General features: G+C 35.8%; 1 protein-coding gene and 1 long non-coding RNA gene across 9 annotated transcripts; one reads left to right on the forward strand and one right to left on the reverse strand.

The window, feature by feature from the left end:
• The first annotated feature begins 1,179 nt into the window (after positions 1 to 1,179).
• WIPF1 (WAS/WASL interacting protein family member 1) lies at positions 1,180 to 174,457 on the forward strand. 8 transcript variants are annotated; one of them, XM_051986176.1, is made up of 11 exons: positions 1,180 to 1,326; positions 65,329 to 65,429; positions 99,431 to 99,603; positions 138,624 to 138,744; positions 149,048 to 149,133; positions 151,839 to 151,968; positions 156,745 to 156,924; positions 160,250 to 161,026; positions 164,881 to 165,093; positions 166,626 to 166,739; positions 171,173 to 174,457. In XM_051986176.1, the coding sequence occupies exons 5-11, from the start codon at positions 149,083 to 149,085 to the stop codon at positions 171,226 to 171,228; spliced, it is 1,521 nt and encodes a 506-aa protein (XP_051842136.1). In that variant the 5' UTR covers positions 1,180 to 1,326; positions 65,329 to 65,429; positions 99,431 to 99,603; positions 138,624 to 138,744; positions 149,048 to 149,082; the 3' UTR covers positions 171,229 to 174,457. The 8 variants fall into 8 exon arrangements, with proteins under 8 accessions (XP_051842136.1, XP_051842135.1, XP_051842137.1 ...); XM_051986175.1 differs by lacking the exon at positions 138,624 to 138,744; XM_051986177.1 differs by lacking the exons at positions 65,329 to 65,429; positions 138,624 to 138,744 and adding an exon at positions 66,626 to 66,726.
• LOC127554555 (uncharacterized) lies at positions 35,404 to 75,451 on the reverse strand. Its single transcript, XR_007952009.1, has 2 exons — positions 75,356 to 75,451; positions 35,404 to 35,494 (listed from the first exon to the last, which is right to left on the reverse strand). It is a non-coding gene; the product is annotated as an uncharacterized LOC127554555 (long non-coding RNA).
• Positions 174,458 to 272,319: the final 97,862 nt, after the last annotated feature.

Here is a 272,319-nt window from a genome sequence, read left to right on the forward strand (position 1 = left end):
AAACCACCATTTAGTTTTTCAAATGAAAATTTTGGGATAACTATGACCAAGATTCAGTAGGCAAAGTCTTCACTTAGACATAGAGGCATGTGGAACTTTTGCATTCCTGTCTCCTCACCCCAATCCATACCCAAATTGAGATGAGGCTGGAAAAAAGTCCCCAGTGGAATATTAATATAACAAGATAAAGTTGAAGTTCCTTATTCCTACATTCAAAGCTGGCTTCAACCCATCTTTCCAGATTTACTCCATCATATTTCCTTTCATATATATCCATATTCTAGCTAAAATGAACTAACATCTATTTCAGATCTCTTCCTGGAATCTCCCACCTTTCCACATTTGCTTTCAGGGATAGCAGAAAACTTAAAGACCATATAGTCTATTCCCTTCACTTTAAAAATAAGGAAACTGAGACAATCTCTCCCCACTCCTCATTATTAAATGGCTTGCCCTAGGGTGATACAAATAGAAAATGATGGAACACAAATTCAAACCCAGATTTCCTGTTTCTGAATCTTGTGATATTTCAAATCATGCCACTTTTTTTCTGAAAAATCCTTCTCCTCCTTTATCTGCCATTCTTCCAGAAACCTTTCCTTGATCCCTACTCTATTCATCCGACTAAAAGATTCCTAGAGGCTCTTCACACCCTTCTGTTTATCTTCTCTCTGTTAATTCCTCCATCATATTTTAACATGAAATCATAGACTCAGAATTGGAAGGAACTTTGGAAATCATTTCGTCCTTTTATTCCCCTCATTTTATTAATGAGAAAACGGAGGCAAAATTTAAATGACTTGTCCAGGATCATACACTTAGTTTCTGAGATGAAATTTGAACCAGGTCTTCCAGACCCCAGTGGGGATTCTCCTACTGGACTATACGTTTCTTGAGGAGACGTCTTTTTCACTATTTTTTTCACCTTTCTAAACTCAGTGTCTCGCACAGGATAGGCAGTCAAAAGTTTGTTGAATTAAAATAGGAGAGAAGCCATCTCTACCGTTCAGAGTTGCAGCAACAGCAGCAGCAGCAAAGTAGCAGCGGCCTGTTAAGTCCACATGTGGCAGGGCCGGTAGAGGGGCGGGGGGCAGGGGGGGATGTTTGGAGTGGGAGGGTTTACATCACAGCGAAGTTCCCGGATGGTCGTAGCCTCCGAGCTCAGAGAGCTTTTCCTGCCCGCCTGGGAGAAGTTTCCCAGAGAAAAATGCCCCGTGCGCTGCAGCTGCTGGGGAACAAGCGGGAGCCGCCGCCTGCAGCTGCGACCGCCGCCCTCAATCCGAAAGGGAACCGACGGGGAGGGTTCTAGGAGCGGAGCACACCGGGGTAAGAGCGCGTTTTTCTTCCTTGCCCTGGCTTATCTTCTCTTTCCCCCCACCCCCCACTTTCAGAACCGGACTCCAGCTTAGGAGGTTGGGCGAGATGGGGGGCTGGGGTGGGGGACTGGATGAATATTTGTGTGCGCCTGTCAACCAGTGAGGTTTTGGGAGACTCGCTGAGCTCTTGCAGCCTGGAGGTTACTTGAGTGCAACATCTGGCTAGGAGACCCTCTCTCGGGTCTGCAAGACACATCTGCAGAAGTGAATGCCCGGTTCCTTCCCTCGGGCTGGGAGGGGGGATTTGGAAACGTTACTTTGGGGATCTGTGTGAGTGGGGGAGAAGGAGATGGTGACGTGGGAGGTAAGGAGAAAAGAAGAAGAAAAAAGATGTCGAAATATCCCTTATTTGCTTCAAGAGTGGGTTCCGTTGTATAACATCAGTCCCTCCCAGGCCCTACTCTCCCAGATGTGTTCGAAGCAATTTCATCCAGCTTTCACAAAGTGGCTAACTTTTTCCTTTGGCTCTCGACAAGGCGCTTTCTCCAGTGCCTCGCCTTCTTGGTTCCTCCCCTCTTGCCGGAATGGGGCGATCCGGAGCTCGAAGGACAAGAGGTGTTTAGAGATCTTAGGGGAAAGGTGACTGTGATGTTCCCCTTGCACCCTGGGACAAAGCGAGCTGACAGTCCCTCCGAGGCTCCGCCTGACTTTCAGGGACAATCTGGCGAGATTGCAAAAATCCAGTACTCAGCTGCTCTAGGCAGAGGCATAACAAGTCCTGAACTAATTTGCACACTACCTGCACCAAAACAAGGGGAAAAGCTAAAAGAGACTTGTAGAGCATCCCATCACCGATTTTATTTTTAAGTAATAAAACAACTATTTTCTATTGTGTAATCCACTAACATTTCACCTTTCTCATTGTCTTCCTTAAATTGGACTCCTGCCTCCAAACATTCCCTCTTTGCTTTTGCTGGTATCCGCGTTTGCATGTGTGTGTGAATATGGTCATTGACCTTAGAATCACTGCCAATTCTACCCAGCACTTTTCAAAAATGTAGAATGTACTTTTCCTAGACTTCTCTGCAAAAATTTGTTTCTCCAGGTTCTTACTCTTTCGTTTGCCCTTTTCTATTTTATCTTAAAAAAAAAAAAAGATGAAGACTATGAAGATTTAAAGAAAGTTGTCTGAGCTCTCACCAGAAAAGGAAACAAGCTGACCCCGTCAGGAATTCTGCCAGGTGGTCCAAATGCAGAACTGGCACTAGATTTGGAAAGTTCTTAGTTTAACAAAGGGTGGGTCTGTTTGAAGGCAAGCCCTGGACAACTGGTATTGGTCAGAGCCAGACTAGATCTGGGCACCCCTCTTGTTTCATTTTTGTCTCTCTTAGTCTTACCAGAAAGAGAAAGAGGGAAATAGTGGATAACTATAGGAGTTAACAGCAAGAAGACCTGTGTTCAAATCCTGCTTCTGGGATTTATTAGCTCAGATTATTTGATTATGGGCAGATCTCTTTATCTTCCTGAGTGTCAGTCTTCTTATTTACAAAATGGAGATAATAGTCTCAGTTATTATGAAATTTAATATCTGAATTTCATAATGTATGTAAAGATGTAATGTGGCTGAAATAGCATCCAATAAGATGTTAAAAGTGTGAAGGATGTTACTATGGAAGTTCTAAAATGACATTCCCAGGCTAGTATTGAATCTGTTTCAATTGAAAATCATTTTTAAAGACTTTAAAGTCACTTATCATTTTGTGGTAATTGCCCCTTATAGTTCACATTCTAGCCATTGAGTTTCATGGTTCCAGAATCCTTCTGGATTCTACATAACCCCCCTCCAGTTGTTGACACTGTCAATCTGATTTGAACTTCATTTCTGAATAGTATTAATATGAGTGCTGAACAAGCTAGTCATTCCTGAGACACCAAAGCCATCTAATCACTTGCTATAGAATATTTTAAGAGAGTATGGACAGTTTTCCTGTGTCAGTTACTTTTTCTTTGCCAGTTTCCCATTCCAACTACAATTTCAGTACAACAGAATAACTTCATTTTAAATTGTTGGCATCCTTGTCTACAAAATATCTGTTTCAAACATCAGTAAATTGAGCCCAAAAAAGTTTTTACTGAAATTTATTTGCAAATGGCTTTGTAAGGTTTGTTCCTCCTGGATGTTATAGTGGAGAGACTTGCATAGTTCAATGACACTATGAGCCGTGCTGTTCAGGATTTCCCAGGTGGTCATAGTGGAGAGTTCTGACCCAAAACAGATAAGTCATAGTGGAGAGCTCTGATAAAAAGTGAACCACTAGAGATGGAGATGACAAACATTTCAGTATCTTTGCCCAAAAAACTCCTATGGACCATATTAAAATGCTAAAAAATATGACAGAAGATAAGCCCCTTGAGTTAGAAAGGCCTGGCTTGCTAGCAGCTCAGGCTCATGAAAGAGTTGGACATGAATGAACAACAAATGTGGTTTTAGAAGTGAAAGGAGCATAAGATCTAATATTAAGAATAGATGTTCTATTAAAATATAATGAGATAGATTTTTTCCTGAGGCTAAAGTCCTTTCCTGCTAGTAAGGTAGGTTGTTAGGCAAGTCCATAAGCTCTTTTGGATAAGCCCATTAGGATATCATTTAATACATCGTACTTAAACTTAAGAACAAGAAAGAAATAATAGCCAGTAGAAGAAAATAAGAGAAACTGGTTTGTCCTTAGCATTTTTCATTTAAAATCATCAGCTCATAGTGCTCTAGACACAGATACGATTACTATTCAATAGTAAGTATGTCCATGTCACTTGCTGCTTGTCATATTCCAGGATGATATTGCTGACCAAGATTTAGTGTGTGGCTGGGGAGAAAAATAAACCTAACAGCCTCTGTGCTGATTCTTCTACATTCCACACAGGTAAAATGTCTTCTGAGTTATGGGAGCTGCAAATGCTGCTTGCCCATTCAGCTGAATCTGTCCTGTCCAAGATTCTGCCCACTTGGAATTTTGATTTGTTTGAAGCTTTTCCTTCAGTTAACTTTAATTCAGCAAACATTCATTTAGCAGATGATAGATATCAAATCCAGTATTGGGGCTGGAGGTTCTAAGACAAAAATAAATACTTTTTGTCCTCAAGAAGCTTACGTTCCACTAGAATAATATGTTTATATCAATAAATTCACACAATATACTTTGAGGAAAGAAAACAGACTAACAAATGAGATAATAATAGAGCCAGAGTTTGAAGGGTCTTTAGTAAACATCTGTTATAATGAACTGCTTTGCTTTACTTTACAGAAGAGAAAAGAAAGGCCTGAGAAATTAAATGATTTGCCCAAAGTCATTTTTGTAAAATTATTTTTCAGTCATTTTTGACTCCTTGTGACCCCATTTGGGGTTTTCTTGGCAGAGATACTGGAGTGGTTTTCCATTTTCTTCTACAACTCATTTTACAGTTTAGAAAACTGAGCCAAATAGGGTTAAATGACTTGCCCAGAATCACACAATTCGTATATCTGAGATAAGATTTGAACTCAAAAAAATGAGTCTCTCTGACTATAGGCCCAGAGTAGGGGCCTATCCTGTCCACTCTGTCCACAGTACCACCTAGATTCTTTCCCAATATCCAGGATAACAGGACAGAAATTTGAGCTCATGTGTCATGATAAGTACATCACTTTTTCTACTGTAGAGTTTCCCATTGGAACTGGCATCTGAACCTTGGAGAAAGGTAAAGATTCTAAGTGGCAACAGTGAAGAGGAAATGTGTTCCAGGTATAGGGTTCAGCCATATGGGAGATGGGGAGACAAATTTTGAGAACCACAAGTAGACCAATATTGCTAGAATGAAAGTGTGTGAAAGGGAGTAATGGGAAACAAGTCTAGAAAAGTAAATTTGAGCTAACTCATGAAGGATTGTAAATGCTAGGGTGGAGTCTATATTTTATCCTAGAAGCAACAGGCTGCTGTTAAAAATTCCTATATGGGAGACAGGTGGTACAGTGCACAGAGCATCAACCCTGGGATACATAAGGACCTGAATTCAAATCTGATTTCAGTCACTTGACTCTTAGTACCTGTACCACCCTGGGCAAATCACTTAATCCTAATTGTTTTACCGGAAAAAAAAATTCTAAATGGAGATATGGTGCTTTAGTAAGATTATTTTGGCAGTAGTTTGGAAGATGTGATTTCAGATGGAAGCCGGGAGACCAATGAGGAGGCTATTGCAAATATTTCTTCCAGGTAAGAGATAATAAGGACCTGACTTTTGTGAGGGAAGATATTGGAGGTGATGTGAGAAATGCTATGGAAGTAAAACTGACAAGACTTGGGAAATGATTGCATTGCATAGGGATTGGGGGAAGAGGTGAATGAGAGGGAAGAGATGACCCCAAGATCAGGAACCAGGCTGACAGGAATGATGGTAATACCCATAACAGCAACAGGAAATTGGAGGAGGGACAGGTTTAGAGGGAAAGATAATGAATTTTGTTTTGGATATGTTGATTCTGAGATGCCTATGTGATAACAGGTGGAAATCATTAGAAACTAAACTGTTAATGAGAATTGGAAAGGATCTTAGAAGTCTTTTATTTTATAGATAAGAAAATGGTCAAGAAAGTCAGTGTCCAACAGACATTGTTGGTGTTGCAGCCCAGGATCTCAGGAGAGAAATAAGAGTTGGCTCTATAAATTTGGAAGTTAATGTAGTTCACCTAATTCCTAATTGCTGTGCAACTGGACAATCTCTCTGCTACTAATTCCCCAAAATGTACAATTTTGCTACCCTTGCTTATCTTGGCATGGCGATCAACCTGAGTTCTCAAAGGCTAACCCAGTAGAATATAAGCACTAACTAACTGGTCCTACTAAGCTTAAAAGACTTTGAATTCTAGCCATATAGATTGCATCTCTGTCTTCTGAAAGGTATCTGAATTAAATTTAGAGAAGATTATCACCAAGGTGGTGACAAAGGGAACTTTTCAGTCACAAGCAAATCTTAAAGCATTCTATTGAGTTATAGAGGAGTTGAAATCTGTTTCTATGAATAAGAATAGTTCATTGATTATTGGGGTATTTCAGCAAAATATATATAGCTATATATTCAGGTATAGCTATATACCTTGTTTATATCCTTGTGAGCCATTCTAACCTAAACCTGTGTATATGAATCAGGTTAAAGTAGGATCAAAAGCTGACATGATATTGCTTATTTATTCATTCATTGGTTCATTTATTACAGATATACTACATGTAAGTCACATAAAAATATATAGGGGAAAAAGGATGTAGGAAAGGGAAGTGATGAGTGAAAGGGAAGAGTCAAGGATGACTCCTTGGTTATGACTTGGTAATGGCCTTAACAGAAATATTAAAGTTGATGCCCAAAGGTCTATAAAACTGTGCATGCCCTTTAATCCAGCAGTGTCATTAATGGGTATATATCCCAAAGAGATCATAAAAGAGAGAATAAGACCCTCTTGTGCAAAAATTTTTGCAGGATCTCTTTGGAGGTGGCAAAGAAGTAGAAAATGAGTAGCTCATCAATTGAAGAAAAGTTATGGTATATAAATGTAATAGATTATTGTTCTATAAGAAATGAAGACCAAGCTGATTTTAGAAAAGCCTGGAAAGACTTAAATTAATTGGATCAGCTAAATGGTGCAGTGAATAGAGAATCGATCTTGGAATCAGAAAGACCTGAGTTCAAATCCAGCCTTAGTCACTAAATCCATGACTCTACGGCAAGTCACTTGACCCTAATAGTATGGCCAAAACAAAAACAAAAAACAAGACTTACATGAATTGATACTGAGAAAAGTGAGCAGAACAAGGTAATAGCAAAATTGTGTGATGATCAAATATTATGGATTTAGCTCTTCTCAGCAATTCAATAATCCTAAGCAATTCCAATAAATTTTGCATGAAAAATACCATCCATATTTGGAGAGAGATCTATGGAGCTTGAATGCAGATCATTTTGTTTTCACCTTTTTTCCCTTCTGTTTTTTTTCTTTTTCTTTTTCTCATGATTTTCCCCCAATATGAATGATATGGAAATATGTAAAAAAAAAAAAAAAGAATGTAAATATACAACCTAAAAAATAAAATTTAAAATGAAAAAAGAAATGTTAAAGTTGGAGGAGAGATAATTGAGGGAGGTAAAGATGTGGGTGGGAGTGGGAGAGGATATATGCCCTCAAGAAACTTGCAGGCTAGTAGGGAAGATAAGACATGTCAAGAGTTCATGGAGACACACTAATATAGTGAAATGAGTGTTGGAATTGAAGACAGACCTAACTTCAAATCCTGACTTCATTCTGAATATGCATGGCATTGGACAAAGTATTGATTTTTTCTCTTGACTTCATTCTCTTCATCTATAAAATGAGGAGGTTGAATTAAAATATATCTGACATCCTTTTCTGCTTTAAATACTATGATGTTAGAATAACTGAATTTACTACAAGGTAGAATGTTATAATTGCCAGAAAGGAGGGAGGGAGGGGGAGAGAGAGAGAGAAAGAAGAGAGAGAGAGAGAGAGAGAGAGAGAGAGAGAGAGAGAGAGAGAGAGAGAGAGAGAGAGAATCCTATAGGTTCCTGTGTCACTTCTATAGTTTTATAAATAGGTTTAAAACAAAACAAAGAAGTTGTTCCAAAAGTCTTAGAACAGTAAAAAACTGCATTAAAATGTGCTATTTTCTTTTGTTTAATTCACAATTACCAATGTCTCCTTTAATTAAATTTAATCATCAATCAATCAACTTCTAATAGCTAGTATTAGATAGTCCTTTAAGGTTTATACAGCACTTTACATACATTCTTTTTTTTTAACTTTCACAGCAATTTGTGAGGTAGATGTTATAATTATCCCAATTTTATTGTTGAGGAAACTGACAGATGCTAAGTGACTAACAACTACCAAATATCTGAGGCTGAATTCAAACTCTGACCACCTTGATTCCAAATAAAATACTTTATTCACTATGCTAATATGTATTCAGCACTTATTCTATACACAAAACTTTGCATCTCCTCATTCTTCCATATCAGTGGAACAAACCAAACCTTCTCCCCCCAAAAAACAAAAAAAACTAACATGTTGATTTCATAGCAGCTATTTGATGCTATGGATAAATTGATGGATTTCGAATTAGGAGATCCTGAATTCAAATGTACTTGAGGCACCATAGGCATAAGCAGCAAGAGAGTACTTAGAACACTAACTTTTCTGATAATTTTATATGTTTGTAGAAACGATAAAAATGGAAATGTTGTGGCTTGTCTGTGAGGATAAATGACAGGTAGATGCAGCAATTGGGAAACTGGGAGCCAACCTCTAGCATAGCCAATGGTATCCTGTAAGATCTATATGGCAGATTTGTGACAAACATCTCATCCTAATAGCTTGGTGAAGTGAAGGAAAGCATAATGAGAAGAAAGAAAGAAATGAAGGCAGAGAATATCCACTTACCTGGAATCTAGGCAACTGGAAGCTTTAATGTTCTCCCATTAGCATATGGTGATATCAGCCAATTGCTATTTATGATATATAGATGCAATGGCTCAGAATTTCCTGCTTCTTCTAGAGCAGCAGTTAACCACATGTTGGCAATCAGTTCATCAAATGTGAATGGCAGCCAGTGGACTAGATAATGTTAAAGTAGACGTGGGTACTTTTATCATAGGTGCTGGTATTAAGGTACTGTTATATAAATGTGTTATAAAAGGTGCTGTATAAATTTATTTCCTTTCATTCTCTATTTTCTTTCCCATGTAAGTTGAAGCCAAAAAAGGCAATTGATGTTTCTATCTTCTTGTAAGATGATGTATCAAATGAGATAATGAAGGAGACATTTTCTATATAAATGTTAGTAATTATTGTGATATGCATTTTGTATATAAATATTAACAGTCTTCATCATTATCATTGATATACATAGAGACTGAACAAACCAGAAGCATGATATGGCCAGATATATTTTCACTCTGTCATCTCAAAACTGAGGATTAAGGGATTTTGATAAGTTTTCATGGAGCCATACTGGTACTTTGGAATGTGCAGCTGGGTTTCAAATAGGCCCTTTTGGAGAGTCATTGAAGTCAAATGTAATAGACTAATGTTCGTCACTTTAAAAAGAAATGTGGCTAAAACAATGAAAAAATATAAAAATTTAAAAATAATTATATTCTATAGAGATATACTAGTAAGGGCAAGTTGCTATGAGGTTATGCAAATAAGACATTTTAATAAAATGTTGAATAAAGATCACTACTAATTTCTTTTTTACTTTTTTGATAATTATCTTTTGGACATACATCAATTTCTTTTACTGATTAATTTTCTTCTATGTTCAATTGTACTTGTCACATTTAATTAAATTATTCAAGGTTTTCCCCTTGCTCACTAGTCCAATCTTATTTTTCACTATTTTAAATGTCCTATGTTCCACACAAACTGGCTATTCATCCATCACTGAATACCCCTCACAGAATCCTTCTCTTCCTCCCAAAAGTAGTTTAAGTACCACCTTCTACATAAACCCTTTTCTGGACCCTTTAACTACTGACTATCTCAGACTATCTTTTTATTTAATTAGTTCCTACTTTGTATTTATCTCTTTTATTTTTGTTCTGCACGTGCACGCGCGTGTGTGTGTGTGTGTGTATGCATATGTATAAGTGTCTATGCATATATATAAATATGTAATACAGATGTTTTTATATATACATGTATATGTATGTACACACACAGATACATACACATATACTTGTTTTCCCTGTCTAATTATAAATTTCTGATGAGTAGGGTTTTTTCATTCATTCATTTAGTTACTTAATTTTGTTTGTTCATTGTGTTTCCAATTCCTGTTCTGGCACTAGGTGCCTCTTTAGCACATACTTATTGATTAATTAGGAATAGTGTTTGATCTTAAATCTATGTCTTTACATTCTTTTCAAAAAGGCTGTGGCAAGGTTGAATTGGCATAAAACCCAGAATCGGACCCTTAATAGCTTTGGGATTATAGCAAATTCTCTTGACCTCTCTGAACTTTAGTTGAGGCCATCTGTAAAATGAGAATGCTGTTTGCATTATACAACTGGAAGAATTTTGAGGAAAATGCTTTGTGAAGTATGAACAATATAGAAATGAGAGTTGTCGTTGACTTTTCAGAATAGCAGCTCTTTCTTTGTTTTTTTTGTGTACTAGACATTATTTTTTGATGGAAGGGAATCATAGGTTTGTCTGTGAGAGAGAATGGTGGCTAGATCATAGGGAAATGAAAAATGAAGACTCTACACGTACTTCACCAGTGATGCCCTTTAGGATTTATGCTACTAAGTCTCTGGCAATGGGTTCACCTTCTTAGCTATGTCTGATAATGCCAAAATAACCAGTCAGTTCAGTGAGTTCACCACTCAAACAGTTGGTGCCAGACAAGGCACAAAAGAAACCCAGTCAGTTGTTTGGCACATCCCATAAGTCAAACAACCAGCTGGTTGAAGATTTCACTTTTCAAGCAGTTGCTAAAGTGTTTGTCCTCCTAGTCCTAATTCTGTGATTTGCCAAACAATTTTTGCTTGAGTCTCAGAAGCTGATAGTTCTTAGACAGTTAGGCTCAATAGAAGGGAAAGAGAAATGTAGCAATGTCCTGAGATGATGCTCTCCTAAAAATGTTTCATCTGTCATGAAAAAGGAGGAGGGGAAGGAAACATTCTCCAGGGGTTGGATCCTTTGGTCCTGAAAACCCAGGAGAAGGAACAGATAAATGTGGGGGAAGTGATGACAAAAGAGAAGCTGAGCACCAACAGCATTTAAAAACCAACCAAAAACCGAAGAGAAGGAGAAGGATAGAAGGAGAAGAAGGAGGAGGAGGAGAAAGAGGAAAAGAGGAGAAGAAGAAGAGATAGTGGAGAAGGAGGAGGACACCTTGACAAAAACAGGAGCCTTGACTATTTATTTTCCAAGATTATAAACAATTACCATGTTTTGTATTGGTCTATCTGCCATCTAGGAGAGGGGGTGGGAGAAAGGAGGGGAAAAGTTGGAACAGAAGGTTTTGCAAGGGTCAATGCTGAAAAATCATCCATGCACATATCTTGTAAATAAAAAGCTTTAATAAAAAATTTTTTAAAGTCTACATAAATAATGAATCTGCTGCTTTGGTCATCTTTGGTCTAAGAGAGATGGACAAATAACCATCTCTTTATTAATAACTTGCTGATCTTATTAATAAAATGATTAAATTACCCAGAAAAAAATAATTACCGTGTTTAACCACAGTAGTCTAGGATTAGAGGATGGTTGTTTAAACAATGGAGATACAGTCTCTCTGCAGTAAGTTATAACAAGCATTCATTTGTTCAGCTGATAAGGTCATTAATAAACACATCCTTGGAAGTGGGGTAAACAGGATCAGTCAGCCATCCAACTTACTAAGCAGGTGTATTGAGTGATTTACAGAGTCCTTGATCCAGGTTTGTAGGGAAAGAAAAAAAGAGGACTGGAGCCCTTAGCACTTATCAAGCTGGAAAACTGATATGGACAGACTGCACTCAAAGTAATACATAGCATATAATATATACTTAATAACTTTATTGATTGACTCACTGACTGTAAGACAGGAAGGCTGAGCTCATTTCTAGAAAGCACTAAAATTCATTAGCAGTGATTCTTTGGGTCCAAGAGAATTTGAGTTAGTTGGCTTTTAAGACAATGGTCCTTAGAAAATTCCACCAAAGTGCTCATCATGGCATGGACACAACTTGTATTCTTGAAAGTTACAAACACATAGCGGAGCATCCAGCTCCCAAGCTGGAAACATTTCAAATCTTGCTCTGCTACTTGCTGGCTTTATGCCTATCATCTGATAACAATCATTCAGTCAGTAAACATTTATGAAGCACCTACTATATGCTAGACACTGTACGAGGTACCAGGGATGCAAAGAGGCAAGAGTCCTGCTATCAAGGAGCTTACAATCTAATACAGCCTGACAATCATCCCAGTTAGCTGCATGTGAAGGAGATATCAAGAGAGGATGAGTCACCAGGCACTGAGTTTTTTGACTATTGATAGCATCTAACAAATACTTTTGCTGAGGTGTGTAGGGGTTGCTGTCTACATTGAATGGATTAGTAGATACTAAGTGAAATGAATACTAAGGTAATTGATTTTACCCTTTGTAATTTTTGAAAACATCTCTAAAGCATTTTTTAAAAGTAATATAGTAACAAAGCATTGGGAAGAAAAGAAAAAGTATTAGCTTTAGAGTCAGGGGACAAAAATTCAAACCTGCCTCTGATACGCACTACTAGAGAAGTCATGTAACTTCTTAGGCTTGCATTTTCCTCATCTGTAAAATGGCGGAGGGGAGGGAGAAAAGTAGACCAGGGGTCCTTTTCCAGTTCTAGACCTTCCAGACCTATATTCCTATGTATGCTATGAATTTCAAATGTTGTGACCAATGCCATTCATTGTATCCTAGTTCTGCTGTTTATTACCTATATAATTTTGGGAAAATTTAAATTCACTTTTTAGAAAGCAATAAAATTCATCAGCAGCAATTAAGGGAAAATTTCCTCATCTGTAAAATGAGAGGATTGAACACACATGTGACTCTTAATACTTATATTACTTACTTGTAATATTTAAAATTTGAGCAATTGAGGCTCCCTGAGCCTCAGTTTCCTAATCTGTAAAATGAGAGATTTTTACAGATCTTTTGATGAAACATAAGAGCCAATCATAGAGTATCGGAGCTAGAGAAGACGTTGAAGGTCATTTAATCCAAAAAAGTTTTTTTTATAGAGAAGGAAACTTAGGCACAAATAGATAAAGTTACTTGACCAAGATCATGCATGCAGTTGGTACAGAGCCTGAAAAACAACTTGGGTCTCCTGATTCCCAATCTAATACTCTTTCCAGAGAACCATGTTTCCATTTGGCCTTTTACCTATAAAAGGTCAGTGAGAGAATGATAATTTTAAAAAGTTAAAACTAAGTCAGCCAATCAATAAGACTTACAATGCACTTATTAGCAGGTCCTATGCTAGTCACACACTTTCTTTCTATAGGAATTCTTCTATTTACCAACTATGCAGTACTGAATTAATGATATATAATGAATCAGCAGGGTTTAAAAAAATATGTATATATGTGTGTGTGCCTATAGCAGTTAAGAGGTCTATGTAAAGCAAATATGAGCCTATGCTTTCATAGATATTCATTTTATAAAGACTTGGATGCAAATTTACCCTATCAATTCATTTAAAATGTGCATACTATGATAATTATTTTCTATTTTGTTTTAAACGATTTATTCTATCGTGCACTAAGCACTATGTATTTTCTCTTGTTTCTCTTTCATTATAACTAATCATTTCCTGTCTTCTTTTTTCATTTTTCAAAGTACAGTCTATAGACATGGATATTTTGTCTTTCAGAACAGAAAAACTCAGAAAGAAAACCTGTACTTAAAGTTCATGGAGTTTCAGTTTCATTTTAATATGTAAAAATGAAACAAAAGCCATGATTTATGTTTCATAGAAAAGAAAAAATTAGAACTTTCTGATCTAATTTCTTTATTGTAAAAAAATTATAAAATGTATCTCAGGAAATGTTAATTACCCATTAGGGAAAATACTTCATTAAGAACCAAAAATCTTGCTTAATATGAAGCATTCAGAGGAAAAATTAAGTTCCCAATTTGGGGAGATTTGGAAGGAATTAAGTCTGCATAACTGAGTTCCCCTCTGGAATTCCCAATTCTACAAACAAGGCTCCTTTCAGAACTTTAGTCTTAAATTATTCTGAATTACAAGAAGAGCAGAAAGTGATGCATAGATGCTAGGAATTTAACTCTAAAGTCTTGTTGATGGCTATTGCCTTTATTCCCCTTGCTGATTTTGGAAAGAGGTAAGACCAGCTGCCATCCCTCTTCCCCTTTTAGTTTAGTGGGGTCCTTGCCAAAATGCATTATTTGTATATGTGTAAGGCAAGCAATACATTTTCTAATCAAAAGCAGCTGTAACACCAGATTGGCTTATATGAGCATAAAATAGCAGAATTATTCAGCCAAACTTCTTTTCTCTGAGTAGATCCGTCCATCATTCTCCAGATTGGGAAGAACAACTCAGCTTTGTAGTTCATTTGACACAGATGACAAAAAAGATTTTGTTCAGGGAGCGGAAGTCAGAATGAGAAAATCCTGTAAGCCCTTGATAGGTGACATAATAACGTATTACGCTATTGTTAATGTGAATATTTGAAAGATTAAGAATCATATGAGGGAGACATTCTGATTTAGAAAGAACTGTGTCAGGATAATATTCCCTAACAGCTGGGCCTGTTGAATGAATCTAAATTGTCTGGATAAAAGTCCCTTGGAAGATAAGTTTGGACATTATGCCAAACTGCCAGGGTAATAATAAGCTAAGGGACTCATGCTGTGAAATATGTCATGGATTAAACACGCTAACTGACATGTCGGATGAGAGGAAGCTGACTAAACCTCAGCAAAGATACAAGTTCCCAAATGAGACTGCTGCTCTTCTAGTCCTGACATATTTTGTAACCAAAGTAGTACTTTAGAGTGATATGTCCTTGAGAGAAACACCTAAGGTTCACCAATACTAAATGATGTCATGTATTCCATCTCTGTTCACACTCTTACCGTTTTCTTCTTAATGAAGATTTTATAGCAATCATAGGAAATTGTGTTGGAAGAGATCTTGGGGATCAGGGTATCCCTGGGTCATCAGCTCTAGAGCTATGAGAGATTCCAGAGGCTATATGGTCCAACTCTCTCGTTTTACAGATTAGGAAATTGAGGCTCAGGGAGCCTCAATTGCTCAAATTTTAAATATTACAAGTAAGTAATATAAGTATTAATACTCACATGTGTGTTCAATCCTCTCATTTTACAGATGAGGAAATTTTCCCTTAATTGTTGCTGATGAATTTTATTGCTTTCTAAAAAGTGAATTTAAATTTTCCCAAAATTATATAGATAATAAACAGCAGAGCCAGGATACAAACTAGGGCTTTCTTGTTTCAAATGCATTATTTTTTCCATTAGCTTCATTGATAAGGTCTGGAGAAATCCCTGGAGAATCTTCACTTCTAAAATCTGGTTTAGGCCTGAGATCCCCAAACCCTAAATAGGCAACAAAATATATCTTATTTATGAGAATGGCTTAATACTAGATCTCTGACTGGATTTTAGTCTAAAACTGGACCCCCCCCAACACACACACACACACACACACACACACACACACGACCATCATCTCAGTCTAGCATCATCATTTCAATGCTGTTTGGTGAAATGTCCAAGTGCCCCAGCCTCCCTCAGAGGTATTATAGATTCTTAAAAAGGTTGGACCACAAAGGTTCAGTAGTTGTGTTGCTGGCTGTGCAATACCAAGTAATGGGTCTAATCCCCATGGCAGAGTTTCCATTATTTAAATATAAGCATCAGTGTAGTAAAGTAAGCGGCGAGACATTGAATTAGAAGCCATAAAATTGGGGATCTAGTCTTCCAGTTACTAGAGATATGATCTTGGGTAGTAATATTTAATTTTTCTGTGCCTCAGTTTCCTCATACCCATGACATAGAATCATGTACAGGTCTACCATCTTCTCAAGGTGGTTATGAGGATCAAGTAAGATAATTTACATGAAAGAGATTTTAAAATGAAAACATTACTAACAAAAGAAAAAAAAGATTCTACCTCATAGTAACAAAACTTCTTTGGTTTTGAGTGTTCTCGTATATACAGTATGGGAATTATGTCAAATGTTTTCCAGGCCACTCCTAATTATACGAATCTATAATCTGTAAGAGGGCAGCTCTTATAGGGTGAGTAATAGTGTACAGAGGGCCACCCAAGTGTGTATGTGATGAGATAGAAAAACTCGTCTTTGTGACTTCAAAGCTGACCTGAGACACACTAAATATTTGTGGGCAAGCCACTTAACCCTGTTTTCCTCAGTTTCCTTAAGTGTAAAATTAACTGGAGAAGAAAATGACAAACCATTCCAGAATCTGCCAAGAAAACCCAAATGGAGTCGCAAAGAGTCAGACATGACTGAAAAGATGGAATAACAAAATGATATATAAGAATTAAAGGAGGATAAAAACAGGATGTATATGGCATTCTGCTGGCTTAAAGGCACAGTCTAAATCCAGGTCATTTCTTCATCATCTTAATTATTAACATTCTAGTTTATCAGTTACCAATGTTAAAAGTCTTTTGTGATTTTTTTCCCCTTGAAGCGACCTAGTTCAAGAGTATTTAAAAATAGTTCCCTGTTAGTTTTAGTTAGCTTGAGAATAACTAAGAGTAATTGAAGCTCAAAAAGCCTGTCCTCAACACTTGCTTTTACTGTTTAACTGGGTAAGTCATAATGTCTCTGAGCTTCAGTTCTTTATCATAGTAGAATGGGAGTCTTAGAATATTCAAGGGTAGGAGGTAGATTTTTATCTACCATCTTTCTATCTGTCTATTTATCTATCCTCTCCAACAAACACATTACTCTATCCCTCCTCCCCTCTCTTTCTCTTTTTCTTTCCCCTGTACATACATATACACACTTACACACACACACACACACACTCACAAATATACATCCCTGAAACTTTTCCTCTCCCAAAATACACCCTTCTTCTAGCCCTGCAAATGTAGCAAATAATTGCCAATGTTGAATTTTGCTGAAACAGATCTGTCTGTCTGTATGTTAGGGAGGCAACAGGCAGCCAGGGGTTTACAGTCAGAAGAACTAGAGCTCTAAACTTTTATTTGTATGTGAATTAATTTCTCTGAGAATCTTCTTTCAAAGCCTCCTAAGTAGGTTGCTCTTCCTGGTTGAGATCCTGAAACAGCTTTCTCCCATCTTCTTCTGGGGGGATTTGGAGGCCACGAAACCACTAGTCCTTCAGCCCTGAGTATGTGTCGTTAGGTGCAGCGAGAATGTCAGTTCAGAAAACCATAGGTTATGTTCTTTTCTTTTTCTTTTTTTTTACAAGACATATGCATCGGTAATTTTTCAGCATTGACCTTTGCAAAACCTTCTGTTCCAATTTTTCCCCTCCTTCCTCCCACCCCCTGCCCTAAGTCCAATATATGTTAAATATGTTAAAGTATATGTTAAATACAATATATGAATGCATATTTATACAGTTATCTATTCTATACTCATATCAATGGAAGTGACCAAGGCCCAGGCCAATCCCTATGAATGCTCCATGAAATGGTCATTATATACAATGTTTGTTCTTTAACTTTTTTTTTTCTTTTTGGAGTAGACTTATGAGTTTACCAGTAAGGAACCCCACCTCTATCAAGTCAGATCTGTGGTTGTCCTGCAAACTACAGCCTTACAGAGATGCTTGGGGCGGTCAGAAATCAAGTGACTTGCCTCAGAGTGACATGAGGAATTTTTAAATTCAAGCCTTCCTAACTCCCAGGTTTTCTCTCTATCAAGTATGACATGCTTTAACTTGCTACCATCCTTCACCTTTATTTGACCACCTAAAATATAGGTCTTTACTCTTGGATTAACTAGATATGAGTCTTATTAAAGAAAAACTAGTCCTGCCTTTTGGTGCCAGATATTTTAATAGCTGCTTTAATTTAAAACTCCCCCAATCTATCAGTAATGGGTCTTAAAGTCTTATGGCTACATATGGTAGTAGATTGAATAGCTGGGCTGAAAACTTGGTTAAATATTGTCTTCTACAAGTTAATTGGCAAATTGATTGTTTAAGACTGGGAACATATGTAGAGACACAGTATTATAAAGAAGAATAATCAGGCTCACACTTAGGATTATAGAATTTAGAATTGGAAGAGATGCTCTTGTCCAGCAGCTCTCAAAAATTTTAGTGTCAGGACCCCATTACATCCTTCAAAATTATTGAGGATCTTTTAAAGAGTTTTTGTTTATGTGGGTTGTGTCTATTGATATTCATCATATTAGAAAATTTTTAAAAACTTGGTATTATTATGAAAATAGTTTTGCTCTTATGGATCTCCTGTAAGGATCTGAGAGACCCCTAGGGATTCCCAGATCAAGACTGAAAATCATTACTCTAATCTAGTTATTTTATCTCTGAGTACTCCAGAAATATTAGTAAGAAGCTATCAGTTCTACTCTAAAACATGCTTCTACTCTTAGGCTATCAATATAAAACAATGCTCTTATTAGCATTATTAATACATTGTAACCAATAACATTTCAACATTCTGCTGTAATATCATTTGACCTCTCACCTATTTATAATGATGTTCTTGTAGAATGAATCCCTTTAAATAATGCTGATTGGTTTCATATCCTGTTTTGGAAGGTACAATGCACAATGGAGAATGCCTGTAGTACTAATCCCATTATGGAACCTAACCATCATTATAACATTGTTTCTATAGGAACACTCATTCTTTGTCTCAATTTGGATGTCACGAATACATTGTTCCCTATTCCCCCATCCTGCATAGTCCTTCATCCTCAGGACAGTGAGGAGGAAGGGAAAGGTGGAGAGGAACTGGGAAAAGGGCTCTTGGCAACTTCAGTGGCGAGAAGAGGTGACCTAGGATGGATTATCTAGCAAGAATGTATGACAATCTTTAGCACCAACAGGAAATGTGAAGGGATGGGGCACCATAGTGAGAGTCTGGGAGGGTCCCAGAACCTGCAGGAAGGTGCTAAAATGGGGGTGGAATTGAGGTCAATAGCTACAAATGCTAGAATCTGCATAAACATTGGTGAAAGGAATAAAGTTGTACATCAGGAACTATCTTTATTCCACTTTTCATTTCTGAGTATATGATCATTATTTACATTGCAAAAGATTCCTTTAAGTGTTCTAATCCCTTGGTACAATTCAGGCTTGTTTTTATATATTACTAACTATTTGACTGAGAAGCTTCAAAAGATAGTGGAAGAAATTATTTTAATCTGAGGTACAGAAGATTTCATCTGCTAAATGGCTAGAACACCAGGCCTGGAAACAGGAAGACCTGAATTCAAAATAGGCCTAAGACACTTATCAGCTAATGCTGAGCAAGTCACTTAAATCTGTTTGCCTCTTTCCTCATCTATAAAAATGTCCAAGTTTGTTGTGAAGATCAAATAAAAGGACAGTTGAGTTCTTAGCCCTGTGCCTGACCATCGTAAGAGCTATGTAAATGTTAACCATTATAATTATTATTAATTATCTATCATTTGTTGTTGTTCAGTCATTTCAGTTGTACCTAACTCTTCATGATCCCATTTGAGACTTTCTGGGAAATAGTACTGAAATCATTTGCTGCTTCCCTCTCCAGTTCAATTTATAGATGAGGAAATGAGGCAAAAAAATGGAATTTTGGCTGAGACATGAAGAAAATCAGAGAAGCAGGAAAGTGAAAATGAGGTCACTGCTAATTGTGTTATCCCCATTTTGTGGGTGAAGATATTAAGCTTCAGAGAGATTTTAAAAATCACACAATTAATTAAGTTTCAGAGGGAAGATTTAAACTTGGTCTCTCTTGACTTCAGACCTGATAAGTATTCTACTATACCTACTGTAAATATGAGATTCCACTGAGTAAAATTATACTGTCTCCATCTTGACATATTCAAACAAACTGTCAATGCTGAATGTTGGGAAATAGAAACAGGTGATGATATTGATCTTGACTAGCACCATTCTTCTGAAATATTAAACTGATACAAACCCATCACTACAATGAAGAATACAAAAGAAGCCCAGGAACTGACTTAGCCAGGAAAAAAAAAAAACTACCTAATCTCCTTGCTAAAGGGAAAGATATTGCAAGCAAAGAAAACATTTATTTAGAATATACAAACTTATTTATGAAGCATTGCAAAAGAAAAAGGCAGCAGTTGCTTAATAAAACAGCAAAACATAGTCGGGGTGAAAATAAGGAAATAAGAAGTTTGGTATGAAGCCCAAATAAGCCATATGATTCTTAGAAACATTCTTAACTGAAAATTATAGGAAAATAACAAGTAAACAGAAAATATTACTAATTTATCAGTATTTCTGAACTACCAATTTTCATCATCACTGACAGATAGAATTATCTATGGTTGAATCCCAACTTCTCAATCCAAAATGTTCTAGATAGGAAGTGTTCATGACATTTAAGAAAATGAAATTGAAAATGGTGGTTAGAGTATAAGTACTCATTACAGAAATAAAAAATTAGCAGGAGATAATACAATCTTGAAAGCATTGGGTATTTGGATAATTTGTAGATCATTTGGATAATTTATCCAAAAGAATGGAGGGGAGGGCAGGGATCATGAATTATATTACTAACTCAAAAGGCAACTCCTGATCCATATTTCTGTTTTTTCACCCTGTACTTTTCTACAGTAGACCACATCTTTACAATTACACAATTAATTGAAAAGTACAGAAAATAAAAGATTCTATAGTGTTTATTATTGATGGAACATAAAAAGTATCAAGCCTAAATCTTCCACTTTGTAACTATCACTTATTGTTGCTAGTTTTTCCCTCTATGGCTAAACTCAAGTTTGGTCCAGCCAAGCTACTTTCATCTTGTATTCATGAAGTTCCTAAATTTTGCCCAAGTTTAATATTTTACATCTATAGGGGGTTAAGCCCAACACTTTATCTTCTACAGATATTTAAAATCCTGAATTTTTCATACATTGTGTTGATAATCCTTCCTAACTTTGTTATCTGCAAATTGGATAAAGACAAAATTATACTTTAACTATATCATTAATAAAATTGTTTATCCAGAATTGAACATTAAATGCCTACTAAAATGCTAAGCATAAAGGCATTCAAAAGAAGGAATAAGAAGTAAAAGGGGGAAAGGAGGGGAAGGCAGACAGATAGAAAAAAAGGAAGGAAGGAAGGGAAGGAGAGAGGGAGGGAGAGAGTGAGAAAGAAAAAGAAAGAAAGAAAGAAAAGAGAGAGAAAAAGAAAAAGAAAGAGAGAGAGAAAGGGAGAGAGAGAGAAAGAAAGAAAGAAAGAAAGAAAGAAAGAAAGAAAGAAAGAAAGAAAGAAAGAAAGAAAGAAAGAGAAAAAGAGAAAAAGAGAGAAAGAGAAGGAAGGAAGGAAGGAAGGTATCTTATCTTAATGAGTTTGGAATCCAATGGAGGAGACAACATACATATAGCTATGTATAAACAAGATATATAAATATAGAAGATAAATTGGAGATAATCAACAGAAGGAAGTATTAATATTAAGACAAGTTGGGAAAAGCTTCTTATAGGAAGTGGGATGTAGGTCACTAAATAGAGTCACTTACAGATTGAACTCTAGGATATTCAGCTAGAAGTATTTTTCCAAATTGACATTAGACCATTAATAACTATTCTTTGGGTCCCATCAGTTCCAACTCTATCTTTTCTGTTAACTAGCTGGAATATCACCATTTTTTTTTGTCAAATGCTTTGCTTAAAATTTATGTAAATGACAAAGTATGCTCCTGATCCTGTGTAATCACAGTGACAAAAAAGGAAATCTGGCATAATTTGTTCTAAATGAAGCCATTCTGGCTCTTTGTCATCATCACTTTCTTTTCTGGACATTCACTAGCTTTCCCCTATTAATACATTTTATAATCTTGCCAAGAATCAAAGTCAGGCTCTCTGGCCTATATTTGCAAATTCCAAATCTTCTCTTCCTTTAAAAATTGGAATAATGTTTGACCTAGTCCTTTATTACTTTTCTTATTCTCCATGGGCTTTCAAAGATCACCAACATATCTCAGCAAACATATTTGCTAGTAATTTCAGTTCCCTGGGATGTACTTAACATTAGTCTGGTAAATTGAATGCATCAAGGACAGCTGGTTGTTTACTTATTATCCTTTTCCTTATCTTGGATATGAATTCCCTGTTGGCCATTTTTATTCTGTCATTTCTAATCCAGAGATCTTCCTTGTTGGCAGAGGAAATGAAAGCAAAAAAACAAACAAGTTGAACAGCTATACTTTCTCTCCATCATTCATTATCATTGTTCTATATACACAAACAGTAGTCCTAGCTGTTTCTTGTTTCTCTTCTTGCTTACGATATAGATTTTTAAAATCCTTTTTTGGTTCTTCTCCAACCCCTGCTCATTCTTAACTTTATTGCTTCTGACAGTATTCTTATTTTATCATGCCAATCTTTTGTAATCATCATCTATTATCTTTCCTTGATTTCATCTTCTATATAAATTTTTATAAATATTAAGTTGATCTGTGAATTCTCTGTACATCCACATTTCTCTCTTTAGATAGCTGTACCTATTTGTCCTTATGAGATTCTTTTTCTTGATAATGTTATTCTTGAAAGCTTCTCATCCCTTGTGGGCTGGATTTTTCTGAAGAATTTTGGTTCAAAAGTTCTCCTACTTGTCTTTTCTCTTAACCTTTTGAAATCTTCTCTCCCAATTATACCATACATCATTCTATTCCTGTCACTAATTTATAAGATAGAATGGTCACTTAACCCCAAAATTCCTTTCATTTCTATTCCTTCAATCAATTTCTCTTTACTGACAATCAAATCCAAAATGGAAGTTTTCTTTGTTGGATTCTTTACACTTGAAAGATAAAATTATCATTATGTAAAAATCTTTTAAAAATGAGATGTTTTGCTTTTGGCAGAACTCCAGCAAATATCTTGATAATTTAAATTTTCTCAGAAGTACTATATTAACCTTCTGTGCTAAATTTATAATTCCTGAACTTTTTATCTTTTTCCTCTCTCAGGGTGACTTGTATATTCCAATGATAATATTGTTTCTCTTTAATCATTTATCTTTGCCCAAATACTCTTCCCATGTTTTCCCCTTTTGATTCTAGGATTTCCTCACATGACCATATCTTTTAAATATCTAGTACTGTTATTCTCACAATCATTCTCCTTTTGCTTTTTAACATAGAATATACCCTTCCAGGTACAAATTCCAAGTGTTTATATTCTCCTGTAAATTCCCAGTTAAATTTATGCTGTCAAATTGTCCTCCTTCCTTCAGAATTTCTAGTTCATCTTTCTTGTTATCAAAATTTTTGCATTCAGTTATGCACATTTTCGACCATGGGCTTTATTGTTGACTTCCTCCCTGCTTTTGCCTTCTATGAAGTTCTAATCATTTATATTGCTAGAAAACTAGGTAGTGCAGTGGTTAGATCACTGACCCTGGAGTCAGGAAGACATGTCTTAAACAGTCTTAAATACTAACTAGTTCCATGACCTTGGAAGAGACACTTAATCTCTGTCTACCTCAGTTTTCTCAATTCTAAAATGGAAATAATGATATCATCCACCTTCTAAGGAACAAATGAAATAATATTTGTAAATCATTTAACACAGTGCTTGGCACACAGTAAGTGATTAACAAATACTCATTTCCTTCCAGTTTTTTCTATAATGTAGCTACTCTCTGTGCAGTCTAATTTGGTGTACACACAGAGTCTTCTTCCTCTCCATTTTTGATATAAATTTCCTTTTATTAACTTTGTAAAACTCCAAGAAAATACACTCTTGCCAAGCTTGCTAAAATACATTCCATCTCTTGCCAAAAATCTGTTATTCCTATGTATATTTGAGCTATGCTTCAGAAATCCAAATCACCTCTCAGAATTCATCTCCTTAACCAGTTTTTGACTTCCCACATCTGCCTTTTTGTTTCAAAGTGTCTTCAGTTGGTCTCAGTAATAATAGTAATAATTATGATGATGATGATGATGATAACCTGTTCTCCTAAGATATTCAGGTCTCACTAGAGGCTTTTTAATCTTGAAGTCACTCAGTGTCTGAAATTTGGGGAATTGCACAATGTTTTTAATGATCCCAATCTACTTTCCAAAACAAAAACCGTTCTTTTAACCTACATTTTCCCATGATCCCATTTTTCCATTTCCCATAAGCACATGATGCTATATGATTATGAGTCTTGTAACACTACAGTCTCCAAAGAATCATAGTTTCAGGGAAAAATAGGTCAAGCAGAATATACACTTCCTGCACACTGTGCTAGATATCAGAAATACAAAGAAAGGAAATATCCCTTGCCTTTGAATGGCTTAAGTTCTGGAGGAGGAGACATTATGTCACTTAGCCCCCTAGGTTGAGTTTCCCATCTGTAAAATTAGTGGCTGGATTAGAAATCCCTTTTTGCTTTCAATTAATGCTATGACTTTATTGATACATATACAAATATAGATGTAGCTCTAATAGAATCTGTCTAGGTCCATGTTCTAACTCATGCTCACGTACAAGATTGGTCCTCAGAAGGTAACTACTTTTCTCCTAATATCAATGTCCAGAAACAGTTATTAAGGACTTAGTTAACAACAAGATTATGTGATGATCAATTCTGACAGACCTGGCTCTTTTCAACAACTAGGTGATTCAGGCCAATTCCAATGGTCTTGTGATGGAAAGAGCCATCTGCATCCAGAAGAAGAACTGTGGGGCCTTAATGTGGATCACCATATAGTATTTTGACCATTTTTATCATTGTTTCCTTGCTTTTTGTTTTCTTTTTCATTTTTTTACTTTTTGATCTGATTTTTCTTGTATGGTATGATAATTGTAGAAATAAGTATAAGAGAATTGTACATGTTTAACATATATTGGATTACTTGCTATCTGGAGGACAGAGTCGGGGGAAGGAAGGGAGAAAAAAATAGGACAAGTTTTTGCAAGTGAGAATGTTGAAAACTGTGCATATATTTTGAAAATAAAAAATTTTTAAAATAGCGGTTTAGTAATATTTATACCATTCATTAGTATCCTACTGTGAGCTTAATCAGTGGATTTCTCCTCAATATGGTTAACCAGTAGCATCAATTAGTTCTTACAAAGAGATACTTACAAAGGGATTTAGGAAGGATAAAAATATAAACATTCCCCCTGAATCAGGGAATACTGTCCCTTTTTTATACTCTATAGTAGCTCCCAAAGTCTCCCCCTTTTCTCAGCACAAATTCTAGATGCTTTGCTTCACTTCCCAGATTTCTCCCCATCTTTCTACATCAAAAACTATAATCAAATTAATTCTATTATTGCTTATATAATGAATAAATTAATCTGCTCCATTATGGTTCTACTTGATGTCCCTATAATGTTCCCAATCAAATTATTCTCTTTAGCCATCTGTCTCCTATATGTTACATGTTCTTTATTAGAAAATAAGATCCTTAAGCACAGGGACTTTGTTCTTTGTGTTTGTTTCCCAGACTTAGTACATATAAGGGTCTTAATAAATGCATTTTTATTAAATTCATTCTGATTTTTCGGGATGCCATAGCCTTATCCTAAATAGACTTGGGAGTAGAGAAAGTAGTCAAAAATAAATAACTCCAACAGGCAGCTAGATTGGGTATCTATATGGGGCAATGGGCAAAGTGCTGGGACTGGAGTTCAAATCTAGTTTCAAATGCTTCCTAACCGTGACCCTGAGCAAGTCATTTAACTCTGTGTGCCTCAGTTTCCTCATCTATAAAATAAGCTAGAGAAGGAAATGGCAAACTATTCCAGTATCTCTTCCAAAAAATCCTCAATTGGTGTCACAAAATGTTGAACACAATTGAAAATGATTGAACAAAACTAGAGTGTTTTGCAGGACAGTCTGCAAGTATCCAGTGTGCCACTGACCCCATGTTTACTGGGACTTTCCAGGTATGCAATAATGATCAAGCTGAGGAAACTGACCAAGCATAACCCTCCTCTCCACTCCTGAATTAAATGTGACAAAAGAATTAGCATTGGAATCAGAATTCAGAAGTTTCTGGATCCCAAAGGTCACTGTTGTCCTGCCCAGTTTAGAAATCTGGTTTGGAACTTCAGTTTTGATACTCTCTGAGTGGGATTGTGAATACTCTGAAGTCTGTTTGGTTTTTAAGCCCATAGTTGACCAGCCTCCTCTCACATCCGGATCACTGAGTCAGAGTTAATAGAGGTGGGGGCTAGTGTTGCTCCTCCTTCCCTTTCCTTTTCTTCCTGTCCTGCTTTTTCACTGCAGGAGAAGAGTCCATGGACTATTTTCATTACCTTCTATCTTTTAGGCATCCACTCCTAGGATTCCATGGATTTAAGTTTTTCTTTCTGAAATGAAAGAAATCAAGTATGTTTTAAGGCACTGGGCGAAGATCTTTACAGCTATTTTCTCAATTGAGCCTCACAATTCTGGGATGTAAGTGCTGTTATTATACCCCTTTTACAGTGGAAATCACTGAGTCAGACACAGGTTAAATGATTTGCCTTGAATCACACAAATAAAAGTATCTGGGGGGGAAAAAAAGATTTAAATTCAGATCTCCCTGACACCAAGTCTTGCACTCTATTTACTATATCACCTAACTGCCAAGTTATGGAATTTGGTCCATAACTGTTTCTCCTTGGAAGTAGGATTCAATTGTTCTTTTTTTTCCTGAATCATGTTTCAGTAGCTGCTTGGCAAGGTACCAAGAATTTGGATTTACAATCCTAAGATCCTAAGAGATGTTTGCAAAATTGTCTTATTTTTCTCTGATTGCCTTGAGTAGAGACCAATGTACAAATTATTTTGTAGGACTTCCCTTGTGGATAAGCTCCAACTTAACCATGTTTAGCTTTTTTATACATAGTTGCTTGCATTTTCTCTCCCCTATTAGACTGGCAGCTCCTTGAGGGCAGGAACTTTTACTTGTCTTTATATCTTCAACATACTGCTTGGCACATAGTAAATTTTTAATAAGTGTTAGTTGTATGGTCGATATTGCCCTCCAAATGCAGATTATTCCCCTCAGACATGTGAAGGGATGCTTGGTTACCATCTGGGGCAATTTGAACTCTCTCCCCAAATTAAAATTAATAATTTCTTTCTTTTCACCAAATTATATAAGATGATCCTCCCCTTCCTTACTACATAATCCTCTTCCACATGTTAAATTGAAAGATTATAGAGAAAGGAAAACTGCAAGTATAGTCCAAAGTTTTAAACAGTATATAGAAGTATATTGCATTAGATAGTCTAGGTGATGAGAACTCATCATACTAATTCACTATGTCCTAAAGCAGTGATTTGGAGCCAATGTTTGCATATCATATACTGCTCTGCCAAACCAAAGCCAGATTTTGGAATTAAATCAAAGAGAAGGAGTGATGGAATGAGGGAAAGTTTGTAAAAGAAAATCATTTGCTCTGAAGAGAAGTTAAGACACCTATGATTTAGTGCATTTGTTCCCTATATAACTTTGAAAAACTGTGCATCCCTCTTAAAATAACAGTTGACTGGTTTGTTTGAATTCAAATAGAAAAAAAATGATAAATTTTAGTTAAAAGTTGGTGAAAATAAAGATTTTTTTTTTATTCAGGTTCATGGACTTTCTGAAATCTAACCATGGAGCCCTTGGAAATTTGTGGACCTGAAGTTCAAAACCCCAGTCTTAGAGAAAAGAGAGAATCTGAATGAAAATGGAGGGAAAGGCAGGAAGGTTCAAATGACCATAAATGAAATGGAATAATACCCAAGCTGAAACCAAGCTAGCTGGAACTAGTTCATAAAACTGATTGTTAAAATTTCGGTATGAGTATTTATACCTTAGAAATAGGCAAATGCTACAAATCAGGGTTTGATTTATTGTTCTCTTGATTGTCTAGCTTATGAAAGCAATAGAGAAAAATCTTCAGATTAGGCTTTAAAATGCATCCTGCATATTTTGTTTTTCAGAGATCAGGTTGTTAAACATTTACCAGCACATCCCTGAGAGCACTCCAGTGTCATACTCAGGGAGAAGCAGGTGGTAAATAGGATAGGACATTGGATTTTGGAATTAGAGAGACTTGTATTAAAGGCCAAATTCATATTTGCTGGCTTTGTTACACTGTAAGAGTCCCTTAATCTGTCTCTGCCTCAATTTCCTTATTTGTAAAATGAGAGAGTTGCATTCAATAGTTTCTGAGGTTTCTACTAGTTCCAGATTCTATGATCCTTATATAGTAAGTCATTCCTAACCCCCAAAGAACAAATATTGAGTTTGGGTAAATATTGAATTAGTATAGTACTTATATGGTCACAGGCATTTACAAGGAAAACAGACTCTAGTGGAGAGATAGGCAACTCATGTGACTTTTAAATTGATTTATCTTTTGAATCTGGAAATGTGTAAATCTTTTCTCTGCTTTATATTCTCCTGGAATATTTCTGAAAAAAGTAGATTTAAAGAATAAAAGCCCCATAGTACTATGAAGAAATTTATGTTGGTTCTCTCAAAGATGATGTAGATTGCTTTGAGTTTCTGTAACTGAAAAGTTTATGAAAAAGTGAGGGAGGCAGAGGGAGAACTGAAGGAGGAGAGGAGAAAAGATTGTGGGATGATAAAGATTGTGTAGAGAAGATAAAGGTTTTTGTTTCTTCTAGAATTTTTAAGCACATACTACAGCAAAGAATTCCATTTTTCACATTCTCCAGGTTAAAAAAAAAAAAGAAAGAAACTCAAAATATATTTCCTTATTATTTGTAAGACATGGAAAATTCTTTCTTTACTGGGGCAATTATTCCAGCAAAGGACTGACTTTGTGTCACACTGAGAAGTATGTAATCAGTGCTTAATCAATACTTTTTTTATTGATTGATTCAAATACTTTCCTCTGAGCGAACGCTGCCATCTTGGTCAAACTGTATATAGTATTTACATTAAGACTGAAGAAGTCTCACAAAATTCATGCTTTCTTGTTCCCTGACCTGGAAAGTAAGCCACACCTTATAACCCTCATCCCTTCTTCAATCCAAGTTTAAAAAAGAAAGTCAATTTTCATTTTCTAGCCAAGGCAATTGGTCTGGGTATGTGATATGTAAGACCCAATGTAGTAACAGCTGAGGTCAGAGTATCCCCTGGGTATAGCTATCAGATATTCCCAACTCGCCAAGATTGTTGACAATTGGAGTTCCTAATCTAGTCTAGAAAGAAAAAAACAAAAAAACAATAAAACTTCAAGATATAATGAAGAATTCTCTTCCTATATTCTCTGACCTAAGAGTGAGGGCACCTCCTACCCTATACCTGGATCTTTATCATCTCACATTGGAATTATATATTCCAAAGAAAAATCAAATTAAACTGAAAGCAGGATTAATTCTTGTATTTTCCCACCAAGAAAAGGTGTGATCCTTTTCTGAATACAGGCTATAACTTCTCAAGGTCTCTTCCAGCCCAAGGCTTCCCTTCCCATGCCATGTCTTATTTCTAATATTTTTCTTTTTCCATTCACCTTTTTTTAACATGTCAAATATGAGATCAGAGCCCAGAGCCCAAGTAGACTTTATGGTTATACTTTTAGCAACTTAGTTTTACTGGATTTTGTTCTCTTGTTCCTATTTGAAAAGTTAACTCATTTGTTAGCCCCCAAACTAATCCAACCTTTGAGATCCAGGAAAGGATATGTATCCACTGCTGATTGGTTTGGAGCAAATAATTGAACCTGGAAGCTTAAAGAAGGTGTTGTTCAGTTATTTTAGCTGTAGCTGACTCTTTGTAATCTCATTTGGGATTTTCTGGTCAGTTATCCTGAAGTGTTTTGCCAATTCCTTCTCCAGCTCATTTTACAGATGAAAAAATTGAGGCAAATAGGGTTAAATGACTTGCCCAGAGTTTCACAGCTGGTAAGTGTCTGAAATCACATTTGAACACAGGTCTTCATGACTCCTGACCTAGCACTCTATCCATTGTGCCAGCTAGCTGCCCTTTAAAGAAAGTAAGATAGTGAACTGACTCATGTACTTGTACTTCCACTATTCCTAATGACAAATTGAATTCTTTCAGTGTGGGCAATTTGGGAAATAATGAAGCTTCCATCTAGTTTACTAGTTTATATCCAGTTCAAAAATCAGGATGATTCAGTGTTAATCACTCCAGATTTTCTGTGTGGTATCTATCTGTAAAAGAAGTGGGTGTTCGCAGCCCACTTTCAAATTGGATCCTAAATGGTATCATTGTTCAAAATCCCAAACAGAACCAGGCCTAAAGAGACCATGGAAGCTGTGAAGGGGTCTAGTGGCCTGCAGGCTAGGCTGCAGGCACAGAAAATGAAATGAGCCCCCAGTACCACTCAGAGGCCAAATTCACCCCCTGAAGGCCAAATTCAAATAGTTAAGCTCTGTTAAAAACTATTTAGGGGCAACTAAGTGGCATCATATATAGAATCCCAAGCTTGGATCCCCCCCTTTTTAAAGTTCAAATTTAACTTCAGATTCTTACTAGCTATGTGATACTGGGCAAGCTACTTGACTCTGTTTGCCTTAGTTTCCTCATATGTAAAATGAACTAGAGAAGGAAATGGCAAACCATACCAATATCTCTGCACAGAAAACCCCAAATGAGATCACAAAGAGTTGAGCAACAACAATGGGACTATTGAATTTTTTAAGTGTTTGCCTTCAATGTCTCTTCGTGCCTGTGTGTCTCTGTCCATTTGCCCAAACTGGATTCAGTTCATCAGGATTCCTGAAGTTCACTTTTGTATAATCGAAAATGGAGATTCAGGTTGCTTTTCTAGATTTGAGGAGATTGGTTTGAGAAAAGTACTATAAAGCAAGATATTTTTCCCAAAGTGGGCTTTTTGGACACTTGAAGCACCTTGTGAGATAACGGCAAATATATATTTATTTGACAAACTTAAATCTCCTATATTGAGGCACACTGGAGATACTCTCCCAGCTTGAACTAACCTAAAAGTGATTAGGTGAAATACCTACTTGGAACATGATCTGCTGTCCTCAAAAGGCTCCTTCTTACACTAAAACCAAAAGAACAGTATTGTTCTTTTGTTTTGTTTTGCTTTGTTTTTAAAGGACATCTGATTAGTCTAGCCTTTGGCCCCAGGGGGAGGAAGTACAGTGTCTGGAGAATGTGAGAGAAGTCCAGTCTTTACTTGGGTTGTATATTGTTTAGTAAACCAACAGAGAAACTGAACACCCAGGCCTAGCAAGCAAACTCTTTTTGGGGCATTCTTTATTTTAAGAATTTGCATTCAGCTCAGACTTGATTAGATAAAAACTGCCTTGAATAATACCAAAGATTTGGGTAGGAGCAGTGGAGAAGGAGGGGAAATGGGGGGAAGCATTTGTGTCCTCGCCCTTGGGTTGGAGACTTTGGCTCAGCATTGAGTAGCAGGTCTTTACTACTGAGTGCATTCTGAGCAAGCAGTACTGTAGGGAGAAGCTGAGTATCTGGTGAAATGGGGAGAATGGTCTTCCAATCACCATGGCTAGGAGTCCGATCCAAAACTGTTTCTAGATTTCCAGAAGAAGGCTCATGATAAGGAAGTACAGAACTGGAAGAGAGGCAAGAGACAGTCCAAGGGGCAGTCCAAAGAAGCATGTAATGAGAATCAAGAAAAAAGACTAAGAGCTCTTGTCCCATTTAGTGTCCAAGTGACATTTTTCCTTCCATTCATTTCACCTTAAATTTATTCTTGAATTTCCTGGGTAATTACTAAGTGGGAAGAAGAAATAGTTTTGTTTCAATCAATACTTACACTAATCCTGGGTCCTACCTTTAGAGATATATTTGTGAGGACTTTTCTATGAATACAATATTTTGAATGAACCTACTGTTCTCCAAGAAAAATGACCCATCTTTTTTTTTTTCTGGATACACAGAGGAAGGCCTAAACAATCTCAATCACTTGGCCCCATTAACTGCCCCCAAGAGTCACTAAGAGACTCTGCATCCCGTCAATTCCTGGAAATGGATTTTTTTTTTTTTTTGCTTGATATACATCCCAGCTGTTGTACAGATGTGCAATACTGACATCCTTTCTGTCCCATGGTATGGCTGTTGTGGTTTATTATGTTGTATTTGTTATGTGGTGTTAAGTTTTTAAAGGGCCATTGGCTAGGTTAGTGAGGGATGTTTTGGATCATCTGGTAACCTACTCATGTGCCCTGGGTTCTTTCCTCTTTGAGAAAATGGCAGTATAATCCTTTCCCAGATTGGGAATTAGGGCTCAACAGAGAATAGGTTTTTATTCCACCACAATTGTTGACCGATCTTCCAGTTTAGAGATAGGATAAAGGGATGGTATAGATGATGATGCATAGGGCAGCTTCCTTAAAAGTACTAAACAAATCTCCAGAAAATCCAGCCATTGGGTAGTTTTCAGGTACTCAGCATTTTTCTTTTTTTTTTTTTTGTCCACAAACTATTTATCCTATTGATCTTGGGAGACTACCAATCTAGACTGGGTAAAATGCCGACTTGTTATTGAAAGAGGCACAAAATACCACTTCCTTCCAAAACTAGTCTCTGTCTCAGATGTTTCTAAGATTTCTACCAAGAATAGATTCTGTATCAAAAAGATCACCTTGAGTCTTTTGATTCAAAAACAAAAAAGAAAGAAAGAAAAAGGAAGGAGGGAGGAAGGGAAGGAAAGAGAGAAAAAAGAAAGAAAAAAGGAAGATAGAAAGAAAGAAAAAAGAAGGAAAGAAAGAAAGAAAAAGAGAAGGAAGGAAGGAAAAAAGAAAGGAAAAAAGAAAAAAGAAAAGAAGAAAGGAAGAGGAAAAGAAAGAGAAAGAAAAAGAAAGACAAAAGGAAGGAAAGAAAAAGGAAGAAAAAAAGAAAGAAAGAGAAAGAAGGAAGAAAGAAATAATGAAAAATTCTTTTCCTGCTTCTGTTTTAATTGTTACAATGTGAAATTGATATAAACTGAGATCTTTTGGGAGGAAAATGATGTAAATTGTGTTCACTTTAATCTTTGGAGGAGCTGGACTGTGTCCCCTTTGGGGAGACTCTCAAACCCTGGAAAAAGCACACCTTTTCCAGACAAGCCCTTCCCAAGTATGTGGTCTCATTCAATTGGAGATCTTGGCCTGAGGCACAGTCAATAGTTCTCTATTGAGTGGCTCAACCTGCTCCCCAACCCCCAGGCCAAGATTTACCTGATATAATCAAGGGTCTGTTAACCTACCTTTGCCAAATTCCTAATCAGGAGTTTTGCCAGCTAAGAAAGCTTCCTTCTTAGTGAAAAATAAAAATTCCCTTTCTGCTACATAGACTTGGGTTGCGAATTCTTTCACAAAAGGACCAGAGGGGATCTCTCACCCCCTGATTCTTGCACCTCATCAGAATCAGCCAAATGAAACTTTCTTTTGGGAAGAGAAAGGACCAATGAGGTTGAGACCAGGAGAGATCAGGGGGAAATTCTTCATCCAAGTTACTTCCTTTAAATAGCCCCTAGTGGCCTTTATCCAGGAACGGTTGGACTGGGTGCTTAACAAAGACAGTGATTTACCTGGAGAAGCATGATCCTCATCTTGAATAGTTCATCTGAGTATCATATGCAATGTATGTACTTTGGACTACTGGAATGGGTTAAAGAGAATGCTCCAGTGTGTCAGAGGAGGGGAGGAATGGATCTGGGTGAATAGTAAAGCTCACCTCAAATTAGTTCTCAGGACCAGGCCTCCTAGCAATTCTCCATCCCCACCACACCTCCCAAACAAGCCTCCAAATACCCAGCATGTGATAGGATTCTGCAGATGTCCCTGCTTCCTCCTGAGTTACTCTTAGCGAGCAAAGGGCTGGTAACAGAGTCCTCAATCCCCTTTCCTCCTCCCACCCTACCCCAGATATATTGAAGCTTCCAAGTTTCTCAGTCTGTTCACCAAGCATTTTCCTGCCTTTCAGGCTAAGTAAAGCAGAGGCCCTAGGCTGACAATAGGGGTTTTAATTAGGATCACTAGTTGAATGAGGCCTGCAGTTATTAGAAGCAAATGTGTTTGTCACTGGGTGTCTTGTCTGATTTGAAAAGGCTCTCATACACAACATTAAGTCTCTTTCCAAACCATGATTTTGTGCCTTTCTGTTAACTAGTTATTTCAAGGCCACAATTGAATCAGGAAACACTCTATTACTAATTAGTTCTGCCTTTTTTTCCCCTTTTGCTTAAAATTTCAACTTTACATGTTTTTATTTTACTCCTAATATCTCATATATGAAAGAAATGTTTGTTCAAACATTTGAAAAAGACACTTTTCTAAAGAACTGTGTTGAACAGATGTTCAGAGCTGGCATCATTTGTTTACCAGTAAATAAAACTAGTATTTAAAAGACTTTTAAATCTCCCCTCAAAATTTGCTGCTATATTTTGTATATGCACATGTACATAACTAGCTGTCAATTAAACATCTGATTTAAGATTTGTTGCTACTTTTTATTTCTAAAGGTCTCCCAAGCAAATTAAATGACAGTATTTGCATATTGAATGGATATTTTTGTCCTGTTTTTGCCCCCTTTTTATTTTGTATTAGACAGAAAGAAGTAGGCAATTTTGTCATCTTTCTTAGAGATTTTGTGTGTGTGTGTGTGTGTGTGTGTAAGTGTGTTTGTATATATGTATGTATGTGTCTGTAGGTGTGTATATATGTATATACAATTTACATACACACACACATATATATCTTTTTTAAAAGTGTTACTTTTTTAATCACACTCAGATTGTGATAGATATGAAAGACTGTGACTTGAAACTTTTGTTAAAAAAAATTTTGCTTGTAAAACGGGGTAGGGGAGAATGAAAGAAAGAAGTGTTCTTGTTACTGTGTCAGTGATTGAATAGACTTGTGCATGTTAATTTTATTTTTTTTAAAGTCAAATCATTCATATATGTCACTTCTATTTGTGTTAAATTACAGCTGTTTGCATTTAGAAAACAGAGAGAACAAAAGTAGATGTGTTATTACAATGGAAAAGCTTAAGATTTTTGTTGAAACAGGACAGTAGCCCAGCCCAAGTAATAAATCAAAATCAACTAGTGGGGGAAATGTGCTTTCCCTTTCCCCCTGCTCCATACCTGTAAGGAAGTCCATAATGCTTTGAGGGGATTTAGGGAGAAAGTTGTATTCTGATGCCTAAATCATTTTCTTTTTTGCATCTCATCAGTATGTGTGTTTTCTGATGTTTGTGGAAAACTAATACTATAGCATAGATGAGAAATGTTTTTCAAACAGCTCTCAACTTACTTTACAGAAAAAGAAATGTTATTTGGTTTTGTACAATTTTTTTATTATGAGTTAATATATAATTAAAAAGAAAAGAAACTCACATGCTCTTTATAGGAATCAAAGCACCTTTAGTTTAATTCATTTGTTCTGGATGATCTTGGGCAAGTATTTCTTCTCTTCAGAACTTAGTTGCCTTATCTGTAAAGTGAGAAAGTTGGAATATAAAAGCATAAATTTAGAACTAAAATGAACCTCAGAGGTCATTTTATCCCCCTCTTTTGACAAGTGAGAAACTTGAGACCCTGATAAGAAAAATGGTAAATGACTTATATGAGGTAACAGCAACTAGCATAATTTTATTTTGAACTCCAGACTGTTGACTACTAAATCTGTCATTCTGTCATACTAGGGCTATAGTGGGACTGCTAGGTGGCACCATGGTGCATAAAATGCTGAGTCTGAACTCAGGAAGACTTGTTTCTTCCTAAATTCAAATCCAGTCTCAGAAATCACCCTGGTCAAGTCACTTAATCCTGTTTCCTCACTTTCCTCATCTGCAAAATGAGCTGGAGAATAAATAGAGACATCACATTGCTTGGGTCAGAGATTGTTAAATTTTCCATGTCAACTTTTATATCGAAGAAATTAATGATTGCTTAGAATTATGGTTTGGTTTGTTGTTTTGTCTAGACTTAAGAAAATTTTTATGATGCAAATTAAACTTAAAAGTGTATTATAACCATGACAACAAGATTATATGATGATCAATTTTGACTGACGTAGCTCTTTTTAATAGCAAAGTGATTTAGGGCAGTTCTAATGATCTTGTGATGAAGAGAGCCATCTGGATCCAGAAGAAAGACTGTGGAGATTGAGTGTGGATCACAATATAGTATTTTTGCCTTTTTTTATTGTTGTTTGCTTGTCTTTTGTTTTCTTTCTCATTTTTTTCCTTTTTGATCTGATTTTTTTGTGTGTAGCATGATAATTGTAGAAATATGCATAGAAGAATTGCACTTTTTAACATATATTGGATTACTTGCTGCTTGGGGGAAGGGATCAGGGGAAGAGAAGGAAAAAATTTGGAACACAGGGTTTTGCAGGAGTGATTGTTATCTATGCATATATTTTGAAAATAAAAAGCTTCAATCAACAATAACAAAAAAGTGTGCGTATAAACAACTTGTGTCCCATTTATCTCCCCAGCCTGATTTTTAAGCATTCATAGCCATGTCCCCTTATATTACTTTATGAACACTGCTTGAGCTCAGTAAGAATACAGTAGAAAGCTCAGAGAATAAAGTCATAACTTAGATAGGAGGCTTGGGACCTGTAATGAAAATAACAATAACAATAATAATAGCTGGCAAGCCTCACAATACCCCCTGCCTACTAATGGGATAGAGCATAGGGTTAGAAGTCCAAAGTTCTAACCCTAACATTCTCAGATTCTTTCAAGAACAGATAAATTTGTTCTTCCCCCAAATAGAGTCAGCACAGCATTTCATTATCAGTCACTGAGTACGTGTTTTCCTGTCATGCATATGGAAGCAATTTTTTATTGTCCAAGACACAGAAACACAGGCATTCAGGGATAGTAAATTGAAAAGAAAAATAATTGTGTGTGTCTCCCTAATATAGCTACTTCAATATGGACATCCATGTAGAGTTTTTTCATATGTTATTTGGTATTGGTTTAATTTGATTATTGTTTCCTCATTACCTACATTCCTTTAATCTCTTTCTCAATTCTTATTGCTGAGGCTAGCGTTTCTAATACAATATTGAATAATAACGGTGATAATGGGCAATCTTATTTCACTCCTGATCTTACTGGGAAAGGTTCCAGTTTTTCCCCATTACATATGATGCTTACTGATGGTTTTAAATATATGCTCCTGACTATTTTAAGGAAAAGTCCATTTATTCCTATACTCTCAAGTGTTTTTATTAGGAATGGATATTGGATTTTATCAAATGCTTTTTCTGCACTTTGATTATTATTATTTTAGTTGTTCACTCACTTGAGTCATATCTGACTCTTTGTGACCCCATTTGAGGTTTTTTGGGCAGAGATATTGAAATAGTTTGCCATTTCCTTCTCTAGCTCATTTTATACATGAGGAACTGAGGCAAATAAGGTCAAGTGACTTGACCAGAATCACACAACTAGTAAGTGTGTGAGGCCAAATTTGAATTCAGGAAGATGAATCTTCCTAAGTCCAAGAAGCTAGTGCAACACCTTGGTTAAACAGAAGTAGAAAGAAAAAGGAGGAGGAAGAAGAGAGGAGGAGGAGGAATAAGAACAGGAGGAGAAGGAAGTGAAGGAGGAAGAGCAGGAGAAGGGGGAGGAGGAAGAGGAGAATGAGGAAGAGAAAGAGAAGGAAGAGGAGGAGGAGAAAGAGGAGGAGGAAGAGAGTTTTCAAGCCTCTGTACCAAACTTGAAGTCAACTCATATTTTGGTTACTTCTTCCTTATTTCCCATCTAGTTACGCAACTTGGGACATCTCTGACTTCTACACTAACCTATTATTAGGAAAACCTCATTATCTTTGAGGTCCATTTTCCTTGGTGCCCCACCTCATTACTACTCTTACCCCCTTTGAATGAAGAGTGGAACCCTGAACTCCAAAACCTCCAGCTCAGACATCTCATTTCTCACCAGGCTGTACTACTCTGATATACATCTCTGAGTTCATCATACCTCCCCTACTTCTCAGCTTCCTTTTTTTCTGTGACGTCTTCTGCTTTTATAGTGTAAAGTCCCTGAAAGTAGGCTGCCTGTCTTTATTTATATGTGTATCCCCAGTACTTTGCCTGGCACCTGGTAGGTGCTTAGTACGTGTTTATTGAGTGATCTTTGCCCAGATTTGGAAGTAACAGATATTAATCTGCTATCCTTATACAGAGAAGCCAATTCTTTACTGCTATTAGGAAGCTAAGGGTCCTGTTTAGAGTGAGGAAATCATGAGTTACTGGATGTGGTTTTTCTTAAACTTGACCATGATCTTTCTCTGTGGCTGCTAAAGATAAGTAGCATACTATTACATAGAGAATGCTGTTTTAGTCTCATTTTTGCCTTTTACTATCTGTCAGGAAGGCAAGTCTGAATTCAAATCCCCTGCCTCTGAGGTTAATTGTTAAAGTCATACCCAAGTCATTTCAACTGAATCTGATTCCAAATGGATAGAGTAGTACCCATGATGCCTCCTTCACAGGGCTATCAAGAAGCCCAAATAAAATCTTGTATGCATGTAAAGAGCTTTTCAAATGACACAGGGTTACCCAAATTCTTAGTAGCAATTCTAAGCTTTGAAAGCTGTATAAAAGTCAACTGCAGTTATTTTTTGTTATTCAGTGGGGTCTGATGCTTTGAAACCCAGTTTGGGGTTTTCCTGGTGAAAATGCTGGAGTGGCTTGCCATTTCCTTCTCTAGGGGATTAAGGCAAACAAAGGTTAAATAATTTGCTAAGGGTCATACAGCTTAAGAAGTGAGGCTAGATTTGAACACAGATATTCCTGATCCACTGAGCCAAATGTCTCTCTGTGTGTCTCCCTCTGATTGTCTTTCTGTCTTTCTTTATCTCTCTGTCTGTCTCTGTATGTTGCCCCCCTTTCTGTTTCTGACTTTTTCTGTCTCTATTTCTCTGTCTTCCTCTCTCTCTCTGACTCTGTTTCTCTGTCTCTGTCTCTTTATCTTTTTCTTTCTCTGTGTGTGCCTCACTCTGCCTGATTTTCTGTCTCTGTCAGTCTCCCTCAGTCTCTGTCTTTTTTTTTCTGTGTGTGTGCCTCACTCTCTGTCTCTGTCTGTCTTTCTCTGTCTCACTGTCTTTCTGTCTCTTCCTCCCACCCTCCCTCTCATCTTTTTTCTGCCTTCTTTCCTCCTGCCTCCCCTCCCCTCCCCTTTTGCTCTCATTTTCTGCAAAGACCAGTGAAAAAATAGTTGGATAAATATTTGTAAAATGTTTCACATGTAAGATAGCAACTTCCCTTCTTTTTCTTGTGGATACTTCTGGGTAATTTGGATAGTGGTTAATTTTTTTTTGTTGTTGTTGTGGGGGTTTGGGGGGGAGGGGAGATGGTAAGGAAAGTCTAGACCTGTAATTTAACTGGTGTGGGGAAGGGAGGGTGGGGAACTCCCTATGTGGAAACTCCCACTACAGAGAGTTATAATTTATAGTCTTAAGAGTTGCTTGGGGCTACTAAGAGATTAGAGTACTTAACTTGTGGTGACATTTGAACTCTGGTCTTTATTCTCAGGTCAGGTTTCTATCCACTATGCCTTGCTCCCTCTCTCTAAATTATTAGATAAGCCTTTTAGATTTATTAAGAGTATGCCAGAGGAACAACCATACTCTTAAATTCTAGAGGTGGAGAAAGTTTATTTTGATTTTGATTGTTCAACCAAACTTCTTGTCTGTCTCCAGGTTCATTTTCCTCTATAGTTCTGATTAAGGTTTCTCTCTCTTTGTCTCCATATAGTTCTGAACATCCAAGTCCACTTTACCTGATCTACTGTCCTACTTACACCATTTGCAATCTGGAAAAAGGTCGTTCCTGACAGGGACATGTTGATAGGGAAATAGATTTCCTCCCTCAACTTGGTTCTTTCCCCTCTCATTCCTAATATGCTTCTGCCCAACTAAATGTCTCTTTCCCCTCCCTTGCCTTTTTTTTTTTTTCATTCAGAGTGGTTCATCTTAGAAATGAAACCTGATGGTGATCATACAAAGAAATATTTTCCAAACACATGTAGTATGTTTTTACCTTAATATTCACAGAAGAACAATGGGTAATCCCTCCTAAGTGTTTTCTGGAAAAATGTTCTTTACTCTCTCCAAATAAAAGATCACTGAGGAATAATCCTGAAATAGCCTCTTAACAGAGACAACAGACATGTTTTATTTCTGAGGTCTTAATGCAGAGTCTTTTGAATGGCATCTCTCTTGTTATTTCCGTCAGAAAGAATGTTTGACTTTCTCTGGAAGTTTTTGAAATTGCTGCAATAGGGTAAAGTAGGTAGCACAGTGGATAGAGCACCAGCCGTAGAGTCAGAAGGATCTGAGTTCAAATGTATCATTAACTGTGTGACTCTTAGCCAGTCACTTAACCCCGATGTCTCACTCAAAAAAGAAAGAAAGAAAGAAAGAAAGAAAGAAAGAAAGAAAGAAAGAAAGAAAGAAAGAAAGAAAGAAAGAAGGAAAAAAGGAAGGAAGGAAGGAAGGAAGGAAGGAAGGAAGGAAGGAAGGAAGGAAGGAAGGAAGGAAGGAAGGAAGGAAGGAAGGAAGGAAGGAAGGAAAGAAGAAAGGAAGGAAGGAAGAAGGAAGGAAGGAAGGAAGGAAGAAGGAAGGAAGGAAGGAAGGAAGGAAGAAAGAAAAAAGAAAGAAAGAAAGAAAGAAAGAAAAAAGAAAGAAAGAAAGAAAGAAAGAAAGAAAGAAAGAAAGAAAGAAAGAAATAGCTACAAAGATGGAAAAAACAAAACACCTCCCTCCTTTGTTCTCAGACCTTCCAGGTCTTCCACTACCTAAGGAGCAGAATAACATTACTAAGTGTTTCATTCAAGGCCCTCCTTTCTTTGGACTTTATTATCTTACCCAACTATCCCTCTCACTCTTACCCTTCACATCCTGAATGAGCTGCTTGCTCTGTCTCTAAACTTGCACTATGCTCTCTCATCTCATTGCTTTTGCTTACATGATAACCTCTATCAAAATGTGACTCCTCAACATTGGTTCCTATTGAAATTCTACCCCAAAACTCACATCTAATAGCACTCTTTCATGAAGGCTTCTCTGAACTTCTCAATCAAAAATGATCTTCCTCTTCTGTGTTCTAGAAGCTCTTTTTACCATCTTATAATGCTTTTCACATGAGTCAGACATTACGGGATTTTTTGGTAGATGCCTTATTTCCTCTACTAGAATATGTTTTGTGGGGAACAGGATACATGCCTTACTTAACATTGAATTTCCCATAGCATACAGTAGGAGCTCAATAAAGATTAGCTAAATAGGTAAGCTAACCTTACCTATTCTAGCACCCTCTTTTAAGTATTCAGACTAATTCAATCTTTTTTTTTTTAATTGTTTTGGACACGATTAATAGGGAAATAAATTTTGCGTGATTGCACATGTATAACCCATATTAAATTGCTTATACCCTCTCAAGGAGAGAGAAGGCAGAGAGGAAGGAAAAGAATTTAGAATTCAAGAAAAAAATTTAAATAAATGTTTTCTTACTGAGGCAAAAGAGGTTAAGTGACTTGCCCAGGGTCACACAGCCAAGGAAGTGTTAAGTTCCTGAGGTCAGATTTGAACTCAGGTCTTCCTGACTTGGTACTCTATCCACTGCGCCATCTAGCTGCCCTTAAAAATGAATTTTTAAAATTATTTTAACCTATAATAGTGAAAAAGAAAATATTATTCAAAAAATTTAAAAATTAATTGTTTTTGACATTTTCATCAAAAACTTAGATTTAGCCATGGATGACAAGCTTATGAAATTTACAGACAGGCCTAGGAGAGATAGCTTACTCACTGGGCAATAGCTTCAAGTTATAAAAAGATCCCAATGAGTAGTGACATTGTGCCAAATTTAGTAATGAAACTTGATAGGGATAATTGTAAAGTTGTACACTTGAAATGTAAAACTTCACAAATGACCAAACACAATCACAAAAAAAATCACCAATTCAAGATGGGGAAGCCATGGCTCAATCACGGTTTATCTGAAGAAGATGTGACGGATTTAGTGGACCACAAGGTCACTTTTTGCTAGCAAGGGACTCGAAAGCCTACAAAGTCTGCATCATGTTAGATTGCAGTAAGAAAAGTATAAAACCCAGAATACCAGAATAAGGGCAATAATGCCCCCTCTTACTCTGCTCTTATCAGAACATATCTTGAGTATTATGTTTGCTTTTAATATCACATTTTTTGGAAATGACAACGGAGAGTATTCAGAGGAGGGTACCCAGGACATTGAAGAGTCTAGAGGAAAGGACTAATGAAAATGATTACAAGGGATTGGATACATTTAGCAGCAGCTAGGTGGCGCCATAGTGCATACAGTGCTGGACTTGGAGTCAGGGAGATTCATCTCCTTGAGTTCAAATCTGACCTTAGACGCTTACTGGGTGACTGGCACTTAACCCTGTTTGCCTCAGTTTCCTAATTTGTAAAATGATTTGGTGAAGGTAATGGCAGTCTATTCCAGTATCTTTGCCAAAAACAAACAAACAAACCACCAAGTCGGGTAACAAAAAGTCAGCACAAGTAAAAATGACTGAACTAAAAGAGATCCAGAAGTAGAAAGAACTTCCCTCCAGTAGTTCTGGCTTTCATGAAAAGGAAGGAAGGAATAGCATTTATTAGGTACCTTCTGTGTACAGGCATTGTGCTAAATGCTTTATAAAAATATTTCATTTGAGGTATTATTACTATTCTCTCTCTCTCTCTCTCTCTCTCTTTCTCTCTCTCTCTCTGTCTCTCTGTCTCGGTCTGTCTGTCTGTCTGTCTGTCTCTCTCTCTCATTCTCTTTCTTTTAACAATTAAGTAAATCGAGTTTTAGGGTCATACAGTAGATAATGTCTGGGGTTGAATTTGAACTTGCATCTTTCCTACTCCCAGCTGTCACTGTGCCATCAGCACTTGTTAGATATGTTGTAGAAGGACTTTTTGGGTAGCTTAAACTAGGTGGCTTCTGAAGTTCCTACCATTTGAGTTCTGTTTGTCTGAGGTAGAGAAAGGGGTAGGAATCAGGAAACTTTATTAGATAGAAATTCTTTATTTTCTTTTTGGTTTCAAGGGAATTAACTTTGACCTGAACTTCACAACTTTTGGAAATCACCTTTGAAGGTACTGATTTCAAGTCTTGCTGGGAGTGTTTAACCCTTTTCAAAGCAAAATAATAGACCTGGTCCCGGCCCTTCAGGAGGTGACAATCTCAAATAGACAACTTATACCCAGACAGAATACAAATATAAAAGCTTCTCTGTGCAATTATGCCAACATTAACTAACGTATTTATTTGGGATTTTATTGTCTGCTTCATGACTAAGAAGGCGCTATCTTATTACTTTCCTAAACAAGGTCATCCACTCTCTACCAGTCTCCTCCCTGACTACGATAAATAGCCCCATGGGGCAGGGTAGAGTCATACTGGAATGACAGCCTTACCCTGTGGGAGCTGGAGACAGCCAAGCTCTCACATCACCGAATTGCTACAGAGGTATCATAGAGAAATGGTCTCATTTTCCCCACATATCCATCCATCCCAACAGTTTTGGCTTGAGTTCTTTTTCCAGGGTGTTCAGAACTGTTTCATCCCCGTGCTAGGTATATTGGACTCTCACAACATACCATTTATTAAGATGAGAAAAAGTGAGGGGAAAGGGTTAGCCAGCCTCCACAGAGCAGGCCAGTCTGATTCCCATAATTCCAGACCACTAGGCAGAGATTTCAGGGAACAGTCTACTTCTTCTGCTCCCTCCCTCCTCCTCTTTCTCAACTTATTACTCCGTATGTCACCATACCCTGCTTCCCCACTGAAGAGATGATTGGACTCAAAAGTTAACAGTATTTAAGTGACTCCCCATTTACTCCTATGTGTACATGAATCCTTCAACAGGGTCTAAGTTTTTCACCAATTGTGGGATACAAGATTCAGAGCTAGGAAGGACATCAGAAGTGACCTAATTTGGATCCTTCCTTTTATAAGGCTTGTCTTATTTTTGTCCTTGTATTCCCAACACCTATCATAGTGCCTGACAAAAAGCAGTTGTATAATGAATATTTTTAAGTGAAATCAAGTGAATTAATTAGCCAGAAACATCAAAGATCAGATGGAATCAGAGTTCTAGTGGGAAATGAGGTGACTGAAGTGGATGACATCTAGGGGGCATACTTACACAGAACCTATGATCAACCTTGCCCCATATTTACCCCACCATTATCCCACCAACTCTCTTGCCCAGCCCTGGCTCACCACCACCAGTCCCAACTGAAGGTCCCCTCTCTCTAAATCTATTTTCCACTCTCCACTGAAGTTGGGAGGTCAAGGGATAGGGATTTATTCATTGTGCTGTAGGGTTCAGGCTGCATCTTCTCCAGTGCCATTGCACCCAGTCAAGGAGAACTCTTACTCCAGTCCCTATTCAAATGAATTTGCTCCAGAATTCCTAGTAATGTCTCTGTTCTCTGCGCACAAGCAATGAGCCATTTTTATTCTCATTTTTAAAAATGTAAAAATTTAGCATTCTGTTACTTTCTCTCTCAGTCCCTCTCTTCTAAAAATAGCTAGATGGTACAGTGGATAGAGCCCTGGCATGAGACTCCAAAAAGCCAAACCCTACCTCAAATGTAACCCTAGACAGTGTTTTAGCTTCTATTTGCCTTAGTTTCCACATCTGTAAATGGGGATAAAAATAGCACCTCCCTTTCTGGGTTGTCAGTGAGGTTTAAATGAGTTGATATTTGCAAGTATTTTGTATACCTTACAGTGTTCTATAAATACTAGTTATTCTTACTCAGAATTTTTCAAGTCCCTTGAGGCATATTTTTAAAGCTCTGAATATAGTTATCTTCTTGTTTGCTTTATGGGACTCTGGCAGACCTTCTTCAGTTGAGTAAATATCTTCTTTAAATAATGCATCCCCTTCATAAACACTACTGAACTTCATTGCTACACAAACAGGAAACAGATAACCAAGCCTTAAGTTGAAAGTATGAAGATATAGATAATGTTTGTGTAGGGTTAAACAGATTTGACGTCTCAAAAAATGGATGGCAAGTTGCATTTTCTTTGGTTTTTTCATTTATATTAGGACTAGGATTACACAGATTTCAAGAAAATATGCTTCTTATGCTGTGATACAGTGATGTTCTCCTCAAACCAGACACATTTGATTGGCTCATCTGGATATTAAGTCACATTTTATTACACCTCTTTCTTTGTAATTTTTAGTCAGATAAACATGGTTTTTTCCTTGGTTACCTCCCTACTCTGAAAGGGAGCAATTGGATTTATTTTAATTATTTGTATTTATCTTATTAAATATTTCTAAATGGCATGTACATTTTTTCTTTACTGATCATTGCCTTTTAAACATTTTTCCACTTAATAGTTTTTTTAAATTTTTTCCAGTTATATGTAAAGATGATTTTCAGTATTCACTTTTATAAGATTTTGAATTCCAAATTTTTCCTCCTTCTCTTTCTTCCCTCCTCCCTTAGATGGCAATCTGCCATAGGCTATATATGAACAATCATATTAAACATATTTCCACATAAATCATGTTATAAAAAGAAGAACCAGAACAAAAAGGAAAAACCACAAGAAATAAAAAGTGAAAACAGTATGTTTCAATCTGTGTTCAAGATATGGATAGTATTTTGCATCATGAGTTCTTTCTAATTGTCTTGCATCATCGTATTGTTGGGAAGAGCTAAATCTATCATAGCTGATCATTGCAGAGTGTTGCTGTTAGTGTGTACAATGTTTTCCTGGTTCTGCTCACTTCACTTAATATCAGTTCATGTAAGTCTTTCGTGCCTTTTCTATAATCTCCCTATTACTCATTCCTTATAGTCCAACAATATTCCATTATATTTATAAACCACAACTTGTTCAGCCATTCCTCAATTGATGGACATTGAAAGGGGACAATTATGTTATGACTCATATACTTTTCTTCCTTCCAACACTCTTCAGCATAACTCATGTGTCCCCACCCTATCCCCAATAACCTGTTATGTCACCCTCATGTTACCCTGTACTACCCAGAGGAAGGTCATCTCTGGGAGGAAAGATGATGTAAACAAAGTTTCCTCACTTGCTCAAAAGTTGTGCTTACAGGAACTTGAAAGATATCACAGAACGTGAGTTAAAATCTTCTGCCACCTTAAACAAGTAACATAACTGCTCTGGGACTCAGTGTTCACATCAGTAAAATAAGAAATAGATGTCCTCTAAGTTTTCTTCCAGGTCTAATACAAAAATCCTCTCATCTAATCCAAAGGTGAGCCCAATAAAGTTAAATGACTTGTCTAAACTCAAAGGGGTAGTAAATACAAAGCCAGGATTCAGACCCAGGGCCTTGAAATGGTTGTGAATGCTTAGCCAGAGTGGAACTTGTTTAAAAGAATAGTCTTTATCTCCTGGTCAGCATGCTTGTTTCTGAATAATAATCATTAGCCTTTTCTTATAATTTTTGAAAGAAGTCATGCTAAGTCTCATAGACTAGTGGAACTTTAATTTTGACACTGAAGGGTATCATTTCATTTTAACCTAGTAATCTAGACTTTGTACAACATGAGCTTTTTTCTTATTGTCCGAGAATAAAAACGGCTGTAAATAGCTAAATCTAGTCTAATACCAACACTTGTGCATTAAATCTCTCACATGACTTCATAGGATAAGTTTTAAATGCTCCATTTCAAAAGAGTACTATACAGGATTCACCTACAGGAGAGTGTCTGGAAAACTCCAAAATTTGCTTTTTGAAATTTTTGCTATTAGGAAGATATTCTTGGCCCCTTTGTGACTGAAGGTAAAAATTTTACTGAAGAAATGGTTATCACATAACAATCTACTTCCCTTTTCATAAGAGCAATAGAAGAGTCACTGTCTGTCTTTAAGATTTAGATTTCTCATCTTTAAAATTAGGGAATTGGAGATGACCTCTGAGGTCTGTGCCAGATTTAAATCTATTATGTTTCAATTATAGTTCAGTCATGTCAGTCATGCCTGACTTAGTGACTCCAATTTTGGGATTTTCTTGGCAAAGATTTGGGAGTGGTTTGTCATTTCCTTCTCCAGTTTATTTTACAGATGAGGAGACTAAGGCAAACAGAGTTAGGTGACTTGCCTAAGATAGCATAATTAGTGTCTGACGCCAAATTTGAATTCAAGAAAATGAGTTTTCCTGACTTCTATCCACTGCATCTTGTAGCAAATATGCAGTAAGATTGTAGAAATTGAGGAACCTGTGTGCTTTTCCATTTTACAAATTGTTATGCTAATGTTCACTTCCAATTCTTTTTTGTATCTTTTTCTAAGTTAATAATATCCTAAAATTAACTCAGTGTCATCTGGGTGTAGGCCAAAATGTGTGGATATCAAGGCAGATATAGGGGTTCAAGAGAGAAAGGGAGAGTATCTGGTAAAGTATAATTAAGTATAATGAAGTTTGGTTATTATTTCAAATGATCTAGTTATCAAATTCTTATCTGGAAGTCATTAGAAAGAGTGAGCCTGTGCCAGGAGTTCTTAATCTCAAGCTCCTAGACCTCTAAGAAGCCTATAGCTAGGATAGAGGTCTATAAACCTGAATGGGAAAAACATCCTTATTTCAATATAATTGCTTTCCTTTGTCATCCTATATATTTTATTTTTTTGCATTTAAAAACATTCCGAGAAGTAATATATAGACTTCATCAGACTGATAAAGGGGTTCCACGGCACAAAAAAAGATTAACAGCCCCTGGACAATACTAAAGTCTGCCTTCCATTTCTTATTGAGGCAGAAAAATAGCATTGTGTTCAGGAAGCCAAGATGTTTGTTACTGTTGTTCAGTTGTTTTCAGTTGGGCTCAACTCTTTATTACAGAAGACCCCTATTTGGGGTTTTCTTGGCAAAAATACTGGTGTGGTTCTCTAGTTCATTTTACAGATGAGGAAACTGAGGCAAATGTGGTTGTGACTTGCCCAGAGTATCACAGCTAGTAATAGTATGAGGCCAGATTTGAATTTAAGATGAAAGGAAGTCAGTCTTCCTGACTGAAAGCCCAGCACTCTATCCACTGAGCCATCTAGCTGCCCAAGCTGCCAATATAAGTGGAGTGCAAACTCAGTCATGTTGTACCAGCCTGGAAAGGTTTCAGGTTGAGACCTTCAAGCAGGGAACCTCCCCTCCCCCAGATAAATTCTGAAAAGTTGATCTTCCCTAGACTGACCATCAGATAATGGGGTTTTGTTTTTGTGTCTATGTGTGTGATTGGATTTTTTTTCCCATACGAAGACCTTCCACTAAGTCCTGAAAGACTGGAATTTGGATGAATGGAATATGGACTTAAACTAATGCAATCACAGCTCATTTGAATTATTTAGTAAAAAGAGTGAGCAAACGGCTATGGTATATGTGTAAAGCTTGATTTAACACATACATGACTGAAACAGTCAATCTGGGAAACTAAGTCCAACTGCTAAAGTAGTCTCTCCATCTCATATGCTCCATTTGCTCCAGATAGCAGTCTCTGCTTACTAATCTGCAGCTGCCAAACTACGCTGCACTAAAGAGGAAATGGAAAGAACAGGGTTCCATGGGTGACTTGAGTTTCCATTCATGAGGTGAATGTACTTTGCTTAGAGACTGCCATTCCATTCTTCAGTTGGCCTTCTCTGTGATGAATTAAACAGATGTTAGTGGCGAGATCTGAAACTTTTAAAATAAAAATTCAAATAGAAAGATGCTTTCATTGGCATATGTCTTAGAACCAAAGAAAAGAACAGAGAATCAAAATGATTGGTTAAAAAAAGATGATTAATAGGAGATTGTGTTGTAGGTTCCATAGAATAATACATAGAATGCTGTAGAGTTGGAAATAGAATATAAGCTCTTTGAAGACAGGAACTACATTATTGTTCTCTTTGTATCCTCAGTATCTAGCACAGTGTCTTGAATACATAAAGCACTTAATAAATAATTTAATAGGAAAGACCAGTCTACTTTGGGAATGGACAAGGGTATGAAGGCAAGGGTAGCCTGAAAAAAATTAATAAATATTAGATAATTAAAATCAGGCAAGGAAAATGGGGGGGGGGGAAATGAGGCATAAAATGAGCAAATGATGAATTTGGAGAGTAGGTAATGAAAATTGTAATGTCTTACTCTAAAACATTTACTTCTGCTTTCTGCCCCCCTTTACAATTCACTACCATGATGTCCAGTTCCTTTGGATTGTCTTTATCAATACAAAAATACAATACAATACATGAAAAGGCTTACTTAAAGTCATACAACTTGTTAGCAGCAGAACCAGAAATATGCCCTCCAAATCTTGGCTTCTTGGCTACCCCCTTCACCATCACTTGGTGATTTCTTATAAGTTCCAAATGCTATGGAAAAAAGTAGGATCAGAGTATTTTAAAGAAAGAACAACTTGGATTATAAACTTGAGAGAACAAAATAAGATTTGGGAATGGAGTGGGTAAAAAGGTGGCAGGAAATGAACAGCAGAAAGCTAAAGTCATACAGAGCCAAATGAGCTAACTGAGGCAGAGTGAACAAAAACAGTGAAAGGTAAAGAGGGAGGATAGGTGATGGAAATGGGAAGGTCTGTTCTGTATCATTCTAAAATGTTTACTTATGCATGCCTCCCTTTATGGTCTGCTTCTAAAAATAGAAAATTAAAATTAGCATTCTTTCTGAGTGCCTCAGAGTAGAGAGAAGGGACTCACTAGAAAAAGGAAGGAAATGGACAGTAACCTTGAGTCCATATTTATGTGGAAGAAGGGCAAGAAGGCAGATGAAGAGGAAAACATATAAATAACTCATTACAGTTTTTTAAAATAAGATTTTAAAGTAGAATGCTGTATTTTTCATTCACAAGTGATTCATCTGGCATGGAAATATCTCTGCCTTGAGACTCAAGAGCTGTCTGTATCCATGATCAATTTTTAATCAACATAAATAGTGTCATAAATTATACATGACAAAATAGCATACAGTATTGCACAATGAGGGATAAATAATTTAAATGATTAAAAACTGTTTAGCTGTCATAGTTCTAAAATGTAGAAACTACATTAGAAAATCCTAATTAGAGATTAGAATAGAGTGTGAAAGAAGATGTATCATGATTGACATGGTAAAGAACATTGAATTTGGAATAGAAGGAACCTGGGTTCAAATCTCAATTCTTTCAATTTCTATCTTTGTTATCCCTTATCCTATGAGGGTCTCAGTTCCTTCATCTATTAAATTAAAAGGATTAGGCTTTATTAGACTAAGGCATCTTTTAAATCAAAAACCTAATATACTAAGTGAGGTTTAACACATAAACCTAATTTTTCCCCTAGCCTTGTTCTCTCCCATTTTCTCCAGGGATAGAAATTGCTGCTTACCCAACTGATGAGCCATCCATTCATAATTTTACTTATATAGGCTGGAATCAAATTCTCTTTTTCAGATGTCTACAGAAAATTTGTTGTTTTATGAATAAGAGGGTTCTGTTCTCTCCACAATATAAGTCTTGCACCATGTTATCTCAGGAAAGATAACATAAATGAACTTGCCACTTTCTTAGACTGTCTCAGCTTTGCATTGTCATGATCTCCACCCCAAGTTTCTGTTTATAATTGTCACACAACTAGAAGTACAGCCAGTTAAAAATAAGTCCAGCAAAAATACAGTCACAATCCTACCTCAGATCTCATGAAGTAATAGTCATGAGAATTATATTACACAGGTTGGAATACATCCTAAGGTCATTGATAAAAAGAAAGACCCCAAATATACCAAAACATTTATAAGAGCACTTTTTGTGGTAACAGAAAGAAAAAGTATGAACCTATCAACTGAAGAGTAGATCAACACAATCTTATACATGAATGTAGTGGAATTGTACTGGCTTGTTAGAAAAGACAAAAAAATGATGACAACAGAGTGGAAAAATCTACATGAATTGATGATAAGTGAAGTAAGTAGAATCAGGAAAATAATATACATAATGAGTGCAATAAGGTAAATGAAAAGAACACTTATGAAACAATTGAAAATTAATATTGCAGAACTACAAAGAAAAAGCTCAAAACAAAAACAAAAACTTGAAAAAACATCTCTAACTCCTTTGGATAGGTGGGGTGGGTGGGATTCTACATGTGTGGAAAATTGCATTTGTTATCATATAGTATTTTTATGTACAAGTCAGTTTTGCTCATTTCACTCTTCTGTTTGTTCTTTTTTTAAAAAAAATTCATTACAAGGGGGTGGCTATTTAAAAAGAGAGGGAGTAAAACAGGAAAATTTAGGCAACAAGATGAAGCATTGTAATATACCATGTTCTATTATATCTCTTATTTACTACATATAGATTTTAGAAATTCCAAGAAGCACTCACAGTTGGCCAGTAAATAAATGATAAAGACATTACTTATCCACTCTCCACCATAAAAGCCACCCACTGGTCTAAATAATCAGTTCAATACTCACCATATTTTTCTGGTTGTCTTTGGGCTAATATTAATACCACTTAATTTTTATCTTTTGGCTATACAATACTACACAATACATGATATAGGTTTAAACAGACCTGGCATCATTACCCTATATTTATACATTCACAAAGCACAAGAGAACCAAAGATAATTTCCCCTATACTATCTTCTTTCCTTTTTACTTAACACTTATTCAGCTTTGTAGAATCTTAGGTGGGTGACCTCTCACAATTCATAATAAAAAAATCTTCAATTGGATGACTGCCATTAAAACATGGCAGACCTATTTATATTGTATAAAAAAGTAACTTTTACCAGGTTTATTACCATTCTCCAAACCCCATGTTGTTTTCCAAATAGAGGTATGTAAGAAACTTATGGGCAGCTAGGAGGCACAGTGGATAGAGTACCAGACTTGGCATCAGGAAGGTTCATCTTTCTAAGTTCAAATCTGATCTCAGACATTTACTCAATATGTGGCCCCAGGCAAGTCATTCAACCTATATGCCTCAGTTTCCTCACCTGTAAAACGAGCTAGAGAAGGAAATGGCAAAACACTCCAGTATCTCTGCCAAGAAAACCTTAAATGAGGTTACAGAGTCATACAGGACTGAAAATGACTCAACAAGAACAGGCACCTGGGAGTCCTGAAGACTAATACAATGATATTATCTGAGTATGGGGCATATAACAGTCATTATGCTTTGTGTGAACCTGGGAAACATGTCATAATCATCATTCTGATTGATATTAAGCTCTCAGATTCTAAATCCTCTTTTTTTCTCATCAAGAGATATGTTACTGCCAAGGGGTATGACCAAAATAAGAAACAGAAAATAAATTAAGTCAAAGTGATTAACTGCTTTGAATCTTTTCCTTTATAGTTATGTTTATTTTTCATCCAGGGAGAGCAGCAGGAGAATCAGCACATTTATTGCACTAGGCATTGTACTAAGTGAACACTTCCCATACTTTATAATTTATTTGAATAGAAGTGTTAGAGTTTTTTTAAATGTTATATTGGTGCCTGTTGTTTTTTCATATTGTTATTTCCAGGTCTATTCCTTCTCCCCTAAACCATCTCTTGTAACCAAAAAAAAAAAAAAATAGTTAAGTAAAAATTACCAACAAAGATGTTGACTGTCAATGTATATAATATTTCACTATTCCCTGCCTCTGTACTGGCAGGAGGGAACTGTGTTTCATTATTTGTTCTCTCCAAGACTAAAATTGGTCATCATAAGTAATCTGAGTTTTATTATCATTTTCATTAATATCATTACTTAATCATTGTGCATATTTTTCTCATTTCATCTTTCTTCATGCCATATCAGTTCATTACAATCATCTCATGTTTCTCTGAACTCTTCATATTTATTGTAATTTATGATACAGTGATATTTCATTTTATTCATATATAACAACTTATTCAGCCATTCCCCAGGCATTGGGCATCCATTTTGCTTATAAAAAGTTCCATTATGAATATTTTTATAGTGCAAGACCTTTCTTTCTCTTTTTGACCTTTACAGCCTGTAGGGGAATGATTGAGTCAAAGTTATGAATATTTTGGTGAGTTTTCTTACATTGTCTTCCAAAATAATTGGAGCAATTCATAACTCCTCCAAGAGTGTATTAATGTCTTCCTTCAGATCCTCCTGTAATAACTATTTCCATCTTTGCCACTTTACACGTGTGTGAAGTGACATATCAGAGTAAAGTTCTTTTCATTATTCATCCTCAGTTCTTTTTATTATTGTGTTTTAGAACATTTTTATATGGTTATTGATTGCTTTTGACTGCTTAATTATTGAAGTATGGGTGAGTATAAATATGTGTATATGAGAAAATATATAATATAGGATATATAATAGCATATAATATATATGATATATAATGTTATATATAATACATAATACATTATATTGGCTATATTACTATTGTCATACATTAATATTAATATACTATGTTATATCATATATATGTACATACATATGTATACTACTTGTATACATAATATTCATATAATATTTATATAATATATCAATGTCTTGGACATCAGATAGACATAAACTTTTACAGTAGTTAGCTTTCAATTTTTTCTTTAATTTCTCAGTTTCATCAGAAAGGTGTACTAGTTATTTTCCTTTGCCATTTATTGGAATATTGTGAAGATGAATTAGCGACTTAAAATTCCGAAAAGCATTGTAAACTTTTGAAGGAAAAGACTTACTATAGATAGTGTCAATAATTTGGCTTTAGGCCAAATTCTTGCATTTCTGAAATTTCCAGTCTTTGCAAAGTAATCAGATAATATATGATCCTAAGGCTAGAGCTAAAAGTGACTTTGTTAGTCAACTCTCCACATTTTATACATTTTTACAGATAAAGAAGCTACAGCTCTTGGAGGTTGTGACTAAGATAAAAAATGTTCTTCTCTTCTTTAAAAATGTTTCATTGATGCCCTTTTTTTTCTTTTTAATATTACTATAATTTCCCACGAAGTCTTCCTCAGCCCTCCCATAATAGTATTTTCTTATAATTAGTCAAGGAAAACACATCAACACTTTGACTATGCAAAAATATATGCTTCATTCTAAACCTTTAGTCCTTCATCTCTCAACTGAAAAGTAGGACACATGCTTCTCTCTCAGTCTTTTGAAATCCTAGATAGTCACTGCACTGACCAGAATTCCAAAATCTTTAGTTGTTCTCATTTACATCTTTATGATCATTATATTAATTGTTCTTCTAGTTTTTCTTTTGCTCTGTATCTGTTCATATAAGTCTTCCCAAATTCTTCTGAATTTTTCATTTAATTTCTTAGGGCATAATAATAATCATAGGATCATAGATCTAGATTTGAAAAGGACCTTAGAAATTATAGCTTGTCTGAACTTTCCATTTTACAGATGAGAAAACTGAGACAAATAGCAGTTAAGTGATTTGCCCAGGGTCACTTAATTTGTGTTATATAAGGCAGGTTTAGGAGCTAAATATATCTGATTCTAAATCCAACAGTCTATCCACCATACAACTCAACATTTCCATTCCATTATATTGATACAGTTGATTCAGCCATTCCCCAATTGTTATGCTTTTAATATGCATGTGAATATATGTGACTATCTTTGGATTTTGGGAACCCTGGGCTATACTTCTGGAGTTTTGGTAAGTCACAAGTTCAGAAACGAAGGAGGTTAGTAAAATCATTGAGTGGGTCTAGACTGGGAAACCAGGTAGAAGAACTAGTGATTCTTCTCACCTATTAGGCTACCCATCCCATAAAATAGCATTCCCAGCTTCCCAGCTTTCCAATATGTAAAAAGTTGCTTCAGTAGGCAATGCCTATCAAACAGAACACTTTTGTATGGACTTTCCATAATTCTCAGGCAAAGTGTCTGTCTCTTTCCAGTTGAATGGTGATGGTACCCAGACATTTTGGGCACTTAGCCCAGACATTTCTTAATGTATTGCCTCCTCAGGAGTAATCCTGAGGCATAGATAAGCAGAGATAAGGACGATAGCTCAGCTATGAATGAATATAGGATGCTTTCATTTCTGGAAGGCTTCCCAGTCTGTTTGGGTTCCTGTATTTGTTTTTAGGATGGTGGTATAGTATATATGTTGATAGCCAAATAGAAAACTGAAACCAATAAAGGCAGACTTTATCATTTAGGAGGTTGGCAAACAGAGGTTGGCTTTAGATTTTTGGCAAGGCAAAAGTCCAGACAGCCACCAGATGCACCAGAGGATGTGGCAATGAGCAGAAAGATGTTTCCCTCTCTTCCACACCATCACAAGGCATATATTTAATGGAGACTACTCCTGAAAGAGTGCTAATTTTGAAAAATGAATCTTTGAAAACAGATCTATGCTGTACTATCAGGAAGAGATAAGTGCAGTAGCAAACTGTCTTATTTTGACCCCAAATCAACATTTTCTGTCCCAAAGCAATATCTAATGCTCTGCAGGGCACAATGTTCTATTTATAAACAGTATATTTTTTACTTGCAAGATTTTTTTTTAATCTGGAATCATGGATATCCTAAGGCCTAGTGGGTTTCTTTGCTCCCTTTTTGCCACTACAGTTCATCATGTTGTGATGTCAGCAGGAGAATAACCTCAGAAGTACTCTCTAGACTTACGCTCCTGAGATCAAAGTGGTATTTCTCATTTGTTGATATAAGTGCTGACAAAAGGAAAAGTACAGCCTTTAGCATCTTAGCAAAAGGAGCCCAGTGAGCAATTTAACTTAACAAGGCAATAGAGTTTTTAAGATGTATTGTGAGGGCAGGAATAATCATAATTCCTTCAAGTTACAAATTAATGTAGTCAACTGAAGCATGAGGAAAGGACACAATACAAAGGCATCCATTAAGCCAACCCCAAATGGACCTAAAACAAGGTTTCTTAGTCTTCTTTGTATCATGATATTCTTTGGAAGTTGAGTGAAGTCTATGAGCACAGAATAATGTGTTTAAGTACATAAAGTGCATAGGATTAAAAAAGAAACTTATTATATTGAAATAGTTATCAAAATATTAAGTTTTTAAAATTCACAGCTACTGGTTAAAAACCCCAGACTATGATAACAATTCCCAGGATTATACCTATTTTGGTGCAATGTAATCTATTTAATTATTGATCTCATGGAAGCACAGGTTTAATTTGAATTATAGGTATTCATAGCATCCACATAAAGTTTTGAAAGTGATTTTTAGAGATCATCTAATCTAAACCTCACAATTTACAGATGATCATAGGAGACCCAGGCAGATGCTCAAGATCACGCATATAAGAAATATTAGAAACAGAATTTTAAATCAGTGCTCATTCCACTACACATTGCACAACATTATACTTGCTCATGAATCTGGGTTAAAATGAATTTCATTTGCAAAGTAAAAACTATATACTGCTTCATATTTAGTGATATTTTCACACTTTTTAGTTCACTTTTTAGTTGAAATTTTTTCATCTAAGAAACTCAAAATTGGCAATTCAGTTCAGTCTTATAGCATAAGCAGTAACTTCCTCAAACCCAAGAAAAATAGGTGGCATTCAGGATAGTAATTGTAGTCAACTTGTCTTGGCATTCTTTCTTGTTCAATTGTTTTTCAGTCCTGTCTGACTCTTTGTGACCCATTTGGGAGTTTTATTGGCAAAGATACTGGAGTGATTTGCCATGGTTTGCCTTTTCCTTCTCCAATTCATTTTACAGATGCAACTGAGGCAATTGGAATTAAGTGGCTTTTCACCCAGCTGATAAGTGTCTGAGGCAATATTTGAATTCAGGAACACAAATCTTCCTTACTTTCAGCTCAGCCCTCTATCCAACATATCACATATCTGTTCCAGACATGATCCCTTACAACCTTGCAGATCAGTGGTGTCAAGGTACCAGACTACCACAGATGTTAATACGCAGTTGCATCAGAATAAATAAATGAAAATAATCGCCCTCCCCCTCCCCCCAAAAAAAAACAACCAATGAGTCAGATTTCATCAGATACATTTATAATATTAGGTACATAGATATATAGTTGCCTAGGTCCTCCATGGGTATAAATTAGTCTGTGGTAGTAAATTAGACACTGGGGATCTTGTTAACTCTTTAGAACCATTAGGGTAATATTTAGAGGTGTACAGTAATAATTTAGTTAAATAATACCCTTGTTAGTAAAAGGCTTTAATTCTCTTTCACAAAGCTTCCTATCTTATTTCCAGAGGCAAATTGCATGCAGTGTAGAGTTAGCTGAATGGGTTGAGCAAAAAAGAGCCAAATAACAGACTAGCTGACATAAACTACAACTTGAATTTTCCCTCAATGATTACTTACTCAGTAGTCGAATCTTGAAAGAGAGTCTTGCATAAGTTTGTCTTGCTTCCTAAAAAAAGCATTTGAGTCAGCTATCCTATTTTTCATCATCTGTATATCCAAAGACACAATTCAAGGACAAGTGGGATAACTGGCATGCTTTAGTATTAGTGAGACATACCCCTATTAATGCCTTTTCACTCATTGCCCTCCAATAAATGGGTTGTATCAAAGAAAACTAGCCAACAGAGAAGTAGCATTGTATTTTGAAAAGAAAACTAAACTTAGAGTCAATATAGACCTCGGTCTTCCTCTCCAGGTAATCATGAGCAAGTCATGTCTTTTCTTTGAACCTCACTTCCTCATCTGTAAAATGGGGATAATAATGCCTATAGAGGAAATTTTCTAGGGTTGTTATGAAAAGCAAGTGAGAAAAACCTTAAAGAGTTATATAAGAAGATGGCGGAGAGGAGGCTCACAGCTGCATAAGCTCCACGCTTTCTCTCACTATCCATTTCATTACAAGCCTCTGAATCAATGCTTGACTGAAAAAAACCCACATATAGTTACCAAGAGAAGCCATCCTTGAGATCCGCCAAGAAAGGTCTGTCTTTACTGGAGGGGTGGGGCGGTTTTAGATCGGGCGCAGGCGGCGGGCAGCGGCAGTGAGGGCACAGGAGCAGACTGGAGAGGGGGTGGGGAGTGATCGCAGCCGTCTCTGCGGGGAGAGCTTCGCTACAGGTTTGGAACCTGCAGCAAGTCAGCAGCCCAGCAGAGAAGCTAAAAACACCGGGGATGAAGAATACAACCCCAAACAGCTGGAGTCTCTCGGGACCTGGCCGCTCCCTCCCTTCTCCCCCCCCACCCCCCAGTGACTCAGCACGCTCTGGGCTCAGGCGCACACAGTCCTGCTAGTGCCTCACTGCTGCCCCCTGCAGTCTGGAGAGGAAGCTCGATAACACACCCAGCCCCCCCCCCAAAGAAAGACTCCAGTTTTTTCTGTTTTTCTTTGGTAGTTTATCTCTGATTAATAGACAGAATGAGCAAGAAGCTGAAGAGGACTTTAACCCTTGACAGCTTCTATACAGATAGAGAGCAGACTCTAAATCCTGAGGAGACTAAAAACAGGCAGTCCCCAGGTGATTCCCCAAAGGAGGAGATTGTCTGTTCCTCAGCACAGATGAACCTCATAGAAGTGATTAAAAAGGCTCTCACAAGGGAGCTAGAAGAAAAATGGGGAAAGCAGAGTGAGGCTTGGCAAAAGGAGAGGGAAGCTTGGGAAAAGGAGAGGGAGGCTTGGCAAAAGAGCCTGGAGAAGTCAGTTAAAGAGAGAGTGGATAAAGAAGTAAAATCCTTGAAAAATAGGATTAGTGAACTGGAAACAGAAAACAGCTCTCTAAAAAACAAAATTGGCGAAATGGAAAAAAATTCCACAGAACAAAAGAACTCAATTGGACAATTAGAAAAAGATTTTTAAAAGTGAGTGAAGAGAATACTTCACTGAAAATCAGAATTGAACAAGTGGAATTGAATGACTCGAGGAGACAAGAAGAATCAGTCAAGCAAATCCAAAAAAATCAAACAATGGAGAAAAATGTGAAATACCTTCTGGGGAAGACAACAGACCTGGAAAACAGATCCAGGAGAGACAATCTGAGAATCATTGGACTCCCAGAAAAAAATGATGAAAAAAAGTGCCTGGACACTATTTTCCAGGAAATTATCAAAGAGAACTGCCCAGAAGTCATAGGAACAGAGGAAAAAATAAACATTGAAAGGATTCATCGATCACCCACTGAAAGGGATCCTAAAATCAAAACACCAAGGAATATAGTGGCCAAATGCCAGAACCCTCAGATGAAGGAAAAAATATTGCAAGTGGCTAGAAAAACCCAATTCAAGTATCAAGGAGCCACAATAAGGATCACCCAGGATCTGGCAGCATCCACATTAAAAGATCGAAGGGCCTGGAATATGATATTCCGAAAGGCTAAGGAACTTGGTATGCAACCAAAAATAACTTACCCAGCGAGAATGAGCATCTTTTTCCAGGGAAGAAGATGGACATTCAACGAAGTAAGCGAATTTCATCTATTTCTGATGAAAAAACCAGAACTTAACAAAAAGTTTGATCTACAAATATAGAACTCAAGAGAAATCTAAAAAGGTAAAGATTAATCTTGGGAACTATATTTTGACTATATAGATGTATAAAGAATACATGTATACCTTGTTCTAGAAATTGATGTGGAAAGGACATTGTACCAGAAAAAGGGTAAAGTGGGGGTAGTACATCTCATGAAGAGGCATAGGAAACCTATTATATCTGAGAGAAAGAATGGAGGGGGATGAATATAGTGGGTATCTTACTGCCTTCAGAATTGGCTTTAAGTGAAAAATCTTAAGACATATTCAATCTATGGTGAAACTTCTCCCATCTCATTGAAAAGTGAGAAGGGAAAAGTGAAAAGGGAAGGAATAAGCTAAGCGGAAGGGAATACGGGAACTGGGAGGGAAAGGGGTAAGATAGGGGGAGGAACTCTAAGGCGGGGGGAGGGATACTAAAAAGGGAGGGCTGTGAGAAGCAAGTGGTGCTCACAAGCTTAATACTGGGAAGGGGGGGAAAGGGGAAAGAAGGGAGGAAAGCATAAACCGGGGTTAACAAGATGGCAAGTAATACAGAATTGGTCATTCTAACCATAAACGTGAACGGGGTAAACTCTCCCATAAAGAGGAAGCGGTTAGCAGAATGGATTAAAAGCCAGAATCCTACAATATGTTGTTTACAGGAAACACACCTGAAGCGGGGAGATACATGCAGGTTAAAGGTAAAAGGTTGGAGCAAAATCTACTATGCTTCAGGTGAAGTCAAAAAAGCAGGGGTAGCCATCCTGATCTCAGATCAAGCTAAAGCAAAAATTGATCTAATTAAAAGAGATAAGGAAGGACACTATATCTTGCTAAAGGGTAGCATGGATAATGAAGCACTATCTATATTAAACATATATGCACCAAGTGGGGTAGCATCTAAATTCTTAAAAGAGAAACTAAGAGAGCTGCAAGAAGAAATAGACAGTAAAACTATAATAGTGGGAGATCTTAACCTTGCACTCTCAGAATTAGATAAATCAAACCACAAAATAAATAAGAAAGAAGTCAAAGAGGTAAATAGAATACTAGAAAAGTTAGATATGATAGATCTCTGGAGAAAATGTAATGGAGACAGAAAGGAATACACTTTCTTTTCAGCAGTTCATGGAACCTATACAAAAATTGACCATATATTAGGACATAAAAACCTCAAACTCAAATGTAGTAAGGCAGAAATAGTAAATGCATCCTTTTCAGACCACGATGCAATGAAAATTACATTCAACAAAAAAGCAGGGGGAAGTAGACCAAAAAATAATTGGAAACTAAATAATCTCATACTAAAGAATGATTGGTGAAACAGCAAATCATAGACATAATTAATAACTTCACCCAAGAAAACGATAATAATGAGACATCATACCAAAATGTATGGGATGCAGCCAAAGCGGTAATAAGGGGAAATTTCATATCTCTAGAGGCCTATTTGTATAAAATAGAGAAAGAGAAGGTCAATGAATTGGGTTTGCAATTAAAAATGCTAGAAAAGGAACAAATTAAAAACCCCCAGTCAAACACTAAACTTGAAATTCTAAAAATAAAAGGTGAGATCAATAAAATTGAAAGTAAAAAAAACTATTGAATTGATTAATAAAACTAAGAGTTGGTTCTATGAAAAAACCAACAAAATAGACAAACCCTTAGTAAATCTGATTAAAAAAAGGAAAGAGGAAAATCAAATTGTTAGTCTTAAAAATGAAAAGGGAGAACTCACCACTAACGAAGAGGAAATTAGAGCAATAATTAGGAGTTACTTTGCCCAACTTTATGCCAATAAATTCGACAACTTAAATGAAATAGAAAAATACCTCCAAAAATACAGCTTGCCCAAACTAACAGAGGAAGAAGTAAATATCCTAAACAGTCCCATCTCAGAAAAAGAAATAGAACAAACTATCAATCAACTCCCTAAGAAAAAATCCCCAGGACCAGATGGATTTACATGTGAATTCTACCAAACATTTAAAGAACAATTAACTCCAATGTTATATAAACTATTTGAAAAAATAGGGATTGAAGGAGTCCTACCAAACTCCTTTTATGACACAGACATGGTACTGATACCTAAACCAGGTAGGCTGAAAACAGAGAAAGAAAATTATAGACCAATCTCCCTAATGAATATTGATGCTAAAATCTTAAATATATTAGCAAAAAGATTACAGAAAATTGTCACCAGGATAATACACTATGACCAAGTAGGATTTATACCAGGAATGCAGGGCTGGTTCAATATTAGGAAAACTATTAGCATAATTGACTATATCAATAACCAAACAAACAAAAACCACATGATCATCTCAATAGATGCAGAAAAAGCATTTGATAAAATCCAACATCCATTCCTAATAAAAACACTTGAGAGCATAGGAATAAATGGACTTTTCCTTAAAATAGTCAGGAGCATATATTTAAAACCATCAGTAAGCATCATATGCAATGGGGAAAAACTGGAACCTTTCCCAGTAAGATCTGGAGTGAAGCAAGGTTGCCCACTATCACCATTATTATTTAATATCGTATTAGAAACACTAGCCTCGGCAATAAGAGTCGAGAAAGATATTAAAGGAATTAGAGTAGGCAATGAGGAAACCAAACTATCACTCTTTGCAGATGATATGATGGTATACCTAGAGAACCCCAGAGATTCTACCAAAAAGCTATTGGAAATAATTCATAATTTTAGCAAAGTAGCTGGCTACAAAATAAATCCCCATAAATCCTCAGCATTTTTATACATCACCAACAAAACCCAACAGCAAGAGATACAAAGAGAAATTCCATTCAGAATAACTGTTGATACCATAAAATATTTGGGAATCTATCTACCAAAGGAAAGTCAGGAACTATATGAGCAAAATTATAAAAAAGTCTCCACACAAATAAAGTCAGACTTAAATAATTGGAAAAATATTAAGTGCTCTTGGATCGGCCGAGCGAACATAATAAAGATGACAATACTCCCTAAACTAATCTATTTATTTAGTGCTATACCAATCAGACTTCCAAGAAAATATTTTATTGATCTAGAAAAAATAACAACAAAATTCATATGGAACAATAAAAAGTCGAGAATCTCAAGGGAATTAATGAAAAAAAAATCAAATGAAGGTGGCCTAGCTGTACCTGATCTAAAATTATACTATAAAGCAGCAGTCACCAAAACCATTTGGTATTGGCTAAGAAATAGATTAGTGGATCAGTGGAAAAGGCTAGGCTCACAAGACAGAATAGTCAATTATAGCAATCTAGTGTTTGACAAACCCAAAGCCCCTAACTTCTGGGAAAAGAATTCATTATTTGATAAAAACTGCTGGGATAATTGGAAATTAGTATGGCAGAAATTAGGCATGGACTCACACTTAACACCATATACCAAGATAAGATCAAAATGGGTCTATGACCTAGGCATAAAGAACGAGATTATAAATAAATTAGAGGAACATAGAATAGTTTATCTCTCAGACTTGTGGAGGAGAAAGAAATTTGTGACCAAAGATGAACTAGAGACCATTACTGATCACAGAATAGAAAATTTCGATTACATCAAATTAAAAAGCCTTTGTACAAATAAAACTAATGCAAACAAGATTAGAAGGGAAGCAACAAACTGGGAAAACATTTTCACAGTTAAAGGTCTGATAAAGGCCTCATTTCCAAAATATATAGAGAACTGACTCAAATTTATAAGAAATCAAGCCATTCTCCAATTGATAAATGGTCAAAGGATATGAACAGACAATTTTCAGAGGATGAGATTGAAACTATTACCACTCATATGAAAGAGTGTTCCAAATCATTATTGATCAGAGAAATGCAAATTAAGACAACTCTGAGATACCACTACACACCTGTCAGATTGGCTAAGATGACAGGAAAAAATAATGATGAATGTTGGAGGGGATGCGGGAAAACTGGGACACTAATGCATTGTTGGTGGAGTTGTGAACAAATCCAACCATTCTGGAGAGCAATCTGGAATTATGCCCAAAAAATTATCAAACTGTGCATACTCTTTGATCCAGCAGTGTTTCTATTGGGCTTATATCCCAAAGAAATACTAAAGAAGGGAAAGGGACCTGTATGTGCCAAAATGTTTGTAGCAGCCCTGTTTGTAGTGGCTAGAAACTGGAAAATGAATGGATGCCCATCAATGGAGAATGGCTGGGTAAATTGTGGTATATGAACGTTATGGAATATTATTGTTCTGTAAGAAATGACCAGCAGGATGAATACAGAGAGGACTGGCGAGACTTACATGAACTGATGCTAAGTGAAATGAGCAGAACCAGGAGATCATTATACACTTCGACAACGATGTTGTATGAGGACATATTTTGATGGAAGTGGATTTCTTTGACAAAGAGACCTGAGTTTCAATTGATAAATGATGGACAAAATCAGCTACACTCAAAGAAAGAACACTGGGAAACGAATGTAAACTATCTGCATTTTTGTTTTTCTTCCCGGGTTATTTCTACCTTCTGAATCCAATTCTCCCTAAGCAACAAGAGAACTGTTCGGTTCTGCAAACATATATTGTATCTAGGATATACTGCAACATATCCAACATATAAAGGACTGCTTGCCATCTAGGGGAGGGGGTGGAGGGAAGGAGGGGAAAAAAAAATCGGAACAGAAACGAGTGTCAATATAAAGTAATTATTAAATAAAAAATTTAAAAAAAAAGAGTTATATAAATGTCAGCTATTTTTTTCAGATAAAAAGATGGTTTATATCTGACTGTAATGGTTCCAGTACAACACTATGCCAATTACAACACCACTAATAACAACAATAAACATTTATATAGCACTTATTATGTGCCAGTCATTGGGCTAGGTGCTTTACAAATATTATTTCCTTTGATTCTCACAACCTTGTGAGGTAGGTGCTGTTATTACTCTCATTTTATAGGAACGAAATTAAACAGAGTTAAGTGACTTGCCCAGGGTTACACAGCCAGATTTGAACTGACAGTCTGTCTACTACTCCACTTAGAAGAGAAAGGCAAATTTCATTAATATAATAGGTAAGGGATGAATTATTTATCCCCTTAGTCACTCTTGTATAGGAATGAAATAATTGAAACTATGTATGTATGTATCTATGTATATGATATGAGAGTCAAGTTTCTAAGATTCTTGAGGCACCATAGCCACCACTGCTTACTACTCACATTTCTTCCCCCTGCCCTGTGATGCTACTTTCTTACTGAATTTTTCTTATAATGTTACAGTTTAATCCATACATTTAATCAGGACACCTAAAAGACAAGTAAATGGAAGAAAAGATTTAGCTGGCCACAGGACAGGTTTTCTGCTCATGAGTATTTCCAGAAATTAGCACGTGGGCACTTCTAAAAGCTTAGCATCTGTGCATGGCGAGAGTTTTTGGCCAAACCTTTCCCATTTCTAGATTTTCCTTCCTGTTGAGGGCACTGACATCTACCATATATGTATCTTGTATTTGCCAGTTTGTTTATTTATATGTTATCTTGTCCATTATAATGTAACCTCTCTCACTCTCATTCTCTCCCCACACCCCAGCAGAAACCATGTTTTGCTTTTCTTTATGTCCTCAGTATTTAGTTCAAGTCTGATACACAGCCAATTCCTAATAAAAGCTTGTTGATTAACTCATCTGCTATGTCATGATTGTTATCTAGCCCAAACTACCTAGAGGAGGAAATCCTTCTAAAACATGTCAGATGGATGGTTATTCAACTTTCTTTCTAAAATATTGATGTCTATAAATTCTCATGTACCTTCTGAAACAAATTTCTTTGCAAGCCTCTCATCAATGTTTGTTGAATGTCTAAGTGACACTTTCTTTGTTCTTTCAGGGATTTCAGAACCAAAAGGAGACTTAGAGATCACAGAATCCAGTTTTATTTATAAGAAAACTGGCTTGAAGAGGTACAGTGACCTGTCTAAAGTCAAATAGGTAAATCTATTCAAATACAGATTTTCTGAGTCAAAATCTAAGTTTCATTCTTCTATGACATTCTGTTTCCCTACCATATACAATTAGAATTTACTATCCCACTTTCTGCCATCTTTTTGACTGAAATACATATATGGAAGGAATGTATTAATAATAATAACTAATATTTATATGGTGCTTTAAGATTTATAGAGTATTTTGTGAATATTATTTCCTTTGATTCTCACAACCTTGTGAGGTAGGTGCTGTTATTACTCTCATTTTATAGGAACGAAATTAAACAGAGTTAAGTGACTTGCCCAGGGTTACACAGCCAGATTTGAACTGACAGTCTGTCTACTACTCCACTTAGAAGAGAAAGGCAAATTTCATTAATATAATAGGTAAGGGATGAATTATTTATCCCCTTAGTCACTCTTGTATAGGAATGAAATAATTGAAACTATGTATGTATGTATCTATGTATATGATATGAGAGTCAAGTTTCTAAGATTCTTGAGGCACCATAGCCACCACTGCTTACTACTCACATTTCTTCCCCCTGCCCTGTGATGCTACTTTCTTACTGAATTTTTCTTATAATGTTACAGTTTAATCCATACATTTAATCAGGACACCTAAAAGACAAGTAAATGGAAGAAAAGATTTAGCTGGCCACAGGACAGGTTTTCTGCTCATGAGTATTTCCAGAAATTAGCACGTGGGCACTTCTAAAAGCTTAGCATCTGTGCATGGCGAGAGTTTTTGGCCAAACCTTTCCCATTTCTAGATTTTCCTTCCTGTTGAGGGCACTGACATCTACCATATATGTATCTTGTATTTGCCAGTTTGTTTATTTATATGTTATCTTGTCCATTATAATGTAACCTCTCTCACTCTCATTCTCTCCCCACACCCCAGCAGAAACCATGTTTTGCTTTTCTTTATGTCCTCAGTATTTAGTTCAAGTCTGATACACAGCCAATTCCTAATAAAAGCTTGTTGATTAACTCATCTGCTATGTCATGATTGTTATCTAGCCCAAACTACCTAGAGGAGGAAATCCTTCTAAAACATGTCAGATGGATGGTTATTCAACTTTCTTTCTAAAATATTGATGTCTATAAATTCTCATGTACCTTCTGAAACAAATTTCTTTGCAAGCCTCTCATCAATGTTTGTTGAATGTCTAAGTGACACTTTCTTTGTTCTTTCAGGGATTTCAGAACCAAAAGGAGACTTAGAGATCACAGAATCCAGTTTTATTTATAAGAAAACTGGCTTGAAGAGGTACAGTGACCTGTCTAAAGTCAAATAGGTAAATCTATTCAAATACAGATTTTCTGAGTCAAAATCTAAGTTTCATTCTTCTATGACATTCTGTTTCCCTACCATATACAATTAGAATTTACTATCCCACTTTTCTGCCATCTTTTTGACTGAAATACATATATGGAAGGAATGTATTAATAATAATAACTAATATTTATATGGTGCTTTAAGATTTATAGAGTATTTTGTGAATATTATTTCATTTGATGCTTACAACTCTGGGAAGTTGATTTGAGTCTCACAACTTTGCTATCATTATCCCTATTTTACAAATGAAGAAATAGAGGCAGCCAGAGGTTAAATGACTTGCTTAAGATCATATAACACAAACGTCTGAGGCCAGATTTGATTTCAGATTTTCCTGACTTTGGTTATGAGGGTTTTGTCTATTTTGCCACAAAAGGCCCCTTATTCCCTCATGCCAAGGCCAAGGGGCCTCAGATTTGCAGAATTCCTTGCTGTAGACGTTTTGGTTTTTGTTTTGCTTTTTTAAAGTTACTATTATTATTGTTTGTTCTTTGTTCTTGAAGAGGACCATAACAGCAGGAAGGTAATGTCATGATATGAAAATAAATTGGATTTAAGTGACAAAGGACTGTGCAAAGTCACCTGCCTCACTTTCACCTCCAGAGCCATTTGGGTCCAGTGGCCAGATATAGATCCGGATGACTGAAGATGGCCCTGGATGAAATGGGAGACCTTGCCTTTTTAAACTAAGATCTCTGTTTGACTGAGACCACACCCATTCAGTGATTAAGGCTAGATAGCAACTGAGGCCTTTTTCACCTAGACCAAAAAGGAAAAAAAAAGGAAAAAAAAGGGAGAGACTAAATAAATAAATAAACCAATGAATGAATCTGGAAGGAGAAGATGCTTAGGATTTCTGACCGAAACAGAAATAATTGCTAATTACATTCAAGTTGAATCCATCAGAACCCAATCAACGACAAAATGGGCCTTGGCCTAGTACCTATTGGTGGTCAAATAGAATCAGATCAGTTTTGATTTAAGACCTGGTCCTTAAAAAAGAAATCTAGCCAGTAAACCCTGTTTTTCAGCAATAGGACAAGCTCTTGATCTCATCAACTTCCCTACAGTTTCTCTGAGGCTCAAAAATGTTGTGTGTGGAGTCTGCAGAAATGTAGAAGAGCCTCCAGCATGACATAATGCTCCAAAATTTCCCCCAGGGTAAGTGGAGTAACAATTATTCAGGCTTCCATTTGACCCTCATTTTGGAGTACTGAGAGCCAAGGGTGTGCCTCCCCAGAATTCTTTTGCAAATATCTTGTACATGATATGCATGAGTATTTTAAAAATCATTAATTTCCATTAAGATAATCTTCCCTTTGATTGTGTGTTATAAATTAGGAATCTACATGAAATAAGTTGAGCTGTATCAGTAGGCTTCAAAACCTAAAATCACCAAGCAGGATATTATTGCCTTCTCTGTGTGTCTCTCTCTCTCCTTCTCTGTCTCTGTCTCTCTGTCTTTGTTTCTCTGTCTCTGTCTCTCTTTCTCTCTCACATACACACATACATACACACTTACACATTCTTATGGTTTGTTTGGATTCCAACAAGAAACTCTGAAAAGTTCTTTGGGTTGCTGCTGTCTCTATATGTACATGTGCATACATACACACAAACACACACACATATATATAGGGGTGTGTGTGTATGTGTATATATATATATATATGTATATATATATACACATACACACACACCCCTATATATATGACCCAGCAGTGACCATTCTCTCAAGGACATGAATGCCAAGTGTTTTCCAACTCCAGTAATTTAAAAGTTTTGTGGAAGTGCAAAAAATCTCCTTAGTTTTTCTACTGGGGATTCCTATTTATAATTATACTATGCTACTGTTTTGTTAGGCAGATTGGAATGATTATCATAAGTTCTGCAAAGGTCAGCAACATTGTTTTCAATCCAAATTCTTTATGTAGTACTTTTGGGGGATAGCATGTTCCTATTCTTTGGCTCATCCCATTGAGCAGTTAACTAATTCTATGCTTTTACTCAAGAAATAAAATTCAGTATACAATGGAAAGCTTTCCATCTCTTATACTGCCCTATTCTCTCCTACCACCATGGGGTGAGTGGGCTCCCAGGCTCTCCTCATTTCAATCCATCCTCCACTTAAGCTGCCAAAATAATCTTCCTAAAACCCAAGTCTGACCACATCACCCTCCTAGTCAATCAAATCCAGTGTAGCTCTCTATTACTTCCAGGATTTGGCTTTTAAAGCCCTTTATAGCCTGGTACCTTCTTAATTTTCCAGGACTCTCTGACACCACTCTCCTTAAAATTCTTCACATCTTTTTTTCTGATTTTCCTTGCCTAACTCTCGGCATTTTCACTGGGTGTCCATCTACGCCTAGATCTTTCTTCTTCCACTTTTCTGCCTCCTGGCTTCCATGATTTCTTTCAAGTTCCAGCTAAAATCACCTTTAAGAAGTTTTTCCCTGCCTCTTGTTTAGCTAGCGCCATCCCTCTGAGGTTACTTCCAAGTTTTTCTGTAACAATATTGTTTTGTACATAGTTAGTTACTTACATGTTCTCTCCCTGAATCTGATTGTGAGCTTTTAGACAGCAGAGAGGGGCTTGTTTTTGTTTTTGTTTTTGTTAATTTTATTTCTCACCACCACCATCACCACCCCAGTCTCCATTGCTTAGCACGGTGCCTGACGCACAACAGGAATTTTTAAAATGCTTTGATTAAACTTGCTGCCTCTAGAATTGAAAACCCAGGTTCAAATCTTTATTATATTACTAACTTGTATGAACTTGGATAGTCACTTAATCTGTCTGGGCCTCAGTTCTTTTATCTGTAAAATGAGGGGGTTGAACTAAGTGGCTTCTTAACTTCCATCTAGTTCTAAATCAATGAATCATTGGGATACATAGTGATTCTTAGTGGCCCAGGGGCTTGGAGAAAGATATACTCAAAATGTAAATAGGAAACTATCCTACTATTCCACCCCTTCTACAAAGTGAGCATTACATTCAATCTCCTATACATCTAAATTGCTGGGGTCATGGAACTCTGGGAGTATTCCCTGGGGTTTTCAGAGCTTGCTTTGGTCATGAGACTATGTTTTCCTTTTTGCTTGGTCAACTAAAAATCCACCACAGCCAACTAAAAAAAATCCACTATTACTGTTTCTCTCTTCCTCCCCCTCCTTCACCCCCTACCAATTCCCAAGGGAATAAGTGAATGGAGATGGGCAACATGTCTCTTCCACAAAGTGTCCAACTCTAGTTCTTTCTGAGTCAGGAAGAAAAGAAATTGTTTCATGGCTATTTGTAGGTAGCCATGTTGTATTGATCAAAATAATGAATTGGTCATTCTTGATCACAAGAACTCTGACTTCACCAGTTAGCAAGGTGTCCTCCCCTGTAGCTCCATCGTTCCTTTGCTAAGATAAGTTTATGTATTACACTTTTTTTAAGCAAAAAGAGGCTAGTTCTGATTTCTTCTAAGGACTAATTATATATTGTGCTTCTGCCTGAATGTAAACTATCTTTAACTTTTCCAGTAAGAACTCCACACATACACTGTGTTAGTTAGTCACTTAAGGGGATGCAAGAGAAATATAAAACCTGCCTTCAAATAGCTTATGATCTTTGTGGGGAGCCAGATCATATGTTCCCAGAAACAACAGGGAATCAGAAGAACATAAAACAATAAAACATCTGCATGTCCAGATAATAAGTGTAAGCTTTTTCAAGACATTCCCTCTCCCAAAGAGGTTCTTAGACAGAGAGCTGACAAACTTTAGAGGACATCTTGAGCTAAATGTCCTTATGTTACAGATAAAGAAAACATGATAAATATTGCAGTGGATTTCCCCTGAAGGTGTTAGAGGAATGCATTGTTAACAGCAGCCAAGCTCTGCCTAATGGGTGTCAGTATATATTTGGCCTATGTGTGAAATGTGGGTGCTAGGATGTGATAGATCAGCTCACTGTGATTCTCTAAACAATCTCTATAGATATATGTCATCAAAAATGTGTGAAGGATTGAAGAGATTGATCACAGAGGCCTGGTTGGGCCCATGTTTGCCATGTTCTCCTTTAGTTGATTATTTCTCTTAGACAAGTCTCATGTGATGTTTGTTTCTAATAAATATTCTTACTGACCAGCAAATGACGTTTTACTTCATACCAAGAAGATAAAAACATCAGCTTTGCATCAGGGTTAACCTGAAGTTCCCCATCATATTACTGCAGTCTCCCAGGATCTTGAAGAAAAGAGGCAGTAAGACCTAAAATCATTCAAGTGGTGAATTTAAAATAACTTTGAAAAAAAGCCTTATTTCTTCCTTCAATGATCAGTTTTTAAGATCAGTTGGGAATTGTTAGATTGGAGTAAAATTTGAGCAGGTCTGATTGTAGGGGAAAGTTGTGGTTTCTTAATGTTTAAAGAATGAAATATTTAAACAATGAAATAAGCTTTTTTTCTTCTCATTTTTCCTTCATTACAAGAGACAGTTCTCTGACTAGAGGAAAACATAAGGTGATGTAAAAATAAAAAAATCAATATAATTCATATTAGTGGAGTTTTTAAGGAGCAAAAGATATTTAAAAGTATGACTATTGCCTCTGGTACACATGGGTGAGTTTTGTAGGGAAATAAAAATTTTTTCAAGCCAAAAGTTTTTCTTTTTACTATCTTTTCAAGACCGAATGACTAAATGGACTTTGAGGGAAAATTACAAAGCATTTTCTTAAAGCCTATAAAAATTCCATACATAGCTTAAATGTAATGTTAAGAATGTTAACTTAAATGTTGTAATTGCTTAGTGGAAAAATGTGCTGAGGTAGATTAACCCATAATGTAATTCTTTATTTTAAACATTTTCATGTGGTGTCTTCATTACTTTTTTATACAGAACAAATATTTGTTAAGCACCTTTATGTTTAACACATCTATGTGCTTTTGTACTCTATCCCTGAAGTACACATTCATCTCTTGAAATCTTTGTCTTGATCCATATTCCATCTTCTACAGAAAGACTTTTCCCTTCAGTCTGGATAATTCCTTCTCACTTCAAATTAACAAGTATACACAAACATACATATATATACATACATACACATACACATGTTATATGTTGTGTTCACACGATTAAATGTAATAGGGCAGGACTCTTTTTGTTCTTTCTTTATATATTCAAAACCTATCCTATCTCCCTTGACATATAAATGCTTAATAGATGTTTATTGAAAACTTTGGATAGAAAATGGCATCTATCTTCAGAAAAAAAAAAAAACTATGGAGGCTGAATATTGTATTGAAGTTTGCTATTTTCACCATTTTTTTCTTTTGTTTTTTCTTTCTCATTTTTCCTTTTGTTCTGATTTTTCTTTCCCAATATGACTCATATGGAAATATGTTAAAAATGAACGTATGTATATAACCTATATCAGATTGCTTGCTAGTATATCGAGGGAGGTGGTCAGGGAGGGAAAGAGAAAAAAATTGGAACTCAAAATCTTAATTTTTAAAAAATAGATATTTATTGGATTGGACTGGATTTTATTTCTCATGGTAGGAAATACAAAGGCAAATAAAGCAGAATAAATGCTTCCCTATGAGATTTCATTTTAGTGAAGAGAATAACATTTTACTATGTCTTCATTATTTCAGGAGGTCTGTATTATCATTAATATTGATATTGATATCAATATTCCCTCTGCCAATGAAGACTGAAAATCCTCCACATTAGAAAATGATCTCCAAGGGTTCCTCTGGCCAAAAGAGTTAATCACCTAGTAGTCAACCTTTTTATGGTTACTACTGAATGATAGAAAGAACACTAAATTTGAGATCAGAAAGCCTAAGTTCAAATTAGCCTCTTTCTTCTTATGTGACTTAGAGCAAGCATTTAAACTTTTTCAGCAATTGTTTCCCCATGTGTAAATGAGTGAGTCCAGAGATCCCTTCTCTAAATGTGTGATCTCACAATCCTCTGAGAAAGTAATGGTCCTCAGACAACGAAACATTAGCAGGCTCATATATAATCAAGTCTTTTTTTGGCTTGATGTGGTCCAGTGGAATTGGATTCTCTTGTTATGGACCAAGGCTCACCTCCAGGTCCCAGTAAGGAATAAAAGAAAGGTTTTCATGTAAGCAGGGAAATCTTCTAATGACAGTCATGGCTCACATTCAGATGCTATGCTTATAGAATTTTATAAGGTAAAATTATCGCAGTATTCCCATCATCAGCTGCATTTAGCTAGTGCCATCCCTCTAAGGGTTACTTCCAAGTTTTTCTGTAACAATATTGTTTTGTACATAGTTAGTTACTTACATGTTCTCTCCCTGAATCTGATTGTGAGCTTTTAGACAGCAGAGAGGGGCTTGTTTTTGTTTTTGTTTTTGTTTATTTTATTTCTCACCACCACCACCATCACTACCCCAGTCTCCATAGCTAGCTGATGGACATAACAGAATCCAAAACTCAAGTCTTGTTCCTCAAGTCTAATACTTTTTTCTGAAACACCATACCACAAATATACATATAACTATAAGACAAAATAGAAAGTGATAAGAATAAATAGATATTCTATGTAGAGGTGTAGAGGATGGGGAAACTGTCCTTAAAGTTTTGGGTCAAGTTCTGCCACTGATGAGGACTAAAAATCCTCATCAAAAAATGTGTGACGGGGAGCCTCGGAAACCTCAAATAAAACATCATAGATCTAAAGCAGGGAGGGAGTGTAAAGACCACCTAAAGCAGGGCTTCCTAAACTTTTTTCCCTATGTGACCCTTTTTCACCTGAGAAATTTTACATGACTCTGGGCATATAGGTATGCAAATAAATCATTTATTGATAATAAATCGTAATTTCATGACCCCCACATTCAGTTATGGGACCCTGTATGGACTTATGAGCTAATTCTAGACCAATTGATTCATATTCTTGATTATAAGTTACAGATGAGTTGCTGATCTGTGTCAGTAGGGGGCGTTTTCAAATGTAAAGTACTTTGAAATGTTCCACATCAAATAAAGTCATTAAAAAAAAAAATGTTGCAGACCAAGTCTTACAGAATATTGGAAGAGGGAAAGATCACTTTCTGAAAACTGTTATGTTTTTATATGATTCACATTTTTAGTTTGCCAAGCAAATTCTTTGCTGTTGTTGACCATGGGATGATAGTAATTATCATTAATTTACTTTTAAAGCTAAAAAAAAATGAGGACAAAACTGATTTGATCATATTAACTAAATTGACTAGAACTAATAGCTAAATTAAATCAGAAAATTAACCATCATTTCTCAATTTGATAAAAACCAGTTCTATGTGGGTGTGTCCAAAGCCTGTAATACAATCATTTCACTAGAATTCAAGGGGATTGACACTTAATCCAGTTCTCAGTCTCTCTGGACACATTTCTTAGATCACATTTTCCTATGGAAATATTCATACGGGAACTTTTAGTATTTTCAGGCCTTGGAACAGTTATGCTATGCTTGCCTTTTAGAAAAAAAAAAATACATTGTAGAAACATCTTTTCCTTTTCCATGCTTGAGAGGTGGGTCATTACAGATGTATGTCAGTTGAATTTTGCTTAATTTTTTGTTACTAGGGATGATTCATTGAGGAGGGTACAGGGAAATAATTTTATCATTCTTTTAAAAGATATTAATTTAACTTGAAAAAATACACATATTATGAGGCCCACCATCCCATACCTAAAAGGTTCAATTTTGAACTCCCATAAGAAATCAAAAAAGTTAGAGCAAAGAGTCAGGAGAATGGGCTAGCTTCTTATTCCCAAAATCCCTTCAGCTTTCTGCAGTTCCTATGTAGTTGGAGCTCAGAGTTTTGATGGAGAAACAGTATGGTAGAGGAGTCAGAAGAAATGAGATCAAAATATTCATTCACACTACATATTATATCAAAGCTCTTGAAGTAAATTTCATTGTAATATATTGAGGGCATGCCCACCAACCAATCCTGCTGAACAACTTGGAGAATATTCACTTGGCATGGCCTTTTGTAACAAAATACACAGGTAACTGTAAGTCATCATATTGAAGAGTGCAGTAGCCTGTTGGGTGACCCAAAAGTCTTAGTTTTCTGTTACAAAAAAAGCTTAAAAGGAAACTTGGATTTTGGGAACATATGTGATATATAATTAAATGTTTATTTACTTACATAATATATATGTATGCACACACATATATGCATAAATGTGTGCTTAAGTATATTGTATACACATGTATATGTGTGTAGCACAACCAAGCTAAGGAATCATTCTATTTTAAGGATAAAAAGATAGAAAGAGCACAAGAGACCAACTTGACTACTTATCATCTATGGAACCTTGTCACTTCACTTCTACAATACTTCATCTCTCTAATACTCAGTTTCTTCTTCTGTAAAATAAGAAAGGTTGGGCAAGGCTCTTTAAGGATCAGCGCTAACATCTTTGGATCTCTCTTTCTAGTCCCTTGGATGCTCATCTTACACTTGGTTCAGCATTGCCCCTTCCTCCTTTTTGATGCATGCAGTGCCAATAACAATTCATTTTTACATAACAAATTAGGTTGGCAAAGCACTTTACGTACACTGTCTCATTTACCTTTGTGAGGTGCCGCTTGGAAAGGACACTGGACTCTGAATACCTGGCTTTGAATCCACTCCATCACTCGCTGGCTGTGTGTGAGCATCCGCTGCCTGAGCCTAGACCCTCATTCTGTGCTCTTCTTGATTCTTGCAGAAGGAATAAAATGGTAACAGTCAGAGTTAAGCACGGCTTACAGGATGGAAATGAGCAGTGCAGAGGATAACAAAAGAGAAAACTGCAAAAGAGAAAGATGACATCAGAGAAATGTATTGTCAGAAAAAGCTGATTATGTGGTGAGAACAAGAGATAACCACTAGCCAGCCTGTGTGCCTCAGAGGTATCACACAATGTCAGCACAGTGGCCCCTTCTGGTTAACTTACATCAAGACTGAACAAGACTCAGGCAGGATAACTAGGTAAGGATGAATTGCAATCTGCATAATTGGAAAGAAAAGCTGAATCATCAGAAAGTTCACAGATCCACTTGAATATCTGTAATTTATATCTGTATATTTCCATCCCACCGGACTGTAAAAAAAAGTAACTTTAAGGTGTTATAAAAATACAAGTTACCATTATTTTATTAGTAATATAATTGTCGTTACTAATGTTGCATATACCACCACAAGACAGAAGGACATTGCTTCTCAGGAGGGTCAAAAAGAGAACAGATTGAGGGGACAGTGGTGCTCTTGAGTAGAAGGCTCGTGGCAGAAGTGACTTCCAGAGAACAGCTAAGGGTCTGGGGCCCAGAGAACTCTTCAAATCATGGCCACTGAGATGCCCTCTGCCTACACTGGAGTCGTTGTTGATGTTGATTTATCCTTCATTCTCTAAGAGGACCATGACATGGTGGGGAGGGAGGGAGGAGGTGCCATGACATTTGAGTGAATTGGACTGAAATGAGGCAGGGCTGTGCAAGATCACCTGTCTCACTTCCTCTCCTCCCCAGAGCCATCGGGGTCCAGTGGCCAGAGATAGATCAGGACTCTCTCAGCCATTACTCCCTTAGCAATGCTCAAGCACCAAGCGCACCTTAGGGTCTCTAAGCTTTCCTGAGGTATTTGGGACTGCCTCCAGCATTTGTCAATAGTCCAAACTGTCCTAATCAGGCGGAGCTTTCCTGGGGGCCCTTTGAGGCTTTACCCCCCTCCTTCTTCCTGTCTTCTCTCTTGTTCCCTTCTCCCCTCCTCCCAGGAAAAGGAGTGGCTTGCATGGGTGACACAGCCCGTGTCCCTGGCTCATCTCTGGGACTATATTCCAAGAACACCAGGAAAATTATTACCTGAGGTGATTTGTAGAGAGGGAGAAGCGAGTATAAGTCACTGCTTTAAAGACAACTGGAAAGTCTTGAGTGAAACAAGCAGAGAGATTTTATCACATGCCTCTGGCCAGTTTGAGTAGCAAGCTGAGCAAGGTGCAGTGAGGAAGTGTAGTCACATGTAGCATATACAGGAAACAGACTACAAGAAAGGAGGGGAACCTTAGAACGTGGGGCTAGTCAACGGATTTAAAGAAATACAGGTCAGTGTTTTTCATTAAAAAAAAAAAAAAAAACTCAAACTCTTTTGCTATTTCTATTGCCTAAAATGCCTCTCTTCTTATCCTTCTTTTTATTGCTGCTTAAGTGTGAGGTTTAGTCTGGAGCTGGATGAAGCTGGTAGTCACAAGTTGTTAGAGGAACAAACATGGTTCATTACTATGAAAATGAAATTCTCAGAATCTCTTGCTTCCCTGTTTAGAACTTCTAAGCTCGTTGAGACAGGCATAAAACTTGAAAATGTTAAATAACATTTCAAGGCACCTCTTTTCTGCATATGACAATCTTCCTGCCTTGTATAACCAGCAAAACTTGACAAAGCATCTTCTCTTTTGAGGGGACATTTAGAATTTAGATGATGCTAATGGATGTGGTGAAGGCAATTTCATTCAGTATTAAAAGCTTTTTGCAGGCTAATATTTAATCCTAAAAGTGTTTACCTACCACCACTAGAAGATTCTAAAGTATGCCTTCCTCCTTTCTTTCTCTTTTACAGCTTCTGAATGGGAAAAGAGGAGATAAACGAGGGGGAGATAAAAGAGGGGGAGGGTATAGCACAAAAACAAGATGAGGAAGTACTGACTTAAGTAATGCAGCAAGTTAGTCTAAGAAGAAAACATAATAATGTGCCAACTGAGAGATGATAATAAGCAGAGCATGTCAAAACTATGAGATCAGACTCATAAAAGTACTCTAGTACTTTGGGGAGTCTTGGACTCCACAATTTAAAGAGGGACTTGGAGAGCATTCAGAGGAGAGCCACGGGACTGATTAAGGGAAGGCAAATCCAACTTGAGAAAAGTTGAAAGGACTCGAGAGTATTCAGCCTGGAGAAGTGATGGGTGAGGGGACAATTTAATCATTATCTTTCGGTATACAAAGGTCTTTTACACTGCTGCGTATGGTCCCTTTTGAGAAGAAGCAGGAGGAAACTGGTTTAATTTCCACATGAGGAGGAATCTAGTTTTAGATAGAAGAAATTTCTGACTAACACTATAGCGAGGAAGGGAGGCTGGGTGGCCTTTCAGAAGATTTTTGAAGACAAGAAAGATAACTCACTTAACTGGGGTGCTTTGGAGGTGGCTATGACCAAAGTTGGGGGGAAGGGGAAAAGAACAAGGGTAGTTTCAGTCTAATTCCCTTTTAACTCTGAGTATTCTGTGATTCTTTTGTACAGCTGAGAAGGAAGAATAAAAAGAGAAAAAGAGGTGGGAACAGAAAGAAGAGAGATAGAGAAAGAAAAAGAGAAAGGAAGGAAGAAAGAAAGAAAGAAAGGCAGATGGAAAGAAGGAAAGAAAGAGGGAAAAGGGAAGGAAAGAAGGAAGGAAGGAAGAGAAAGAAAAAAAGAAAGAAAAAGGGAAGAAAGAAAAAAGGAAGAAACACAAACAAAAGAAAAGAATTTGGAGATGGGAGGGAATACTAGAAATGAAACTGGACTCGTGTTATTTTTATTCCAATGATGTAAAATAAGATCATTGTTTCATGTTAACTAATAACAGTTCTTGGGTCGTCATACTTTTTACTATTTTATTTTGCAAGATAATGGAGAAAGCAACCTAAAGGAATAAAGAAGAATTCTTATTAGTAGAAGTATTCAATCCAAGAATTGCTTATGCAGAAATCTTGTGCTAGTTCTGTCAAAAGAACTTCATAGTTTGCTCCATGGGGATGCATTGAACAAACTCTTCATTGGTGGATGGTGCCCTTTATACAGATGGCTAGAGGAGAAACAAGCCAGTGAATTGCAGTGGGACTGTCTCTTGCTGCATGCTAGCTGCACTTTAGCCCCTGGGTGTCTACATGTAGCCTTGGGCTGTGGTTTGACTTCCCTCAAAATAGAATTTTCTTCTTTCTTTCTTTTTTTTTTTTTTTTTTTTTTTTTTTTTTGCAGAGCTTTGTTACTCTGTAACATTTGTGGTCTATTAATTTTAGCAGCCTAGGGCAGGGATGGCCTTTTTTGTCTTACAATATTTTCCAGGTGGGTAACTGAGTAGTTTTTAAAATATATCTTTTTAAATATCATTTCCATTTTCTTTGGCAGCCCTTATCCTTCATGCCTTCCTCCTTTTTCTCCTCTTCCTGTTCCCATTCATTCATTTGTTCAATAGTTATTGTTTGCTATATTCCAGGCAGGTACTGAGGATAGAAGGACCAAAAACTGAAATCTTTGTCATTAAAGCATTAGTATTCTACTAGAGAGGATACAAAATATATTCAAGATAATGCAAAGTAATTAAAGTAATTTCAAAGAAGAAAGGATTGATAATAACTGTGGGAAATCAGGAAAAGGCTGCTTCAGTGGGAGGTGGTACCTGGGCTCTGAAGGAAGCTTTGGATTTTATGGTGTAAAGGTGAAAAGGAAGTATATTCCAATCCAGATATGGGAAATCATTTCTACAAAGAGGTGAAGGCTGATTAAAAAAAAAAAAAAAAGATCTAGAAACTCAATTACCTGATTACAATTTATTCATCCTTTTTTTTCCTCCCCTCTTTCATATCTCTGGACAGAAAGCCCCTTCACTGATTAGTACCTTTTTCAATTGCCCTATTCCTCTCTGAGGATGGGCCACCTAGACTATTAAGATGAAACTGTCAACAGTGTAGTTCTGTTGGGTGGGGTCAGTCTGGGACTGGAACTGTGCTGGTGAGGTTCTGATGAAGGAATGGATGAGCTCTTAGGGCTTTCTGGAAATCCACTCTCTTTTATTGGTCCCCTCTCTATAGCTTTCTGTGTTTGTGCATTAGAAAGTTTAAGAAGTATCTGTTGTCAAGACCTTTTCCAATGGTTGATAGTAACCCAAAAGACCAAGGGCCAGAAAGACTTCTAAAAGAAGAGGAAATGACATAGAATAATGGTCCAAAGTGAAAATAGTAGATCATATGAGGAGGAAGTGAGATGCCCTAGACTAGGAGACACATGGGAACCCTGGAAAAGAGAAAAAGAATAAATTAGAATAAATTAGAAACATAATTTCAGGTAAGATGTTTGCAAAAATCATTTCAGCTGGGAAGACTTGGAGCAGAACTAGAAAAGCAAGACTGGAGTAAAAAGGAGAGAGCACAGGAAGACATGAGTTCAGATTCAAACTCAGACTAGCTGTGGTATCCTGAGTAAATCACTTAACCTGTGTCTGTCTTCAATTCCTCCTCTGTAAAATGGAAATAATAATAGCACTTAGCTCCCAAGAATGACATATGAATCAAGTGTGATAATAGTTCCAAAGTGGTTTCTAACTTTAAACTGCTATATAAATGCATAGTTATTAATGTTGTTATAAAAATAACAATGCATATGTATAAATAATATAGATATAATTATAAAAATAAGGATTTTTTTTTGAAGTTAGTCATTTACGATTTATAAATAGACAATTGTAGAATTTGGGGTGGTGAGGAGAGGAGATAGAGTTGAGTTCTCTTTGTGTTTCTATCATGCCACAGGATCAAAACTTTAGCCTGGAGGTTGGTGAAAATCACTGGAGTAGTTTTTGTGTTGGTTTTTTTTTTCATTCTTTTTCATAAGGGGATTAATGTAAGCAAGGGAACTTAAAAGTGGAATTCTCAGCTTACTGAATTCCTTAAGAAGATCAACAGAGGCTTAACTGAGCTATCCCTAATTCACCTAGACCTACAGGCATATTTAGTTTGCTAGCTCTTCTTTCTCAATTCCTTATTAAAATTAGAGTTAACAACCACTGACATTTTGAGCCATTGTGTATTTTAGGGAAGTAAATGCAAAACATTTCAGGCTAAGGGAGAAAAATTAAAAATATACAGTTCTGGGTGTAGCCTTTATAACGCAATAAAGTTGGTCATCTTTCAGATGAAAGACTGCAAGTCATGAAAGCACTCTTTGAGCAGTTTCAGTGAATAAACTCTTATATATAGAGGTAACTAGGAGATACAGTGGAGATTGATTACTAGGCTTGGGGTGGCAAAGATCTGAGTGCAAATCCATCCTCAGATACTCACTAGCTGTATAAGTCACTTAATTTCTATCTGCCTTGTTTTCCTCATTTGTAAAGTGGGGATAATAATGCTTGCCTTCTCCCCCTCCACAAGGTGGATGTGAGGATAAAATGAGATATTTGTAAAGTACTTAGATAGAGCCTTGAATATAGGAGGCACTTAATAAATGCTTGTTTCCTTCCTTTACAAAAGTCTACTATATTATAACTGTCATTATTATAAATATAGAGGCAGGATATGAATAGAGGCAGGTGAATAAAGAGGTAACCTCGAAGCCAGAAAGACTGTGATTTAAATTCTACTTCTAATATAAATTACCTTATAACCTAGTCACTTAACCACCCAATGTTCTCTCTAAACAATAAGATACAGAGAAGGTGCCAATCTGCAATAATGGAAGGAGCTTTTTCATCTGGGTGTTCCATATTTTAAAAGAAATCATAGAAATATATATAGAAGAATTCCACATGTTTAACATATATTGGATTACTTGTTGTCCAGGGGAGAGGGTGGGAAGAAGGGAAGGAGAAGAATTTGGAACACAGTTTTGCAAGAGTGAATTTTGAAAACTATCTTTGCTTATATTTTGAAAATAAAAAGTTATTTAAAAAAATAAAAGAAACCATAGGTTCAATACCTAGTATCAATATGGATAGACTAATGGGACTTGGAACATGGAACCAGAACCCTGTGTGAATTCTACCATAGATAATCTCTCACTAACCTACTGTGATCATGTACAAGTCAGTTAATTTCTTAGACTATTTTCTCATCTTAAAATGTTTAAGAAATAACAATATTAATGTTATCTCCCTCACAGAATTGATAAAAAGAAAGAACCTTGCAAAACTCCTCTCTGCCCTGAATAGATTTAATTCATATGTGAAATATCCTTCCTTTTCATCTGTGCCTCTTAGAAACAGTAGCTTCCCTCGAAGTCCCTTAGCTATCTGTGTATCCCTGTTATAATCAAGAGCCATAGTCATTGGTTATACTTGAATATAACATGTTATATCCGCACTGTGCAGGGGACAAAGCCTCACACAAAAAAGATATATGTTTAAATGATCTAAGGTGACCCTTAAAACATTTTAGAAATGTGAGTTATCTTTATCCACACTATATCATAAAGAAAGGGAAACATTTTTTTTAATATTGTCTATACTTTTAATGTGCCAGTTACCATCTATGAGCAGGTCACTATTCCTTGCTCTCTAGCCTAGATGAAAGAGTATTCTCAACAAAAGCTAGTTGTAGGACCTTAAAAGACATGTTTTATTTTTTGTTTGTGTTTTTCCTGATACTTTTTTTTAAGTCAGGCATCTGTGTAGATAAATATAGAATTTGGGGTATAAAGAAAGGAAACATAAAGTTGGGTTCTCTTTGTGTTTCTATCATGATGCATCTAGGGTTACATTCTTTGGCACTAGCAAATCTTCAGAAGATCTAATTTATTATATATTCTGTTGACGGAATGCTTGAGAGGAATCTGTACAGCCTTTGACCAATATCTAGTAACTGTCTTCTCATAGCGCTGCTCTACAAAAACACAGAATGATATAGAATTGTATGTTTATCTTATACTTTTTAATTTGCTGACATTTTCCAAACAAAAGCCCTCAGTAAGATACTAGAGGTATAATTCTCCCCATTTAAAGAGAAGGTGAACTCAGACACGCTATGATATAGTTGTTCTTTGTTCTTGAAGAGGACCAGTGGAATCAAGATAGAATATGTCTGACTGTGACTGATCAGACCAAGATGAGTTTAGAAGGCTCCACTACAAGTTGAGTGTAAATAATCCATGAAAATTTTTGTAATGGAGATGTCTCTAAATTTGTACATCTTATGTTTCTTTTGAGCTACTGAAATACTGCTTTGTTCAGTGAATATTGCACCTTCTTTGATGTGGACACACCATGTAGGGTAGTCCTTTCCCAGTATCTCCAAAGTTTCACAACTGATTTCAAAGTTCTTTGGAGAGACCTCGAGTGTGTCCTTGTACTGCTTCTTCTGACTTCCATGAAATAACTCAAAAAGAGTCTACATGAAAGATCAATGGAATTATCCAATGATTGAGAGTAAGTAACAGCAGGTGCTCACCAGAATTCTTCTTTATAGGTTTTCAGACTTGGGCTAGATGCCTACTTATAGGGTAAGTCATTAAAAAAGATTCATTTTCAGGATTAGCTTTGACTCAAGGCTTTGAGGGCCTTCCAACTTCTGATTCTGTGAGTGTCTTACCTGTTCTGCATATACTAGTATTCCTTTTGCTATCTTCTTTTTCAAATGAGATTTCCTCTCTATTTATGCCTATGTCAAGATTTTAATTTTGTACATATATTTTTATATGTTTCAAAGAATATATACATCCTTTTTCAAATTCTCATATTGTCTTGATTTATAAGATGGGGGAGTTTAAAAACAAAGGAACTATACTATAGGAAGAATGGGAGGATCTGGTTTGGTTTCATTTCATTTTAGGGAAAGCTGTTCTGGATTAGTTTTTTTTCCCTTAATTTAGGATACATCTTTGGGCCTGAAATAGTTTTTTAAAGAGAATATTCCTAATGCTAAATTTTCTTAAATATTCCTGCAGAGCTCTCTCTTGATAACTGCAGGATGGAAGACTCCCATAATCTTTTCATTTAAAGGAATCATAAGTGATCTGACATTTTGGGGAAAAAAGGAATCACTAATTTGTTGCCAGGTTGTTATTGTGATCATTTCTTTGTGCTCTGCCAATAATTGTTGCATTTGTTTGTCTTACGTGTTGATGATAAGGAACTGTCATGTGCAGTTCTGTCCCCTCCTGCTTCTCTACTGTGACGAAAGTTGTCAAACAAACAAACAAAAAAAAAAAAAATACCTACTCATCCTGCTGAGCAGAAAGGCTGAAGCAAACAGATTTAGGAGACATGTTGGATTTACTTTTTGTTAAAAGTGGATCAAGTACATAGTGTATTGAGCCTGGAGTCAGAAAGACCTGCATTCAAATTTGACCTCAGATGTAACCTACTTGTGACCATGGTCAAATCATTTAATCTCTGCGTCAACTTCCTTACATGTAAAACTGGCACTCAGAAAAGATACCAGGGTACAAAATCACAAGTGTCTGAACCCAGAACAGTGAACCCCAACCTCATCACTAAGAGACAGGCAAGGGGACAGTTTGAACATACTAGGATGCATGCAACTCTGAAAAACTGTACAACTTATAGAAACCCTATAAACATTAGAATCTAAAATTGTTTTGCCTTTATAAAGGTTTTTTTTTAAATATATCAAAAGGCCTGCTTTAGTGACATGCTAGTCCCACCAGAAAATTTTGCAGAGTTATTCCAAGGAGCAAAGGAGATTATATTTGTAAAATGATTACTATAATATCTGGAACATAGTAGGTGTTTAATAAATACTAGTTTCCTTCCTTCTTTTCTTCTAAAAGTATTTTGCTTTGCCATTATGTTGTGACTTCTTAGAAACATGACAAAGTAGGTAGTCAGGAAGTCCTGGATTTAAATTTTGCCTCAGATATTCATCAGCTGTGGGACACTGATCACTAAACCCCTCTGTGTCTTTTTCATTCATTCAATGTATGTTTATATCTATTTCACAATAATTGTAAGAATTTGATTAATTTTTATCAAATTTGGATTATTAATAAGAAATATCATCATGCTTCATAAGTTTCATTTAATGATAACTTACAAAAACTCCAAGAAGTGTGTATTTTTTTTGAATGAGGTCCATAATTCATGAACTGTCTCCATGAATTCATGAATTAAGTTCATAAAATAACTTAATTTATACTTATTACTTTGCTCTATAAATTTTTTTAAAGTTGGCACATATATGTTTTATATATATATATATATATATATATACATACATATTTGTTCTCATCAATAACAGTATAGCTCTAGGGATAGTAATCATGTCTCCTATAGATTTTTATTTCTTTCATTTATTTATTCATCCCATCTCCTACTCTTTGTGCTCCCTCTTCTTCTGTACCACCCCTCAGGGCTTTAATACCGAGGAGTCAATGCTTCATCTCTGGGACTTATTAAATACTTAATGTACAGAGTACTCATTTAGTATTTAGTATATGCTTCCTTATGTTGTTTTTGTATTTGTCCTGTCTCTCCAACTTGATACTCTCAGTCTTATCCTATAGCAATTACATGGATTGGTGATGGTGACCAACACATGGAACAGTCACCAAACTAAAAAGAAGTTTATGTATATGGGAAATTGTTTGATAAATAAGGTTGTAGAAAAGGAATCTTGATACAGGAATGAAAAATAGCTGACTTGACAAGTTCATTAGGGTCTCATGAAGAAATGGAAATAGGGGGAAAGAGATAAAAAGAGTAGAAAATGCTTTGTTCCAAAAGGCAAAAATATGTTAGTCATGTATTATATAGATACATAGATATTATATAGACACATGTATGTTATATATACAAGGGTATATGTGTTATATATATATATATATATATATATATATATATATATATATATATATATATATAATGTTTTGTGTATGTGTGATGCCAGGAACATATGAGTCTGGAAAAAGTTTAGTATAGAGGATTTCAGATGCTATGGTCATTATACAAATCTTAGAGAGGAAGAAAAACTATAGAATCCTAGAATTTTAGAGCTAAAGAACATAACCCATGTCTGACTCTTCATGACTCCATTTGAAATTCTCTTGGCAAAAATATGAGAGTGGTTTGCCATTTCCTTCTTTACATTTTACAGATGAGGAAACTGAGGCAAACCAGGTCAAGTGGCATGCCAGGATCACACAGCAAGGAAATTTGTGAAGCCAGATTTGAACTCATATCTTCCTGACTCTTAAGTCCATGATGCCATTTAACTAGTTGCCCTGAGGGACATCAGAAATCATTTGATTTTTACCAATAGGGAAACTAAAGGCTAAAGAGAATAGTTAAGTGTCTTTCCCACAATCAGACAGTTAATTATTGGTATAGCCAAGAAGAGACCCAGGAATCAAATATTCAAGTATTTTGATTCCAGTTCATTAAAATAAAAAATAGGATTTCTCAGATTTGTCTCAGAGACAAGGATGAGAAAATATAGAGATATAACTAGGATAGAGTAAGTGGGGCTTTCCCCCAGGTCCCTCAATTTTTAGACCATTTAAGATGACCATTATCCTCGTATTTCTACTAGAAAGAAATGATAAGGGACAAGGAACAGCCCATGTGCATTCTTAATGTGGCATTGCACTGTGCAGGTGATGTCAAGGCTGTGTTATCTGTAGCTTGGTTCCATTTCTAAGATGCATGTCACAAGTCCCTAAAGGCTGAATACACTGGGTATATGTAGAGATAGAAGATGGAATCAGGACCCACTGCCAAAATGGAAGTGTTGGGAACGGGTATTTACAGCATTGCTGCAACCAGAGCCAATTAGGTGTCCTTGCTTCTAGCACCAGTGGTCTCCATACTCACTCACTGTCCCTATGGGAAGCATCACCTTGTGCTTGTTGTTTCACCACCTCTGTGAGTGTGTGAAAGTTCTGGCAGAAGAGAACATGTATCCAAAGCTCTGTTTCGTATGCCCTGGTGGAAAATATTGCTGGTTTTGGCTGTGAAAAAAAAAAAAACAAGAGCCATAACCTTTTAGACAATCTTGATGGGACTTTAGCTTTCTCAGACTATCTAGGAAGGAACTCTTTGTCCAGCCCACATCCTCTGGGTATCGTCAAACTACCTTGTGGGATACTTATTAGCATATCTTTAGGCAGGATTTAGACTTGGTTTGCCTGGTGCAGAAAGACCATCTAATTCTCTGATGTTTCCTCCCTCTAGAGTTTCCACCTTGGCAAATGAGAAACCCCATTTTCTGAGATTATATTTTCCCTATAAAAGATTTGCTTAAAATGAAGATCTTTGTTAAATTCTCTTCCGGATTAAACCTATTATGAGGTGCTCTCTTTCTCTCCCTCATAGTGCCTTCCTTTTATTGGAGTTTTTCTCCTTATTCTAGCTAATTCTGATTAGTCTAACCTTCCAGTCAAGAGCTTTCTCTCACCTCATGTACTTCCTTTTCTCCTGGTTAGTTGTGAGTTCCCCAGGGAAATTTGCCTTTTTTCCCTTGTTAACTATAAACTTTCTCAACTCTTTCATATTTGCCACTCCTGGTGTGTCTATTTTATGTCTTATTTTTGTCAATAAACTCTTCTCCTAAATTCACTGTCCTTTGGGGAAAGAAAGAAAGAAAGAAAGAAAGAAAGAAAGAAAGAAAGAAAGAAAAAGAAAGAAAGAAAGAAAGAAAGAAAAAGAAAGAAAGAAAGAAAGGAAGGAAGGAAGGAAGGAAGGAAGGAAGGAAGGAAGGAAGGAAGGAAGGAAGGAAGGAAGGAGGAAGGAAGGAAGGAAGGAAGGAAGGAAGGAAGGAAGGGAGGAAGGGAGGAAGGAAGGAAGAAAGGGAGGAAGAAAAAGAAAACATAAGTGCCAGACCATAAGAAATCATTAACCTTTCCTTGGTAGCTCTAATAGCAGTAAAGCTGTAGTCTTCCTTACAAAAAATTGACACTCTTTTGAACTTCCTTATTCTGTATCTCTCTGGATTCATCTCTTGTTTTTGTTTGTTTAAAAAAAACACTATTAAAAACAGTTTGAGTACTAGTATTATGGTTCCTTAGAAATCAATTACTTTTACTCCCTCATTTTTACAGGAGAGGACACCCATACAGAGAGGGTAAATAATTTATACAAGTTTATGCTTAAATATATTTCGGCACAAAATGTCCAGATGCAACTGAACAAGATTCAAACCCATATTTTCTGACTCTCCATCTTGTGCTTCTTCCTCTACATCAGGCTCATAACAGTGGAATTGAGTAGAATGTTTTATATGGGCAAGGGCAAAAAAGATTTAAGATATAATTTCTTGGAAAGCAACTGAATTTTGTCCATAATGGTGTCTGGATTCTTTTTCATCTGGTGTCCAAAATAATGTTTTATTGAAAGACTAAACGTAGAAAGAACATTATTTGTAAATATGATCTAATTAATATCTCATTAGAGTTTTGAACTTTCCAACTTTATCTGTGGCATAGGAATAAAATTGAGGTCTTCCTGAACAAACAGCAACTTTTTGGCCCTATGAATTGGTTACAGGAATTTCCCCACCTTTTGGGATTACCCTCCCCTTTCTCTTCACTCAGCTGCTTTCTCATACTCTGCACCTCATGTCTTATCTCCCCTGGGTCTATTTATGGGATAATTAGCTTTAAAGGGAGATTTTTCCAGGGGAGAAAAGAAGGAAGAGAAAGTAAGGAACTTAAATTTCTGGAGAGGGGCTAGTGCCAGAATTGATTCACTACAACTCTTTGAAGGAAGAAGAAAGATATATGTAACTTTTCTGAAGAATTTAACTCCGCTTAAATCTCTGCCTTCTCTGTGGCAATGAAGGGATTAAACTAGCTGATCTGTAAGGTCCTTTCTGGTTCTAACTCCTGTTTGCCCTTTGACAGTTAATCTTTCCTTCCCCTTCCTTCCCTTTTCCTTCTCTCCCCTCTTTCTTCCCCTCCCTTTCTGTCCCCTCTTCCTGACTTTGTGTCCCATAAGACACATGTTCATTATCAATCTCACTCATTAAAGCATTTTACTTTTAGGTTGTGATGAATATATAATATCCATAATGCTGGGAGTCTGGAAATTTGATGTTTTAGGTGTATGTATGTGTAAATATAGGTATGTATGTGTGTATATATACATGTATGTATATGTGTGTATTGAGTGTGTACATGCTTAAATTTTGTCTCATTCAGTGCTATGCTATAGTCTATCTATAGTCTTCAGAAATATCCTTGTCATGTGCTATAATAAGGAATAAGGGTAGGTCTTTCTTCCTATGGGCTCCAGCATGCTGCATTGGGCTTTTGGAGAAGCTACTTACCTCCAATAAGATGCCCTGTGTTGTTATTGCTTTGCCTTAGTTGGGAGAGAACCATAAAGAAGGGAACATGAAAAAGAAAAGGAGTTGAGTATGAAAGGAAAGACAGAGAGAATAAATAAGTGTCAAAGTTGAGATTTGAACCCAAGTCTCCTGATTCCAAATCCAATATCAAAATGTGATAAGGGTATAGAAGAGTATTTTAGGATATTTTGAGGTAAAGAAATATCACTTTCAGGCAGTGACATTAGGCAGTGTTTCACATAGAGACAGTAAGGGAACTTTGTCTTGAAGGAAAAGAAGAATTTGAACAAGTAAATGAGATATGAATCAGATAAATGAATGAAGAAATATCTGGTGTAGGGTTTCCTAGCTTTTGATACTACTGATGGGCTCATGGTCATGTGATAGTTAGGTGAAACCTATGGATGCCTTCTCAGAATAATGTTTTTAAGTGGATACAATTAAGTTTATAAGATTTTAAAAAGTGAGGCAAAAAGAAGTAAAGGACTTAAATTTCAGATGATGGGGATCTAGTCCTGAAAGTGATTCACTACATCCCTTTATAGAAAAAGAAAAGATATGTGTAACTTTCATTAAGAATTTAATTCCTCTTAAATCTTTGCCTTCTCTGTGACAAGGATGGAGTAAGACTGGCTAATCTCATTCTAAATTCTGTTACCTTGTGAGAATTAGTCCTTGGTACCACCTCTACCTCCACAGTCATATTGAAATGTAATTATCCAAATGTTTGAAAAACAAGTTCACATACCCCAGATTAATAACCTCTGATCCACACACATCTAGAAGATAGAGAGAAAGGTAGTGGAGAGTAGAAAATCACTTGGTTATTTCTTAAAGTCATTAATTCTTTTCTAGTGGACATCTATTTAGCTATAAACATTAGCTGAATTTTCTTCACTGCCAAGTGCTGGGCAACATAACACCTGCTAAATTGTCCCTGAAGAGAGAATCTATACACAAGGAAGTCCTTTCCAGAGGAAATACAGAGTTCATTTTTGGTCCTTTACATTCCTGGGTGGAGGGAAGCCTGAATAACCACTTAGCTGGCATGTTTGAGAGAGTAATTTTTGCTTTGGGTGGGATGGATAGATGCTTAATGAATTTTTACTTTAATTGAATGGATAGGAAATTTACATAAAATTTCTTGAATTACTTTTGCCTATATCATGTTATTTGACTAGGGGGCCTTCTGAATCTGAGATTCCAGAAGTTCCTTTTTCTCTTAAAGACCACCTGTCCAGAGGAGGTGAAAGGTTTATTGTAATCTACTCTACACTAATCCTAATGTATTTGTGCCAAACACTTGCATTCTGCAGCTGTGACCACTGTTTCAGAGTTAATTTACTTCTGAGCTGATTCAACAGTGATACTTTCTCTTAACTATGGGATCCTTTCAGAAATACACTTAGCACTCAGTACAATTCCATGGCCTATTTTTGCTCACAAATATGTTAAGATGCTATTGTACCCATCCACAAAATGTTATGCCAGTTTTTAAAAAGCGCCAACTAGGCGGTTTTAGAGGAACAGCCTGTAGTATAATATTTCAAATGTTGATTCACTAATGGAAAAAAGATGAGGCTGTCTATTCCTTAAATGCTGAAATATTCCCCAAAGATTCTCTATTTAGAGGAAAAACCTTATGAAGGCATTCCCTGCAGATTTTTTTAAACAGTTTAACAGTTCTGTCAGTGTTGCAGAATACAACAAAATGCCCAGATCATTGATTGTTTTGGCTGTTTTGCCAACCTACCTTCTCAGCCCCTGTAAGTAGAATTGATCCAAATCAAAACTACAAAGTGAGACACATTTATCTTTGGAAGCTTGTCCATTGTATTTGACCAATGTACTCATTCTTTTAATCTTCTTCCTCACTTCCCCCATCTATGTCCAGATTCTGTTAATGGTCATATAGCTCCTAGTTTCTTTCCCCTCCACTCAAAGATATGTTTTGTTTTGGGGCTTTTTTGGATCTCCCAAAGTGGGCATAATGATATTGACTTAGTACCCACTATATATTGAAGAGATAATAAAAGCAAACCTTACTTTCCTCCCCCTCCTTCAATCTATCCCAAAGAACTCAGTTTTAAATTCTCCTATGTCTAGTAAAAGCTCACCATCCTCCCACTTCCTAATTTTTGATTTTTCCATCTCCCTCATCCTCTGTCCTCTCTTCCTCCATCCCATTGCCAAGCGGTTTTCAATTTTTCTCTACAGCGGTGTTCACTTTCATTCTTGTCTCTTCACTCCCACAGCTACCACCTTCATTCATGCGCTTATCATACCTCTGACCTAGACTACTCTATATTGCCTTGAATCCATCTGCTCCTTATATAGAATCCTTATCATTCTTTAGGATGCATCCTATTTGTCACTTTGTTGTGAAATCTTTCTCTGATTTTTCTAATTATTAGGGGTTTTCTGCCTCAATTTTATTTTTGGGAGAATGCGCTATATCCTTCCCATAGAATATAATCTTCTGAATAGCATGCATTGTTTCATTTCTTTTTCTGTATACCCAGGTCCATAGCAATCCCTTAATAAACAAATGCTCATTGAATCTGGTCTTTAAAAAGTTCTATAGATATTATGTGATTCAATACAATAGACACTAAATGCCTTCTCTGAACAAGTTGCTGTTCTAAATGGCAAAAAAAAAAAAATATTCCTGAAATCAAGAAGCTTATATTCTTTTGTACGGAAACAAGAAAAATGTTCCGATATATACACGGATAAATTTTCAGGGGAAATTTGACAACTTGGGAGGGGACAGAGTAGGCTTTGCCACTTTGGAGGTAGCACCTGAGTTCACCTTGAAGATAAAAGTTCTGAGATGTGAAAGTGAGAAAGTGCATTCTTTCCAGCTGGGGATGCCTCCTCATTCTAACATGTCTCTCACAAAAAACTTCCTGCACCCCTTTACTGAGGAAGTAAAATAGAGACAGAAGAAGCACTTGATGCTGAGTCCAAGCACATATTTCATGGATGTCAAGTGCCTGGGGTTGCTATAAAACTGCCAGTCTTCAGCCATGAGCAAACAGTAGTTCTCTGTGTTAAATGCTCTACTGTGCTCTATTGGAAGAAACGCAAGATTTCTAGAAGTCTATTCCTTCCAAAAGGAGCAGCACTATGGATTGAGTCAAGATGAATAGATTAGTATAAAGAATAAATCAAATTTGAAGAGACAGAGAGACAGAGACAGAGAGGGAGAGATAGAAAAACAGGCAGATAGAGGAGAGGGAGCAGAGACATAGAGAGACAGGGACAGAGAGAGATAGAGAAGAAAGAAAGAAGTAAATTCCAGGCAGTACAAAGGCACAGACAGACACTAGAGATAGAATGCCAAGTTTAAGGAACACAAATTTCTATAATCCTTTTTTTTTTTAGATAAGGAAACTGAGGCTCACAGGGGTTAAATGGCTTGCCTAGAATTCAACATAGACTTGCTCCAGTCTTCAAATCTAATGTTGGTTCTATTATGTCATATCACTTCTGTTTCATCAATTGGAAAAGAAAAAATAGAAGAGAGAGTAGATTTGGGGCTATTTTTTAATGACTCAAGAAATTTAAAATATAAAAAATGTAAAGTGACTGAATATTGAAATTTAATTTTCATGGTCTTTTGCAATCCACAAAAATGATTGTCCATAATTGATAGGAGTAAATATTACCCATATATCATTTTCAGGCTTTTAACCCACAGAATAAGGCTTCTATCCCTTATTGACAGTATTTATGTCAATTATTCCCTTAGCATACAAGGGTATTCTTTCTGGAGGTTTACCTTCAGAGCCCAGAGTTTAAAGTGTAATGGCTCATTTGAAGACACTGAACTTGAAAATGGCTTAAGACTAGCTATTGACAAAAACTATGCCCATATATTCTAGGTCTTGTATTCTATGCCACACTGATCCCATCTCCCTCTCTTTCTAGGAAAGAATCCCAAGAAAATTGATTGTTACTCCCTAGAAATAAACAATGACAAGGTTATTCTGTAAAACACAATCCTGGTAAAGATACAAGGGAAAAATTATTATTGTTTCTTTGCTTTTAGCCTTTCTACTAGTATCTTTTCCTGTTGATGCTATTTTTAAAATGAAATCTTAACTTGGCGTATGTTATTATAAGAAATGTCAGGAAGTCTTCATATTCCAAATGTGATCACGATGTTATAGGTGTCATCAACCTGGTGACCACAGGTCTTTCAAATGTCTCAGTACTAGGAAAAGTTTGAGTGGTTGTGATAAATTCCTATGAAGATTGATAAAATAGTGAATATGGGAGGAAGGATGGAATGGTGATATTCTAGAGAAATATTGATAGAAACACCATATACTACCTGTGTATAGAAGTAAAAATCTGATTAAAATGAAGATCAAAGCTAATCTTGAAAGAGAAAAAGAAGGGTAAGAGAGGGAATAAGAGATCATATGGAGTCAGGAAGATATGAAATTGTGGGTGGAAAAGTTAAGATAGATAAAAGGAGGGGTTAAATATTAAATTTTAATTATTTTAGTTGTAATTCAATTCAACTAATATTTACTAAGAACTAAATTACAAACAGAGCAATGATGGCAGCCCCTGATCTCAAGAAGCTTATACTCTAAAGAAGATAAAGAAATAATGCATATAAAAATAATTATGATATGAGAGGAAAAAATGGTAGATGCAAAGAAAAAATCTACACAGAGTAACATGAGGAAAAAATACCTTGGTCGTGTGACACTGAAAATAGAAATAGGAGGTATTATATATGTTAATTCATTCATTCATTCATTTGGCAAACATTTATTGAATTCCTACAATGACAAGCAAAGTATTATAATGAACTAATTCTTTTTGGGATACTCTGTAGCTAGGGAACATAGAATCTAATGAGCTGAGAGAAGACTAATCAAATTGATACAGGGGAAAAATTGTAGGTATAATAAAGGGTCTAAGCAAAAGTGAGAAAATTGAGACAGGAGAGAGGTCTGTGAAGAAGAGAGTTAGGGTTAATAAAACCTTCATAGACTTCACCAGCATCTAAAGGAAGGAAAGAATAATAAGATTTAGGGACTAAGGGAAGGGGAAGAATCCATTCGGAATATGAAGTGTGATCCAAATAAAAGCATGGAGATTCAACAAGGCAGACCATGCATGAAAAGTAATCTGGCTAAAATTTGAAATATATGAAGGGAAATAATATAAGACTACAAGGTAAAGTAGGAACCTTATCATGGAGAGCCTTGAATGCCAGAATAAGGAATGTATCCTTTATTTGATAATGTAATCCATCTTAATTTTTTTGTGCAATGTGGTTCCTTTAGAAAGTTACTTAGGTAGCGGGATAAAGGATTGGTTAGGAAAGAACCAGTTGGAAGCAGAAAGACTTGTTAGAAGATTAGCTATTTGTCAGTGTGAAAAGGAAAAAAAGTAAGGAAGGGAGAAAAGGATGAAGAATACAAGCTTTTCCACCTAAGAAATTGTGTGCATATTAAATATGCATAAAATAAAAAAAAATATCCAGAGATCAACTTGTCCTCCAATTCTAAACTCCATCAAAAAGGATGAGAACAAGATAACAGTAATAACTATAATACTAAATATAATAATAGCAATAATAATAATGATAATGATAGCCTGACAATATACAAAATACTTCCTTTACACCAGTGTGAGCTTGGTAGTACCCTTATTTTATTAAAAAAAGAAGCTGAAGATTGGAGAAAAGTAATTTTCCCAATTAGCTAGCTAGCAGCTAGCTAGCAGCATAAAACAGATGCTAGTGTTGAGATACTTTACATCAGAAAAACAGAGATGTTTATGATTAAAAATTCGAGAAGCAAAAGAAAATTTCAAAGATCTTAATTCAACCTTCCCCTTCCCTTTCCCCCTCTCCTGTTTAAGACCCTGCCCTTTCCAATAGCTCCCTTTTCAACGTCTCTATTCATGAATCTTTCTGAAATTCTATTTTCTTCATATGATGATATGATTTATAAACTGTACATATGCTGAGGGACCTTCTAATTGTTTCATAGACTTAGATCTGATCATTGAGAAGATCCTAGGAAAGACTAGTAATAATCACAATCCTCTTCCTTCTTCTCTTCCCACCTCCAATTGGGTTATAAATCCCTTGAGCTCAGGATCTGTTTTGTCTTTTTTCTTCTTTCTATCCCAGGCATTAAAAGAGTAACACATATTTTTGGGAGATCAAAACTTATATTTTATTGGCATAAGGATTCCTAGTGAGGAATTTCTTCTATCAATGCAAGTTGACACCTACCCTACAATTTAGCTTTAGAGAGTCACCTAGAACACTGGGAGTTTAATTAAGTGATTTCTAGGGTTACACAGCTAATATGTGTCAGAGGTAAGAATTGAGTCCTCCTAATGATTCCATGACCAGTTTTCTATTTAACATGCATACCATACAGCCTTACACACCTCAAGAATTGAACAAAGACTTATTCAGTTGACTAATCAGAAAATTTCAGCTTCTTTGGATCTGAAAGTGGCTCCATTTCATTCTAAAGTTGGTCATGCTGCTTGCCATCTAGGAGAAGGGGTGGAGGGAGAGAGGGGAAAAATCGGAATAGAAATGAGTGCAAGGGATAATGTTATAAAAAATTATCCTGGCATGGGTTCTGTCAATAAAAAGTTATTACAATAAAAAAAAATTTTTTTAAACAAATTGACAGTATCACAAAAATAAAATAAAATAAAATAAAGTGGTCATGTATCTCTGGAATTTTTAAAGATTCATCTAAATAGTCTGAAGGAACAAAGTCAAGCTAGGTGACAGCTATTTCTTCCATCACTGAATTGTCAGCATTGGCTGGGAGTGAACATAAAACACCTCCTTCCAGCTTTTAAAGCTAAAAGCTCTGTATTTCTAATCAAATCTATCCCAGAAACCAGAGTGCTTACGGAAGGAAGTGACTGATAGGAACACCTCCCTATGCTCACACCTGTCATTTCCATTGTGTCCAGGAAAAAGTCATCAGAGAAGGGGTCACCCTGCATGAGAAACCCTCCCTTCTGCCATTTCTCAAATAATTACTGAAATATTAAGCAATTTCAAAATTCCTCCTTCTAACTATTATTTTGCCTCAGCTCTAAAAAGGCAGTAGTTATCTAGTTGCTAAGGCTGTATAAAACACAAAAAAGAAACCATCAATGGCAGAGCCCAAACAATCTATACCCCATCATCTGGCTTTGCTTCTTTGTACATTAGATTGCTAGACTTTTTCACTGGACCTTAGAGGTCATCAGGTTCAATTCTTTCACTTTTATAGATAAGGTAAATGAGACCCCAGAGAAAATGAAATGATTTGCTTATGGTCACAAAGTTAGTAAGTGGCAGAGCTAGAATTTGGGCCTCTAAGTTACCTGACTGCAGTGAGTTCTCACTGTCACTCTTTGCTGAACCATTGGATTCACTGAGGATTCCAACTTAATAATTCACTGTGGCATTGACAGCTGGATATTAAACAGATTATGGAGAATGGGAAAGGTAACTTCTGTGGACTCAATAATTCCACCCTCAGAGGCTTTATAAAGTTATTACTGCTGCCTCACATATCTCCTTTTCCCAGTTGTCTTATGATTCGTTATTTCTTCTGGCTAAAAAAAAATAACACTGGAAACTTTTAACAGATCATTCTATCCCATATTGCTCAATGTGTTTTTCCAGAGTATCCTGAAAGGAAATTTGGGGTTATATGAACCACAAAGGACTGCTGACTAGGGTACCACCTACCAAGATGGTGGGAAGGCTATAGAATTATATTTCTGTTGTTCTTTAATAAATGTTTGTTCTTCCCCTCATCCCCAAAATCCTTTCTAGCTATAAATTTATCATCCTATAAGTCATTTGGCAAAGCCCATATCTCTATTGACAACTTCAATTTTTATAAATTTCTAGTTATCTAGGCTTGAAAGAATTTTTTTGTTCTTGTTCTAACTTGTTTTTTGTTCTAATTTATTTGTTCTTGTTCTAACTGGGTGCTGAATAAGTGCATTTCCAGAGGAGTAGCCTTCCATTTAAAGATATTTAGTGATAGAGAACTCATTACTTCCTAGGATAATCCAGCTGTTTTAAACTAACAATGTGTCATTGCCCATTTGAATGTCAGTGGCATGAATTTTCATATTGGATCCTAATTACCCTGGTTCCCCACCTCTCAAAAAAGACTATCAGACAATGAGTTTATTCAAATGATCATGATAAAAAGCAGAGGAAGAGAGCAGTTGTGAGCTTTCTTAACCCCATCTTGGTTTGGGAAGGGTTGTTTGGTTTGCTTGAGACCTGTGATTTCATCAGTACAGAGATTCCTCAGAGTGAAAACTCCATCCATAGATGCAAATCAATAATTCTGCTCTTACATATCTAACCTTAGAAGATTCCTGGGGTACTTAAAGATTAAGTAACTTGCCTCAGGTTGGTGATATTCATCAAAGACAGGCTCAAACCCAGTCTACTATCTCCTGTGAAGAGGTAATGTTTATTGGATGAATTTCCATCCAGGCGGATTGCCAAGTTGAACAATCTGTAGGGCAACTATAGGAACAATTATCAGAGACAATCCACCCTGTCTTCTTTGGATTGTAAGATCCTCAAAGACAGGGATGATTTTTGTCTCTTTTTGTATTGCCAGTGCTTAGCACTATTCTTGGCACTTACTAATAATTGTTAACTGACCAAGATAAGAAAAGATTCTTCTACTTAGGAGTGTGCGGATAAATGTTTAACAACCAGCTCTCAGAAAAAAATTGTAATGCCAATACACATAAGCCCAATATACTTTTAACCTTATTAACATATTCTCCATTACTTTTTCAAATCTAAAGAAATCACAAAACAACAAATCAAGGCCTGATTTGCAGTATTTGCCAATTTCTTTTTTAAAAAAAAATTCAATGTATTTACAAAGATTATATCAGAATAGTTCTTATTTGATGTTATTTCCCAAAATTAACTCAATTATGTTAGAACTAGAATATAAAAATATATTAACAAAATCAAAAACTTCAAATAAATACATGTTAAAGTTATTAAAAACAGAAGACTTTAGTGACACTATATAAATTCACACTGAAAGTGAATTATGACTCCTCGCATTAGAAATACTTAGAATAATTAATGCAAATTTAAAGGGAAAAAAAATAAACTTGCAAAACCATTTGAACTCAATTCCAAATTCCCATATTATTGACAAGCATGAAATCTTTAAAATAGCATAACTCGTAGTTTTCATATCTAATTATAGAACTACAATATGAAAATTATTATAACTTTCAACAATTTTAACTCTATCTGGAGTTTGCCAGTTTCTAAGATATAAATGTTCACACTAAAAATTTAAGAGTCTGGTTTGAATTGGTCCAGTATTTCACACCCCTGCTTCTATCCCAGTGGGGGATAGAGAGAGTTTATAGAAATGAATTAATTAGGCATATCATAAGATTTTTTCCCCTCTGAAATTCTATCCTACTAAAGGTAAAGAAATGTGTTGATTATATACTAAGCTACTAAAGAGTTTATGACTGAAAGAGAAACTGGGCAAAGAAGATTTTTTCTTTCCTTGGATCCTATAATGTCTTTCCTCTTATTGTCTAAAAATCTTCATAACCTAATTTAATGAGATATGTATTTATTAGTTCTAACAGAATTTTATGCACTTTTACATAAAACTTCAAAGGAATGCCAAATGTTTTTTTTTTAATTATGAACTGAACAAATAGAATCATTGTCATAAACAAAAAGTACCCCAAAATACAAAACTATAGGCAATTAGGTGGCTCAGTGGATAGAATTGGGCCTAGATTCAGGAAAGCCTGAGTTCAAATCCAATCTCAGACATTTACTAGCTATATGACACTATATGAGTCACTTAACCTATTTGCTTTAATATATTGGAGAAGAAAATGACAAACCACTTCAATATCTTTGCCCAGAAAATCCCATAGTCAATATAGTGCATAGGGTTACAAGAGCTAAACATGACTGAACAATTGAACAACAACATTATGAAGCCCCTGAGCCTTCATTATATATATGGTTAATAGCAAATATTTATAAAACAGCGTTCAGAAATGAACTTTGTCCTGTCATTCCACTTAATTTAGATATAAATATTCTACAAGTCTTAAAATTGGGATATCACAGGGGCAGCAAGCTGGCATAGTGGATAGAGCACTGGCCCTGAAGCCAGGAGTTCAAATCCAGGCCTCAGACATTTAACACTAGCTATGTGATCCTAGGCAAGATACTTAACCCCAATTGCTGAGAGAGAGAGGAGGAAGAGAGGGAGAAAAAGAGAGAGAGACAGAGACAGACAGACAGAGAGAGACAGAGACAGAGACAGACAGACAGAGACACAGAGACAGAGACAGACAGAGAAAGAGACAGAGACAGAGAGACAGGAAGAGACACAGAGAGAGAGAGACAGAGACAGAGAGACAGAGACAGAGACAGACAGACAGAAGTACAGAGAGAGACACAGAGACAGAGAGAGAGAGAGACAGAGATAGAGAGAGAGAGGGAGGGAGAGAGGAAGGAGTGAAAGAGAGGGGGAGGAGGGAGGAAGGAAAAGAAAATGTGAATATCACAATTAGCTATTTTTATTGTAAATTTCCAGTAGTCAATATTTGGAAGAATTATCGATGGTGTAGAGAAAAATTCTCAATGTGAAGTCGGAGGACCTGGATTTGAATCCTGAACTGCCTTCTACTACCTGTGTGACCCTCAGAAAATTCCTTCATTTTTCATGATACCACTTTCTTCATCCATAAAATAAAGAAGTTGGACCAGGTAATTTCTAAGATCTCTTCTACCTATAAAAATCTATAATCCCATAATTTACTTTATTTGTCATAGATTCAGTGGGGAAGAACAAATACATTTCTGGTGGAGCAGAGTCAAGACAAGACTGCCTCTTTTCAATTCTGTTTACTAAGCACCAAATTTTATTATTCACTGGAGACAGCAAGACAAGGGCTTGGTAGTCTAGAAAGTAGAGACAGTCTGGTATAGTGAAAATACAACCAATTATGAATTTCATTCCCTTCTTTGACACTTACTATCTGTGACTTGAGGAATTTGAACTTCCTCAGCCTGTTTCCAATAAGAGGATTGGATTTAATTGCCTCAAAGATCCTTTCCAACTCTAAATCTATGATGCTATGACAGCTTGCCTCAGAGTTAAGAATTAACTCTCTCAATCTCTTCACGTGTAAAATAGGAATAATAATAACACCTACTTCATATGGTTTTTATAAGACTTCAATCAGATAGCATTATGTAACTGCTGGCTACTAATATTATCTTAGGAGCTTATAAAATATATTCTAATACAATCATTAATAGAAAATTTTGATTATAGGATATGATATTCCAGAGGGGTCCAGAGTCCTTGCCAAAAAACAAAAGTAAAGTTGTAAAATGCTTATACCACTATTGATACAGATAATAAACTTCCACCATCACCATCACCACTATCTCATGCTTAAGACAGTTTCATGAGTTACTTTGATTAAAAAAGATATTACTTGCTTACTAACCTTCTCCAAACTGAATTAGGCTAGTCCATGCACTCTAGAAAGAGAATCTCTTTCTGGATCTATAAGCTTGTTAGCACTTGGCCAGGTCTACCCTCCACTTGGATCTCAAGAACCACCTTTCATCTATCTTGAGAGCTTTCAGACTTTGTAGGACTTGCTATGTCTTCTTCAAGTACCCAGGGTCATCCCCCTGTGATGAAAAAGCATCCAAGAAAGACTTCTGTGGAGGGGGTTAATATCCTTTAATGTACCTCTCTATTCATTCCTATACTGTAATCATTTTTCCTATAGCTTGCCCTTATCAGCAAATGACTATGGCACAAATTCTCTTAATAATAGCCACTTCCATACATTCCCTTCAGGCTGTCAAAGAATTAGCCAAAGGGTACTGTGACTCCAGGTTTAATCAACATTAAAACAAGCTCAGCTACATGTCTCCACAAGACTATGTAGAAGAAAAAAATTTTTAACTGTTTTTCTCGTTTGAAGGTTGTTTTCAATGCATCAGCATCCCACTTCCTTCAACTCATTGCTTTAATTTTTTGTGGAAATAGTAATTCCTGCTGGCTACCAGACTAGCCTAGCCAAGTAATCTGATGATTGAGTGATGACTGAGGAAACCAGCTAGTATATTTTCATGTTTGTGCATGACTTCATGGAATAATTTCTCATTTGCTAGTCTTGGCAAGAAACAAGGGTAGATTGCCCTCTGAACATACTCTCTCTCTCTCTCTCTCTCTCTCTCTCTCTCTCTCTCTCCTCTGACTTTCTGTGTCTGTGAACATGTGTCTCTTTCTCTCCCTTCTCCTTTCTTCCCTCCCTCCTCTCTCCCTGTCTCTTTGTCTCTCTGTGTCTCTCTCTAACACACACACATACAACAAACACACACACACACACACACACACATACACATATATATATATATATATATATATATATATATATATATATATATATATATATAGGTATGGCAAATACAAAATAATTTTGAGAGAATAACTTTGAAAACTGGGAGGTATTTAGGAAATCAGGAAAGTCTTACTGTAGGTGCTGACATTTGGATTGTGCTTTGAAGAAAGTTATGTGTTCTATAGGCTGAAATGAAAAGAAGAGCATTTTAGTATAAGGGACTGTTTATACAAAGATTTGGAAGCTGGAAATGGAATATCCAATTTGAGCATTAGAATAGAGAATAGACTACTTTGATTCATGCACTGTCTCCTACTAGAAGCCTTTTCTGATCCCCTTAGTGGTTGGTGTTTTTTCCTCCTTTCTATTATCATGCCTATCTAAATGCTTTATCTCCCTAGTAATTTCTCAGCATGCAGGACTTTTTCATTTTACCATTGTATTCCCAGCACTTAGCACACATAATAAATTCATATTTGACTGAATTGGAATGGAAATGAACTCCAAAGCCTTTCACTAAGATTAAATTTTGAAAAGATTAAGTAAATAATTAAACCAATCAATTGTAATGCAACAATAATGTGTGTCCTAATTATAACTGAGCAATAAATATTATATATAAATATTCTATATGGTATGATAAATATTGTACCATAGAGTAATACATTTTGAGTTGAAAAGGATTTTAGAGGCCCTACCATTTTAAATTTTTTATTTAATTTAATTTATCCCAATAGTATTTTATTTTTCCAAATACATGTAAAATTAGTTTTCAGTATCCATTTTTGTAAAACATGGTACTCTAAATTTTTCTCCCTTTCTTCCCCACTTGCCTCCTCCCCAAGATAGCAAGCAATCTGATATAGGTTAAATATGTACAATCCTTTTTTTTTACCTGAGGCAACTGGGGTTAAGTGGCTTGCTTAGGGTCACACAGCCAGGAAGATTTGAACTTAGGTCCTCCTGACTTCAGGGCTGATGCTCTACCACCTAGCTGCCTTTGTACAATCCTTTTTAACATAGTTCTATATTTGCCATGTAGTCAAGAAAAATGACCAAAAGGGAGAGAAAAACCACAAGAAACAAACAAAGAAACAAAAAGATGAAAATACTATGCTTCAATCCATATTCAGTCTCCATAGTGCTTTCTCTGGATGAAATTGGCATTTTTCCATCCTAAGTCTATTGGAATTTCCTTGTTGAGAAGAGCCAAGTCCTATTACAATTGATCATCATATAATCTTGTTATATTCTCCTGTTTCTGCTCACTTCACTCAGTATCAGTTAATGTAGATCTTTCCAGGCTTAGCTGAAGTCAGGGAGGTCATACCATTTTTAAGGATTTATTTTTCAATTATCTGGTTTTGGCACTGCTTTTAAAAAATCTTGATATATTTATAATCTTTGAAGAATCCACAACATTATACTGGACCAAGTATCTCTTTGATCCTGTATTGTTTTTTCACCTTTCTTACATCCTTCCATTTCCCTGCCTCTCATCCAACATTTTTCAAATGATTTTACTAAACAATCCCAAACAAAGCTTTGGCGAAAGTAACACAGGAGTATACATTTGTATCCTTCATTTCACTATAAGAGATTGAACATCAAGATGAAAAAGACAATGATGATGGGAAATTATTAGAAACAGTAGTTGTGAGTAGATAGGTATCTAGACAAAAAACAATAATAATCATGGCTTTTCATTTTATTGATGAACAATATTGTATATTAAGCTGGAGAAGCAGATGAATAGAAAATTCCTAAAAAAAAAATAGTACTATTAGAACAGTGATATAAACAGTGTATAAGTGTAGTGGCAAATCGTGACTTCAGAAAAGAAATTTTAAAATCATCTACTCCCTTTCCTTAGAGATATGAAAAATTATGGGTACAGAGTGTTGAGTATGTTATCAGACATGAGAGCACTATTAGTTGATTCTACTTAATTTTTTGTATAACAAAGAGAAAAGACTCCGTGGACAAAGATTGGGAGTGTATTGTATATTCAGATATGACTGAGATATAAAAGCAAAAGCATCAATAAAAATGTCAATTTAAAAAAATATTTCTTAATGAAAGACCTTTGTATTTTGGAAAATAAAATGCCCCTTTGGCTCTTCTCATACTGGCTTTCTGAAAAATCTTGGCCAAGAAATGCTTAATACCTAGCATTTTTTTGAGTGGCTTAAGATGCATCTTGACTCTGGGCATTGAGTTGAGATTTTTTTTATGCCTGACTGCCACCATCTTGTAGTGCCAGTATCTAATGTGAGAAGCAGGGCTGTTATTTCACTTTTTCAGAGTCATTAGTCCTTGCTCAGGACTGTTTCCTGCCAGCTTAATATACATTAATAAAAGAAACAGCAGCAACTTTGTGCCACCTTCAAAAACATTCATTTGAGAGACAGCCAGGGCATAGTGGGACAAGTCTTGGCCTTGGAGACAGAAGCTTGAGGTCCTCCCCAGACATTTACTAGATGTCTGCCTCTAGATAAGGTGCTACATTCCGATAAGCCCCAATTTTCTCATCTATGATAGAAGGATAATATTAGCTTCTTACCTACAAGAGACATAATTAGCATAATAATCATTTATGTAGAACATTTCATAATTATACAAATGTGAGTTATTATTATTCTCCAGTAATTATTAATGCAATGGAGCCATGAAAATAAGTATGAGCTTTGGTGCCTCTGGCATGATTGCAGTGGAAAGAATTTTGGATTTAAAATCAAGACTTAGGTTCAAAACCCAACTCTACTATTACTTCCCCTTTGACTTTGTGCAAGTGATTTAACTCCTGTCTACCCATCTATAAAATGAGGGAGAAATGGGTAAGGTCTTTTTTATATATCTATAATCAAAGGGCACTGAGGAAAAGATGCACTTTTTTAGGGAAAGTTTTGAACAAATGATAGTATTCTGTTTCCTGCCATCAAGGAGATTACTTTTGCTTAGAGTAAACATAAATTTGAGGAGCTCAGAGAGGAAACACTATGGGAGTCTGAAGGCTTGTGGGCAATGACACATGAATTGATCCTTGCAGGATACTAGGTATTCCAAAAAGTTAAGATAATCAATCACTTTGTCTGATGGACTTAGGTGATACATCCTGCACACTGATGCAGGAAATACTTCAATGACCTTAAAAAAGAGTTAGCATTCTCAGCACAAAGTAACATTTAGTAAATATTTGTTGAATTCAATTAAATTTTCACTCTCTTCTGTCTTTTCTTTCTGTTCAGTTTCTGTGAGAAATTATATTAATGAAGGAAATATACATGGTTGATGGATATATATCATGCCATTCACTGAGCTTAGCAATATTTGGCATTACAGAAAGGGCTATTATCCTGGGTAAGTGTATAGGGCATAACTCTGATCAAAATCTTCTGCTTAAGAGCTTTGGGCGGCTCCTGTTACCTCTAAGATGAAATACAAATTCTTCAGTCTGGTATTTAATGTCCAATCTTCTGCCTAAATCCCGTCACATAAACCCTATACTGTGTTTAGAATATACTCATTCATTCACTAATTCAATAAACATTTATAAAGCAGCTAATGTGAGCAAGGCACTGTGCCCAATGCTAAGGTTACACAAACAAAACCAAAGCATCTATTGGCTTCAAGGAGTTTCCATTCTGCAAAGGAAAAGCAACATGTTTGCCTAAATAAATCAATACAAATTAGATACAAGGTAAATACAAAATCTCAGCAGGAGAGACACTAACATCTGGAGAGATCATTCAAGGCTTCCTGTGGCTGATTGTACTTGATAAGTGCCTAGAAGAGGCTTGAAGAGAGCTAAAGATATTTCAAGAAATATGAATGAGAAAGGAGTGCATTCCAGGTATAGGAAACAGTTCTATGCAAAGCCATGAAGGTGGGAAAATGGACATTGTCCATGGGACAAGTTGGCCAGTTTGGTTGACTATAAAATGCATAAGGAAGAAAAATATGAAAACAGTCTGGAAAAACTTGGTTGGAGTCGGTTGTTAGAAATGTCAGACAGAACAGGTGTTTTATCCTGCCTAGAGGCAGGCAGAAATATGAATTAGAAGACTATTTCAGTTCTCCAGGTGAGAGATGATGAGAGATTAAATTAGGGTGATAGCCACAGAAGGCTGGGGAGCTAGAATCAACAAGACTCATCAGCTAATTGGAAAAGTAGAGAAGTGTGGAGGGGGAAGTGAGAAAGAGGGAAGAATTGAGGATGACTCCATCTAAGTAACTAGGAGGATAGTGGTGCTTTCACTTCCCTTTCACCTCATCCTTTCAGATTCTTTTATCTTCTAGCTTGGAGCATAGAAAAGTTCAGTACATAATAGGCTCTTAATCAATACTTATTGGTTAGTTAGTTGAAGCCCTTATTTCACATGCTTTCTATCAATCATCCCCAAACTATCCTGAATGTATCTTGTTTGTACGTAGTTGTTTGCAAATTGTCTATCCCATTAGATTGTGAGCTCCTTGAGAGATTGTTATAGCCCTTTTCTTTGAATCTCCTGGACTTTTCACTGTGCCAGGCACATAGTAGGTACACAATAAATGTTTGTTGACTCACTTGCAGATTATCAGTTTATTCCTCCATGTCTCAGATTGTCTTCTTTGATCCTTTGTTAGCGCTCTCTCCTCACTCAAATCACCTTGTATTGATGTATTTATGTACATGTTATATTCCTCCCAATAGAACAGAGATTCCTTAATGGAGTTTTGTTTTTGTTTTTGTTTTTTATTCCAAGAAGCTAGTCCAACATAATAATTACTTAATAAATGTTTGCTGAATTTTAAAAACTGAATTGATGGTATCAATGAATATATTTCCAGACTATCTCATTTCCCACAATCTTAATGGACTTTGAAAACTATTTATAGAACTAGCATAAAATATCTTTCTAAAACATGTATCCACTTTTTCACATCTTTATATTATGGATTAAAAGAATCAAATCAGGCTTTAGGCTTAGGTGGTCCCATGATGTGGTCATATCTAAAGAAAAGAAGATTAATTAAATAAATTTCTCCAGGTCCCTTCCAGGCCTCTGACTTGATGTAAGCCAAAGCCGGTTGACCCACTTGCTGCTTGAAGAGGCTAATTCTACCTCTGGGCCAGAAGGAAGTTATGCTGTGTTTGAAAGCATATAATGTGTGTGTGTGTGTGTGTGTGTGTGTGTGTGTGTGTGTTCATATGCACATGTCTTCTAGGCTAGAGACCATTTTCTTTGCTCTGTAGGTATTTTGCACAGATTCAGAACTCCTTTTTGAGTCTGAGGGAGCTATGCATGCAAAAAAACCCCAAAAACAAAAAAAAACCAAAAAACCAAAGGCAACATTTAGTCCAGCCAGGAAATTAAGAAAACAGAGTGATTAGAGACTAGCATAATTACTCAATGAAGTGCCACGTTACTATTTAGCCTATTACTATAATACTAGTTCTGTCTCCCATTAGATAGGCAGATGTGGGGGATAGAGCTGTAGAGGATACATCTATTAGCAAGGTTCTGACTTTCTCAGAGTCTTGGTTGAAATCAAATTGATTTGAAAAAGAATGACCCTGGCTTTGCAACTTCATCTGCAACTCAGAAGACCTGACCACTGAGCTCTCTGCTGCTGATTGATAGAGAAAACAGGCCGCCTGAAAAACAAAGTTTTTTCCCTTATCCCTTCCAATTTGTCTGTAGTAGGATAGTCTAACAGCCCAAAGGAAATATTGTGGGATATGCTCCCATTTGGAATGTATTGAGGTTGAAATTCCTTCACCTACAAATGGGAAATAAAGATCCAGGCAGTGGGAATATGGCATCCAGTACTCATCCAAAAAGGCACTTTGCCCTTCTCATGAGAGCCATATTTCTTAGTCTACCTATATTGTTACTGGCTGCCTCTTCTTCCCACCACAGTAGTTAAATGACTCATTCTGTAACTCTATAGAATTAATTTAAAGCATTTGCAAATTTTCTATCAGTCTCATTAAGGTACAAGGAGAAGTGGGTAGTCTGTTTAAGGAAATTCCATGACTTCCCTTAAACAGTGACAAGAATGAGAAAAACAAGCCGAAAAGGCTCCGGGGATTCGAAACATGTGGTTTGTGTGTTGCAGAAAGGCCACACAAGAAAGTAAATAGTCTATATTTGAAAAATTACTCCATGGCCCATTTTGCCTCCTATCTCCCCTCTGAATCCCACCCCCCACACCCCACCTTCAAGATGTTAGCTTTCTTTAAAACTTGATGTTGCTCTTTACCCTTTGTGAGAGAAATAAGGAACTACAGTTAAGGGTAGTAATTTGTTATCATAACCTTCTTCCAGGTCAACTACTTCCTGTGGTGTAATCACCACAGCCCTTCCTTCTCTCTCAACTACTTCTGCTACTATGCTTTCCTCCTTCTACCTTAACCCCTTTCCCTCCGTTGTTCAGGTTTGCAAAGCCTGTTACATATGCTATATCATTTCATCCCTAAACAACTTGTATAAGGCAAGTACTCTTATTATCCCCATTTTACAGATGAAAAATTGAGGCTAGAAGAGGTGAAATAACTTGCTCAAGATCACATGGCTGTAAGTATCTGAGCTAGATTCAAACTCAGGTCTGTTCTCACTCCAAGTCTAGAATTCTATGTACTATATCCTCTAGCTGCCCTGATCACTATTTAAAATGTAAGATTGCAATCTATCTTAGGTCCAGCAATAAGCTTTTTCTAACATTTGGTGTTATCTTATAAATAAATACCTGAGGCAGGATTTAGGTTCTGTTCTTTTAGACTATAAACCCAGAACTTTAGGCACTATACTGCCTTGCTAGCAACAAAGAGAAACATATGTATTTTTATACTTGTAAGAGGCTGCATTAAATGACCTCATATGATGACTTCTCATATTTCTTCTCCAGGGCAAAGCTTGCTCATGTTTTGCAATGTTTCTTCTCAATTATTTTTTATTTTCAATTGATTTTTTGTGATTTTTTTTATATTGTGGTAATCATGATGTATATTGTTTTCTTGGCTTTTTTTTTTTTATTCCCTTTGTATCAATACTCATTCTATTATTCCCTAAATATTGGAAATTTTTCTAGCTTGGCTCTCAGAGTTATTGTAACACAATTGAGAACTTTTCATCTAAAATATGTTCTTTAAAACTGAAGAGATATGAAACAAACCTTAGAGATCATTATATTATTTCCAGGTTTAAAATAAACTACATATTATAACAAGGTATTATACTATATGTTATAACAAGGTATATTTGTTTAAAGATTTCAAAGAGGTTGTCTGATACAAACTCTTAGAAATAAGAAAACATATAGGTTTCCATTTATTCTATCCTAGGCAGCATAGAGTCTAAAGTACTGGACCAGGAGTCTGAAAGAGCTAAGTTTGAATTCTGACCAATACACTACTTAAAAGGTGAGAACAAAGTTTAGATAAGACTCATTGCCTGCTCCCAAGTTGCTTAGTGTCTAGTAATGTGGGAGATGGTGGTAAGTTTCCCAGGTTAGTCTACCAAAATCTGTTTATTCATAACAAAATAGTTCTGCTAAGAGTAATAGACTGCAGAATGCTTGGGCACTATGATAAAGAAGAGTCTTCCTTCCCTTATATATACTGTTCCAGACAAAATTTTTAAATGAGTTCAGTTTGTTTTGTGTATTAGCCTATGTATCTAATTTGGCTGGAAGCCAAAAGATATGGATTCTCTTTCTGGAATTACTCTATCAGCTGTGTAATCTTGGACCTCATTTTTTTTTTTCCTCTGGACCTCATTTTCCACAACTGTAAAAATGAAGGAACTGGATCAGATTGCTTCTAAGGTCATTTCTCACTCTAAGATAATATATTTCTGTTTCTTTTTCTGTCTTCCTTTCAGAGACTTAGGACCTACACATTGCCTCTAAGCCAAGCCAGTCACACCTACAAAGTTCTCCAAAATCATACTCTTGCCCATAAGTATCCAACTTCAAAAGCCTTTTGTGCAGATGTTCTCAGTTAGGTGTTAAAAGGAAAGTAAACTGAATTTAATGACTAATGATGTTTAATCCTCCTAGAGGTGTTTTCAATTTTTTTTAAAGTGGCTTGTTAATACCAAAATAATAATAATAATTCTAACTGTTGGGGCTTCAGGCTTTGTGGTAAATAAAAATGAAATAAAAAATATGAGTTTGGGGATAAAGTTTTTTAGGGGACAATAACCATATGTACTGTAATGGCATTCCCCTAGAATTAATTTCCCCAAAATTGCTCCTATTTCCCACAATTTCTTCCCTTTTTTTTCCCCACAACTTTCTCTTTCTCAATTTCTTATCCTCAAGTTCCTTCACAAGACCAGCTAAAGTTCCAACAATGGACATTGGGCCAACCCTTCTTATTGAAGTTGTTTGTACAAGGATGAAGGCAGGAGTACATATACTCCCAATGGTCTGCATACTTCCATGGAATTTTCTTACCCTCCAACTCAGGCAGATGTGAGCTGCTGTGGCCTGTGGGGATCACTGGTGATTCTTGTGACTCTCCACATCCGGCAACTGTTCCAGCCGGTATAGGGAGGGGAGACTTTTCTGGGCACAACTTACTTCCACAAAGGCCACATGTTGGAATGAAGGACTGGCCTTCAAGTTAACTTTATTAGCAGACTTATTTTTACAAACCTATAAATCTACATGGATTTTTTTTTTTAAATCAAAGAAATCTACATTTAAACCTTTTGTCTCAAAATCAAGGGATGTGGCTGAGGAACTCATAGGATTTAGAGATAAAAAAGGACCCTCTAGGATTCTTCTCACCAGAAAGATGTTCCCCCATAGTAAGATGTAAGGCAAGTTGGCCAAACTTCCTTCTACATTCATGGTTGCGACTATCCACATGCTAATAATCAGTGTGACTAAAATCTAAAAGCAACATTAAAAAAAAGTTTTTCTTTATTTGTCAGATAGCTATGATGAAAAGTATGTAATAAAAGTCCTTCCCTGAGCATAGGTCACCTGAAACACTTATAACAAGCTACTTAATAATTAACTAGAAGTGGCAGGTTAAATTAGTATCCTCTTATTCTTTCCTCCTGAGTTAAATAGCAAACAGTGTGGCATAATGAACAGAAACAGAAGTGGAATTAAGAGACTTGGGGTCGAATTATAGGTTGGTCACTGATTCTTTGAGTCACCATGGGGAAATTATTTAACTCTGTTGGCCCTAGTTTCCTTATATGTAAAATGAGTAAAACTAAACAGATGACCTCTAACATCATAAATTGCAAAGTTAGAGGAGACCTCAAAGACCAGGTAAATACCCTTCTAAAAACTCCCTTTATCACATGCCCAATGAATTGGCTTAGATAGTCCTATCAACATTTTGGACAAACTTAATTGTTAGGGAATCTTTTCTGATGTCAAGCCTAAAGCTGCATCTCTGCAGTATTGTTCCTTATTCTGCTCTCGATATACAGGAAAAACAAGAATTACTCTTCCATATAACAGTCTTTCAAAAACTTGAAGATTACTTTCATGTCCCCTTCTTGATTGAAGACACTGACTCTGATGAAGTTTCCTGAATTGTTCTCTAATATTCACATGTTTGATTTAGACACCATCAGTCTTTCTAGTTGGACATCCTGGTCTCTATCAGTGAAATGGATTGGATTTTTTCATAATTATTTGAATAGGAAAAAATGTGGGGGTGGGGGAGAAGAGAACAACAAGGAGAGTAGAAAGAAGGAGGATGAATAGTCCAAAAGAAACCAAAGGGAAGTATCATAATTTTTTGTCTCCTGGCACCTATGGGGTAGAGGAAAAGAATGGCTCTCCTCCCAACCAAAAGACAAGCAATGAAACCAACAAGTAAGAAGAATGTATAATAATAAGTAATAAGCTTAAAGAATTGTCTTTTCCTTCTATGAAAAGCTGATTTTGAGAGAGATAAGAAGGGGGCTTTCCCATTATCTTGGACAACTTAATTTGCTAGAAATTTCTTAGGAAATCCCCTCTGTTCCCAGGAAAAATTGGTGTGTGTGTGTGTGTGTGTGTGTGTGTGTGTGTGTGTGATGTTATTTTTTCATAGATCACAAGATCATAGATATTTGGAGGATCTTAGAGTTCATCTACTCTCATCCCCTCATTTTATAGATGAGAGAGCTAAACCCCAATATGTTCCATGACTTGCACAGTCATATAACTATTATTATATATTATTACTATATAGAGTTAGGATTCTGTGGTTGGTCTTCTTACTCCAGATGCCTTATTCTTTCTATCTATCCATCATACTCTATGAAGCATCTGTTGTGATATATGACAATGCAAGAAAGCAGCATGGGCAAAAGCAGTACTTTTTAAAAGCTTTAAATACTGTTAGATGACTTTCTCCTCCCTGCTCCCCCAGGAAATAAGGCTAATGGGTGGTCAGATTTCAAAGGCCCCTTTGGTTTCAATAAACTTGTAAAATTTTGCATTTTAATCTTACTTGGAAACCTCAAGGGCTCATTTCTTTCCCAAACTGGACTATTTCTCCCCCTATCTCTTCTCTTGATTAATAATTCTATTATTCACCATAATCTTTAAGATTTCCTCCATATCTCTTTTCAACAATGAGGTGATTTAGGCCATTTCCAATAGACTTGTGATGGAGAGAGCCATCTGCATCAAGAAAGAGGAATATGGGGACTGAATGTGGGATCATAACATAGTATTTTCATCTTTTTTGTTGTTTGCTTGCTTGCTTTTTTCCTTTCTCTATTTTTCCCTTTTGATCTGATTTTTCTTTTCTTTTTCCTTTCCCTCTTTCCCTTCTCCCCAGTGTTTTGCTTCTGGTCACAACCTCCCTCAATCTGCCCTCCCCTTTTATAGCCCCTCCCCCTTTCTTATCCCTTTCTTCTTCCACTTCTGTTCTCCCTTCTATTAGCCCCCGCTTTCTTTTTTCTCTTTCCTCCTCCTACTTCCCTATAGGATGAGACGTTTTCTATCAAGTTAAATATGTCTGATATTCTCTTTGATCCAAATGTAACAAGATTAAGATTCACAAAATGCTCATTCCTCTTCCTTCTTTCCCTCAATTGTAATAGCTCTTTTTTTGCTTCTTCATGTAATTTACCCCATTTTACTTTCCCTTTTCTCTTCTTCCAGTATAATTCCTTTTCCACCTCTACTTTAATTTTTCACATCACAATAAGCCAAATTATATCTATACCTTCTAAGTATATGCCTAACAAAGATACAGTTCTCAAGAGTTAAACATATCTTGATCTGATTTTTCTTGTGCAGCATGATAAATGTGGAAATATGTTCAGAAGAATTGTACATGTTTAACCTATATTGAATTACTTGCTGTCTAAAGGAGGAGAGTAAGGGGGAAAGGAGAGAGAAAATTTTGGAACACAAAGGTTTTTACAAGAGTGAGGGTTGAAAATTATCTTTGGGTATATTTTGAAAATAAAAAGCTATTATCAAAATCTTTGAAATAAATAATAAATAAATATTAGCTATCATAGTCAAAAAATAAAAAGAATTTCTACCATATTCCCAAGATTTCCAAATGGCCTTATTTGGAAAAGAGACTGTATTTTAAGTGAGTATTAAGTATGCTTCTATATTGTCTTTTTTTCAAGGCCTCCTAATTCAGTGTATGTCAGAAGGAATAAGATCACTTCTGATTCTGTATGGAACAAACCTAGTGGTTTGCTGTTTTTCCCCAGAGTGTGGATTCTAGAGCCAAGGCCATACCAAGCAAGTGTGTAGCAACGTGGCCACAACCCTGGGATAAATGAAGGCCAGACTGGAACTTGGAGTGAAAATTTATAAAAACATGTCCATATGCTCTCAATTGCTTAGTTGAATGTCATTCAAAATGCACTTCAGTGGAGGATAAAATACTCAGGATAAAGGGACCTTGAAAAGGAGGTGGGTTTTGAATAAGGTATTTATTACTGTTATTCAGTCACTCCAACTTTTCATGACTCCATTTGGGATTTTCTTGGCAAAGATAATGGAATAGTTTGCCATTCCCTCTCCTGCTCCTTGTACAGATGAGAAAACTGAGGTAAAGTTAAGTGATTTGCCCAGGGTCACACAGCTACTAAGTGTATGAAGCTGGATTTGAACTTAGTTATTTCTAATTCCAAGCCTAGCACTCTGTTTATGATATGCTATTATACAAGATATTAGTTTGGAAAAACAGCCCTCCCTAAGGCTCAAGAATACTTTGGTATAGCCCAGCCTAGAGAGATATCTATAGGCATGTAGGGACTGTGAATCTCCTGAGACTACTACAAAATACAAAATACAAAGGAAACCAATTACATTGAAATACAGTTATCAAAAACATACCCACACACACATCTAAGTACATGTATGTGCATATAAATATACACACACATGTATGGGTGTGTGATGACCACATTAGCACCCTGGACACCTTAGAATCAGCCAGAGTCAAGATAAACAAAAGTCCTTGATCTTTATTCTTTGTCTTTAGAGGTAGGATTGAATTGGATGGAAGCAGAATCTCCACAACCTTCCTTCTTTGTCTCCTGCTCAGAATTGACCCTGGCTAGTCTTACTTCACCCCCTAGTCCCTCCTACAATTCTCTGTATACAACAATTATTGAGCCAGCACAGGATAGTGGAAAGGGCCATTTTCCAAGCATATGCTTATAGAGTATTGTCCAATTGGTAGTTAGCCTTAAGTGCTCGGTTGTCCAGCCTCAGTGCATAATGGGTCACATCCATTTGCCAAATTTCATTGGGTCTCAAACCATGAAGGTTCTTCCTTGGAGGCAGTGTAGGAGCATGGAAAGGAATGCAAGCTGCACAGGCTTTTATTATGCTCCTAGCTTCCTCTCTTGTTATTCCAAATTGTAAACGTAAAGCTCGAGCAGCCTGATGATATTTAAAATGAGATTCTTGGGCTTCCTGAAATAAAGGAGTATTGGCCAACAGGGTTAGAAGGCTATCTGCCTTTGAATTACCATCAAAAATACGACCTGGAAGTCTGCTATGAGAGTGGACATGCAAGATATAAATCTTACCTCTATGCTTTCTCACTTGCTCTTGAAGTACCTTAAAGAGCTGATATATATTAGAGGCTTTGCAGAATGGCTAGAACACTTTATAGCTCTACCAACATCAGCGTACTTGTTTTCCCTTTGTCATTTTCCCTTTTTGTTTACTTTGTTGATCTGACAAGTATAAAGTACCTAAGAGTTGTTCCAGTTCCAGTACTCTAACTACTAGTGCTTTGAGAAATTTTTTTTTTAACATAGCTATTGAAATTCAGGTTTCTTCCTCTTAAAAAATGTCCATCTACATCCTTTGACCATTTATCAATTGAAGAATGACTTACAAATTTTATGCCATTTTATATATGTGTGTTTGTGAGAGACTTTTTTCTTCTAATTTTAGTTGCATTGATTTTGATTTATTCAAAAAATATATTATCTTATATAAATAACATTTCCATTTTACTTCCTATCAACTTTTCTGTCTTTTATCTGATCACGAACTCTTCCCCTAACTATAGCTCTGATAAGTAATTTCTTTAATGCTTCTTTAATTTCCTTATAAGCTATGCTTAACTTGGTATACTGTGTGAGATGTTGATCTACATCCAGCTTTTGCCAGACTGTTTTCCAGTTTCCCCAAGAGTTTTTGTCAAATACTGAGTTCTTGCATTTATCAAAAACTATTTTACTGTTATGATTTGCTTTTGTGTATTATATACCTAATTTATTCCACTGATAAACTTTTATATTTCTTATCCAATGCAAAATTATTTAGACAACTACAGCTTTATAGTATTGTTTGAGATCAGACCCTATAATCCCCTCTTATACATCTGGTTTTTTTTTCACTTATTCTTTTAATATTTTTTACCTTTTGTTCCTCCACTTAAATTTTGCTTTTATTTTTATAGCTCTATAAAGTAGTCCTTTGGTAAATGGCGTGGCACTAAGTAAATTAATTTGAGCAGTGTTGTCATTTTTATGATAATGGTTCAGCCCATCCATAAGCAATTGCTATTTTTCCAATCACATCTGCCTTTACTTGGGTAAGAGTGTTTTATAATTATGTTCATAAAGTTTTTGTGTAAGTGAGATGAGTCATGCTAGTTCCAATGGTCTTTGATGGAGAAAGCTATCTGGATCTAGAGAGAGCACTGGTGTTGGACTTTATGTATATTACAACATAGTATTTTCACTTTTTTGTTGTTGTTGTTTGCTTCATTTTGTTTTCTTTCTCATTTTTTCTTTTTGATTTCACTTTTCTTGTGCAGTATGATAATTGTGGAAATATGTATAGAAAAATTGCACATATTTAACATATATTAGATTATTTGCCATCTAGGAGAGGTGGTGGGAGGAAGAGAGGGAGAAAAAAATTTTGGAACACAAAGTTTTGCAAGGGTGAATGTTGAAAACTATCTATACATGCTTTGAAAAAAAAAAGCTTTATAAAAATAAAATTAAAAAAAAAAAAGTTCTTGTGTATGACTTGGCAGGTAGACTCCAAAAGATTTTATATTGATTGTATTTGTTGTAAGTGGAATTTCTCTATCTCTTCCCTCTGGATTTTGTGGATTAATTAACAGAAATATAGGTGATCTGTTTGTGTTTATTTTGTATATTTCAACTTTGCTGACGTAAATTGTTTCAATTTGTTTTTAGTTGATTTGCTAAAGTCCACTGAGTAAACTATCATATTATCTATAAAAAGTGATTGTTTTGTTTCTTTGTTGACTGTGTTAATTCCTTACATTTCCCCCTCAAGTCTTTTTTTTTTTTAAATAGCTAGCATTTCTAGTACAGTATTGAATAATAATGGTAATAATTGATATCTCTACTTCACCTGAAAGATTTCTATCTTTCACCTCATTATAGACTGTTAGATTCTAGTTTCTAGTGTACTCTTTTGTTCTCTCCATTTTATGGCTGCATTCTTCATACATTTGCAATTATGATTTCTACCTGTGTACTTACTTCCATTCCATTCCCTTATATGTTTACTTCTCTTTTTTTTCTCCTGTCACCTCTTTGATATTTTGTTTTACATTTGACCACTTCTTCCTTTATCTTCCCATTATCTACTCTTCTCCTCCCTTAACTTCTTTTCTTCCTACTTCACTGTTGGATATGACTATCTGTACTCAACTATAGGTATATTCTCCCTTCCTTGAACAAGTTCAAATGAGAGTGATGGTCAAGTGTTGTCTACTGTCCTATCCCTTCCAAACTCTTCTTTGTGCACCTTATTCACATGTATTAAAATCTTCCCCATTCTTTCTCTCACTTCTCCCCTTTTCCAGTGCATTCTTCTTCCTTATCTTTCCATTCCTCTTTTGAGATTATCTAAACATAAATCCAGATCCTCTCTCTTGAATTTAATGATACACTAAAATAGTGTATGTATTATTTCCCCTTGTAAGAATGCAGTGTTTAAACTTATTTAATTTCATATGATTTCTCATTCACATTATCTTTATGCTCCTTTTGAATCTTATGTTTGAATGTCAAATTTTCTATTCAACTCTGGTCCTTACATCAAGAGCACTTGAAAGTTGAAAATCCTCTATTTCTTTAAAAATTCATTTTTCCCCTGGTAGAATTATACTCAATTTTTCTGCATAGGTTATTCTTGTTTGTGAGCCTAGATCCTTTGTCTTCTGGTATATCACATTCTTTTATGGCAGTGGTTGATATAGTTTGTGTGAACATGACTGGCTTGGGACTTCAATCTTTTTTTTTTGGTCCTTTCCTTGTATTCTTTCTCTGACCTAGGAGCTCTGAATTTGGGGTATAACATTATTCAGAGTTTTCATTTTGTGATCACTTTCTGGAAGTGGTTAGTAGATTCTCCTTACTCTCTGGGTCAGAGGTCTGGGCAGTTTTCTTGAAATATGATTTTTTTTGTTCTTTTTTCTTGTTTAAGGTTTTCAGGTCATAGAATGGTTTTTTTAAATTATCTATGATCTTTTTTCCAGGTCAGTTATTTTTCCTATGAGATTTTTTCATATATCCTTCTGCTGTTGTGTTTTTTTTTTCCTGTCTTTTGACTTTGTTTCATTTTGTATTAATGTCTCATGGAGTCACTAATTTCCATTTGGCCAATTCTAATTTTCAAGGAGCTACTTTCTTCAGTAAAGTTTTGTATCTTTTTACCAAACTCTTCATTCTTTTTTCAAACTTTTCCTCCATATTTCTTATGGATTTGGGGAGGGAGTGGTTTATAATAATAGGTTTTTTTTTCCAAAATAAATGCAAAGATAGTTTTCAACATTCACTCTTACGAAACTTTGTGTTCCAAATTTTTCTCCCATAAATCCTTCTCACCTCCCTTCTCCCTAGACAGCAAGTAAGCCAATATAGGTTAAATATGTGCAATTCTTCTAAACATATTTTCACATTTATCATGCTACACAAGAAAAATCAGATCAAAAAGGGAAAAAAATGAGAAAGAAAAAAAAAAGCAAGAAAACAACAACAAAAAGGTGAAAATACTATGTTGTGATCTACATTCAGTCCCCATAATCTGGATGTAGATGGTTCTCTCCATCACAAGTCTATTAGAACTGATGTTTTTAAAAAGAGCCAAGTCCAAAAAAAAATTTTTTAAGTTTAAAAAAAAAACTCAGTTGTGTGATTCTGAACAAGTCACTTAGCCCCAATTGCCTCAGGGAAAAAAAAAAAAGTTTTTAAAAAGAGCCAAGTCCATCACAGTTGATTACCACATAATCTTATCTTTGCCTTGTACAATGTTCTCTTGGTTCTATTCATTTCACTCAACATTAGTTCATGTAAGTCTCTCCAGGCTTGATTTCACCCTGCTAATCATTTCTTATAGAACAATAATATTCCATTACATTCATATGCCATACCTCATTTTTTAAAAATTTAATTTACTTTTGTTATTTTAAATTCTGAATTATCTCCCTTCCTTCTTCTTTCCCCTCCACCCCTCCTTTCTCTCTCCATACATATGCAACCACACACACACACACACACACACACACACACACAAAACCATACCATGTGTATTTCTATTTATCAGGTTTTTCTCTGGACATGTATAGGATCTTTCTTCATAGACTTTTTGTATTTGATTTGATTGTTTATAATACTCAGAATAACTTAGTTATTCTTTATACAATATTTCTGTTACTCTTTTGTTAGTTCTGCTCATTTCACTCTTCATTATTTCACGTAAGTCTTTTCATACATTTCTAAAACTCATCCTGCTTATTTCTTATAAGAGTGGTATTCCATTACTATCATATACCAAAACTTCTTTAATCATTCCCCAGATGATGGACATTTCCTTACTTTTCAGTTTTTAGCACCACAAAGAGAGCTTCTATATTTTAGAATATATATTATTTTTCTTTTCCCCTGATTACCTTGGGAAACAGAGCTGTTAGTGTTATTTCTGGGTCAGAAAGTATACAGAGTTTTATAACCAATTCCAGATTGTTCTCTTAAATGGTTGGATCAGTTAAAAGTTCCACCAATAGTGTCCCAGTTTTTCCCACATCCCCTCCAACATGTGTCATTTTCCCCTTCTATCATTTTAGCCATTCTGATAGGTGTGAAATGATATCTCAAAGTTGTTTTAATTTGCACTTCTCCAATTAATAATGCTTTAGGTCATTTTTAAATATTTTTATGAATGACAAGCCCAGGAGACAGTTTCTGGGTAATTAATTATTCATCAGACTAGCTAATCAATAAATTGTGGTTAGTGATTTTTCTTGACAAGGACAAAACCATAAATACACTGAATGCTTTAAATACTTTTATAAAAGGAAATGTCCCTAACAAGAGAAATCAACCTTGATTGGTAAATATTTAATGTGAAGTAGGCTAAAAGTCTTCAAGAGAGTCAGCCACCTCCAGTAATCTGAACAGGATAATCCACCCAGACCACTCTGGTTGATACACTCTTTCATGATCTGAGTCATCCCAAACTCCAAAGTAGAAGTGCCAGGATAGGTTTATTCTAAGAGCAAGAGTTCACCTAGATTAGATTCTGTTTCCACAACAAATAAAAGTAAGGCCTCCTAATTGGGTGGGGTCCTATCCAAGATCAAGGAATATATTCCCAGAGGATTGGGGCAATCTCCTCTATCACCCATGCTATTCAGAGATTGGTTGATTGACTTATGGAGGCTGGTCCCTAAGTGAGAAAATAAAAAAACCTAGATCCTAATTAATACTTAGTTATTAATGCAATAGAAAATAATTATTTCTCCCAATAAGACATATAGTTTTGAGTTCTTTTTCAAGAAACTGCCTGTTCATATTCTTTGACTATTTATGAATTGGGGAATAATTCTTATTCATATTATTATATATTTGATAACATTCCCTGTATGTTTGAGATATGAGGCATTTATTTTAAAAAACTGTCTATAAATTTTTCCCATAATTTTCCTCTTTTCTTGTAATCTTGGCTATGTTGGTTTTATTTGTTAAAGAAAATTAACTTAATGTAAGCAAAATTATTCATTTTACATTTCACAATGCTCTCTTGTTTATTCATAACTTCTCATCTATAAGTCTGATAGTTAATATGTCCTATGTTCTTCTGATTTGTTTATGATATTGTACTTGATCTTTGGACCATTTTGACCTAGTTTAAAATGGTGTAGAGTCTGCCAGACTGCTTTCTAGTTTTCCCAGAAACTTTTACCAAATACTGAATTCTTATCTCACAAGTTTAAGTCTTTAAATTTGTCAAACATAACATTATTATAATCATTTAATATGTATTGTATGTCTACTGTGTTCCACTGATCCACTTTTCTATTTCTTAGCCAGTACCAAATAGTTTTGATAAAATTACCACCTTACAATACAGTTTAAGATCTTGTATTGTTAAACCTCCTTACTTTACATTTTTTTCATTAATTAATTAAGCACTGGCAAATTATGCAAGTTGAAGGAAACTGAATTGCTAGTTTCTTTTTGGTCTTGGTCTCTTGCCCTGGGACTTCCAGTGTAGGTTAATGTGCAGGGCTAATGATTAGAACTGCTCTGTTTCTGGACTCAGAGCTCAATAGCTAAGTTTGTGGAACTTTCTTGTGCTCAGAACTCAGCAATTTCTGCTCTCTGCCCTGGATCTGTGGCCCAGAACTGAATAACTGACCACACAGTTGTCAGATTGCATGCATTTTTTTTTTTTTTTTTGCTTTCAAAGCTATTTCAGGGATCCCCTGGATTTTCTTTCTGCCCTAGTACTTCCTTCCCTGATGCTCTCTATTAACTCCCTTTCAATGCCTAAAGGGTAGAATGCTGTACCTACCCCATCCTATCACATACTCCTGGCCAACTCCCATCCCCAATAGTCACATTCTTCTCTGTCTTCCTATGCTATCCTGGACTGGAAAAATGATTCACTGTGACTTTTTCTTGGCTTTCTTAATCAGAAATATGTCTGGTGTGTTTCAAAGATAATTGGGGGGAAGAGGTTGCTTGTTTTTAAGGCAGGGAAGTTGAAGCTACCAATAATAGACCCTAATTTCTGAGAATCTTCATTTTAATCGTTTTTTTCCTACAACATTTTGGCTCTTGGACTGTTCCCATTGACCAGTGAGACCTTAACCCTGCACTATGTTTTTGTCAAGTATAAGCCAAAGAGATTATTTTGAGAACTGATTGTTATTTCTGTCAACTCTGAATATTTCAACAAATATTTATTGAATGTTTATATAAAAAGCCATGTAGTAAGTGAAAAAAGCATTGTCTCTTGGATCAGAGACTCTGGATTTAAATTCTGACTTTTATACTTCTTGTGTAACTCTGGATATCACTGAACTTCCCTGGACCTCTTGTTCCTCAACTATAAAAAGATACAATTGGACTAGATGTTCCTTCTATTTCAAGATCTAAAGAGTGAAAAAAATTTCAATAGCCTCTAATGCTAATGGTATGATGGTTATGGTAGAGATGAATAGAGGAGGAAGAGAATTAGGAGAAGATATTTCCTAAGAGTATCATAGATTTAGAGCTAGAAAAGACCTCAGTCAGCTCTAAATGGGACAGTGGATAGAGTGCTGGGGCTGGAGTCAAGAAGACTTGAATTTAAATCTAGTTTCAGAAATTTAGTAGCAGTGTGACCTTAGGTAAACCATTTAACATCTGGCTGACTCAATTTTCTCAATTATAAAATGGGAAGAATAATAGCACCTATCTGCCAGGGTTTCTGGGAGAGTCTAACAAAATATGTATGAAGTGCTTAGCACAAAACTTACTACTTATTAGGTGCTGAATAAATATTAGCTATTGTTGTTATTATTATTAAAGGAGCTAGCTGGATCTGTGAATAGAGTGTCAGGCCTGGAGTCATGAAGACCTGAGTTCAAATCTGGCCTCAGACACTATTAGCTGGATGAGTCACTTTACCCTGTTTGCCTCAGTTTCCTAATCTGTAAAATGAACTGGAGATGGAAATGGCAAAACACAACTGAAAAATGACTAAACAACAAAAGTATTGCTACCATCTAATTCAACCCCATCATTTTGTAGATGAAGTAATTGAGATGGAAGAGGTTACATTGTTTGCCCCAAGTTATCTAGGTAGTAAGTAGCACATATGAAATTCAAACCTGAATCCTCAGACTTCAAATCTAAAACACTGTACCATGCTGCTTCTCAATTATTTTCTCCCTACTCTCAATGTGATGTCAACATTATTCATCTACATTGATGTGTCAGTTATTCATTCATATAATGTGAATTAGCATTCAATGTCTTCTTGTTGTTCAATCATTTCCAATTCTTCATGACTCCATTTGGGTTTTCTTGGCTAAGATACTGGAGTGATTCATTTCCTTCTCCAGCTCATTTTATAGATGAGGAAACTGAGGCATACAGGGCTAAGGGACTTGCCCAGGATCCCACAGCTAGTAAGTGTCTGAGGCTAGTGAACTTAGAGAGGTGAGCCTTCTTGACTCCAGGCTTATCACTCTATCCACTGCACTACCTAATTGCCTTTTCAGTGTGTTACTGCTTGCTATAACAAATGTGTCTCAGAAGCACAACTCAAAATATCAAAAACTAAGGCTTAAGACTGTACTATCTACCACACTTCAAGGTTTAAAAAATTCATCCATATAGTGATGTCTTTAGATAGGTATGACAAATATTCCCATCTCCATTTTGAGGAAAAGGAGGATCTGAGCTGCTAAATAAGTATATAAATCAGGATTTAATCTTCTAGTCTGATCTTTCCAATACACAATGTTCTTGCAAAGTCCTAAGCATATCCTGAAGGAACTTGATTTATATTTTATATATGTAGATTTGGCTATTTTCAGTCATCTTAATTTAATATAAGATGATTTAGACTTCTGAAAGATGGTTTCCAACTGTGACTCTCTACCATTCCTCTTTCCTGAGAAAAGCAAGCACAGAATAATCCCTTGATTTTTTCCAATCTATTCCTTTTCCTTTTTCTGTGAATTGAGAAGGGAATATCAGAATCTTATGACCACTGACCACCAGATTCTTTGAACATCTGGTGCTGGCAAACTTGAGAAAAGAGGCAATGACTCCAAAGGTGTTGCTGTGAGCCCAAAAATTGCTGACCTTGTGACAAAAATTGGTCACTAGCAAACCCTTCTGTATTTTCTGTTTTCAAGATATTGAGTGGCTTAAAGTGTAGTATATAGCACATAAGACCTTCTCAGAGTTACATATATTACAAGGAAGTATAGAAACACCCTGAAAAAAAATCTACCCAGGAAAAACACACTCTCCATTTTCTCTACCCAAAAAATTCCACACTACTCTCTCCTGATTTGCTTTCTCTTTCTTCTTCCCCCTTCCTTCAAAAAGAAGTATCTAGCCTAGAACACCACTCAATGGGCAACTCATTTCACTTTTATCTGCCTCTGTTTCCTCCTCTATAAAATAAGAATCATGATAGCACCTACTTTCCAAGACTGTGAGGTTAAATGAGATAATCTATAAAGTATTTAGTACTTCCTACCTGACACATAATAGATACTTAACAAATTCTTGTTCTCTTCTTCTCAACCCCTTCTCTTTCCTATTTGCAGATGATCCAAGGGAGGAGAGGAAGGGGCTGAGACAATCATATACTCTATTATTTATAGATGTTGCCTTCTAGCTCTTACAGGTTCAGCTGCCAGCAGCAGAAGACATATTGCTGTAATTTATATGTAACCTGTATATATGTAATAGGACACTTCTGGGCTCTAGCTGTTTTGTATCTTATTGCATAATTGGGTTCACATTGATTGTGTGGGTAATTGGGAGAGAAATGTGAATATAAGATAAATTTTTACAATCTTAAAATGAAATTTTTAAATTTCAGTATCTCAACTGTTCAAATCTTTTCACCTTTGACCTTTTGATTTTTTTTTTATTTTTTCATATGTCCTTTCATCCTCCCATTCCATTTCTGTTATTGTTCAATCATTTTCTGTAGTTTTTGATTCTTTATGAGCCTACTTGAGGTTTTCTTGGTAAATATACTGAAATGATTTTCCATTTCTATCTTCAGCTCACTTGACAGTTCAAGAAACTGAGGCAGACTTAAATGACTAGAATCAGCAAGTAAGTGTCTGAGGCTGGACTTTGAACTCATGAAGATGAGTCTTCCTGATTCCAGGACCATTGTTCTATCCACTGTGCTACCTAGATGCCCTTTTCTAATGCCCATGAAAAACAGGGCCAAAATCAAGTAGGGAAGTGAAATTAAAGACACAGCCCTAGCATCCCCTGAAAACAATTGCTTCTCCCTTTAATTTCTTGATAATCTAATATTGGTCTAATCAGCTTAAGTTGATGTCACCTTAGTTAGCATTCTTATAGCAATTGTTGAATCCTTCAGTATTCATTATCCGCATTACCTAAAAGAGCTCTTGTCATGAAGGGAACGGAAAGATTTGGGAAGAAGAGAACAAGAATTTGTTAAGTATCTACCATATCCCTGCTACATAGTGCTAAATATTTTAAAGATATTATCTCATTTAACCTAATAACAATCCTGGAAAGTAGGTGCTTTTATGATCATTTTATAGTGAAGTAGACAGAAGTTGGTTGGGAATATCTGATGCCAAATTTAAATTGCCATCTTGACTCCAGGCCTAGAGCTCTGTTTGCTATCTCCCCCTCCCTAAAGCTGCCTTTTGGATATGAATGACCAAGATGACCCAAGAAAAAGTTTGGAGTGGCGCTCATTGTTAACCTAATTGATGGCAAAAGACAAAATTCTAACTGGGCTGCTTGGAGCCATGAATGGATAAATCAGGAGTGTTAATTCCATGCCGTAAAATGGGATACCACAACATGTAGCAGGAGAGAAGGAAGAGAGGAACAAGGGAAGGGAGAAGCAAAAAAGAGCTTATTCCTCTTTTTCTGGCCATTTGACTTTGGGACTGGCTTCCTTAAACTGAATTGTTTTTCATAACTTATTTTATCACCTCCTTTATTTCTGAACCAATAGGTTTAAAACAAAAGAAGAAAAGCTTAAAGGCTGTTTTGGTATGTTTCCTATACTTTCCACTCTTACTCCCACCTTCATCAGAGCCTTCCTATTTGGATATCAGAAAGGTCACGTCTACATTTTCTAGATTGCAACTTTTTGGGATACACAATAGCCTATCTACAATGTAATCATACTAATTCTACTGCCTCCCTACAGCGCAATTATATTAATTTTTTTTGTCTCCATGCTAACATAAGGTTTCTAATCCACATTTGGTACATAAGACTTTTATACTAACTTTTACCTCTAGACTCTAAAACTCTGAAATGTCCCTCTCTGATGACAAACTCCCATCCTTCAACATTTACCAAGAGAGAGGGTTACTGATCTGACCCTTCACAGAAACATAAATTAATCAATCAATTTATTAAATATTTACTATGTGCCAGGTACTTTGCTAGGTATAGGACCTAGAAGGGACCTCAGAGGCCCTATAGTTTTAACCTTGTTGTTTTACAAATAAGGAAACTGAGGCCCAGAGAAATTAAATAATTTGTCCAGACTCAAAAACCTCCATTATTTGGCCAATCTTCAAATCCTCTTCTGACTTTATTTGCTTTCCTGCACGGTCTGGACCACTTCAAAAAGACTGTTGAGAGCCCCCTTGAATACATTTTTCCTTGCTCCCCAGACATATGAGAATGAAAAATCTCCAAGAGAAAATCGTAACTATTCATTTTTTTCTACCTTTCTCCTAACCAGCTGTTTGGAGAAAGGTATGTTTATGGGTATTTGGTTCACTATACATTCATGTTGGTCTCTGCTTCTCAGAATTCCTTTTTATTTCTCTCCTTTTGATTCTACAGAATGCCACAGAATATCTGTTGTCAACTTTTTTTTAGAGTGGCTGGATAACACAGTGAATAGCATTCTGGCCTTGGAATAAGAAAGATCTGTTTGAATCCTGCCTCAGATATTAGGTGTATGATGCTGGGCGACTCATTTAATTGATTTAATTCTCTTTCTACCTCCATTTCCTCATCTATAAAACAAGAGTAACAATAATACCTTCCTTCCAGAGTCATTGTGAGAATCAAATGATATATGTAAAGGGTTTGCAAAGTATGAAAGACTGTATGAATGTTGTTTCCTCCTTTAATCAGACTTTCATTCCTATCCTTCTTCCACATATTCAATAGTTCATTTTGCTCCTTATTTTATAGAGATAATCTAGGCCATCCACTGTGAACCTACTCAGCTATCCTCCTCCAGACTTCAACACTTCAACACTCCTGTTTTAGGGGAAGAAATATTCCTTTTCCATTACAAGGCCAATCCTGACAACTTGTCTTGATCCCACCCCATACCACTGCCTCTAGGACATTAATCTGTCAATCATCCCAAGAGATAGGCTTTTCTTGTGTATTCAATATCTTGGTTCTTTCCTCTCTGCCTTCAAATTCCAATGTGTTCACATCTCTCTTATTGAATGTGGGAGGGAAGCCTTTCCTGAGTCCACTACTGTTCTTCCTCCCACTTAACTTTGTATTACTGAATTTCTCAAAACTGTAGTTTACATTCACTAGTCCCACTTCCCCATCAGTTACTCATGCCTTAACTCCTTGCATTCTGGCTCTCCCCTTCACAGATCTTACTGTAGTTACTCTCTTGATGACCAACAATTCATTTCAGCAAGCATTTATTAAATACTTTCTTTATGTGAAATATTGGGAATAAAAAATGAAATATTTTCTGCCTCAAGGACCTTACATTCTATTTGGTGACAGAAGAGTATATAGATAATAACAGCATTTTAAGGTTTGCAAGCACTTGACAAATATGATCTCAGTTGAACTTCACAATAATCCTGGGGAAAAAGTGTTCTTATTTATCTCCATTTTACAGATTCGGAAACTGAAGCACAGTTTGAGTGACTTGTCCAGGGCCACGTGACTAAGAAGTATCTTGAAGCTAGCTTTGAATTTAAGTTTTCCTGATTCCAGGTTCTGAATGCCCTACCCATTGTATGCCCTAGTTAATTATGCATAATGGCCATGTAATAAAATGATCAAGTAAAAGATCAATAAAAGGGAGGGCTCTAGAAAACTTTGTGAGATAAGAAAACACTAAAACATTAACTTGGCGCATGAGGGAAGGATTTGTGGATAAAGTGATGCTTCAGTTGAGCCTTGAAGGAATATAAGGAGATCAAAAGGCAGGAGATGGAGGAAAAGTATATTTCAGGTATAGTTTTTGATTTGTGAAAATGCACATAAGTAGGAGATGAAATTTTAAGTTTGAGAAATGACCAGAAGTTCAGTTTGGCTCGAATGTATCTAAGAGGATCTAAAAGAGAATAAAATGAAATAAGACTAGAAAGATAGTTGGAGTCAGAAATGGGAAAGTCCTAAATGCCACACTAAGGAATGTGTAATTTTATCCTAAAGGCCAGTAAGGGATTTTAGCCAGGGTAAGTCTGTGCCAGTAGGAACATTATTTTGGCCTCTGTGTGAAAAATAACTTGGAAAAGTGAATGTAGGAGGTAGGAACACTAATTAAAAGACTGAAATATGGTGTTGGAAGACTGTAGGAGATGTTCATAGATCAAATTAGGGGAAAATTTCACAAAGGAGGGTAATTTTATGTTATTTTTTTAAGGTGGATTGTATCAGTATCTTTTCTTTCTACTGATTTGGGGCTAAAAATGAATTGCAGGATCTCTAAGAGATGGATATATGACCAATACATATTTCCCACCATAATCTTCTCTTCCTTCTTTCTTTTATCTTTTTTTCTGTCCTTCCTCTCTTTGTCTTCTTTTAAATTTTCCTTTCTTTTTTGCCTCTTAGTGGCACCTAGTGGTATCCCTGGGCATTGCTTAGCCTCACTGGTGGACCACGGGAGTTGCAGATTTCTGCTCTGTTGCATCTTCCCTCTGGAAAACACCAAAGTTTTTTACCAGACATCTCTCATTCTCCTTAGCTAACCCTGTCATTCCTCTTTGGCAAGTTTACATTTTTTCATGATTTTAGATGCTTACTAAGAGTTTTGTATTATGGTAAAGTTTATAGGATATGCTGTATTTTAAAAAGACCAGGTCTATCAATTGCTTCAAATGATGCCAGAATTTTTTTTTATGACTTCAAAAACATTTCATTTAGATTACTATCATTTCTCCTATCTGGACAAAGGCACTTTAAATACAAATAACTACAAGAAGATATCATCGTTTTAATTTGAAAAGAAAATTTTTCTCCTACTATCTCTATTATGTGTAAACTGTGCCATTGTTTCAATTGATGCATCTTGGTTCTTTGAGGTATTCTTAAATTCCAGTCCTTATATCACTCCCTCTTGCCACAGGAAAGGTATTTTATGCATGACTGACATTCAATAAATGTTAATGGATGTTGTCAACATTTTTAAACTAGATCTATGATTTCGTTAGTGTAAAGAGCTCTCAGAAAGGAACTCTTCTTAACTGACAAAGATTAGCACTTTCTCCATAATTTGTAATCTTTGGGAGTTGCCTGAGCCACTGAGAAGTTATTTGATTTGCCTACAAACATACAGCCAAGTTAGTATATGTCAGAGGCAGGGTGGGAATCCAGATCTTGACTCCAAAGTTGTACCAGGATGTCTCTTGCTAATGGTATTACAAGACTTTAATAAACATGGGAATGGAGCCCAAACTCCAGTCCATTGTTCTATCTCTCACCTGCCCTGGCCTTTCTGATCTTTTATTTGGAATCCACTTCATTAATGGGAATAGTTTTAAAAAATACATGTAAGTAAGGATTTGCCATTTTGGGATTTTTCAGGTGTGTAAGTTTATGGACATTGGTTAAGAATCTGTGATATAGTTGAATGTTAGAGGGTCGAAGCTAGTGTGTAGATAGAGGGAGAAGGAGTTAAGATATAGGAACTATATCAAAGGGAATTTGATAGTGTCATCCATTTAGAACTTCAGAATAAAGCAGTAGACTTAAAGAAAAATTTTAATCATATTACTCATATCATCGACTCATAGATTTAGAACTAGAAGAGACCTTAGAAATCACCTAGTCCAACCTTTTTTGTTTTTTGGGGGGAGAGGCAAGTAGGGTTGACCCAGGGACACACAGCTAGTATAATTTATGTCCTCCTGATTCTATCTATTTCACCACCTAGCTACTACAGCCTCTTTCACTTTACAAATGAGATTGCAAGAATTCCAGAGAAGTTAAGTGACATTTCCCCAAGGTCACTTACTATGTTTGTTGACTGACTATTTAACAGTAATATTAGGGGAATTTATCCTAACATAGCTGCTTCTGGATTTACTTCATTCAGGAACGAGACCTCTTTTCTTTCTCTGAGTGATTTTGTTTTCCCAAAATCAAAGGACATATATAGCAAATTTGAACTATAAATGCCACCTAAAAGGAAATTTTCACCAGCATGTTATTATTATTTTACCCTTGCTCTACAATTGTGTTTTTATTTTCTATGTCAATTCTCCTTTCTAATTTCTAAATAGTGACAGAAATGAAGCTTTTCTCCATTCATTCTCTTCATTTCGGGACTTTTTCTCAACTAGCTCTAAGTACATTTATTGTTGATTTAGCCAGTAGATTGACAATGAAAACAAATAAAATTTATTTTGCTGTATTTTATTGCGGTTTTGCAGCTATCTTTGTGTTTGGGCATACCTGAAATCATATGCATAATATAAATAAATACAAATTTCAGCCCAAAATTTACATTTCAAAATACCTGTCCTTCTTGCCTACTCATTGACTTCCTAGGGTTTTTTTTTTTTTTAAATCACCTATCTTCCTATTCACTTCCTACTTCCTTGAAAGGCACTGGAATGCATTGAAAATCCCCAAAGCTGGATTTGAATTTTGCCTCTGCAACTTACTGTTTCTGTGATCTCTGACCTTTAAGTTTCCTTATCTGTAAAATGAGTGGGTTGTACTAAATGATGTCTAAATTTCCTCCTAGCCCTAAATGGGTTATTCTTAAATGTAACTCTCTAAGCCTAAATTTAGGTGTGAGTTGGTTTTTTGCTTTGTTTTGGGGTTTCACATCCCCTCTTAGGACCATGGGACATTCTCGTTATTCATGAAATGGATATTTTATTTCTCAGCAACCATTTAGTTGCTAAGGTGAATAGTCCACACTGAGAGAAACATTTTCAAACAGATTTCCCTGAAAAGAATCTCGAGAGCTGGAGGGTTATTGCTTATTGCTCAATACTTACTGAAAAAGTTGAGTTCATTCATAACACAGAGATTCATTTAGGTCTTTGTACCAAGTGGATGTAAAGGGTGCAGAGAGGAGAAACATTTTAACATTTTTTTCCTTTTTTCTTAAGACAAACCAATTCAGTGACATTTTCTGCATGCTAGCTTGAAGTAAAGGAAGAAGGAACAAACAGCAAATTAATCAGACAGGAAGCAAATAACCACAGTAGGATGTCTGTCTCTGACTCAGTGTGTTAACACTCAATCAGAAGTCCAGACCTTGTCTAAAATGGCTGGTTTGACTACACTATGTTGGTTCTAGCTGATAATTCGAATTTCAGGGATGGTTGTCATACTTATCTTAGGTCTCATAATGTCCTCTCTGCCTGTACCCTGATCATACACGTTCCACAGTGTCATTTGACGGTAAGACAACTGCATTTTAAGCTAAATTTATTTCCTTTACAAGGGCCTGGGGAGAACAAAATGGCTTGTAGTGAGTGGGTCATCCGTTCATGTCAAAATGAAAGGGCTTCGTTTGCTAAGAAAAGGTCCTTGCTATGGCTCCATGTAGAGTTCATAGCATGGTGATATTCATTAGCCATTACTTGGGGTGACATTAAGGGATTAGTAACTGCAATTATGAATTGTTAATGAGCAAAAAAACTTTACTAGCATTATTTTTCCTTTTCTTTGGAGAAGCCTTAACCTTTTTGTAATACATTTATTCTGAAATTGATATTTATTTCTGTTCTTGTATATGTGTGTGTGTGTGTATATATATATATATATATTTATATATTTACATATACAAATATGGTACAGTGTGGCCAAACATTTATTACTGAGCTATCAGTTTAGCAAGGATCTATGTTAAATTTCCAGTAAAGGCCTAGATAGTTGAACAAACATTACTATGATGTGTTGCTGTGCAACTATAGTAATATTTTTTCTTCTTAGGTAATATTCTTTTTTCTTATAGGGGAAAGGGATCTTTATTTTATTCAAAAATTAATTTTATTTTATTTTTAAATTATTTGTAAATGAATTTTATTTTAAGATTACTTTAAATTAATTTCATTTTATTTTTAAATTATCTTCATAATAGTTTTCTAGAAGAGGAGGATATTATATTTGAAATTTCATAAAGTATCCATTTAACACAAAAAAATTTTCAAACTCTGGAATTTTAAAAATCAGTCTCAGATTTTTAACAAGCATTTACTAAATCCTTGAAATGGCAACTTATTTTAGAATACATTTTTAGTCCAATGTGACAAAAATTTATTAAGTAAATATTACATTCAAAGAATTGTGTTAGAAAAAAGAAGGAAGGAGGAAGGAAGAAAACAAAAGGAAGGAAGGATGGAAGAAAGAAAGAGAGAAGGGGAGGGAGAGAAGGGGGGAGGAAAGAAGGAAAGGAAGGAAAGGGAAGGGAAGGAGGAAGGGAAGGGGAGGGGAGGAAGGGAAGGGAAGAGGGAAGGGAAAGGAAGGGAAGAGGGAAGGGAAAGGAAGGGAAGAGGGAAGGGAAAGGAAGGGAGGAAGGAAGGAAGGAAGGGAAGAGGGAAGGGAAAGGAAGGGAAGAGGGAAGGGAAAGGAAGGGAGGGGAGGAGAAGGGAAGGGAAAGGAAGGGAGGAGGGAAGGGAAAGAAAGGGAAGAGAGAAGGGAAAGGGAGGGGAGGGGAGGGAAGTGGAGGGGAGGGGAGGGGAGGGGAGGGAAGAGAAGAAAAGGGGAGGGGAGGGGAGGGGAGGGGAAAAAGGGAAAGGGAAGGGATAGGATACAACATATAAACAAATAAATATGTATATGATTATTTGGGTAGGAGGGAAAGAGTACTAACAATTAACATAATCAAGAAAGGATCTCTTCTGGAGCTGTGTGACTTGATCCTTGAAGGAAGCTAGAAATTGTAAGAGTTAGTGATGAAGGGGGAGAGGGAATACATTCCAGGAATGAGGGATAGGCACAGAAATAGTATTTGAAATACCAAGTTCAGAGAACATCAAGCAGTTCTATTTTGTTAGAGTGTAGAATGTATAAAGGGGCAGTAATGAGCCATGAGAGTAGAAAGATAGGTTAAAGCCATATTGTGAAAGACTTTAAGTACCAACTTATTTGGTTGGTATCCTCTATTTGAGGAATCTCTGAAGGTTCTTTGGGAGGCAAAGGAACAAGGGCAGAAATACTTCAAAATATGTTTTTGGCAGCAATGAGGAGGATGAATTGGAGAAGAGACTGAAAGCAGAGGAGCTAATTAGGAGAATGAAGGTGAGAGATAACAAAGGCCTTGGCTAGGTTTTGTGACTGGAGAAGAAAGTAGATACAAGGAATGTTGTAGAAGTAGAATTGGCAAGATATCAGATGTGGGAGGTAGAAGAGAGGTACAGTTGAGGATGACTCCAACGTTGGCAGCCTGGGCAATGGTGATCTCCACAGGAAAAAAAAATTTTTTTAGAAGAAGAGTGGATTTAGCAGATGTAGATAACAAGCATCTTTTTGAACATGTTGAGTTTGAAATATCTACAGGACACTTTGAGATATATGAGACAGTGAATAATGCTGGATGAGACTGATTTTAATCTCTATGTTCCTCAAGATTTATCTGTGCATTCATAGAGTTGACAGGGTGACTCTTGGTAGAGAGAGTTCCCACATGGGGAGTTTCCTTTTTTAAAATTTTATTTTTCTTTTCAGTTCTAAATTCTCTCCATCTATCCTGTCTTCTCCTTATTCCCCTCCTCCCCCCACTTGAGAAGACAAGAAATATAATACCCATTATACATACAAAATCATGGAAAACATATTTTTACATAAGCTATGTTCCAGAGGGGGAAAACAAGAAAAATAAAGAGGAAAAAATAAAGGAAAAAAATGCTTCATTTGACACTCTGAGTTTATCAGTTCTCAATTTGGAGGTGGCTAAGCTTTTTTCATTATGAATGCTTTGAAATTATGGTGGATTACTGTATTGGTCAGAGTTATTAAGTCTTTCACCTTCACAAAAATGAATTTTATAATACTGTGTTACTATATATATATTGTTTTTCTGTTTCTGCTCATTTCACTTTTTATCAATTCATATAGACCTTTCCACTTTTTCTGAAAACATTTCCTTCATCATTTCTTACAGCACGACAGTATTCCATCACATTCATATACTATAATTTGTTCAGACATTCCCCAGTTTAAGGGCATCTTTGCCATCACAAAAAGAATTGCTATCAGTATCTTCATAAGTTGAAGTCCTTTTCCTTTTTCTTTGATCTATTTGGAGGATAAACCTAGGATTAATATTGCTGGGTCAAAGAATATGTCCCATTTTATATCTTTTTGGTCATAATTCCAAAATTTTTTCTCTAGAATGGTTGGACCTGAGGTAGCTAGGTGGTATAGTGGATAGAGCACCCACGAAGAACCTGAGTTCAAATGTGACTTCAGACACTTAACACTTCCTAGCTGTGTGATCCTGGGCAAGTCACCTAATCCCAATTGCCTCAGCAAAAAAAAAAAATAAATAAAAATAAAAATAGAATAGTTGGACCATTCATAACTCTGCCAACAATGCATTAGTTTATCTAATTTCCCACATCTTCTTCAGCATCTGTTATTTTGTTTTTCTGTCATCTTAGCCAATCTAATAAATGAGATGGTAGTTCAGAGTCGTTTCAATTTGCATTTCACATGAGAGTTTCTAACAAAGGTTTCCTACACTAACAAAACCACAGATCCTTTACAAATCCAGATAATATATGTATCTAAAATAAAGTTCTATGAAATTCTCAAACTCTTTACCTGCAAATGCCTATTATTTTCCTTTTCAACAAACTCAGAAAACTTGTGGTTTGGGTTTTTTTTTTTTAATTCTTAGGAGCTACCCACAAAAATAATCTAAACTTAGGGAGCTTTTTTCCTTAGAAAATCACAAAATGGCCAACCGAGTCAGTCAACAAGCATTTATGGGAATACAAATTTAAAAAAAGATAATCCAAAGAGTTTACATTTTAGTGGATGAAGATAACACATATATGGGACAAAGGTAGAAGGTTAAGGGAGGTGGAGGAAAGATATGATAGAGGAAGTCCAAAGCATAGTCCAAAGAGGAATGAGAAAAAACTAGTCTGGGTGCCCTCCTTAAATGGGGGTTCTGGCAGGAACCATCCAATCAGAGGGAGAGGTCACAGAGGCAGAGCGAACTTCCAATGTGCAAATTATAAGGCTGGAGTGAGACTTCAAGAGGAAGAGTTGGGGCATGGTAGAAGAATTGTTGTCATTTTTATCATCTACCTTTAAAAATTAAACTTTAAAAATATGTTATTTAAACATACATTAGATTGCTTGCTATCTAGAGGAAGGGGCTGGGGGAAGGAGGGGAAAATCTGAAACACAAAGCTATGCAAAGATCAATATTGAAAAATTTTCCATGCATATGTTTTGAAAATAAAAAGATTTAAAAATAATAAAAAATTCAGATTTAAATTTTTTTAAAAATTTTAAAGAAAATGTTATTTAAAAAGTATATCGAATACTAAATTATTTATTAACTTGGGCTATGAGCTACAGAGTGTTATGACCTCTAAAAAGGGGTTATCTAATCAACCATTGGTCATCTTTTTCAGTTCTTTGAGAGAGAGCCCTCTGAGCTGTTATGTTAAAAGCAACCCATTATAGTGAAAATTATTCTCTGGACTCTGACCAAAATTATATTTCAATGATGACGTCAGTGATAACAAGGCCAAGTGGGTCTAGCCTCTAAGCTATTAGTCCCCTTCTTTATTACTCCCTTACTCTGTCTAGTGCCAGGATCCCTAACCAGGATTTTCACAAAAAAAAGTAGTGGCACCTGCATGGATAAATAGAGTAGATTGGTCTCCACTTAAGGCTCTTAAAAACTAGTTTCTTAAAGACCAGCTAATATTTTGTTGATATTTCATATATTTTGATGAATGTTTCATACATATTTAAAGTATAATCCATTTCATTTTCATCAGTCTCCCTCTAAAAGATATTACCACTTTGATTTCTAGCTCTTTTTTATTTTGTTTCATTAAATTGTTATCTACTAGTTCTTCTAAGAGGAGTTTTTACATCTACAGTCCTCCTGGGTTTGTTAAAGCTAAAAGAGACCTTAGAATCTCATCTAACCCCCTCATTTGGCAGATGAGGAAACTGAGGGGGGAGGCCAAATGACTTGTCAAAGTGATAGTAAATGTAGAGAGGCAGGATCCAAATCCAAATATTTAGAATCCAAATCCAGCACTGTTTTCATAATGCTATACTGTCAAAAAAAATCTACCAAGGAAGACTAGTCCTTAACTTTGCATTGCTCAATGTAGAACGTTTAATTCAAGGCACTAGAGGGATGCAAGATTTAATTAGAAATGTGTTTCTGAGAAACTGCACATTAGATTGAATGAATATGTCCCATAATAATAGCTAATATTTATGCAGTGCTTTCCAAAGAGCTTTACATGTTCTTTTTCATTAGATCTTCACAACAATCCTGGGATGTATTATTTTAATGATGAAGAAACTAAGATTGTGAGAGATAAAGGGATTTGCTCAGGTCTTTCTAATTCCAGACATAGCTAATGATCTAAATCATTATCTGGCTTCCCCAATTCAATAATAATAGCTAAAATTTATATATTACTTACTATGTGCCAAACTCTGTGCTAAAAACACTTTACAAATATTATCTTATTTTGTCCTTACAACAATCCTTGGAGAGAAGTGCCATAATTATCCCCCTTTTTTAGATAAGTAAACTGAGGCAAACAGAGATTAAGGGACTTGCCTCACTACCCTGACCTAGCGGATCACCAGTTTGTCCTAGTTCATGGAGCTAGCATATGTCAGAGAAGGTTCTATCCCTACAAGGACAAAAATGAAAAAATAATCTCTGCCTTCTAGGAACTTACATTCTACTGAGAGATACAATATGTAAACAGATAAGTATCAGACAACTTAAGGAGAAAGAGAGAACTGATAACCAAGGACAACCTTCCCTAAAGAGAAAATACTTAAAAGAAACAAAAGATTATGAAAGCTAGAGAGGGGAGCTGAGGTTTGGAGGAAAGTCTCTTGAACTGGACAGCAGCATAATAATATACAAGTTCAGGGAAAATACCATGATTCAGCAGCTAGATGGGGCAGTGTATAGAACGCTTGGCCTGGAGTCAGAAGACAAAATACAAATCTTGTTTCAGACACTTTGTAGCTGTGTGACATGGAGCTTCCTCATAATTCCTGTTGGTCTCAGTTTCCTTATCTGAAAAAATAAGGATAATAACAGTACCTACCTCCCTGGGTTATTGTAAGAATTATGTGGGAATAATTATAAAGCACTTAATACAGTGACTGGCATATAGTAGGTACTTTATAAATGTTATCTAGAGAGAAGAAAGAGGGGGAGAGAGAGACAGAGACAGAGAGAGACAGACAGACAGACAGACAGAGAGAGAGATGTGACAGATAGATTCATAGATAGATAGAAGATGGATGGATGAATAGATAGACAGATTCATAGCTAGATAGATTCATAGATGGATAAACACACACACACACACATATACACACACATATACATATATACAATTATCCCTTCTGCATCAAAGGGGTTAAGGGCATGGCATCCCCATAATCTAGAAAATGTAAAGTTTTTGGTCCTTCATACCAGAGAAGTCTGAATATTTCCTTTTTCTGTTGTGGGTTATATACAGTACTTTATTGTAAAATTTGTCTTATGTATTTAGTCTTAGGCTCTGTGTGATCAGTGTGTTATCTGCAGCTTCCATGAAATTCCCCCAAAATTCCCATTTAATTCCTTGTGCCAACCTGCAATATATTGAAACCATAATTACATTGTGAAAGGAATAACTATTTGTGTGTATATATATGTATATGTGCATATGTACATATATCTGTGTATATTTTGTATATATACATATTTATAAATATTTTTCTACTCATCATCATCCTCTTGAGAGGGTAATGATGAATAGCAAAATGTTTTAATTCTTTTGAAAGTCTTTTTACTCCTTTAGAAGTAAATTTGGTGACATTTTTCTTATTTTACAATTCATCTTATGAAAAGGGAAAAAAAGATATTACACGGTGAGGCTGTTGTTGTTGATTGTCCTTCATTCCTGAAGATGACCGTGGCATCAGGGAGGGGATGCCATGACATACAAGTAAATTGAGTTGAATTGAGGGAGGCTGTGCAGTCACCTGCCTCACTTTCTCCTTTACAACCATCTGGGTCCAGTGACCAAATGACTGGAGATATCCCTGGATGCAGTGGGAGACTTGGGCCTTTTAAAATTAAGTTCTTTAGTTTAACAAGTTTGGCTTAATAGGTCTCAGTTTGACTAAATTAATGTCCATTCAGTAATTAAGACTAGATAAGAAAACTGAAAGGCAGATCTTTAAGAAAAGATTTTCAGTAGCTTTTAAAATTACTTCTAGAGAGAATATTGTATACCCTACCTCCTCAGCCCCACACAGCTACAGGTTTCCCTAGCTTGCTTCAAAGATTCAACTCAAATGCTACCCTCTGTAAGAGACTTTTCCTGGGTTCCTCTCTCCCTTTCTCCATTGCCTTTTCTCTGAAATAAGCTTCCATCTACTCTTTGTGAATATTATATGCATGAAGTTGTCCCTCTTGCTAGAAAAGGAGCTAGTTGAGGGCTGTGGCTTGGTTTCTATCTTTTTTGGTATCGCCAGCACTTAACACAGTGCCTAGAACAAAGTAATTATTTAATTAAATGCTCTTTGGCTGGATTGATGGATGGAAATAATAATTGGAGAGAGTGGATTCAATTAGTTACTTAAATGAACTTCTATGTGTGTTTTCAGACCTGTGATTTCATTGTTCCTTATGGAACTCCAGGTTAAAAAAAACTCCCTCTAGAACATATATTTGCTACTGTCATATCATTTATAAACCAGGTACTTGAGAGGAAAGTGACTTGTCCAAGGTCACACAGCAATATATAGTAGAGGCAGGATATGAACCAGCTCTTCTGTCTTCCTGTGTCAGCTCTCTATCAGCTGCATTCATTGCTTCTCAAAATAAAATTGTTTTCCCAATAATAATCCTCCTACAGTTAAAAACTTAAAGATGGGAGTGTCTCTCAGCTGTTATTAACTTTTATGCCTTAATAAATGAGTCTCAATTTTCTCCAGAGTCTAAGTTTTACTCTTGCCTACTAAGTGTATGGAAGAACAAAGGATACTGGTTATAGCAGCACCAAAAAACCAGTGTGAATTTTATTTCTTTTAAACTTGATGCTTTTGGAAGCTGTTCTGACAGTAGTACTACGGGACTTTGTGCAACCACATGGCTAAATTTAGTAACATTTTGGAACCTTCAGAGTGACTTGTTTGAAAAAGGGCTTGTTTCTCCTGCTGTTTACTTTATATGAAATCTATTTCAAAAATAATCTGGAAAGCTCACTAAATATAGTAGATTAGAAGCAATATAGTTCCACAGAAGACAGAAGGGAGGAGAAAAGGGAACAATCTTGCAATTAAATTCTTTGTTTTAAATAGTTTAGAAGTAGAAAAGGAAAAAAAAAAAAGATGGAAAGATTGAGTAATGTTTTCTGTGGAAGGAATCAGGCTGCAAACATTTACTGTATAATTTGCTAATAATAATAATTGAAATTTAATAGAGTGTGTTAAGATCTACAAAATACTTTACATTCAGGTATTATCCTGATGAACCTCTGGACAACCCTGCAAGGTTGATGCTAGACCTGTCCCCCTTTTACAGATAAGAAAGCTGAAGTTCCCAGAGATTAAATGACGTGCTCAGCATCACATAGCTGGTAAGTGTCTGTTTGAACTCAGATCTTCCTAACTCTGCTGTTCTACAGATCATAGATTTAGGATGGAAGCCATCTAGAATAACCCATTCATTTTATAGATGAGAAAAAATGAGTTGCAGTGAAGTTATATTTCCTGGCCGAGGCCAAAGAGAGTATGAATGGCAGAGTGAAGATTTAAAATCAGCCTTTCTAACTCCAAATTCATCACTCATTTCAATGAACCATGTGACCTCTAGCCACTAGACTCTATATCTCTCATGGAATTGCAAGCTATCCCTGATTAATAAACCAGATTCATCTGGTTCTCTGTACTGACAAAGTATAGTTCTCCCTTTTATCTCTCATTCAATTGACTTTTTTTAAAAATTTATTTATATCATATTAATTTCCAAACATATCTTTCCTATTCCAAACTGAATAAATCAATTAACATTTAAGTGTCTCCTGTTGGAGCAGCTAGGTGGGGCAGTAGATAGAGCACCAGCCTTGAAGTCAGGAGGACCTGAGTTCAAATCTGATCTCAGCCACTTAACACGTCCTAGCTGTGTGACCCTGGGCAAGTCACTTAACCCCAATTGCCTCAGGGAAAAAAAAAAAAAAAGTGTCTACTGTTAAGATAGGTAGTGGCTCAGTGAATAGAGCACTGGGCCTGCAGTCAGGAATACCTAAGTTCAAATCTAGTGAAAAACATTTCGTAAGTGTGTGATCCTGGGCCAGTCACTTAACCTGTAGAGAAGGAAATGGCAAACCACTTCAGCGTCTTTGCCAAGAAAACCTCATAAAGAATCGCTCATGAGAAGAATCTTTTCATGAAGAGTCAGATATGACTGAACAATACTGTGTACCAAACATTCTGCTAAATTATAAAGAAAGACAAGACGGTTCATGTTGCCAAGAAGTTCACTGCCTAATGGCAGAAACAGCCTGCAAACAACTATGTACAAACAAGATACTGAAACTAAAAAGTAGGAAGCCTTTACTTGGACCAAAACCTAAAAAAGTTGTTTGCTGCTTTTTTTTTTTTAACAGTTTAAATAAAACAAATCTGACTGACTTTTTAAATCTAGCATTGTTCTCCTTGGGTCCTTGTATTACAGTACCCAGGTACTGGGTTACCTAGTAACCCATGAAGTCCTTGTATATATGTAGCTAGAAGCTCCTAGGACCAGCTTCCCAGTATCCATTTGGTTTTTTAAAAAATCTCCATGTTAATGATCATTTCTGCCATCAAAGAGTTAAAATATTATAAAAGACAACTCAATAAGTGGGGATTTTTCTAGCCAGTATCATAATATAGAAACTACAGGCAACTGCAGCTGCAAAAAGTTTGTGTTAAAGAAACAGGATGACTGTGGTTTTCTGTGAAAATTAATTTTTCCTGTTGAGTATTTTTTTACAGGAAGTTCAAGAACAAAGCCAATTTCATCTTAATTAGTCTGATAGATTTCAGGCCTTAAGCACCTTCAACTTTGAAAATTAAACTAGTTAGGTGATTCCAGTGAGATCCATTTCAGTGGTGGATTCTGCGCAATAGAAACAGGAACAGTTAGGAGAGGAATACAGATGCTTTTGAGGCGTTTTGATTCAAGATGGAAGCAGCCATTAAAATCTGTTGTCTTTTCTTTCTCCATTGTAATTTGATATTGTTTCATCATAATTTAATGTGAATTTTAAAGTTTTTTAAAAAGAAGATTATCAGACTTAGATATAGAGCTTAAAGGAACTTTAGAAATTAACTAGTACAAGCCTTTCATTTTTTAAAATAAGTTTTTATTTTTTAATATCACCATAATTTTCCCCAACATCCCTCTAAACTCTTCTTCCAAAGAGACATTACACATAACAAATAATATTTTTCAAGATAAAAAAGAAAAAGACAAGGGAAAAAATCAATAGTGGGATCACCTTCTACAGGAAACCTTTCCTGATCCCTCAATTCTAGTGTGATCCTTCTGTTGATTATTTTCAATTTCTCTTGTATATAGCTTCTTTGTCCTTAGCACAGTGTCTGACACAAAATAGGTTCCTAATAAATGTTTATTGATTGACCAACATATCAAAAATGTATTCAAAGTCCAACACTTGTGCACCTCTTCCCTCTGCCAAGGAAAAGAACACATGCTTGAGGTAGGGCGGGGAATAGAATATTTTCTTCTCATAGCTCTCTTTTTGAATAATACTTGTTCTTTATCATTTGGCAATATTCAATTTTCATTTCCTTTTTAAGTTATCTATTTGGATTGCTGTAGTTATGCTATATATTGTTTTCTTGACTCTTTACTTCATTACTTTATATAGATCTTTCTAATAAACTTCTCTATATTAGTCACATTCATTATTGCTTATACCACAATATTTCATTATGTGCATGCTCCACAGTTTTTGTAAACATTCTCCAATCAATGAATATCTATTTTTTTTCCAATTTTTTTTTCACAAAAAGTGCTGCAAATGTTTTGCTCCATATAAAAATTTTCTTCTTCTCATCAATGATCTCCTTGGGATATAAGTCTAGAAATGGAATCTTTGGGTAAAAAATTGTAAAAATTTTAGTCACTTAATTTGCATAATTTCAAATTACTTTCCAAAATGGTTGTACTAACTCACAGCACTATTAACAATGCCCTAGTGTGCCTTTTTTCTCATAATCCTCCAGTATTAACCAATTCCATCTTTTGGTATCTTTCAAACCTTTCATTTTAGAAGTGAGGAAACACTATCAAAGGGATTAAGTAATTTGCTCAAAGTAACCCAGGAAGTAAAAGTTCAGATTCTCCAACTCTAAATTCAGTGCTTTTTCCATTTCATCATTATTTCTCTTTCCCTGATAATCAACTATATTTATTGATCAACCAATGACTTGGATTCTTGAGTATAATATCAGTGATTCCAAAAAAGCATACAAATCATTTTGTCGTAGTTAAGTATTATTATACAAAATATTACTCAGATAACTGACCCATTGACAAAGGCATGGAAGTCTTAGCTATTAAGGTAAGTTACTTAACGTTGTTAGCCCTTTGTTTTTTCCTCTATCAGATGAATAAATTGTTTCAACTAGACAATATCTGAGATATTTTAAAATCAGACTCTTGGGGCAGGTAGATGGCATAATGGATAGAGCATCAGCCCTGAACTCAGGAGGACATTGAGTTCAAATCTGGCCTCAGACACTTAACACTTTCTAGCTGTGTGACCCTGGGCAAGTCATTTAACCCCAATTGTCTCAGCAAAAAGAAAGAAAGAAAAAAGAAAATAAAAAATAAAACAAAATCAGCCTCTAATAAAGTAAAAAGTGCACAACAGAGTACAAAAGATAACCTACAATGAAACAAGAAAAGATAGACAATTATAAATACAATGTCTTCTGTTATTATATATGCTTTCTTTTTCTTTTTCTTTTTTTTTTTTTTTTTTTTGAGGCAATCGGGCTTACGTGATTTACTTAGGGTCACACAGCTACTTAAGTGTTGTGTCTGAGACCGGATTTGAGATCGGGTTCTCCTGATTCCAGGGCTGCTGCATCTACAGCACCATCTAGCTGCCCCAGCATATATACTTTCTTGAAATGGAAATTTATTGTTACAAATTTTGAATTCTTCTTGATATTGTCAAGTACGTGTTCTTTCTGTCATATCAAGTGATACTATGATTTGCTCAAGATAAGGTTGAAAGATAAGATCCCAGCCAACAAAATAGTCTAACTGGACAAACATGAAATACGTGAAAATGACTGAAGAATATTTATGAAGTACCAAAATATATAGTAAGTGCCAAAACAGTGTCCATAAGTGCTGAGGGTAAAAGAGTAGTCAGAATAAATGTAGTTAATCAGCAAATTCTCTCCATAATTAATTTTTAGATAGGGTTCTGGGAATTTTTTTTTAATGTCCTGTCATTAATAAGTTCAGGAACTTGACCTGCAAATAACACTCCAGCTTATTTGCAGAACCAGATTAAAATGTATTTGGGAAATATTTAACAAAATAAATAAAAAATATGATAATATATTTTAAAGCTAGATCAGTATGCTGTAGCAGAGATTTTTATATGCAGATTAGTGTCCCCAGTTGCTATTTGAGTTTGACACCACTGGCCTAGAGTATAAAAGTTTAAATAACTCCAGCAGGCTCCCACAGCCATTATGTGTCAGAAGATGGACTTGAACTCAAAACTAGTTCTGAGACTAAGTTACTATTCATTACATTGTGGCTGCCTCTGTCATTCTGGGAAATTATATTGCTATTGTTGCTGAGTTATTTCTGACTCTTCTTGCTTCCACTTAGGGTTTTCTTGACAAAGATACTAGAGTGGTTTGTCATTTCTTTCTCCATCTCATTTTACAGATGAGGAACTGACGCAAACAGGGTTAAGTGACTTGCCCAGGCTCACAAACCTATTAAGGGTCTCAGGCTAAATTTAAACTCAGGAAGACTATTCTTCCTGACTCCAACTTAATGTTCTATTGCTGCTACATCTGGTTGAATTTGGATATTACAGAACTATTTAATCCAGCGAATTTTATCCATCCAGTTATACATTGCTCTGACAGTTTAATTCCCCTCCTCTAATATTTTGTATTTTATTTTTCTCCAGTTACTTGTAAAACAATTTTAGCATCTGTTTTTAAAACTTTGAGTTCCATATTTTCTCCTTTCCTTCTTCCCCATACCCCCCATTGAGAAGGCACATGTGAAATCATGCAAAACATGTTCATAAAAATCATGTTATAAAAGAAAACATAGCCCCCTTCCCACTCCTCCACCCACAAAAAAAAGAAACCCAAGAAAAATGAAGTAAAAAAAGTATTCTTCAATCTGTATTCAGGCACAATCAGTTCCTTCTCTGGAGATGTATAGCATTTTTCATTATAAGGGCTTCAGAATTATGTTAGATCATTGCACTGCTCCAAGTCATTTACTCTGATCATCTTACAATATTGCTGTTACTTTTTTTGTACATGGTACATTTCACTTTGCATGAGCTCATAGAACTCTTTGCAGGTTTTTGTAAGAGCATCCTACTCATCATTTCATATAGCACAGTAGTATTTCATTATAATTACATACCACAATTTGTTCAGCCATTCCCCAATTGATGGGCAGCCCCTTAATTTCCAATTAATTTATTTTGTATTATAATTTGCCCTGAGAAAGGAGGTGATATAGGTATAGATATAGATATATGTTATAGATATACTGTACATATAAATCCTTTTCCTTTTTCCTTTTTTTAACTCTCTTTTGAGATACACACTTAGTAATGGTATTATTTGGTCAAAGGGTATTCATGATTTTTTAACCCTTTGGGCATAGTTCCAAATTGCTCTACAGAATGATTGAATCAGTTCATAATAATACCAACAATGCATTAATTTCTCATTCCTCCCCATTCCCTCAAACATTGTCATTTTCTTTTTCTGGCCTGTTAACCAATCTAATGTGAAGGTATGAGGTAGTACCTCAGAATTGTTTTAATTTGGCAATTTAACTTTTGAGAGTAGCTTAGACTTCTAATGCAGAGGAATAGGGACTTTAAATAGGGTAACAAGACATAGGCCCTGAATACAAGGAGCAAGATAGGGATCGCTGGACCTGGACTTTATGTCCTTTGAATTTTCCCATTTTAACCATGAGAAATAGCCACATTTGATTAATATTCCTCAAATCTCATGTTTTCCAATAATGCCATTCCCTTACTCAAGAGCATAGTAATGGAATGCTTAGAGTCTTCAGTTAATCCTTCTTTGCTTAGAGACAATGTAGAGTAACCAACAACAACACAGGGCCACATTTGGCAAAAGAACATGTTCAGATAGAGATAACTGGAAGCCCTCATCATAGTTTTTCCTCTTCAAAAGGTTTAATTGGTCCACATAAGTATTGAACCATGACATTAGCCACATTAGCATTGTGGTCAAACTATCCCAGTTTTTTTTTAAAAAAAAGTTTTCTTAATTAAATTAAACCACAGATTTGAGTGTGTGTGTGTGTGTGTGTGTGTGTGTGTGTGTGTGTGTGTGTGTGATTCTGGGAAAGTCACTTAACCTATCTTGCTTTCCTCCTATATATAATAACACCTACATCCCAAGGTTGTTATAAGGATAAAAAGATAATTTTTTAAAAGTATTTTGCAAACCCTAAAGTCCTTGTTGTTGTAAAACGGGGTGGAAAAGACAAAAATTGGAAACCATGAAGAAGAAAACTTCAGGAGAATATTAGGGAACCATTCTTAGACCATATGTTGAGAGTTACTAGACAATTGGCCTTCCTTATTCTTCAGGAGTATATATGTAGTCTATGAATGGTTCTCTGACTCTCAGGCAAATGACGGCTTTGTTCTGGATTTGTAAATTCTGATTTGCTAAAGGTCACATCACTAGTAAATGGGAAAGCCATAACTGAAATCCAAATCTACTGATTTTACTTTTCAGTGATGTTTCTATCAAACAATACAGATATCCTTATAGGAAATTTTGGTCCAACTTCCTATAATTAGAGCTATTTTAACATGAAAATAAGCAATATATCTTAAGACACCAATTCATGGTAGAGGAGAAATTGTTATCATTTTCTTTATCCTAATACAGTGATACCCAGAATGTTTCATTTCTCTAGATGTTTTGCATATTTTTCTCTGGGTGTGTTCTAGATCTTCCTCTTCCTAATTGGATATTAGACCAACCCATGAAACAAAAAATAATTGGAGGTTAAAATATTTAATGCTATACTATTTTCACTTTCTCTATATATATGGGTTTGTCTGTTTCTTTTGGTCTGTTTCTTCTTTTACAACATAATATAGAAATTTTACATGATTGCACATATGTAACCTATATCAAATTGCTTACTGTCTTAGAGGAGGGGATGAGGAACAGAAGGAGAAAATTTGAACCCCAAAATTTTTAAATGAATGTTAAAATCTGCTTTTACATGTAATTGGAAAAATATAAAATACTATTTAAAACAAAAAAAAATAGTACTAGAGACAAGTGCAAAAAGAGTTAAGAGATAGAAAAGACCAATATCCTATGGAAAATAGATTGAATCATGCAGGAAATAATGCCACATCTGACTTGCTTAGAACCTCTAGGATCTTCATAGAGAAGACATAAGAAAGAGTTGGATTTGACACACTCAGTAATCCCTACTTTCATGTTGACATTCTGCCTTCTCAACCTAGTCATCACTTCCTCCTTAGAATTCTTCAAATTTTTGTCTGTATCAGATATTGCCATTTATCAATATAAGCTCATATAGGGAAATTTATCTTAACTACTTGACTCTAAACTCTTTGGGAACAGACATCTTTGCTTTTTTTTGATACTCCTGAAAATATCTAGTAAAAGGACTTTACCTATGGTACATGTTTAGTGAATATATATCAAATATTATACGATTATAGATTTATAACCAGAAGGAACCTCAAAAATAATTTATACCCATCCTCTTGTTTTATAAATGAGGAAACATGGGTCCATATCTTGAGGTTATATAGGTTGTAAATTTCATATAAGAAATACTATATGGGACAGCAGTTTAGTAGATAAAATTACTGGATCCAAAGTCAGGAAGATACAGGTAAAAATTTAGCTTCTGGTATATACTGGTATAACTATAGTCAAAGCCCTAAACCTGCCTTGGTTTCTTCATCTGTAAAATGGAAATAATATCTATAGCACTTATCTCACAAGGTTGTTGTGAGGCTCAAAAACAGTAATGTATGTAAAGCACTTTGCAACTGTGGAGCACTCAATAAATGTAAGTTTTGATGATGATGATGATGATGGTGGTGGTGATGGTGATAGTGATACTTTTCTTATGTATAGTAGAAACTACTAACCTCTAGGATATACTGCTTTGATTTTTTTATTTATTTCTCCAGCATGTATATATCCCCAACAAAACTTAACAGAAAATTTAACAAAATTCAATTCTAAGTAACAACATTCTATCCCACCCATCACTTCATAACATTTAAGAAGGTAAACTGTAATTTTGTTCTATTCAAATTGCCCTTGCTGTTGTCACTAACTCAGGTGTCCACTCTTCTATGTGACTGTTGATACTTAGCTTAAAAAGCTAAAGCTTCTCTTCACATCAAGGGCCATGTCCAGTTGCCTAATCCATATCAGACCACTGGACCCAGATGGCTCTTGAGGGGAAAATGAGATAGGTGACCTTGCACAGCCCTCTCCCATTTAAATTCAATTCAGTTGGAAGTCATGACATCATCTCCCTGATGTGATGGACAACAAAGGACAAACAACAACAACCAGACAACAATGTGCATCATACTAGTCACAACACACACCATTTCATGCACATGCATTAGACACTAGCACTGTCTAATAAGACACCAATAATCAGTTGATAAATATTTTGGAAAACAAATACATAATGTAATAACATAACAAATACATATAAATAAATTAGAGACATAATCTAATCTGTTGGTAATTAAGAGATATCAGCTAGTTGTCAGAGGAGATCAGGTTTTAATGATCATAGATTTCTAGCCTTAGCTTTGTGCTCTGTTTATCTTCTCCTGTTCAAGGAAATCATTACTAACCACAAAGGTTACTCTCAAGCCAAAACCTGAGAAAAGAGGTCAGCAAGTCCTAGAAAGGAGAAAAACATTTAAGTGATTTAAAGACCTGTCTTTAGTGTTAAATTTAAAGTGTCTTACTAGCAGGTAAAAAGCTTAGACAAATTGCTAAAGAAGGAATTATTGTTTGTCTAAAGGATATAATAGATAAGGGAGAATGAGTCAGACAATGCCATCTTTTCTGTCAATTATATTCTTTTTATTTTCAATAAGTTTATTTTTTATCTTCTTTTGAGTTTAATCTAATGATACTTTTAATTGGGAGAGTAATGAGCATATTTTATTCAGAAACTGATCTTTCCTCTTTAAATACAGATATTTATATTAGCTTTTTCTCACATTTGAGTTTTTCTGTTGTTTATTTTAATACAAGCATAGCCAATATATGTTGCTCCAACCAATGTCATTTGGTTTTGTTTTTTTTATTTAAACACTTAGTTTCCACTATCTTATTCCAGGCTGGAAGTGCAGGAGTTACTCATGAACTTGATTCTACTACTGATTAGCATGGGAGCTTTTGATCTACTCCATTTTTGCCCTTGCACCCCTCTTTAGTGAAGCTGGTGTGGATTTCCCTCTGTCCCTCCTCACCCAGATGCTCCCCATATTGATGTCAAACTTAGTGCACTCACTCAATCACTGTCACCTGCTGTGACACAACTCTTGAGTTCAAAAAATCCATCAGGCTCAGTCTTACAGGCTTACAATACAATAGCAATTTGTTACCATTTCTCAAAAACAACAGCCATACTTTATAACCAAATCTGATCATAATATGTGAAACCATTCTATGATGTTGTTTGGTCTGAGATGCAAATTCTATAGGTCACCTATGACACTTTGTCTCCCATGACAGTGTCTGGTCTAAAAGGTAATCAATTAACAGTATTTTTAGGATCATGTCTATATATTCAGTGCTTGAATTTCTTCCCAGGACCAATGTATTTCTGATTTTATAAGGAAAACTTGTGGAGAAAAGCAGTTGCCTTAACAGAGAGCTGCCTTTCAGCAATTTTTTGCTAGAATGTATCTTTTCTAGTAAACAAAGAGTACCAGCAATGGTTGTGGGTTTGTGCCAATCTTTCTCTGAGGCCCCACTGTAACCAATGGCACTAGTTTGTGAGAAGAGTTCGGGTGTGGCTGTGGAACAGAGTGAAATTCTGGTGGTTTCATAATAAAATTCTTGCTCATAGGCCAAGGGACCAGGTTTCTTTCCATTCCACTGTGATTCCACTTCAAAGCTAGTGAACTAAACAGTCTAAGGAGCTGGATGAAGGCTGTAGTCTTATCAAACAAATGAATTCAGATCCTACTGTTGCGGAGTTTGGGGTTATTTAGCAATTTTGGAGAAAAAATGTTAAGTTAATTTTAAATGTTGGCCACTTTAGACACCAACTTTGATTTCTGGGGAGCAAAAGAGGAAAGAAAGTTTAGGATTAAATGTCACAAAAGAGCCTAATGAATTCCCCCCCCCTCCATCTCTCTCTCTTTCCCTCCCTTCTTTCTTTCTCTCTGTCTCTGAGTCTCTCTCTGTCTCTTTGTTTCTATCTCTTTCTCTCTATCTCTCTCCCTCCTTCCTCCTCTTCCTTCTTCTTTTCTCTCCCTCCCTCTTCCCCTCTGTTCCTCTGTCCCTCTTTCCTTCTCACCCTCCCCCTGTGTCTCTCCTTGTCTCTCGTTTTTTTTTTTTTTTAAACAGGTTTGAGTGATAATATTGAAGCTTAATTGTCCAAGATGCCTGTTCCTCCTCCTCCAGCACCTCCACCTCCACCAACATTTGCTCTGGTGAGTGTCTCTTAGGGACTACATAAAAAAAATATAAGTATGTATTTGTTTTATACATAGTTGCTCTTTTGGCTTAAATAAGAGACAATCAGATGTAAGCAAATCCTCAACCAAAAGGGAACAAATAGCATTAAACATGTTTTAAATTTCCATTTGTTTCATTTCTCTGTAACTGTTTTAAGTTTTCAATACAGTCTGATTAGATTTCACCCTGCCCTTGTCAGCCATATTACTAAAATAAAACTTCCAAAGGACACAGTGTTCCAAGGACTAACTCTTTTGCCCATTCTTTGATACACTTTATACAATTCTAATTGGTAGTAAGAGATAGACAGATGGATTGCCTCTCATCCAGAGGTCACTCATCCTTATTCTTGACCTACTTCCTTCCCTGAAATTGGTTAGTTCTGATTGAACTCAATGGCAATAGGTGAGTTCTGACTGGGACTGATCTTTCACTAACTTTTGCTCCAAGCTGTCTTCAATTTAATTTAATTCAACAACTATTTATAAAGTGGCAATATGTTGGGAATACACAATCAGAAAAGTTCCTAGTCCTCAAAGGGCTAACGTTCTACTTACCTGATATTACATGTCATTCTTTTAATCTATCAGTTCCAATACAATCTTAAACTCATAGTATCTTAGATTTAGAACTGAAAAGTATTTAAAAGGGCATCAGGTCCAATCTCCTCCAGATTTGGTTCCTCAGGAAAAACTAAGTTCTAGGCAAGTTTAACTCACCTTTCCAAAGTCACACAGCTAATAATTGTCAGAAATGGATTTGAACCCAGTTCCTCTGACTCCAGAGCTAAGACCTGTTCATATTTTCCCCTCTGTTCTGCCCCGCATATCAAGTTCATCCACAAATCAAAGAGTCAAAAGATTTGAAACTAGAACATATCTTATACACTAGATGATCTTCTAGTCCCCCAGTCAGATTATCATATTCATTTGCCCTAAATCATGCCTAGTAAAATGGCAGAACTACAGAACCCAGGTCATGTGACTAGTATTCTTCCCATTATACATTATTTCCACATTAGATCAATTGTCCCTCTGAGTGCCTCTAAGATTCAAACTTCTCCAGTTTCCTTATCACTATCCATATTATTTGATTTTGTAGAATAAGTGAGTTGTTAAGAAGCAGGTATTTTTCCTTTTATTTTCTTCTAATTCTAATCTATTGTTACACATTAGATTAATATCCCTACTACTGATTTTATCATGACATTTCCTGACTCAAGTATCTACTTTTGCTGCCTATCACTTCTCATATTAAATAGAAGCTCATCCTAACATTCAAGGATTGTTTGTTGAATTAACAACAATTCAATTAATGGGTCCCACTTTACATATATATCTGCTAGCCTTCACCAATATAGTCCATTCCAGCTCCCATCAGGCAAGTCTCCAATTTTCAACATGTAGCCTAGTCATTCTCATTAACTTTTTTCTCATTCTGGCCTGTCCTGATCCCAGTTACCCACAGTTCAAAGAAGCTCATGAGCTTGAAGTAGTTCCAAGGTCGACCTAGTCTACTTACAGTGAAAGTCCTTCCCTAAGATACATTGTTAATTCTAAGTTGGCTCTGGTTACACCAAGGGATTCTACAAATGCATGTGATTTTGGTCAAGTCCTTAACCCTGTTTGCCTCAGTTTCTTCATATGTAAAATGAACAGAAAAAGGAAATGGCACACCATTCTAATATTTTTGCCAAGAATACTTTCCCAAATGGAGTCACAAAGAGTCATTCATGATTGAAACAGCTGAACATATATTATTACCCAGTTGAGAAAAGAGCACTGAAAAAATTAAATATGAGAAATGAAAGGAGAGATTGGGCTAGCCCTATCCCTAGCCTGTCCTTCTAATAAACACATCCAAGAGAGACCTCCATAATAATTAAATTTGCAAGGACTATCTCCTGGGTCACTATTAATATATTTAAGATCTGTCAGTTCAGGAATTGCCCTAAGGCCAATCAGGAATGGCCAGATTAGGTAATAACAATATTAATAAAAATAATTTCTTTAGCATTTTAAAATTGCAAATAATTTTATATTAGCTTATTTCATCCTCACAGCAGCTCTGGAAGATAAGTGCTGTTATTATCCCCATTTTATGGAAGAAACCAAAAATAAGAGAATTTATATGACTTGCCCAAGGTCACATAGCTAGTAAGATCTGAGGCAGGATTCAAACGCAGATCTCTGACTCATAAGGCTAAGGCTATACATTAAGCCATTTTGCTGCCTAGATAGCCCTTGGACCAGACTATAATTGGATGGACAGATAAATCAGTTCCTGATTCTATCCTTTAGAAGCCAAATCCTGGATGCCACCTGCAAAGTCCCCTCTGCCCCAATATTAAAATTCTCTTTTGTCCCTGGTCAGCCAAGTCATTGTCTGTCCGTTACAGCCCAACAGACATCGGCATGAATTTTCAGTCTTCTATCTCAGAGCAACTTCCCTGAACTAAAAATGAATATTATTTATTGCTACTGTCTACTCCCAGATTATCTCTATTTTAAGAAAAAAAAAAGAGCTACATTTGTATCATTGTCAAACTTCCCCAAGATCTATAACTTTTTGCCAGGCTTCTTAATTAGGAGTTCCTCTGTCAAGGCTGACCCCACTGAATGTTACAGTTTGTGGTCTTACTTTTCCTGATAAATAACAAGTTTACATGGTTAATTTTCAGGCAAACACAGAAAAGCCTTCCTTGAACAAATCAGAACAGGCTGGAAGAAATGCTCTCCTTTCTGACATTAGCAAAGGGAAAAAACTCAAGAAAACAGTTACCAATGACCGAAGTGCACCGATATTGGACAGTAAGTATCCCCCAAAATTAATTTTAAGGCATAATGGTGTATGACTTAATAATCAAATCCAAACAATTCTGCTAATGCCAGCTGCAATGCTGGCAGATGGAGGTACTCTATTACTCATTGGGTGCCAGGGTCCTCGTGGCTTTCTTCCCTGAATGCTGCAGGAAGCTGGCATAATCATTCTTTGTCCCGGGCACACAGGGGCTCCTTTCTGAGGCGCTCAAAGTACTTTGTAAATCTTAACTCATTGCTCCTCATTCCCCACCCAGGTCAGGAGCAAGGAGCCCCGTTCTCTTTTAGAGATTGAGATGATAAAATCCATGATGTACTGATTGTTTTATCCAATACAAAGTCTATAAGCCAGCCAGGAAAACTTGACATTTTGTCTCTCCCACTTTTGTAATTACCAGGCATGCTACTCAGCATGAAAAGATACCCTTGGATGAAATGTAGTACTAATGTATGACGGAGCCTCAGGACTGTCAGCACACCAGATCTTTCTATACTCTCTATCAATCAGATAAATTAGAGATATATCTAACCTTTCTAGACTTCAATAAGGCTGGGATTGATTTTCCTAAGGCCTTATAAAAACTTTGTGGGTATAGGACTGATGGAAATGGAAAGAAAATTAGAAATAAGAGGAGGCTTTCTGGTAGTCTTGTCTGCAGGTGGATTAGAAGATGGAAATGTCAGCATTAGGGAACACTGGTTAGAAGGCAGAGGAGTTGAAAGGAGAAGGAAATGGAGAAGAGGAAATCAATGGAGATCTCTGACTACTGCTCCTTGACTAAGCAATAGTTATTGAGCAATATTTTCCACCCTACAAAGGGGAAGTACAAGGTTTTTGACTTTTGATTTGAAGCTACCTAACCTCCAAAAGCAAATGTCTATGATATGTACTGTTGTACTGTAACCCCTCAATCCTCCTGAGAAAATTCATCCAGTTAGTATGTATTAATTTTCTTCCTACCCTCTAGAACAAATTTTTGATCTGATGTTCATAAACTTGTGGGGGGTATATGTATTTTAATAACCATTTCAGTATTTTCTTTGTAATCTTGTATTTTTTTATTTTGTGTACTTATAAACATTCAGAGAAAATGCCCATAGGTTTCACCTGATTGCCAAAGGGAGCTAATATGGCACAAAAAGAACTGAGAACCCCAGCTCTAGAATAATAGATTAATTGATTCATAAGATGCTGGAACTAGGGAGCATACTTGAAGATTTCCTATTCCAGATTCCTGATTTTATTAAAAAGCAGGTGTTTGGGAATGGATTTATTTTATGCAGAGTTGTTGTTCTTGGGGTTAAGTCATTTTTCAGTCATGTCTGAATCTTCAATGACCCTGTTTGAATGACCCCATATGGCTGATGGTAAAGGTAGGACTTGCACCCATCATGCCTGATTCACAACTGAATGCTTTACTCATTATCACCTTAATTCTTTATCTACCCATGATATTTCATATAGAAGAATTCCAAATATCAAGGGGCTAAAGCCTAGGATATTTCTAGAAGATCTCTGTCTACAAAGGAAAGGTTCTCTGAGTAATATTAGCAGCAACAATAACAATCAACATTTATGTGCTTTAAGGTTGCAAAGCATTTATATATATACATATATATGTATAATATATATAATCTCATTCAATAGTAAAAATAATCCTATGAAGTAAGGACTGTTGTTATTCCATTTTACAATGAAGTATCTAAAGGACACAGGATATAAGTAACCTTCCCAGGGTCATATAACTTCAGCTTCTTTAAGTATTTTGTGACCCCATGTCTTATAACTGAATGTGGAAGTTGTAAAATTATGATTCATTATCAATAAATATTTGATTTGTAAACCATCTATATACCTGGGGGCACATAAAAATTTCTTTGGCAAAAAGGGGTCATGAGTTGAAAAAGTTTAAAAGCCTTTGTATAGCTAATAAGTCTGAGACAGAATCTTAACTAAAGATTTTCTGTCTCAAAATCAAAATCTCACTCTCTTCACTCAAAATGAAACCTTGTAACTAGGCCCAATCAACTCATTTCTTTAGCTAAAAACCTTAATGGAGTCCTTATTAACTACAGATGATCAGAAAGCAAGCTTATCCTATAATGCTATACAATTAATAGGAGCTTAAGAGGCTGGAGAGGAAATGCAAATTCTCATTCATTGTGAGAGAGTCCCAAACAGGATGAAATTCTAAATCTCCCATTAATGAATCTCTGAACCCTCCACAGAAATAATACAAGAGGCATAAAAGGTTAGGAGGGGGAAAGATCATAGAGATAGCTCAGTCCATTTCCCTCATTTTCAGATAAAGAAACTGAGACCCAGAGAGAAGTCATTTATTGAAGGTCATGTACTTGATAAATGGAAGAAATGAACAGAGCTGGGCCCTAAGTACAACTCTGTCCCCATGGCAACAAGCAACCTCCATACGCTGCTACCAGCTTACTTCTAGTAGTATAACATATTAGCAGATGGTGGTTTGATTTTATTGTTTGTGGGTGGTTTGGTTGGGGGAGGAGAATGAACCTATGATTTCATCAGTGTAAGAACTTCTTAGGTACTCACTCCATCAGCATTTCATTTGTAAGTTAAAACTTTTAGAGAATTGACTGCTGGTCACTGAGAATTCAAATGATTTTTTCCCCTGGCAAACAGCAATTATGTATCAGATCCAATATTTGAACCTTGATCTTCCTGACAAAGTCAGTCCCTTCTCTATTATCTTATACCATGTCTTAAGAATGCCCACTTCTTAGGGATTTCCATATCCTATGAGAACATGACCCTATCAAATAAGTATTCTTGTACTTTGTGTACATAAACAGGCATAAATTTGTCTGTTTGGAATTACATAGATTTTGCAAACAATCAAGATTGAGCCCTATTTTGAATCATAGAATCTAGAATTTGGAAAGGGTAGGAGTAAAAGAGATTTAATTTGTAAGGGTGCTGTCATTGTGCTCAGCTTTGAAATGTTAGTCCTGATTTAATTAGTAGCTTTTAAATTCAACCAATAATTAGTAGTAGTTACTTTACAAAACTATTTACTGTATAGCAGCTTCTTGTGGAGGGGAGTGTTAAAAAAAACACTAGAAATTAAGGGGATGTCTTAGTATCAGTTGGGGAATGGCTAAATGAATTATGGTATATAAATGTGATGTAATAATAATTGAATCTATCATTGATAAAGTACTTTAAAGTTTGCGAAACACTTTACATATATGATCTCTTTTGATTCTCATACAACTCTGGACACTAGGTGCTGCTATTATCCTGATTTTCTAGATGAGGAAACTGAAGCAAAAAGCATTTAAATGACTTGCCCAAGATCACACAGTTAGTGTCTGAGGCTGGCTTTGAACTGAGACCTTTCTAATTCCAGTTCCAGCACTTTCTCTACTATGTTACCCAGTCACCTAATTCCATCACACTTCTAATAGGAATTATAAAGCTACAGTAATAATAACTTTGTGTTTTGAATGTTAAACCAGACCAAACCAACCCTCACAGATGCTCACATTCCAAGGTTTGATTACCTGTGGGTTTTTGTTTTGTTTTGTTTTTTGTCACAGAAATTAATGAAAACAATCTGCTAAAATATGGAGGGGGTAACAGTCCACATTGGTGGAAGAAATGCCCACAAAGATTAGATCACAGATTATTGAAGCATTTAAGGACAAGTAAGATAATCCTATTGGGAATAAAGATTAAACATGTAAACAGAATTTTCTTTCTCAGCTTAGTAAACTAAGAAGCTAAAGAAACAATTTGGGTTTTTTGCATGTTTTTCTCCTCCCACACACCAAATTTCTCAGAATATATGAACATAGTCAGTGTGTTGCTATAGAGGAAACTCTGGATTTGAAGTCTGGGACCTAGGTTCTTCCATTTACTATCTTAGTGACCTTAGATATGTAAAATGCTTTGCAATTCTTAAAGGTATATAAATGCCAGGTATTGTTGTCACTTACCGTCTTCTAATCTCAGTTTTCTCCTCTGTAAAATAAAGGATGTAAAATGAAATGACTTCTGAGATGCCATCTAACTTTAAATTAATGATTCAATAATCCTGTGAAGCGCTAATGTATTATTTAGGAAGAAGTAACCTCCTGATTACAAGCTTTGCAAACCCCGAGATGAAGTGATGACAAACACCACAATGTGAACTTTGTTTCCCCAGCACAAGTAGCTTGCTTTCCAGCACACTGAGAGGCAGACACCAGCCAGAGAAGATTTCACAGAATCCCAGATCCAGCATCTTTTGGTTGAGGAAAGAGAAAGAAGGAGGGGAATCAGTGCATATTAGAGACAAGTGGATCACCTGCTCTTTTTGTCTATTCTGTATTCCTTTGTTATCACTTTGGAAATTCCTGTGTTTTCTCAGCTGGTATGGAGGGAAGAGAGATGTGGTATTTGAGGTGGGGAGGAGGTAAAGATCTGGGCTTCATCATTAAGGCCCTTCAGAGAAGAGCCACAAAGTATAGAGAAAGGTACTGTAGTGAAGAAGAATCCAAAGAGTACTCCTCATCCTGCTTTTCAGGTAGATCCTTGTTTTATTATTTTATTTTTATATGAATATGTATAATATGTACATATACATAAATATGTATATATGTATGCAAAAATATACACCTATATATATACATGTATATATATTTTTGTAGTAATTACAGTATTCTGCAATTCTAGGGCTTGATGAAAAAGTCAATGTGAAATAGCATATGCCTTCTGTTTATACTAAAGTTTTCATTTTCCTCTCTTTGCAGAACCTAAAGGATCTGGTGGTGGAGGCAGCAGCTTTGGAGGAGGTAGCGGTGGTGGCGGATTTAGTGGATCTAGTAGTGGTGCCACTGGAGGTGGTTTTGGAGGGAGTGGTCCACCTGGGTTAGGTGGATTATTCCAGGCAGGAATGCCAAAACTGAGATCCACGGCCAACAGAGATAATGGTAATGACATGAACAAATTTTTCTTCCTTATTTATTAGGTTGCTCTGTCATCCCACTGCTGCCATATTTCATAGGTATAGTTTGAAGGGATCTTGGAGGTCATCTTGTCCAATTCCTTCATTTTAGAGAGGAGGAAACTGAGATGATTTAGGTGAGAGAGTTTAATTTCCACAAAGAAAATAGCAAGGGTGAGATTTGTAACATGCTGTCTTGATTCTTTAAAAACTATTGCCTATTTTAAATTAAAATTATTTTATAGGAACAGACTGTATTTAACAATATTTTCTCTACTGATATCTGACTATGGTAACATATAGAGTAGTCATGTATTTTAGGGGGACACTTTTTCAGGACAACCTGGGTTGGGAGAAAGAACAATATCTATAGCCTTTTGCTTATGGAATCCTGACTGATGGTTTGATGTCCTGGGAATTTGCCCTGTCTACTTTTTGGAAGTTGTCTGACTCTGTTCTCCAAGCTATATTTTAGATTACTTTCCAAAATCAGTCTATAGCATTTCGATAATAACCATCAATTGTGGGAATAAGTTTCTTGAAGTCACAGGGGATTTGCAAACCCTTCGCATCCTTCTAGAACAGGCTTTGGGTCCATGAGAGGCATTCATTGAATTCCTGATGATGATAATAGAATTTCAGTCCCAATGATTCTGAAAATATGCTGATGGGACAGTCCAGAGCAGCAATCAAACCACAAAGCATCTGCTCTGAGTTGCTAATAGCATAATAAAAAAATTAAAACATCTCCCCTGCCTCTATTAGTTGTGCTCAAATGAAAACAGTACTACATGAGACTATCGCCTGCTTATCCAGAAATATAAGAAATCACCTTAGAAAATACTACCTAAAAATGCTCATTTGGATAGGGAAGGGAGCAGGAAGAATAAATTCTAATTTCTTATCCAACCTACTTTAGTGTTCTTTTTTGTTGTTCAGTTGCATCTCAATCTTTGTGACTCCATTTGGGGGTTTCTTGGCAAAGACACTGGAGTGGTTTGTCGTTTCCTTCTCCAGCTCATTTGATAGAAGAGAAAACTGAATCAAACAAAGTTTAAGTGACTTTCCCAGAGTCATAGGCTTAGTAAGTATCTGAGTTCAGATTTAAACTCAGATCTTTCTCACTATAGGCCTGTGTTCTATACCCTTGCTACAGTGTCCTTTAAGAAATATTAAAATGCCTTTTAAATAGATGTAAAATACACACACACACACACACATACACACAGAGCACTTATTTGATAAAATTGTCAAATGTTCTGCTGTTTCCAGTAGAATTCGGCAGAATGTATCAAGATCCAAAGCTTTATGTATATGAAAATGTCTGTCATATTAGGCCTAGCCATGTCCCTTAACAGACATTCCTTTTGATGAGAAGATGTGATCAATATATTCTAATCCACCAGACTCAGCAGAAGGTCCTTCTCTGACCCGTGCAAGCTCTCATACCAGAATTATTACTCTGGCATATTTGACCCAGTTCACTTTTAACTTTCATATCATCCTTCCTCTAAGTGTTGCCATTTTACTCAAGAATTCCTCTACCTGAGTTTCTTAATCCTCTGGCTTATAATCTTATGCAAGGCACTTAACTGTTCAGCCTCAGTTTCTTCTTCGGTAAAATGGAGGAAATAATAGCACCTATCTCCTAGGATTTTTATGAGGATCAAATGAAATAATTGAAGTAAAATGCCTTGAAAATCTTTAATAGCTTATAAAATTTTGACTACTTTTTGGATCTTCTTGACTTCCATTTTTCTCCCTATGTATTTTTAATTATTAATTTAAGACCTAGGACCCTGTTGGCCCTTGTTAGGATTGGCTCTGAACACTTTAATTCTTCACTTACTACTGTCTTTTGTAATTTAAAACTTACTGGTCAAAAGTAGTGTTTCTCAAATTATAAAACTCAATTTCCAAGATTATTATGACTTTTTTTTAGCTTTCTGGTACTTTTTTCCCCCTCAATTTTTAAATACATTTTTATTTAGAGTTTTGCATCCCAAATTCTGTCCCTTTCTCTCTCCTTCCCACCTCTCTAAAATGATAAGAAATCAGATACAGGTTATATATATGCAATTATGTAAAACATTTCCGTATTAGTCAGATTATTATGAATTGTAAAAAAAATGAATTATTATTGTATCTGATTCTTTGTAACCCTATTGGGATTTTCTTGGCAGAGATACTGGAATAGTTTGCCATTTCCTCTCCAGCACATTTGACAGATGAAGAAACTGAGGCAGAGTTAAGGGACTTGCCCAGGGTCGCATAGATATTAAATGTCTGGGGTCAAATTTCAACTTAGGAAGAGTGGTCCTGACTCCAGACCCAGCACTGTATGCACTATGGCGCCACCTAGCTGCCCTAAGAAGATGAATATACTGGGATGAAAATAAAAGAGTATTTTCCCCCTTAGTTATCTCATTGTGGTGAGTCCTAGATTTAGAGTTGGAAGAGATTTTGAATTCATTCAATTCACCCCCTCTACCATTTATCAGAAGAGGAAAACATGGCCCAGAGAAATTGACAATTTACCCAAGAACACATAGATATTAAGTGGCAGAGGTAGAATTCTGAGTCCAAATCTGTGGATTCTTCCAGCGCCCACTACTGGTAGCCCCATCAATGTCAAGTTAACTATATAATAAGGCTGTCTGGTCTACCAGTGTGTAAATGAAAATAATCAGCAGGAAAGAATTAAGTTCCCGTTACTCAGTCCTCCTAAAAAACACTTCAATTAATGCCGGCTGCCTTTTTTTTTTTTTTTTTACATTTTTGTTTGTCAGACTTTTCTCTGACAACTTTTGCCAATCTCCATTTTTTTTATGAAGAGTTATAAATTTATCATATTTTTTCACCTACTTGTAAAGAAGTTCTTTTGAAACCAGTTAAGACCTACTATACAGGGTGAGAGTAGGAAAACTAAGGCCAGTCTTTTTACGGGAAGACTATTTTCTTTAAACCTTATGATAGAAAGGGTAATTGTTTTTTGTTGTAGATATTGTTGCTTAATTTGAATTGTATAAACTTAAGTAATAACTTTAACTGTATTGAGTGGACTGCCCTTAGCAGTAACCTATCCACTAATTGTGTTGAGAGATTAGTGCAGAATCTTCTGAAAATCACAAAGGTATTTAGAAATCTGGATCCAACCTATCCCCCTACTTGAGGAACTTTCCTGGATAAATGAATGGATAGCCAGCCTTTTTCTTAGAATTCTGAAGCGACCTTCTCGTTTGAGGAAGTTCTTTGTTTTCATTTTCTTATGCTGCATCCATCATCTCTAACCCCGTTATCATGTTCTCTAGTTTCAGAGTCGGGAGGAACGCGCCCCCCTATTTTGCCCCCGGGAGGAAGAGCTACGTCCGCAAAGCCATTTTCTCCCCCTGGAGGTGTAGGGCGGTTTCCTACACCTTCTCCGGGCCACAGAACTGGTCCTCCCGAGCCCCAGAGGAATCGAATGCCTCCTCCTCCCAGGCCTGACCTGAGCGCAAAGCCTGACAGCGGTCCGCCTCCCGTGCCTAGCACGCCAAGGCCAACACAATCAAGTCTCCACAACCGAGGCTCTCCCCCAGTGCCCGGAGTACACCGGCAGCCCAGCCTGGGGCCAACGCCTCCTCCATTCCCTGGGAACCGAAGTGCAGGATTTGGTGGGATTCGACAGTCATCTCCAGGCACCTCATCTCCCTTCTCCAACAGACCTCCCCTTCCTCCTGCCCCAAGCAGGGCTATGGATGACAAGCCACCGCCGCCACCGCCTCCAATGGGCAACAGGCCTTTGGTCAATAGAGAAGGGGCTCCCCCACCTCCTCCTCCTCAAAACAATAAGCCTCCCGTGCCTTCCACGCCCAGGCCATCCTCCTCTTCACAGGCCCCACCTCCACCTCCCCCTCCCAGCAGGCCTGGTCCTCCTCCTGTGCCTCCGGTGTCCGGTGGGAATGATGAAATCCCCAGGCTTCCCCAACGGAATCTATCCCTTACTTCTTCTGCGCCTCACTTACCTTCACCAGGGCGTTCAGGTCCACTTCCTCCCCTACCCAATGAGAGACCGCCTCCTCCAGTGAGAGATCCACCAAGCAGATCAGGTATGACCACATCTCCAGGAACCCCGTGTGCCATTTAGGCTGACAATATCAATTAGCAATCAGTCAACAAGTAGTTATTAAGTTATTGTGTGCCAGGCACTATGCTGAGTGCTGGGGATATAAAAGAAAGGGACAAACATTTCCTACCCTGAAGAAGCTTAACATTCTTGCTGGTGATAAATCATAATACTATGAAATATAATATATACGATATAATAATATACTATAACATACAATAACATGATATACTATTATATATGGCAAAATAGTATAATATTTTATGGTGATAAATCATAATAATATGATATATATTATAATATTAAACAATATAAATAGATATAACAAATATCATTATATGCTATTATATATGGCAAAATAGTATAATATTTTATTATAAATTTATAACAGATTTATAATATTTCAGGACTGGGGATAAGGACAGGACCTGTGCCCCATTGGTGTAGGGAACTCCTAGATGAGGGAGCCTCTATCAATTCAGATCAAGCTCTTTCCTATAACTTAAATTCTTAGAGCAGAGCAGAGGTGGGTTACCTTGAGGTCTGAATTTTTTTTTTAATATTTTGACAACTATATCTCATTATAATTGGATTTTTTTGTAATCCTAAGTATTTTATTTATTCATATAAAACATCTGTAGACTGGGGCCCTTTATTCACCTGCCAAAGAGGTTATGACACAAAATACTCTTAAAGAGTTTCCTAAAGGAGCAGCTAGGTAGTGCAGTGAATAGAGAATCAGTCCTGAAGTCAGGAGGACTTGAGTTCAAATCAATCTGATCTCAAACACTTAACACTTCCTAGCTGTGTGACCCTGGGCAAGCCATTTAACCCTAATTGCCTCAGACAAAAAAAAAAAAAAAAAAAAAAAAAGTTGCCTAGAGCACTGAGAGATTGTGACTTTTTTAAAATCAAAATGCATTTATTATGGACCCACTGTCTGTGAGTGATATGGATAAAAGTTCAAAAAATAGCAATTCTTATTTGCAGGGGTCTTATTCTAATGGAGCATAAATATAAAATTTATAAATACAAATATACACAAAGTAAAAATACTAGGAATGAAGTTTAGGAGAGAAAGTACTAGTAGTTGAGGGAATCAGAAATGGTCTCAAGAAGAAGATGGTCCATGAGCAGCCTTAGAGGAAGAAACAAATTCTATGAGATAGAAAAGTAAAGAGGCAAAGAATGTCCAGTGCAGTCACATAGCTAGTATATATCAGAGGCAAGACATAAACCTGGATTCTCTGCTTCCAGACCAGCTCTCTAGCCATGTTACTTTTGCAACAATATCAAGTCTATATTTTTGTAGCACTTGGAGGTTTACATAACACTTTCCTCAAAACAACTCTGTGAAGTACAGGGGAAATGTTATTTACTCATTTTAGAATAAAAGAAAATTAGGAACAGAGAGGACTGGTTAGGTATGCTATCCCCTCAAGACCATATTAATATAATACTAGACCAGATGAGGACTAAAACTCAGGTTTTCTGCCTCCTTAGTTCTCTTTCCACTATTTTCAGCTTTTTCTGGGGACGTTTATTTAATTATCTAGATGCTTCTTATTTCATCTATGCGTCTTTGTGTCATTTAACTGTTTATTAGCAAAAGACATCCCTTGAAATATCAAGAGGAGATTGGAGGTATAATGTGTTTTCTTATTTGTTAATTCTAGCAAAGAATACTAAGTGATTATAGAGACTGAACTTGTTAGTAAAGTAAATTATTAGTAAATGAATATTATTTTTATCAAAATTAGTACTTATTAGTATATTATCAACAAAATTGTCAGAGTTCATCTACTCCATTTCAAGGGTTAATTGCAACGCAAAATACTTTTTTTCTTTCTTTTTTCTTTTGTTTAGCAAAGTAATTGGGATTGAGTGACTTGCCCAAAGTCACACAGCTAGGGAGTGTTAAATATCTTGAGTTCTGTAGCCACTGCCCTTGCCTTTCTGTTGACTTATAACCACACAATTAACCTGCATTTCAGAGAATAAAGTCTCTTTATTTTGCAGTTTTAAAAGAATCAAGAAAGCCTTTCTGAAATACTTGCTCAGGAGATTCATAATTTCTACCATTACATGAAATTATTTTAGATATTTTTTAATCATTTTAAGTATTTGTTTATACCTTTACATTTCCCTCTTTAGTGAGTGTTCCTGGGTTCCTTACTAAAATGTAAATTAAGGTTAGTCTGCTTTTAGTATGATTGGTTTATCCTCGGACAAACTGAATTAGCTGAATAAAAATTAGAACTCCTCTTTCTGGCCACTAATCTTTTTTTTTTTTTTCCATCTAACTGTATAAGGACCTTTCTGAAGGGGAAGATGAAAGAGGGAACTTCTATTTCTGGTTGGTTTCCTAATGATATTTCTACCAGGGACTGATTGTGGTTGGAATTGTTCATTACAGGAATGTGTCTATTGAATAAGACAGATATTTTACATTTAAAGGACATCTTATTAAAGTCTTTTTATTAAAGACATCCTGTTAATTAATGATTAATTATCACTTAATTTATAAACATTTATTAAATGCTTACTGTATGTCAAGCTCAAGAAGCAAAAGACAGTCCTTGCCCTCAAGGAGGTCACAATCCAAGGAGAGATAACATACACACACACACAAAAAAAAAATTTGCAAAATTAAAAAAAAAATACTCCCCAAAATAAAATACAGTCTCTCTCAGGACATTTACAAGGGTTTTTTCGAGCTCTAATCTCTAACTATATTGTTCTACAAATAAAATTTTTTAAAAAACTAAATTGTTCTACAAATATAAAACTATATTGTTCTACAAATTCTATTAATAAAATGACTCAAAAAGGATAACAAAAGATTTTTCAGGATCCAAATATTAAATTAGTTAAATCATAAAAGGGAAAACTTTCTTTGATTAAAGTAGAATAGTGATCTCTAGCGATAAGCTTAATTGACTACTCAAACAACCCTTTAACCAAAAAGTGTGTATTACCCTGTATACATACCAGTAAATAAGCATTTATGTGGTCAGACACTGTAAGGCACTGAAGATACAAAAACAAAAATGAAGTTGTTCCCTCCCACTGGACACTTGCATTCTATAAGGTTAGATAAATATGTATTTGTATGTACTTAAAATAATGTGGATCTTTGCTCATGGTTCATATAAACTTGACCATTTTGCATCCTTCCTTAAATTAAAGTCTTCCAAAAATCAGATACCACATCTTCTCCATAGAGGCATAGATTCAGAGCTGGAAGGATCCTAAGCAGCTATTTAGTCAAACTTTGTATTCTATAGAAAAATAAATAGAACCCCTTCATTTTATAAATGACAGGATATTTTGATTGATTTTTTAAATAATGTTTTTTTTATTTAATGAGGAAAATGAGACCACAGGAGATTTCCACAGTGGTAGAGCTAGGATTTTAACCCACTTCATTCCAACTCCAAAATTTAATATTTTTTCCACATAACCTCTCTTGATTGCAACATTTATTTAGTACTTTAAGATGTGCCAAGTGCTTTACATATATTATCTTGTTTGATCTTCATAACAACTTCATAACTTCATAACAACAAGTGGATGCTATCATTATCCCCATTTTACAAACGAGGAAAGTGAGGCTGAGTTTTAGCAACTGACTCAGAATCACACAACTAGTCAACATCTAAAGCAGGATTTAAACTCATCTTTTCTGTTTCCCAAGTTCCTACTCCATGCAATATACCACCTAGCTGTCTTAATAGTGGTATATTGAGTGTCATGGAGACTTTATTTGTTGCTATTAATTACAATGAAAATATGAGATATCATATTGTCTCTCTCTCTCTTTTTTTAATGCTTCAGGACCTCTTCCACCTCCTCCACCTATAAACAGAAATGGCAGTGCTTCCCGAGCACTGCCTTCTACACCTCAATTGCCTTCCAGAGGTGGATTAGAAAACCAGAGAAGTAGCCCAAGACCTCCTCTTCCACCAGACAGACCTGGCTCTGGAGCTCCACCTCCCCCACCACCTTCATCTTCAATGAGAAATGGCTTTCAAGACGTATCATGTGAAGGTAAGATATGATCCCCACCTATTTTATGTCATTTGACCTGTATAATATGCAAATCATTAATAAATAACTTAATTCCCCCCACCATCTCAGTGATTTTAGGGTCTCTACAGTACATCACCCACAAAGACTTAAAACTAAAGATAATAAAGGCAGAAATAAAAGGCAGATGATTTTCTCTTGATTTGTATAATCTTTGTTTGCTTCCCATTGTAGCAAGATGGAGAATTATGAGATTCTAGGATCCTAAAAAACTGACTTTTCCTCCCCATATTACTTTATTGTAGACAGTTTGCAAAAAAGAAAGAGGCCAAAGAGATCTTCCCCTTAATAAATGCCATGGTTATGTCAATGAAACATGCTCCTTTGGATATGACTCTGGTACCCCAACCCAGCACTTTCATTTCTTTTGTAGCTGAAATCATAATTAATCATAATTCTGTGAATCTATCGGATATAGCTTCCTTAGGTAGTATTAGGTTGATGTGCTAGTTAGCAAACATCTTTTTTTCCTATTCAAAAAATATTTATTTGGCAATTAAATATGCAGTTCACAATACTAGGTGAAATTAGAAAATTAGAAATACAAAGATCATTTAGAGGGAAAAGGAATCTCAATCTCCATCTAGTCTAATCTCTCTATTTTGTAGGTAAGGAAATTGGGGCCCAGAGAAACAATTTGTCAAGATCAGCAAGACCCCAGCTTCTTTTCTTTTGTTTATATACATATATAATTTTTTCCAGTTACATGTAAAACAATTTGGTTTTTTTGTTTTGTTTTGTTTTTTACATTTGTTTTTAAAACTTTGAGTTCCAGATTCTTTCTCTTCCTCATTGAGAAGGTACATGTGAAGTTATGTAAAACATTTCCATAAAAGTCATATTGCAAAAGAAAACAAAGATCTACCCAACCCCCAAAAAAATCTTAAGAAAAATATGCTTCAATCTGTATTCAGACACAATAAGTTCTTTCTCTGAGTATGAAGGGCACAAGTCCTTCAGAGTTGGATTGTTGTATTGCTGAGAATAGCAAAATCATTCACAGGTGATCATTCCACAATATTGCTATGATTTTGTCCAAAGTACATTTTATTTTGCATGAGTTCCTGAAGGACTTTTCAGGTTTTTCTAAGAGTATCCTGCCCATCATTTCTTGTAGAACAATAGTATTTCATCATAATCACATACCACAGTTTATTCAGCCATTCCTAAACTGATGGACATCCCCTCTATTTCTAATTCTTTTCCCTGAGAAAAGAGCTGCTATAAATGTTTTTGTACATATAAAATTTTTTTTATTTCTTTTGGGATTCATGCCTACTAGTGGTATTGTTAGGTCAAAATATATGCATGGTGCAAACATAATTTAATATATGTGCTACATTGAATGTTTGTTAAAATGCTGTTAGCTTTCTTTTATATACATAAATCTAAAGTAGTTTGTGCCCAATTTTGTCTGAATTTAATTCAGTACCTTTGGTTAATTCTTGTAGCAGATTGCCTAGTATTGACAATACCATTTGATTTTCTCTCAGATGAGTGGGAAAGCAGATTTTACTTCCATCCACTATCTGATTTGCCGCCTCCAGAGCCATATGTACCGATGACCAAGAGTTACCCCAGCAAAGTGGCAAGAAATGAAAGCCGAAGTGAGTATTTACCTAAATGCGCTTGAGTGATTTAAACTTGGGCTTACTGGAATAGGTTTTATTGTTGGTAACATCAGGTTGCCATTACTCAAGGGGGAGATCTATCAGATGGGGAAAGAGATGAAGAATTTTCTTTTGGGACACTTGAATTGCTTATCCTCTAGTAATTAGATAATTTCCTCATAAAATGAGGATTCTGAATATATTCAGTGTGTCCTCCATAGACAATTCTTTTAATAAGTTATCAATTTAGTATGCCTGTGATTTCCTAGTAAATTGAAATTTTATTAGATTGTATGCTTCAGTAATTCCATCTCCATTTTGGCCTATTTAAAAAGGCTGCACAAAATAGAGCCATTTTCTTTTCAAGAGAGAAGAAATATATTGGTCAAACTTTGTATTAATTAAAATAGTAACTCCCTTTCATATAGTCCTCTTTACTACGAGATGCATAAATGTGAAAGACTAGAAAATATGAGTATGAGTAAACTCAAATTTATGAAAGTAACTGTAATTTTAAGATGAAGCAAAGTGCTTTCCAAGGAAAAGCTAGAATTGAATGGGCTAGCAACAGCATGCATGATTAGAAGGATATAAATGTAAAAGCTGAAGGAGTTAGCGGCTGATTTTTTGGGGAGGAGGGAGGAATGAGGGAGAGGAAGAGGAAGAGATGACTGAAGTTTGGAATCAGGGTGATTGTTGATGCCATACACAATTTGGGAGAAAGAGCATATTTGAGTGTAAAACTCATTATTATCTGGCTATCTTAACCCTAAACACGGCACTATCTCAGATCCATTCCCAGAAATAAATGAAAAAAGCTTTTAAGAACCCTGATACAGCTATCACTAAACACTTCCACTAAAAGTAAATAATTTTATCCATAGAGTAAGCCATGTCACTCAGAGTCCATTTATTCTTCCTGACCACATAATTCTTCATAAGTTTGGTTAATTAGTTTTCCACCACCTCCTACAGATTAGAGCTAGCAATAATGAGTGACAAGTTCTTAAAAGCCTGAACACTGACATTGAATAGAGGTGACAGGTGACAATCTCATGTCAAATGAAAAGACAAAAAAACTAAAAAGTAGACTTAGATTTGTGCTAGTTATTAATACACAGAATAATAGATGATAATAATAGCTAACATTTACACAGCACTTACAAGATGCCAGGTACCATGCTATGAGTGCTTTAACACTTATTATTTCATTTGATCTTAACAACCCAGGAAGGTATCACTATTACATCCATTTTACAGATGAGGAAACTGAGGCAAAGAGCACTTAAGTGATTTGCTCAAGGTCATACAGCTAGTGTCTGACACTGAATTTCAACTCAGATTCAGGGGATCTGTTACCTCACTGGTAACACTAAGATAGCAAGGTTTAGGGATTCGGATCTATGATTTAGTACTCCCAGAGAAGTTTCTTCTACTGAGGCAGGTTGTCACTTTTTCAGCAATGTATAATCTTAAAGATCTGTCTAGAACACTCAATAGTTGTGACTGGTCCAGGATCATGCAGTCAGTGTGTATCTGACTTAAAATTTCTAACTTTCAGTTAGAACTAAGAGCCGGGCTGCTTGGCCCCAGCCCTACTTCACTATCCCCTGCACCACACCAACTCTTCCTGAGTTACCAAGAAAAAGTTAAATGACATTTGGCACTCCCTATTTTGTAATGTTCTTTTTGGTTTTCTGGAGGTCTCTGGGGCAGCCTTCTTTTCAGGGTATTCAGATCCAAAAGTCTTTATTGTCTCCTTCACCTGGTACTCAACTAGGTTTCTCGTAGCCTTCAGAGGTTCTTGATTTCAGTGGAGAAAATGCAGGAGGCCAGGATAGACATCATCCAGCTGATGAAGATGGAAATGAATCTCTCTCCTTGGCTCCGAGAGCTTGAGCTCCTGCCTCCAGTCCGCTTGTCTTCTCTCACTCTCACTCTGGCTGAGGCTCCCAGCTTATATGCTGTACAGAGTATAAACCAATCATTATATCACTAGAAAATGATTATTTGTTGTAAGATTAAATCTTACTGAACTAGAGAACTATTAATCACCATGCTAAACTAGATAACCATTGTATCATCAATTCCACTGACTTAATACCCTGTAAGAATCCTCGTTTCAGAATTCTGGCCCATAACACTATTTAAGAAGAGTGATTAATATGTTTTAGGACTATTTTTGCCAAAAAATATTTTAAATCAAATGAATTTCAAACACTTGGAATTCACTTATCAGGACAACTCATTCCCTGACAATTCCCCCCAAATGAGATAACACCTTGTCAGACAAATATGGGGCTTGTAGTTTTTGGTAAGAAATAATCTCTGAATGAGGTGTAGCCCGGCCATTATTAGCATTCTTATAAGAGAGAACTTTGATAAGAAGATATGTCTTTCCTTTGGGGCTACTGCTATGTCTGGGTTTATTTAAAGGAATTAGAATTTTGTGTTCCAGAGTAGAAGGAGAGCCTGAATATCTTCCCTGATTTCATCAGAACATTCTTAGTCCAGTTAGAACATGATCTGTGTATTTAAATCAATTGCCAAGCCATCTTCCAAACTGAAAGAAAAAAATTGCGCCAAGGGTGCCACGTCACTAAACCTCTTATCCTTGTCCTCCCTGACCCCCAGGTAACTTTTTAAGACTATTATTTAGAACAGGGGTGCTCAAACTACGGCCTGTGGGCCAGATGTGGCAGCTGAGGATGATTATCCCCTCACCCAGGGTTATGAAGTTTCTTTATTTAAAGGCCCAAACAAAGTTTTTGTTTTTACTATAGTCCAGCCCTCCAACAGTCTGAGGGACAGTGAACTGGCCCCCTATTTAAAAAGTTTGAGGAGCCCTGATTTAGAGATTAGTTGCTTATGGAGGGACTTTCTACACTGGAGGTACCCTATACTCTGCAGGCCAAAGCAAATGTTTGGTGTTTTATGGACATTGTCCTAATAAAACATAATTGGAGGGGGGGATACATAATGACTCATTGGTCATATGTTATTATCTGTGCCAGCGAGTGAGCAATTCTTAGATATCTTTGTTTTCCCCACATAGACAGCAAAACCTCACAGGAGCATAAGTTCATAGTTGTAGAAGTAAGAGGGACTTTAGAGAGACCTCAAGGTCAATCCTCTCCTTTTTTTTACAAGTGAGAAAACTAGGACCCAGAGGATTTAAGTGATTTGCTGAAGGTTACATAGCTAGTAAGGTTTAAGTTGGAACCAAGTTCTTTCTGATTTTAAGTTAAGCACTCTCTACTATGCTAATTCCTGGAGGAAATTCGGGTCTATTGCTGTATCTCATTTTGGGTTACCAAGTGGGATGTGTATTGAATAACAACAAAATATAACTTTGTTAAATTCAGCCCATTTTTAAAAGCTCCCTGAGATGGCTCTCCTGTGATAGACACACACAAACACACACACACACACACACACACACACACACACACACACATATCTTGGTGTCCCTGTGACAATTCCTGAGAATTCCTTATTAGTTTATTAGTCCTATTTTGTGAGGAAAACAAATGCTCTCTTCTATTTCCAGAAACCCAGTTCTAATAATTATAATAAATATCATTTATATAGTACTTTAAAGCTTACAAAATGTTTTTACATGTGTTATGAGATAATGATATTTTACAATTGAGGAAACTGAGGCAGGCAGATATTAAATAACTTGCCCAGGATGACACATCTAATAAATATCTCAGACAGTTTTGAACTCAGATTTAATCCCATGTATTACTATGATTAACTATTATTGTTAGATATTACTAAGTTACATAAACACATTACTATACCAATTAGTTTACTCTGTATCCTAATATATTCTTTTATATTCTCATTTATCAAAAAAGGGAGCAACTAGCATAACTATTAAGATGCACATTTTAGGGGATGAACAGAAAGCCAGGGATCAGTAATAGGGGCATTTAACTATAAGCCCATCTGCCCTGTGACCAGAAGCAATCCTATGGATTTTAAAAGATATTATTCTGGTATTATATCTGATGGCTGATCATTCTTAAGGGATTTCCATATTTTATCTTGACATTATAAATGCTTAACAAATATTTATTGAATTGAATTGGCAAGGAAATATCATTGGCTTGTACATATGCTCAACAAGTCAATAGACATGGTAAGTCACCTTGTCTATTCAATAACATATTTTTAAGCCCCTGTTATGAACAAGGCACTGGGTTAGACACACTGCTTCCCCAAACCCTGCCTTTAAGGATGCTAGAATCTACTTCTGCTTCACTCATTTTTTACTGACATAACTGTGAGTTTGCTTAAAATGTTGGGTCAGCAGTCTATAATTACACAATTGTCCCTTTATTTTTGTGTGAAAGAAATTTAACATTCTAACCCACTTCTTGATTTTTCCTTTCTCTTTCTTTTTCCTCCCTTCATCTTTCAAGGTGGCTCCAACAGGAGAGAAAGAGGAGCTCCCCCACTTCCCCCAATCCCCAGGTGAATGGGATGGCCAACCTCCCCCAGCCCAGTTGCTGTATTTACCTGAACTGAAGAGCTGCTTCTCTTGTCACCGTTGGAAAATCAGCCCCCTCACCCTACCCACGTTCTTGCCTCTTTTTTGTGTCCTCCTTCGAGTGGCTAAAGGGTAAAAGGTGGGGCTATTAGGATGCATGTGGATTTTGTGGATTTACCACAAATCAAGGAATAAAATACACCTAGAGTTTATGACCAGTACATACATATATATTGTGTGTGTATGTATGTATACATGTATAAGTATATATATGTATACAAACATACATGTATTACCTTTAAAACTATTGCTTGCTTCAGGTGTTACCTTCAGGTAAAGCCTCACATGACAAATTGGCAAGTGATGAGAGTTTTGAAATTCATGTTAGCCGCTTCTAAAAGAAATCTGAGCATTTACTGCCTATTTGCCTTAAACCTGTACTTCTTAAAGTATATTCACTCACCTCAGAATGTCTCTTTCAAAAAGATACTTGCTTATTTAATTTTTCTCCCCATCCTTGCATGCTTGGCTTACTTCCTACTTTTATGAACCACAGACCACTTAGGGAGTTTACTGAGTTCCTGCTCAAATACTGCTTTCATCTCAGCATATTCAGCCCTTGGCAATCTAAGGCAGGGTGTGCGAGATAGAGGATTATGCTCTTAAAGACATCTCTCTCTCTCTCTCTTTTTTTTTTTTTTTTTTTTTTTTTTTTACAACAGTGTACCACAATCCCACTTAAAAAAAAAAAAAAAAAAAGACAGCCAATAAATGCTTTAATAATTAAAAATTAAATAAAAAAGAAGTTAGTATCCCATATTCCTTGTTAGAGAATTGACAGCTAAATATTGTTTTCCCCTCTTCTCCCCAAACACACACATCATTGGCCAAACTTTAAATTCATAAACTTGGTATTTCAACATAGAATTTAGTCTGGTATAGTTTATGTTCATATGGAAAGTAGCAATTGAAGAGAAACTGGAGGTTTATGAGACTCTCTAGCTCAGAGCTAGCTGGTTATTCCATATGTATGTCTGCTAGATTCCTTCCATACCAGTCTGAAGCAACTTTTGTCTTTCTTTTTTTTTTTTTTTTTTTTTGAGGCAGTTTTCATGAAATTTGCCTCGTATAAATCCAAATGATGACCCAGAGTGAAAGGGAGAAAAAGTTAGGAAAATGTTGCATCAAATGCTATTCTCTAAAAATGTGTAAAAAGAGAAACAGATTTGAAAGTAAGCATAAGAGCCTTGAAAATCCAAGGCTGAGGCTTATTGAAAAAAGAGCATTTTGAAGGAATAGAGCACTGGAAAATGAAAAATATTTGTTAAAAAAAATTTATAAGAAGGAACCCATTATCTGAGAGCTCTGTGGATGAGGCTTAGATAAGAACTATAGGAAAAGCCAGATGTTCCTTTTTCATACAATTTTGTTTACAAAACCTTAATAAAAATTTTTATCTTAAGATAGAACAAAGGGGAGTGGAAGGGAAGGGAAAAAAAGTTTTCATCTAAATATTTTATATACTTGGTTGTGTCTAAAATTGTTTCATATATTTGTTGTTTTTTAAAAGCACATTAATAATAAGCATATATAGATCTGCCCAAATTTTTATTACAATATCAATTTATTATTCACAAGTTACTGGCTAACTAAAAAAAAATCCAAAGACAAATTGAAAAGATTTATTCATGTTTATAGAATAAAATATTCTCTCATTTATGTCTATATACCAGGGGTATATAATGAATTATTAAGTTACCATTTTGAATTCATTGTGTTTTTTATGTGTCTCCTTGCCAAAGTCTTGGATTTGACACATGATTGGTTGTTCTTCACTCTTCTGCCTCACACATATCTGCCAGGCAGTAAATGCTGTTTGCCTGCCCTGAAAGATTCAAGGACTGAAGAGTTATTGCAAGGGCTGGGCCCAATATGTCCAAAAGTGTATTTTTGTTATGATCTATGATGTTTGGGGAATTCATCTACTGAACTAAATCATCTTATTTTGAAAAGCTCAGAAAAGATGTACCTGGAAGAGTGGAAAGAGCATTGTCTCTGAAATCACAAGAGTGGGTTCAGACCCCTACTTTCAATTTACTTCCCCAGGCTCTCAGATTACTCATCTAGAAAATAAAGGGATTAAAATAGATAGCTTCTGAGTTGCCTACAAATTCTCCCTATGTATGGTCTTATTCTTTGAGCTGATTTTGACAATATAACATCCCTATGATGAAGACTAAAATCAAGCTTCTGAAAGTGTGGCCCTTGGTCTTCATTGTAAATATATAGAAGAGAAAAACTTGCAAGAAAGAAAATGGTCCAGATTTTGTGAATGGAGCAAATACTCAGTCCATTGAATTCTATATCCTAGATGTAGCATAAGTTTGAGCATCTCAACTCAAAGTCGCCAATCACTTGGAATTAATACATTTAGAATGTATTTTTTAAACAATTGAATCTTCCAGTATTCCAAGGATCTCTTGCTTGCTTTCTTTAAAAAAAAAAAAAAAAAAAAAAAAAAGGAAAGAAAACAAAATCCTTTTTCTAGCCAAAACTTCTCATAGCATCTCTATGGTAAAACTACAAAAAGAAAAGAAAAAGAAAATACTACTGCAAAAGATGTAAAAATCAGCATTTTTTTCTTCCCCCAAATCTGAGATTACTATGTCTGTTTTCATTTTCTATAAAGTTTTAGCTATATTCAAGATGCAATACAGTATTTTAACATTCATTATATCATTTTATATTAAAGTATATTTACAGTATTAAGATTCAGTATTCAGTATTTATTTCACTATGCATTTTGTTTAGTAAAAAAAAGGTGAAGAAAAAAAAGTTTACTCCATTGGTGCCTTACTTTGTGATTTTAATGAAATCAACTTTTTTGTGTCTATAGCATATTAGTAAAAAAAAAAAAAAGTTAGGCTTTGATATTTCAAACTTAATACAAAGTATGACAATTTCTTTTGTTCTGTTAGTAGCACAAATAAGGGTGCTTGAAATGCCCAGTGAAATTCACTTTTTCCTACTTTACAGTCAGGAACTGTGGAAGGGCAAATGGTAAATTGTTTTCATAGCACTGCACTGTAAACATGCACATTTTGATATCTGTTTCTTGTTGAGTAGCTTAAATGATGGAGCCCAATCTTTTTTTACAGTGATCTACGCTTTTAAAAATTAGCTAGGTAATAAATAAAATCAGAATGATCAAACGTAAGTTGGTGGTTTTTCTATAAATATCCATATAACAACAGGGGGAAATTGTGTCCATTTTCTGCCTTCTACCATTGAGTCAGGTCAGGTTCCCCACAGAAACACAAAATACATATGTGCAATTGGGTTAGTATTTCTGGCACTCCATTCTCATCTCTCTTTGTTTGGGGTTTGTTGTTGTTATTATTGTTTGAAGAGCGATGTCTGTGTGGGAAGTCATATGTGAAAAATTTTTAGAGCAGATGCTCATGTCCTCCTAATATAATAATACTAGAAACATAGGACAAAAATAAATTTGGCAAACTGGAATTTTTACAACATCAAGAGCAAGTAGAGAAAGCCACCTAGCTTTGTTGGTCTGACCTCCTGAAACTACATTATGAGAGCACATGGGCAAGAGTGACATAGTCAAGAGAGGCATAAATGGGGTGGCAACAATTTGCATGATTGAAGGGAGCGTACATATCAGTGAGATCACAGATTTATGAGATTATTAGAGTGATGAAAATTTCAATAATTTGAAAATTATTATCAATTCAGTATTAATTATAGCTAGGTATATAGCTGATCAGTAGCAAGATCACAAATTTAAAAAAACAGATAAAAATATAACAAAAAGCCAAAAAAAATTTTAATTTTTTGAAAAATAGCAAGCAGATCATAATCAATTTTTTTTAATTTTTAAAAAATAAGCAGATCATAGACAGTCAAAATAGAAACATATTTCCAGGCCTATCATAAGTCAATTTGACATTTATATGGACAAAGGTCTGTATACATGTTTCTTCATTTTCAGGAACAGACTTACGCTAGCATCTTTTTTCCCCATTACCTAGAGCAGTGCCCAAAAGCTTGTAATGGGGCCTTCATAAATTAAGCCACTAGGTGGCGTAGTATGCAATGTATTGAACCTGGAAAGCCAAAATTCTTCTCTAGTTATTTCCAAGCTGTGTGACCACTAGTCAAGTTACTAAACTTTTTTTAGACTCAGTTTCTAAATCTGTAAAATGAAAATAAGAAAAGCACCTGCCTCCCAGAGTTATTTTATCAAATAAAATATTTGTAAAGTGCTTTGGAAATCTTAAATGCTATATAAATGCTAATTATTATTTTTATAACTAGTTGTTGATTGATACTCTGCTTGTGCAGATGGCAATATACCCACACTTTTTTTAGTATTGGAATTTTTTAGTAAAATCTTTTAATGGAAAAAGGGAAATGAAAACAGATCTTGTAAGTTGATTCATTTCCCCCTATACCTTTCCTTCCTCAAAAAAACCCAAAACAAAACAAAAAACTTCAAAGCTGGTAATCTGAAATCAGTTCACCTTTGATCTAATCATCAACATTCCAGCACTGTACACAATGAAGTCTGATGTAAGGAACAGCTCTAAGGCCCTGCCTGAGCTCTCAAAGCAAGAAAGACATGTTCAGTTTGCAGTCACAGGTTTATTGAGTTGAAAGAGGCACTCAAGATCATTTCATTAAACCCTATCATTTACTGATAAGGAAACTGAGATTCAAAGAGTTTACATATTATTAAAGGTCACAAAACCTGTTAGTGACAGAAATCACAGACCCTCATGGTGAGAGGGAGTTTCAAAGGCCACCTATGAATGGAATCCTTAAGCGTAGAGATTTTTTCTTTTGCATTTTTGTCTCTAGTGTCAAGTCAGACACACTAACTTGACTCTAACAAAGTGATGACATTTTGGTCCTTTTCAGAAATGAAGGAAAACAACCAACCTAGTATATAGCAGATACTTAAAAAATGCTGTTTGCACTGAATGCACTCCAATCCAAACTTGTCAAAGAATCCCCTCTATAACATACTTGACAAGAAGACACAGCCTTTGCTTAAACACTTTCAGTGAGGAATCCCCTATTTCCTCCTAGGATTGTGCGTTCCTTTGTACAGCATGAACTTGAATCCTTTCACGATATATGTTATCCTTCTCAGGATGATCTTCAAGTTATCAATGTCTTTCCTAAAATGTAGGATGGAGACCTGGATATGTCATGTGTGTTCTGACCAAAAGACTGTGAATACTATTATATTATTAGTCCTGGATAGACTTCCCTTAATGTACCCTGAGATTGCATTAGCTTTCTTGGTTGCTAAATCACACTGCTAAATCAGTCTAATAATAATAATAATAACTAGCAATTATTAAATACTTACCATATGCTAGAAATAGTGGCTTTTACAGATATTATCTCCTTTGATCTTCACAACTGATGTTATTATTCTTTCCATTTTACATTTTACCTTGAGAAATCTGAGGCAAACAGATTAAGTGATTTGCTGAGGGTCACACAATTAATAAATGTCTAACAACTCTGAGGTACCACTACAAACCTCTCAGATTGGTTAAGATGACAGCAAAAGATATTGACTAATGTTGGAGGCCATGTGGGAGAACTGGGACACTGATGCATTGTTGGTGGAGTTGTAAAGTAATCCAATCATTCTGGAGAGCAATTTGGAACTATGCCCTAAGAGTTATCAAACTGTGTGTACTTTGTGATCCATCAGTGTTTCTACTGGGTCTGTATCCCAAAGAGATCTTAAAGGAGAAAAAGGGACCCTCATGTGCAAAAAATGTTTTGGCGGCCCTTTTTGTGTGTGGTAAGAAACTAAAAATTGAGTGGATGCCTATCAGTTGGAAAATGGCTGAATAATTATGGTATATGAATGTTACGGAATATTATTGTTCTATAAGAAATGATCAGCAGGGTGATTTCAGGGAGGCCTGGAGAGACTTACATGAACTGATGCTAAGTGAAGTGAATAGAACCAGGAGATCACTGTCCATAGCAACAGCAAGATTATACAATGATCAATTGTGATGGATGTGTCTCTTTTCAACAATGGCGATGATTCAGGCCAGTTCCAATGATCTTGTGATGAAGAAAGTCATCTACACCCAGAGAGAGGATTATGGGAGCCAAATGTGGATCACAACATAGCATTTTTATTCTTTTTTTTGTTTTTCCTTGCATTTTATTTTTTCTCATTTTTTTTCCTTTTTGATTTAATTTTTCTTTTGCAGCAAATCAATGTGTATAAATATGTATGCACATGTTGGATCAAACATATTTTTACCATATTTAACATATATTGGATTACTTGAGGGGGGTTTAGAACACAAGGTTTTGCGAAGGTTAATATTGAAAAATTATCCATGCCTTTTTTCCCCTTGAGACTGTTGGGGTTAAGTGACTTGCCCAGGGTCACACAGCCATGAAGTATTATGTGTCTGAGACCAGATTTGAACTCGGGTGCTCCTCACTTCAGGGCTGGTGCTCTATCTACTGCACCATCTAGCTGCCCCCAAGCCTATCTTTTGAAAATTAAAAAGCTTTAATTAAAAAAAAAAAAAAGTAAATGTCTGAAACCAGATTTGAACTTAGACATTCCTAACTCCAGACAGCTAAGTGAGTCAGTAAAAGAGTTCCAGGCCTGGAATCAGGAAGACCTAAGTTCAAAGCCAGTTTCAGATATTTACTAGCTTCATGACCCTGGGCAAGTCATTTAATCCTGTTTGTCTCACTTTCCTCATATGTAAAATGAACTGGAGAAGGAAATGGGAAACCCCTTCAATATCTTTGTGAAAATAACTCCAAATGCAGTCATGAAGATTCAGACACAACTGATCAACAACTTATTAATTCTACCTGGTGCTTTATCTACCACACCGCTTAGCATAAAGTCCATTACCCCAGATCTTTTTTAAGACAAATTTCTGCCTAGCAATTTCTCCTCCATCTTATACTTGTGAAAATGACTTTTGTAAAACAATTATATTTATTCTGATGAAATTTCATCTTGTTAATTAAACTCAAAATTCAATATTCTAGTTTATCAAGATCATAGTGCTTAGCACATATTTGGTGCTTAATGTTGATTGATTGATTGCATGCACACAATCTCAGGATGTGTCAGAAGCCAATATCTTCATTAGGTTCTTGGAAGTGTCTCCTTTCTTCACCTCATCAACTATCCTGACTTTCTGATGATAGTAACAATATGAGTCTGGTATGTCACTAGTGCCATCAGAGGATCTAGGTGATGATCATGAGTTGGCAGCTAAAAATTCAAAATTAGAACTTAGGGCTAGAAGTCTAGATTTAGAAGTTATGAGGATAAAGATTACAGTTGAAGCTTAGGCGTAGATGAGATAACCAATGGAGAAAGTAATGGGAGAAGAAAAGAGAATTGAGGGCAGAGCCTTAAGAGGGGAGTAAAAGGAGCCAACAATGGAGTGAAAGGAACCAGCAAGAAAGTTAACAAGGGAGAATAAAGGGAATTCATAAAAACAAGAGAAAGGAAAAGAGTCAGGAGTCATAGAAGCCAGTATAAGACACTTAATTTAAATATAGAATGGTATCTTAGAGAAAAATTTAATAAGAAAGACTCAAACCAAAATGTTTTTCTTAGCTAATTTTTAAAAAATGAAAGATCCTGTTCTCTGACCCTTTCAATTCAACAGTTTTGCTGAATATACTATTTTCAGTCTAGGAGTAGCCCTACTTCTGTGCTAACCACTATCCTTTTTTTCTGTGTTTCAAGTCAGTAAGCATTTGTGGTACCTACTATGTGCCACAAACAGTACTAGGGTGTGAAGGAAGATATGAATAGTCCCTGCCCTCAAGAAGCTTATAATCTGTTGTAGGAGACAACATGTGCCAATTTCTGTAATTCAGTGTAAGGTCTTCAAAAGTTGCTATGGCCAGACAACTTATCACCTTGCATTCAATTTAGTGACAATTTAATGAAATTTTACAACTATTTATTGTTTATTATGTGCAAAGCATTATGTGAAGAGACAGAGATAAAAAGTAGGGATAGATAGAGGAAAATTAAAGTAAAAGAGAATACAAGTGGCTGGGGGAGTGGGTAGAGCTCAGGGGAGGGTCCATAAAGGTAGCATCTTAGCTAGGTCTCTAAGAAAGTCAAGCATTCCAACAGGTAGAGTTGAAGAAACGCATTCCAGATTTGAAGGGTGATTTAGGAGATTCCATGGAGTAGAAAACTTAGGCAATGACCAGTAACCCAGTTTGGTAATGTAGAGCTCGTGAAAAGGACAAGTATGAAATAGTTTTGGAAAGGTTAAGTGGGAGTCAGATTGTAGGGGACTTTGTTGTTATTCATCCTTCATTTTCAAAGAGAACGAATAGCATCACAGAATGATATCTTGACTTATGTCAAGTGAGGCAGAGCTACACAAAGTTAACAGTCTCAATCTCTTCCAAAAATCATCTAGATCCAGGGACAAGACAAAAGTCTGACTGGTGATGGCCTGGGATGCAGTGGATATCCTTGGCGTTTGATCAAGCTCTAACATTCCACAACATTTACTTTGGTCATCTTCATGGCCACTGGAATAAATTGTTCTCATCCAGCCATAAGTAGGGGATCTTAAATACCAGCCTAAGGGGCTTGTTTTACTTTAGAGGCTCTAAGGAGTTACTGAAGACTTTTGAGGTTTTGACATAATAATAACCATATTTGACAAAGATGATTTTGGCAGCAGCATGTAAGATGAATAGAGGTGGGGAAACTGGAAGCAAGGAAACCAATTAGGAGCTTTTAGTTATAAAAATATAGCTAAAGTTATAGTAATCCAATCAAAAGGTGTGATAAGGGCCCAATTTAGAATAGTGGCTGTGTAAGTAGAGAGAAAAGTAAGGATGCTGAGACAGAAGGATGATGTGTGTAGATAGAATCCTAGAATATCTATCCATATAGATATTTGAGCTAAAAGGACCCTTAAAAGACTTTGAGTCCAATTCCCTTATTTTACAGGACAATGAGGTATTGTTACATAGTTAGTAAAACATCTGGATTAGGATTTGAAGTCAGGTTGTCTAACTTTTTCTAACTTTAGATCCAGTGGTCCACTCCATCACATCTGACAATCGACTGGATTTGGTGAGTGAATGAGGAAGAAGATCCATGGTATTTCCGAGGTTGGGAACCAGGGTGATAGGATAAAAAATAAGATAATGCTTCTATGAAGAGAAATAGGAGATTTGAAGGAGAAGTGGAGAGGATTTGGGGAAGGGGAGAATGATGAGTTCAGTTTGGTTTTGGAAAAATTGAGTCTGACGTACTTATTGGATATTTCAAAAGATATCCCACATGGGACAGGAAGGAGAGAATATGAGAGAAGGATTGTTGTTGTTGTGTGTCTTTTGTTCTCAAAGAGGACCATGACATCTGGGAAAGGATGCCATGACATCCAAGAGAATTGGAATTAAGTGAGGGAAGGCTGTGAAAGGTCACCTGCCTCACTTTCCCCTCCAGAATTATCTGGGTCCAGTGACCAGATATAGATCAGGATGCCTAGAGATGACCCTGAATGCAATGGGAGACCTTGGTCTTTTTAAGATAAGGTCTTCAACAGGTCTCAGTTTGACTAAGGCTATCAATTCAGTGGATAAGGCTAGGTACCGATTGAGACAAAGACTCTCCTCTTTCACTTAGTCCAAAAAAAATCTTAAAAAATGAAGGAATGAATGAATGAATGAACCTGGCAGGGGAAGACCCTCAGGTTTTCTGACCAAAGGAGAAATGACTGCTATTTACATTCAATCTGAGTCAATCAGGACCCAAATGGGGCTTGTAGCAACAAGCTAATGATGACAAACCATTTCATTCAGTATTCATTCTGATCCAATCAGGAAGAGTTTCTATAATGATCAAATTATTGGAGGAAATGTATTTCTTAGTATATGATTTTCATTTCAGGATCCATTCTAACCAAGGTTGAGATTTTGAGAGGAAGCTCCTCAAAATGTCAGAATCAAGGTCTAAATAAAGATATGCCTTATCATTCTCAGAGAGTTCATCAGCCAGTGTTTTAATTGTGCATTACTGAACTTACCAAGAATACTGATGTTTGAGAAGTAGGTTCAACATCTGGTATTTCTAGGGTATGAGGATGCTACCGTGATTTATGCCATTACTCCATAGCTAACCTGATGTTTGCACAAGAGCCACATTTATCTCAACTTGTGCTTTAGAGTGTCAAAAGATATGGAGTCTGAAGACCAGTATATCTTTTGACCAAATTCAGTTGAAAGAGGATAATCTCCTAACTATAACTTCAGCTCAAAAAAGGAACAAATGAAAATGGAAATTCTATTTTGGCACAGTACCAAAAGCTCCAACCTAGGGAATAGGTCCTTACTAAGAAAATTTGGTTTGTGGGTATCCTGGGCTTGAATCAGATTAGTCCACTGTTAATTTAGGTTTGATACTGGAACAAAATGAGATACCTGTAGTAAATTCATTGTGACTATTTTAATATTTCCCATAATTCACATGATTAACACAAATCTTTTTTTTATTATAGCTTTTTATATACAAAACATATGCATGAGTAATTTTTCAACATTGACCCTTGCAAAAACTTTTGTTTCAATTTTTCCCCTCCTTCCCTCCACCCCTTCCCCTAGATGACAAGTAGTGCCATACATGTTAATTATGATTAACACAAATCTAATATAAAGAATGCCTCAATTATGACCTTTCCCATATGAAATAATATCATACAGTTGTATACAATAGTCAACTGCATGTTCTTATAGCATTAATATACATCAAGGAAATATATGTCAGCAGCATATTCTAAGTATTGCATTTTTGCATATATATCAAAACTAGATTTACAATAAAGAAGCAATTTTATAACAACAATGCAAATAAAACATTACAGTGGCTTACAAAATACATACTGTGCATATTTCATCAGTAAATTATGTCTGGCTGTAGGAATAATCATTATTCCTATTTGCCTGATGCATTATAAGTAAATCTGGTCCAGTGAGAGAAATATAAGCAGAAAGGTCTTGGACTTTCTCCCTTCTGAGGGCAATGTATGACTCCACGAAAAGTAGGCCTTAGTCATTGGTTTCACTGTTTAAGTGAAAGGGATTATCTGGAGGATCCAATGATCTCTTTGTCATCAAGTCTAATGACTTTTTCTCAGTCCCCATTTTTCTTGATCTCTCTTGATTACCTTTTTGATATGTTCTTCTCTGGTTTTTCATTCTCTCCCCTTTTCTGGTTTTTTACCTATCTTCCTAACCTTTCCTTCTCAGTTTCCTTTGCTTAATTTTCACCCATGTCATGCTAATTAACTGTGGGTGTTTCACAAGTCTCTGTCTTAGTCCCTTTTGTGTCACTATATAAGATTTCACTTAGTGAACTCATCAGCTCATATGAATTCAATTATCCTGGTGATTCCCAGACCTACTAGTCCAATTCTAACCTCTCTCCTAATCCCCCCCTCTCCTCCCTGCCACGGCTCACATCTCCAACTGTCTAATTTGGCTGTCCCGTATATAGCTTAAAATAAACACATTTAAAACTGAACTCATTATCTTTGCCCCCCAAACACTTCCTAACTTCTCTATTAATGATGAGGGATCCACCATTCTCCCATTATCTAGGCTCACAGCTTAGCTATTATCTTTGACTCCCAGCTAATATGTTGTTCCATCCTGTTCCTTCTCCTTTTACAATATCTCTCCTATAAGCTATTTTCTCTCCACTGAAACTGGTACAGATGTTCTCACCTCACTCCTATACTAATGCAATAGTCTTCTGATTGGTCTTCCTTCCTCATGTCTCTGCCTCTACAATCTTCCACCCTGGTGTCAAATTTATCTTCCCAAAGTGGTAGTCTGACCTTCCTATTCACTATACTATAATGGCTCCCTCTGGCCCCCAAGATAAATATAAAATCTTTTACCTAGCTTTTAAAGTCCTTCAAAATATGTCCTGCCTTTCCATTTTTCTTTTGCCTTATTCCTCTTCCCCTTCCTCCATCCCCAACATATCCTGGGATCACCTTATCCCTCTGCTGCAGTTCTTTGTACAAGATGTTTGATCTTCCGACTCCAAACATTGCCACTGGCTATCCTCCAGGTCTGAAATTCTTTCCCTCTTTATCTACATCTTGATTTCCCTGGCTTCCTTCAAATTTCAGCTCAAACTCCACTTTTTAAAAAAAAGCCTTTCCCCAATCTCCTTTAATGCTAGTTCTTTCCAACAGCTGATTATCTCCAATGTATCTAACATATATGTGGTTTGTACATAGTTGTTTTCATGTTTCTCCCTCAATTAAGTTGTCAGCTCCTTGAGACAAAGAAATGGGTTTTTATTTGTTTGTCTGTTTTTGCCCTTTTGTGTATCCCAACATCTTAGCACAATGCCTGACATGTGGGAATTAACTCAATAAATTCTATTTGACTGACTACCTCAATCCAAGTTTGCAAATTTCAAAAGATCAGGAGTGTTTACAGGATCCCAATTTTATAATAAGCTAAATTCAAAGAGCACAAAGGAAACTTCCAGACTCAGAAGGCTTCCAGAGCCCCCTAACCTTTCAAAATACAGCTTCGGTAGGGAGGAATGACAGAGAGAGAGAGAGAGAGAGAGAGAGAGAGAGAGAGAGAGAGAGAGAGAGAGAGACAGAGAGAGACAGAGAGAGAGATAAAAAACCAAGGTCTATTTCATGGAGCCACATGTCCATAGCATCATCTATCACCAGTTGCACACAATGAAGGAATCAAAGAGAGAGTAGATGAGGGGGGAAAAAAAGAATATCATAGGCTGACTGAGACCTTTTGAAATACCTATCAGGTTTCACAACTATGGCTAACTAAAAAGCTTCTCCTTACCCTATGGTTTAGAGGTCAGAATCAGTTAAAAGATGTGATTGGAGGGTAGGAGGGATGGAGGGGTGTTCATGCATATGCATGCATGCATCATGCTCCCTCCAAGTAATTTCCATTATACTCCAAATAATACTCCGTTATGTCTGTCAGAGACAGACTTCCTCACCTCTTATACCTGAGAAGTTGCATGGATATTTACCAGGGCTCAATTAATAAAAGGTTCCCTTCAGATAAAGGAACAGACTTAGAGTGAAAAGAACCTTACGGGTGATCTACTCCATTTTACAGGCAAGGAAAGGCAAACCAAGAGAAGGCAATTGCTCACACATACATAGTAACAGAATTCAGAATTTGAACCCAGATCCAAATCCACTATTGTTTTCACTGAATTATGCTGCCTTTCTACTCTGTATTCATCAGATCAATTAGGTAAGAGTTGGGTTCTCATCCAAAGGGATGTACAATGTGGGTAGAAGTAGAAAAGAGGACTGACTGAGTTTAGGAAACAGCTCCACTTTGGGCTAAAGCAGAATGCATAAAGACAGTTATACAAAATAAGATTAGAAAAATAGTTTGGATTAAGATTTTGGAAGGCCCAGCCTTTTTTCCTACTTTTTATTTGTCTTTATTTTATGAGAAAAAAAATTTTTTTTAATTTTAAGGATTGCTCATTAAAATACCACCACTTTCAATCAATCTCACAAACATAGCTTAGTGAGTATGAGGAAACATAAGTTCCAAAGGTTCAGTTTTAGTGGTTAATAATAAAGTTGTAAATACCATACTTGGCAGTAATGGTGTAAGATTAAATTACAGGCTCCAAAGTAGACTTTTGCCCCTAAATGCTTCAGAATCAGCACTCCCATTTTGGTCTGCCCTTTTTCTTGAATATCAAATGTTTCTAGGGTGACTTAGGTTTTTGGTATGTTTGTGTACAAAGAGAAAGGTGTGGAAGGGTCTAATCATCCAACCATACACAAAAAAGGAGGAAATATCACAATGTTAGTGGTAGTAAAACCAGATGCTTATATTGTAAAGACCTAAAGCACAATTTACTTAGATCTTATCTAGATCATATTAGTACTTTATCTTTCAGTCCTTAATGTCATGTGTAACATATGAAACATGTGAAGCACAATTTTCAACTTTTTAAGTTGGGAGGAAGGGTTGGGTTGAGGGGAAGTGGTGTAGTTTACAAGTCTTACTTTAAATGGTGTAGAGGATCCAATTCAATTTAACCATGTTTATTGAGAAACCACTATGTAAAAGGGATAGGGGGCAGAAAGGGTAGAGGTACTTTACAATCTGATAAGAGATATCAACCATTCTTTTTTTTTTTTTTTTTTTTAAACTCATCTTCTCATCTTACCAAGTACTTCCTTTAAATGATTTGGGTTGTCTAGTTGAAATTTAAAAGTGATTTAGAGCCATTCTCTTACAAATTCAAGCCCCCTTTTCTGCATGTCAATCCCACTCCACTCCCCACCCCCCAGTATAACTAGGGAAGGATAATTAAGGAACCAAAGAAATAGGAATGCCAAAGGATGTGAGATCATCTCCTAACAATCCAAAAAGGCCAATTATCAAATTTTCAATGTGAGTATTTTCACCTCAAAAATTGGCTACAAATGAGAGCTTAATTCTTGGTTTGTTGATTGTATAGATTTAAGAAAGTGATTGAGAAAATATTAATGCAGTTTAAACTTAAAGGTTTTTTTTAAGAGAGCCAGTTTTCAAATATTTATTAATGTACTCCTGTACTTTCAGGGAGATAAATATGTCATGTAATTGGGACAATTAGCTTGTTGTCTTTGTCTGTATTTCACCATCCTAAGGAAACAGGGTAATGAAAAGGAAAGAGTGCCAGAACTGGAATCAGAAGACCTGAATTCAAATCCTGGCGTTAAGACTCATTACCTATGCAACCGTGCAATCACTTCTCTAAGATTCAGTGGAAAGAGACCTTTTTTCTGTATTTCTGAAACAATGGTAATACAGTTTTTCAATTTCTTCCTAAACTGTATTTAATTATTGTATAATTATACTTGAAAAAGAAAAGATGACCTTGGCTTTTCCCTCAATGATATTTGGCAGTTACATTTCTTCCCAATGGGCACTCAGTTTTCAAGTGTTAGATCCAGGGATGTGAATCCAAGACTTCTTGACTTCTTGTCTTTTCCAAAATTCTATAAAATAATGAGTATGAAATGTTTTGCCAAGCAAAGCATTACATAAATGCCACTTGTTATTTAAGAAAAATTAAACTGTCAATAGACAGTTGAGGATATTAATAAGGACTGGAAACAAGTCTTGACTTAAAGTCCATTACTGTATTGAAATTAAATGAGTAAACATGTTTTTTATGGTAGTTCATTCTTTGAAATGATTCTCAGTCCTATTCCTTCTTTTCTATTCCCACTGACACCACCTAAGCCTAAATCCTGATTACCTTGTGGCTGGATTATTGAAAAAATCTCCTCCTAAGTTTCTCAGCTTCTTATCTCTCTTTGTTCCAATCTATCCTAGATTCCATGGCCAGACTAATCTTCCTAAAGCACCGACTTTATCATTTTTCATATTCCTTGATCAACTTGCTATTATGTCAATAATCTGAAGCTATTTAATCGAGTTGATTTTCTGTTCTACCTCAACTTATTCCATTCCAGATCCACTGGTCCCACTGTCCTCCTAACAAGCTGTTCTCCTTTCTTTCTTCATAATATTTTCTTTTCTGAAGAATCAAGCCCCCTCATTCTTTCTTTTCCTCCTTTTATATATTCATAAACACTCACTCATTGCCTATTATACACTGTGCTAAGATGTCAGTGGAGATATAAGGATAAATAAAACATGATCTTACTCCTTCAGAAGCTTATAACAAAATAGAGATAATAAAAGATATACATATGCATATATAATTATGATACAAATTAGATTTGCTAATATCTTAGACCTTCTCAGAGATTTAGGTTTTACTGTCTCAGAATAACCTTAGCATCACAGACTCAGTTCTTAAAAAAGAAACAAACAAGGGAAGAAGGAAGGAAGGAAGGAAGGAAGGAAGGAAGGAAGGAAGGAAGGAAGGAAGGAAGGAAGGAAGGAAGGAAGAAAAGAAAGAAGGAAGTTACCTTTGGGAAAGGTACTAATAAGTATAGCCAAAATACACAAAAAACTCACAGTAGAGGGAAACTTTAGGCATTATGTATAGCTTCCCCGCTTGCTTTTCCATAGATCAGTATATTGAGAGAAACACAAGAACAGGCACAAATTAGGAAAAATTCCCAAGGCACTAAACTCTGCAGCTTCATCATTCCCTATGCTTACAGTTGGCACAGACTTACTTTGAAAATCTACCAGACACCAAGATAAGGTCAAAATGGGTTCATGACCTAGGCATAAAAAATGAAATTATAAATAAATTGGAAGAACATAAAATAGTTTACCTGTGGAAGAGAAAGGGATTATGACCAAAGAAAAACTAGAGATCATTATTGATCACAAAGTAGAAAATTTTAATTATATCAAATTGATAAGTTTTTGTACAAACAAAACTAATGCAGACAAGATTAGAAGGGATACAATAAACTGGGAAAACATTTTTATAGTCAGAGGTTCTGATAAAGGCCTCATTTCCAAAATATATAGAGAATTGACTCTAATTTATAAGAAATCAAGCCATTCTCCAATTGATAAATGGTCAAAGGATATGAACAGACAATTCTCATATGAAGAAATTGAAACTATTTCTAGCCATATGAAAAGATGCTCCAAGTCATTATTAATCAGAGAAATGCAAATTAAGACAACTCTGAGATACTACTACACACCTGTCAGATTGGCTAGAATGACAGAGAAAGATAATGTGGAATGTTGGAGGGGATGTGGGAAAACAGGAACACTGATACATTGTTGGTGGAATTGTGAACACATCCAGCCATTCTGGAGAGCAATTTGGAACTATGGTCAAAAAGTTATCAAACTGTGCATACCCTTTGATCCAGCAGTGTTTCTACTGGGGTTATACCCCAAAGAGATACTAAAGAAGGGAAAGGGACCTGTATGTGCCAAAATGTTTGTGGCAGCCCTGTTTGTAATGGCCAGAAACTGGAAACTGAGTAGATGCTCATCAATTGGAGAATGGCTGAATAAATTGTGGTATATGAATACTATGGAATATTATTGTTCTGTAAGAAATGATCAGCGGGATGATTTCAAAAAAGCCTGGAGAGACTTATATGAACTGATGCTGATGATGATATGAAATGAGCAGGACCAGGAGATCATTATATACTTCAACAGGCATGACTATATGATGATCAATTCTGATGGACCTGGCCATCTCAAGCAATGAAATGAACCAAATCAGTTCCAATAGAGCAGCAATGAATTGAATCAGCTACACCCAGCAAAAGAACTCTGGGAGATGACTATGAACCATTACATAGAATTCCCAATCCCTATAGTTTTGTCAGCCTGCATTTTTGATTTCCTTCACAGGCTAATTGTACACTATTTCAAAGTCCAATTCTTTTTGTACAGCAAAATAACTCTTAGGACATGTATACTTATATTGTATTTAATTTATACTTTAACATATTTAACATGTATTGGTCAACCTGCCATAGAGAGGAGGGGATGAGGGAAAGGAGGGGAAAAATTGGAACAAAAGGTTTGGCAATTGTCAATGTTGTAAAATTACCCATGCATATAACTTGTAAATAAAAAGCTATAATAAAAAAAAGAGCCATATCCATCAGAATTGATCATCAAAAATTTTTTTAAAAAAATAAAGAAAGTTTACCAGAGAGCAATTCATTTGAATCTGCCCAACTATCCAGGAGGAGTAATCACTGCCCCTTTTCCCTCTTTGCCCAGAAAGGCAAAGGCTGCTCAGCTTTGGTCTGCCCAGTCTGATGCCTACAAAGTCCTACTGTCAACAATATTTCCCTTCTCTGACCTTCAGAAAATATCGGACTTTACTGGCAAAAATCTAATTTGAGAAGAGAAGTGGCAATTATTAGCAAACTCTTACCATACAATCTTCTGGATAGATCTCTTCCCAATTTGTAGTAGCACTGTCCCATTTCTGTCTGCCACTCTCATTTCTCCATTTCCCATCTACATTAAAGTGTATCTTTTCTGTTGTTTCCATAGAAATTTTGTGGGAACAGGATGGTTTGTTACAGAATTTGAAAACCAATTGGAACTTCCAGTTCTGTGGTAGTTATAGCTTATAGCGTTCTTACCTAGATATGGAAACAGGTATGAATCTGTCCCCTAAATCCTAAGCAGACTTGTGTACTTGGATCTATGTGTCATATAGTCAGACTTGGCTCTCCAGGTTACAACAATGGAACTCCTTTGTTTTTTATCAATCTCCTTTTATTAATACCTTTATTGCCTTGCCTACTCCTAAAGGCTTGTTTACTCCTTAAGACTTGCCTAACAGTTTGGATTCCTTTCTACAAACCATAGTCCCAGCTTTTCAAGGATGACCTTTGTAGAGTACCTGGTATGTCTGCCAGGAACCTATGTGGTGAGAATCTATAGACAATCTAAAAAGATGAACAAAGACAAAGTGCATGACATGGTCCTAGGAAAATTCTTGTCAGCAGGAAACAAACCAACTCCTACTATAAGTGCGATATGATAATACAGATATAGCTTGAGATCTTTGTTTGCATGTGTTAGTGGATTGATAATACAGATATAGCTTGAGATCTTGGTTTGCATGTGTTATATGTCCATTGTAGTGGAGGTAAGAAATAGTGAAAAGACAAGAAGTCAAGAAGTCTTGGGTTCACATCCCTGGATCTAACACTTGAGAACTGAGTGCCCATTGGGAAGAAATGTAACTGCTCTGAGCCTCTTTCCTCTTCCATAATATAGGTATAATAATAGTTATAGTACTTACTTCACTTGATTGTTGTGAGGATTAAATGAGATAATACACACAGAGCTTTGAAAACCTAGAAGCATTATGTGAATGCTATTATTATTACACATATTATTATAATGTATGTAAAATGCTTTGCAAGCTTTAAGTTAATACTACTTGGATGTCATAACTATCATTATTATCTACCTAGAAGTATTGGATTGTGGTAAATGAGAGCTGAACCTCTAACCTTTTTGAAGTTCCTTCCAGAGTTTGGATGAAACTGCATGTCCCTCCCTGATACAATATGTATGGGGAACCCAAGCTGATATATGATCTCCTTTAGACTATGGGCTATAGCTTGGGATTATTAGTAGTAGTGATAGTAGTAATAATAGCTAAAATTAATATACTTTAAGATTAGAAAAGCATTTTACAAATATCTCATTTGATCTTCACCACATCTCTAGGAGAAAAATGGTATCATCATTATTTTACAAATGAGGCAAAAAATGATTGAATGACTTGACAGCTTTATATAGTTAGTAGGTTTCTAAAGCAGAATTTGAACATGGGTTTATTCCAGCTCTGCATCTCTCATTTGAATCTACTATACTGCCTAGTTGCCTAAAATTAACTGGAATATTCTCAATAAGTAATCCACCAGATGGTGATGTTTCCTTGCAAAAGTGGGGTATGAATTATATAGTCAAGATTTACCTAATACCATTTAGGGGGTATAGGAACTCATGTGGTTTCTTCCAGAAGCTCTTCATATACTAATCCCAGCTTGGATCAATACTGACACTGAATAGCCAATACAGAAACATCAATAGTACAACTAGTTTGTCAGATCATTCCTAACTAAATGCCACCTGAAAATCTTGGTACCCCATGTAAGATGAACCAAACTAGTTCCAATGGAGCAGTAATGAACTGAACCAAATACACCCAGCAAAAGAACTCTGGGAGATGACTAAGAACCATTCCATAGAATTCCCAATCCCTATATTTTTGCCCGTCTGCATTTTTAATTTTCTTCATAGGCTAATTGTACAATATTTCAGAGTCTGATTCTTTTTGTATAGCAAAATAATGTCAAAAATTTGGACATGTATACTTATTTTGTATTTAATTTATCTTTAAACATCTTTAACATGTATTGGTTATCTTGCCATGTAGGGAAGGGGGTGGGGAGAAAGAGGGGGAAAATTGGAACAAAAGGTTTAGCAATTGTCAATGCTGTAAAATTAACCATGCATATAACTTGTAAATAAAAAGCTATTTAAAAAAAATCTTGGTACCCGTGTAAATTCTTTTGATTCTTCCATTATGAGAAGTAACTATAGCCAAAGTAGAAGCACTGGATATCTACTAGGTGTGCCCTATACATTTTTACTTGGAAAAAGTAGAAGAGACTAAATTCCATTAAGTATTGGAATTATATGATCTCAGTTAAAGTAAGCCAGATACCATTTCAATTACATCCATGTCCATTATCCCTGGTGTCCACCACTTGGGTCTTATGCCCATTCCCTGAATCTCTTAATGTCCCAAGTCCAAACCAGGTTGTCTCTTCCCGAAATAGTCAAGGTGAGCTGTGCCCACAATATTGACAGACTGAATTTGAGATTTTTCTCTCTCAGATGTCCATCAGGAGAAGTCTTTAAGACTTCCTTTTGATAGTGTAGTAGCTCTATGGCCTACTCCTTGAATCATCCCTGCTTCTCTACCACTGTTGCATATTACCCTTAAGAGAAGCAGCAGTTCTATCTTCAGGGTCCAAACTTTAAAAAAGGCTCAATTTTTTCATAAATTTAGAGTTGGAAGAAACCTTAAAGATCACTTTTCCAATCCTTTCATTTTAAAATTTAGAAAACTAAGGCTGAAAGAAAAGAAATGCCTTGCCTAAAATCATCAAATTATAAATGATAGAACCAGAATTTGAATTTACTACCTATCACTTCAAATCCTACCCTCAGTTAAACTAGGTGTTTCTCACTCTAAATAAATGCATGAAATCACTCAAAGAGGAAAAAAAATACAATACTACTGAAAATTACCTATTTATTTAGTTCTATACCAATTACACTACCAAAAATAGAGTTTATAGAGCTTTATCAATTTCATGAAGAGTAACCTAGAGGGAGAAGAGACCAGCCAGGGAGTTTGAATACAAAGTTGTTGCACAAGACTAGGTGACAGGTGCTGAGATCCCAAACCAGGATTTGGATCACACAAATAGAGAGAAAGGGCTTGATGTGTGTGATGTTGTAGAAATAGAATCAAAAGACTTGTCCTTTGATTGGATATGAGGGATACAGTAAATTGAAGAGTCCAGGATAATTTTGAAATTATGAACCTCATACATAGAAAAGTTCAGAAGTGAATCATTTGGGGTGGGACAGAAAGATAATGAGTTTTATTTTGGACATGTTGAGTTTGAGATTGTATAGGATATTCATTCTAAATCCTATAGCCACTAGCAATGCATATCTACCTATCATTTTCCCAGGTCATCTCTTATGTCAAACTTACAGAGTTACTGCCTATTTCCTCTTGACAATTTGGGCCACTCTCTGCAAATAAGTTCTCTTTCATTTCCTACCCTTCAAAACCTTCTCCAAGAACAGCAAGGCAGCATCTCTGCCTCCTTGTTGGAATCCCATGTCTTCTCTTGCTCCTGTCTGATATAACACAGTCCCTTAAAGAATATAGGGTTTAAAAGTACCTCTGTGTATCAGTAAGCTGAACCTCAAGGGACGATTTTTGACTGCCTAATCTTATGTCTCCCTCAACAAACATCTCCCCAACCCTTTGGCCTATGCTCTCTGATGAACTGTTAAATATTCTCATTTTCTTATATTCACCCTTTCCCATGGATCTCGAACCCCTTGTGGTGAAGATATGGTGAAGATAAGGATTTTTCAAATCCAACTCCCCATCATCATTTTACCACTCTCTTGCACTATCCACCTTAACACTATTCTCTACCTCTCTGTCCCAATGCAGATTTCCCCATCCCTTCCATGTTGTCTTCTGGAATTTCTACTCCATAATTAACAAACTTCTCATTTAGAAATAACTCTATCAGAGGACCTAGTTGGTGTAGTGGAAGAAGCACCAGCCCTAAAGTCACGAGGACCCGAGTTCAAATCAGACCTCAGACATACAACACTTTCTGGCTATGTGACCCTGGGCAAGTCACTTAACCCCAATTGCCTCAGCAAAAAAGAAAGAAAAAAAGAAAAGGAAAAGCTGTAATAAAAACAAACAAACAAAACAAAGGGAAAAAAAGAAATGACTCTATCCTGAGATGATCCTGATCATTTCCTTTGCTACCCTCTCTGGTACTGGCTATGCTTTGTCTCATATTCCCAATTCACTGACTATGATGGAAAATTTGAAATACTCTTTGCCCCCTATTGCCACTTTGAGATCCTCTCTTTACTTCTTTTCCTTTGAGGTTCATGATATCCAAATTAACACCTAGTCCAGATCCTACTAGCAATCCTCTTAATCCATTCCAAGACATTCTCCTTCCTTCCTCAGTGAATACAGTTCTTGGATGTTTTCCTTTCTTCCCTACCTCTTGTCCTTATACTAGGAAGCTTCAAAAGACACACTGATATCCCTTTAAAAATTCTGGCTTTCCGATATTCAATTCCCATAAACTATTCCACTATACCTCAGTGACATACAGAAATGGTTACACTCTTGACTTTACCATCACCCACTTTCTTGTTCAATTGCTCAAAAACTCCTTTATTTGCTCATAACATTTTATTATTCCATCTTTCTCTATGTCCTATGCCTCTTCATCATGTTTTCTATCCTCTTCTTTACCTTAAGATCATTACCTGATTGGTGAGTTCCTGACCAGGATATTTCATGAGGGGCCCCACCCATGTTCACTTCATCCCCATCTCAAATTATTCTCTTGTTTAGTCCATTTCCTTAGCTCTAACTTTACCCACTCCAAGTTAACTGTACCCTAGGAACTTCTTTCCTGATTGGTGAAGCCCTGACTGGGAGCACCATTTCATAAAGGATCCCAGACAGGCTCTCTTAACTCTCATATCAACTCACTCTCTTGCCTGCTCCACTTTCTTACCAGCAGCCTCTACTCTCAGCCTCCTTCCCCACATAGAGTTTTCTAGCTCCCTTTTGTTTATCTTCCCCATTAAGCTCCTTAGGAATAAAAATTATCTTCTTTTTTTGCATTTGTATCCCCAGCATTTAGCCCAGTGTCTGGTAGATAATAAATGTTTAATAATTGCTTTACCTGTCTCTTTATGTCATTGTGACCTTTATTCTCTTCACTTTTGTGAATTTTTCCCTTTCAGTTCACCTCCCTTTTACTCCATATACATCTCATCTGTTTCTATTAATTTACAGGTTGTCTTCCCCCATAAAATGTATATGCCTTGAGTGCAGGAATGATGGGTTTTTTAAATTTTTCTTTGTATCTTCAGAATTTATCACAATGTTTTGTTCCTTGTAATGCTTGCTAACTGAATGATGAGGAATTGTAGATCTATAGAGAAATTATGTGCATAGAGATGATTACTATATCCATGGGAGCTAATGAGGTCACTGAAAAAATGTAGAGAGAAAAGAAAAGAAGTCCCAGGACAGATCCATGAGGAATAGCTGCAGTTAAAATATGGAACATGAATGGAGGCCAGCAAAGGAAACTGGGGAGCCACCAGAAAGGTAGAAGAATCACAAGAAATTAGCATCATGGAAATCCAGGAGAAAAAAATATCCAGCATGAAATACTTCAAACAGATTAAGAAGGATGAGGACTGAGAAAAAGTAATTGGATTTGACATAAGTAACTTTCAAGGGAGTTATTCCAGCTAAATTATAAGGCGGACTGTGGCAGAGCATTCTGAGCTCATATTGGTCTGATAAGCCACCACTGGACACACTGTATTTTGACTCCGATATTGTGACATTATTTTGGTCCTCTGAGAATAAAAGACAACAACCAAGGTGAGGAGTTGAATTTCAAGTGGTTAAGAAGTGAGATCCATGGAAGTGGAGACATCTCTGGAATTTGGTATAAAAGGGAAAAGAAATAGAGGAGCATAATTTTAAAAATAGGATCTGTTTAAGATTTTTTTTGTTTCTTTTGTGAATTTTTTTAAAGGATAGAGGAGTCCTAACAACAAAGCTGGGTCTAGTAAATAAGGAGACATTAAATCTGAGATTTAAAGGAGTGGAAAGACAGCATTGGAGGAGATAAGAAATTACATAATATATATTTATTATAAATCCAATCAATATAATTTTGAGGCTTCCTCCATGACATCCCATACCCTATGATGAACCACAACTCTACCTTAAACTTCTCATTCTTCCTTAAGAAATAGCTCCTCTGTTTTTCTTCCCAGGTTATTTATACCTTCTGAATCCAATTCTCCCTGTGCAACAAGAGAACTGTTCGGTTCTGTACACATATATTGTATCTAGGATATACTGTAACCTATTTAACATGTATAGGACTGCTTGCTATCTGGGGGAGGGGGTGGAGGAAGGGGAAAAAATCAGAACAGAAGTGAGTGCAAGAGATAATAATGTTGTAAAAAATTACCCTGGCATGGGTTCTGTCAATAAAAAGTTATTTAAAAAAAAGAAAGAACTCCCCTCCTTCATCAGAAGTGCTACAGAGCTATCCCTTCCTACATCCCAAAGGCTAGACCCGATTCTTTCATTCCATATTACACCAAAGGACAACAGAGCAACAGACAAAACACCCTTGTTATTCACTAGGGAGAGTCACCACATTACCTAATATCCCAATTATATGTTGCCCATGTGCACCAGACACAGAAGCAAAATACATGGGAACTGCCCTGTTAGCTCTGTTGATTCACTTAGTAATTAGAACCCAACTGCTATGAGCTCTACCATCTAGCAACCCCCCTACTATTATTCCTTGAGGGGAATAAATTATGTGTGCTATTATTATTATTTTTATATTCCCAACACCTGGCACAATGCACAGAGTAACTATTCAATATCTTTATTGAATAAATGAACTTGAGAAATTCCTTTTAAGTACTAATATGTTTTAATGACCTAAAACATGATAGCAGCTTTTATTCTTGTTATTGCTGTTGTGATTCTTATTGTTGAGTTTGTAAATGGCACAAGACTTTTTCTAAGATGTCAGGAATGCCAGAAGAGAACTCCTTGAATATACCTGTTCCCCTTTGTGTACATTCCCCCTACTTTCATGCCACCTCAAAACCCTATCAAAGTTTTAAGAACTTGTATGGGAAGGTGAGAACCATCTGCATCCAGAGGGAGGACTATGGGGACTGAATGTGGATCACAACATAATATTTTCACCTTTTTTGTAGTTGTTGTTTGTTTGTTTTTTGTTTTCTTTCTCCTTTTTTTTCCTTTTTGATCTGATTATTTTTTCCAATTCTTCCTCCTTTTTTTTAAATAAAGCTTTTTATTTTCAAAACATATGCATAGGTAGTTTCAGCATTCATCCTTGCAAAATCTTGTTTTCCAAATTTTTTCTCCTTTTCTTCCTCCCATCCTCCTCCCCTAGACAGCAAGTAATCCAGTATAGGTTAAACATGTGCAGTTCTTCTATACGTATTTCCACAATAATTATGCTGCACAAGAAAAATCAGATCAAAATGGACAAAAATGAGAAAGAAAACAAAAAGCAAGCAAACAACAACAAAAAAGTGAAAATACTATGTTCTGAGTCACATCTCCCCACAGTCTTCTCTGTGAGTGCAGATGGCTCTCTCCATCACAAGACCATTGTAACTGGTCTGAATCACTCATTGTTGAAAAGAGCCTTGTCCATCAGAATTGATCATCACATAATTTTGTTGTTGCTGTGTACAATAATCTCCTGGTTCTATTCACTTTACTTAGCATGACTTCATGTAAGTCTCTCCAGGCCTTTCTGAAATCATCCTACTGATCATTTCTTATAAAACTAATATTTCATAACATTCATATACCATAACTTATTCAGCTATTCTCCAATTGATGGGTATTCACTCATTTTCCACTTCCTTGTCACTATAAAAAGGGCCATTACAAATATTTTTGCACATGTGGGTTCTTTTCCCTTTTTATGTTTGATCTGATTTTTCTTGTACAAATTGATAAATGTAAAAATATGTATAGAAGAATTGCATATGTTTAACATATATTGGATTACTTGCTGTCAGGGGCACGGAAAGGAAAGGGAGAGAGAAAAATTTGGAACATAAGGTTTTGCAAGGTTGAATGTTGAAAACTATCTTTGCAGATATTTTGAAAACAAAAAGCTATTTTTTTAAGTGATAAGAGAAAAAGAGAACTTGTATGGGAAGACCATCATGGGAAGTGAAAGATACAAAAAAGAAGATTCAATATGTCTACTAACATCCTCAGAAAAATGCCTTACGAAGACATTATTTGGCAGAATGGGAGACAATCTGTCTTTCTCTGAAGTGGAGAAGTAAAAGAAAATCACTCAGCTTAAGCCAGTGAGAAATCAAAATTGGGGAACCCTGTGTGTAGAAAAATAAGGAAGTGCCTCATAGTACTGTTTGAGGTACTCTCTTAAGTGCCATTTAGATGGTAAAAATAAACAAACAAGCAAATTAATATAAATAAATAAATTTTTTTAAAATTTTAAATAGATCAAGAATAGCAGCTAAGTGGTACAGTAGATATGTCTACTAAGAGACTGGAAAAAATAAAACCTGAGTTCAAATTTGACCTCAGATATTTCCTAGCACCCTTGGCAAATCACTTATCCTCTGCCTCTGTTTCCTCATCTAATGAGGATGCTAATAACAGGTTATTTGAAAGGATCATTTTTGTAATTTTTTTGTAAATATTTGTAAATTTGTAAATAATAGGTAGTTTCAGCATTCACCCTTGCAAAACCTTGTTTTGTAAATATTTGTAAAGAACTTTGAAAACTTTAAAGTTCTATTTAAATGCTATCATTATCATTAGTCCAGATAGTCTCTGCAAGAACTGTAGAAATCCTTGCATGGTAATGAAAAGACCATCCAAGCGGCAACAAGCAGTCCTGGTTTCAGCTGCCTAAGGAGAGCTTCAGGGATTGATGATGGAGAGGAAACTTTAGAATGGAATGACAGATGTGGAGGTGGGACTGAGTCCTACCTGAGAGTAGTGGAGGTGGAGCTGAAACAATTGACAACTAGGAGGCGGTGAAGCTGTCTGTGATTAACAGCAGCAGAGGCGAACCCTCACTAGTGACAGCTGAGAAAGCCAAGAGCTGCCTGCAGAACTGCTGGAGTGTAAAAACAGCTGTCCCTTTAATATCTTTCGAGAGTGCTTCCCCTCCTGGTATATGACCCTACTCCAGAGGAAACTGATTCTCTTTTCCCCTGGAGGGATGAGTTAGAAAATTATTTTCTATTAATTTAGGAAGTATTAATATGACTTTATTGCATGAGATTTTCTGTAATCGTATTTTGCTAGGTTTAATATTGTATCACAGTGGATATTGAAACAGTGGATAAATTGCTAGTTCTCAAGTGAAGAAGACTCATCTTTCTGAGTTCAAATACAGCTGCAGATACTAGCTGTGTGCAAGTCAAATAACTTTGCCTCAATTTCCTCATCTGCAAAATGAGCTAGAGAAGGAAATGGAAAAACTATTCTAGTATCTTTGCCAAGAAAACCCCTAATGGGATCCCAAAAAGTCAGACATAACTGAAAAATGATTGAAGCATTGACTGAATAACAGTATTTGATTTCTGGATATGTTCTTATTCTATAAACCAAATCTTTACTGGATGGTGGCTTGAGCAGAAAATATTTCTCTTTCCCATAAGGAAACTCTCTTCTCTCACTCTCCATCATCAGAGTGGAAAAAAACCCTAACATGTTGATAATGCTGTCCTTTAACTATGAAAAAAGATTAAAATGGCCTTCTTTTATGACCATCAATATGATTCATTTTTCCCAATAAATTTTTTTCAGTATTGGTGATGGATTTGAGGGGTTTTTTCTGTCTTGAACCTTGTAACCAAAGCAAACTCTTGCAAGATGGCTGGCCAAAGTGAAAAGGCCATGGAAATTATGTTTCTTTGTAAAAGATTGAACTTTAAATATTCAATTGCCTCATTAGCTCCACATTCTAATCATTTGAAGTACTGCATCCAGACTACCCAAAGAGTTGTGGACTAGTTAGCAAGGCTTCCTTAACCCTGAAACATTGTTGTAAGATTTTTTAAAATTACTTAGCACCATTTATTTAACACTTGATTATAACATATCTGGTTTTTCTTTTTTTTAACCACCTATTCAAGCTAAAGGGAAAAAAAATCCCAATGTTGATCATGGATTTTTAAAAATCAAAATAAAACACTAAAAATCACGAAAAGACGATCCATGAAAGCCATGACAAGCCTTCATCCTTAATCATCATCTAAAGGTTAAATAATGATCAGATTTCTTTCAGTTGAAGCACTTGAGCTGCATCTTGATCTTTTACCATCATATAAATAACTTTGCTATTAGGTGCTATTTTTCCTTGCAGATGAAATTGATGTATCTTTGTAGGGTGTATTCTGACATAGTAAAATTGTTACTCTGTAGGTAGGATATTCATAAAAATGTAATTATCGTAATCAGAACAGTCTTTAAGCACACGAGAGGGGATTGCCAGATTAGTGATTGGCAGTTTTCAATCATTTCCTTTATAATAAAAGGACTTCTTAAAGCAGCTTTTAGAATCACTAATGTCTCACAGAAAGAAGCTATTCTGATCAAACAACAAAGAGCATTGAGAGATGGCAATTAGAACGCAAGTTGCCTATGTCTTGTCTTGCAATAGGGTTTGCTCATACCATTTAACTTCCCTCATTCTGTTTGCCCATCTCTTGTTTGTAGACAATGCTTCTTGGGAAAGTGCTTTGGAGTGAAAGGGATAATAGAAAGCAATTTTTCAGGCATTCATCAGTAATAAAGATACTTATTATAGAAATACATCATTTTTTTAGGCAGGTACGTAACAATCTAAAAGCTTATATTCAAGTTTTTTGGTGTCAAAGATTTAATCTCAGTTTCAGAGAGCGTGGTAAGTGGCTGTATTTACAAAGGTAATGCTAGGGCAACTATTGGGCCATTTTCCTCAGTGGTCTGCATGACAATATAGGAAACATACTTAATCAATACATTAGCAAGTATTTATTAAACATTTACTATGTATCAGACATTATTCTAGATGCTAGAAATACATATATAAAAAATAAAACAATCTCCACTCACAAATAGCTTATATTATGCTGGGGGAGACAAGAATACATAAAAATATATACAGCTTGAATATAAAGTGAGTAATAGAAATATATACAACATAGTTAAATACAAGATAATCGAAAGGGAGGGAGAATCACAAAAGATTTCATGCAAAAGATAATGTCGAAGCTGCATCTTAAAAGAAAGAAATGTTTCTATGTGGCAGACATAAGAACAAAGTACTTTCCACGCCAATGCAAAGCCTGGAAATAAGGAGATGGAATATCATATATGAGGAAAAGAAAGAAAGCCAGTTTGGGAAAATGGAGCCATGAAGGAGAGGTAGTAATGTGGAATGAACCTGGAAATATGTGTTTAGGCCATGTTGTATAGGTCTTTGAGAGTTAAATAAATTTGTATTAGATCTTAGAGCCATAGGAAGCCACTGGGATTAAATGAGTAGGGGAGTCACATATTCAGATCTATGCTTAAGGAAAATTGCTTTATGTAGGATGAATTGGAATGGGGGAGACTTGAAGCAAAGAGATTAATTAGGAGACTGTTGCAATAATTTGGTAAGAGATAATGAGACAGTATTTTTTTCTTTTTGTTTGCTTGCTTTTCTTGTGCGTTTTCCCTTTGGTCTGATTTTTCTTGTATAACAGAACAAATATGAAAATATATTTAAAAGAATTTCACATATTTAATCTATATCATATTGTTGGCAATCTTGGGAAGGGAGAGGGAAAGAGAAAAATCTAGAACAAAATCTTACAAAAAATAATGTTGAAAACTATATTTACATGCATTTGGAAAACAAAATACTATTGAAAATTTTTAAAAATTAAAAAATAATAAATCAATAGAAGAGTTTTTAAAAAGGTAATGGGAGCTTGAATTTAGGTGGTAGCTGTATGAGTGGAGAAAAGGCAAAAATGGCAATATTTAACAATTGATTGAGACAAGGTAGAGATGAAGAAGAGTAAGGACTTTTTTTTTTTCTGAATAAATTTTTCCCAATTTTTAAAATTTATTTAAAACTAAATAGAAAATAAGACAATACAAAATAGAAGACAGACAAGAAAAATTTTAAAAAATAAAATAAAACATTGACATGTGTCCAGAACATCACCAAGGAGTCAAAATATGTAAAAATAAATTTCCATTTTAAGAAAGCATATATAATAATGGAAAAAATTATATATTCATGACCATTCATCTTTTCTTTGCTTCCTTATAGGTTTTCTTTTGTTCTCTGTTGTGTACTTTTTAACTTTATTATTTATTTTCCTTCTGATTCCTCTCTATCTCCCTCCAAAAGGCTGCAGGTATAAGCATAGGTATATTTATTTATGAGAGTAAAGATTTTTGAATAATGTTAAGGTTATGAACCTGGAAAACTATAAGGATGATGGCATATTTAACAAAAACAGGTAAATTTGATAAGTTAAATAGATACATTTGGAGACAGGAATGGACATGGGGAAAAATAACTAGTTCAATTGTAGATGTGTTGAGTGTAAGAAGAGTACAGGATATGCAATTTGAAATGTGCAATAGGCACATGTACACAAGTGGCAAAACTAAGAAATATTAATTAGGATTTTGGGGAAAAAATAATTGTTGTGGTGAGATTGAATGTATTCAAACATTAAACCAAACTTCAACACACTGATTTCTTAATTAAGCAAGTACTATACAAAAGAACCCAGATCCTATTGCAGGATCTTTGTACGGGATTCTATGTCTAGAGACTAGCTGATCTTGAAGTACTAGTGGAGCTCTCTAAGTACTATCCAGGGCAAACCTAGTCAGGACCTAAAATTAGGAAATAATGGTAAATAAATGTAAGAATAAATCCAGATTCCTCTACTTGTGACTGAAAAAGACAGCCTCTCGAATATCTTTTCCCCCTAGTTCTAAACTTCCAGTTGCTGGTGTTGGCTTGATATTTTAAATGGTTTCAATTATAGGGGAAAAAAATCTATTTAAATGGTATTTTCTTTCAAAAGAGTACTTTTGTTGTTCAGTCACTTTTCAGTTGTACCCTAACTCTTCCTGACTCTATCTGGGGTTTTCTTGGTAAAGATACTGACATAGTTTACCATTCTATTTTCAGCTCATTTTACAGATGAGAAAACTGAGGCAGACAGAGGTTAAGCGACTTGCCCAGAAAGCTAAGTGTCTCAATCTGGATTTGAACAAAGGAAGATGAGCCTTCTTGACTCCAGTTCTGGCACTCAGTACACTATGATGCTATCTAGCTGCCCTATTTCAAAGAGTAATACTTCACCCTGCCCACACTGAACATATCTTTTGAAAAATAGCTATGAAGGAACTGTCATTCTGAAAGGTAAGACATAACTCTCTGCGTAAATGTCTCATTTATTCAGATTATTCAGATAAGAAATATTAATCCAGGCCTAAATCTCCTTATACTCAAATAAAGCTGCAGGGTCAGCATTTAAAAAGCAAAGAAAATCTAATTTCCACATTCAGGAAATGTTGTATGAATAACTAGCCTTGTCATCATTTAGATCTGTATTGGCCTTCTTGAAACAACTTAAGATCATTTTTTAATGTGGAAGATAAAGTGAACCTAAATATAGAAAATTAACTATTCATTTGATTCCATAAGTATTTAGTGAGTACTTCCTATGTGTTGATCAAATGTCAAAAATAATGCCCTTTAGTGAATTTTTTTCAATCTAACTCAGATGATACTCTGTCCTGCGAAGTCCCAAAGCAAGGCCCTACTTCAATGGCCCAATAAACAATAGTCAACTGTGTTACAGTGTTACAGTACATTCAGTGATGTGCTGGCAAGTGTTTAAAAACTGGTTTTGGGGGGGAAGAAGTGTGTTCATTATACACTTTTTTTTTCATTATACACTTTTAAGTTTAATTTGCATTATCAATGTTTTCCCCATTATTTTTTTCCAAGCCAGAAAGTCAGCAAATTAATAAATCAGACCTGGATTTGTTTACTAACTTCTGAGGTATAAATGCAGCCAAAAATCCCCATTCTAAGATCACCCTTTTTGATTTACTCTTCTCCTTACTATTTTGAAACACCCTGTTTTCCAGTGCAAAGAACTAGCAAGCAATCTGTGCATTGAGCTTGTCATAACAACAATTCTTTATGTTCATCCTCTGGATGAACTGTGTTGCAGCAAAATCACAGAATTGTTTCACACTAGTCCCAGATGATCCCTGAACTCAGAAGCATCTGCAGAAACCTCGCTTTATCATAAAGCCCTGCTATGATTCAAATTTGTCTCATTGTCTCCTCATTGCCACAGCTACAAATCACTGTGTGCTTCTTTGCCTAGACGCTACTATACTAGGGCTTGGCTTCACTACAGTGGATCTCCTCAGGATTAGAGCAGACTCTGGTGTGTCTAGTTTCCTTCCTCCAATGGAATAAAGAAAAATTTTTGCTAATAATCACCGTTAGATCTTTGATTTTGTTTTATTTTATTTTATTGGAGTTAACAATGGTTGCATAATTGCTGTGATTCTTTAGGCATTTATTTTGTCAGAGCTAGCTATTGGGGTATTACTTTTGTAAGTATTTTGGTATTTTTTCAGAGTTAACAGTGGTTGTGTAATTTCTGTGATTCTTTGGTCATTTATTTTCAGAGCTAAAAATGCACATACTAAATATTTAATAATTGGCTCTGTTGGATGCAGCTGACAATGAACCAAACTTTCCTGATCTTAGAAGTGTGAATTGCTTGAGGGAAATTGAAACTAGATTTTTAAAAAGGAGGACAGAAAGAACCCTCAGTTCTGACCAGCTGTTAGCCCTCCTTAGCTTCACTCAGTCTTCTCTACCGACTTTCAGTTGTTATTCAAACACCTTGCTTGGCAGCTTCTAAAGGCTTTATTTCCCTGGGGACCTCTTCCCTGTCCTTTTCTGCCTGTCTTGGGCATTCCAATACTTTGGTGCTACGGGGTCGTCATGAATAGCAATTCCATTGCCTCTATTAAAGATCCTAATTTTTGCTACTTTAGTATTATTCTTAATTTCAAATTAACATATCTGGAATTCAGCAATTCCTACTTAGCTAGCAACCTATTCAGCCTTGGATGCTGGGTACCAACAGGGATCCTCTTTGTGTCCACCCAGGATTAAACTTGGTGGTTCAGCTTGTGTAAGAAATCTCTCAAATTAAAAAAGTTCATGTCTTTTTTCTGTTGAATTCTTGGCCCTTTAATTGAAGATTTGGTAAAAACTGACAGATAATTTGGGATCCATTCTGACATATCTTCCTAAAAAAGGGATGGTCCTCCATTCCTATTAAAAACACTTGAGGGTGTAGGAATAAATGGATTTTTCCTCAAAATAATCAGTAGCATCTATTTAAAACCATCAGTAAGCATTATATATAATGGGGATAAACTGGAACCATTCAGGAGTGAATCAAGGTTGCCCACTATCACCATTACTATTCAATATTGTATTAGAAATACTAGCTTCAGCAATAAGAGTTGAGAAAAAGATTAAAGGAATTAGAGTAGGTACTGAGGAAACCAAATTATCACTCTTTGCAGATGATATGATGGTATACTTAGAGAACCCCAGAGATTCTACTAAAAAGCTATTAGAAATAATCCACAACTTTAGCAAAGTTTCAGGGTACAAAATAAATCCACATAAATCACCAACATTCTTATATATCACTAACAAAATCCAACAGTTAGAGACACAAAAAGAAATTTCATTTAAAGTATCTGCTAATAGCATAAAATATTTAGAATCTATCTGCCAAAGGAAAGTCAAGAACTATATGAGTAAAACGATAAAACACTCTCCATATAAATAAAATCAGGTCTAACCAATTGGAAAAATATTAAGTGCTCTTGGATAGGTCAAGCAATTATAATAAAGATGACAATACTACCTAAACTAATCTATTTATTTAGTGCTATACCAATCAGACTCCAAATTTTTAAAATTTTTTAAATTTAATTTTAATTTTAATTTAATATTTTAATGACCTAGAAAAAAACAACAAAATTCATCTGGAAAAAAAAAGTCAAGATTTTCAAGGGAACTAATTTTAAAAAATCAAATGAAGGTGGCCTAGTTGTACTAGATCTAAAACTATATTATAAAGCAGCAGTCACCAAAACCATTTGGTATTGGCTAAGAAATAGACTAGATGATCAATGGAATAGGTTAGGTTCACAGGACAAAATAGTCAATAACTTTAATAATCTAGTGTTTGACAAACCCAAAGACCCCAGCTTTTGGGACAAGAATTCACTATTTGACAAAAACTGCTGGGAAAATTGGAAATTAGTACGGCAGAAACTAGGCATTGACCCACACTTAACACCATACACCAAGATAAGGTCAAAATGAGTTCATGATCTAGGCATAAAGAATGAGATTATAAATAAATTAGAGGAACACAGGATAGTTTGCCTCTCAGACCTGTGGAGGAGGAAGGAATTTGTGACCAAAGGAGAACTAGAAATCATTATTGATCACAAAATAAGAAATTTTTTATTATATCAAATTAAAAAGCTTTTGTACAAACAAAGCTAATGCAGACAAGATTAGAAGGGATACAATAAACTGGGAAAACATATTTACAGTCAAAGGTTCTGATAAAGGCCTCATTTCCAAAATATATAGAGAACTGACTCTAATTTATAAGAAATCAAGCCATTCTACAATTGATAAATAGTCAAAGGATATGAACAGACAAATTTCAGATAAAGAAATTGAAACTATTTCTAGCTTTATGAAAAGATGCTCCAAATCATTATTAATCAGAGAAATGCAAATTAAGACAACTCTGAGATACCACTACACACCTGTCAGATTGGCTAGGATGATAGGAAAAGATAATGCTAAATGTTGGGGGGATGTGGGAAAACTGGAACACTGGTACATTGTTGGTCGAATTGTGAATACATCCAGACAACTGGAGAGCAATTTGGAACTATGCTCAAAAAGTTATCAAACTTATGTATACCCTTTGATTCAGCAGTGTCACTATTGGATTTATATCCCAAAGAGATGTTAAAGAAGGGAAAGGGACCTGTATGTGTAAAAATGTTTGTGGCAGCCCTTTTTGTAGTGGCTAGAAACTGGAAATTGAGTGGATGCCCATCAATTGGAGAATGGCTGAATAAATTGTGGTATATGAATGGTATGGAATATTATTGTTCTGTGAGAAATGACCAGCAGGATGACTTCAGAAAGGCCTGGAGAGACTTACATGAACTGCTGTTGAGTGAAATGAGCAGGACCAGGAAATCATTATATACTTCAACAACAATACTATATGATGATCAATTCTGATGGACATGGCCCTCTTCAACAATGAGATGAACCAATCAATTTCATTTGTTCAGTAATGAAGAGAACCGGCTACACCCAATGAAAGAACTCTGAGAAATGAGTGTGAACCACAACATAGCATTTCCAATCTCTCTGTTTTTGTCTGCTTGCATTTTTTATTTCCTTCTCAGGTTAATTTTACCTTATTTCTAAGTCTGATTTTTCTTGTGCAGCAAAATAACTTATGGATATGCATACATATATTGTATCTAACATATACTTTAACATATTTAACATGTATTGGTTTACCTGCCATCTGGGGGAGGGGGTGGGAGAAAAAAGGGAAAAATTAGAACAGAAGGATTTGCAAGGGTCAATGCTGAAAAATTACCATGCATATATCTTGTAAATAAAAAACTATAATAATCATTAAAAAAAAAAAAAGATGGTCTTCAGGTTTGTAATTATAGATCTTACTTAGCTACTCCTCCAACTCTCCAAAAAGAACAACTTTAAATCTCTCTTTTTTTTAAATAAAATCAATCTTTATTAAAACACAAGTTACCTAACTTAACAGAAGAAGAAATAAAAGACTTATATAACCTGATCTTACAAAAAGAAAATTGAACGGATCATCAATGAACTTCCTTTTTTTAATAACTTTTTATTGATAGAACTCATGCCAGAGTAATTTTTTACAACATTATCCCTTGCATTCACTTCTGTTCCGATTTTTCCCCTCCCTCCCTCCACCCCTTCCCCCAGATGGCAAGCAATCCTTTACATGTTGAATAGGTTACAGTATATCCTGGATACAATATACGTGTGCAGAACCGAATAGTTTTCTTGTTGCACAGGGAGAATTGAATTCAGAAGGTATAAATAATCCGGGAAGAAAAACAAAAATGCAAGCAGTTTATATACATCTCCCAGTGTTCTTTCTTTGGGTGTAGCTGCTTCTGCCCATCTTTGATTAATTGAAACTGAATTAGCTCTCTTTCTTGAAGAGATCCACTTCCATCAGAATACCTCCTCAAACAGTATCATTGTTGAGGTATATAATGATCTCCTGGTTCTGCTCATTTCACTTAGCATCAGTTCATGTAAGTCTCGCCAGTCCTTTCTGTATTCATCCTGCTGGTCATTCCTTACAGAACAATAATATTCCATAACGTTCATATACCACAATTTACTCAACCATTCTCCAATTGATGGGCATCCATTCATTTTCCAGCTTCTAGCCACTACAAACAGGGCTTCCACAAACATTTTGGCACATACAGGTTCCTTTCCCTTCTTTAGTAACTCTTTGGGGTATAAGCCCAGTAGAAACACTGCTGGATCAAAGGGTATGCACAGTTTGATAACTTTTTGAGCACAGTTCCAAATTGCTCTCCAGAATGGCTGGATGTGTTCACAATTCCACCAACAATGTATCAGTGTCCCTCTTTTCCCACATCTCCTCCAACATTCCACATTATCTTTCCCTGTCACTCTAGCCAATCTGACAGGTGTGTAGTGGTATCTCAGAGTTGTCTTAATTTGCATTTCTCTGATTAATAATGATTTGGAGCATATTTTCATATGTCTATAAATAGTTTCAATTTCTTCATCTGAGAATTGTCGAAAAACTTTAAATCTCAATTTATCTAAGGTCCATCTACTGTTAGTGTCTTAACAACAAGGTGATTCAGGCCAATTTCAATAGACTTGTGATGGAGAGAGCTCTGTTTTAAAATTGTGGACTAAGCATTTTGAAGATTTTCAAAATTTAACCAAGTCTGATGCCCATCACTGCTGGCCATAATAAGTTTTTTTTAATTTGCAACAAAATCAAATCATATCTATTCAAAGTGGTGTCCTTTGGTATTTAGAAAATTGTAAAGTGTTATGCCACAGTGTCATTGAATTGTTCGGCCTCAGTCCCCCTGTTTGCAACTCCCCTTCCTGACCATTAGAACTGATATAAATGAGGGCTGGGAGTCCTGACCATTAGCATTCCATAGAACTATATATTACAAATGAGTTATTTAGACGTAGGTAAGCATATCTCCTATTTTAGACATCCTGGTTCCTAGGTACTCCCAAGTTACCAGGATTTACGATCTTTCCTTACCCCCAATTGTCAGAACCGAATTATGGTCCATTCCTGGAAGTTCCCACTTACCAGAGCTCTAACCCCACTCTGCTTTGTTCCCCTGATCACTGGAGCTCTATAAGAATCCCTGGAATTCTTCACTTGCTAGTGGATGCTTTGAGACATAAATCCAATCCATCCCTGGGACCAACATAGATCCTGTTTTGCCCCTAGCACAATCTCTCCCTCTCAAACAAAATATTAAAAATGCTCTAATTTCTATCTTGCTTCAGTTTCTCTGGCATTACAAAAGGATCCCAGAATTTGACCTCAAAGGTCTGAATTACATTTGTGCAAACTACATTTTTTTTAAGATGCTTTGTGTTGTGGAGTTCTATTTTTTGGAGTTTTTATTTGAGTTTTTATGGATTTCTATTTGTATAAAAGTGTGCTGTGTGTTTGTATGTGTATATGTATCTGTGAATAAAAAGCTAGCTCTTTTTTTTCCATTTCTCTCTGTCAAGGGAGATGTGTAATAGTGCATAATAGTAGCCAGTAGCAACAACAACAACAACAAAAATGATGGTGAGAAAAAAACAATTTGAGACAAGCACTTAAGGACTTTTTCTCCAGACACTCCCTTTCTCCTCCCCAACCAATTAATTTGAATAAACTCATTATCTTTTATAGAACCTCTTATTGAGCTAAGCAGATCTCTCTGCTAAGAAAAGCAGAGCGATATCAGAAAGATATGTAGAGTGACTACAGCTTGATTTTTTACCTGCTTTTAAGTCATTTATTTCTCATTAATTAAAAATTTAATTGAAAATTTACCTTAAATATTAGACATTGTAAATCCAAGTTTAATTTAATCCCAGAATTAAGATTTGTAGATTATGTTCATTTTGAATCTGGGGGACTGTCTGGTTCCTTGGCCACCAAAACAGAGTTTTAAGTGGAAGGAAAAACTGGGAATCAACCAAAAAGTAAATAGAATCTGATTAGAAAATCTAATTGGATACTTGGAAGTTTTATGGAAACACTTTAGAAATGACTTTTGAATTGATGTGTGTTTGAACTTAGACATTTAGCTATAATTTATATGCAATTCTTATTTATTCATATATATATATATATATATATATATGGAGAGAGAGAGAAAAAGAGAGAGAGAGAGAGAGAGAGAGAGAGAGAGAGAGAGAGAGAGAAAACTATACTACTAAAATTGCTAAGAACATCTTCATGGATTTTGAGTACCCCCATCTTTTAGGGAATAACAGAATTGAGAGAGTTTAATAAAATTTAAGCATGGTAAGAAAAGTTTGAGGAAGTTTTCTGTTTTCATAGAAAGAAAAAAAGCATATGTAAAACTTCACATCGTTATTCTTTGTGACATGCAGCTTGGAATGCCTGAGCTCTGAAGCTAGATGATGAGAAGGGAGAGCAATTCCTTACTCTTAGCTGGAAAGCCTTGGCATAGGTAAAAGGCTGGAGACTAAGAATTGATCCAGCTCTTTGAGGGGAAAAGTTACAAGGAACTGGGAATCATCACCATATGTCTTTTTAAAATGAATTAATTGATAATAATAGCTCTTTTTAAAATAATAATAGTTTTTTTTCAAAATACATGCAAAGAGTTTTCAACATTCACCCTTGCAAAACTTTTTGTTCCAAACTTTTCTCCCTCTCTCCCTTAGACAGTAATCTAACATAGATCAAACATGTGCAAGTCTTCTAAACATATTTCCATATTTATTATGTTGCACAAAAATATATCAGATCAAAAGGGGAAAAATGAGAAAGAAAAAAAAAAGCAAGCAAACAACAACAATAATAACAAGGTAAAAATACTGTTGTGATCCACATTCAGTCCCAATAGTTCTCTCTCAAGATGTAGCTTGCTCTCTCCATCACAAGTCTATTGAAATTGGCCTGAATCACATTGTTGTTGAGACACTAACAGTAGATGGACCTTAGATAAATTGAGATTTAAAATTGTAACTCTTTTGAGGTATTTGAAATAATTGGGTCTTGTAAAGAATAATGCTAAATAAATGAAGTTGTTATCACATAAATATTCTATGTGGTATCATTTGGGACTACAGATCCAGGTGTAATTGAATTTTTAAGTGAAATCTATATCTCCTATTAGATGCTTTTTATAAGTCACAATTTTTGTACTACTTGTCATTAAGACAATGTTTTAAAAATGCATGGACCTGAAAATTTATTAATTGTGTGATCTTTAAAACAAGCTACCTCAGGTTACCAATCTATAATGTGAATAAAGATATTTCACACTGATTTGATAATTCACTGTATTGGGGCCATTGGTAAAATGTTAACCTCTTTTAGATCAGTATTCTTTTGGGTTATAGATTCAATTGTTATGGATCCAGTTGTTCAAAGGGTAATAGTAAATACTTGAAACAGTTCATTTAGAAATGCAAAAGATATTTATAACATTTTTACTGTGAATCTTAAATAATAGGAATTGCTTTAAGATGTCCTCAGATGTTCCCAGAAAACCTGGAAAATCTTTCAAAATCCCATGCAAAATGAAAAATTTGGACTATGTACAAAGTAATAGCAATGTTGAGGGATGACCAGCTGTGAATGACTTTGTTATTCTCAACAATAAATGATTCAAAACTACTCTGAAAGACTTATGATGAAAAATGCTATCCATCCTCAGAGAAAGAACTGGTTGTGTCTGAATACAGATTGAAGCATACTTTTTTTAAACTCTATTTTTCTTAAGATTTTTTTTGGTTTAGGTGGCGGGGGGAGGTTTATGTTTTCTTTTGCAACATGACTTTTATGGAAATATTTTATATAACTTCACATGTACCTTTTCAAGGAGGGAAGGAAGGAGGGAAGAAGGGAGAGAATTAAGAATTCAAAGTTTTAAAAACAAATCTAAAATGTTGTTTTACATGTAACTGGAAAAAATATATATATGCAAAAAAAAAAAAAAAAAAAAAGATGTCCTCATTGTGAAAAGCAGAGTTCCTAAAATCTTGTCAGCCTTGCTGATGTGGGTGAGGTAAACACCAGATGATAGGCGGCACCAAAAGTTGGGGTTCAATCTTATGAAGAATTCACAATGGCCACTCTCTGGCAAAAGGTAGATTTATTTAAGGAGAATAGCTTATAGACAAAATGAAAAGATACAAGAGAAACCAGGAATGGTAAATATGAAATAGAGTAGTAGAGTATATGAAAGACAAGTTCCTCAATGGAACTCACAATTACTCAGTAGAAAGGGAGTACCCCATGAGGTTGAGGGCAGGTTCCCAGCTAGCTGGCTAAATCCTGAAAGAGCCCCAGAACCCCAAAAGAACTAGGTAGATATAAGAAGGAGCAGTGTGGTTGAGAAGCATAGTGGAGTTAGAAGAGATACCACATGGGATGGGGGAGAGACAAGGAAAAAGATATCAAGAGGCAGAGCACAGTGGCAGACCAACCTAAAGAAATGCAACAGCCAAGCCATGGCCCATAAATAGATTTTATAGGGATGATTTAATCTTAGGAACATGACTAGGATTTCTGACAGGGCATAGCAAGATGAGATGCTGGAGACCCCTACAGAGGATGGGTCTCAAGGGTTGAGATAACTTGGATTTCTGACTGGATGACCTCTCCATAGGGTGGGACCATGGACCTAAATTGACCTCTATCAGAGCCTTCTCCCTGCTTAACTCAGGGATCAATTCTTTAGTTTCTCTCTGTCCAATACATCATTCAGGACCTCATCATTGCAAATCATTCAAGTAGGGTGGTTTGACTTTACTTGAGAATTAAGTTACAAAGATGAGAGATTACTATTATATCATACTGCTCTATGAGTTTTGAAGCTTCAACATCTTAGCCTGTTACAAAAGAAGTTAGATGGAACATCTGGTGATCATGTCCAATGGATTTTGACCATAATATACATCAAGTACCGTTGAGGTATGGGAATAGGGGGAGAGACCCCCTCTGCTGGGAAACGCAGGTCCAATGCAAACCTCAAAACCTGTTGCAAAAAAGGATTTCTATTGTTCACAAAGAAGGAGGCTTTCTTAGTGGAAAAATCCCTAATTAAGAATTTTAGCAAAGATGTGTTAACAGACCCCTGGTTATATGGGCAAACGTTGGCGTGGGGCTGGGAGCTGTCTGGGCTAATCAATAAAGAAGCATCAGACAGAGATCTCCAATTGAATAATATCACTTAACTGGAAGTTCAAAAGGCTTTTCCCAGAGTCTGGGAACCCCCTGAAGGGGATTCAGGTCACCCCCAAAAGATCTCAGTTTCAATGGAGGGTGATTTGATCAAGATCTCCAATTGAATAAATCCGCTTAACTTGGGAAGGGTTTGTCTGGGAAAGTATGCTTTTCTTAAGGGAGAGTCTGAGACCCTGAATCTCTCTTCTTTTACAGATTAAAGGGGACACAGTTTCAGGATTCATCCCTATCAGTACTATGTAAGTGTTGGCTGTTGAAATTTTTAATGCTTTGTTCTTCTTTAGAAGTGACCTTAAGTGTTTCTTATATCTATTCAAATCGAGAAGCATTGTATTAACTCTGTTTTGTAAAAATTCTCAAGGATTTTGATCTGAGAAAAAAAGGCCATGCTCTGTTGGAGTTGAACCTGACTCTTTAGAACCAGTATTCCTTAGTGCTATTTGGACAAGTTTACAAGTTTGCATCAATTCTCCTCTTGATATATAAGGTTTTATAGTTTTTAAAGGACTTACAAGTTTCAGAGATATTGTCCTTTGGTATACAAATTGGACAACATTCTTAGTGAAAAATCAGCCCACAGTTCAAGGTTAGAGCACAGATAATAAAATATGGAGATGTCTCCAAAATCCATGAGAGCTACAAGATTCAGAAGTGGAAGAACTAGCTTCATATCCCTCAAGAATGGTAAAGTTTGCAAATCAGTTTACAATTAAGGAAATTTCACCTAAACTTAGCTGTATTGAAGACACCTTCTTAAGTCAGAAATAAGAAAAACTACTGGACTACTGAAAAGATGTATAACAAGAAAAGAAGGTTTGAATACAAGAGAAATATATCACAAGGAAAAGAAGATTTGAATAGCCCACAATTTTTAGAGTGGCAAAGCCCCCTCCCTAATGTATTTATTTTCTTGAATGACTTAGTGGAGAGGAAAAGAGCTATTAGGCTAAGAAGACTTCTTAGTCCTAGCTAATCTTTGTTGATTACTTGTCTTTTACACAATAATTTAATGTACTAAAGCCTTGGCCCAAGAAAACACTAAACTGAATGGTTTGTAGGTAGAATCTGGGAATCTGAAGAAAACTACCCTTACCAAAGTTATTCTATTTGCTTGGGTAGTGAAGCACCATGAAATCCTAAATAGAGAAGTTATTTATAGCCAAGAACACCTGAGATCAAGTCTCTCCTCTGAGATATTTCCCTTAACATAATGACTATATGATCCTGAGCAATTACCTGGCCTCTTATTCATTGTAAATACTATAACCCAAGGCATATACTTTCTTTAGGGAATTTGGATCTCTTTTTTCCCCCAAAGAGGGAAGACACTAGGAGAAAGCAAAGACCAATTCTTGAGTTCTAAATCCCACTTTTCCCTAAAAGGAAGAAACCAGAAGAATACAGTGCCTGTGAAATTAAAGATTTTTATTAATCAGAGAAGCAAAATATATTCATGAGATTTGTTAGCCTAATGTTGGGCAGCTCAGTTTAGTAAAGATGTGCAGGATAGATATAACTATAGATAGATATATTTTTATACTTTTCAAACAAAAGAAGTCAAGGAAATGGGGAGAAATATGGGAATTGGCAGATCCTAGAAAGGAATGAGCCCTAATCCCAAGGGGAGGAAGAGATCTAGAAAAGAGGAGTGAGGAATTATAGAAGTCAGAGCTATGGCCTGTTGGAATCCTTACTAACTGCTAAGTAATTAGAGTTGATCTAATCTTACAAGAAGTTGTTTTGGCCAGAACCTGAAACAAGGTACTAAGTAGAACTAATCAAGACAAGGCTTGTGTTCCCACCTTTACTCAAGGGAGTCCACACCTTAAAGCTCTTTGGGCCAGAGAGCACTATGGGAGAAAACCCATAATCCCATTCTCTCAGACATATAAGGCGAGACAGCCATTCCAGAATACATTTTTTCCTCTTGGCTGGCTGATCGCGCTGGACTCGAGAGGAACGACTCTTGTGCAGAGAACACTTTAACGGATTTCAGTGGAGCTACACCAGAAGCCCTCTCTCCGCGTCAAGTTGGTAGCTGGGCTCCCCAGAAGGAGATAAGAGAGACCTTCCATCTCTGTCTTGGTTGGAGGCTGAAGAAAGCAGAGTCAGAGGCTGAAGGACAGAACCTTTGGATTTGGAGACATCCGAAGGGCTCCAAGCCTCTAAACCGGCTGTGCTTTGAGAAGAACAAACTCCAACATTTGAACTCTAACATTTTGGCGCCCAAGCGTGGGAACCAAGGACCCTACTTTCATTGAAGAAGTCTCCAGTGACCAGGAACTGAGTGAGTACAACCTTTTTTGGCTGAAATGGGACAGATCCTAGGTAAAGATTCTCCATCCCCCACCCCAACCCCCCCAACCCCAGACCCACCCAGGAGTGGTGCTATAGAAAGCCTGCTTAAGCTGATAGAAGATCAAGGGCTACTTGTAACTTGGGGACAGGCAGCTAGACTTCTGGCTACATTAAAACGCACCTCCCCTTGGCTCTTAGAGGAAGAGAAAATCTCTCTAAAAAACTGGGCATTGGTTGGTCAACAGCTCTCCGCATATTACAATGAAAACGGTCCTCATTCAGTTTCCATTGAAGTATTCTTTTTATATAATACGATACAGATGGCCTTAAAATACCGTACTTGTTCTAGGAGAAAAGGAAAAAACTCTAGGAATAGCCAAAGGGGGAAGCCTGAGATAAAGGAGGAAGACAAAGAACAGATTAATGGCCATATCCCCACAGGGCAGGGAGACTTAAGTAAGGCTCAAGGGTGGGGTGAATCTGAGGCAGCCTCAGCCCCACCTGAGGAGCAGGTAATTGACTTTCCTTCATCAACTCCACCCTCCGGGATGGAGGGAGGAGGGGTAGTGGGGGGGCAGTGACAGCACTAGCACCTCCCCCCCAGCATCTAGCACCTCCCCCTCAGCATCCAGCACTTCCCCCCCAGCATCAGCACCTCCCCCCCAGCATCCAGCACCTCCCCCCCAGCATCCAGCACCTCCTCCTATGAGTAGATTGCAAAAGGGACTAATTAAGGCCAGAGAAGAAGGGAAAAATGTATCAGAATTTCAACACCACATTTTTCCTGTAATTCAACAGTTTAATTCTTCAGGTCAAGAAAGTAGAAGATACTCACCTTTTGATATAGAAATCCTCAAAGACCTGAAAAAAGCTTGCACTCTTTATGGGGCTACATCAGCTTATGTTAAGATGCTATTACAAAATTTGTCTTTTGAAATCTTGACCCCTAATGACTGGAAATCGATAGCAAAAATATGCCTAGAACCTGGACAGAACTACTTGTGGCTTTCTGAATATAGTGAACTCTGTACCCAACAAAATATTCAAAGTGGAGTTCATACTGCAATCACCTGTGACCTACTAACAGGTACAGGTCCTTATGCAGATGTCACAGCACAAATTAGTTATTCTGTAGCAGCATATCAGCAAATTGCTGATAATGCTATCAAAGCGTGGGCTTCTCTTCACAATAAAGACGACAAGGGGGGGGGGGCCTTCACAAAAATAACACAAGGGCCAAATGAACCCTTCGCTGACTTTGTGGGACGCTTGCAGACAGCTATCATAAGAACAAATGGAGAAAATGCAATAACAGACATTTTGATAAGGCAACTTGCTAAGGAAAATGCTAATGAGGTTTGCAGAAGAATTATACTAGGACTGCGCAAGGATGCTCCTTTAGAGGAACTCATAAGACGCTGTGCCACAGTGGGCACAGGTGCCTTTTATAGCCAGGCTATGATGCAGACTTCCCAAAATCCAAACATGAGAAGACAGAGTCCCTCTTGGCAAGGGACTTCCAGAGAGACTCGTAGATGCTTTCAGTGTGGAAAAGTAGGACATCTGAAAGCTCAATGTTGGTATAAAGATAGAATGGGAAGACAAGGTGGGAGAACAAGACCCCAAACCCCATGTCCAAAATGCAACAGAGGCTTCCATTGGGCCTCAGAATGCAGACAGATTCAGGGAAACGGGATGAGGGGCCCAGCCCAGGGCCCAAGGCAAAAAACACTTGGGGCATGATGGCAGCCAATGGTGCACCCAGAGAGTGCCTAGAAGTCCAGTACCCAGACATGACCAATCAGCCAGAAAGCCATATGATGGGAGAAGGGGATTACACAGTCAACCAGCCAGGAAGCAACCTGATGGCAGAAGGGAATTACAATTGGGGAGAATAGAGCTGTATGCAGCTGGGACAACTGAGATACTCCCTGGAGAGGTGAAATCTGTTCCTCTCCAGCCTATGGATCCCTTACCTCCAGGCACAGTAGGCTTGACCATTTCACCTCCTTGTATGTACAAAACAGTGTCCATCCACACACTGATGTGGGAAACTGGGGAATGTGTAGATAATATCCCAGTCACTAATACAGGTAGACAATGTGTGACTTATCACCCAGGAGACGTAGTAGCATCAGGTTTACTCATACAGAATCCTAATAAGCAGCCTCGTGATAGTCACCCAGGTTCTGACTCCAGACCACAAAAACCAGGAATATACTGGACAGCAGCAGTAACGGCTGACCGACCTATGCTCACTATCTATATATATGGCCTACCATTGGAAGGATTGGTAGACACAGGTGCGGATCGTACAGTTATTAGAGGTGCCAGTTGGCCCAGTCACTGGCCAAAGATTAAAGCAGATACCTATATGTCTGGAGTAGGAGGATCAATAGCAGCTGAAGTTAGTGCTGCCCCTATGAGATGGACTTTTGAAGGCAAAACAGGAGTTTTTACTCCTTTTATAGTTGAAAAAATCCTCATCAATCTGTGGGGAAGAGACGTTTTACAACAATTGGGGTTAAAAATGAGTACTTCGGTTTTTTAAGCAGGGCTGCTGTTAAAGGCCTGCCAACACTTTCACCTATTCCTATCCAATGGAAAACTGATACACCAGTGTGGATAGAACAGTGGCCCTTAAGTAGCGATAAAATTCAGGCCTTATTAGATATAGTACAGGAGCAGCTTGAACAAGGGCATTTACAACCTTCTCTAAGTCCTTGGAATTCACCAGTGTTCGTTGTAAAAAAGAAATCGGGAAAATGGAGGATGCTCACTGATTTAAGAAAAGTGAACGAACAGATGGAAACTATGGGAACTCTTCAGCCTGGACTTCCATCTCCTACTCAGCTTCCTAGAGAATGGCCTCTTTGGGTTATAGACATCAAGGATTGTTTCTATTCCATTCCTCTGGATAAGGAGGATATGAAGAGATTTGCCTTTTCGGTGCCCAGTGTCAATTTAGCTGAGCCTTATAAAAGATATGAATGGACGGTTTTGCCACAGGGTATGAAGAACAGCCCCACTATGTGTCAAATGTATGTTGCTGCTGCTCTTACTCCAATAAGAAAAGCATTTCCAAAAGTTATGCTATTACATTATATGGATGATATATTGGGATGTGCACCGGAGGAACAAATTCTAGAAGCATGTCTACAAAAAACCATAGAAACACTAAGATACTACAAACTTCATATCGCTACAGAAAAAATTCAAAGACATGCTCCTTTTCAATATTTAGGATATGAAATATATCCTAAGGCACTTACACTACAAAAACTGTCTTTAAGAACAGAGAGGTTGAACACCTTAAATGATTTCCAAAAATTAATAGGAGATATCCAATGGATGCGTCCAGTATTAGGTTTAACTACCAATCAATTGCAACCCCTATATGACATTTTAAGGGGAGACACTGCTTTAAATTCACCATGCCGGCTTACAAAAGAAGCTCAAGAGACCTTGAGAGAAGTTGAACTGGCTTTATCCAATGTAGTTGAGAGAGTAACTCAAAAACCCTTGGAAATATCGGTTTTTGCTACGAAAGAAGCACCCACAGCAGTCCTTCATCAAGGAGACAATGTGATAGAGTGGGTGAACCTCCCAGCACAACCAGAACAAAGCCTTACGCCTTACCCAGTGCTTGTGGCTAGAATTCTATTAAAGGCCATTAAGCGAGCAGTACAATTATCTGGGACAAGACCTGACAAGATATATACCTTCTATACAAATGCACAAATTAATGTATGCTGTGAAACCATCCCAGAGTGGCAGATTTTATTGGCCATGGCTCCAAATTTTGCACATGGATTTCCATTAAAGATAACCAGACTACTGCATAATTGGCAATGGATTTTTGAAGAGAAGGTTTCTAAGGTTCCTCTTGAAGGACCAACCATCTTTACAGACGCAGCCAAACAAAATATTTGTGCTGTATACTCTCATGATCTAACCGTAAAAAGAGTAGTCAGAACTCCTTTTCAGTCCACTCAGCAGAACGAATTATATGCGATCATGCTAGCTCTCACTTATTACCCAGGCGACATAAATATAATATCTGATTCAGCCTATTCAGTAGGTGTGGTACAAAGAATTGCCACAGCCCAAATAAAATTTGCAGCTTCTAATATATATCAGCTCTTTAAGGAAGAGCAAGTGAGAAAGCATCCAGGAAAGATTTATATCCTGCATGTCCATTCACATACTGGACTTCCAGGTCCTATTTTTGATGGAAATTCAAAGGCAGATAGCCTTTTAACTATGTTGGCCAGTACGCCTTTATTTCAGGAGGCCCAGGAATCCCATTCTAAATACCATCAGGCTGCTCGAGCTTTGCGTTTACAGTTTGGGATTACAAGAGAAGAAGCTAGGAGCATAGTGAAAAGCTGTACAGCTTGCCTTCCCTTCCACGCTCCTACACTGCCTCCAGGGAAGAACCCTCGTGGTTTGAGACCCAATGAAATCTGGCAAATGGATGTGACTCATTATAAATCTTTTGATCGTCTGTCTTTTATCCACGTTGTGGTAGACACCTTTTCAGGATTCACTTTTGCCATACCAGCAGCAAAAGAGACAGCCCGAGTGGTCACTGAATTCCTCATTCAAGCATTCGCAATTATGGGTGTGCCACAAGAAATAAAAACAGATAATGGACCGGCATATACCTCCAAACATTTTGAACACTTTTGTGCACAGTATAAGATTCTACACACTACTGGCATACCCTTCAATCCTCAAGGTCAAGCAATAGTAGAAAGAAGAAACAGAGACATTAAGACACTCCTCCAAAAACAAAAGAAAGGGGGAGCCACGGGTAACCCTAGAGAACTTCTAAATTTAGTTCTCTATACCATTAATTTTTTAATCTTTGATAAAGATGCACTGGCTCCAGCAGACAGGTTTTATAACCCACCAGAAGAGCAGTGTCCAGTGCGAGCAGCTCCACTATCTTTAGATAATCGCCAGGTGATGTGGAGAGACCCAGAAAGTGGTGAATGGAAGGGACCAGATAGGCTAACTGCTTGGGGGAGAGGATTTGCTTGCATCTCTACAGGTGGAGAAGGAATCAGATGGGTGCCTACGAGCCACATTCGCCTTGTCCATCGCAGAAAGATGGAGCAGACCCTTGAAACAAAGGAGAAGACCCAAGAAATATCGGGTGGTTCTGTTGCTGATTGTGCTCACAAGAATTATTAGATTCCTGGCACATGAACTAATGGACAATGGAATCCTATTGGACTGTTTCTAGGACTTATGGACATGTGTAAATTTTCAGATTGATTCTTGTTATTTGTTACATTACTATTAGCCTGTGTTATATTGCTATGTGCTCATGTAAATTATGTATAATGCCTCCCATATTGATGGATTTATGTATACCATGTATATCTGTTACAAAGTTCTGGCCCATATTGATGGATTTATGTGTACCCCCTCAGAAACCCCCTATGTTTTAAAACAAAAGAAAGGGGGAGATGTTGGAATCCTTACTAACTGCTAAGTAATTAGAATTGATCTAATCTTACAAGAAGTTGTTTTGGCCAGAACCTGAAACAAGGTACTAAGTAGAACTAATCAAGACAAGGCTTGTGTTCCCACCTTTACTCAAGGGAGTCCACACCTTAAAGCTCTTTGGGCCAGAGAGCACTATGGGAGAAAACCCATAATCCCATTCTCTCAGAAGGTTCACATATAAGGCGAGACAGCCATTCCAGAATACATTTTTTCCTCTTGGCTGGCTGATCGCGCTGGACTCGAGAGGAACGACTCTTGTGCAGAGAACACTTTAACGGATTTCAGTGGAGCTACGCCAGAAGCCCTCTCTCCGCGTCAAGTTGGTAGCTGGGCTCCCCAGAAGGAGATAAGAGAGACCTTCCATCTCTGTCTTGGTTGGAGGCTGAAGAAAGCAGAGTCAGAGGCTGAAGGACAGAACCTTTGGATTTGGAGACATCCGAAGGGCTCCAAGCCTCTAAACCGGCTGTGCTTTGAGAAGAACAAACTCCAACATTTGAACTCTAACAATGGCCCTTTCGTACACAAATCAGAATGCATTCTTAGTGATAATCAATTCACAGTTCAAGTCTAGAGGACAGATAATAAAATATGGAGATGTCTCCAAAATCCATAAAACAAAGATGTCTGAGAGCCCCATAACCAACAGTTAGGAGACTCTCTGAAGTTAAGGATGTCTCTGGAAGGTCCATAAACCACCAAATGCCTCAAGGTCATCTTCAAAGCTGATATTGATGGGGGGAACCATGAAGCTGTTCTCTGACTTTGGGGGGGACACTTGAGAAATTCTCCTTGAACCCTCAGAGAAGCTCTCCCCTGAGAAAGACCCGCCCCAGGGAATCAGGATAAAGTGGTTTCATTCTGTTATCTTGGTGGTACTAGTTCTAGCCTAAACTGGAGATTTAGATTTCTAATGACCTTTTATTGAGCTGAAAATTGGCTCAGACCATTCCCAGTAAACTGTCCCATTTTACTGGAAATTTAGGCCTGACAGTAATTTCATTCAATTGAAACTTCTATTCAGTTCGAAGACCTCTGTCTGATTTCAACTCAGACTGCCCCCACCCCCTAGCAAAGATTAAATAAGTATAAAAAGGGACAACTTGGGGCACTTCTTTGCAGAGGGCCAAAAGCAGGACAATGCCTTGTCAAGGAACTCCTCTCTCCCTTTGGCATAGCCACTGCGAGGTCCCCCTGCCTGCTAAGAAGATATTCTCTTTTTAGTGTTAACAACCCTTTATCTCCCTCTCACCTATTTCCCTAATAGGACTACACTCCTCTTTACTTCTCTGTCTGGATTTCTCTTCTAGGAACTTTACCTTGCCACTGAGGAAGTCAGTCTTCCTAGCAAAGGCTGACTTCTCAGTTCCAACAATAAACTTTTTGCCAGTCTAACTTTTCGGGTTCATAAATTCTTTTATAAAGGACCTGCACCGACCAGAAGGGGTTCCCCCAACTCTCTGCCCTGCACCAAACTTTATCAGTATGAGATTAACTGGCTGCAGAGTTGATGATTTTCTACCCATCCAACTGGATTTGATTCTCAGTTACTACATCTTAGCTAATACAGCCAGTCTTCATACAACTCTTCTTGGTAACTTGGATGATTGTGGAACTCAAGAAAGCTGAGGTGATTCAAATTCATTTGTGCAATAGCAAGAAAATTTTGGGGGAAACATAATCTGAAAACTGGAGGCTTTCTTAATATGCCCTGGAAATTTTTGTCCCATTTAGCCTTAGTAGTTCTGTTAAGCAGTTGTGAGAAATAACTCCATTGGACTTGGAAGGGGTGAAGTTAAAAGTCTTTAAGTACACAACTGCAGATGTCTATATCCTATAGAATGGGAACGTTGGAATCAATGCTTGCCCTTTTTTATACCCAAAATGTAAGTCCCTCCATTGATGCCCCATTGGCTGTGTAGAAGTCACAAAAGATCAGGAGTACGTTAATCCCCCCATGTGAGTGTGAATCTCCATCACATTACATCATTATTCCTCTCTTGACATACACCTTATGTGGACATAGTTCTATCTATCCCCCAGTTCCTTATTGGTTGAATGCCATTCTTTTTAAAGAGTCTAATTCTCCCACCTGAGTTTGTCTCCTTCTTCAATCACATCATTACATCTTCTCCCAACAATGTTTCTTATTCTAAATATCCATTTCTGTTATTCTAAATCTACTGCCTTGATTATATTTTCTTTGTGTTTTCAAGTCTAAATCTCCAACCTCTGATCACATTCTCCTTTTCTTTTCAAGTCTTCCACCCCTAATTATATTCTCTTTTTATTTTTTTATTTCCTTTTTCCATGCCCTAGCATTGTAGCCTTCATTTCTTAGGTTCCAATTTTATTTTTCTAATTTGTTTCATTTCTCTGTATTTCTTTAATTCAATTTTCATAACTCTGTGGAAATTAAACTCAGCCAATTCTCACAACAATTTCTTAAACTAAAGTCAGGGTGAAATGGACAAAGTACTGGTCTCCCCTCTCCTCCCTCAGTCTTAGCTTAAAGGGCCCAGAGAAGGGTCTGCTCAGCTAGATTAGGGGACTTCTTTTGCACTTTAAAGGGCCAGATCAACAATGCACCTAAGGATATCTGTTCCATGAGGGTGGTCACCTAACCCTGATCCCTATCTATGTTCAAACACCTGCCATTGTATCTTTTGTCCTGTAAAGTTGAGTTACTGTTTAATGTCAAAGGTGCCAGGAAGGGTGAACAAGAATGCTTATAAGGCTGTCCCTACTTCAGTTGGGCATGGAACCATGTCAGAATCCTACTGGAGGTCCGTCCTGGCCATGCACACCATCTAGGCCAGTTACAAATAAATTATTTCTAAATTATGAATTACTATGGCCGTCTTGAATTCTATTGCCTGGGCTATTTCAAGGGAAACACATATTTAAATTTCTAAGAGCAAAATTTGATTTTGGAGCAAGAAGAGATTTTAGTACAAGTTTTTATATGAAGTTTTTGGTCTCCTGTCTTTTGGAAATCTATAACACACTATTCTTCTTGGGTTCTAAAGTAAATCAAACTCAAAATAAGTCAAAATATAGAAGAAAAGGCATCCTTCATTAAGTACCTACAATACCTATATGTCTGAGTAGATGGATGTCCAACGAGAAAACTTACAGAAAGGTTTTTACATTCATTATACATATATATATATATGTTATATATATATTACATATATTTATTTTTATATATACATATATTACATATATTTATTTTTATATATACATATATATTACATATATTTATTTATTTATATGTTACATATATTTATTTACATTTGTTATGTACATTACATTTTATACATTCATAAAGACAAAAGGTAAGATCATTTAGGATGGAGATGTGGTAATGAGATTCCATCCACTTTTGGCAATCTGAGCAAACTTTATTCTGGTTGTTTTTATCCTTCATTATCCAATTTGTCCCAAACCTTAATGAATTGGCAAAGACACTTCGTAATCTTTATTAACTCAGGTTAGTTTTTGTTTAGAGGATAAACAGACCTAAAAATTCTCATGGTGGAACCCAGTCCAATCTAGTCCAGAGCAAAGTACCTTAAGAGCAGGAATGCAATGATTCTCTAGAGGGAGCAACTTCTCTTACTGTCAGGATAGCCTTTTGAGAAGAGGAGAATATTACATTTAATATTAACAATATTAAAATTAATCTTTCTTATAGTCTTATGCATACATTTGTTCTTTTCATTATGGTGATAGGACTATTGTTGCTATTCTTTGGAATTTCATTAATCCTACTAATTCTACCAATGTGCAGATAAGAAGGGGAAATGCAATTATACTGAAGTCTGGAGCAGTCTACAATTTGAACTCTCTTCTGTTAGAAGGTTTGGCATTTAATGCATATGACATATGTGTATGTTAACATTATTTGGCTTACACAGCAGTGACATATGAGTTACTTTTAAAATTGGTTCATCTCTACACACCAATGATGAAGAAAATGATGAGGTATTCAGTACCTCTATTAATATTCATCTATTTTTTCTCTAAGTTTTGGTAAGGAATGATGACAGAGCCATCAGAGTTGAAAGAATTCTATGATTCAGATATAGTGGAGCTAATGAATTGGGTTGAGTCAAATACTCCCAGGAAGGCTTTCTTTTCTGGGAAACATGCAATTGTTAGCAGAATTCAAAATGTGTATAAGGAGGATCTTAATCAGTCACCTACATTCCAAAGAAAAGGGATTGAAAGAGAAAATGGGGAACAAAAGGGATTTATCCATATGCAAAGAGATCTACTGAAAAATTCAACAAAGATTTAAAATAAATACATTTCACCTGTAGTTCAAAACGATGAGGTTAATCAACACTCGCAGGGGTCCTCAAACTACGGCCCTGAGACAGATGCAGCAGCTGAGGAGTTTATCCCCTTCACCCAGGTTTATGAAGTTTCTTTATTTAAAGGCCCACAAAACAAAGTTTTTGTTTTTACTATAGTCCAGACCTCCAACAGTCTGAGGGACAGTGAACTGGCTCCCTATTTAAAAAGTTTGAGGATTCCTGCAGAGTGTTGATATTTTTGAAGGTATTTTACATAAATTGTCATTCCTTTTTGTCTAGCTTTTTCCATTGGTATTCATTGTGTTGAATATAAACAGGTTTCAAAAATAACCTGCAACTTTGTTGTTTAGTTGTTTCCAATTAGAGGGAATACTGAGTCTGTTTAGGATTGGAAAATTTAAGGATATTTTGAATTTTATTCAATTGAATCAAGTGACTTTGTAACAAAATCAGTGAATAATATCCTTCCAAATTACTTTTTATATGCTATGGAAGTAAGACATCCACTGATAATGGTGAGATATTAGAAAACAAAGTTTACTGTTTTTTTTTTTTTTTGTAGGCTTCTTAAATATTTCAAGTTTTCATGCTCCTACCTAGAATTTGTTTTATTACTATCAGTGTTTCTTTTTTAAAGTATGTTTATATGATTTTAACTTTTTTCTTCTGCTAGTGTTATTTTGTCTTGTAATGCCGGAGAAACTGAGGCAGGAGAGAGATTAGAGAGTTTTTAATATTTTATTAAAGGGAGAGTAAAATTGACTGGACAGGACTCTCATCTCAAATTATCCAGTCAGACAGAGATAAAGATATACTGGGACCAAGGAATCCATGTTGGTCCCAGGGCTGGAGGAGACTGTCATCCCAAAGAATCCAGCCTCCAGCAATGAATGGAGGAACCCTGACTTTTTAAATACCTTTTCTCTATACAAAGGAAGGGGGTAAGAAGTGAGGAAAAACCTCTGTCAGAATAGGGAGGCCATAAATCCTAGAAAACCCAGAGACTGAAACCCAGTCTGAAATCAAAGAAGTAAAGATATCAGTGAGGTATCTTGGAATATTTTAGAGGGATATTGTAAATTCTTGAGGACACAAAAGAGTCAGGAGGTCTACTCTCTTGTTTATCTTGCTAACAATTTATAACCTTAGAGCAAATAGTCCTCAGTCTTAATGGGTCAAAGGGAGATTTACAGCTAAGGGGATTGAGATGGAACAGTTAAGGAAACTGAGACAAGGGAAACTAGTGCAGGGAAACTGAGTCAGGACAGTTAAAGAGAACTGTGGCATAACATTCCACACACTCTCTCCTAAATATTCAAACCTTTGAATCTTAGCACCTTCCTCTAGTTACCCAGGAGGTCTTTGACCCACCCTATGTAAAGCAAATGAGCAAAAATAAAACTAGAAAAATGTAAGGACTCATGGCAAGAGCAAGTCTCTCCCTGATAATCCCAGAGTTAACAGCTGTACAAAGGCTCCCTTGTTGCAAGCATGTCAGGTCCTCTCCAGTTCTGGAGCACCATCTCAGCCAGAGAATCCAATTTGAGATGGACAGTTAGGTCTGTGGTCATTTGTGCACTTAACTTAGTCTCTGCTTACAGAGCAGCAGGGCCAAAGGCTCAAGCCCATTCAGAGGGGCAGATCTCTCCAGATGAGAAGGGTGAGGCTGTAGTAGCTCCACCCGTCCCCGCCCAGACAGACAGGGCTGCAGAAAGGATCAGATTGCAAAGCAGATTATGCACAGTTAGACCATCATGGCAGGCAAACCCCAAACTTTTTAGGTGCCTCATGCCAAACTTCAAGGTCCTTTGAACTTCTGAAATACTTAATGAACTGAGGTTACAGGAATGGAAAAACAGATCAGAGAGACTGCCATTCCCAGGACAGGTGTCTGATTTCTAAAACTTTTCTAAAAAAAATAATAATCCCCAAAACTGAGTCTGCCAGGGCAATTTTAACAAAATAAGGGATTTTAAAGCTAAAGCATCCAAATTCAATCTGAACTAGTGAGATAGGGGGTGGGGCAGAAATGCCTAAGGCAGGTGAATAGGAGCTAGGGGTTCCCATTCTTTTAGGTATTTTGAAAAAAATATACCCTCATTTTTATTTCTCACAGAAAGGAATTATCAAATGACCATTCCCCATATAAATCCCAAGAGTGAATCAAAATCCCTATACATAACAGACTAATACAGTAGCATTTCCTAAAAATCCCTCAAACATAACAGCAATAATTACACAGTTTTAACAAATCCTATCCCAAATCTTAAACACACAGTAATAGATGATCCAGGCAAGGTTTAACAGTCAGTCATCAATCATTCCCAAAGTCCCTTTTATCAGTCCAAAGTACACTCGATATAGGGTCCAGTCCCTCAATCATCTAAGAAAACTGCTGCTTCAGGCTGTGAGGTGATAGGAGTCTCTTATTCCATGCAGAGTGGGTGTGTCATGCTGACAATCAAAGCTGATCAAAGCTGATCCAGGTTCCAGAAGCAAGCCAATATCTGTAATTTGACCATAATCTAGAACAAAAACACAAATCTAACAAATAAAGATTAGATCAGTCTCAGATAGAAAGACTCAGTTCACCAGACTGCTGCAAAATATGAGGAGGTCAAAATAAATTGGCCAGCAGTTTCCTATGTAAAGAGATGAGTTTGCTTTACAGGCCAAGCAAATGGGTGCAGTCCCAAGTTGCAACATCAGTGAGGTCTCACAGACCCCTGTTAATTGTCCTCTTATCATGTAGAAACCTTAAAGAAACAAAACACAAATATCCAGTAACAGACAGATGACCAGGCATTTAGGATACAATGATTACATATAACCAACCAGACTGAAAATAGCAAGGCATGACATAATTGAATTACATTAACAGTTCTATTGACCATTGCTCTGATCATAGAGATCAGTTATAAAAAGAAAAATGCAAGAACTTAACTATAACATAACATAAGCAGTTGAGTTTTAACTGCTTATCAATTGTCCCAGTAACTGTCAGAGGGTGGAGCTTTAAAACTCCCAAATAGCATTAACTAATTAACTCTAAGTCCAAGAAATTTTACCTCCAATAACAAATTCCATCAATCAAATTTCTGATATATCTTAAACAATTATTTATCATAACCTTATAGTAATAACAGAAAGAAATTTTGCCTCAGTAAGTTCACAACTTAGAACAATTATCATATCTAGGCAGATGTTACATGAGTGAACATTATACATATAAATCATTTTGCTTTTAAAATACCCAATACATAGAAAAACATCCCAAATTGCATATTGTCCATAACAGAAACATTTCAAAAGGACAAAGAAAAAAACTATTATTTTCAGAGGCCCTTTAAATAACCCCAGGATGACCCAATACAATCAATTTAAACTTATACAAAAGACCCAATTCCACATAAAGAATTCAAGAAAGTTTTCAACATAGCAATTAAACTTTTAGAAATACTCGTACCAAAATATGGATCACATTTATGACCATATTCCTCAACCAAGAAAACTTTTATGTATCAAGAACAAATATTCAATTAATTAATCTAAAAGTAAGCATGCCCTTAAAAATCACAGTTTGCTGAATTGGTCGTAATCAGATAAGAAAAAAATGGCAGGAACATACTTAGAGAGGAGAGGGAAGGAGAGGATTCCACATGGCCACCCTTCCCCCATTCTTGCCCCCTAGGAAAAAACTTCCCTCAGGTTCCCCACTCAATTTCCTACATGGGGATCCTTTTCAAGATTTAGCCCATCAGTTTCCCAACATCAGGTTTCTTCCCAAATCCACCCATTTCCAACTTTTCTTTCTTCCTGGCTACATACTTGTTCCTTAAAGAACTTTCCTACCAGATGCTCCTTTGGTAAAGTAGCAGAAGGCAGTGGGGGTGGGTGGCTCCCTTTCCCCACCTCTTCACCTACTCCCAAAAGTCTTTCACCTTCCTAAAACCATGCAAACCTCTAATTGCTCCTACAAATCAGTCCTTCCCAAATCACCTGCATTCCTCTTTCCTTTTTCCTTCAAAAACATGTAAGATTCACACTATAGTGAATAGCTCAAACCTTCACAAAACCCACACATGTCCAGCAGAGCTGGATTTAAGGTATAACTTATGTTAACAAATAAATATATTTCAGAAAGTAACAAACTGAATCAAACTAATACAGCTGTCTTTAAAAGTTTTTTTTTTCTTTCTTTCTTTTCTACCACATTTCTTCTAACAGCTATTAGCATCTTATCTCCAGAGCTTTTTATTGCCCAGGCCAGGCTAAACTTGAATTTTATTGCTCTTTATTCTAGTAGGTTTTTCCTTAAAAAAGTTTAAAATCACAAGCAATTTTTCCTTAATCATTGTTCTTAAAACTTAACAAAGCTTTTACATCAGCAAAAACAGACTAGGGGCTTTTTCCAGGACTCCAGCCCCCAGAGAGAAGTTTGTTTCACCTTGACTTCCCTTTTTCCCGTCTGGAATCCAAAGGAGTTTCTGTGAACTTCCAAGACCATTTAGTGCTTTTCTCTGCCTTCACAGAGAATGCCTAGATATTCCATTCAAACTTCTTTCCTTTAAATGTTAGCACACTGCATATATATATATATATATAGATAGATAGATAGATAGATAGATAGATAGATAGATAGATAGATTGAAAGGGATTTGAAAGTTCGGAAAGTATATATATATATATACTTATATAAGTATATATATATATATACTTTCCGAACTTTCAAATCCCTTTCAATCTATTTTTTATTCATTTCTTTTTTTTTTTCTTTCTCTCCCTTTTCTCTCTTTTTCTCACAGGCTGCTGCAGTCAGCCAGAGACAGAAGGAGAGAGAAAGATTTTTCAAACTTCTTAATATTTTCTAAGCCTGCAACACAGAGGCTGAATTCTTATTTCTTACAAGCTTGCTAACTTTTAGCACAGACACACACAGACACATATGGAGCTCCATTTTACTAAGCACAGTTGCAACATTGTTTTTAAAAATTTTTCCAATCAACAAAACAGATAGACAAATCACACAGAACCTCCATTAAAGATCCTTGTTTTTTGCTACTTTGGTAGTATTCTTTATTTCTGGTTGATGGGTCTTTTGAGCTGATTTGAGCCAAGCAGCTATATCTGTTCTTACAGTAATGAGTCTTCAATTTGCTAGGCAGGTCCCTTGGAGACAGAGAATATATAATAAAAGAGATGAGGTTACCACTTTAAGAAAAAAGACAAAGAAGAGAAAAGACCCCTATAGAAAGTGCCCAAAGAAAAACTATTTTTCCATGTATTTTGAAAAATAAAAAGCTATTATTAAAAAGGAATATAAAAAAGGAAAAAGTGTCCAAAGAAATGAGACTTATGAGAAAAGATTAGAGATGACAAATAGTTATAAAAGCATGCAGGCTGTTTCATCATGGGTAAAGTGACTACAAACAGCCTGCATGCTTAGTCTCTAAAAATATTGCAAATTAAAATAATGAATGAAGTTCTATAAACTAAATGATAAAAAGGAGTCAGTGTAAAGATTATTGAGAATCTTCATTTATGATAAGAGCTGTAAAAAAGCCAGTTAAAGGGGAACTTTCTACCATTACCACTACGCTGCCCACTAAGACAAAGATGCAACTTAATGAGATTTAACTTTCATAGAATGAAGTATTTCCAGTCTAATCCAAGTACTACAACATGGGACAAAGAGGTAACACTAACATTAATGACAATAATAACTAACATTTCTATAGCCCAAATTATGTGCCAAGCACTATGCTAGGTACCTTGAGACATCACTTTACAACTATCATATTGGATAACATGATTGAAAGAGAAAGTTACAAATGATGGAGAGAAAATTTTTATTGTTTCATTGTTTTCATTGCAAAATGAGCAGAACCAAGAGAATACTGTATAAAGTAACAGTAATATTATTTTAAGAATAACTTTGAGTGAATAAGTCATTTTGATCATTATAAATACTCAAATTAGCCACAAAGGGACATGAAGGAAGATGCTATCTATATCCAGAGAAATAATTGGAAAATAGAAGTACATTTAGAATTTTATTCATGTATATGTATATGTGTATCTGTTTATATATTTGTATCTAATAATAGCTATCTCTAGAATGGGAATGAGGGGAAAAATTTACATGTTAAATTTAATTTATATTCTAAAGGAATAGCAAGTTGTTTAAAATAGATTGGCGATTTTCATGTTCAACCTTTTTTATTGTATTTTGGAAATGGTTATTTTATTTCATAAATTAAAAAACAAAATAAATAATTTTTAAAATATTTCATTCAGAAAACTATTCACATAGTTCATCAGTTCTGCTACTCTTTGTCAACAAATGATGTAAACTTTCAATTATTGCATCATCAATTTTCATGAGCAAATTTTAAATCTCAATTTGACTTTTTGACTTAAAACATTCCAAGGATTCTTTTCCTCAATTCAAAGTCACTATGTTATCAAGGAGTGGAATTTTTCATGTTATCTTACTAAGGAATAAACTAGTATTGAAAATAAAATAAATCAATTAAGAAGTTATTAAAATGTCGACCAATATGCTAGGGACTGTGTTAGGCTCTGGAGGTTCATAGGCAAAAAGTTAAACAGTCTCTGCTCCCAGGAGCTTATGCAATATTGTTAAGATTCTTACAAGGTGCTAAGTAAGTGGAATTGAGGAGACAGTGGTTAAATCTAATTTTTTTTTATTTACTCCTACAACAAATAATGGTTTCCTAGTGATGTAATGATTGATGTATACTCAGAGTGGGGCATATAAGGAGGAGCTATCAGAGCCAGAAAGGACAAGTGCACTAGAAGCTCTCAGAGGCTGAGACAGATTCATTCCATCTTACACCTTTGTGCTGGCTGGAGGCTCAAGCACAAACCTTTGGATTTGGAGACATTTGGAGGAAGCTAGAGGCAGAAGCTGGCAGAGGCAAAGGACTAGTGGCAGGAGCTCTTGGAACCAAGGAGAGAGATTGTCCTCTATTAAAGCTAACCAGGCCCCAGGAAAAGAGACAAGATTTTGAAGGAGACAATAAAGGATTTGGACTTTAACTCCTGACTGCATTCAGGGTGATTACACTGAATTGAAACTAAGGCTGTCTCCAGAGACCTCAAGGAAACCTGCTCCCAGAGAACATTATATTTTAGAGAAGAATATTACACAATATACAAATATATATAATGTGCATGGTGAATATGAGCAGAAATTTGAAAGAATGGGAGTTAAAGGGAAATATATGGTGAAAAAAGCTGTACTGGTCATTTGTCTAGGATGAGGATTCAGTTTATGCATTTGTAATATTGAGGGGGAAAAAACAAGGAACACTCCCTAAATTATTGGAGTTTGTGTGAACTATGGGCAGTCATAGAGAAGGATCTGACAGAGTATAAACTCCATGTTGGAGTAAATAGTCAACTGTTGTAGCAAAGATATATTTCATATTTGGTTACAATATATGCTATAACCTAAAATATATGCCTTCTGAAACTTTAGAATTAGTTGTACCATTTCCATATCTATGCCATTTCCTCCATTAACATGAATAATTTTTAAAATTACAAGCTCAAAACAAATTTCTATTATTTTATTGATTCAAAATGAGCAATTGCACATCATTCAACATATTTTTTCCTTTAAACAGCAGAGGCCAAAAAAGGGGGGGTAGGGGAATTTTGGTAATATTAAGTAAACAAAATATATCAATAAAAAAGACACAACAAATAAACAAAAAGTAATCAAAATTATCTTTAAAAAGGAGTAACCAAACTTCCTAATATGGGATAGTTCCAACTTTATGCACTTGAGCTATTTAGAGGCACTAATTTTCAACACTCAAAATCAGATTCCTCTTCTTCCATTCTCCATCATAATGATTAAAGAGCTACTGAAGTTCTTGGATTTCGGTTAAACAGTCAGTATCATCATCATCCCCAAGAGAAAGATATCTGACAGCCCTGATAAAGACATAGCTATGATATTAGCCATATCTGGGGAACAGAGTATTCAGCCAAGTGACCCAGCCCTGTAATACTGAAAAAAAAAAAATTAAAGCCATAGCAAGAGCCTATTTCAAGAAACAATATGAGCAAAATGTGGTTGATACTTCCAGATGACAATGAAATACATGACTAAATGAAATGACAGATTCCTCTATCTTAGGAAGCTTCAAGATTCAAGCATCCGAGATGGCTAGCAGTCCTTCCTAGCAGTAAAGAATAAATTAGATGACCACAAAAATGGCTTCTTTCTATGAAATCAATGAAGTTCTAAAAATCTCTTCTCTAAAAGGTCTTTTCCATATTAAACTTTCTGGTAGAGATCAAATTTCCACTCTGCCAAACATCAAGCACTTATTAAATGCATACTATTGGGAATGTTGTTGTTGAGTCATTTTTCTCAGTCATGTCTAACTCTTAGTGACAGCATTTGGGGTTTTCTTAGCAAAGATTCTGCAATGGTTTGGATTTCCTTCTCCAAGTCATTTTTACAGATGAGAAAACTAAGGCATACAGGATTAAGTGACTTGACCAGGGTCCCATAGATAGGAAGTGTCTGAAGCCAGATTTGAATTCAGGAAGATGCCTCCAGACCCAGTGATCTATCCATTGTACCATGTAGTTGTCCAATTATTGTGTATACAAAGACAAAAATGAATTAATTTCTTAAGGACTTAAGTGATCTGAAGGCATATACATTCTTTTAAACATTATAATACATATGTATTATGTATGTATATATATTCATATCATGTATTTTATATACATATATGTATGTGTATATATGTGTGTTTATATATACACATATTAAATAATACAAAAAATTTGATATTAAAGAAACACTAGTACTAGAATAATGAGTAAAGATCTTATGTGGGAAGTGACTCGAGCTAAGATTTAAAGGAAACATAGAAATCATAGAATCATAGAATTATTGAAAAAATCTCCACAGACATTTATTCAAACCTACAAACAAAAGAATCTCCACCATAATATTACCAATAAGGAGTTTTGAAATCTCTGCTTGAAGACCTTTAAAGTGTGCTACAATTTCCTTAAGTCAGCCATTCCACTTTTGGACAGTTTTAATTGTTAGGAAGTGTTTACTTACATCAAATCTTAATTAGCCCCTTTGCAACCCTCTGGGATCAAAAAGAATAAGGCAATGCTTTCTCCCCATAACAATGCTTCAAAAATTAATTCCCTTGCTCTCTTTCCCTTTTAACGACATCCAATTCATTCATGGATTTAAGACCCTTTACTTTCCTGGTTGCCCTATTCTGGAAATTCTCTAACTTAATATCTTTCCAAAATGGTTAATCCCAAAATTGAACAATCAGAGGTGAGAAAAGAGACCATATTTGGCAGAGGGGCAAACTATGTATAAAACACAAAGATGGATGATGGGATGTCAAATATTGGGAAGAGCAAAATTACCAAGTTGTCTGGAATATTTATTTGGAGATCTATCCAGTTTCCTTTTAGAAATACATATTTCTAAATAAGTATTATTTTCCCTAAGGAATATTATTTTTGCAAAGTCTCATTAATAGTATATTTTTCATCTTGATATATTCAGCATCAAGCACAATGAATGCAGAGAACTTACTTGTTGATTGACTGATTTCTTCATACTTAACCATAACTATACTAAATTAGGAGGTTTAGCTACTGAAACTATCAATATACAGAATTAAGTATGAAAATTCTTTCTGAAAGCTTTTGTGAGGATACATTTCTTGTTCTCAGTATCCTTTTCTCTCTGGTTGATACAGATGTTGCAACATAACAGAGGTTTCTTTTAACATAACCTGAGGAGTTTGCAAAGATCTACCTGTATTTTCTACATTTTCAAAATAAATCATTATTTATGACATGATACCTTTAGAATGAAATATCCATGGTTCTATGAGACAGCTATGATCTAATGGATAGAGCCTAACAAAAAAACTTAGATTCAATTCTCCTTCCTGACAATTGGCCATGTGATTCTGGGCAAACCACTTAAAAGTTCTTCCTCAATGTCCTCAATTTGGTCACTTTATTTTAAGGATAATTTTGACTGATACCTTTTATTTATATTACCAAAATTTCTCCAAATATTCTTGTTCTTTCCCTTCCCAGAAAGTCATCACAAAACAAATAGTATTTTAAGGGGAAAAATGGGGGGAGGGGAGGAAATCAGCAAACTTGATCAATAATTTGAAAAAAAATTGAAAATATGTGCAATATACTACATCTCTGGTCCTCTCAACCCCGCAAAGGAGTGGGATGGAGGCAGGGGTTATCTTCTCATATTTCTTCTTTGGAGTCATGCTTGTCTTGTTCTTTATAATTTTGAAACATTCTTTTTATTCTTTCATGATATTTCCATTTATGTTTTAGTCATTAGGGTTTGTTTGTTTCTGGTTGCTCTTTATGTTTATTTCATTCTGCATTAGCCCTATGTAAATCTTTCCAAGCTTCATCATATCCATCATTTCATAGAGCACAGTAATATTCCATTACATTCATGTGCCACAATTTGTTTAGCCATTCCCCAATCAATGAGCATCTAATTTGTTTTCAATTCTTTGTTGTCAGAAAAATGTTCCTATAAATATTTTGGTACATATGAAGACTTTTTTCTTTCTTCTAACTTTTATTACTTAGAAGCAGACATTAACATTCTGTCTGAATGCTTCGAAGCCCTCAAAGACTGCCAAGCAAACATTTCATGAAGAGCTGGTTACTTATGATAACCAAAATGGAGACTGCTTGTTGCTAAAGAAAAAAAAAGATTTATTAATATTATATTTCATGTTTTAGGCACAAATCTGCCAGAAATAATTGTATTTAATTTAACATTAATCTAATATAAATGAAAGAAGAATTTAGAAAACATTTACTGTGTGCAAAGTTCTATGCTAAGTTTGGGGGATATATATAGAAAAATAAAACAGGCCTTGACCTCACATTTTAATAGGGAAGATAACACAAATGGAAACTGTCAGTAGCAAGTCAGACAGAAAGATTTCATGGTCCCTAAGGGATAGAGGCAAAGCATATATTAATGCCTGTTCTTTAACATCATTACCAACCCATACCGAGCTGTTTCCCTAAAAAGAAAAAAAACTTTCTTTCCTAAGAAAACCACATGGCTTTTCCATCCTTGGTTTATCTACCTAGGAAAGACCTTTTGATCTTTACATTCTATACTCTTTCAAATAGAGAAATGTCAAGAAAAGATTTTGGATTAGAGACATATTAATTCCTAATATTTGCAGTTGAACTAAGAAAAAAGCTTTGAAATTCTTCCATTCTACTCCAATTACTGGTCACCCTGGTTTCCTTTAATATCCACCTTTGAAAGTCTTTCTCAAATCCTCTTAATTCTGGTGTTTTTCTTTTAATTATATCCTGATTGTTCTGTACATAGCTTGCATTGGATATATAGTATATATATTGTTTGCATTTTGTCTCTCCCATCAGAAGATAGGAATTCTTTTGCTTCTTTTTATATCCTCAGCACAGTGCCTGACACATAGTAGGTGTTTAATAAATGTTTATTGATTGATTGATATGTTTCCATATTGAGCATTTATGAAGAATTTATGGAGCCCCCTGCCTCCATCATATATGTGCTGGAGTAAAAATGTAGAAAGCATGTCAGATATTGTCAATTTGTTGAATTATTTTGTTTAACTGTACTTCTTTGCTACAAGAGAGGATTTTGGCATTGGATTAGGGAGTAATCATTGGAAAGTAGCAGCAATATTTTTTAAAAGCATCAATAACTTTTTTTAGTTTATGAGTCTCAAAACCTCCTGATACATATCAACAATACCACTGGGTTTATATCTCAATGTCCTCTAATCTTCATATCATATCCCTATTCTTTCAGGTAGATTTTAGAAAAGTCACTCTATGGAGCTAATTCACACTCAGGCATGAATAATGAATGGCCACCATTTCCTTTCCCCTTCCACCTTGCCCTTTCAAGAGATACTTGTTTATTGGTTTTTTGTTTTGTGTTCTTTGAGGGGGCTGACATATAAGTTTATCCCAAGTTTATTGCATAGCTAAATGGTATAAAGAATAAAGTACAAGACTTAAAGTCATGAAGACCTGAGTTCAAATCTAGTCTTACTATGTGACTACTGTGTGATCATTTAACCTCAGCCTGCCTCAGTTTCTATATATAAAACAGAGGTTAAGAATAGCATTTATCTCCTAGGACTCTTGTGATGATCAAATGAAACAATTGTGAAGTGCTTAGCACAGTGCATAGTAGATGCTATCTAAATATTAGCTATTATTATTATTAGAATCTGTAACTCAGAGTCTTAGACAGATGCCAAGAGACACTAAAAGGTTAAATGACTTGTATTTAATTCCCCCAATTAGTGTTTATCAGAGGTAGGCCCTTTTTGATTTCAATGTTAGTTCTCTCCTCTATCTACTGGCTATGCTGCCTCTCCTTTGTTATCTCAGATTAATCACTAAATGATAGAATTTCAGACAGTTTGGTTTTGAGCCAGGACCTTTGATTTCATTATTATAGGAATATCCCTGTGTAGAAACTCCCTTTATCAATTGGAGATGCCTTAGGTCTTAGAGTGTTTCTGGGGGCATTTAGAGATTCAATGATTGGTCCCTAGTCACATAGGCAATAGCAAGGCTGAAACCCAAGGCTTCCTTACTCTAAGGCCTGTAATCTATCCATTTGAATTAGGTGCATCTCTTCTGGCTGTATTGGAAAGCTATTTGGAAGCAGGATGGACTCCTGAGGGGCCCTGATATGAGATCATTAAGACGCCTCATCTTTTCCTAAGAAAAAACTCTTACAGACCCTAACCACTTTCACACTATTATAAGGAAACATAATGAAACTCTTCTTTCTGGTCCTCAACCAAGTTCCTCTATAGAGCCTGAGGTCCTGGTTATACCCCTCACCTCTGATCTTTGCCTTTCAAGGAAGGGAACAACTTTTGATGTAGAGAAAAGAAGGCTTCCAGTCCTAAATCAAAACAAATCTCAGGACTCTTGCATTTCTCCAATCCAGGTTCACCCTACCTTAATCAGAGAAATAGATCCCCTAGGAATTCGGGTGACAGAGTAGCCTCCTACCCTAGGTCATCACAGGCCATCTGCAAGAATTTTGCACTTAAGGCAGTGCTTCAATATGGTTTTGGCCCCAGTCACTCCTTCATAATGGTCCCCAGAATAGGTAGGTTACTTTGGCACTATGACTCTGATTTCCTTGGTTTAACACCCAAAGCAAAACTGAAAACTAATTCTTAAGGAAAGTCAACTCAAGTCTTTAGCCCTAATCTGGACAGAATTAAAAGCATGAGAATGTTTCTCTTAAAACTAGATTAGGATTAGAAACGTTGGACCAGCAGCTCACATGTCCCTTCTCCCAAACAACCAGTTACTATCTCCTTGAAAGCTGAGACAGAGAATTGGATCATCATTTTTCATAACTTGTTCACAAATCACAATTATCTACTCAAGCAGCATGATTACCTGTTCATGACTTCAAAAATATCAGAGGTTACATCAAACTAGATATCTAATCTTTTCCTAAGAAAATCACAGGAACAAGAAAGAAAAATTATCTGTCAGCATTTCCCATATGGTGAGAAAAGTCCTCATTTACTCAGTCTTACAAGAACACCAGGAAGGGGTAATAGCAGCTCAAGTTTGATTCACCAAATGGAGAAGAGGTATGGAGGAAGGAAGAGATTTCCATCTCAACAGATACCTAGCCATAAATGCCTTTATGAGTTATCCTGCCAGAAGTTGTTGATCTCTGCTCCACACAATAGAAATCAATTAATATTATAAGAACTGATTTAACGTAATGCTCAAAGTTACCTCAAGGTACCTCAAGGCTACCAACTGACTTCTTTGTAATTAATTTCCCTCTTCAAATCAAATTAATAATTATTTATTGAGTCTGTGCTAGACACAGTATGCAAAGAACAAAGCACATGGCTCCTTATATCCTTACTTGCAACAACCCTTCAATTTTGGGGAGAAGATAAAGTTTTAAATACATGAAACTAATGGCTATTTTATTATTATCAGGTCCTGTAGAATTATTGGTTCAGTATGAAGTGCAATAGAAACTATTAGTATAAGAAGTTCAGAGACATGAAGAGATCAATATGACCTAGAGTTGTAGAAAAGACTTTGTGGGGGGGAAAAAAGATATGATTAACTTCTGCACAAAGCCAACTATACAAATATGGCCTTATCCTTAGGAAATATCCAATCTATACCTACTATGACTCCTTTTTACATAATATCTAAGATCTCTCAATAATTAAAAATGTTTAGTCAACAAGCATTTATTAAATGCTTATTATGTGCCAAATACTGTGCTAAGCACTCATGATTACAAAGAAAGATAAATCAAACCTCTGACATCAAGGAGCTTACATTTTAATGGGAGGAAACAACATGTAAATAACTTGTATTCCAATTACATTGACTACTAATATTGACTTAGAACCCATATGAGATAGATTCCAAAAGAGAGAAAACATTGGAGTTTTAAATTAAAATTTTGTCCTTGATTTTTCAAGATCTTTTTGACTAAAAATATACTAAATACAATGTAGTAAATAGCCTGGCTTTTTCTAGCTAGTTGTAACATCTCTTTCTTGTTTTAAATCTATCACTAAAGGTAAAGATTCTATTTTCAAAGAAATCACTAAGTGATTTAGATAGGCAGAACTTTGGAGAAGTATACTTGAAACAAGGCATTAACTCAGAGGAATTGATGAGGCAATGGTTCTCTAGTTTACATGTACTTAGTACTTAGTATAGTTCTACAAGTTGACACCTATTCGACAAGATTGACACTTATGATGATGTACTTATAATAGCGTATATAAGAGTTAAGATATCTGGGAGGGGAGACAGACTTCAAGATAGAGACCATCCTGGTGGCGCTCCTCCCTCCTCCCTCCTCCCTCCTCCCTCCTCCCTCCTCCTCCTCCCTCCTCCCTCCTCCCTCCTCCCTCCTGCCTCCTACCTCCTGCCTCCTGCCTCCCACCTCCCGCCTCCCGCCTCCCGCCTCCTGCCTCCTGCCCTGAAACTAAGCTTCCAGAAAGCTATCTGGGGCCCCAGGTGAAGGAGACAGACTGTGAAAGAGATAATAAAGAAAGACTTTGGATTTTATCTCTGACTATTCTTGTGGTGATCACTCTGCTAAAACGAAGGCTGGTCCCAAGACCTCCAGAAAACTAACCAGGACATTGCAAGGTGGCATATGTGATTTATTAAAATGAAAAAAAACCTTTACAGGATAGAAAGAAGATTGCTATCTTAAATCATGTTTATGTTCTGATATGAATGGTACCTTTAGTCAATGTCTACTAACTGTGAAAAGACAAATATGTAAATAAGTAAGTGATAGATAGATTATGAAAATCCTAAATTACCAAAGCAAGAAATTAGAGGATATTTGATTTACAAAAAATAAGTCACCATGGGTTTCCTTTAAATTACAAGCCCTAGAAGATCCATTTAATACATGATTCCATTTATCATTATTTAATTCATACAGTCTTTTAGGCTATTGGCTAAAGAAGGAGAAAATTATGTTAGTACTAAACATAGCCATTTTATGAAACAATTTTGTCTATTTCTATTACCATTGCAAGGGTAGGAGCCCATGAAGGATAAATGGGAAAATTTATATCTGCAATCTCTGCTTTTTGGGTGGCAGAATATAGACTTGTAAAATAAATGTCTGGTTTTAAGAAATTTGCTCTGTTTTCTCTTGTTGAATTAATGGGACTTTGGATATATTACTTAACGCTTCCTCTCAGTTTTACCTTCTCAAAGAGAAAATGCAAGACTTCTAAGGTGAATGTTGATTGAAAAGTGCTGATAAAAAATAACATTTTTTATGTTAACCATAAATATTTGTACTCTTGGAGTTGGAAAGGGCCCTGGGGATCTTCAAGTCTAATTGTTTCATTTTACAGGTGAGGAAATTGAGCCCAGAAAAGTTAAATGTGCCCCAGTTCCCACAGCAAACTAATGGCCATTATCACCTAAACCCAGGCTTTCTGATACTTAAGTCACTCTATGACAGTTCCTTCTTCTATATCAGTTACTACAATCTCAATTCTTTCATCGCTCTTTGGTGGACACAGTGAGAATGTAGAGTCTTTGAATAACAAACACTCTTTCCATCTCTGTTTACACAACTAAAATACTGTTTCATTTCACTAGTTTTTATTGACCTATCCAGTGTCTTTTCAAGTTGCTTCCAGTATCTCTAAACTTCTATGGAGGACTTATTTGTCATTCAAACATAAAGGAAAACTCAACACATTATTCTGTCCACTAGAGGATGGGTGGCTACAAATCTGCTCTTTACTATTCATTATGGATCAATATTCTGAAATGTAGACCACTATGGGTAAGGCTGTCCTGATCTTCATGGACATATCATCATTGATCTATATTGTAGAGATGTTTCTTGAGGCTAAATTTTTTTCATACCCTTCTTAATTCAACTTCTTTGAAGTATTCATGAAAAATTGACATTTTGAAAGTAGTTTTCCCATATATTTATAAACTTAGCATATCACAACTTGAAACTAATATGCTAAACAACATAATTATTGGGAAATCACAAACAAAAAGATAAGAATAGCCATAGTGGGTATATATTATAAGTTACCATTTTATATAATAAATTCAAAAAGGGCAGGGACTGTGACTATAAAATTTACTTTATGCAGAATCTGGCCAAATAAAACATGTAGGGGGATATGTAATAAATGCTTCTTTGAAAATTATTATAAACCAAAAAAAATCAATAAAGACAAATAAACATACAAAATAAGTTATGACCCTATATATTTAACAAAATAGAAACATCAATTAACAAGAAAAATAAAAATGCTGTTTTCTTTCTCTCTAAGTCTCTATGAAATTCCACTACTTTTTTTTTTTACAAGTTCAAATCTTTGTTGTTTTAAAATCCTACATGTCTTTTCCAATACAATAATTGGTTACTGAAATGACTTTTACATGGCTAATGTGCAATGAATTATTTTTTTCTGAACTCATCCATGATTACAATTTTATCAATATGATTTTTAATATAAGACTTCTGTGTTATTGGGAAGGTTCATGTGCTTACATTTAAAACTGTCAATGATACCGATTCTTCCTTTCAGAATCTATATGATCAATCTATCAAAAGTGCTTTAAAGATTGCTGACTACCTGATTCTACCACTTTTGACTTTTAAAAAATATAGTTGGGGCAGCTAGCTGACACAGTGAATAGAGCACTGGTCCTTGAGTCAGGAGGACCTGAGTTCAAATTTTTAAATAATCACTTTTATATTCAAAGATAGCTTTCAGCATTTTCTCTTACAAAATCTTATATTCCAAATTTTTTCTCCCTCTCTTCCCCTTCACTCCCACCCTCAGACAGTAAATAATCCAATATATCTTAAACATGTACAATCATTCTTCTATATATATTTCTACAATTATGATGCTGCATGAGAAAAATCAGATCAAATTATACACAGCAACAAGAAGACTATATGATGATCAATTTTGATGGACGTGGCTCTCTTCAACATTGAGATGATTCGGACCAGTTCCTTTTGTGCAGTGATAAAGAAAACCATCTACACCCAGAGAGAGAACCATGGGAATAGAGGGTGGAACACAGCATAGCATTCTCACTCTCTCTGTAATTATTTGCTTGCATTTTGTTTCTTTTTTCTCAGTTTTTCGTTTTCTTCCTTCTTGATCTGATTTTTCTTGCACAACCAAATGACTGTGTGAATATATATACACACACACACATATTGGATCTGGCATGTATTTCGGCATAATTGGCATATATTGGACTGCCTGCCAGATGGGAGAGGGGATGAGAGGAAGAAGGGAAAAATTTGTGGCAGGGGGTTATGCAGCGTTTAATGTTGGAAAAATTATCCATGCATATTCTTTGTGAATAAAAAGCTTCAATGAATATCAGCTGGAAACAGAAAAGAAAAAAAAAAAAAGAAAAATAAGATCAAAAAGGGAAAAAAACAAGCAAGCAACAACAAAAAAGGTGAAAATCCTATGTTGTGATTCATATTCAGTCCCCAGAGTCCTCTTTCTGGGTGCAGATGGCTCTCTCCATCACAAATCCATTGGAACTGGCCTTACTCACCTCATTGTTGAAAAGAGTCATGGGCATCAGAATTGATCATGACATAACCATGAAGTGGTTCTATTCACTTCACTTAGCATCAGTTCATGTAAGTCTTTTCAGGTCTTTCTGAAATCATTCTGCTGATTGTTTTTTATGGACCAATAATATTCTATAACATTCATATACCATTCAGCCTTTCTCCAACTGATGGACATTCACTTAATTTCCAGTTCCTTACGACTACAAAAAGGGTTGCCACAAACATCTTTGCACTTGTGGGTCCTTTTCCCTTTTTTATAATCTCTTTGTGATATAGACCCAGTAGTGACATTGCTGGATCGAAAGGTAAGCACAGTTTGATAGCCCTTTGGATATAGTTCCAGATTGTTCTCCAGAATGATTGGATCCACAACTCCACCAACAATGCATTAATGTCTTAGTTTTCCCATATCCCTTCCAACATTTATCATTATCTTTTTCTGTCATCTTAGCCAATCTGAGAGGTGAGGCAGGACCTCACAGCTGTGTTAATTTGCATTTCTCTGGTGAATAGTGATTTTGAGCATTTTTTCATAAGACTAGAAATGCTTGTATTCTTATAAATTTGAATCAGTTCTCTATAGGTCTTGTTCAGAATCCTTAGATGTAAAAAATTTTCCCAGTTTTCTGCTTTCCTTCTAATCTTGTTTGCATTGGTTTTCTTTGTACAAAAACTTTTTAACTTAATATAATCAAAATTATCTGTAAAAATAAAATTTTGGAAGAAAGAATTGAAAAGAGAATTACCAACTTAGCACAAGAGGTACAAAGCCTTTTTCAACAAACTCCCTGAAAATTAAATTGGATCAAATAGAAAAATATAAAAGATATAATAGCATTACATATAAAATATAGTATTACTACCTATAAAGAATGGAATAGGAATATGCATACTCTTCGCCAGTCAAGAAGTCCTCATCCCAATTGAGGATTATCTGTTAAGAGTATGACTATGTTTTTTTTATTTGTACAGTCAAATAATTTCATAAATTTTTTCATAAAATTTTTTCATAATTTTCATAAAAATTAAGAATAAAATAAAAAGTATTCTCTGTATGAACTTCTTCACAATGCTGTGAAATCAACAGAACAGTCACAAAGAAGCTATTACTTAATAAATCAATGCCAAAGGAACTCTAGTACACTTTAGAAAGCTGACATTTAAGACTTAACTATCTATATCACAACAATTCTTATCCTTTACTTTCTGGTTTTCATAATATGTCTAATTAAAGATACACTGAGGAAGTGAAAGTTCTAGGATGATGCAGATATTCTAAATTTGGCACATATTTATACTCTTTGCCAAAATTTTTTTCTGATAAAATAAAAAATTTGTCAAATGCTAGGCTAAATGCATATATTAACCTGGGGGAGAAAACTATTAAAATAGTTAAATGTTTATATTTATGGAATAAATTCTTTAACACTATATCTAGGTTAACTTTGTTGACTCATGAGTGACTTTTTTCATTCAATTGATCGAGTATTTATTAAGGGCATAATATATCTGGCCCTAATGGAAGGGCTATAGGGCAGAAGGAAACAAAAAATATAAGATAAGTTATGTGATCCCAAGGGATCTACTACCTAACAGAAAATAAGATTTACATATATGAAACAATTAGAGAGCACCAAGATAGAAAAAGTGATCAAGTCCATTAGTGCCTCAAAGATAATAAATACTATAGAAGATCAGGAAGGGGAGAATCAGTGGAGAACAAAGTAACTGGGAAGGGAAACATGGAGAAGGTGAAAACTGAGAGTTTTCAAAAATGGATGGGATGGAGAGGATTGGAGAGAAGTTGATGAGATTTGAGTTACTCAGAAGAAAAAAATAAGGCATGAGAATGGAACTGAAGAAGTCATAGGGTGAAAGAATTTGATAGGATCAAAAGCTTTGTGTTTATGAGTAGGAAGAGAGAGAAGTGGGAAGAAACATTTAATAAATGTACCAGGCACTGAACACTACAAATATTAGCTCATTTGAGATTAGTGGGAAATATGGTTAACTAAATAAGGTGGAGCTTTTAACAATGGCAGGAGTAAGACTTTGGACTTGATTGTTTAAGTAATGGGAAGCTAGTGTAGCTTTTTAAGCAATTGTATTACATGATGAGAAAGGCATTAGAAAGATTACATGATGATGTAGCACAAAACAAATTAGACTTGGTAGAGCCTAGAGACCAAGAGACTAGTTAGGAAGCCATATATAAAATAGTGATGAATTCTGAAAAGAATGGGGAAGAATCTGAGACACATAACTAAGAAAGTATTGTCAAAATATTAGGAGACACCCTTTTTTCCAGAGCTAAGATTCAGCAAGCAAGCTGTTCCCTAAAGTTTAGCATAATAATAATCCTTTGCACTCATTCTCTGTGATTTCACCCTTTGGCAAAACCATATAATTATTGTATTGTTTTGACCAGTACCAGGTATTCTCTGAGGTTGGACAAGCTTGAATAAGTACCCATCTTCTGGTTATGAAGCCCTACTATGAATCAAATTTGTCTCATTTCTTGACTATATATCCTTGTTACAGAGGTTTTATTTTCTTTCTCAACTGGGAGGATAAGGAAACGGGATGGACATAAGTTAGATTTTTGATGACAAAAAAATAAACTTAAAAAAAGAGAAACATAGATATAATATCATGATACTACCTATAAAGAATGGAATAGGAATATACATACCCTCTAACAATCATTGTCAGAGGTATAGCTCATTGAATAGACATGGGTATAAGTGTTGAGATCTGCTTATGTTAAAGTGCGTCCTTCACCATCACTAAAGATGGAGCTCCATTACATGTGTCCTTGCTTGCAATCCATTTCCTTCACTTTGAAATTAAACTTATTGAGTAAAATCAAGAGAATATTGTACACAGCAACAAGATTATGTGATGATCAACTCTGACAGATATGGCTCTTTTCAACAATGAAGTGATCAGGCCAATTCCAATAGACTTACATCCAGAAAGAGGACTATGGGAACTGAATATAGATAACAACATAGTATTTTCACCCTTTTTGTTGTTTGCTTCCTTTTTTTCACTTTCTCAATTTTTTTGTTCTTTTTGATCTGGTTTTTCTTGTGTAGCATGATGGTTGTGGAAGTATGTGTAGAAGGATTGTACATGTTTAAAATAATTGGATTCCTTGCTGTCCAGGGGAGAAGGATGGGGGAAGAGAAGAAGAAAAATTTGAAAGACAATGTTTTGCAAGGGTGAATGTTGAAAACTATCTTTGAATGTATTTTGAAAATTAAAAAAAACTATTATTAATTTTTTTAAAGATACTTGGTTCTGATAAAGGCCTTATTTCTAAAATATATAGAGAATTGACTCAAATTTATAAGAATTCAAGCCATTTTCCAACTGATAAATGGTCAAAGGATATGAACAGATAATTTTCAGATGAAGAAATTGAAACCATTTCTAATTAATATGAAAAGGTGCTCTATATCACTACTGATCAGAGAAAGGCAAATTAAGATAACTTCCAGATATTACTACACACTTTTCAAAGTGGCTAAGATGACAGGAAAAGATAATGACAAATGTTGGAAGGGATGTGGGAAAACTGGGACACTGATACATTGTTTGTGGAATTGTGAACTGATTCAGCCATTCTGGAGAGTAATTTGGAACTATGCCCACAGGGTTATCAAACTGTGCATACCCTTTGATCCAGCAGTGTTTCCATAGGGCTTATATCCCAAAGAGATCTTAAAGAAGAAAAGGGACCCACATGTGCAAAAATGTTTGTGGCAGCTCTTTTTGTGATGGCAAGAAACTGGAAATTGAGTGAATGACCATCAATTGGAGAATGGCTGAATAAGTTGTGGTATATGAATATTAAGGAATACTATTGTTGTATAAGAAATTACCAGCAGGATGATTTCAGAGAGGCCTGGAGGGACTTACATGAACTGATGTTAAGTGAAGTGAACAGAACCAGATCATTGTGCACAGGAACAAGAAGATTCAATTCTAATGGATGTGACTGTTTCCAACAATGAGATGATTAAGAACAGTCTCAATAATCTTGTGATAAAGAGAGCCATCTATATCCAGAGAGAGAACTGTGGGAACTGAGTGTGGATCATAACATTCTCAATCTTTATGCTGTTGTTTGTTTGCATTTTGTTTTCTTATTCATTTTCTTTCCTTTTTGATCTGATCTTTCTTCTGCAGCAAGATAATTGTACAAATATTTTTATATATATTGGAACTAACATATTTTAACATGTATAACATATATTGGATTACTTGCCATCTAGGGGAGGGGGTGGGGAGAAGGAGGGGAAAATTTGGAACACATGGCTATGCAAGAATCAATGTTAAAAAATTATCCATTATACTGTAACCTATTTAACATGTAAAGGACTGCTTGCCATCTGGGGGAGGGGGTGGAGGGAGGGAGGGGAAAAATCGGAACAGAAGTGAGTGCAAGGGATAATATTGTAAAAAATTACCCTGGCATGGGTTCTGTCAATAAAAAGTTATTAAAAAAAAAAAAAGAGGAGAGGGAGGGAGAAAATTTGGAAGTCATTTAAAAAGTGAATCTCAAATATTTTTACATATAAGTGGGAAAAATAAAATTTAAAATTTCAGAAAAAAAATTATCCGTGCAAATGTTTTGAAAACAAAAAGCTTTAATAATTTTTAAAAAGATAATTGTATAAATATGTATATCTATTTTGGATTTAACACATATTTTTATCATGTTTAACATATATTGGATTATATGCCATCTAGGGGAGGGAATGGGGGGAAGGGAGGGAAATTGGAACACAAGCTTTTTCAAGAGTCAATGTTGAAAAATTATCATTGAATATGTTTTGAAAATAAAAAACTTTAATTAAAAAAAATAGATACTTGGGGGAGGGGGGAAATATTAAACTTCTATTTGATTCCTAACTTTCCTTCCTTTAGCCTGCCTTGTTTAGCTCCAATCATTCACAGATTAAAGGTTGGTTGACAGATAGATGTCCGAAGTGGATTGGACATGGAAACAGGCCATTGGACTCTAGTATCAATATCTAGTGTCAGAAACCACCACTAGAGATTTATTTCCTTGGAGTCCAATCCTACCATATCGGGTGAATCCTGTGCTCTTGTCCATCCTCCAATCTCCAAACTCCTCTCTTGGTCATGCTCACCATTCTTTTTGAGAAAAACTCTTGAGACACTCTAGTGACCTGCTTCATCTCAAATTACTCTGATAAGGACATCCTTTCTGCATTCTCTATTACCCTAGCCAAATGTTCTTACCTTGTTCTTTTTGCCTCCAGCCTTCACAAGACAATAAGCATTTACCTGCTCTATTCTGGCTTGGCCAATCCTGAAAACTAAGAGAAAGTTTAGTGAGCTTCATGCCTGTTAAACCAATACTGTAACTGGTATACTTTGTTAAAAAAAAAAAAAAAAACTATCTGTGTCTATATTTTTCTTGTCATTTTGTCTTTGCCTATGTTTTTGTTTGTGTTGTTTTGGAGATTCTATTACTTTGAAAAATTTTAAATTCAGCCAATCAGAAAAAACTTCTAAGAGTTCTAGCCAGAAAGTTTAGAACACTGGGAAAGATTAATGTAGTTTCAAAGTTAAAGCAGTTGTTCCAGTAAGCAAGACTAACTCTCACTATGGCTTTTTGAAGGAGATTAGGTTATAAGAAAAAAAATATGCAAGTTATTTTTATTCTGTTATTTCAATTTAGGCTATGTTGGAGTTATAGAAATAAAGTCAGTTGAACAAAGCTGTAGAACTGCTTAAAAAAAACATTTTACTAGATTAAGGAGTTTAAAGATCATTCATTTTAAGATTTCAGGGGAGAACTTCTAGGGCCTCAGAGTAGTTCCGGAACTCACTAACTTCTGAAATATCTTGAGTAAGTCTCAGGGTACTACTCTATAGAATTTATTTTTAGGTGGAAAATAGGTAAATGGTTTGAAGATTGTTCTAGGACAATGAAGGAAGGCTGCTAATTGGAAGTAATCCCACAGTGAAGAATGGGAAAAAATAAATAAATAGTTTACACCTTATAGCAATTTCTTGTTAACCTTTCCTTGACATATTTGACAAGGAAAAGAGAAAAAATTGCTTAAACCAAAGAGATTCTTTTGACTCTCCCAGGTCAAGAAACTTTCTTTCTGTTAACTCCTCTTATACAAGGTCAGATTCCCAAATACAGGTGTTGAAAAAAATCCTGAAAAAATGTAGAGAAACTTGAATTACGTTTCAGTTGCAGAAATGCATTACTTGCGTAATCTAAGGCAAGTTTCTTATTTCTGTTTGCTCCAATTTCCTAATATGTCAAGAGAAAAATAGTAACAGCACCTAACCTGCCAGAATTGTTATAAAGATTAAAATAATATGATTATAAGTGCTTAACATAGTGACTGGCATATACTAAGCACTATATTATTATTATTTCTTTAAGTGAATGTAATTGTTCCATATCTGATAACTCTAAAGTAGTTTTAAAATGCCTAAGATAATAAGATCAATTTTCATATGGGATAATTTGGAAATGTAATTGATGTTTATTATTGTATTTCTAAATTCTCTTATATGGTGAATTTTCAGAGATCACTGTACCCGAAGCATAAAACAACCTTTTTAGGGGCGGCTAGGTGGTACAGTGGATAGAGTACCAGCTCTGAAATCAGAACTCCCCAAGTTCAAATCTGTTCTCAGACACTTAACACTTCCTAGCTATGTGACTTTGGGAAAGTCACTTAACCCAATTGCCTCAGCGGAAAAAAGGAGAAAACAACTTTTAAATCTGGATGGTATTACATGAATTGAGCTTTTTAAAATAGGTATTTTTAAAATTATTGAATATTTAATGAGGTTTCTTTCATTATTAAGCAGATAATAAGTTTATTACAAAAGCAAATTTTGAATTGAAATTGTGAAAATACATATGATGTTTTAAAGATATAGTTTCAATATATTAATGAGTCAACTATCAGGTATTTGCTGTATGTTTTGAGTCCCAGAATATGGGTATTTTATTACTTATTAATATATATCAATTTAATTATATTAATTCAATTTATATTATTTTATAATTATTATAAATTAAATTATATTAATTAAATATATATTAATTTATAAGTTAAGATTAGTGAAATTTTGCTATTTAAGGTAAAATTCCTGAGATTATATTTTATTATTGTTTCGAATCTTGATTACGGAATAGTTGTCATAAAGTCAATAGTAAAAAATGGAACATGCTACTGTCTGGGGTCTGCTCAAAGTGGATGTCTATGCCTGGGAAAAGTTTTGGGAATGACAAGGGCATAGCCTTGGTCAGATCCTCCTGACTCTATTTCCCTCTTGTGCTATTTTCTTTTTGACTAAAAAAATTCCCACCTGGTTAATTCTGAGCTTTGCTTTTAAAACCCTGTGTCTACATGATTGGCTGTGAGATATGATTCATGCCTGGAATCAAGTAGAGCTAAGGGAGTTTTTCCCTCTATTATGATATGAATTATTTTATAAATATGTCCTTCTTTTATCTTTTATAGCAAATGTCTATACTCAGGAAGTTTTGCAAATATAATACTAAATCTATTAAATAATAGATTGATACTGGAACATCACTGAATTATCATAACAGGATATAAATATGAACATCTTTCATTTTAACCTACAGTTGTGGTCAAATTACAAAATAGAGATTATATCCTCCTAAGAGGGAAATGATTAAGCAAAGTAATAAGACAAAGATATAATGTGAAAGATTTCTAATTAAATGAATAGTAAATTTTGAGAAAAGCAACAGGATTAAGTTGCTTTCTCTTAGAACTATATACAGATTATACATGATTGGTTTCTAAAATTTATCTATCATGGAAATTCAAGCTTTGAGCATATTTTGGTAATAAATTCTCAAAACTGGATTTTACACATAAATTATGTTGATAATGAAAAAGAAAATGAGATTAATATCCCATTTTTTAAAATATCTGTATGATAATTTTAAAAAGCAAAAGAGCTCATTTTATGGTTGTGAAAAGAGAACCCCAAAACTCTGAAAAATCCTTAAAGGAGAAAACTTTCTTCAACTCTGCCTCAGTGAGGGGACTCCACCCCAAGCACAGTTTCATCTTTGTTATCTGGGTGGGGTCATTCAGTCCTGAAATCCATTGAATTCAATTCTAATTCTAACCCTAATTGAAACCCAGTGAGGAGCCAACCTGGGACTCCATCCATGAGCCCCCTTCAGCTTGTAGCCAAAACCCCCTATTATAAAGGAGCCAAACTAAAACCCTCTCTTTGCAGAGATTCCAAACATGCTAGCTATGCCATGCTTGGCATCCCAAGGATCTCGGCCCACTGAAATACTCTTTCTGGTGCCCTCCTCTTTTTATCCTCACCTATTTCCTCAACTAGACTTTAACCAGACTTTAATCTTACTTCCAATCCCCATAATAAACCTCTTTTATCAATCTAGGTTTTCGGGTCTATAAATTCCTTTACAGGGAGCCTCTGCGCCACTAGAAGGGAATTCCAGAACTCCCTACCCTTGCACCACCACTAGACCTCATTTATTTTTTTTTTTAATTTTTTATTTAATAATTACATTATATTGACACTCGTTTCTGTTCCGGTTTTTTTCCCCCTTCCTCCCTCCACCCCCTCCCCTAGATGGCAAGCAGTCCTTTATATGTTGAATATGTTGCAGTATATCCTAGATACAATATATGTTTGCAGAACCGAACAGTTCTCTTGTTGCGTAGGGAGAATTGGATTCAGAAGGTATAAATAATCCGGGAAGAAAAACAAAAATGCAGATAGTTTACATTCGTTTCCCAGTGTTCTTTCTTTGGGTGTAGCTGCTTTTGTCCGTCATTTATCAATTGAAACTCAGGTCTCTTTGTCAAAGAAATCCACTTCCATCAAAATATGTCCTCATACAATATCGTTGTCGAAGTGTATAATGATCTCCTGGTTCTGCTCATTTCACTTAGCATCATTTCATGTAAGTCTCGCCAGTCCTCTCTGTATTCATCCTGCTGGTCATTTCTTACAGAACAATAATATTCCATAACATTCATATACCACAATTTACCCAGCCATTCTCCAATTGATGGGCATCCATTCATTTTCCAGTTTCTAGCCACTACAAACAGGGCTGCCACAAACATTTTGGCACATACAGGTCCCTTTCCCTTCTTTAGTATTTCTTTGGGATATAAGCCCAATAGATACACTGCTGGATCAAAGGGTATGCACAATTTGATAATTTTTTGGGCATAATTCCAGATTGCTCTCCAGAATGGTTGGATTCGTTCACAACTCCACCAACAATGCATTAGTGTCCCAGTTTTCCCGCATCCCCTCCAACATTCATCATTATTTTTTCCTGTCATCTTAGCCAATCTGACAGGTGTGTAGTGGTATCTCAGAGTTGTCTTAATTTGCATTTCTCTGATCAATAATGATTTGGAACACTCTTTCATATGAGTGGTAATAGTTTCAATCTCATCCTCTGAAAATTGTCTGTTCATATCCTTTGACCATTTATCAATTGGAGAATGGCTTGATTTCTTATAAATTTGAGTCAGTTCTCTATATATTTTGGAAATGAGGCCTTTATCAGAACCTTTAACTGTGAAAATGTTTTCCCAGTTTGTTGCTTCCCTTCTAATTTTGTTTGCATTAGTTTTATTTGTACAAAGGCTTTTTAATTTGATGTAATCGAAATTTTCTATTCTGTGATCAGTAATGGTCTCTCACTAGACCTCATTTAGACCTTATTTAACTCCCTGACCACCAGAAAACTTAATTTCATTTGAGTACCCCAAATCTAAACCTCATCATTTAGACTCTCATAAATTTAAAAGATTTTTATATCATATATTGGATTTAGGTAAAGATAGAAACAACAAATGACATATAAACTGAAATTCTCTGAAATTTCAGAATTACCTAGGAATGTCTAGATTAGGAATCAGAGAATCAGAGCCCCTTTTAGAACAGTCCTAAGAATAAGCATATTGTACAAGAAAAAACATCTAGGACTCAATGTACTGGTTAAATAGATATTGAGAACGGGTCACTAGAATACAAAGATGTTTGATATTAGTTATGTTTAAGTTTTCTTGAGTATCTTGGAGACACGTAAATCTCTCCTCTCAGAACTAGTCCATTGTGAGACCTCTAAGTAGTCTGATCTGTGCCTGAGTTAATATAATTATGTAGTTATGTGAATTAGGAGAAATCTTTACCTCTCAAGCAACCCATATATTTTAGCTGAAAACTGGTAACCAGTTCATTGTTTCTTAAACAAAAGATTCCTACCAAGTCCTTCTGATTACTCCCACAACTGTCAAACTCCTGGATTATCTGAAGAAAATCCCTGCTCCTGAGTAGATGGCAGAATCCTTTAGGGACCCAAGGTATGGGGCCCTATTATGGGCAGAGTACTTGTAGATAAGACAACTTTTCCAAGATTTTGGATGAGAGCTCCATATGTTGTTCTCTGATTTTAAGCCCTGCTTTTAAGCATTTCCTCCCTCTATGTTTTTGGATCCGCTCTCTTATGCTCATAAGGAAACAATGGCTAGCAATGATTCCTAGAATGACATACTTCTCCAGGAGGTCCCCTCAAGGAACTAATCCCTGGGCAATATCTTCTGGCTTTTTGACTTATATTCACTTCTCCTTTATTGGCCAGAAGGGTAAGGTTTCTTTCAGACCCTCTCCTTTTGGCTAAAAGGGGAAATATCAAGATATTAGGAGACACCCTATTTGCCAGAGCTAAGTTACAGCAAGAGAACTGTGGCCTGAGCATGGCATAACAACAATCCTTTGTGCTCAATCTCTGGGTGATCTCACCCTCTGGAAAAATCACATAATTATTGTATTGCTTTGACCGAACCAGGTGTTCCCTGAACTTGGACAAGCACTAGACAAACTCAGACAAATGTTCTGGTCATAAAGCCTTGTTATGAATCAAACTTGGCTCATTGTTGCTGTTACCCCTCATTGTCAGGACTACAGCTCTTTGTTATTGTTGCTGCTGCTGCTGTTGTTATTTGTCCTCTGTTTTGGAAAGGGACCATGACATCAGGATAGTGATGCCATGACAGGCAAGTGAATTGAATTTAAGTGAGGGAAGGTTGTGCACAGTCACTAGCCTCACTTTCCTCTCCAAAGCCATATAGGTCCAGTAGCCAGATATAAATCAGGATGACTGGAGATGGCTCTGGATACATTGAGAGACCTTGGCCTTTTTAAGCTAAGATCTTTCAAAGGTCTGAGTTTCACTGAGGTATAGCAATTAAGGCTGGATAAGAAATGAAACAGAAAATGATCTCTTTTATCTAATCAAAAAAAAAAAATCTGTCTGGGAGGGGAAGACCTTCAGGGTTTCTGGTCAAAACAGAAACAATTTCTATTTACATTCAGTCTGAGCCATAAGTGTAAGTATTAAGATCTGTCTTCATTACAGTGCATTTCCCCCTAGGAACTAGGAGTGGGGCATTAGCACGTGTCTTGCTTGCAAGCAATTTTCTTCACTTTGATAGTTTTTTTTTCCAATTACATGTAAAGATAGTTTTCAACATTGATTTTTATAAGATTTTGAGTTCCAATTTTTCTCTCTTCTTTCTTTACCTCCCTCTCCCTAAGACAGCAATCTGATATGTTATATACATACAATCATTTTAAATATATTTCCATATTATTAATGTTGTGAAAGAAAAAATCAGAACAAATGGGGGAAAATCATGAGAAAGAAAAAGCAAGCAAACAAATAAAAAAGATAAAAATAGTATGTTTCCATCCATATTCAGTCTCCATATTTCTTCTTCTAGATGCAGCTGGTATTTTCCATTCCAAGTTTATTAGAATTGTCTTGGATCACCATATTACAGAGAAGAGTTGAGTTTATCATAGTTGATAATCACATAATTTTTCTGTTATTATATACAATGTCTTCCTAATTTTGCTCATTTCACTTAGCATTAGTTCATGTAAGTCTTTCCAAGCTTTTCTGAAATCAGCCTGTTCATCATTTCTTATAGAATAATAATATTCCATTACCTTTATATGCTATAACTTGCTCAAATATTCCCCAGTTGATGTGGATCCACTCAATTTCCAGTTCCTTGTCCCCACAAGAGCTGCTTTTTGCACATGTGGATCCTTTTTCCTCTTTTATGATCTTTTTGGAATACAGATCAGTAGTGACACTGGTGAATCAAAGGATATGCAGTTTTATAGCCCTTTGAACATAGTTCCAAATTGCTCTCCAGAATGACTAGATCAGTTCACAATTTCAACAGCAATGCATTGGTATCTCAGTTTTCTTACATCCCCTCCAATATTTATCATTATCTTTTCCTGTCATATTAGTCAGTTTGATAGGTGTGAGATATGGTACCTTGCATTTCCCTAATCAATAGTGAATTAGAGCATTTTTATATGATTATAAATGACTTTAATTTTTTACCTGAAAATTGTCTGTTCATATTCTTTGATCATTTATCAATTGGGGAATGACTTGTGATTTTATAAATTTAAGTCAGTTCTCTATATATTTTGGAAATGAAGCCTTTAAAATTAAGACAACTTTAAGATACCAGTTCACATTTCTCAGGTTGGCTAAGATGACAGCAAAAGATAATGATCAATGTTAAAGGGGATGTGGGAAAACTGGAATACTAATGCATTGTTGATGGAGTGGTGAAAAGATCCAACCATTCTGGAGAGCAATTTGGAATTATGCTCAAAGGGCTATAAAACTGTGTATACACTTTGGTCTAACAGTCTCATTACTGGATCTGTATACGAGAGAGACAGAGAGACAGAGACAGAGAGAGACAGACAGACAGACAGACAGAGATGAAGATGGAGGAGATGGAGACGGAGATGGAGACAGAGAGACAGAGACAGACAGAGACAGAGGCAGAGAGACACAGAGACAGAGACATAGAGAGAGAGAGAGAGAGAGAGACAGAGAGAGAAACAGAGAGAAAGAAAGAGAGAGAGAAAAACAGAGAGAGAGAGAGAGAGAGAGAGAGAGAGAGAGAGAGAGAGAGAGAGGCAGAGAAAAACCTATATGTGCAAAAATGTTTGTAACTTCTTTTTGTAATGACAAGGAATGGAAATTAAGTAGCTGCCCATTAGTTGGAGAATGACTTAATAACATGGATAATATGGGGTATGAAGGTAATGGAATATTATTGTTCTATAATAAATGATGAGCAGGCTGATTTCAGAAAAGTCTGGAAAGACCTACATGAACTGATGCTGAGTGAAATGAGCATTAAACATAGTAATAACAAGATTATGTGATGAATAACTGAGGCTTTTTTCAACAATAGGGTGATTCAAGGCAATTCCCAATAGACTTGGGATGGAAAATGCCAGTTGCATCCAGATAGAGAACTATGGCGACTGAAGGTGGATCAAAGCATAGTATTTTCATCTTATTGTTTGTTTCTCATGTTTTTTTTTTCCTTTTGTTATGATTTTTCTTGTGCAATATGACAAATACGGAAATTTGTTTAAAAGAATTGCACATATTTAACCTATATAAGATTGCTTACTATCTTGGGGAGGGAGGAGGTAATGAGGGAGGGAGAGAAAATTTTAGAACACAAAGTTTTACAAAAATGAATGTTGAAAATTATATTTACATGTATTTGGAAAAATAAAATACTATTTTAGAAAAGAAGAAATGAGACCTTTATCAGAAACACTATTTATAAAAATTGTTTCCCAGTTTTCTTCTTCTCTTTTAATCTTGGTTGCATTGTTTTTGTTTGTCAGAAACCTTTTTAATTTAAAGTATTCAAAATTATCTATTTTTGCATTTCATAATATTCTCTAGTTGTTTAGTTATACATTTCTCCCTTATTCAAAGATCTGACAGGTAAACTATTTCCTGCTCTTCAATTTGCTTATAGTATTACCCTTTATGTCTAAATTATGAACCTATTTTGTCCTTTTTTGGTATAGAGTGTGAGATGTTGATTTTTGCCTGGTTTCTACCATATTATTTTCTAGTTTTCCCAAAAATTTTTGTCAAGTAGTGAGTTCTTATCCAAGAAGCAGAAAGTTTGGGGGTTTATCAAACAGTAGGTTACTGTAATCATTGACTATTGTGTCTTGTGTGCCTAACCTATCCACTGGATAGGATCATTAATCCACCATTCCATTTTTAAGTCAGTACTAAATATTTGGTTTTTATTACTGCCATTTTATACTATAGTCTTAGATCTGGTACAGCTAGACCACCTTCCTTTGCATTTTTTCCCATTAATTCTTGACTTTTTGATATTCTTGACTTTTTGTTCTTCCAGATGAATTTTGTTATTATTTTTTCTAGCTTTATAAAACAATTTTTGACAGTTTGATTGGTATGGCACTGAATAAGTAGATTAATTTAGATAGAAATGTCATTTTTGTTATATTAGCTTTAACTACCCATAAACAATTGGTATTTTTTCATTTGTTTAGATCTGACTTCATTTTGTGAAAACTATTTGTAATTTATGATTTATTTAATTCCTGGATTCGTCTTGTCAGTAGACACCCAAAATTTATTTTGTCTACAGTTATTTTAAATGGGATTTCTTGTTCTATCTCTTGTTGCTGGTCTTTGTAGATAATATATAGAAATGCTGATGATTTGTGCGGGTTTATTTTGCATTCTGCAACATTGCTGAAGTAATTAATTGTTTCTAGTAGTTTTTTAATTTGATTCAGTAGGATTCTCTATAACATCTTATCTCGAAAGAATAATAGTTTTATTTCCTTATTACCTACTCTAATTCCTTTAATTTCTTTTATTTCTCTTATTGCTAAAGTTAACATTTCTCATTCAATATTGAATAATAATGGTAATAATGGGCAACTTTGTTTCACCTCTGATCTTATTGGGAATGATTCTGGCTTATCGTTATTACATATAATACTTGTTAATGGTTTTAGATAGCATTTCCCTCACTTTGAAATTAAACTTCTCTTTGATTGCTCACTTTCCTGTCTCTAACTTGCTCTGTTTGGCTCAGGCTATCTACAGGTTAAAGGTTGGTTCTATCTATCAACATGAAGGGACATTAAATATTAATGTGATGGGCTTTCCAAAGCTAAAGAGAGCTAGTGACAGTTGTTCTGACATCTAGACAACAAAGTTTCTTCACAATTGTAACCACCATATTAGGAACAAAGTGAGAGGTGGCCTCCATCCCACAGATTTTCCTCCACTCCCCACTCTGGCTTCATTTCCTTATACTTCACTTGTCTTCTTAATTGTGGAGGCAGAAAACTGAAGAAATCACAGAAGGCTGTGATTGCTTCATCTCTTTCTCACACTACTCGATACAACATTACTACAGTTTCCCAGTCCAGCATTGGGCAATTCCCATACTTTGTAACTGGCTATTTGAATGACAAATTATTCATGCTGCTTGTTCCTATACCATACCAACAGGAGTCAAAGAGTAAAATCAATGAGGCCATGGGATCAAATGGAGTTTTGTGAGTGAAAAGACAAGTAAAAGGTGATTCAAGAGATCCCATTTGGTATTATCCACCATGACATAATGATTAAAAAGTATTAGACTCTCTAGGTCACCCCAGGCTATCAACTTCAAGATGCCAGAAGCACAAGGAGAGCCCATTTTTATGGCTATTTATATATAGCTATTTGAAATTCCTTGTCTATACAGAAAGTAGGTTCAAGGTCTAGAGAGTCACAGAAACCAGGGAAAGGAGAAAGATCCAAAATAAGATTCATAAGGTCTATGTACCCAAAAAATTTTACTAAACATTTCAGAGATCATATTGATGTGATGCATCCCTTAGGAATATTATAGTAATGACCTCTAATCTACCTGATCTTGGGAATGATGTAATAGACACCCCAATAGTAGTAGAGACCTCAAAACTTTTCAAGATATCCCCAACTTTGGGAATGGCATAGTCACCTTAGAAATGTAGTTATTGGCATAATGTGACACAGTCTTGGAGAACATGTGTGAAAGAAAGGGAGTTGGCCCTAATATCTTTGTTCCACTTAACTATTCTTCAGAGATCTCTGGTTTGTCATACAAAAGTCTAGCACATGGATTTAAACAATGAGCACTCTTTAGTTTCATGAAAGAAGAAATGGGATCATTGTTAGCCCCCATTACTAAACTTTCCACCAATTCAGTGAATCTCAGTCCCATGATGTCATTTACCCTCTCTGTTCTTTGTCTTATACTCCACCTCTAACAGTTTTCCCTTTAAATTTACCTGCTTGCTCCTTGTTTTTTGCTATCTTCCTCTCTTGGAATTTAGCCCACTTTAATTGGTATTGCAATTATAATAAAACTTTGCCTCTTGACTTAGAAATTATCTAAGCTTCCAAATTCTTTCAGGACATCTATGACGCCATCCAGAACCCCAATATATTTGGGGAATCCCCTTACATCCTTGAACCCCAATAATATGATAGAAATGACAATATGCACTTTACTCAGGACTGTCATTCCAATCACTGAAACAATGCCTACTGGTGTCATGGCTAGAGTTAACATAGGGCCCATTATTTTCATATTCATTTCTGATGTTACTATATCTTGAAGAGATTAGTCACCTCTCGAGTAACCAAGACTTCCAAAAGCAGTAAGAAGGTTTCAGACAGTCCTCTGTTCTCAGACAATGGAGTATCTTGGAAAATATCTGAGCAGGGGAATAAGGAGTCTTTTAATATCAATGATGAGCACACCTGCATAGACTTGTATATAGGGTGTGTCCAGAAACACACTAACATCTCTAAAAAAATTGGTATTTTGTTTTTAGAGTTTGTATTTTTGAGGTGTTTTTAAATTCAGTTTAGCTGTTTTAATTTCTTTATCTTGATGAAAAAATATCTCTATTATGATTAAATATTCAATAAGTTCAGCAATTTTTTTAAAAAAAATCTAACTCTTTGCATATATATCCTCATGAAATGTTCTCTGTGTGCCTATAATCACCATACTGTACCCTTGTCATAGGAAATTCTGATACCACAAGTTGAGAGAAATGTCTCATTTACCTTGCCATACCAATATTTCAGATGGAATGAAATATTAATTAGGCCCCCAAATTATTTAGTAATAATAAGGTTCTTTCCACCCAGTATTAGTATTCCCCTATTAGTAACACATAATGTGTCTACCTCCTAACCAGGAGAAAATTTCAAACAGTAGAAAGGCTTAGGGATTGTTGCATTTATTAATTTGTTGCCCCAGCACCAAAGTGCTTTGCACAGAGGAACTTAAAAAACATTTAATTGAATTGAAGGAAAGGCAGATGGAACCTGTGATTTACCCAGAGGGTAATGGAAAAGTACAGGGGCATGGGGAAGGGGCGTAAATAAATTACAGGATATCACCAGTGAAGAGTTATATAGTAGAAATAGTTTAAATGATACTATGAAATAGAGGTATAATTGGAAAAAGAAGTAGGTGAATGAGAATGAAGGTTGACAGAAAATGTTCACGCTGCTCTGGTAGCCACACAAAGTCATGCTATGTAGAAGAAGCTTCTTAGCATGCTGGGTTGCTCCCCTGGAGATCACTGCAGGGAAATAATGGTTGCACAGGATGAGAAAATGTCCTTCAGCATTGCCATCTGCTACTACTGTTACAATTGCTACTGCCTACAGATTCTTTAGAAATGTTCCCCAAATCAGCAAGCTACTATAGAAGCTCTCCAAGTTTTGTTCTTTTCTATTTTCTTCTAAATCATCTTCACTCTTCTAGCATCTCTTAGTTAATGGTTTCTGCCATATACTTTTGGACCATAGCATTCTGGGAGAGTGGGATTTTTTCCTTCCATCATCTGTTTGCTGCAACACCCACTAGCACATGGGAATAGGAAGAAGGAGCTCTATTCCAGATCTTGTTCATGCTTATTACAGACACCAGGACAAAATGTGGCCCAACCATCTGCTATGCCTCCCTCACACTGACACACAGAGACATCATTAGCCTTCTTTTTTTATCGTGTATAATTACTTGGCAATATTGGTCATATCCCTTTCACCTTGAAATTATTGTCAGTAATAATAATACTTGTCATCGATTTGTACCCCCACATATCTTTTCATTGCTGCCTGGATTATCTAAAATTTTTAAATTCTTATGACATTATGATACTTCAAGAGCCATACAAGCATCATGGACAGATTGCTGATATTAAAAAGCTAGACTTTTATGGTAGGGAGCAGATAGTTATATAACAAACTGTTCATTACATAACAAACTGTTGCTTAAAACTAACACTAATCTTAGGTGCCCAAGGGCACTTGACTGAATAAAGAGAAAGAGGAGCAACTGGTCTCGGAATGTTCCATAGTTACATGCTTTTTAATCCAACTGACTAGTATTTGGGAGAAGAATGGACAAACCACAAGTATGAAAAGTTTGCAGAGCTTTGTTAAGAGGAAGAACAATGAATTGTGAGCCTAAGAATAAAGGCCCTTCAAGATAGCAAAAAGAATATAAATGTGTAAAAGAATAAGAACAGATTCAGGATGGTAAAGCACACCAGAGAATAGAGACAGAAGAAACAGAAGGATGAAAATTTGAGGTTACTGTCAGTACAGTAGATATTCATCCCTGTTTCAGGGTGACTAGGTCCCAGAAAATACATAGGCCTTCTGCCTCAAGAACAAATTAGAAAGAGTACTTCTCTTTAAAGTCAGGAGTGCTGTGTTTGAATCCTGGCTCTGCAACTTACTACCTTCAATACTTTGGATAAGTAACTTAATCTCTCTGGATCTTAATTTTTTTTCCTCCTATAAAATGAGGGGATTGGACTAGATTTAATTCAATTTAATTCAACAAATATTGAGTGCCTAATTATGTAAAACACTGATCTCAAAAGTCTTTTTCAGCTGTAAAAACTATGATCCGGTTATCTTCTAATCTCACCTGACCTGCCAATATAATCAACCTGCTCTCCCTCAGACATAAACAATAAAGACGTCTGGCAGAGAAGGGTAGATTATTTCTTTTCCCAGGAGAATCAGAGAAGCCATAGCCCACTCTGCCTCTTTAAAACCAAATAGTTCTGTGCAAGAGAAAGGTAACTGGGTAACCCTAAATTGGGCTAGGACAAAAGGGCTCAGCCTACACACCTTCTTTAGGGAATCACCTAATCTCCCTGATTTTTATTGAATGCATCTTGATGCTTCAATGAAGCTCTCTCTGCAGGCCTATCAGGCAGCTGCTGACCAGGGTCCCTGCCCCATCTGTGGTTTCTCTGCCAGATAGAATCCTCAAGGAGTCAGTATGATGAAGTACATGATGAGAGGGATCTACGTGAAGTCAGAGAACCTGGACCACCAGCTCTGTGACCTTAGGCAGATTACTTCACTTTTCTATTTCAATTTCCTCATTTGTGAAAAAAAGGCAGTTTAGTTAAGTAATTTATTGTCTATGTTCTCTCCTCTTCCTAATGTCACTATTGCTATGAAGGGCATGATCCCCATTCAAAGTGCTGCATCATTACTCTCTTCTCCTGTGACACTGCCCCCACCCTAGTGGAAGCCCTCATCACCTCATACCTGGATCAAGACAATCTCCTGCTGGTTGGTCTCCCTGCCAAAATGATCTCCCTAAAGCAAAGATCTGATCATGTCACCCTCTTCTCCCATTCAATAAACTCCACTGTCTTTCTATTACCTACAAAGCAGAAAATTCTCTGTTGGGCTTTTAAAGACCTTCATAACTTGGTTCCCTCTTTCCTTTGCAGTCTTCTGACACATTATTCCTCTACATGTACTCAGGAAGATCCAATGACACGGGCATCCTTTCTGTTCTTCATATAGGACACTGCCTCTCTCAACTCTGTGTTTTCACCAATTGTTTTTCTTTCCTTGTCTCTGTCTCCTAAATTCCTTCCAGTCTTAGCTAATATTCTAATTTCTGCAAGAAGTATCATTTCTCTGAGATGATCTTCCATTTATCTTGAATATAAATGCATATATACATGGCTATTTATATATATGCATGTATATATGTAAGTATATAGATTGTGTATATATACATGGGTGTATATGCAAATATGCATTGCACATATACATATATACCTATATACATGGATGTGTATAAGCACATAAAGACATGTTTTGAGTATGACTATATCTATATAGGTATGTATATATGCATATACACACACACATATATATAATATTTATCTGTCTATAGCTATATTTTGTTTGTTCATAGTAGTGTGCATGCTATCTCCTGAATTAGATGATGACTTTTTTGAAGGCAGGAACTATTCTTGCATTTCTCTGCATTCTTTAAGCTTAAAGACACAGTGTCTGGCACATAGTAGCTAATTCATGGATATTATTGAATTGAATAAGGTTACTACCAGTAACTCCTATAATTTTTTGATATAATTAGCTAATGATAGTCTTTTGCTGTCTAATAACTCACTACCTGTGTTTAGTTTATTAGCAGGAGATAAGCCATCCTGCCCCTGATTAGACATGTAGCTGCTGAAGAGGAATAGAATGTCGATAAGATGAGGATGATTGAACTATATGACTTCAATTTCCTTCTAACTGTAAAGTTCTCTTATTTTGATATAGAATTATCATTTTTTAAAGTTTGATAATGAAAAAAGAAGATGCTACAAAGCAGGAACTACAACATAATCTGCAGGGCACTCTTTCTAGAACAGAGGTTTTTAACTTGATATCTGTGAACTTGTTCATTTAATATTTTGGCAACTTTCAAGATGGTTGGCTTCCTTTGTAATTCTATGTACTTTATCTAATGTGCTTAAAAACATTATTCTGGAAAGAGATTTATAGTCTTCACTGGCTTGCCAAGGGGTCTATTACACACACACACAAAAAAAGATTAAGGTTCTAGAGAACTGAAATAATGATTATGATGACTACAATTTACATTTGGGCAGCTAGATGGCACAGTAGATAGAATGCCAGGCCTGGATCTAATTGGCTCTTAAGTGACCTTGAACAGGGCACTTAATTCTATCTACCTCAATTTCCTCTTCTATAAAAATGAATTGGAGAAGGAAATGGCAAACCACTCTAGAACATTTGCCAAAAAAACTTCAAATGGGGTCACAAGGTGTCATACACAACTGGAATGGCTCAACAAAGCTCACATTTATATTGCACTTTAGCTTTAGAATACTGGTGGGTAATACTAATATCAATCGATAGTTATTAAATGTCTCCTCTGGACTAAGCACTATACTAGTCACTGGAAAGGCAAGTAAAAAGACAGCACAAATATTATTATTCCCATTTTTAAAATGTGGAAACAGATTCAGAGATATTTAATTGATTTATCCAATATTATATAAAACAACAAAAAAATCATATTTTACAAAATTATATCTTTGATGTTAGGCAACATAAAAGACTGTTTTTGAATACTGTCTGTCTAAGAATACTATCTGTGAATAAATTAAAACCATTTCTAGTCATACGAAAAAATCCTCTAAATCAGTATTGATTAGAGAAATGAAAATTAAGACAACTCTGAGCTACCACTCAGTGGCTAACATGATAGGAAAAGATAATGATAACTATTGGAGGGGATGTGAGAAGACTGAGACATTAATACAATCTTAATTGTGAACTGATCCAACTATTCTGTAGAGCAATTGAAATATTGCCTAAAGGCTATCAAACTGTGAATACCCTTTGATCCAGCAGTGTCACTACTGGACCTGTATCCCAAAGAGAAAATAAAAAAGGGAAAAAAATCCATATGTGCAAAAATATTTGTAGTGTCCCTTTTTGCAATGGCAAGGAACTGGAAATTGAGTGGATGCCTATCAGTTGGGGAATGGCTGAATAAGTTATGGTATATGAATGTTATAGAATATTATTGTTCCATAAGAAACGATCAGCAGGATGATTTCAGGAAGGCTTAGAGAGATTTACCTGAACTGATGCTAAGTGAAGTGAGTAGAATCAAGAGATCATTGACAACAACAAGATTATGTGATGATCAACTCTGATGGACGTGGCTCTTTTCACCCTTGAGGTGATTCAGGTCAATTTCAATAAACTTGTGCTGGAGAAAACTATCTGCATCCAGAGGGAGGACTATGGGGACTGAATGTGAATCATGATATAGAATATTTATATTTCTTGTTGTTGTTTGCTTGCTTTTTTTCTTTCTCATTTTTTTCTTTTTGATCTGATTTTTCTTGTGCAGCATGATAATTGTGGAAACATGTATAGAACTGCATATGTTTAACATATATTTGAATGATTGCTGTCTAAGACAGGAGGTGGGAGAAGGCAGAGAGAAAAATTTGGAATACAAGGTTTTACAAGGGTAAATGTCGAAAACTATCTTTGCATGTATTTGAAAATAAAAAGCTATTGTTAAAAAAAATACTGTCTTTGAAGTCAAAGAAATTGGTTCCAAACCATGACTCTAATGTGTACTACTTATGTGACCTTAAATAAGTCATCTCTTGTCCCTGAGCTTCAGTTTTCTTACCTTTAAATAAAGGTAAGGAGCTTTGGACCTTGATTGAGGACCAGATGATTTCTGAAGCAGTGGTCTAGCAAGGGCAAGGCCTTGGGAAAGATCTGCCCCCAATATTGGCAATAAGGGAATGAACTGAAGAGTTCACTCCAGCAAAAGAAGTGAGTATTTGGATATGAAATGGCTTTTCTATCCAATCTATGGTGAAAGCTGCAGGAATGAATTAAGATTGGAGAAGATGCAAATCCAATAAAGAATGCAATATACAATGTGTCTCTGCAGCAAGAGCTATATTGAGTTATAGCAGGATTTTAGTGATGGCTAAAGAGTCGATGCTTCTCCCCCAAAACTAGGGATAGATTGGGGCAGTTTCCCCAGGAGCAGTCACTAGACCAAGACTTTATATTAGTTAACTTTGCACAGTTAAGTTCCTTTGTTGAGAGGTGAAATTAAAGAATTACAATCAATTATTTTTTTTCTGGTTTTGTACCTGAGCTGGGCCTTAAACAATGCTTGGCAACACAATTGGTGCCAAGATGAGGGATGAGGAATGAGGATGAGAGATAAGGGATGCATTCTAGGCAAGTGTTAAAATCCACATGGATGCATCAAAATGGAAAATGAAGTGTTAAGACTTGGAATAGTTAACAATCCAATTTGGCTAAAATGCTGTGTTTGTAAAGGAGAGAAATATGAAATTCTTCTAGTTAGTCATTCACTATGATATTCTTCTCAAACTTTAAATGGCATTAGCCATAAATAAATCTTTCTTCTCCTAGGCAAGATTTTAAATCTGGGTTTTTAACTTTACTTCCTCTTTCTACTAGTTCATGGATGAATTACTAACAATTCATCTTCTTAGGATATTTATTCAAACTGAAAAATAGTTTCTGGCTATAGATTTTAGACTTTCTTTAAGACTTAACTATTAAATCATTTGTTGAAAAAGTTTTAGTCAGTCTCTAATAGAAGTAAAAACATGTCTTTTCCTTTTCGTGTTTACATTCTGTCTCTTCCCCTTTTATAAATATAAGTTGTGGTTAAAGCTAAACCACATGGCTAAAAATGGTAAATGTCTTACAACACATCACATTAGATTTCAATGTCATGTTGCTATTTCTTATCTAAGTCACTGATTTAGCTTCTAAGTATTATATTCTAATTTTGGTTTCATTGTTTTCTTGTGTCCCATCCTTAATAATGTATTTTTCTGTACTTACAATAGATTTACCATATTAAATACTGAATTCACTGGGCATTTTATAGAACAGATGAAAAAAAGCTCCTGCCTTAATTATTTGGCAAAGGTGAATGTGTCTTAAAGTTAAGAAATTCATCCTTTTTTTTTTTTTTTTGGTCATTTGCACCCTTTGCCATGCCCTAATTTGTGCTTTTGTGAGGAGCCTATACTAGTAAATTGAAAGATAATTAGAAGGAAGGAATAATCATAAGAGTTCGTTAAGTTAAGTTGCTAAGATATAACATGAAAGCCAACATAAAGCCAAAAACTGAAAGGGAAAGGGAGTTGCAGGAGGGAACAAAGAAACAAATCTAGAAAATGAAACACAAGTACTTTTAAAAGGCTTTGTGGCTTATACCAAAGACCTCTTATATTACAAATACATAGTCCACAGCATCATAAAAAACCATTTAAATAGCCATCTAGTTTCACTTATACTCAAAGTTCATTTGACAAGTAGTCAGATGACTTTCCTTTGAGACCACTATTGAAATGGAAACCAAAACATCCCATTCCACTTTTGGACAGCTCCAAGTAAATTTTTCTTGACATCTGCCTTTTTGAAACCTAATGTCCTTCCACTCTTTGGTCCTAGTTCTTCCATGTAGCAGCCCTTCAAATACTTGAGCATTGCTATCATTTTTCCCCTGAGACTTCTCTCCGCCAGCCTAACTAAACACAGTCCTAAAATTGATCCTCATATAGCAGTATTATCCATGATTCTTCACCACCTTAGATGTTTTTTTCTAATTGCATCTAGGTAGTGTAATGAATAGGAAGACCTGAATTCAAATCCAGCCTTATATACTTACTAGCTCTATGATCCTAGACAAATTCACTTAATTTCTATTTGCCTCAGTTTCCACAATTATAAAATGGGGATAATAATAATTCCTACCTCTTAGGTTATTGTGAGAATCAAATGAGAGACTAATTGTAAACTGCTTCGCACAGTGCCTAGCATATAGCAAACACTATATGTGTGTGTGTGTATGAGTTTTTAAATTTTTATTTTTTATTATAGTCTTTTATATACAAAACATATGCATGGGTAATTTTTCAACACTGACCCTTGCAAAAGCTTCTTTTCCAATTTTTCTCCTCCTCCCCCCCTCCCCTGGTTGGCAAGTACATACATGTTAAATATGCTAAAGTATATGTTAAATATAATATATATCTTGTTGCACAGGAAAGATCAGATTTAGAAAGAAGGTAAAAATAACCTGAGAAGAAAAAAACAAAAATGTAAGCAAACAATAACAGAAAGAATAGAAATGTTATGTTATGGTTCATACTCATTTCCCAATGTTCTGTTCTGGGTTCTGTTCATTAGAGATCAATTGGAACTGATTTGGATCCTCTCATTGTTGAAGAGAGTCATGTCCTTCAAAATTGATCATCATGTAGTATTGTTGTTGAAGTATATAATGATCTCCTGGTCCTGCTTATTTCACTTAGCATCAGTTCACATATGTCTCTCCAAGTCTCTCATCCTGCTGGTCTATGTATATGTTAACTATCGTTATTCTCTCAAGTTTATCAACATACCTCCTAAACTGTGGTGCCTGGGACTGAACATAGTACCGCAATTGTAGTCTGGTATGGGGAAAGCATAGATGCTATGTCTCTCTTAATGCTGCCAAAATTCTGGTTAGGGATTAGGGGCTTGGGTGTTTGGGGAAGGGGGTTTGACTTGTATAACCTCATGTTGTCATGTTGGAGTGATACACCCAAATTTTCAGGTTTTTTTCAAACTGTTATCTAACAAGCTGTGCCTCCCCCAAATTTGTACTTGTTTTTTTTTTAAACCATAGGTGACTTATTTATCGTACTGAATTTAATCTTATTAGATAAAAACACAATGCTGCAGACAGTTAAGAGCTTTTTGTTACCTGATATCAGTATTTCATAGCTTTGAGTATTCTCCAAATTTGATAAGCACGCCATGTATGCTTTTAGCCAAACCCCTGATAAAAATGTCAAATAAAACATGGCCAGGTTCAAAACCCTAGTACATCTCATTAGAGGCTACTTGCCATCAGTAGCCAACCCGGCAACCTGTTAAGAATCCACCTAACATTCCAGCAGTGTGGATCACTTAGTCAATAAGCATTTAACTAAGCCTTGACTATGTCCTAGGAACTGGGCCAAGCTACCAGGCTATAAAGAAAAGCAAACAAAACAAAACAAAAAAAGGCTCTGCTTTCAAGAAGTTCACATTTTATGTGGAAGAAAATATGCAAACAACTATGAACAAGCTATATATATATATACACACAGAAAGAGAGAGAGAGAGAGAGAAACAGAGAGAGAGAGAGAGAGAGAGAGAGAGAGAGAGAGAGAGAGAGAGAGAGAGAGAGAAGAGAGAGAGAGAGAGAGAGAGAGAGAGAGAGAGAGAGAGAGAGAGAGAAGAAGAGAATAAATTGGGGAAAATCAGCAGAGGGAAGCCATTGGCATTAAAGGGATCAGGAAAGATTTCTTGTAGAAGGTGGGATTTAGCAGCTAAGAAGCAATTAAATAGTATCCATCAAAAGATAAACCACATTACTTAAATGCTCTTCAGTCTTATATGATTACTTGATTTGTTTTTCTATTTTATTTTGGGATTATTCCCAACCTACTTGATGTAAGTAGTACTTTTTGTTGCTGTTCAATTTTTAGTCACGACCAACACTTTGTGACCCCAGTTGGGATTTTATTGGCAAAGTTGCTGGAGTGGTTTGTCATTTTCTCCTCTGAGGAAACAGAGTGACTTGCCTAAGGTCCACAGCTAGTAAGTATCTGAACATGAATTTGGTCTTCCTGACTCCAGGCCACAGCACTTTATTCCCTGCACCAACTAGAAGTACTTGAGAAAATTTAAAACAGATATCTATTGCTTATATTTTCTTTGTGTCTTCAATATTCTCTATATATACTTTCTGACTAATTTTTGTAATTCTAGAGGCCTGAAAACTTTTACTTCAGTTTTTCCGTTTTTATTGCTATTGAAGAAAAAAAATATGCACACCATATTCTGAATTTGTCATTTGTCTGACAGAAACAATTTTATTTAGTTTAACATTTTTCTATATCAAGTGATTTGTGAACTTAAAGAACTACCTATATGCTAGTTATTACTATTATTACCCTATCAAAATTATTTCTATGCTAGAGAAAGATATCCCAAATAGCAGAGTTCCCTCATCCTCTTGAAAATAAAGCCACCCTTAAGTTATTTGAGATAACAGGAATCAAAAGGTTAGATCTTAACATTCAGTTTTGGGTTAACATTCCAAAACAAGTCACTGCTCAGTTTACTCCATTTCTACAAGGATTCAGAAAGGTTTCATCCCTGCAAATTAGTATTTCCACCTTGAATGCAAAGATACCTCTGCCCTTATGGAGATCATCACCCCCCTCTTTTCAGGGTGGGTAGAGAGGCAAATGGGATTACCTATAGATAAATTTTTGTTACCATCATTCATCCATTTCCTTAAGAAACACCTTAGCCTATTTTCCACCCACTTTCCTAAAAGAAAAAGTCTGGAAAGCATTTTAGACCAGAAAAAAATAGTTTTGTAACTTTTTACCGGAAAGAATGTTTAAAATGTTTCCACCACATTTTTTTTTCCTTTACTAAATTACATGGATGCTAGAACTATTTTGTTCTAATAGCCAAACAATAATAGTTAGCATCTTATATATTGTTTTAAAGTGTATAAAACACTTTACAAATGGTATCTCATTTTGTCTTCCCAACAAACTTGGAAGGTAGGTGCTATTATTATCCCCTTTTATGAGATGAGAAAACTGAGGCAGAGATTAGGTGACCTGTGAAGGATCAAAGAATTAGTAAATAGCTGTGGCAGAATTGGAACTTTAAGTCTTTTTTTCCCCCTCAGGATTCAAAGTTTTATCAACTCAAGGAAAATTGACAATAGGACTTCAGCAGGTATATGTATATCAACTATTTCTGTTACCTGCATATTGTCTTTACTATTGACTGAAATGTTGGCTTTTTGTTTTCCAGTAGGTTATTTTATGTGAATTGAAAAGACCCAAATTTCATGGTCTCCTGAGAAAAAATTTTCAATGCCCTTCATGTAGTCATTAGCTTTTTTTACTGTTTGAAATTTAAAATCATTCATAACCTGCCTCAAACCTCTTTCTAGGCTGACTTCATATTATTTTACTATTCAACTAAACTGACTTTCTGTTTCCTCCTAGGCACCCATTTTATTTTCCTTACATCTTTGTATTGGGTATCCCTCCATGCCTGAAATGTTCTCCCTCCTAGTATCCCTAGCTCCATTCAAGGGTCAGCTCCAGTTACCTCTTACCTCCAAGGCCTCTCCTATTCTCAGATATTGGCTCTCACCCAGGACCCATACAAAAATTTCTTTAAATTTACTTATCTGTGGTCTGTTTCCCCCAGTAGGGAAGGAAATAAGTATAATATAAAACTGATTACATGCCAAGCATTGTGCTAAATAAACATTTTAAAAACTATTATCTCATTTGATCCTCATAACCTTAGGAGCTAGGTGCTATTATTTATCTTCCCCATTTTACAATTGAGGAAACCTACCCTGAAGTGACAGGGATGATGACCTATGTAAAGACAGAGGCCTCTTCGCATTCAAGGTGAAAATATTAATTTGCAGGGAGGAAACTTTTCTGAATCTTGCAGAAGTGGAGTGAATTGAGCAATGACTATTGTTTTGGAATGTTAACTCAAAACTAAATGTTAAGATATGACCTTTCCCTTCAAGATTCCAGTTACCTCAAATCATCTAAGGATGGTGTTATTTTCAAGGCCCTGAACAACCTTGCTGTAACTGAAAATTAACCTAAACCTAAGGCCTTCCCTTCATGAATTATTTCCTATTTATCCGGTACATAGTTTGTTTGTAAGTATGTATTGAAATGTTGCTCCCAGGAGCTGTCTTTGGCTTTTCCCTGAATTTCCAGCACTTAAAACAGTGCAGGACACATAATAAGGTACTTGACTAATGCTTATTGACTGAATGACAGACTAAACTTTCCAACTTTACTACTAACAAAACAGACTAGACTTACTAGTTAATTGAACTGAATTATTTAAACTTTAGAACCTGGTTTTTCCCAACTCCCCAATCCCCCTTGGTTTCATAACCAGTCTGGAAAAAATTGGAGAATAATAATGACTGTATTTCAAGGGAAGTAGGAAAGGCTAAGTAAAAGAGAAGAGAAAGGAAGAGTAAAAATGATTCTTTTGACTGTAAAAATGCCAGGATTTCTGTGTTTTCAGCACCACCCCCTCCTCCCAAATTTGGGTAGTTTCAGCTCCTCCCCAAGCCTCTGCAGTGAATTTACAGAACCTCCGGCTTCCAAGTAAATCGCCCTAGATGG

Source organism: Antechinus flavipes, chromosome 3, assembly GCF_016432865.1.
Source record: "Antechinus flavipes isolate AdamAnt ecotype Samford, QLD, Australia chromosome 3, AdamAnt_v2, whole genome shotgun sequence".
Lineage (NCBI taxonomy): Eukaryota > Metazoa > Chordata > Mammalia > Dasyuromorphia > Dasyuridae > Antechinus > Antechinus flavipes.

What these genes read in the sequence shown, in the direction of transcription:
- WIPF1 (XM_051986176.1), top strand. Translation starts at nt 149,083, where the DNA reads ATGCCTGTTCCTCCTCCTCCAGCACCTCCACCTCCACCAACATTTGCT. An exon ending in CTCCACCAACATTTGCTCTG is followed by an intron (nt 149,134 to 151,838) that starts GTGAGTGTCTCT and finishes GTTAATTTTCAG; the next exon opens with GCAAACACAGAAAAGCCTTC. An exon ending in AAGTGCACCGATATTGGACA is followed by an intron (nt 151,969 to 156,744) that starts GTAAGTATCCCC and finishes CTCTCTTTGCAG; the next exon opens with AACCTAAAGGATCTGGTGGT.